General features: G+C 37.5%; 3 protein-coding genes and 2 long non-coding RNA genes across 24 annotated transcripts; 3 read left to right on the top strand and 2 right to left on the bottom strand.

The window, feature by feature from the left end:
• Positions 1-42,467: 42,467 nt before the first annotated feature.
• Positions 42,468-107,962, bottom strand: CSNK1G3 (casein kinase 1 gamma 3). 11 transcript variants are annotated; one of them, XM_064642255.1, is made up of 16 exons: positions 107,763-107,962; positions 90,226-90,297; positions 87,674-88,091; positions 83,661-83,701; positions 75,966-76,035; positions 64,197-64,345; positions 62,646-62,880; positions 56,321-56,406; positions 56,102-56,186; positions 54,389-54,537; positions 53,714-53,809; positions 52,964-53,059; positions 49,094-49,200; positions 48,701-48,724; positions 44,235-44,326; positions 42,468-42,996 (listed from the first exon to the last, which is right to left on the bottom strand). In XM_064642255.1, exons 3-15 carry the CDS (start codon positions 87,849-87,851, stop codon positions 44,269-44,271), a joined length of 1,374 nt encoding a protein of 457 aa, XP_064498325.1. In that variant the 5' UTR covers positions 87,852-88,091; positions 90,226-90,297; positions 107,763-107,962; the 3' UTR covers positions 42,468-42,996; positions 44,235-44,268. The 11 variants fall into 11 exon arrangements, with proteins under 11 accessions (XP_064498325.1, XP_064498328.1, XP_064498323.1 ...); XM_064642258.1 differs by lacking the exon at positions 107,763-107,962 and adding an exon at positions 107,373-107,508 and having other exon boundaries at positions 52,970-53,059; XM_064642253.1 differs by lacking the exon at positions 107,763-107,962 and adding an exon at positions 107,373-107,506.
• A 19,265-nt stretch (positions 107,963-127,227) lies between these two features.
• CEP120 (centrosomal protein 120) lies at positions 127,228-194,350 on the top strand. 9 transcript variants are annotated; one of them, XM_064642636.1, is made up of 22 exons: positions 127,228-127,419; positions 128,700-128,856; positions 129,718-129,832; positions 131,587-131,728; positions 133,650-133,798; positions 134,950-135,147; positions 137,223-137,450; positions 137,709-137,916; positions 138,998-139,108; positions 140,311-140,488; positions 142,311-142,460; positions 143,301-143,483; positions 145,303-145,399; positions 145,489-145,641; positions 146,302-146,391; positions 146,815-146,907; positions 148,518-148,679; positions 152,121-152,243; positions 153,700-153,798; positions 185,061-185,194; positions 190,539-190,642; positions 191,315-194,350. In XM_064642636.1, exons 1-21 carry the CDS (start codon positions 127,368-127,370, stop codon positions 190,618-190,620), a joined length of 2,904 nt encoding a protein of 967 aa, XP_064498706.1. In that variant the 5' UTR covers positions 127,228-127,367; the 3' UTR covers positions 190,621-190,642; positions 191,315-194,350. The 9 variants fall into 9 exon arrangements, with proteins under 9 accessions (XP_064498706.1, XP_064498707.1, XP_064498709.1 ...); XM_064642637.1 differs by lacking the exon at positions 191,315-194,350 and having other exon boundaries at positions 190,539-190,741; XM_064642635.1 differs by lacking the exons at positions 185,061-185,194; positions 190,539-190,642; positions 191,315-194,350 and adding exons at positions 163,734-163,879; positions 164,570-166,827 and having other exon boundaries at positions 127,231-127,419; positions 137,748-137,916.
• A 14,676-nt stretch (positions 194,351-209,026) lies between these two features.
• On the bottom strand, positions 209,027-282,670 carry PRDM6 (PR/SET domain 6). Its single transcript, XM_064640986.1, has 8 exons — positions 282,242-282,670; positions 281,105-281,638; positions 271,517-271,824; positions 232,764-232,891; positions 229,081-229,205; positions 225,646-225,988; positions 216,065-216,241; positions 209,027-209,179 (listed from the first exon to the last, which is right to left on the bottom strand). Exons 2-8 carry the CDS (start codon positions 281,628-281,630, stop codon positions 209,065-209,067), a joined length of 1,722 nt encoding a protein of 573 aa, XP_064497056.1. The 5' UTR covers positions 281,631-281,638; positions 282,242-282,670; the 3' UTR covers positions 209,027-209,064.
• LOC135407305 (uncharacterized) lies at positions 239,187-246,398 on the top strand. 2 transcript variants are annotated; one of them, XR_010426803.1, is made up of 5 exons: positions 239,187-239,481; positions 240,957-241,017; positions 241,564-241,678; positions 243,315-243,488; positions 245,571-246,398. It is a non-coding gene; the product is annotated as an uncharacterized LOC135407305 (long non-coding RNA). The 2 variants fall into 2 exon arrangements; XR_010426802.1 differs by having other exon boundaries at positions 239,187-241,017.
• Positions 265,189-272,376, top strand: LOC135406644 (uncharacterized). The gene is made up of 3 exons (XR_010426393.1): positions 265,189-265,304; positions 267,351-267,479; positions 270,487-272,376. It is a non-coding gene; the product is annotated as an uncharacterized LOC135406644 (long non-coding RNA).
• Positions 282,671-288,358: the final 5,688 nt, after the last annotated feature.

The raw sequence follows: 288,358 nt of genomic DNA, 5'->3' as shown, positions 1-288,358 counted from the left end.
GCGTGGTTAAAGTCAGTTGTGCCCTGGTGTGGTTTTACAATGTAGACAAGACATGACCTAAAGCTGTAACATGATGTCAGACATATTTCTATAATTGCACTTTCAAGTCTAGAAAACAAACACAAGAAATGAAAGAACATGCATGGTGCAAATTTGGCCAAACAAGTCAGCTGAAGCTGTACCATCTGATCCTGAATGTATCACAGGCAACAGAGTTACCTATCCCTCACTATATCATCAGATACCTGCCAGTCATCTTTCATGTTCAGAAAAAAAAAAAAAAAGAGGTTGGCTGCATTTCTAAAATTCTTATAATTATGTTTAAGATGGTGGAATAATTAAAAATTTCTTTTCAAATGTGCTAATGAATGAAAACAAATTAGTACCCAAAGGACCCTAAGCCATATTGTTCAATCTCTCTTAATCCTAAAATCACTAGTTGGTACACAACAGAAATTGAACAGAAAACTCTTTAAAATTAGTATGATAAAAAATAGTCTTCCATTTTTGGTATAGAGAGAAGCCAAAAAGAGTATTTAGAAGACTGCATCTCCTAGAGAGACCTGTTAGAATCAAGTCTACTCCAAGGCACATAATGCAGGAGAAGTATTGCACCTACAGAGCTCTTCAAGACACCATGAAACTACATCCAAGACTGGTTTATCTCACCATGTGCAACGGGTAGGTTTACCAGAACTGAAAAGTCCTATTCTGGTGCCCCTGCTTTCCATATCAAAAGTCCTCGAGTGTCCCAGAACAAATCTCAATCTCTCTCTTATAGGAAAATCCCCACTTGACAAAAGAAATAATCCCAACCTATCAGTGTCTCCTCTTCAATCAGAATTTTACACACACCACTTCCCAAAATGAGACCTAAACTACAGAGCTGAACATGCTGCATCCGCATGCACAAGAACATGTAAATATGTACACACAAACTCCTCCTCAAAACACTGAAACCCATGTTCTACCCATATGAGCCACTTAAAATCACAGAATCAGAGAATATGCTTGCATATACTTGTATAAGGAATGATAAATATTTGTAGTTGCTAGATATTTAAACTGAAGAAAAACAGTTACAACAACCAATAACTGATTAATTATAATTAGTTACTCTTTAATGATTACTGACTTCTTCAGGTGCAGTCTGATGAGTCTGTGGCTGAATGTTTGTTAAAACAAAATAAAATAAATAAAATAAAAAAACATACAAAACCTCCCACAACCAAACAACCTACATTCACTGCCTTCCTTTTTCCACTAGACAGGTAACTTTGTCATCAAAGAATAATAAGTTAGTAAGGCATAACTTCTTCTTCATGAACCTATTGCTGCCTTTGACCGGTGACTGCATTCTCTTTCAAGTGTTTTCCAGTAGCTCCCAGAACAATCTTTTCCATAATTTTGCCAGGTACTGGAGTTACAGTTACAGGCCTATAGTTACAAGGGTCACATTTCTAGCCATTGTTGAAAATTGCTATCTCCCAGTCATGGACCTCTCCAAATTCCCAAAACTATTGATAGCTGAGACACATCTTGCAATAACATTGGCCAGCTCTTTCAGTACCCTGGGATTAATCCAACTGGGCCCCACAGATTATTTGCAGATCAGTTGTACAATCAGTTGCAGCAGCAAATTCTGCATAAATTCAGACAACTCCCTGAGCTGTGGTGCTCAAACCCAGGGCTCCAGTGGTTCCAGGGCCCATCATTGATTTTAAAGGACAGAGGCAAAGGTGGCATGAAATGTCTGTTTTATTTTCGTCCCTATTTGTGTGGTAATGGACTGATGCTTTATTTAGTCATCCTTTTGATGTTAACATGCCTTAAAAAGCCTTTTTTGATATCCATCCCAACACTGACTTGCTTCCAATTGAGTTTTGGTAATGCAAATTTTCTCCCTAGGGGCAAATAGCACCTCCATAGAGTCCTCCTGTGTAGCCTGACCCTGATTTCAAAGTCCATAAACTTTCAGTTTTCAAAGTCCAGTGTTCAGTTGTCTGTTCAACCAACACAGCTTTCAGTCCCATGTCCTTGACTTCAAAAACATGGGAATTGCCTTTTCCTGTGTTCCTTCAAAAGGTGGCTCTTGAAAAGTCCCTAGTATCCGTGGACTCAAATACCCTTGAAAGGAGATCCCCAGGGGGCCTCACTAACTAGTTCCTTGAGCAGCCAAAAGACTGCTCTTCTATTAACCGGGGTAACATTTTTTTCATGGTGACAAATATCTTAACAATTTCATAATCACTGTAGCCAAGACAGCCACCATTCATCATTTCATCCATGAGACCATCTCTAGTTACAAAAAGCAGACCTAGGAGTACAACTTTCCTACTCAGTTTGCTTAGCACTTTTATCAAAAGTCACCTTCTATGCACTTCAGGACCTTGATAGGCTTCTGGAGTGGGCCCATACAGACTTTCTGGAGGACAGCGAGGACAAGTTCAATATCCTGCTCCTGGCTCACAGCAATCCCCAGTGTTACTATAGACTGGGGGATGAAGAATTTGAGAGCAGAGAAGGACTTGAGGATACCAGTGGATGAAAAATCAGACATGACCAGCAATGCACACTAAGAGCCCCGAGTCAGCTGTATCCTGGGCTGCATTGAAAACAGCATGGCCAGCAGGACGAGGAAGGGGATTCTGCCCCTCTACTCTTCTCTGGTGAGGCACCACCTGGAGTACTCTGTCTGGCTCTAGGATTCTCAGCACAGGAAAAACACTGACCTATTGGAGAGAGCCCACAGGAAGGACACCAAGATGATTAGAGGGATGAAGCACCTCTCCTTTTAACCAAGATCTATAGTGACAGAACAAGGACAACCAATTTAGAGGGAGGTTTAAGTCCTTATAGACTGATAAATTATTGTCATCAGCCTGGCTGGATGATCTATAATAAGCCTGCATAATAACATCTGTTTTATTCTCTTTTCCCCTAATCCTTACCCAGAGGCTTTCAACCATGTCAGCTCCAACTGCAATGGCCATGGCTTCTGCAGGAGAGAGCAGCCAGTGCCTTTGACAACAGAGGGCTGCTATGCTTCAGTGCAATACTTCAAGCAACAGACCACAGTATGTGTCAGGTGAGACCTCGGTCCTTGGAAAGAAAAGCCATCCTGAGGAGAAAGGATGACCACCTTTTGCTGATCACCACCTTGCACCAAGCTGCAATGATGGTGCCAGGCTCATTTTTGCTGGGGCTCCTGCTTGTCCCCATTACACAAACAGCATCTTGAGAGCTCCAGGACAGAGAAGTTGTGAGGAGGCCTCTTGCTTGTTTACCTCTCTACTCCTCGTCAAGGTGTGATGGCACAGTAGGGAAGAGTCTCAGAGTAGAGCACAAAGTGCAGAGTAGAAAGGGGGGGGACAAATTCTTAATGTAGAACAGGGCTTTGTCCACCTTCCTGATGCACCATCCAAGACAAAAAGGGATGAAAAGAAATTTGGCCATTTGGTACATCATGTCCCTGGGCTTTTTTTCACTTTCCCCTCCAGCACAGACAACACCCCTTTCCAGGGCTCATCTGGGTCATTTCAGGTTGGCAAGAGCAAAAAATAGGGATAAGTTTTCTGGATCTACAATTAGAAGTTGTATAAGAGAGTAAAGGACATAGATGACTGATATGACTTTACTCTATACTTCTTGCCTACATGTATCTGTACTGTCTCCCCAGCAAGTCATGTGTGATATCCATTTCACATAATCGTGTACATGCCATATTCTTAACAGGAAGTGCCTATGTTTATCTTTTTTTGTAAATAAATTACGTTTTCTTAAAAAAATATGTATTTCTGCAAAAGCAACTGGAAAACCCTTTAAAAGGGTCTATGTAAAATGGGAGTCTCCCACGGGCACAGTTGTTTTTGTAAAGTACTTCACACTCTGAAAGTCAGATGATGTAATGACTATTCCATGTTCTTGGTGTATTATGTAAGGAAACATAAGTCATTTCCTCCATTATTTATAAAACGATAGAATGACCTATGAATACATATGCATACAATGAAGTAAATTCAGAATTCAGCGTTCAGCAGCTACTACCATCTGGTACATTTTCATTTGCACCTTTCCGAGCTGCTGCTGAACACATCACCATTCCAAAGAGGGTTCTTGTTTAAAGTGCTGACTTGCAGCATTTATAATTTCATGCTGGGCAGGAAAAATATAAATACACTCCATTCCCTCATCTTTCTATAGCCTTCTCAGACTTTCATATGTGACTGTTCCTAATGTTCCTGAAAATGGGTATAACTTTTAGCTGACAAATAAATGTCTTGAACTCAAGTCAGATGATTCTTTATAAAAGAAGAGCAGGAACTTATCCATAGTAGTCAGATGCTTCACTAAAATGTATTTTACAGGCATTTTTTTACACTCCACTCTCAGGAAAAAGAATTATGAAAAAATGGTTCAATTCTGCATGCCAGTGATTGCTGTTCAGTGATTTGAGTTAGATAATAATTCACTTCTAAGCTCTCACCTTATACTTAAGGATCAGAAAAAAAAAAACAGCTGGCAGCAAAATTATAAGGTACTGGAAAACAGGAACTACAATCAGTCACTGTCACAGTGACTTTAGTTTCCATGTCAAAGGAGTTAGACATTTGCAGAGGGATTAAGTGGTGCTGAGGACTAAACACTGGCTCATATGTACAGCTTTCAAAAGAGAAATTGTAGCCAAGAGCTTCTGGACAGATTACACAGATCAGACAGGTCAAAGCTGTTTTTAAGACTTCACTGGAGCACCACAGCAAAGGGATATGCAACAGTGCTAGTGCTGTGCTTACTGACCAGCTGAAAGAACCAATCCCTTAAGGCTATTGTCTTGCTGCCCTAAGCAATGACCACAGCAAAGGAAATAAAAAATATGAATTAAGGCTGTCAAAGAAAGTAGAATAGGTAAGAATATGCTATTGACCATTGGAATTTTTTACCCGTTGTGTCAGCCTTATTGGCAATTAGTAATGTGTCTTTTCCCTTCCAGTGTTAGAGAGAATAAGTCAATTCGAAGACAATGACAGAGCATTTATCACTATTATTTCTGGTCATCTTGCATTCCACAGTACAAAGACAAAGAATTATAACTTCAGACACCTAAATCTGTATTTCACGTCTATACATTTGCTTATCAGAAACCATGTCAATCCTGGCTACCAATTCACAGAAATTGGTTAGCTTTCCACTCCCCTTTACCCTTTTCAGGGAAAAAAAAAAAATAGCCAGATTGTGTTGAACTGAGGAAGCCACAGTGGCAGCAGACAATGCAGTCTGGAGCCCATGGCAGATGAGCATGACTTCACTACCAGGTCCATGACAGAAAATGGACTACCTCCGCCAAAGGTAATTCAGTGCCTGGTGACTGAACAGAAAATCGGTAACTGAAGATGATTTAGAATGAAAAGTTTAGAAGGGATTTTAGAAAGGTAGGTACCAGATGTGTTATAAGTTGCCTTTTCTGAATACTCGGAAGGAAATCTCACTGGGTAAGAAAGAGAACAACTATAACATTATATAACCAACAACAGATTGCTGAATTAGCATTTTTTTTCTTCTTTTCCCTCCTCCTCTCAAAGGAGAAAGAGCTATGAAACAAGTGTATAAGGGTAATCACTGTCAGAACTGAAGACTTCTCTTTACATTTAGTTTAATGGGAAATTTACAACACTTTCTGTCTGGGACATTGCTGTAATGCTAGTGGCAATATCACAGTTATAAACACTGAGCAGTTGATATATGTTTAGCTATGCATTCATGCTTTTGCTAAGCCTGTAATCCCAGCTTTAAGTATGCTTGTGAGTAGCAACCAATTAAATCTTTGCTAAGATAAACCACTACCTATCTGTTACGTGTTTTCATTATTTTTGCACTGATATTTTCCTTATATACGTTACTCAGAAAATGGTAGCAAAGGTGACCAATGCAACAGAAGACCTGGACCAGAAAAGGTACTCCAAAACTACAACTTCATTGGTCATAAACCCATTAATTTTTAAGGTCCCTCTCCCAGAAATTTGTTGCTAGTCTTTTACCCAACAGTAGTACTAGTTCTGATCTAATCCTGAAATTAACCTAACATCACTTAGATGTTGATTGTATCATTTGTTTGAGATTGTGCACACATTTACTGTCATGATGTGGATTAAAATATGATTTACAGTATCAGATTCTTTTAAAAAATAAATAACACTTGTGTTTCACTCATTTGGCAACTGAGATACACAGCTCTGTTCCTGGGGTATGTGAAAAGCCTTGTAGTAGTCCAGGTCAATATGGAAATACCATTGTTTTCAGTGTCCTTTACTTTGGTTTGGTTCCCACTGACTCACTTTCAGTATACGCTTCACAGGCACATAATGTGTTCACAGCGCGAAAGGACTAGACAGATTTCAGGAGGTCATTTAGTGCACCTCCCTAACCAAGGAGCAATGACACATTTTGTGTTCAAGCTCAGTTGGACTGTAGAGTGAAAAAATGCCACAGGCCATGTGAAATACAAACAGTGAATGCTTGTCTATAAATTGACAGAACTCTGGGATACGGGAGGCAAGGAGAACTGAGCCCACTGTTTTATAGCTCTGCTAAACTCACTAATGAATATATAATACAACAGTATGACAGTTAGATACAACAAATAGAAGAGCAAACAAGAGTCGATTTCAGTTGGACTGCCAAAACTATAAGAACAATACAGAAAAACACAAGAAATCTCTAACCAGTAGAGAGTGACTTCTGTTTTCCACCTCTTCACTTGTGAAAAGTACTGACTTCAAAGTTACATCTGTTTGAATGGTCAGAGGCTTTTGTAAAAATAGCTTAGCAAGAAAGCAGCTAAATTACTTAAAAACTTTCATTAAACAAACATTATATATATGTCTACTATCTAGAAATGCATATAAACATGTACAGATTCATCCACTCACACGTCTATGTCATTTTGTGCTGGAACTTTATCTCCTGATGCTGCACAAAGAAGAAAATGAAACATCCTCCTTAATCCAGAATGGGCTTCCAGCTGTTCTGCACATTGCCTAAGTTCCTGTTAACCAGAAACTTTTGACAAATAGTCATATTAGACCTGACACATATCAAAGCCTCTCCCTAACCTGTGATTTTGTAAGATGTGAGTGTGTTCTAGGGAATCTAAAATAAGGCAAAAATTTACTGACTGAATTATAGTTCTGCAGCCAGCTAGCTGAATTCAAACACATATTCAGAGCATCTTAAGTCATCACTTTCCCAACATCTACTTTTAGTTGCAATTATCTAGATTTTAGGTTGAAAGAGCAAGTGGAAAGAGAGGAAACTGAACAACTTCTAGATTAACTTTCTCAAAGCAGACTAAAAGATAGCTTCCCATTCATGCATAATCAGGGTAATTTAATTTAAGCATATCTTATTAAAGAACATAAAGTTATAAGTAACAGTACAACTAAATACCTTATTACAAAAAAAATTAAATTTCTTTACACTTCAGCTGTGGTATGCTATACCATGACGTTTTTGTAGTGCTGCTGTTTAACAGAGCTCCAGACAATTTTGACACTGAAAATGGCATACAGTGACTAGACTAGACAGCGACTACATAGACTACTTATATAACAGTGTTTTCTGCTGGCAATATATTGTGTTTACATCTTGGACTAACAATCGCTCTCGGGGAGTTTACTGGTGAATTTCAAGTGCCGTTTTATCTGTGAACATTTATCAGCACCTCAGAACAAGGCTGTTTCTTTATTCCATTTTGCACACCTCGCACATAAGGTATCTATTCCAGAACTTTATAAATATATGAAATAGCAGGTAGGAAAGTTTTATTTCTTTTGTTTGTTGTCATAAAACTCTATTGATTAATTTCTTCACAGAGTTACTTTAGATCTGGTGTCCTAAAAAAAGTCAACTTGTCAGTATGTTTCAAATCCTACCCTTCAATCTCCTATCAATAATTAAATGAGTAATGCAACAAAGTATAGCACGATGTACTTGGTAACCACTAAAATATTGATTGATAGATTTTTTTAAAAAAAATATAGTGTTTATAAATAAAATTATTACAAATTCTTACTTAGAAGTTCAGTGGTGTCTTCCATTACACAAAGCACCTAAAATTATTTGTTAAAACTAAAAGCAATCAATAAGGTCTCCTAAAATTTTCTTTGAAAAAAACAGAAAAAATATATTTTTCAATACTTTTGAAAAAAAAAAGAAAGTTATCATACATATAGAGTATAGTAACTGCGAGCTATTAATTCATATGACATGATAAGATCTTTCAAAGCACATAATCACAAAGACATTTTGTGTGGAAATAAAATATTCAAGGGTTGTTGTCTGTAAGAAAAAAATTATTCTGTAAGAAAAAATATTTATACATAATTTTTCCTCACTTCTCCTCCCACAAATAAAAAGACGACCTGGAATAATTTGTCCAATACTAAAAAGAACACGAGTCACACACCAGATTTCAGTCGAATGCATTTTTAAATGGCAGAGTTATAAACCCCTTGAAATCAAGCTTTATAATGAAATGCTGATAGACCCTTAACTTTAATGGCTCTTCCAAGTGCTTCTAGAGTAGGCATCACTTACAATGTCATAAAATGATGTTTAAAATGCTACAGAATTTTCTCAAGGCAAATAAGCAGGTCTTTGAGAGCGGAGCGCTATTTAAACCTCACTGATTTATGGACAAGCTGCATGAAAGATCAATAAGCTTTATGGAAGCTCACAGCAGAAACTCCAGACTTCAGTAGACACAATACCACCATTGTCTGAAGATCACCAATACACATTAATTTCCACTTAGTAATATTTGAACTGCACTTTGTATGTGTTGCCAGTAGTGAAATATATACCTTAACTCACAGAGTAGGGCTCTCTTTTACTAGTATACTTTTCATAGAATATTGCATGAAATAAAATCCATTGCTCAGCTACTTCATTATACAGTGTAATGAGTCACCTGATACACAGGTCTTTTACTGTTATTTCAGTAAAATCATTTCTTATCTCTTCCAAAATTTAGAAACTGAGCCACTTACCTCAAAACTTTTAAGCAGATTTAAAAGCAGAAGATGCACCACAGTTAGCTGCTTTATTAACCACTGGTCAAAATCATCCTTCTGAAAGTCATTTTACCATCAGAAAAGCAACCAATAAGTCATCAAATCAATTTATGTAATTGATTAGCATTTTCTTCTTGTTAACACACACACAAATCAATAATCTCATGGTTGTGGGACTCAGCTTTAACGATTTAGTAAGATTGTGATTTACTCCAGCCAAAATTAAAGAACAGAAAAAAGCAAAGAAAAACCCCACTATTAGCTCTCAACAGCAAACTGCATTTAAAAAAACTCATAGGAAAAAAAAGAAACATTACTTTTGAAGCTGTAGTTAGCACTAAAATACCTGATTTCTGTGGATAATTATCTCTACTTTCTCTTAAGGAACCAAAGCATTTCCCAGTGCAAACTCCCCCTATATTTCTAGTTCAACAGGACAGAATACCATGAACTCCATACTGATACATGTGGTAAACAAATATCAACAGAAAAGTTCAAAGAGAATAAAAAGTTAAATTATTATCCCAGTTCAAAATAGATATGCAAAATAAACATGCTCACCTTTTAAAATTCTTTTTTTTTTAATCAACTTACCTGTATGTTGTTATAATTTTAAGAAACTTAGACAATGTCACATGAGAATTGCAAAGTATATGCACCAACAAAGACCAGATTCCTAGTACACAGGACTGACTTAGACTGAAAAATCACAACACATTTTTTACTTCTGTTTGTCCTATTACTGATTGACTTTGCACTCTACTAGATAACTCATAGTTCTACATAGCAGTAGCACAAGTAAAATGTAGACAGTAGTTACAGATGCAGCAGCTAAATTCCATTTAATAGTATAATCAAACCATGCTTTGCAGATAGAGCTTGCAAGTCAAAATTCAGATTTCTGTCATATATCTAACATTTCTCATTGAGCAATAGTTTTGTAGGTACACAAGTAAGAACCACAAGAAATAGAGGAACTTACTCAACTAAATGCTATTTAATTAACTGCTATACAAAGAACAGAATGCTTGAGACTATCACAAAACTCTAAATATGGCCTTTGATTGCTTGATACGGTCACCATTGAGTTGTGCTTCGACACAACCAAAGTTCAGCACTAGCAGAGGTGCCATTAGTCTAAGGTTCCCTGATCATTATTTTTTATTCATAAGTACATATAGTAAAACCAAAAGACAGTCTTCAGAATAATTATCATTTTACAGTATTAGTCTGAATCTTCTTCCCATGGTGTTGATCTCCTTCATTGTCTGACATATTGACTTGGTGCCCATAAAGAAACACTCGAAATTTGGTCTGTACCCTGTTCTGTACTATCTACTGCACCTGAAGATTATATAAAGAAATGTTTATACTTTCTGTGCAAGGCTGAGGCATAAGATTACAAAACATGTGAGACAAAAATGAACTGACAGGAGTTAAGTGAGGTAATGGTTCACTGTTGTTTTTCTTCATGACCCATTGTTCAGGTTACTCATGTGAATACAGTCAAATTAAAGGAATGAAAAAGCCATACTAGGGATCTAAATGTAGCTCCATTAATGAGTACCAAGTTTGATACATTTTACTGTAAAGAATAATTTCAGATTAAATTATTGTAACACTGTAAAAAAGTGTGGCTTTTATTTTGCCTAGGCTCATGTAGTTGGAAAGGCTGTAAAAGCCTACTCAGACCTTTTATCACAAGTGATACAATCTTTGTCTGTAACATAGTGGCAAGGAAGCAGCCTCTGAGCACTTCTAGGTTTCTGTGGACTGCTGTGGACTTTTTCTAATTTATTTTCTTGAAAACTTCTCACTATTTTTTCCCTGTTAGGTCTTTGCTTTCATTAGCTTCACTCCCGAAAAAAATACATTGCCTTTAGATAATAGTAAAGGATAAGAAGGGCAGGAGCAAGGACAGAAGTCCTCTTCCACTGACCTATAGAAAGGGTCACAATAATGTTAAAATTACAGATCCTTTAAAAGGTGATCAAACAAACCATCCAGAGCACAGAGGTTTGATACCATCACGATATATTGTACAGCTACTCTGCTCTTCTCTTCCTTCCTATTCTTCATGTCAGCAGGGAACAGAATTCACAAGACTGTAGCCCTCTGAACACATCAGTAAGTCATAGTCTTGTCCTTTTCAGCCTCCTGCTGGTTCAAATAACAGGAACAAATAGAAAGAATAGTTCAAAGATCTTATGAATGATTGCAACAAACCCAGAATCCTTAAGGTGATTGTTAGGTACTCTGCACCAACAAGCATAACACAATTGCAGTCTCCTTCAGGTTTTTCACATTCTCAACAGAATTTAAAAAGAAATGTTATTTTCCCTCTGAGTGAGCAAGCGAACACTGAGGGAGTTGGAGATGGAGTGTGGTTACCCACACTTAGGGAGTATGAATTCATCCTTATCTTTGTTGTCTACTCCTATTACCCCTTCCCTCCAATTTAGCACTTTGGAGTTTAGACAAATGGTAAACAGAAACTAGTCTCCAAATTCAGTGAAAAACATTTTAATCTACTTTTTTGTTCTGTGAGGTTTTAGCACAAATAAGCATTTCCATCAACAAAGTATAGATCCTCATGGTAATCCTATGTACCTTTTCTAATCCATAATTTTCCTTCAGTTATGTCTGACATATACTAAACATGCATAATGAATGAATCCTCTGCAGACAACTGTTTAGCTCCCTTTTCATCCCACTTCCTTCACTTTATCAATAACTCAGCTAAAGTATTTTTTTAATTTCCATTTAGCAAATAATAAAAGGGTAGAATGGTTGCATAGTACCTCAAAGAGATCGTCTTGAGAATTCATTAGAAAGATTTTCATTCCAGTTTTGTTCAGCAAATGTTGGAGTGTTGTGCCAATTTTCTCAGCAGATCAGTACACACCTCTTTAGCACAGGTGTTTCCGGAACAGGGATGTGTTAGGAAAAGTTACTATTTAACAGCTTATGACCAGTTTAAAGTCAAAACCGTCTCTAAAATATTTGAAGATCCAGCTGAAAATACTTGTACATTTCTTGTAGAGGCACATTGCCACAAATCTGATTACCTGAAAATCAAAGCAAATAATATTATAATGTTTCTACCTCTAAAGAGGACTTTATCTTGTGGATTTTCATTTGTTGCTTTCACATACACCTGAAAGTCACTTAGCATAATCTTTAATCTCATCTTTCATAAACAAATGATGTATAGGGGTAGAGCTGGGATACTGTGATGGGGAGTTATTCCATAAAAAAGTAAGTCTATTAGTCTTATTTTCATTCATTTTAACACACCATTTCCACTGACTTATTCAGTTATTGCCAGTTCTAAGAGTTACCGCAGCACAGCTTAACAACGTGTGGTTTCTGACCTTTATTTATAGTATACTAAACCCAAAATCAGACTGGGTGGTAAGAGTTTTAGACCACCTGAGATGCCTTTAAATCTTCAGCACGTGTTTAACTGCAGCAAGACCAGCAACAATCCCAAACATGCAGTCATCACACTGTTGGCTGATTCACACTTTAAAGTTATAGATTCAAGGAACTACTTTTCTCAAGTGTCCTTTTAAGAAATAAAAATGGTTTGTTGTATTTTCATCAGTTAAGAGATGGAAAAATACTTGGGAAGACAAAAGTGATTTTTAAATTTTTATTTTAAAGCAAGTCCATGTGTGGAGAGTAAATTGATGGATTTTCTGGAATTAATTTTCTTTTCTTTCACTCTCTTTGCCTTGCATGAAACAAGACCTATATGTTTAGTGTGAGACGGCATCAGTTGTTTAGTTTCATGAGTGTTTAGCTGTGAGCTTAAAATGTGTATCATGCAACAACTATTTCAGAAAAAATTACACTTTCTGTCAAAATATTAATATAATGAGTATTTCCTAAGTATCTGTATAGTATTTCACATAGGTAATAAGGTGATAGAGTAAGCAACATCATTTTTAGTAACCATGAAACAAATCAATCCTCTCCCTACATCTGTGCTGTTATTTGAAGTGAAGGACCCTTCGTACCCTGCCCAGCAAAATACTTAAACGTTTGTAGTCTCCTCGACTTCAATAGTGTTATTGGTCTCAAAGTGTACTCTGTGCACATTTCTGGTGGATCAGAGTGTTGCTGAGCAAGGGCAGCAAAGCAGAACCCAGTCAGAGCCTCTAGTGCTGGAAATGCTGCATAGTAATAGTATAGCTTTTCAGGTACAATGGTTTCTGAATTTTTTAACAATAAATTTGAATGCAAAATGAAATGTGAAATACATCATGTTGCTATTTTCAAATGTATAATTAAAATAAAAGGAAATTTGTAATAACTGGTGTTAGAAAGCAAAGAAACCAACAATGATTTGATACACAAAGTTAGCTGAGCCAGATACATCTTTGATGTGAATTGGAATAGATTTAGTATACTGGAAATTTCCTGATCAGTGCTGAGCATCCAATTTCCACCAGTCTTATATTAGTGTTAAATATTTTTAATTTAATTTATACTGACCCTCAACTACAAGGGCTTTTCTACTCAGCCAGTAAATAAAGTTATTATGTGAAAGTAGTGAAATCTTCATGAGCCAAATATGTCTGCAAATAGGTAGTTGATGGTTAGTGTAAGCAAACTTTCTTACCCATAGCCTTTAAACTCATGGACTAAATAGTTTAAACATTTGGAATTTCTTTGTCTGTGATAGATTATCAAACAAGCACTCATCCCAGAGACTCATTGTAGCTGAGATTTTCAAGTTAGAAGAATTTCTTCTCGTGCATAATACTCCAGCTCTTAAAAAACAAACAAACAAAAAGGTTAAAGAGTGCTTGCTTGTTTTTATTACAGGACAATAAAAGAAGGAAAAGCATATTCCTTAAGGACAGCAGTTCAGTAAATCTCTGCAATTTACTTTTGGTTATTTTTTAATTTGGTTTAATTTCAGAAATGTAATCACGGGAGACAGTAACAAAGGCCAAATCAGAATAAGCTCAGATGTAACGTACTGTTTAAATTCATACTTTTCATGCAGAGTAGTTATAGTCACTCTGATTATCAGGAAAACACAGATGACATAAATTCATTCTGTGAGAACTCCTCTTAAAAAAAGAAAACAGCACAACCACTTTTCCCACAAGAATCTTATTTTTAATCAAATACATTTTACTCTTCAAGCAGGAAGCCAATTTGATATTGCAAATGTTTTTGCTAAGTGATGGAACATGCAGTCATGCATCAGCAATTGAATCCTGAAATTCAGTTTGTTCATGTTAGACAAGAAAAAGCTTTAGGGTTCAAGCATGTACTATATTACAAGGGGAGGCACTTAAATACATGAAGGGGAGGCCATGCATTTTATTCCAGAAGACTGAAATACATCTTGCAATGTGGGGCTTTGATGTTATTCATATGCTAACAATATACCATTTCCTCCAAGTGCTCAATACATCGGAATAAAAAGACATAATTTGCTGACATTGTGCTGAACACTTCCTGTCCAGAATACTGATCAATTACCATTCAGCTTCCAAGGCAAATACACCCAAAATAGCCCTCAACGTAACCTTTAAATTATTCTTTTAACACTTAAAAATTCCAGTTAAAATAATTTTCCATTTTACAGAATAAAATGATGAAACAAAGACCATAACTGTATTTTTCCTATGCTTCTAAAATGCAGTTCTAGTGCCCCAGGGACTCCTTTCATCTAGTGTAAGTGCTGGCATATGATGTGATTGTTAACATAGCTGGCCACCAGATGAAGTGAATTATCTAAACTGCCAAGATTCCTACTTTCATTCCAATTTAAACATCAATTTAACACAGAAACTGAAGGGTATTATGAAAGCTTTAATATGAACCATTTCAGACATGAAAAAGAATAGAAGGATTTCTCTAAGAACCAAAACAAACAAACATGTAATTCATTGAACCTGAAGATGAGTTGGAAAATGATCAGTGCACAAAGGCATTTCTATCTAATTCCCCATGCTGGTAAATTAATACAGTATACCCTAGGCACCTTATAAAATATGAGTCACCTGCATGAAACCCCAAGGGTATCATCCAGAAGCAACTGTTATATCAAATGGTTAAAATGGGAGCCTATAGCCAACGAGTATTTGGTTACTTTTTCTAAGGGAAAACAGCATTTTTGGGCTTTTAAGATTGCTGTATTCAGGAAGATTTTTCTCCAGTTTAAACAATTTTGTTACAGATGTCTTTCTGTGAGTCATTTAATTTCCTTTTTTTTCTCAGCTCCTTCCTCCTTCATATAACACTAATTCTCTTATTCTGTTCAATGTCATATGCACAGTGCTGTGAACTCTTTAATACAGCAGCTTCCTCTGCACAGCACAATGCAATTACCTTTTATCTAAGGTACTGAGACATCAGTATGGTGAGGTATAGGCAACCCAGAAGACTCCTGAAACTCACGAAGTTTAACTTCTTAAGTAAGATAACAGACAGCCCTACCAGAAGGGCTGTGTTACTGGATCTGTCACCAGCATAAGTGAGCTAACTGGGGACATCAAGATTGGAGACCACCTGGGCTGCAGTGATCAGGTAAGGAGTAAAGTTAAGCCTCTGAACTTCAGAAAAGCAAACTTCCATCTCTGCAAGGAAACTGTCAATAGGGTACCCTGGGATACTTGTTTGGAAGGTCACATCCAGAGGGTGGTGGTCAATGACTCAGAGTCCTGTGGAAATCAGTGACAAGTGGTGCCCTCAGGGGTCCATATATATTGGGACCAGTGTTATTTAATCTTCATTAATGACACAGAAGAATGGATCAAGTGCACTCTCAGCAAATGTGCAGAAGACACCAAGCTGAATGGTGTGGTTGACACACCTGAAGGATAGGATGCCATCTAGAGGGACCTGGACAAGCTCAACAAGTGGGCACATGGTCTTATTAAATCGTGATTTAACAAGACCAATAGCAAGGTCCTGCATCTGGGTCAGGGCAACTTCTAGTATCAACACAGATTAGAGGGATTGAGCACCTCTGTTGTGAGGAAAGGGTGAGCAAATTGGGATTGTTAAGCCTGGAGAAGAGAATGTTTCGAGGTGACCTGATTCTGGCCTTCCAGTATATGAAGGGGAGCCTACAAGAAAGACGAGGAGAGACTTTTTGCAAGGGCATATAGTGATAGGCCAAAGAAGAATGGTTTGAAACCGTTTTTATTTTAAACCAGTTTTAAACCTACTCCCAGAGTAGATTTAGATTATATATTGCCAAGAAATTCTTTACTTTGAGGTTGATGAGGCACTGGAACACACTGCCCAGAGAAACTGTGACTGCCCCGTCCCCGGAGTGTTCAAGGTCAGGTTGGATGGGGCTTTGAGCAACCTGGTCTAGTGGTAGCTGTCCCTGTCCATGGCAAGGGGTTTATGATACAGAATCATGGAATCACAGAATATTCTGAGTTGGAAGGGAGCCACATGGCTCATCGAGTCCAAATCTTACGTGAATGGCCCATAGAGGGATCAAACCCACAACCGTGGTGTTATTAGCACCATGCTCTAATCAACAGAGCTAATCTCAGGGTCAAACAATCCCCAGTCATGCATTTCCATCCTGCTTTTTCTGAAGCTCAGGCTTTCATGTGTATGCGTATGCATTTATACATATTTGTGGCATTAGCATCACTTCTGTAGTTCTTTCTTAAGGGCAACAACTCACTGAAAGGGAAGGCACACAAAACAAGCACATGTCCTGGACATGCAAATACAACATAATCAATGCTTGTAAAATGTGGAAAGGTAGATGCAACAAAAACATGGAAGAATACAAAAAGGATGCTTCCTCTTTAGCACTCCTTTTCAACTTCCTGATCTTCCACATTCTGATCGAGACTCAAGACTATTTGCAGTAGTTCCAAAATGCTTACTTTATTAATGCACAAACCTCAGCAGGACAGACTGTTGAGGATGACTGATTGAAATTCATAACATGTTACAAAATGATTTCTTTGACATAGCCAGTAGGGAACTCTTGTTTGTTGAACTTATTATTCATTCATGTATTCATGAAAAAAAAATACAATAAAAGCATAATCCCTTCATAGTGCCTGAATGATCACATTGAAATGAACCCGGAGCTTTGCAGTGCTAAGCAAGGTCTTTACTTTGCAACAGAACAATTTTATATTGCAATATCATTAGCTGAGCCCAGAGTTTACATCATACTTATAAATCAGCAAGGGAAATTTAACCTGCATTGTAATCAAAGGTTATGCTGAAAATCAGATATTAAAAACACACATGCATAATAACAACTGCTTATGTGATTTTTTTATTTTCTCTTTCCTAAACGATTTAGCAATTACTGTGTTGAAATGTAACTAAGATCTCACAGTCTGTTCACATTTTGACAACTAAAATTAAAACATGGGTCAAAAGAAGCACAGAAATAACAAATAATGCTTTGGTGATTTGAAGGTTCATAGAGTAAACCAGTAACAGGAAAATTGGCTTGTCAAATCCATTATTTGAAAAGAATTACTGACAAGATTTAAATCCAACTTTCCTGTGTTCAAAATACTGATAAAATAAAGGACCATAATTTAAGGAGAAAATCATTCTCAAAAGCTCCAGAACTGAAAGTGTTTACATTCACAAATGTGAATGGAATATATAACCTCACTGTACAGTAACATACCAAACAATGTTTGATTTTTCCATTCCTTAATAAACTCTCATCTTTCTGTTGCTGTTCTTTCTAAACTAAATATTTGCACTTTTCCATTCAGCTTGAGCTAGTTTTATATTGTATATTCACATCCTACCTTATCTTGAAAAGAGATGTATTTACACACTTGGAACATCAGGTTTTGCATTACTACTTTCCATAATTTGTCATTTATTTTCAACCATAGTAGATGCAGAGCCACTTAGCAAGGCACTATTACTCCATCTAACCTTGCTGTTGTCAAACTCTTGGGCTAAATTAAAAGGAGTTCTGGAAATCATCTGGACAAATTGTTTCTGCTTGTTTCAAAGGGAATCCTCCCTCCTCTCTGCTAAATGCTTGTAACTTGTGACAGAAGGATAAGGAATCCTTGATTTTGAAAGGTCTGAGTCAGCTTTTCATTGAATTCTTTCTATTACTTTCAATCAACCAGACCAAAAATATGAAAAAGCCTTGAGTTAACAAAGTGCAGCTGACTGCATAATAAATTAATTACATTTTGGAAGAGATAGAGAAAATAATTAGGCCCAAACACAGACTTCTGAAGTTAAGACTAACCAGAAGGGTAGATATTCATCTCAGTTCTCAGTATGAAAGTTGAAGGATTCCTGTTCATGGGACACCTAAACTCATTGTCTTTCAAAAACCCCTACCTTCTCCTAAATTAATCTGTGTTCTTACCCCTTGAATTGGGAAAAGGACTTTACCCAGTAAAGGCTGTTTGAGCTCTGTTCACTGTTAGGAAAGAATGGTGATGGATACCAAACCACATGAGAAGTTTTAGGTGCAGAAGACTATCTTTCCCCTTTCCTGTGATCTAAGCACAGAGATTTGCCACGCCAGCAAAAAGAAAAATATTATTTCATCTCTGATTTGATGCACTTGGACAACACAAAACAGCCAAACCTATAATCAAGAAAGATTTCAGTCTTTCTGAATAAACAGTACCTTAATACTTGAAAAGGGAAAGTCACTAAAGTTTGGCTTCAGAATAACATGTCAATGAGATGCACAATATTGTTGTAAAGAGTGTGTTGTAAAGAGTGCAGGGACACTATCTCAGTGAAATAAAACTTGGAAGATGCTTGCATTAGAATGAAGTGGTTGGAAAACAGGAAACAACTCAATTTTCAAAAACATGTACAATCTCTTAGGAGTGTCTGTTAACAGAAAACAAAGTCTTTTGCATGATGGGATGGGAGAACATTTCTTCAGTTCAATAGTTTAAAAAAAATGGTTTCTCCTTCCTCATCTCTTCAGAGTTAGGGTATGTACAAAAAGGGGTCTACAAGTGTCCTGTCTTCTCTTTATTCTGAGCATCTTGAGGACTGCACAAAATGCTTTGGTGGTCTTACAGTAGTTTCAATTAGGAAAATACAGTTTAGGTTCTCAATCTTTAGTCTCCTGACAAGACCTTTTTCTTCTTATCAAGGACATGCAATTTTTCAGGCCAGTATATACCATGCAAAAGTATACACTCCTACCAGACTACTGTATCTACAAGGCAGAGAATACTGGTAGGCAGAGATCATAGTTCAGTTTGCAGTAATTGTATTCACCCTGTGAAGCAGGATTAACTGGTTCAACAGTACTGATGAAATACTATTGATGTAACTATACAGCTTTCAGGACTTTGATTAGCTCATTTATATTGGCATAACACTACACTGAATTGTCCACCCTAACATCACAGTCAGAAATACACAATACACACACACTTACCACAGTCTTTCTACCGCTCCTTCTCCTCCAACCAGAGCTCTTATAAACAGGAGCTTCCTAGATCCTTTATTTGAAGGAATCAATTTCCTTCATTCTCAGACTGCTCAAGTAGCTTTTTGAAGTGCCACTCTCTTAAAAGCTGGATCCCTCCCTCCTGTTTTAACAGATGTCCAATACCCATTTAAGGTAGTCAGACGCCAGCCTGTCATGTTCTAAATCAAATAAGACTCAAAAAAATAACATTATTGTTAATTTCACACTGAAGCTGTTTCATCTACTCCTTGCCTACGTAAAGCTCCAGCTTTTCTCTTGTACCTCAGACCTTGTGGTCATTTTGCTTGCACTTGGTCTAAGCAAAGGTAAATTGACCTAATTAACCTGCGATTGTTAGTCATATATATTAAATGATTGCTTAAATTCTTATCCTGTTCCATTTTCAATAGTCATCATTACAATTTCCTATATCAAATGCTGACAGCATCAAATATGAGATCTCCTATGGTGGTTAAGAAGTGAATATTCCACACATTAACTGTTCCTTTAGGAACCCTTCTAAGTGCCACTTTGAAGGACTTCCTTCCCTCCAACTCCTGATAGATTCTAATTATTTCATTTTGTCTTCATCATCTTTAACTGACCTCTCATCTTCCTGGTCACTTGCTGGGCTGAACCCTAGCAAGTGCTGGATCCCTGAGAAGAACTATCAGTCCTGCGATAGCAGCTCAGGAAAACAGAAGAGGTGTGTCTTTTGCTGAAATCAATGGATTTCAAAACACTTGATCATTCATAGTGGGGAAAAGGGTTTGCCCTGTTTAGCTTGCACTCATTCCTTGTTACAAACACAAACACCAGCCAAATGCCCACTCCTTATTCAACCATTAGGAAATTTGTTAACTTGTTAGGAGACTATTTAAAAAAAGTCTTACTCTGACCCTAGTGCAGAGAGATTAAGATTAAAGTGTTTCAGAGCAGCAATCTTTCCTGCTCATGACCAAGTGTTTTGCAAGATGATTTCAACAGGGTGTGAAAATGCCAATGATTAGACAAATGTAAGACCTTGTTTTCATGTGAAGTTCATTTTAGGATCAAGGCTTCAGTCAGTGTAGCCATGGCAATTTTATTACAGCACACTAATATCCAAACTGTTACCATGGAACCGAGTTACAAAGACTTGGACAATCAATTCCAATTACAATAGTTAAATGGTCATGACTTAAATCATACAAATGGCAATTTTCATACACATATTTGAATTAAATAATTCTATTTATTGAGGACAGAGCAAGTTGTGCTCAGCATTGTAATTCCAAGGCATGTTGTTCAGAATATAATGATATAATTTGCCCTGATATTCACACATGCTACTTTCTTTTTCCTTTTTTAACCTACATTCAAGTGCCATTCAAAAAGGTAGACTCCTGCTGTCTTTAGAGATCAAAGAAAACCACAGAAATTACATCCAATCTGATCCTGAGCAATCAAACATTCAGATGTTCGATATTTCAAAAAGCAAACACATCAGCACCAATTGAAATTGGCTTTTACAAGGTAATTTTTTATCTGGAAGTCAAATAATAGTACAATTAAATTTCCCTGTTAGTTGATTTTGGAATAAGCAGAAGAAAGAGAAAAAGAATTGAATAGGGTAATCCAAAGACACTTTAAAATATGGATTTGGTTATTATTTTAGGAAGAACAAGAATAAAAGGTAATTTTAACTTTTTTTTTCTTGGCTAGAAGCAAGAAGAAGAAAAGAGTGAAATAGCACACTTAGCAAAATAAGTCTCCTTGATGTAACCCTTCCTTCTATCCTTGACAGAAGACACTGAATATTTTATTAGCACACACCAAATATAATATCAAGTGGTCAGAGAACCAAATATCACAGCTATTCCAAGGGTATAGCTTTTTTGTGGGCTCTGGTGAGAAAACAAGAATAGAGAATACCTGCTTCAGCAGAACAAGTGAAGCATTCTCCACTCACAGTCAAAGATATTTTGGAGCCTAAACATTAGCTACACTTATTGCTCATTTGGACAAACAATCAAAGCGTGCAGAAATCAAAACAGCGGGTTGTTTATTACGTGCCATCTGCCACCAACATGACATAAACTTGGACAGCATGATCATTACTGTTTGTGCAACAATTGCATGGAAGTGTTTACTGGTAGCTAGCTTTTATTGAGAAAGTGAGTTTATTTTGCAATTGTTCAATGAAGATTCCAACTTACATAACCTCTTGGACAAATGTTGTGTTAATTCAGTGCCTGAAGTCCTATTCACCTGGAAAATCTAATATATGACAAGAACAAAAAACCCATACAACAGCATGACCATTACGCCTCTGCAAAGCAAAAAAAAATGCCTGCTGTAAAAAACACCACACTGATTTAAACACTGCTGTCAACATTTTCTTCTCTTACACCCCAAGGATAAATAGACTCTTACAGGGAAGCGAATCTGGGTCTTACAGACAGGCAAAGCTCCTACTACTGATTATTCACAGTTGGGTCCCCAGAAACTCTTACCACATTTCATATTTTTCAATTTGAAAGAATCTACTACTTTTCTTGAAACCTCTTTCGTCCCAGAAATATAACACATTAAAAAAAATAGAACATCAGCACAAAAAAAACCCAATCACAAAACCCCCCCCAAACAAACAAATAAAAAATAAAACCAAACCAACCAACCAAACAAACAAAAACCAAACAACCCTGTGGAACCAATGTTTACCTTTTACTTTCCCTTTAGTGTTCAAAAAAGAAAGGAGTAGTGAAGTAATAACACTGGATCAGGAGAGACCTGAAAATTCAGAGACCCCATTCAGAGACCTACTGATGTCAACACAATATCTAGACTATAATGGTGAATTATCTCCATTCCCTTTCCTTTAAAATTAATACCCATGTTTATGATACACGAGAGTGACAAACAATGAAAAGCTACCCAAAGAGCAATGAGGACAGCAAATCACATATTTACAATAATAACTGTTTCTCAAGGCTAAAGAATTTGAACAGAACTTGAAAAAACATCATTAATGTTTCTGATTTTCACCAAATAACCCCAACCAATTAAAGATTTATTACATTTCATTTCAGTATACAGCACTTCCATACCTAATATCTTCTATAACTTCTCTTCACTACCTGTGACCATACTTTAAAATATTCAAGAACGTTCCATTATTTAAACATTCAAAACCAAGTTGAAATCATGACTGTGCACAAAGACAGTTAGATTTATGGATATATTTTGATTTCTTTTCTGGAGAGGTGCTTTACCTGCCTGTGAATTCCTAAATGCTGACTCTACTCTTTAGTCTGTCCATCCAGGACACAGTCTTTATTCCAGCTTCTGTCTCTAAAAGAATGTGAAATTACTTGCAGAGACTTCTTGTTGGTATGCATCTGCATAAATCAGGTATGGTATCAAAACACTTTAAAACATAATAGAGCATAGACCCTTCAGATTAGACTGGATTCTCTTTCAACCAGATTGAAATGCAGACAAAACAAGAGATGGCTCCTTAGTGAAAATGTTGATGCAAATACCTCAGATACAGATGCAAATGATAAAGTACAAAGAAAGTATTTCCTGGGAACGCTACAAATTTAAAGTGCCAAATATTGGATTGATTTGAGGGGACACAGCAAAAAGTGTACAGATGGATACACTACTCACATGTGACAATTTTGTCAAGAGAGAATTTTCAAACATTGATTGTTTAGCCTTATCTGAAAACAACAAGAAGCCCTGTAGAAATTTTTGAGACTTTTTCCTACAGTTTTCTCTGATCTTTCTTTACCAACAATAAAGCTGATCTTCCTTCCAGTCCCTACCCCTTCACTAGTGAGGATCATGTGCTTGCTGAAGCTGGTACTCACAAAAGGGTAATGTTTGAACTCTTCCTGTTGTTCCTGCCACTGCTCTCTTTTCATTGATTTTCATGGATTTTGAAAGAATTTAGTTATCATTGAGAAGTCTAACTTTTGGGTTCAAATTTGCTTGAAACGGACCAATTTTTTGGTGGGAATGAAGGAAACTGACAAACAGATGTCTTCCTTTTACCTTCTAGGTCTTTTAACAGTCAGATATGTACATAATGAAGTGCTGAAAAAGTATGGCTATTAACTTTTTTGCTCATCTATTCTTGGCTTCCTAGTTTGTTAGAGTGCTCAAAGTACCTAGGCTGGCACCCACTCTAAGATACAACCTCTGCTACCATTACTTGAAGGGGTGAAATTATTTATTTAGTTAGCCAGCACTGACTTTTAATTCAGAATCAGGCATTATATTTCAAAATTTCATTTATGAGCAGCAGCATGACCATAACTGCATACCTAAGGAACATGATCCAACTGCATTACATGGACACTAAAAAAAAAAGGTGTTCAGTTCATGTTTTCAGGTTTCAAAATATGCACATAGTACTACATGTTCAGGTGTTTTTAAAATATTTGATATATTCATTCTGTTTTAAGTCCAGCTGCCAACTAAACCCCATACACAGAACCCTACACTATGCCCTGTGAAAAAAACTAATGCTACCCCAGTCAAAATTCCAATAATATATTTTGGAGAAGGAAGTCTCAAGAATAGCGCTATCTGAGGAACAGTTAAGCAACATAGATCACATATTTAAGCTGCAAAGGAGGAAAGGTAACACCAACAAAAATTATCAAAAGAAAGAAGATGACCAAAGTGTCTCAATATAATCTCTAAACTGGCAAAGATGAGAAAAAGAAGTATCCCATTTTCAAGCACATATGTATTGGATTTATACAGCAATATTTCAGTAACAGGTGAGATACAGGGGTGGCTTAGAAGCTGCCAGAAGCTTCCCCCAAGTCCAATATAGCTAATGCCAGGCGGGTCCAAGACAGACCCACCGCTGGACAAGGATAAGCCCATCAGTGACTGTGGTAGCACCTCTAGGAAAACAGATTTAAGAAGAGGAAGAATTTTCGTGCAGAAACAATTGCAGCCAAAGAAGAGAAGAGTAAGGAAGCAACAGCTCTGCAGACAACAAGTGAATCATAGAATTATAGAACCATTAAGGTTGGAAAATACCTCCATCATCAACCTCATACCCCCATGCCTACTCAAACATATCACGAAGTGCCACAGAGGGAGAGAAGGTACTCCAGATGCTGGAGCAGAGATTCCCCTGCAGCCTGTGGTACAGACCATGGTGAGGCAGCTGTGCCCCTGCAGTCCATGGAGGTCCGTGGGAGAGTGGAGATCCACCTGCAGTACAGGGATGACCCCACTTCAGAACAGGTGGATGCTTGAAAGCAGGCTGTGAACCTGTGGGAAGGTGTGCTGGAGCAGACTTCTGCAGGACTTGTGACCTGTGGAAAGACGAGCACAAGCTGGAGCAGGTTTGCTGGCAGGACTTGTCACCCCATGAGAAACCCACAATGGAGCAGCCTGTTCCTGAAGAACTGCACCTCCTGGAAGGCACTCGTGATGAAATAGGGGAAGAGTGTAAGGAGCACTTCCTCTGAGGAGAAAGGAGTAGAAGAGACAACATGCAATTAACTGTTAGAGCCCTTGTCCCCTGTTCCCCTGCACTGCTGCGGGGGAGGAGGTAGAGAAAACGTGAATGAAGCTGAGCCTGGGAAAAAAGGGGAGGGGGGGGGGAGGTATTTTAAGTTTTGGGTTTATTTCTCATTCTTCTGCTCTGAGTTGATTGGCAATAAATCAATTTCCTCAGGTCCAGTCTCCTTGCCCATGATGGCAATTGGTCAGTGACCTCTCCCTGTCCTTATCTCAACCCACAAACCCTTTGTTATATTTACTATCCCCTGTTAAGCTGAGGACAGAAGTGATAGAGCAGCTTTGGTGGGCACTTGTCATCCAGCCAAGATCAACCCACCATAAAATACAATTAGGCATATTTAATACTATCTAAGTAGTTGTCCTAATCTTGTACATTTCCATAGCAAGTAGACTGATTTGGTATCCATTCTGTAGATTCAAATGCATATTCACAACCAAAAAAACCTGGGAAGGCTAAGATATTCTATGGAGGGGATCCAAGCAAAATTATGATAAAACTGAATGATATTGACACATTAACTCCAGGCAATGCCAAATATCCTCAGCAGAATGATTTCTCTTCCAAGACCTAACTGTGTTATGTTTTCTTACTCTTCATAAGGCTTTCAGTTTTATGAACAATAAATGTTATCCATACAACAAAACAGATGCATTTAAGGGCAAGTTTGGGTTTTTTTGAAAGCTAAAGAAAACCTTTAAAAACTAGCCTAACCAAAGAAAAGTAAGCTAAAGAAAAACAAACATTTCTTGCCTACAACAGTTCAGATGCTGTGTTTGGGTCCAATCAAGTTTTTTGGTCAGAGATAATCTCTTACATTAAGAACATTAAAAATAACCAATACTCAATATATGTTCTCATATGTGAATATGAGTTCCTTAATTTTATGGATTGTAGACCCTTGTCAGCTCTCAAAAAATGCTCATCCTTTTTTCTAACATTAAAATATTAGAGATGTAAGATGTTTCCTTGAATAAACTGAAGCCAGCCTTGAAGAGCAGCTGTATATATATTCATACATGATCTTGATGACCACTGGTGGTTTTGTATTAACAATGTCTACAAAAGAAAATCAAGTCTAAGAAGATAGTAATCATACTCACATTGTGTACAAACCATGGTTTGAAGCTCAATCAAAAACATGTTCACATTTGTATTTGATAATCGCAAGACTGTAGGTCAAATCTGAAGCACTATTTTCAGATTTCAAAAGCTTCTGTTTGATTACTTTCACCTTGAGGGGAAACGGCATAAGAATATTTGGGGTTTTTTTGGTAATTTGGGCAACTGAATTAGTAATAAAGAAATAAACACCTCATATATAGAACTAATAACAACAAATACAAGGAATGTAATTAGGCCTCAGCTTCAGTATTTCCTCACAAAAATTTCAGCTTTCCTAAAATAAAGTGTTTTTTTTTCCTGAAATAGCAGGATGAAAATAACATTTCAGTCCACAAATACAACTATTGTATATTAAGCTCACTTAATTAAAAAATCAAAACTATCAAACAAGACCACCAAACCTAAGTCAGAGTCAAATTTTCTTTAGATTTATTTGTACTTCAGAATAACAAAGACATTCGCAAAATATTTCAGTCAGACCTTCCAGATCTCACTACTCTAAATTGTTCCAACTTAACCACATTTAAAACACAATAAAACTCAGCAAGTATAATCTAAATCATACACTTACCAGTCTTCTTCCCACAAGCCTTGAAGTCTGAAAGTTACTATGGAAACAAATTCTACATTTCCACAAATTGGAAGCACCTGTTAAAAACAAAACAAAACAAAATAAAACTAAAAAAATATTATCTCATTGCTAACTATGCCTTATTCAAGGTATAAAGAAGGCAATGACTAACCAGCTTTTAAACAGTCACAAATAATGAGAGTGACACTCTCATTAATTAATTAATAAATTAATGAGGGATCCAAAGTAGTATGGCTTTCACAAAACCACCTTAAAAAAATAAAGAAAGGAAGAAATAAACTACAGTGTTTCTTTCAAAGAAGCATACTTTACAGTGCATTTCCAACATGGCATTTTAACTGCTAATGTGTGATAAGAGTGCCACTAAAGCCCAAATTATCTGTGACCTAAGTGGAGGCAGAACTGTTGGCTGAAGCTTTAGATTCGAGCAGTGTATAATCAAAGTGTGGCCTATATCACAGAATTACAGAGAGTTTTAATCTCTCACAGCTTTGGTTTCCTATCTATAAAATGGGTATGGCATAGCATGCAGTAGAAGATAATAGTTGGGAAAGATACTGCTTAATGTTTATCTGCATGTCGTACAACATCATACTATTGCCATATTGTCCTCTGCTTATATTCCATGATGTTGATCTGTGACCTTGGGCAATACAAAGCAGCTGTAACTCCCAAGGTCATCTCTTATGTCCATACAGGTGAACAGATACATCTCCTGATATCTATTTTATAGCAAGACCTAATACATTGCAGATTATACATGACCTAAAAATATATGAAAAATCAAAACACAAGAGCTGGAAGACAAGAACATGAACAACTGGGGCTCAGCTATCCCTGCTTGACCTAAGTCCATGGAATTTCTACAACTGGATAAATTAATACTGGAATGCTTGTTATTGCAGAAGTCTTTTCTTATCCGAATTACAAAAAATAATCAGAAATGGTTCTGATATAGCAGTTTGCTTGCAAAGTTTCCTGCTTTTGGTGATATTATTCTCAAAATGCCTAACACTGTTCAGTTCGACATCTTATTTCATGGAACCATAGAAAGGCCAGGGTTAGAGGGGACCTAAAAGATCATCTGGTTCGAACCCTCCTGCCACAGGCAGGGACACCTCCCACTAGACCCGGTTGCTCAAAGACTGGTCTACTGGAATTTATCCTCTAAATTCCCATAATTCACTTTAACCTTGTTTAGTCACTATATTGATCTTAAACACTGTGTCTTCTGAGAATGCCAACAATGTGACAGTCTTGATAATGGCTTATATCATGTGAATCCGTGTCAATTACAAACCAGTTTCAAAGCACTAATGACACTAAAGTACATCAGATAGTAACTGCTCTTAACCTAAGTGAAATTTAAAAATGCAAAGTTTTTTTCAGCTTTATTTTAATGGTTCTTTCCAAGAGATCTTTAAAATACAGCAAGCTATTTATCAGGAGTTTTGAATGTGTGTCACAAAGAGTCATATAAACTGAAAAAGTTTAAAAGCAGGAGCTGACAAGGAGTCAACAGATCTTCAGGATGCATTACATTGCTACCCTGCCCACACTAGAAAAAAAAATGAAAAAAGAAAAAGCCATCTCATATCTGCTTCACAGTTTTTTCTGACTACTCTTTCCTTCTCATAGCTTAGGATCCTCCCATTAAAAAAGTATTTTGTCCAGCCTCAATTCTAAAATAATAAAGCTACAAAAGACAGTAAATATCCAAAGAATCTGTAAATTTCTTCACTGAAAATAAAACGCATAAATATTACAGGGACTGAATTTGTGTACATTAATTGTGTATTAGAGGCAGACAGTTTTCCAGTCCTCCTCAAAAATAAGTATGGCTACAGTGGGAGGTCTTAAATCCTCAGTGTTATTCTTCCACACTATTTCAGTGCAAACAGTGAAACAATTTTGAGAATTTAAAACCTTTTTATGTGGCAGGTAGTAAAATCAAACCTATTGTTAAATACAGTTTTATTTTTCCTTTTTTCCAAAAAACATTCCCCAGAGAAAAACCAAGAAAGTTTATGCTACTTTTACTATAAAAATGCAAGTTTACAAAAATGCTATATGCTATTTTTGGCTTTATAAATACCAAATATAATCACCAAATTTCCTAGGACTGTCAGCACAGTATAAAAATCCGCTTTTCTTATTTAGAGGTATAGTTCAATATTTTCCGATGAAAAAAATTAGGCCTTCATGTAGTTTTAAGACACTCTTAGTTTCAGATTAGCTACTGTCTCTGGTCATTCAAGAAAAGCCTGTGAGAGAGCTTTTAAGTAAAAGCCTTTATCATAATGAAAGAAAAAATAATAGATACTAAAGGAAAGAGGGGAGAGAGAGCAACAGAAATTGTGTGTTTCTCAAGAAATACAGCACAGAGGACACTGATTAAGTTATATCATCTAAACCAAAATATTCTCTGTCAGCCAAAATGTTAAAGAGAAAAATAACTTTATTTCTTTCTCTGCTGACGGAGTACACAGTAATCCTATTTTTAAAAAATTCAGGCTCTGATTCAATCTTCTTGGTTTTTTAAATCCTCAAAGCACCTCTGTATTGTTGTTTTCAAGTCCATTCTTCTTATATGGTTTGATCACCTGTTCTCCCACTCAGGCTGGCGACTCCACATGTATTGTTTCCTAAATTCTCTGTAAAGCAGAAAAAGAAATAAGACAATCTTCCAGGATATTTGCTTCTATAAAGTGACTACCATACAGTTTGCAACAGGGTGCACACATACTTGACCCAACGTTAAAAGAGATATACTTTAGCAATTCATTTCAAGACATTCATATTTGTGTCCCATTATCTGCATTGACAATTGATGTATTGTCTAGCAATCAATAGACACAGAAGTTTACAATGCTCTTTTTGCGATTTTAGAATAACCATCTGCTGTCAACATAGTTTTTGATTGTCTAGCAAACAAATCTTTTACATTTTTGGACTACATTTGTGATGTTACCTCAAACTGATCTTCATATGTAATATCATCATCAACCTGCAACTTTATGGTGTTTCTTGAGAGTTTGCTTCAACTTTGCTTCAAACTCATTTACTTTTCTGGTAGAAATAATGTCTTCACTACGATTAACACATGTCAATTTTACCACAAATTTTATCCAGAAACACTTCACAGTGATGTCAAATAACCCATTTTTTAAGCACACTTATAACCATTAGTTCACTGATGGCACTTCAACACTTTCTAAAAATAATCCTTCTTTCCTATATAGGAAATAGAAAAATACCTTATTGTCTAAGTAATGCACATTTTATCTTTAACCAGAAGTTGAAAAATAGTTCAGTTTCTCATTAATATAGTAACGTGTACTAAAAACATTATATTATTTGACCTGTGTTCTCCTCATGTCTTCACACAGACTCTTGCAGACTAATCATGTTCATAAAGTGTAGATTCTTCCTTACAGAATTCATTAATACTTTCCTTATGCATACCCCTGGAAATATGTAGTACACTAACTTAGACAATGTTGTATTGCCTTGTTTATTCAGCTCAAGGTTTGTTTGCTTATGTTCTGTAACATGGAAAATTTCTATGTGTTTTTAAGTTTTAACCAAAGTGCTCTGACAACATGCATATGTACAATATTGCATGTCTGTCATAACACTCTCACCTGTTAAGAAGGAAAAAACATTCTGAGGAATCAATGGTTTTCATGTTTTGTGACACTTTCCCTCTCTCAAAAGTTTGGACACGGGATATTTTTTTTTCAGTCTCATGTACAGTCTGAAAACTTTTCACTCAAGTGAATCCCTGTAGGTTTCGATCTTCTGAAAACTGCCTTTTTATTTAGGCTCATTTTAAGCTAACTAACTTCAAGCCATATCCCTGTTTTTCACTAGACTTAAGTAACTTTAACCAATGCATGGGAAATACTACAGACTGTAACATTTTTCAATCTCTCAGACACCAGACAACAACTAAATAGGATATTAGCATCAAGCAACAGTTTCACAGACCTTGAGAGGCTGAACCATCACATCTCTGAGAACAGCTGACAGCTTGCCCTCATTTAAATAAGGATTAGCAATGCCTTCCAACAATAGGCCCAAGTCTATTCTGTTTCATTTCCACAGTTATATAAAGGGCACAGATCCCATATTCAGCTGTCTGTGCAGATCCTCTTAGAACATCTGAGATTGCCAATCAGGGCACAAGACAAAGCTCAATCAGGGTAGGTTCCTCGGTGTTGTACTCCTGTCTTCATATCATTAATTGCTGAAACCATTTCATAAATATTCAAACTGTATCTACAGAGAAAATGGAAATAGTGTCTCTTTTTTGCATCTACTTTCTGCTATCAGAATACATGCTTTAAAATTATATCCTTGCAGAAAGGTTTCCACATTTTAATATTTTCTTCCTCAGAAAAGCACCCACCAAACTTTGAATTCACACACAGACACACTTTAATGACTAAAAATATAATACAATTTGAGAAGAAATTGAACTAAAAACTTCCGTACAGGAAAATAAGACCATAAAGTCCACAAATATAAATACAACCCTACAGCTATGACTGAACTGACTTTTTTTGTTGCTATCCACTGAAATGTTTAACCAGTGCCAGATTATTACATTTGCCTTTTTATTAATCTTATCTACACTGTTGTGTTCCCAGGCTACTACAAACATTGCATAAAGTCTTGTCTATATGGTAAATAAGTTCTATCTGGTTACCTAGGCACAACATAAACTATTTTCTATGAACCAAATACAAAATTAAACATCTAAAAAAAACCTTAGGGGAAAAGACAGCTGAGGTTTGCTGCCAGAATATATTCTTTGGATTTAACATTCATATTCTCCTGTCAAATTTTGAAGTAATTATAGTGAACAAAATTTAGTGTAATTTAATTTTAAATCTTATGCTAATTGTCAGTGACCTTTGAACCTTAGAATCAGGGCTACCATACGCATGGCAAATGTAATTATGGAATCTGATTTCCTATATGTTGTAAGCAATGAAACTGCTTTAATTGACACTGATATATATTTGTAATAACTTCTGCGTAAATTAAAAATCAATGCCAATATTAGCTCCCTAGATTCTATTTTTATCAGACTGCTTATTTCTTCAGAATTGGAGATATTCAGGAGCACATATTTTGCAGAATGTACAATACATATTTTAAATCCCAGTGTGTTTTGCATGCATGCCATTTATGTTTAAATCTCGCGTATCTCGCACTTATGTACACACACATAAAGACAAATCCCATCAGATCTAGGCTGCCTTCAGGAGGTTTTGCTTCCAGCTGATTTTTGATAGATTGTCAAGCATGCCTCACCATGACTAAGTGGGATATCACTGTATTATCTGGTATCAATGCTGCAGTGCATTGTAGATATCCAAAAGAGGGATACAAAAGAAGATGGAAGTAGAATTATTCACATTACTTTTTTTCCTTCCAATTTTTATAGCATATTCTACATTTTTAAACCTTTCAGCGCTTTTGTGCATTCAAAGACATACTTGGCAAACATTGCTAATTTGTCTCCTATTTTTTCATTTTTCTTTGTCCCCATACTATTTATTTAAATGTCAGAAAGCAAACTATAAATACAAATATCTAAAATACATTTAAAATTTCATACCAAGGAATGTGGTTTTGCTCAGCATCAATAAAAATATTTTGTCATCTAGATACAGGCATTTGTTATGAATTCAGGTAAATTTCAGACTAGACTTCAAAACAGTCAATAGATGCTGTGGGGAGTGGAAGGAAGGTGATCTTTGTGGTTCGAGCCCTCAAAGCCAGCATTCTGGATTGCATAAAATATTTTTCTATTGTCATAAAGAACAGAATAAGTTACAATTTTTCCCAGAATGTCAAAAGCTGGCAGTGTATTTTGAAATTACCTTTTATGTTTAATGGCGTTAACCATATAAGCTATGGATTAAATAAAGATGAATTGAGTGACAATACAGAGAATAAGAACACTCACAGCTCAAAGGTCTTGCTCTCACACACAGCACAGGGCCACATCTGATCTCACAGTGGTTGATCCTGCTGTGACTGCACAGACTTCATTAAGCTTCATCCTTTATATAAACACAAATGAATACATAAATAGAAAGCAAAGACTTGCACAGATTTTACAGTGGGAAGGGGGGAGGGTGAGAGGTGCAGAATCTGAATTGGGAAGCATCCAGCTACAGCTCCAGTTCTGTTTTCAAAGGCTGTTTGTTCACATTGTATTCCTTAGAAAGGAAGCTAATTTACATCAAAGCAGCAAAAACAGAGCAATATTATAAAATGTCAGGGAAATTTTGCCTTTCAAAGAAATAACATTTCTCACCTGTAACTGAAACTCAATGTGATATAAATTAGGTCTTTTAATTAGAAGCATTAAACCACACCAGCTCCTTACTATAATTTCAAGTAGAGAACTCTCTTCTTTCCTGGATTCTTTCCTAGCAATACTAGTCAGACATCATGGTGTACCTAAGATTCATATTCCAGAGAAAGAACCACCACCATTCCTCTCACTCCAGGCTCTTTGGGAAGAACAGAAAATAGAAAAAAAATCAGACAACTTCAAAACATAACTGATTTCTGTTAGCTTGCAGAAAGAAGCACATTTTTGTAACCAGTGAACTAATCCCTTTTAAAAAATAAAAGAATGAAAATAAAAATTTTATAAGCTAGATTTTGTAAATGCCACAAAGTCCCAGCGTACCCAACGTACCTGTAGTTATATTTTACTCAGCAAACAAACCTTCGACTTGTAATTTGCTTCTGATGTAGCCTAAAAGCACTTTATAGTATTAAAGCTCATTGATGCCTGTAAGACCCTCTTACCTACAGCTATTTCAAATGTAGTGAAATAATGCAACACTAATCTCTAAGACTTTTATTCCATAATAGATGTTTTTCTCACTAAATCAATTCAAAGGCTAATTGGGGTGGAAGGTGACTATCTCTAGTGGTTATAAATACATTTGCATTGCAATCAATCTTTTACCCGGCTGATGTTTAGCGAGGCTGAACCGGAGCCCAGCCCGGCCCCGGCAGTGCCGCCCGGTCCAACACATAGTCAATGCTGCCATCCAGTGGCACATCCAGTGGCACATCCAGCGCTGGCTCCGCTCGCCAGACCCCGACTCCCACACCCTCGCCCTCACTTCCCAGTGGACACGTAGGCAAGAGGAGGGAGGGATAGGGGAATGAGATGACAGGAATGCAGGACTCCTTTGCTCAACTCCACCTTTGTCCTGCGGATTCGACCGTCAGAGCAGCTCTTCCACCGTGCAGATACTGCCGCCCGAGCTGCCGCGGGTCTGCTGGGCACCAGAAGCTCGACCCACCTGCTGCAGCCAGAGGTGTAACAAAAAGCAGCAGATTTAAACTAGGCAAGCTTCACCTCATTGAAAAGAAAGACCAGAAAAAGTTATTGATTTCTTCAGTGTGTCTTGGACCACCACCCACGTCCATCATACATTATAAGTCACTCAAAACAACTATTGAGTATGTTTCATCCTCCTGCCCAGTGAGAAGTCTCCTGTCACTTCCTGAAATAAGCTTACTTGCACACACCACCGACGGGAAAAAAAATAATAAAAAAAAGGTAAGGACTTTGTAGTTTTATTGGGCACATAATTCAAGTTACTATATATACTGCACAAATCTCAGGTGTCAGAGAGATACAAACACACTCAATACTCATCATGTAACCACCTCAAAAAATTTGCAAGCAAGGCTGTTCACAATATTTCTGTGAGCTAGGTAGTACAGAATATCCAAAATACAGAAGTCTGGTTTACTTTCAAAAAAACTCCCTATGTCTGAAATGGGTGATAAAGTTTTCCTTAGACAAACTTAAATAAACATTTTTGGGATGAAGAAAGTTAAAAAACCATTTTTACAGCTTTTGCCTGATAAGAAATATGGAGATGTGACAGAAAGCATCTGCTTTTCTACCAGAGAAGTTATTGGAGGAAAGAGCTGTTTTATTTACTTAGTTTGCCTGAGAAACAGCAGATTATCTAAGTGATCTCAGTGATGCATATCTTTGTGCATCATTTCTGAGTGGACAGCTTGCACTGAAGTGTATCTTCCCCTTTAAGAAAGGGGATGGCCTAAATCAACTATTTTGCATACCTGCAAATTTAACTCATCATCAGCCAGACTGTTACCAGGCATTATTCATGGAAGGATCATACATAGTCAATGGTAAATACATAATAAGCAAGCAGCCAATACAACATTTATGAAGCTACATTATTACTAGGTGGTCTCTAGAGTTTTACAACCAGAAACTTAAAGTAGCAAATTGCTCTAATTTAGCAGACTGGGTTTACTGAAGCCAGCTATCATGATTGCAGAAGTTTGCTTTCACATGCCTAATGTTGTAGTAAACAGTTCACAGACTGTAAGTTATGATGTTAAGGCAGGGGGCAAAAAACTTGTATTCTCTCTGTTATTACTGAGATTTTGTACATATAGCCTCAGAAGATAGTATTTCCTCTGTAAATATTAGTGCTGTAGCACGGTACTTCACACTGCAGGAAAAGGCAGGACAAGGCCTTGTGTCAATGAATACACAGGCTAAAATGAATACTGAAATAGAAGTGGAAGCCTAAGGGAAAATAGCATCTTGAAGACAGACAAAAAGAAAAAAAAAATTAGGATTAGTTACAAACATATCTGCATAATGGTAGTTAACAGCATTTTCTCTAACTACAGTTTAAATTTACATTGTTGTTTAAAAGAAAATAGGGGATGTATTTTTTAGATGATCAAAAATTATATTTAAAAAGTTTTCTCAATACATCGACCAAGCAATCAGACAAGCTAATGGAAGAAAAACCAAAATTCACTGAGGTTATTAAACTGATAAATACCGCTTGTGACTGAGGAAGTTCCTGAACTCTGTAATGCTGAGAGAGATGAGTACTGGGAGAAGTATTAATATAATCTTTCATTTTCTCATATTCTTTCTTAGGTATCTGATGATAAACACTACTAGTGACAGACTACTCTGCTCAGTACACAGTCAGTCTGCTGCAGCATGGCTGTTCTTGTACAGTGACTTTAAAAACCTTATCTGTTTTCACTCTTAATTTGAATTAAGCATATTTGGAAAAACTACATTTGAAAAAAAATCATAAAAAGTCATTAAAAATGTCCTTACAATCACCTGTCTATGCTGAGACTGCTTGTGGATTCTGATAAGCCATCTTAGTTTAAATATACTTCATTAAAAGCTTCACAGCTCTTGAGTCAACTTTGTATCTTCACATGACACACTGACTAGAAGTGATCTGCTGAGTTTCCATTTGAACTGATTTTGTGCTTTTAGCTCTGAACCTTCTCTCATGGGTTATGATGTCTCACTGCTACACTGCTCTTACATTAGCGTGCTTACTGAAGGAAAGGTACAAACTAGCACAGTATCAGTGATGTCCATAAATTGCTAAATTGGAATGTTTGAATTTAAATCGCTTCAGCAACCATAAAGTTCAGTGCATGAGTATCCCAAAGTTAAAAATTATAACAGCTGATTATTTAACTATGCTTTTGTTTTATTTTGATCTAAGAGCAATACTCATGTTTAAAAAGAAAGACAGTTTTTCTTGCACAGTAAAATCATCCACACGGAAGTAGATGCCATTTTTCTACTAAATCAGGTCCTAATTCATAACACATTTATCCATCAGAAATGCCCTAGTTTTGCTGTAGCATGTTACTGTCTATTAAAACAAGATTGTAATCTTTTCAGTCGAACATCTATTCTTAAAAGACTCTCATAGGCAGGTTTGATCTTTACATTATGATTTTATTTCATGGTAAGCTCTTCCATTTTTATTACTGCCTAACATGAACTCTCACTGAAATGTGACCTGACAATTTATATCTGTATTTATTCATGCTAAGTTTTCTGCTACACAACTACTGGGTTGAAAGTGTAGTATATTTACTGTAGAAATAATACTTCCTGCTACTCCCAACAAAGAAGGTCATACCAACTTGACATGAAAGGAAATGTGATGCTTCATGTTTTTCAGTTGTGGCACACATTTTAAATTCTTCATTAAAATCATCTGTAGGAGAATGTTTATGCAAATTGCTTTTTTCCCCAACTCCCTTTTCTTTCTTTTAGGTCAGCAAACAGTTTATGCATATGGCACCACCCTGCCATATAGGGGAAAAAAATATCAAATACACAGACTCAAAACTTACTGAGTAATACAGTTAAAAAAAAAAAAAAACAAAACAACAAAAAAACAAATCAGACCAAAGCAGTGAGGCTCAGGCCTGTCTGTGCCTGAGTTTTATTAATGTATTCTTATCCCATTGGCAAAATCTTACATTTTTGGAGTATGGAAGGAAAGGATCCCAAAGAGATCTATAAGCTGTTAAGCTTCATGTTCTTATTAAACCAGATCAATAGCTGCACAGTTGTAGTTCCATGATGAAAGATGTGGTTGATTTTTAATTCAGTTTCATCTGCACACTAGTATTTCAGTTCCTAGCTGATCAGCAGTGCACAGTAACTATAGCTACTGTGCTAATTTCTGCATTACACATTTGTACATTAAACTTCCGAAGTTATTGGAAGGCTCAGAACATTAGATATTGCTGTCATGAAAAGACAGTTACTGAAAATTTGAATGCATTTTTCTACTCAGAAATATCAGTTGCTTTTCCTTTAATTAGATAAATGCATTTAGAAATATGCAGATATCATTTCTGCTCTGTATGTTTCCATGCCTTATTGTATAGAAAATGCTCTACTGTATTATTTAAAACAATATAATATCAACAATTTGTAAATCATAAAAATATTTATAGGATAGTTCTTAAAAAACAAAGGGAAAGTCTTTTTTGAAGACCAGTTAGATTAGCCACCTATTGAACTTTCCTAGTGCAGCAACATTTACAATAGTTTAATATATTTAACATAAGATGAGCCGTTGCATTGGGGTTGTGTGCATGTTGTTTGTTTAGGGTTTTTTAAGTAACAGATTTTAGCTACAAAATGAAGCATTTTCTGAAGCACTTATTCAATTCCTAGTGATATTTCTCAAGCATATTTTATTTAAAAAATAATGATTTCAGTTACAAAGCACATATAGTAAGAACTTTCAAATGTTCACTCTAAGTGGCAGCATTGCAGCACAAGAGCAATACAGTATTTTAGCACCCATAGCAGGAAATCTGTTTAAAATCAAAACCAACCAACCAAAAAAACCCCACAGGAAAAAAAAAAAAAAAGGAAGCACACCATGCAAAAACTAATTCGGCAGTAATGCGAGTTTTATGTCTGTACAAGTGGTACAAAATGTACTTAAACCACCTTGCCCCCATCTCTCCCTTCTTTCCTAGGCTCAGCTTCACTGCTGATTTCTCTACCTCCTCCACCCCAGGGGGACAGAAAATGGGGACTGTGGTCAGTTCATCACACATTGTCTCTTGCCTCTCCTTCCTCTGCCGGGGGGGAGCTCCTTACACTCTTTATCTGCTCCAGCGTAGGGTCCCTTCCATGGGAGAAAATCCTCTCTGAACTTCCCCAATGTGAGTGCTTCCATGGGCTGCAGTTCTTCATTAAGTGCTCCAGCATGGGCTCCCCATGGACTAACAAGTCCTGCCAGCAAACCTGCTCCAGCATGGGCTTCTCTCTTCACTGGGCCACAAGTCCTACCACAACCCTGGTTCAGCATCGACTTCACATGGGGTCAAAGCCTCCTTTGGGCATCTGCCAGCTCCAGTGTAGGGTCCTCCATCAGCTGCAGGTGAATCTCTGTTGCACCATGGATCTCCACGAGCTGCAGGGGAACAGCTGCCTCACAATGGGCAGCACCACAGGCTGCAGGAGAATCTCTTCTCTGGTGTCTGGGGCACCTCCCCACCTCCTTCTTCACTAACCTTGGTGTCTGTAGTGCTGTTTGTCCCACGTATTATCACTCCTTCCTTCTCTGGTAGCAATTGCTCCCACCCAGTAACTCCTTCCTCTTCTTAAGTTTGTTATTTCAGCGGCACTACTGCTGACTCTGAGGGGCTTGGCCTTGGCCAGTGGTGGGTCTGTCCTGGAGATGGCTGCATTGGTTCTGTTGGACATGTGGGAAGCTTCTGGCAGCTTCTCACAGAAACCACTCCTGTAGCCCCTCTACTACCAAAACCTTGCCACACAAAGCCAATACAGCCATAGTGTTTCTGCTTTGATTTCAGCCTCAGACTTTAACTTTCAGCAGGTGGAAATACTTTCCATCAGCAGGACACACTCTCCTCATAGTTCTCAGATAAAGAAATGTCCCACTTAGTCATAAAATAATAATTTTGAAAGATGTCAATCTTCTAAGTCTAATTCCCTGGACACCTAAAACTTCTGGGTAGGCTTGCACAGCCACCAGTTACTTTGAGTGACAGGTGGGGCTGCAGTCTAAGCTTGGTGGTGAGGAGAGCAGGATCATGATCTGCTTCTCCTCCAGATGAGTCAGCAGATTCATCTTCTCCTGACCTCAAGGACGGGACAAAAGAACACCTTGTCATGTTTAGCATTTATAAAGGATGAAAATTATTTCCAGGTTTGCAGGAAAGATGGTTCAGAGAAGAGATGTTCTCCCAAAACCTTGTTCCTCAATATCCCTTCTAGCTGGTTATGGTTGCATGAAGAACTTAATTAAAGCAAATATATCAATCAACCTCCTGTAGTAGTTCTCAGTGGTAGCCATTACTTTTGTACAGTTCTTAACAATTAAACTCAACAATTTCATGATCACTGTGGCCAAGACAGCCACCAGTCATCACTTCACCCATGAGATCACCTCTAGTTACAAACAACAGACCTAGGAGTACAACTTTCCTACTCAGTTTGCTTAGCACCTTTATCAAAAGTCAGTATGTGCTTTAGGACTTTGAAAGGCTTCTGGAGTAGGCCCATGCAAACTTTCTGAAGGACAATAAAGACAAGTTCAACATCCTGCTCCTGGCTCAGGGCAATCTCCGGTATCACTACAGACTGGGGGATGAAGGGTTTAAGAGCAGAGGAGAAGGACTTGGAGATACTGGTGGATGAAAAATGAGATCAGCAACATGCGCTTACAACGTGCACAGAAAGCCAACTGTATCCTGGGCTGTGTCAAAGGCAGTGTGGCCAGCAGGGCAAGGGAGAGGATTCTCTGCCCTTCCACTCTACTCTGCTAAGACCTCATCTAGAGTGTTGCATCCAGCCCTGGGGTCCTGCACACGAGAAACACTTGAACCTCTCAAAGAAAGTGCAGAGAAGACAACAAAAATGATGAGAGGATGAGAACACCTCTCCTATGAGGAAAGGCTGAGAGAGCTGGGGTTGTTCAGCCTGCAGAAAAGGAGATTCTAGTACTACCTTATTTTGGCCTTTCAATATTTACATAAGAAACATGGAGAGATGCTTTTTATCAAGGCCTGTAGTGACAGAACAAGAAATTACAGATTAAACTGAAAGAGGGTAAATTTAGATTGGATGTAAGGATGATATTTTTTACATGGGGCTGGTGAGACACTGGACCAGGTTGCTTAAAGAAGTTGTGGATGCCCCATCCTTGGAAACATCCAAAATCAGGTGGGATAGGGCTTTGAGCTACCTGATCTACTGAAAGATTTCCATACCCTCCATATACTGGAGGGCAGTGGTGGTATTTTGTGTTTGGACTAGATGTTATTTAAGGGTCTCTTCTAATCCAAAACTCCTTCTTTTAATGAATTTCCTAGACCTCTTCAGGTCTTATTCCAGGTGGCAGAGACCAGCATAGACTTTATCTTTGAGTAGATTTCAAATGAGTGCATTGAAGTCTCTTCATTCTATTGCTATTATCAGATCTATTAAAGCATGTAACAGTAACACCTCTTAACTAAACAAACATAACTATAACTGCAAGTCAAGGTAGCATTATGAGTATCATGTTTTCAAATTCCTTGCCATGCAAAAAGATAAAATCTGTTCAGCAATTCTTAAAATAAGAGCTATCATTATTTCATCTAGGACTGTAGGAAAGGGGGGGAAAAAAGGCAAATTTTACAAAACTATCTTTATTTTTTGTCTTACATTTAAATAGGGATGTATTTCATCTTTAGATATCCAACCAACATTTACTTCATTAGTTTAGACAGGAAAAATAACAGGATATAAATACAAGTCATATTGGCATACCTATACCAGTGCTGACTGCTCCACTAAAAGAAAACCTTCTTCAGCATTTAAGTCAAGCACTTAAAAAAATTGCTGAAAAGCAAGTGCCTAGATACTAGTCGTTTCAGCAAATAAACAGTTTTTATATATTTGACCATTTTAAGTCCATACTATTCACACTTTGTTATCTGTATGGCGTTCAGATCATACAAACACTGTACAGATCAAAAACCTCCAAGAATAAAACTCATCAGGTGTACATACCACATGTACAAAGCTAAAAATTTGGTCAAGTACTACAAAGAAGGATGTTTTCATATGAGAATGGTCAAGTAACCTACTTTTCAGCTCAAATAAAGACAAAGAACTAACTTCATGAGTTTGAAATAATCAATAACACAGACTATTGGAGTGGAAACCTTACGACCTTGCGTGTTTTTGTAGACCAAGTTCAGGTTTTCTAAAACAAACACTTGAGATCATGAACACAAATAACAATGAAGATCAAAGTATACATATAAGCACACAATCCAAACAATAAAATACACTTTTGGCTTTTAAGGATAAATAAATTACCAAATACAATTAAAATTCTTGTAAATGCAATGATTAATTCAAAAGTGTGCATTTATTTTAATATACATTTTAAATGTTACCACAAAACAGATTAAAAATAAATAAGTATGCCAAAAGACATGTGTGGATAGAAAAAAATGGCTAGAATTATAAAAAAAAAATGGAGATAATCTGAGTTTTGTTCAATAAGTCTGTCTAGTCACTTCCATCTTTCACACTTTTTCTTTAATAACTGGTAGCTAAACATGACAAAAGCATAACTCTGTCATTATGGCTTTAAAATAAGCATATATTTTCTGAAAAAGAAAATGCAAAATGGGCTGTCTTGTCTACAGAACTGTTGGTTTGCTCATATTGCAAGCACTTCATGGGACTGTAGAGAAATACCTGACACATCCTTGCCATCCTATCTTACGCTGCAAGACAAGCAACTTCCAAGAAAACAATCGTGGGAAATTTTGGGTGCTATGGGCTGGTATAGAGAGAAGTCTAACTCACTTCCATTGCATTTGTTTTCTAAATTAAAGAGCAAAATAATTTACAAATACATCTCTAACTTTTCATGGCACATCCATATTTTCAAATTAAAGATGATGTCAATCATCAGTTACCTTAGTGAGCATACAGGCTTTAATACTGATTACGCTTTAATCAGAATCACATTTCTTCTTTTATAATTGCTCTGTAGATCTCTTTTGAAGGTAATTCAACTTTGCTAACATTATTAGAAGCACAGCTTAAATTATACAAACTTCTGTATTCTTTGTACAAATGCTCTTGTAATTTCTACTGTATTGCAGTTTTCATTGTAAGCATAACAAAAGCAGACTTTCAAACCAAGAGGCTACTGGAAATACTTTCTGTTCATTAGTATCTCCAGCATTTAGATAACTGTCAACAATTGAATCAGCCTCCCCAGTATCTCTACACAGTGACCATTTGGCTACAATATCAGCAGTAATACTGGGACAAAAGAAGAAAAACAATGCAGGTGTCATAAAATAAATCTTAAGATTTTATTGTTTTTCAATATGGTTGTGCATTCATATTTTTCTTCTGCATTTTTGAAGAGAACTGCTTTTGATACACTGCTACAAACTCAAATAACAGATTCATGACATCTGTCTTCATCTAAGACACAGTTGCTACTTCCTAGAAAAGAAGAAATACTTCTCAAGTTCACTTTTGCTCAAGATACTGTTCATTTCTATCACATCATTGGTCCATATGTTGACGGTCAAAGAACCACTCCTATTCGACAATATTTTAAAGCTTTCAGAATAGATGAATTAAAGAAACAAAAGTTCGATGCAGAAGAACCAAATCAAAGCACACAGGCATGACACTGTTTCTCACGGAGTCCTTGGAAAACATGTTTACTCTGGAGGTTTTTGCTTTGGGTTTTGTTGCTGTTTTTTTTTTAAGATCACAAGACAACAGGTGAACAACTAAGCATTTTCCCATGTTCATTTGTTGCGCTGAATGGTTTTCCTTTTCCTCCGCTTGAATAAACAGCAGCACCTGCAAGTGTGACACAAATTACATATGATATAAAAAGAAACTGCAAAACTAAATTGATTACTGTATGTTTCACGTAGGTACATAGTTCAGGCATAGCCAGCACCAAAAAGAACACACTATTGCAGATGATTGATTTATTAGTGAAAGAAACTGAAGTAGAGATATTTTTTAAACATTTCATCTTTTTTTGGAAAAAAGTATCAAATGAAATAGCTAGAAATAGCTACTAAGTTTAGAGTATTGATGAGAGTATCAAAAGCACAGGCACTATAGGCTGACTTAAAAATGTGTTTGTAAGAGTAAAGGACACTCCATTACCTGAGTACTCTTTAACTGGTAATATTCCAAGCAGAAGCTTGCACTTAAGATTCTATCACCTAAACTGTGCACTTAAGATAGTACTGTTGCTAATACAAGAAAACTTGAGCTTCCTTTGTCAACCAGAACTTGGAAAAACCTTCCCCAAAGCTATTCCCCAAAATTTTTTAGAACAAAATATTCATGAACAACATAAAATTAATGTTCTCATCCAGTGCTGTGATAACACTACAACAGTGAAAAATCACAGCTTAAGTATTAAGTACACTGACATTCTTTATTCTAGTTTATTGATTAATACTGTGAATTTTACTTAGCAAACAGAGACCATCTGAAAGTACCTGAAAGAACACTACAAAATGAAAAAGAACTGGAGGGAGCTAGGGACAGATAACACAGAGGACTGCAGAAGTCCAGAAAGTACTTCTGAAAATAAACTGAAGAGGAAAGCAACAAAGAACACAAAGAAAATTAATTCATCTGAAAGCACTGTTAGCCTTATTTTAGGCAACTCCCAACTCCTGAACACCACCTTTAAAAGTAAAGCTTCCATTTACTAAAGCATTAACACTGCACAATCAAAAGTTTACATGCAAGCTGTCTACCTTAACAGAGCTTGCCTCATGGAGTTCTGTGGTTTGGTTATTGAATTATCACTTGCAGTGCTATACACCAAAGGGTCTTAAACTATGAAGTACAACAAAAGTGAAAGTATAAATGTACTCCATCAATAGCCTATCAGTAAATCCTTAAGTTCACCAAGCATTTTATATCACTAAAATTCAAAAGAAATACAGACAATTTAGTTTGGAATATGGGAAATGGGGAAAGCATTTGAAAATCAGGGAGAACAAAGGTCTAAAAATAAGGTTCTACAGGGGGTGAGAACAACATCTAAAGTAAGGGGAGACAGAAGTTACCTTCTCAAAATATCCAAGGCACCCTGTTGCTCAGTCACTGAAAAAGTAGCAGTGGGCAGAGGCAGACCAGAACTGCTCTGAGAGTTACATAACTTTCAGTAGAAAAAAACATTGGTTATTGATGAAGAGGAAGCCCAAAATTAAAATTCAGTAGGGGAAACTACATAGGTAAGTATTTTTACAGCTAGCAGAAGTATCATAATGTATTTACTAACTTTAAAGTACTTGTAAAAGAAGAGACAGAATTGGTTTTGAAGGCTACACTGACTGTAACTGTAATTCCCCCATTACTACTAAGCCTTTTTTTTCAATATCTGCCTATACCAGCTAACACCCATTATCTTACAGCTTTGAATTTACTCGTAGATGTATGGACGCCAATGCAGTTTAATCTTTCTTTGACCCCAATCTTTTCACAAGAATTTTATATATGTATATACCACAAAAAAAAAAGGCATTTTACAGTGCTCCCTCCCTTTCAACATGAATTATCCTATGAGTCTGTAAATGAGGGAATCCTACCCTGAACTGTGATGGTAAATCACTTTATACTTGTTTGAGATTATGAGGCCTCAAGGAATGCCTACAGAAAAATTTTGTCTTGATTCATAATTTTAGCATATCAGAACCCAGGTTACATAAGTAACTGCAGGAAGATGAAAGTGTGGCAGAGAATTTATATTCTAGAAAGACAATCTAGAATTTAACTCTTCACTCTTCAACTAAATTTTGTTTATACGCAGCACCTCTCAAGGAGATCACACTTCTTAAATGTTTCAGATTGCTTGTATCCTGTGTAGTTCAAGGACACAAGGTTTTCTTGGTTCCTTATCAAAAAATTTTAACCATTCCTTGCTGCAAATCTCATACTGTCCTTTATTCCTTCTGCATAGCCCACTTAGTTTGCTGCTTCTCTTTCAACCAGAGAAGAATGGCACTATGCAATGAGAATTCAAGAATTCTATCTTCACTGCTTTTTTAATCCTGGTCTTCTGGAGTTCGAATGATACTACTACAAAGAGCATCATTTCTATGAACAGTTGGGGTTTTTTAAATTACAAGATCTATTCAAGTATTTCAGTTCAGGACAAATCACTAAATGCTGAAGACTCTTGCATGGTGCAGGAAAATAAATCCCTTATTAATATGTAATATATCTAAAAAGGTTAAAGGAACGTAAATTCCATGGAGAACTGTAAAACACAGGACTCTCTTGGAAATGTAAACTGAAGTACACTGAAATGTGTCTTTTTAAGTCTAGAAGTGCTAGACCTTCCAAGGCATATATGCACCTTTACATGGGAATAAGGAAGATCAGACTGCATTGCCTGATAATAAATTTTATGAAAGAAACATAACTCTGAAACTAGAGCTCCATAGTGCATAGTCTCTCAACTAGTATAATTCATAGCAAAAATGTAGATATGTTCCTAAGGATACTGTCACTAGAGGGTGTTATTACCATTTATATATAATACAATATGCTTGTAGCCATATTTAAAGCTACAAAATGGAGTATTATTAAACAGTATTAGGCTACAAATATATCATTCAATATACATGCAAAATACATAAGAATAAATAAGTTTTAAAAAGTTTTAAAAATCTCTAATTCTAGGAAAGGATTTTTTCTTTTTACATAAATCATTTAATGACCGCTAACCTCTTTACCTGTAGTTTATAAAACATTTCTAAAGTAGGCAGTATAATAGCAATCTATAAAACTCAAAAACCACTAAACTTTTCCTGTACAATCTAAAGTGACCTTTGAGATATTATCTAAGGTAGTAATCTCAGCATGTAATGAACATTTCTTGTCCTTCTTAAAACATCCTTCTTAAAACTTTTTTCCTGTTAAATATCCTTCCTTCTACCACTTGAACAGTCCCTTCACTCAAGATGCTAAAGCAACTTAATTTGTGTTTAGATAGCTGTGTTTTTATATTTGCCATCTACCACGTGGCAGCACTTTACTGCAGGATTAGTAACAAGTGTTTACAGTGTCAAAGAGGATGGAAGACGCAAAAAGGACAGATGGTTTCCTGTCTGCCCTTCTCTGTCTTCCCATGGCAGAGCCTTTTGGTTATGCAAATCACACATCTCATAGAAGCAACTGTTCTAGCAAAGAGTAAAGGAAAGAGAGGTTGATTGGTCAGCAAATGTCAGGGCAGAACAGTGATCAGGTTAGTTTTCTCCTTGGTTTACAACTCCAGTAAGTAACAACTGAAGTAGGGCTGAAAGCTACTTTTTTAAAAACCCAAACAAAAAAATAAACCATCAACAACAACAAAAAATCACCAACACCCAAAAAACAAAACCAAGCCACCAAAATGCCAAAAACCTGACACCTACTGCTCATGCTTGCTGCACAGCAACACCACAAAAATGACATAAGATTTAGAATATATACTGAGAGTACAGAAATATTTATCAAACAATGAAAGTGTTGAAAAAATGTCCCAAAACAACAAAATAAATCAATGGAAAAAAAATCTTGAATATACTGAGTACTGAAAAGTATTCCACTGAAATGCTGACAGAAGAGCTAATATTCAGTTAAACTATATTTGTGTTATAAACAGAAGACATCAGCAAAAGAGGTTAGCTTTGTTCATATTTTCAGAAGGAGAAAAGATTACGAAAGAGGTACAAAGTGAGTCTTTTTGGAAAACAATGTCTCCTTAACACCAAAAATGTCCATATCACAGACACGAAAGATAGTGATTATTGCATTTCCTTACATTCTTCAGCAGTGTAAAAATCTATAAATGCATGTTTAAATGTCTCACAATACTTTTGATATTAAGATTGTAACTATTATGTTAAAATGTAAAATTACCTAAACCTTCTAAAGCATTGTTTCTGAAAAAATATGTATACTTATGCATTGATGCTTATTAGCAATGCTGGGGAGCAGGTGTGGGTGAGGGGCACACATGTATGTTTATTACTGCCAAAATATAAAACAACTTCTACCCCCTAAAAAAACCCCAGGGACTGAGGAAACTGCAGTTTAAATAGACAGTGCTGGAAAACTAATTTGACTTTCATACTTGAATAAAAGAAGATGTATCTAAAGAGTAGGATATTGAGACTAGTTATCTCATCTGTAACAAGTAAAGACTAGGCAAAAGAGGTCAAGGACAGCATATTTGTCCATCACATATTTACATCAGAGAAAATAAACTTCTACACTTCTACAGCAGCTGAGCATCCTAGCTACTACAAATGCTTTTAACTTTCTGCAGATAACTAAGTAAAGTTGATAACTAAACATGGGTTGAACTGTGCTAAGCACTATTCGAAACATGAGAAATTTAATCATTTCCTGTGTGCACATGAACTGAGCATAAAGAAGGTTGTCACTGTGCTTATTCAAAGGGAGAGGACAGGGAATTTATCCATGAACAGCCTACTAACATCCTTGCTCTTTGAGAACTTTTTTTGTTTTAAATATATATAAGAAAACTGTGTTCTTGACAGTAAAATAATAATACAGTACTCTACAAAGATGGCAGATTAAGAATAGTTCTTTTCAGTCATTACAGAAAGCTGGTGCGGACATGTGGCACAACAGACACCTCCATTCACGACAACATTAACTACACATGCACATAAACCTTACACACCAGAACCTCAAAATCTGGCTTTTCAAAAATTTCCCCTTTTCTAAAAGTTAGGAAAACGGTCCCTACAACACTAACTGCTATTAAGGAATGCCTGCTGGATTGCTCTGTTACTAATGTATCCTTCATATTTGAGTGCCCCTATTTGACAATAAACTAGGGCACATATCCTTATAAAATGCTATTCCAGGTACAATTATAAAATAAAACATGTTATAAGTTACATTGCCTTTAGCTGTTAAGAATATTTTTCTGTACTATTTTGCAAGTTTGAGTTTACTACTCAAATGCATAAACATTAGTTGTCCATCCCACGTTAACTGACATTAATATTTCTCCCTTTCATTACACTGTAATTTTAAGGAACCCTTGAGTTATGTTTTAGTGATTAGTTAGCAGGTTGTTAAAGACTAATACTCTGGTAAATATTTCATTTACAGAGACAACTGGCAAAGTTCAAACATTGGCTAGCATTTATTATTTATTAGGTATTTTCTAGATGTTAAAATACTGGCTGAAAGCTACAACATCTGAAAAAAATGTTTTCCCCTTTAAAACAAAATAGTAAGTAGGAAAAAATATTCTAGTGCCCATTAAAAAGGTTGAAATAAAGTACATCACAGACTACACAACTTAAAAGCAAGCAGTATTTGAAGCTGGCAGAATAGCTCCTGAAGGCAGCTGCTTGTAAAAACAATTAATTTTTTCATGGAATTAAAACATGTTTTGTGATTTTCAAATGGACATTTTATTTTAAAGTTCTCTGCTATTAGTTTTAAACCCAATAATAAGAACAAAGCTTCTGGGGCTATTTCTGCCTGCTTATGCTGTATAACTCACCACATGTTCAACACTTTCTGGCAGCTATACAGAAGGAGAGTAAGGAAAAAAAGAGAATCAGAATACCACACAGAGAAAGAATTTCACATCTTGCACACATAGCTGTTGGTAGTCAGAAGATTGTCCTAAATATTTCAAAATTAGTTGAAATATCAAAAATGCATGCACTTCTCTGGCATAGCAAGATGTGTTATTAAAGGCTTAGCCTAAAAGTACAAGCTATAGAAAGTCTTCTACTTAAAAATTTAAAGACAAAACTAGACAGAGCACTGGAGTTTTATCCCTCACCAGTGGCTATTAGTTTAGATAATATTTTTTTTTAATAACTGTATGAGAAAAATATTGAAGCAGCTGAGCCCACAAGATCCAAAGAATACAAAAACAAGGACATACTTTGTTTCATCCATTACTTCTACTTCTGCAGGAGCTGTGATGGGTGCATTTGAACGGCCTGCAGTTGGGTCATCTGTGTTGAGTTCTCCATTTGTTGAGCTTACTACCTGAAATCACCAGAAAGACCTGAAATTATGCCAGTGCCAGACTCACATTTGTTAACTCCTAAATCTTAAAAAAAACCAATAGATTTTTTAATTCCATAATTCTTTTTATTTCAATAATAGCTTCTTTGCCAGGTTTTATTCCGGCATCCCCATGCTCTTGTAGAAACTTCGTTTCCTATCTATTAGTGGAACTGACATTTACATGACAAACTCAGTGAGTGGACTAAGCAAAGCAACTCAGTGGATCAGGTTTGCTCATCTCCCTCACGTCTCTTCAGAGTCTTAAGGGAAGGCACTAAACACTTTCCTGATACCAATCAATCTAACCCTATCTCTGCTTCTTTAGTGTATTTATGCTCCTTAGTTTTCCATCTTTCCATCTTTGTATGGCCTGATTCATTTGTATCTCAAAAGAGTACTCACTAGAAGAAGGGAAAACTAAGACATTTGCTAGACTGAAGAGTATAAATGGTATCTGATTTTTAGAACACAAAAACACTTACTGCCAAAAAATTAATCAGCTGCAGAGACCAACAGTAGTCCACAGTTCAAGATTATTACCAGCTGCTGCCTGATGGTCAGAGATTAATGTAGACAAAAGGAGCAGGAAGAAAAGTCATCATCATATTATTCCCCTCACCCTTCCAAGCTTTCCTCTTAATGCAGCAGTTGTATCTTATCTATTTATAGCCAGAACTAAGAGCCTAGCCTATTGAGGTTTGTTTTGTGGTTCCTTTTTTAAGTACAGAGCTTCAGAAGTTTGCTACATTTAAGGCATTTTCCATGCCATATGCCTACATTAGGCTGAGTTCTCTTCTTTTTCATGTTTGACTAAAATAGCAACTACTGCCAAGAAAAACTGCTGCCCTGTAACAAAACAAAAGATGTCTGAGATTGCAGGATCTAATTAGCTACATTTTAGTCAACGTAACTGAAGGAAGGCTGGGCTTTATTTCTATGATGGTAGGTAAGTCAGTGTAGTTTCAAGAAGGTGGCTTAAGTTTAGTTTCATATCACTGCGCATGACAGAAGCACTTCACATTCAGTGACAGAAATAAATAGGAATTGTACTTTAACAATAAGATGGTGGGTCAGGCATTTTGAACCAAACACTCTAGGTTAGTAGTTTCGGTTTGTGGGTTGGTTTTTTTTGTTTGGTTTTGGTTTTGGTTTTTTCAGGTTTTTTTAACAAGTATCTTAATATTTATTGTCATCATTGTCCAAATTTACTTGGAAGGAGATACAGTATGATCCCAACCACTTCACCAGGTATCTTACTGTCCAGATAAATTTCATTGCTTCTTGTGAAATATCCAGCTGTAATAGTGATAAGCACAGTGGAAAATGCATCAGAAGTACTTGCTAAATAAGACAGGAGCATTGTTGACGATGTAAGGGTAAAAAAAATTTGCTCAACTTGTCCAAAGGGGTTTTTGGGTCCAAAGGAAGCACAGAATGGTTACAGTTGGAAGGGACCACTAGTGATGTCATCTGGTCCAACCCCCATGCTCAAGGAGGGTCTCCTGAGCACATTACTTGTTACTGTATCCAGACAGCTTTTGAATGTCTCCAGGGAAGGAGACTTCACAACCTGTCTGGGCAGCCTCTTCCAGTGCCTGGCCACCCTCATAGTAAAGAAAGTCTTCCTCTTGTTCATGTGGAACTTCCTGTGCATAACCACACAACTAACCACAACTACAGCCTGCACTAATCCATATAAAGTAATGCTATCCGATTAATATTGTAGTCAACTTTGTCTGCAGTCCTAATAATTCAGGATTTCTGCTCCATGATCTAAATTCAAAATGAATTTTTCTAAAGAGATCCTCAGGGATCGCACTCAAGGTTTCATAACAGTGGTTGATCAAAAACTGAAGCCTTTGTCTTTAGTTTACTCAAGTAAGGGTAGGGTACATCAAGAAATAAAAAGACAGGTATATGTCCCTTTCTGGATGGAAAGCATACACAATACAACTTAGCAATCCTGACTATTGCAAAGAACAGGTGACAGTATGCAAAGGCATTTGCAAGAACTCTTATTTTCTTCCTTTTTCTTACACAAAGCAAATGAAATAATGAATGATTTTTTCACAAGTTAAATAGGCTGCCCAACTCTAGCATTGGTAGAGCTTTCACATGGCATTCTCCCTCACACTTCTTTCCCAGGACCACCTGTTTAATTATTCCCATCTATCTCCTTGGACAGCAGACTTTAAAAAGAAGGATCCAACTCAAGCATGTACACACTCGTCACTTGGATTGGAAAACATGAAAGCAAGTATCTAAAAATCCTTTGAGAAACCCCCCCCCATTATATTAACAGTAAGGCATATTACTGTTATTTCCTAGAAAATGTCCTCCCCATCTCCAAAGGGTATTTAGCATATCTCTTGCAATTATTGCATTTTATCTGACAAAGAATAAAAGGTTTCTTAAGTGCTACAATTATCAAACAAGTGATATGATATACAATTTCAAAGTTCTACTGACTGTAACTTAACACATTAAATATGTTTTCTTTCTAATAATAAAAAAAAATTAAAAAAGTAATAATTTTAGAAGACAACTCCAAATCCAACTTTGATTCCACATGACTATACTGTTCTCAAAAGATTAATTATTTCCTTTAAAACTGATGTTATTGAGAGAACTACTGCAAATCAAGTTAAATATACCATAAAGTTTTTAAAACATTTGCTAATGAGAAGCAGAAAACTTTGAAACTTTTCTTGATACATAGTGATAATTATCATTACTAGATTTTCTTATATGATACATGACAGTTGTTTCTAAAGCAGCAAAATTTAGAACATGTTAAGTTTTAATTGAGTTCCAAAGCATTTAAAGAAGACATGGAATTATCACACTGGCAAGACTGCAGCACTGTTTTTTGTACCCTGGACTTTTCATTCTTTCTTCAGGCCTTGACAAATTTTTTCCAAAACAAGACTTCAGAAGAAACATATATAACTTAGATTGTTAGAATCAAAAATGCAACAGACAATTTATTTTCCACCCAGATAAGCTAAATTGTTTTCATTTTGGACTCAAAGTTCAAAACCTCATGGAGACTTTGCAGCTGGCATTTTGAATCCTATATTAAATTTAGATTTCCTTATGTATTATTCCATCTGTCTCATACCTAAGTACATTCAAAGAGCAAGACACCAAAAATAAAAAAAAAAAAAAAATTAAAAATATAACAGGAAAAAAGTGCTTTGAAAATGAAATTAATAATAAAGGAAAAACTGTTGGTTTCTACTATTTTTTTCGCTGATATGTGTGAAGTACTACTCCAGGAAACATTCTTCTTGTCAACTATTGTTTGAACAAAAATAGTAAAGTTTAAACAAGCATCACCAATTAATATTTTAACTGGAAGTTTTCTTAATGAAAAAAAATGGCTTTAATAATACTGAATTCAGTCAATAGTGGTTTTTAGTTGCTAATATAACTAACACATCAAAAGTGTAAACTTCAGTTGCTTGCACTATTTTAAGTGCATATTCCATTAAAAAGACAGTTCAATTGTTTTAGACTTTCACTAAGAAACGTGCAGGAAAAACTCCACAAACAAAAAGTTCCATAGTTTCTATGCCTGTTTTAATTTCAGTTTGACAACTGTGAACCAAGGAGTAACATTCTGAGCATTACTGGAAAGCAGTTTTAATATGAAAACATGAATCATGTCAAACACTACAGGATAACAGTATTATGTACCAGAAAACAACTAATTTAAGTCATGCAAAGAAGTAGAAAATACCTGTACCGAGCCACCATGTCTGTCAGCTGCCAGGTGAGCCCTCAAATGATGTGGATTGGCTTGTTGTGAGTCCCAAGCTGCCCTATGGTCTGTTGACTACCATTTTTGAATGCATTAGGAATTTATGCAAAAGAAAAAAAATTACGAAAATAAAAAATTTGTGCATTAATTATTATTGGGGTTTTTTTAAAGGCACAGAAGCACTATACACTTAATTCCTATATAGATTGCACTTCTGCATCATCAACATACTTACACATGACTACACATACATTTTTATAGAGAGGTGAAGCAGCTAAAACTCAAAATTCGTAGTAAGAAAAGGTACACCAATGCAACCCTCTAACTTTGCTAAGGTAAATGGACACAACTCCGAATTTCTAAAATTTTTACCACCTTGGTCATTAGCCTGGTTTAAAAAAAAAGCAAAAATGTTGTACATACACGTTACCAAAATGAACCCAAATAGATGACATGGCATATGGAAAGTGACAGTGATTAAAGAAGTATCAGAGAGAAAATGCACTAGCAATGTAAAGTACATTGTATCATAGCTTCAAACAAGCAAATTTTTAGGACATTTTAATGTATTTCTAGATCTGTAAACTTTAACAAGGATCTACTTAAATCCAAGTCAAAACAGAGAAAACCTGGTGTCAATTTTATTTTGGAGCTCTAATAAAATCAATAACAGCACAAATCATTAGACAAAAACATACTAATTTTGATAATCTTACAAGAGCAGTTTACCTGATTTTTGGATTGTTGTATTCTGTCTCTGTGTTGATATGCTTCTCTGTTTGAAGACATTGCAGGGTCTGAATGTACTGAACCCACTGGAGTAGGCTACAAATATAAATAATACGAAGCTACTGGTAAAAAACCCAAATTTCTAAGTCTCATCAAAAGTTACTGGTTCGTAAAAGAAAACAGTCTTTGAATCTGACAGTTTCCAATAACACAAAATCATCAAATTAAATCAAAAGTTTCACTAGATATTTACACTAACATCAAAAAGGAAAAAAACAAACTAAGAATTACATAATTGAAGTAGCAATTCTAAGTATTATTATAAATTAATATTCTGAAAGACCTTAAGCTGATACTTTCTTCAGTTAGCAGTTAGAACATTCTGATGAAACCTGACTAAAGGGTTAAAGTAATTCTTTATGCAACCCCATTTTGGATTGAGCAGAGATGTACTTAGACATTGAGAGTATGTCTGGAAAGAGAAAGAATATGAAACACTCAAGCCAAAAGATAATGTTAGAAAATGCATCTGAAAATGGGTTTGTAATAGCAGCTGTTAACAATTCTAATGACAGCCTTGAGGTGCACATCTCCTGAAACTCAGTTCTGAACCACTGACTCAAAACCGATCACATAAAATGGCCATTATATTACTAACAGCTTAACTGTACTCACCAGCTGTTTTCCAATCCAGTCATATTCATAATCAAACATATAGCCTTTCCGATCAAGTAAGTCTGTGAAGAGCTTTCTTAAGTAGTCATAGTCTGGCTTTTCAAAAAAATCTAACCTTCTTACATAACGTAGGTATGTAGCCATTTCCTCTACATAAATAAGAAATATACGTAATTCTCATTACCTCTTTTAATGGAACTAAAAAAAAATTATTTCATTTTAAAGCATTTCTCACCCTAAAACCTGAACAGTTGTTCACTATGAATCTGTGAATTACCAGAAAGAAAAGTTACTTAATAGTAATAATGCTCTTTGAGATAAACTGCCATATTCTAAACATATCCTACCAAGTGATCCCTCACTAATTTTCCCTTTGCATTACCTGTTTAGTTCTTCCATTCAACCTTCCAATTCTAATGCACAGTACGCCAAAAAAGTGGGGAAAGAAATGCCTCTACTTCTTTCCCCCCCTCAATTAATTTCACAGAGACAAGACTAAGGAAAAGTAAAGAAAGGGGTATATGACAAAGTATCTGCCTCCTGTCCACAAGGCCTGCTGTGGACAGGATTTCCTTTCATAAGAGGAAACAAAATCAGTTTGTCATGAGCTATTCTCAGCAAATCTATTTTTCCTATCAGTGATATTGTTATTACCTTTCAAGGTGTTTATTTATATTTTGGCAAAATCATGTCCATGTTACGTATATCCCCTGTTCTGAACACTTTAGTTCAACTTTTAAAAAATGTCATATTTGCTTCTCCCCAGTTTTCCAATACCTCATTGATTCTCCTTGCACTTACGGGAGCTAGAAGTGACACCCAAAACTTGCAAGTTAATTTAAATATTAGTTCAAGCTGCTTCCAATTCAGCTTGGTTTTAACAGGGGTATGACACCGTATTAAAAACATATTATTATTAAAAACATATTAAAAATGTTTGAGCTTAAAGGGCTTGCAAAATTTTATGTGTGAACATAAAAGTGTAGACTAGTTGATCACTGTAAGCATACATATAATATTTTTTTGTTTCCTTTAGAAGAATCTACATTTTAAGAAAAACAGCATTAGCTTGCTGCTGCTCCAAAAGGATAATTCTTCTTTCTGGGCCCAGTATTGTTTAACTTATCCATCAATGGCCTGGATGAAGCGGTAGATGCCTCCTCAGCAAGTTCACTGATGACAAAGCTGGGAGGAGTGGCCCTCTTAGAAGGAAAGGCTGGGCCTGTTCAGCCTTGACAAGAGAGGACTGAGAGGGGACCTAATTAATGTGTGTAAATATCTGAAGGGGGAGCGTGCCAAGAGGATGGAACCAGGCTCTTCTAGTGGTGCCAACCAATAGCAAAAGAGGCAAAGGGGTGAAATTGATGGAGAGGAAGTTCCTCCTAAAAATGAGGAAGAACTTCTTTACTGAGAGGTGACCAAGCACTGGAACAGATTGCGGAGTCTCCCTCACTGGAGATATTCAAGAACCATCTGGACACAATCCCATGCCACATGCTCTAGGATGACCCTGCTTGAACAGGGAGGTTGGACCAGGTGTCCCACTGTGGTCCCTTCCAACCTTACCAATTCTGTGATTTATCACCATAGTACATAATACATGTATTTGGAAGCATTATTTTATTTATTTTTAAAGCCAGATATTAAGCAATTACCTATCCCAGTTTTGTTTTATAAATCAATAAGAACATTTTTATAAATAGTAGACATTACCTGGGAAGTTTTCACACAATACTTCTATAGGGGTTGCTCGTTTTGTGTCTCCAATTTTCTGGTAACGTTCTTTTAATGTATCAGCCTATGATACAAGAACAAAACAAGCATCTGAAGTTATACAGCCTGCAGACAAACATTCAAAAAGAAAAAACTAAACATGTCAATAAAAGCTGATGATCTGAAAATAGGACAGAGGAAGATATCAAATCCCACTACCTTTAAACCTTGCCATGGAAGACTTCCTCTGAGAAAATACATAAACATATGACCCAAAGCTTCCAAATCATCTCTTCTGCTCTGCTCTGAAATGAAAGGCAAATATTATTAGAAAATTCAATCTGAGTAATTTTACATTATATTTGAAAGGTTAGCTTCAAAATTATGTAAAAATCATTGGTAGATGTAGAGTACTTGAAATCAAACTAAGCATACTGGGGGGTTCTGGTGTACTGTGCCCTGCATTACAAACACAGCTAAAATCAAAAAAAAAAAGCAGATGCAGACTGCAGGTATACTCATCTCAACAGTACTTAAAGCAAATTATCTTGCTGTAAAAAACTGTTTTTATTTTAAAATATTGTTTATTTAAAATTTAGTTTGACCCTTAAAATTGCATTTTAATTACAATATTTTTAATTCATTACTTGTGAACTTGAAACAGTTTAAGAAAACTTAAATTTAATTCATTTTTTCTCTATAAAGCCATGGAGAAGACAGTCTTTTCCTCTGGGACTCATTATGGAATTTCTGAGCAAGTCAATGGTGGACTGAAGAAAGCTCAGAAGTACTATTATTTGTATAGAAACCAACATAAAGAGGCATGAACATACAGCCTGCTCTCAAGTCTAGCTGATATTTAAGCTTTTACAGTACACAATGTCTGGCAAGGCTATAATTTTTCATCTACACTGAAGCAGTGGCAGTCCTTCAAAAAGTTCACAGAAGGTTAAAACAGAAAGTAACAAGTAAAACACAGTGCATTCAAAGTTTTCAAAGCACATTTCATATAGTTTTTAAATTAAATCCATTATTTGTAGGAAAAGTAAACATAATAGAGAATATCGAGTCTTTAAATTACTTGTAGAAAAGAGATTTTTACATTTCCACCAGAGTTCATTCCGTACTGCTGTTGAAACAAATGTTACACGTTGCATTACGTATTGAGGAAACAGGCAGTATTCAAATCTAAATTTGAGTTCCACCCTGACACAAGGCAGAAAACCAAAATTATAAAATTGTTTTCACCCAGTATTTTACAAGACAAAATCGCTATGCTTCGACAACAAGAAAAATGGAGCCGGAAATTAAACTAAAAAAAAGATTGCTTGATTTTTTTAAATACAGCAAAGTTAACAAAGTCAACCTGGCTCTGATTTGATCAACATTGCCATAAATATACTGCATCTGAAGAACAATTATTAATCTTCATATAGATAGAACAACGTACTTAATATTCTATTCCTATCCCTACCTTCTCATCTGAACACTGAGTAAACACATACTAGCATGATAATTCTATATTTAGCCCATTACTTCATCACACATCTGCCAGCCATATGAGGCTCTTTCATGATCATTTCTCCTTCACTCATTTCCATGTTTCCAATTTCCTTGCCAACACTCTTCTTGTGCTCACTCCTCCACTCTCACTGCCCACTGTTGCCACTTTTCTCAGTGCCCTCGAGACAATTTGATTCTATTTGAATTTCTCTGCCAACCCCACAACATCTCATTTACTGACCACATGCTATCCTGATACAATCACACAGGGTAAGAAGAAAGCAGGAATAAGCTACAGAGTTCTTTTTATGCTGTAGAGTTCTATGCCTGACAGGTTCCAGCACGTGAAAGAAATGCTGGCTCCAGTTGCTGGCAGAAATTCTTTATGAGATAGGGTGGGCATGCAGAAAATGAGTACTTCACAGAATGTTACAAGTGTGCAACAGACGGCCCACCTATGGGCAACACTAAGGCGCAGCCCACAAAAATGTACTGGAAAGTTCTGTTCGGTTTTTGCTAATCCCTCTCTTTCACATTGATTTCTACAAGTTATGCTGATGAAAAATTAACCTACTCCGCTCTAAAAAAAAAAAAAAAAAAGTATTTTATGGAGGCAATGGCTCCTTCACAGAGAATCCTATCTATGAAAGGTGAAACTTTCAATCTTTATCTTGAAATTATTTTAAATTAAGAGGATTTTGGCTTTTTGGTTTTCAGGGTCTTTTTTTTAAATGAGCTTTGGACTGCTGGTGATATTTCTTTAGGACAGTTCTTTGGGAACTACTTCTAGGATACACCACTTGAATTCACAATGCTCTCAAAACTCTACTACAAGAAAGGATTTTTTGTTTGTTTTAGTTCAAGGGACAGTGATTATTATTTAGAATCCATTTAAGTTCTTCACTGACCAATTTGAGCTAATTAAGAAATAGTAATCAAATACATTTTCCTATGGATGGAAATCTTCAAGATGAGCTGGAGAAACAGGAAACCCAAAGATTATACTGCTATTATTCAAAGAAGGACCTCTGAAAACTGGAAAAAAACTAGCAGTGGACTAACTAGAAGACAAAAGGATTTCAAGCATAAGCTAGAGGAAGAGCTGCTAATGTATACAGATGCTAGTGTATCACAATTTAATGAGATTAAGAGGATATGTTGCCTAAAAGGTAATAAGATCATAAGATGACAAACACACAACAAAGCTTTAGGGCAGATGGTTTCCTCTCTCAAAGTGGTCACCTGAAGCAAGCTAAATTAATAAGAAACTGGTACCTGTTATTTAGTTCATAAACTACAGACAATTATCTCAATTCAAATAGACTGATTTAAATAAACATTAGAGCCTCATTCAGCAGGTTATTCCCAGAAATCATCTTTTTTTTAGGATACACAATAACATAATCATAATACAGTTTACACAACAGACATTCAGTCTTTAGTAAGCATCCATTATAAACACTACATTCCTCCCCAAAGAAAGTTGCTTGGATCAGAAAAGACAGTATTAGCTACCAAGAAGATTACATGGTTAGATACAGAAATGGAAATTGACAACCTACTTAACTTGAACTATCAGTCCATAAAGTTTAGCAAAAAAAAATTTGAAACCTAGAGTTTGCAGTCTTACTAAAAATGATAGGATTTCATACAATAACATAAGGGACAGAACAGCATTACTTTCTGAAAAAAATAATGAATCCCAAAGTTGATGATTCTGTTACAGAAAAATGAAGTTGCATGACAAGTACACATTGTATGTCATACTGTTGTCTTAAGAATAATGAGGACTTTATGTAAAAAAAAAAACCCTATTTTCATTTATACCTTTAATTAAGGTGCCCACTGCAGAAGAGCCTGGAGCCCATCTCAGGAACTGAAGGTGCACAAGTCCCTGGGACCTGTTGAGATGCATCTATGAGTCCTGAGGGAATCTCAGGCTAAACCATTATCCATTACATCTCAGAAATTGTTCCAGTTCAGTGAAGTTCCCACAGATGGAAAAAGTAGAAACATTACCCCCATTACAACAAAGGCAAGAAAAGGAAGACATGGGAAACTACAGGCCAGTCAGTCTCACCTCAGTGCCCAGCAAGATCACAGAGCAGATCCTCTTGGAAACTGTGCTAAGCGACATGGAAGACAAGGAGGTGACTGATGACAGACAACACAGTTTCACTACAGGTAAATCATGCCTAACAAATTTGGTGATTTTCCACATAGACAGAGTGTTGGTGCAGGATGGAAGAGTTACTGACATCACCCACCTGGACTTGTACAAAGCCTTTGACACTAATGTAGGACATCCTTGTCTCTGAACTGGAGATACACTGATTTGACAGATGGAACAAGTGGACAAGGAATTGGCTAGGTGGTTGCACTCTTAAGCTGTTGGCAACAACTCAATATTCAAGTGAAGATCAGTGAGGAGCACTGTTCCTCAGGGGTTGGTATTGGGACAGGTGCTGGGTAACACCTTTGCTAGTGATGTGGACAGTGGGATTGAGGGCACCACCAGCAAGTCTGCCAATGAGACAAAGCTGTGTGGTGTAGTGACCACGCTGAAGGGAATGGATGTCATTCCAAGGGATCTGGACACAATTGAGAGGTGGACCTGTGCAAACTTCATGAAGTTCAACAAGGAGAAGTGCAAGACCTGCACCTAGATCCGGGCAATCCCAAGCACAAGTACAGGCTGGGCAGAGAACGGAGATCAGCCCTGAGAAGGACTTGGTGGTGCTGGTAGATGAGAGGCTGGACATGAGCTGGCAACGTGTGCTTGCAGCCCAGAAAGCCAATCATATCCTGGACTGCATCAAAAGCAGAGTGGCCAGCAGGGAGAGAGAGGGGATTCTGCCCCTCTGCTCTGCTCTAGTGAGAGCCCACCTGGAATGCCGCATCCAGCTCTGGGGTTCCCAACATAAGAAGTACATGAAGCGAGTCCAGAGAAGGGCTATGAAGACAATCAGGGAGTGTCTCTCCTACGAAGACAGGCGGAGAGTTGGGGTTGCTCAGCCTGGAGAATAGAAAGCCCCAGAGAGCACATTACAGCACCTTCCAGTAGCCAAAGGGGGCCTCCATGAAAGGTGGAGAGGGACTTTTTACAAGGACAAGAGGCAGTGGTTTCATACTGAAAGAGGGCAGGTTTAGATTTGATCTTAGGAATAAATTCTTTACTGTGTGGGTACCAAGACACTGGAACAGTTTGCCCAGAGAAGCTGTGGATGCCCCATCCCTGGAAGTGATCAAGGTTGGATGGGGCTTTGAGCAACCTGGTCTAGTGCAAGGTTTTTCTGCCCACAGAAGGGGAGTTGGAACTAGATGATCCTTTCCAACCCAGACCATTCTTTGATTAAACAACAATAAACACATCTAACCAGAGATCAAGACTCTACTTAAGGAGTGGAAAAGTCACCCTTGTAGTCATTTATTATGTTCCTGTGTTAATATCAGACATGTAAACAAAATTCAGTTGTGTTTTTCAAGTAATTACCAGTTTCATGTTCATGTTTATTTTCTTAAATGAGATAAGGGAATCTTCTTATTTAAGAAGGAATAAAAAGCTTATTTGATTTTAAAAGTCATTGTGCCACTGTTGAAAATTTTATATTATTCAAAAGTCTATTCTGTCTAATGGAGATGGGAGCCTAGTGTCAAAAATTTAAGTCACCCTAAGCTGACATCAGCTTTCATGCCTGAAAAATACAGTGAATGCTTCCTTTATCTGAGGAAATTGAGCTCCAAAAGCTAAGTCTAGAAAGCTCAAATCCTATATTTGAGGTTCTGGAGCATGTCCAAAACAGAGCAATGAAGCTGGTGAAGGGTCTGGAGCACAAGTCTTTTGAGGAGTGGCTGAGGAAGCTGAGGTTGTTTACATCCCAAAGGAAAAAAAAGGCTCAGGGGAGACCTCTACAACTATCTGAAAGTTTAGCCTCTTCTCCAAAGTAACAAGTGACAGGACAAGAGAAAACAGCCTCATGTTGTGCCACAGCAAAGTTTAGACTGGGAAAATTTTCTTCACCAACAGGGTTCTCAAGCACTGGAACACAGGGAAGTGACTGAATCACCATTCTGTGAAATATTTTAAAAGATCTGTAGATGCGGTGCTTAGGGATGTGGTTTAGTGATGGACTTGGCAGTCCTGGGTTAATAGTGGACTAAATGATCTTAAGGGTATTTTCCAAACTAAATGATTCTATGGTTATGCTTTATTGATAAAGCACCTTCTTGCTGTCTGAAAAGTGTGAATGGTTTCTCATTTGCCATAACAGTCGCACTTACAGTTGAGCTGTGTGTATTGTGCAACATTTTTATGACCAATTCAAAGAGCAACCTAATCAGTGATTACCATGCAGTGATAAACAACCAGTTTACACAAATTCAAAGGGATCAAACCTGTTTTCACTAGAAAACCTCTTTATAACTGGAATAAACAAAGATCTGAGTGCTCATACCTTTTTCCAGGTAAATTTATTCATTCAATAATAACCACTTTCATCTTTATATATATTCTGTCCTTTCATTAGCTCGTTATCATAACCTTTAAATCCTTATTAACAGTGTAAGCACTAAAAAAAATAATCAAGAAATCAGTATCATATATAAGCTACTTTATTATTTTATGATGCATTTCAAAGAGAACAGAAAACTAGCAAGATAGCATTGAAAACCTATGTTGTTGCAATCTATTCACTTTACTATCTTTAATTAGTGCATCTGCTTCCTGGACACTTCACTCTGCCATGGTATACTTCTAAATGTGGAGATGTTATAATACAAAAAGATATACCCCATCTTTCTTTTATATATATCTAACAAAGATAACAATTCCCAAAACAACACCATGATGATTAGAGATTCAGAAAATATTATTCCCATAAACAGTATTTCCATAAGGACAAACTGTATTTGCACAGTACACAAAACTTGTAGTTCTTAATGACTACAGACTGAGAAAAATTACAACTACAAAACAAGATGGTTTATGACAAATCACAGCTGTTGATCAATTCTTGTTTCTGCACTTAAAAAGCACACATACCTTTTCCTAAGTGTGTATTTATACTCATGTATCTAGCTGTTCCTGTAAGGCTCTTGTGTTCTCGATACGGTATGTGCTTCTTTGTTTCTGGATCTACATACTCCTTTGCTAAACCAAAATCTATAATGTGAATAATTTGCTGGGTTTTGTTTCCAGGACGTCCTATTAGGAAGTTCTCAGGTTTTACATCTCTGTATATCAAGTTCTTTGAATGGACATACTCCATACGAGAAATCTTTAATAAAAGAAAAAGGAAAACAAACAAACAAACAAACAAACAACAAAACCAGAAAGTTTAGTTTAAGCTTCAGGTTATCACATTAAAACGTGTTAGAAGCTACATATCTTACATGGAGTTTATATTTAGAAGAAATCACCCCCATCTTAAAATCAAAGGGATATTGTTCTTAACAAGATAGCTCCCAGCTAAGATCAATAAAAATTGTACACTTTCCCTGAGCAGATACATCAGTTTGTGTGTTGGAAACCTTCAGACTGGACATTAGTCATGAATCATGTATTTAACAGAAGTTTTCTTCTTTAAAAACAGGTAGTACAACTATGTTTTGTGCACATTAGAAGTAAAACCAGAAACCGTCATCAAGCAGTGAGCAGCAAAGTTTCATGTAGATCTGTTACACATTAGAGGTACAAACAAGAGAAGCACTGAAAGTTCATCACTATGCATATAATTACATTCCAGTTGGATCGCTTTCTATCAAAATTTCTGTATTCAGAAAGGAACAGGAAGTGTTAAATAAAACGGATCTTTGGATCTGTGATAACTTCGGCATTTTAAAAAAAGACCTTGGTCATTTTGGCTGTAAATAAGCTCAATATGTCTATATGTCTGTAGCTGGAGGTCTGTTATACAATTACAGTTGTGTTTTAAACAGCTATTTTTACCCTTCATAAGTAATATTCAGGGAAGTAGAAGTTCAGTATCATTAATATTTCATAAGGACTTATTTAAAACTCGTATCATCAAGGTAAACATGCATAGATTTAATTGTCTTTCTTTGCACTTCCACCCACCCTTAGGTCAAAACCAAATAAGGAAATCTTCAAAAAAGACAATAATTCTTCATTAAATAATTTTGTGCTATAATTTCTGGGAGGGTTTGAGGAATCTTTCATTTGTTTGTTTGCTTTCTTGCTTACAAGAATGCTCGGGAAAAATATTTATGCTATTTAGCAGTCTCATAATCCAACTGCTTTTGCATGCTAGAATTATTTATATTTAATTAAAGTTTTCTTTTTATAAGAGTATGTCAAACTAATATTCATTATTTCAGGTTGTGACCTGTGAGAATTCCAAGGATGTAATGTAATTATATTCGTGCAATGACTCTTGAAAAACTGGAACAAAGTAAATGGAAGTAACATAAGACAGTTTTCCTACTAAAACTGTATCACACGCTCTTTAAAGACCACTGACATCAATTTAAAACACGAGAACTGCAAATCTCTTAAGTTAAATAAGCATTTAATCCATTGCAGACTAATTTAGTTATTCTAGTGAACACTGAAATTAACATCTATTCTACTTACCAACTGTATGGCTATCATAAGAACGGTTTTAAGAGAAAATGTCCTACCACACAAGTCAAACAAATCTTCCAGACTAGGTCCAAGTAGTTCTAGCACCATAGCATTATATTTGCCACATGGGCCAAAATAATAAACCTGAGGTATTCCATCTGTAAAATGAAAATACAAAGTAATTACAAGGTGTTAAATACAATTAATGAACACACCAATAAAATTCCTACTCAATTTCAAGTTGTTGTGAAGTTATAAATACATTTTTCACATAAAAGCAAAAATAAAACCTCATACAAACCACAGGTAAAAGATACAACAAGAATATTAAAGATAGTATCATTTTCATTAAATATTTTGTGACTGTTAAGTATTTGACTTGAAAAGATATAAAGATTTTATAAAAAATAAAAATTAGAACCTCTCTGCCAGGTTTTGGAACAGTAAATTGAAACAGATTTTAAAAAGCTATGAAGAGAGGCTTAAATACGTTCTTTTACCAAAAAAATGGAAAAAAACCCCACCAAAAACCAAAACCCACCACACACTTAAATTAAACCTTTTAAAATAAGGCTATGACAAACCTACATTTAGTAATAAACCCACCTTATTGTCTGCAGAAATAATTTAAAAACCCAAAAGAGATTAATGAACCAGAGAGTTCATTAATCAGAGGCAGGCAATCCAGAAGTTTGAAAATATCAACAGTTAATGCCTTATGATCCAATTTTACTTACACCTTTTTGTACATATGCATTGTGTGACTATTTAATTAAAAATAACTTGGTATCATTGCTTCTATTCATCTTGCAATTTTCATATGCACAGGACACCTTACTCATTCAGCAAAATAAATTTTGTTTATATAAAGAACCTAGCTATTCCAGATTCTTTTTTTGCTCTTCAGTACATATCCTCTGTGTCTCACTTATTTGAAATATTCAGTACTCTGAAAATGCATTCCTCCTTTCATGTGAGCTTTTCTACAGTATCCATTGATACAATTACTGTACTATACAAAAGTACTAAACCTATTTTTAGAATACCTTAATGAGACACTGGATTTCACCTTCATTCTCTGTAGGGTAAATGTGAGTTTAAAAATTAAAACATCCCTAACTCTGGGTGTTTTTTGAGGTCTTGGGTTTTTCATGCCTTACTACAGTGCCACTTACACTGAGGGCACAGATTTATAATTGTTTCCACTACAGCTTTGGGGGGGAAAAAAATAAAAAAAAATACATTATTGTTTTAGCAAAACTAAAATCAAATGAATGACATGTTTTTAAGAGCATTTTCATTAATCTCTTTCCTAAAAGTAAGAATAATGAAAGGAGAACCCCTAAAAATCCAGTTTAACTGTTCAGTGTTTTGAAGACCAGACCTTCAATTTATTTTAAATATGTGTAATCATACCCATCTCTATACTAATATACTTAACATGCATAATTATACCCATTTCAGAAAGACTTCACAGGAGTAGCTTATCGCTACTAATGAAGGAGCACAGACCATATTGCATAACTCATACTGTATCAGAACATGGTACAAGATAATGTTCTTCAGTTTTTAAAAAAATCATCCCTAATTACTAGATAGATACCTAAAAGACTTGACCTTCGGACTAGGTAAAAACTCCAGAACACTCCAAAATTGTGTTTAACACGTTATAACTTCCGCAAGGCACGTATGGAGCATTCTGTCTAAAATTACCCATATTGATAAAATAATTTCATATTAATAGTTCAAAGTACTAGAAGTTGGGGGTTTTGGTTATTAATCAAAACACTCTTACTGCTTTTGCTTAAAAACAATAAGCTAATATCATCCTGCTACTTGTATTATCTCTACATGTCTCTAGATCTCCAGAAGATAAGTCAGAAAGTAACATGATACTAATAAATAGAATCTGAGGCTTTTTCCCCACTATAGAGAAATAAAAAATCTCTTCTATATAAATCTTTAAAAGATATTGGTTAAGTTAGAAAAACACAGAAATTCTGATTTTTAGAAAATTAAGAATTTCCTATTTTGTTGACAGGATATTCCAATACGTATTATCAATTAAGAAGATGTATATAATTTCCATTCTGAATTAGTCTGGTTTCAACCACTTTCCTTCCACAAGAAGGAACTACTCAAAACTTTTAAGACACATCCCAGTCGTCTTCTATGAAATAAAAGTCATTGTTCTTACGTTTCTTGCTCAATAATTGATTATCATTCAATCCTTTCTATTACCTTGACATATCTTCTGCCTCATTCTCAAATATCCTTTATAAAAAGAAGTACCGTTTCAATCATTATCACACAAACATCACTAAAAGTTACAAGTAACTTCCAACTCTTCCACCAAAGAAGAAACTTACTCGTGGCCAAAAAAACAGATTCACATACTCTCACTAAATTACCTTACCACTTAAACATCTACTTCCTTTCTAGATTTAAAAATCTGAATACAGCATTCTTATTTTCAGATATGTGTCACATTTGCTTATCCCTAGATATGTACACTTGATCACAAGTAAAACACTTTCATTTGAATGATCTCAATTTATTAAAGCCATTTACAATACTTTATGTGACTGCTTTGTGATAAAATTGTGAATCCATTTTAAATCAATATGACTTTGAATCCCATTTTAACCTCATGGCAAAAATCAAGAAAGTCGTGACTTTGAAATTAACTATTTGAATATCGCTTGGTTTCCAGTTTCTTTTTCTAGAAAAGTTAACTTTCATTAGCCACCTAAAACATTGCCGCTATACAACACTGGTCTCCAAAATAAGAGACCAAATGCCCTAAAAGTGCATTACTATCCACTGGGGTGCTGGGGGGGGGGGGGGGGAACGGAAATAGAGGGATAATTTTGCATTTCCTTTTTTCTAAAACTAAGAAACTAAACTTTTCTAATATTATATGCATGGATTCACACTGGAGCTCTCACTAAGTCAGATGGTTGTATCACAGTACACATAGGAGAAATCCTGGCATATAAGTGGGAATGCAGAGATGGTGACAGTAGTGTACCTGTTTGTTTATTCATTTTTGGCTTACTGCAATTATGTGTGCCCAGTTAGGTGGATTTATGGATTATATTGCCTAATGTTTGCTTAAATGCTTTAGTCCACCATGTTTATGTACATGACGTCTAGAAAGTTTTTAAAGCTGACAGATCTGACATTCCCTATAATGATGAAAGGATAAAAACACCAGAATAAAGAAAACATTACTAGAGTAATTAGAGTTTTCTCTAAGCCAGTCAAGAAACACACTGATGTGATCTGCATTATATCTTATTGCTTAGACTGTTTGCTAAATCAGATTCATAAATGCTAGTAAAATACACAAGAGTGCTCTTGCAGAACAAGGTGTTCTGTATTCAGTTTCCTATACACTACTGCCTTGTATCTGTATTTTTAATCTTCCCATGTGACAGTTCACTGGACAAAAACAGAAGACCTTAGGTAGATTTGCAGTAACAGTTATCTTTCATGGCACATCCATACTGGTACTCTGTCAAGGACACAATTCAACAAACTGCCACAAACACAAGTATTCTCTACTTAGTCTACAAAATCTGGTGTGAATCCTCTCAAAGGAAGAGATTATAAAATCCAGGGTAGTGCCATATGTGTGTTTTGACTTGAACCAAAGCAGCACACACAGAAGGGCCATACAATATCTCAAAACATAGCACTGTAATGCTCCTGAAACCATGATCATCTAGAACCATAAAACCCTAAACATGGAATGAGACACTGTATCAGCAACACGAATTCAGCACCAAAAAACTTAGACCACATTTCTTATTTGCAAAAATAAGAATATGTTTGCATAAATAAGAAATAGCAGTATAACAGTTAAATCTATTTTCAAGGAAAAAATCTTCTGTAACTAGGTATTTACATTACCAAAACAGAATTACAGATGTATTTTTATTGTCATCTTTATTAAATCAAATATCCATTTATCTAACATGAACTGTTCTGTGAACTGTATCATCAAACCTCCTTTCACAATTACAGCTATCTATTGTATGCTACAAAAACCCCACAATTAATCTCTGAAATCTCTGCGTGATGTCCCAATCACCAACATAAATTTTTGCATAGAACCAGGCTTCTTATGACCAGTAATCACTGTTTCTCAGAAATATTATCATGTGAATCTATTATGCAGTTGTCATTCTTACCAGATCTCTTGCATTTATTCTAGGGGAAAAAATTACTTTAAATATAAATTGAGAAAATTCTATACATTTCCTTAAGCCAAATGTTAGAAAAGGATTAGTATAAAACAAGAAAAACTGCCAGAAACATTTTTTATAGTTTTTGTGGGACTACACTTGAAAAATAAATTTGCTATTATCGTCATCTTTCATTCACATAAACATAAATATTAGCATATTCACATTGATAATTGAGCAGCTCAACCTTCCTATTACAGGAATTGTATCAGCAGCAACAAACTCAAAATGGAGTCAGCTTCATCCCAAACTCACAACAAAACCATAGCAGCCATTGGTACACAGATTAACAGCACTTATGAACAGATACCTCTTCAGTCAAGAAATTCAATATTTGATTCAGTTTAAGCACTCTTACAGATAAATTCTTAAATTAAGATAGAGTATTCTTTTTTAAGATCACCTGCATTAATTTTTATTAATCAGAGATTAAAAAAACTTCAACTAACTGCTTACTGTTTATTCCTCTACATAATGACCTCAGTCAAATTAGAACAGAAGTAATAAAGTAGGACAGTTTCACTAAAAAAAAAATAAATTAAAAACAGCTTTCAATTTAAGAGTAAAGTCTCAGTTACCTACCTAGGTGTATCTCAAAGCAAAGTTCTGAAGTTACTAATAAAATTCACTTTGCATTTATAATGCATGACAGTTAGCAAGATATATAAAAATGAGACATCTCAGATACACCTGTAAGAACTCATGAAATGTAATTCATATGTCAACTGAGACTATTCTGAACTGACTTACTTGCTAACTCTGTAGCTCCCAGGTAAGACATTTTATCTTCCACTTCCAAACATAACACATTTGTTTTAGAAATTAAATAATATTCTAAAATCTGAAGCTCCAGTCAATTACTGCTACTTTAACTAAGTACTGGGAACAGTCTATGTGCTGCAAACAGATATGTCTGCATACATATCGCATTAGAGTACTCACAAAAATCTTCTTTTCAAACTCACTTCAAACCCCCAATAATCTCCATAATTCTTATCCTATAATAACAGTGTGGGCAAGATACCAATCCCAAAATATTTTGCAAATATAGAATGAGCTAAGTTATTTTTAATTGTATAAATTGAGCTACAATTTGTTTCTAGCACTACACTACAGGAGACTTGTTATCGAGATACTTCCTCCTGATATGGCAGAATATCAACCTAGTAAAATAAGTTACAGTCTACCAACTGAGAAAGAAATCAAGAAAACATAAAGCTGAAAATTTTGTCCTAGGAAGAGTTATAGCAAAACACAGATGTTGACACACTCTGATGAAATCAAGCTGTGCTGCATTTTCATCCGGAGGCTGAAGTGAAAGGCAAGGTGGCTATGGCCCAGGAGATTAGATTAATTAGAAGTGATATCCCATTGCCTTCTCCCAGTGATAGATCAAAAAAAAAATCACGTGTAATTATCTTGAATACAAAAGATAGCCTGTCTTTTAGTGCCAATATCTGCTTCACACATTCTATATCCTGAATAGAGGTGTACAAAAAAAATGCATAGGTATCATGGCACACTTGGGTCTCATATACACCAGCTAACACTGGTCTGAACTGAAATTATATGACAAATCACAATTTTGTTACCATGAATGTTTTTGTCTTTACCTAGAAGAAAAAGCACTAAACACTGAAGCACTGAACCTCATTCTTGGCCTTCAAACCATCAAATATTTCCAACACAGAGAACAAGGAAAAAACCATAAATAGCAGCATTTAAAGCTGTGTATAAAGTACCTCATAACAAAGAAACGTTCAGTCTCTAGCCTTAAGGCACTCTGCCCCTCTCAAAATGAGAAATTCAGAGTATTTCAAAGTCACATTGCTACATTCCCAAACCAAAACACAATTGTCTGGCAAATCCTGACATGCTTTAAAAGCTAAAATAAATATTCTACTGAGCTTGACTACCGAAATGGAGCAGACTCCACAGCTCTGCATCAGCAGCTGACCACCATGCACAAATGCTTTGTACTTCCCTGCCTGCAGCTTCTCAGGATTACCTACAGACCTGTTCTTACTAGCCAATATGTACACAAGTGATCTGGTAACGTTTCTGTACCTTCCAAAATCACAGTATGCCTGCACTGCAATCTTTTTCAACCACTAACCCAACAGCAACTTTTTGACTACCACTGTACAAGTACTGTGATTCTGTTGTGCCAAAGACAGGCTCTCACAACCTCAAAACCGAAAAGTATACTTTTAGATAGCAATGCAGAGCACATTAACCACATGCCTGTTGGTAGTGAATCACAAAAAGACTCACAGACAGAATGCAATACTTAGCATTCACTTCACAGTGGCCATAGGCTTTTGAAGTATAACACCTTTTTCTCTAGTAGTATACAAATATGTATTTTATTCATTTACTGGTCAATAGTCACCCTGTAAGTTTTTACAGATTTTAGAGTGGAAGTGTTAACTAGATTTCAGCTAAAAGAACATAAGTACAAAAGTTAAGAAAAATAAAATATGATTTACAATACTGAGCATCTGCCTTCTCTGAAATATTAATACAGCAGTTTGACCAGTAGGATAATCAACAGCTGAACAGATCTTTGTCTCTTTTAAAAATGGCCTCAAATGAAAGAATAAAATCTAACAGTGGATACCCCTCGTTGCTCTAGACAGGTACTATAGTAAGTCTGTTTTAACAGCACCACAGGGACAGGAGCTCTACTAAGATACCTTAAGCAGCAGAAGCTCCTGCCATTCCTTTGTTCCACTTATCAGATGAGTAAGTACAAAAGAGTCTTCATTCACTTGGAAAGACTCAAAGCCATTATGATAACCACTCCTTCATTAAGACACATTAGAAAAATTAGACAACAAAAAGTCGAATAGTTTTTACACTCTTCAACACATAACACATGATTTCTTTAATTTACTGACTGCTTTCTGCGAAAGGGAACTGTACCATACTGTAAATGCCTAGCTGTTAAAGAATTAAAGCATTTTAAGTTTTCACCAACAAGGGCTTTTTTAACTGAAAAAAAAATCCCACATTAAAAACCTCAGTTTTACTCAGTACTTTTTTGCTGTAGTCAAATTGAGGCAGCAGTTACTGTTTACCCCTCTCCTCCTCAGCCCCTCCTAGGAAATTGAATTTAAGTACAGTTAAATTATGGGCATACCACATGAAATACACCTACAGCTCATCTTCTAATTGTACAAAGAAAGACTAATAGTATAAAAGATGAATTCAGAAATCAATAAAAAATACAAAATTGTTTTCTATTAATTCCAAAAGTCTCAGTGCAATTTTAGGTAAGAATTCAGCAATAGTTTTATTTGTAGTACTGTGCTTTTGGTACATATCAGTTTTTCTTACAATTCATACTCGAATATTCAAGAAAATACACATTTAACAAATTTTATTAGAAGATATTTTAAATTCCATCAGTATGCCGTTCATTCAGTTGGATAGAAATTTCTACATACTGACTGTATGATCTCAAACTTCAGGAGGAAAACATGCTCATAGCTACTGAATGACATTATGTCAGAAAAGAAAAAAGCTAAAGGAAAGCTAAATAATGACGAGACTAAGATGAGCCACATCTTCAGACTAATTTAAGAACTATTTTTAATAAGTTTTAGGTCTATTTGCATGAATAATTAATAATGTTTCAAAAAAAAACAAAAGTACATAAAATGTTTCCTGTTTAGGAAAGATTCTTCACTTTTCTTTTTCCTGACAAACACCTACATGATACTGCACATTCATAGGCATATCAAGAAAAAGTTCATCACTTATGGCTAGGCTTTGCGAACGAAGATTTGGGAAAGGCTCTATCCACATTTGTTACAAGTACACTGGTGGCTAATAAGGCCAATGCAAGATAGACATATCCGACTGCAAAAGGCACAACAGAAAGACTCCTTAGGAGGTATAACTCCTTAGGAGGTATAATCAATAAAAAGTATATTTAAGAGTAAAGGTAAACCATCTTTATGAGCAGATTTTCTCCAAAGGAATACACTGAAATGTTAATAATTATCCATGCAAGTCAAGAGCACTTTTTATTAAATACAAAGAATTAATACAGTTTAAAAGTCCTATATATAAAAACTGCATATCTACCATATTTCATGTCTATTTTTTCCCTTATTCTCTCAGGGAGAACTATAAAAGATCCCTCCAAATTTTTTTCCATTCAAGCATGTCTTCCATCTTCATAGCATTCAAAACAGAGAAGAGCAAGATTCTTTCCACAGAAATTAATAAAATATATTAAAAAAAAAAAATCTAAGCCACGAGGTCACTAGAAAAGAAAGAAAAAGGGATATTATAAGAATAAATAAAGAGATTTGCAGTAGACAAATAGTGGCTTGAGACAAGGGAATACCAAGAAAACATACAATTTCAAAATGCTACTTCTTCCTCCTCTTCAAGGAGGTCCACAAGATCAGAGGAAGCACAAAGGAGTTCTGTTGAAAAGGGTTGGAAGGTAAAATAACCTGTAATCCTAATAACAGTTTCATTATTTGCTTTCAGGGAGATACTGCAGGAAAATAACCTCATTTTCTTCCAGAACTATTCATTGCCATGTTAATGCCACTCCCTCCTCCCCATGCCATCTCCAAACACGGTGGGATTTCACAGGGGCTACAGGAATTTTATCCCTTAAGCATCAGGTTATTTCACACTAAGCACAAGTCAGTTTGCAGCATAAACTGAGACTTCGGAAAATAATGGCTCTGCTTACAAGAGTGGGAAAGAAAGGGAGTACTACTCCCTTTTCTCCAGTTGCTTCTGAAACTATAGTAGTCACTTGCTATTAATATACATGAATACATGTAAACATGAGAAAGGGAAGCACAGTTCTGTACAATTAAATGCAAAATACCCAGTCCACACAGTTATAAAGCTATCAACCAAACTACAAAAAGGTTGTCTGAATAAAAAAAAACTACTAAGGAAAAGATTACTTCATTGTAATTAAGAAAGCCTGCAAATGTAGATTTTTAGGGACTTAAAAGCCAGAAGGTTTCAGACAATTGTGACTGCTAGTGTGGGTGAGTAATTATGTACCAGAGAAACCTCCCATCTGCTCACAATTACTATACTTGAAATTTCTTCCAGCAGTAAAAACTACTTTTATACCTCCTATGATAGACTCTTCTGCAACTTGCACACTGAAGATCACTTCCTTTAATCTACTCTTGCTCTGACAAAAGTACAGCACTGCCCATAAGGCAACACTGTCCTCATGGATAGATCTAGCATAAGACTTTTTAATATCTCATGTTCTAGGAAGGATTAGCTGCTTCCTGAATTTATCACTTGGTCCACCAATTTTCCAACACTATGTTTTCCAGCTGTTCATGTGACAAAATTTCTTAAATCTATGCTTGATAGTAAACAAGCATCTTATGAAAAAATCAGTAAACCAACTGCCACAGATTACATGAGAACAGAAAATACATAATACTGCAACTTTTTTTCTAGAAGAATCTTAGACTGCGTAACTTCCTGGGCTTGAGGACCCAACTCCTGCAAAGACGGAAAAAGAGACTGCTGCAGAAAGGTAAGGAATCAGCAATTTTTTCAACTTCTAAGTAGAAGATAGGAGAAAGAATATTTCTTCTCAGTGAGCCTTTACCACAAGCCTCAAGTGTGTACCTGAGAAAGGTTGAGAAAGGAGCTTTCAGGGTTCTGTATGTGCTGGGGCAGGCTTTCACTTTTGAATAAAAGCAGGTTACTGCAAAAACAGAGGACGTCTAAGACAAGGTTCTTCATAAATATTGATGAAGCTCAGTAAGTCACCAGCTTTATCTTTATCTTACTTTATTCAGTAAACAAAAAGGTATACAAAGTTACATTCACTAAGACATTTTTTACCCAAGAAATATTCCCATTAGGGTTCCTACCTCTGAGAAGCACTGCCTAATTTCTGAAGTCTGAACTAGAAATTACGGCTTTATTCTTACCTCCAATACACAGCTCCTTTCCAATTTTAGATAGTTACACCTTGGTTTTCACAGCTCGGTACAGTCCCTAACCTGTGGGTTGCCATTATCCATTAGTTAAGTACTTAGGATCTCAGCTTTGCACTTATTAGCTATTTCAGTAGTCTATCTAGGGTATGCTGACAATTTATAACTAACAAAAGAACACCCAGACATCATATTCTGATGACATTCTCCAATTAGCAAGCATTTAAGACTCAACATTTTGACTAGACATCTGCATTTTTATCTTCCATCTATGAAGAGGAATAGACCATGTCATGTCTTGCAAAGAGCTGTCTCTAAAGATTCCTGGTTTTAAAGCATTCATCCTTAGAGCATCAAAAAAATTTTCTATATCAATTGAACATATTAGAAGGTAGGTTTCACCAGAGAAAGCTTTCAAAGAACATAAAAAAATTGTTGAAAGCTACTAAATTAGAGAAACACTATCCAGGCCACTGCAGCAATGAATATATGATCCTGAATTTTAAGTAAAAAAGTGAAAGTGGTATTTAAAAAGTATTAAAATTCATTATAATGCACACACATTCAAGGCAACAAAATGAAAGTGGTATTCCCTGACTTTCAGACATGACTTTTAATCTTAAATAGCATTTTATACCAGTTTAAGCATAACTAAAATCAGTCACAAAATCCAGGCTGCCTTTGCTAAAAAAACCATCTGAGCACGCATGTAAAAAGCCAGTTAGTAGCCCATTTATACTATAAACTTCTATATTAGTAAAAAATGGGAAAATAGCTAACTACATGACCTACTCTAGGAATTAAATGAACATTTTCAAGGAAAAGATATAAGGTTTTTTTCCTAGGTTATAACTGATTTAGGGAATATCTGCACTCACTTTCCTAGTTTAAGAAGCTTCACATCTTGCTAACTGATTATATGCAGTTTTGTGAAAGGCACAAAAATATGTGAGAAGTTTTAGGTATTGCTCACCTATAAAAGCAAAAGGTGACAATTGGATCATTCAGGCGACCATCATAAGAGTACTTCTGGGTATAAAAGCACCAAGGGGAGCGAAATGAGAAATTCAAATATTAAACTGCATTTAAAGTTAAACTTTTTACAGAAGTATTTAAGAGGTTTAAAACTAGCAAGCAGCAATATATACTGTATCAACGAAAGTGAAGTAAAGCTAACTTGAGTCTGAAGCTATTGAAGTATCACAGCAACTTTAAATAAAAATACGTGATTAGTAATCAGCAGTTTGGAGATCTGCAGTGTTTATTCAAAGAGAATGCACTGGGAATAGTCTCAGACTACTTAGTTTAAGGCATACCCATATGCAGACAAACACTGTGACAGCTAAGGTTCATTAAATAGTCAGGATTCCATAAACACATTTTAAATTAAAGAATAGAACAAAAATGTGTTGCAACACTTGAAAAAAATTATACATTAATCCACTCACTAATGGGGCTTCTTTCTGCTTTAAGTAACTAAGAACACTTTATAAAGTAGATTTATACCCTAAATCCAAAAACTTCTGTCAAAAATTGAGCCTGGATTACATCACAGTAAAATGCGTAACACTCCTTTTTACCTCCAGATCCTAGCTGCTTGTAGAATCTGTATTCCAAATGTAGTTGTGGTGCTCTCGACTTCATTGGCTCCTGATTTAAAAACAAAAACAACATTTAAAATAAAGCCTAAAAACTAATATACTAACTTACTACCAGCCAAACTAGCCCTACTGTTTCCAAGCCACATAGAAAGTTTGAATGTTTTTTCCAAAATTACTGGCAATTAAGAAACCAAGAAAATGAAGCCTCCCTCGGGTGACACGAGGGCATAAAGGGCCAATTATAACTTGCATGGCTCCACTGGACCAGCGTCCAACATGCAAACCAAAGCACAGACCCACAATGGAATACCTAAAAAATAGCATGGCACTCCAAAGCATGTACGTGTTATGACTTGCAGTTCTCAAAAAGTGACATTGATATGCAACTTAACAGTTTGAAAAGACTCTCCAAAAACCTATTCCACAATAAATGTATCCTTATTAAAAAACGTTTTATCCTAGGATCTTAACAAAAAACACTGAATCCTTTCACCAAATAGTAACAAGCTTAGCAGAAACTGAGTATCACCATCCTAAACTATAAATCCAAAATAAAGAAAAGTCCCAGAATAAGTTTGTAGTTTAAATCTTGCCTTTTTAAACATAATTTATGTACATTAATGAAATCTTAGTTCTGTGTTCGACATGCTAGCATGTCAAGTCTTATAGATCAGCACTCCTAGGATGAAGCACAGGAACACACAAACAACCTAAATGAAAGCCCTAACTTCTTGAGTATCTCCCTTTGCAAATTAAAGGTACTTTACCACAAAATTCTTGAAGTAATTTCCTAGGGCATCTTTTGTTTAGTTTCTTGTGACATGTAACACAGTCTTAAGGTTAAGCTGAGCTAGGGGAGATTTAGGTTGGACGTTAAGAAGAATTTCTTTACTGAAAGGGTGATTAGATATTGGAACAGGCTGCCCAGGGCGGTGAAGTCACCATCCTTGGAAGCATTCAAAGAAAGACTGGATGTGGCACTTATTGCCAGGGTCTAGTTGACATGGCGGTGTTCGGTCATAGGCTGGACTCAGCCTCAATGGTCTTTTCCAACCTAACTGATTCTGTGATCTTCCAATGCACCAGTGATAATTTGGACATTATCCGTGCATTATTATTACACAATCTGTTACTACTAGAACTGCAGCACATACTTGGTAAGTCTTTTAATACAGCTAGCAGCAATAACTGATAATGCTGGATGTCAATTTTATGGAAAAGTTTGGGCAAGGTGCTCATCATTTTCCTCACACAATCTTCTCCAGAAGCTATGAGTTTATCAACCTGTGTTGTTTCCTAATGTCATATCCAGGGCATAAGAACTATGAGCTCATGTGCAATCATGAGAAACTTAGTCCTCTTTCTCAACCCATCTCATTCAAACACTCTGGTGTTTCCAATTCCTGTCAAAGTCCCTGTCAGTAAATCGATGTTGCCAGAATGCCAAAGGTTGATGCCTAAAAGTAAAGAAAGACCAATGTAACAGGTTCTGCAAAAAAGAAATAGAATTTACTATATGCTTTTTATGCTTCAGAGCATTCATCATAGCTGAACACTGTCATCCTTTCCAAAAAAGTGAGAAAGAACTCTCTAAAAAAGACAGTGTTTATCCTTCAAAAAATTAATTACTAAGCAAAACTAGCTGGGCCTCCAGACAATTCTAGTTACAATTTATGAGAAGCACACATGAAATTTACGATCAAGTATTGAAGACAGATATTCTCAAACAAAACACTTTACTGTAAACATGAGCCTAAGCAAAGCAGGGCAACTATCAACCTTTAGTACTCAGCTTTCAGAAGTATGAGTAAATCCATTATAATGCATTTATTTAAACATTTTAACCGTTCACAAAACTACGCAAATTTAGCTACTAGTTTGCCTGCAGCAGTGTTATAAAAGTCTGTTAGTTACAAAATACATCACTCTCTACATAGTGTCTAATTAAAAGCTGTGATTCTGCCTGCTATAAGGAAAATATTTTATTCCACAAAACTCTGCATGTCTGCTGATTATAATAACACAAGACACTGGCTTAATTAAGTTTAACTTTGTTCAATTACACAGTTTTGCCTCAATCATTAACAACTTAATAGCCTCTCAATGCTGTAAGATGGTCCCATAAAAAGGATGAAAAATAGTTTGTATGTATTAAATTTACATGAATAAATGTACACAAAAAGTTGTTTTAGGGAAAAGAAACACCTTCCAGTTTTTGACATACACATCTACTTCTTCATGAGCACTGCGTGCTCTGGTCATCTGCAGGAAACAGTCCTGATAAGCCTCCAGAAGGCAATGTTCTCAAACAGTCAAGCAAGTCTACTTGACAACTACATAACAGCCAAAGACTAAAGTTAAACTTTGAGGGACAATTAAATAACTTTACTCCCTGTAGTAAAGGGGAACAAAATGTGGTAATATGTACTTGCATTCCATTTTACTAGATGGCAGCCTTTAGGAACTGCCTTATTTTTGTAAGGACTTTTAGATATCTTCCTGTAACTCCAGACATGCAAAAGAAATACATCAACTTGTTCAACAAAACATGTTAAAGGGCAAGCACAATAAGCTCTTCACCTACAATTTTCTTTTCTACAAGAATAAAAAAAGAAATGGCAAAACATGATTCTTTATTTTCATTAGTGTTTCGGTACATTTCGGCATGTAAAAATAAGCTTGGGAACACATAACTCTTCAAATATCATGTTAATCTCAGAGGACTTTGAAGTCAATTTCTCTGCTTACCAAAAGAAACTAGTGTATTTTGTTTTACTTACATAAACTCAGGTCTTCACTAAAGTATCCTGAAAGAACTGTTCTGAGATTTGCAATGTTTCTGTAAATGACCTTCCCTACACTGCTTTTATATTCAACTCTAATTATTTCAAAGCTTCAGTATTAAAACCTAGACACCTTGTTTTCTCCGCAAAAGATCATTTCTCTCTTAACAAGGGACACGGGATCTTGCTCCCATCAAAGAATCAATGGGCAGTTTACTAAGCCCCAGTTACCTGACAACAGAAACAACAGCTCCTTAGTTTATCAGACAGGGTCTTCTGAGGCAAGTTTTTTCCTTCCTATTTTTCTTTTGTGGGATGTTTATACGTTCAAATAAAAGGATAAAGACGCCTGAAATGTGAAATCTGTTTCAAGTCCGTAATGTATTTTTTCACAATTATTTTTGTCCCAAATACTTAGAATAAACTACTATACCATTTTGAAGACGTCACTGCCCTTCTAAAGGGCTCTGAAAAAGCAGTGTACCTGAACTGTAAGGTTTGAAGTTTTCGAGAACTATGATAACCCAAAGCACAATATCAATAATCAGCTTTTCATGTTTTTAAGTCAGTCAGTGGGAACTCCTGCTCAGTACATGGGCATATACATGGGCATATACATGGGCATATACATGGGCATATACATGGGCATATACATGGGCATATACATGGGCATATACATGGGCATATACATGGGCATATACATGGGCATACAGTGGGAACTACTGCTCAGAGTCTCTGCCTCACACTTCCATAAGCAATGGCAAACAAAAACTATTTTCAGGTAAAAAAATTCTTTTGTTACAGGAAAAGACCAGTCTCTTAAACAGACATGCACTAGGATTTAGATTTACTACAACCTCCTAAAGAGACGCTGAAAAGTATCATTCTAGACTGCGGTAATTCCTTGAAACCAAAAAAAGGAGGAAGAAAGCATTCTAATCTCGAAACCAGGTGCAATCTTCTTCCCAAACACACCACTTATTTTAGCAATTCAAATCTTAACAGTGGACTAATGAATCAGTGCCTTAAAGATTACAGTTTTAAGGCAGCAATGACTACAATGACTACTTTGTAACTTGCTATCTTTCACACAAAGAAAGAAAAATTGACTTATTTACAGAAGCAGCTCTGTGGAGGACCAGGTGTAACCATGTTTCATCTCAAACATTGTGACTGTTATAACAGAAAAAGTGTGATTGGAAGAGAGGGCCCCATGGAGGTGGGGCAGTGCTGTTCTGAGCCACCTTCCTGCTCTACCTGAGGCTTGTGCTCAGTCCCTCGCCTCAAGTCACTCCCCGAGAAGGGCTTAAAGGGCTGGCTGTGCATGCATGAACAAAACGGCATGTAGTTTGCATAAGAGCCTGCACAACATTAACTATAAAAGGAGTCAGACTGGCCCCTCTCACTCTCTCATTCTGTCTTGCTATCCCAGCTCCAGACCATCCACACAGCAGGACCAACATAGAATCTACAGACAAGTGAATTTCTTTTTTCTCTCTCTTTTCCACCTTTATTTCTCTCCTCCCTTGCTTTGCATGGGAAAAGCACAGCTATCATATTCTACTCCATATTGAAGTTTGTTGTGGGAGCGGTGAGTTGTGGAAGTGTGTTGTGGGTCAGTAGCCAGCACCTCTGAGAACTGAAATGGTGTGTTGTGGTTTGTGAGCCAGCACGTTTGAGAAGTTTGCTGTGGGAGTTGAGAGCTTATTGAAGTGTACTGTACAAAATTAGAGGCTTGTTAGCCACCACTTTTAAGAAAAGTATTGTAAGAATTTAAGGGCTTGTTAGCCAACACCTTTTGAGTCGAAGCAGTGGGCTGGTTGCCAGAATTAAGGCAACTGTACAAGGAAGCACAAGAGCTCCCTGACACATGACCTGGTGTCTTTGTTCAGCCCAACAAGGATTAACAGTAAACAGCACAGCCCCTACTGATGGATCATGACAAGCTCAAGCAGAAGTTGTTTCTTTTAGTTGGTATTTTTTTAGTGTTTAAGTGTCCTGCAGAGGAGGTAAGTTTGGGCAATGAAGAAACCTGTCGAAGGGAGAAAAGAATGAAGGAGAGGAAAAAGCTGAATAGGAGGTTTAAGTCAAATACAGGGTCATGTAATAAAAGTAGTGAATCTAACAATAAATGAAGAAGTGAGCAGGAAAGGTAGAGTCCATATATACCAAATAGTTACTGCTAAAGGGCTACCCAACCACAAGAAATCAATTTGTATACTAATAGATCAGCAGAAACATACAAACACCACTACACAGTGCACAACTGATAAATTCCAGCTCTTAAGAGTCTCATTCTAGTTCTTAAAAAAGTCTATTCTAACCTAACTTGAGTATCTCCCCAACCAGAACAGGCCATAATGAAAGAAGCCGGATTAAGAGTAAGATTCTGGAACTGTAGCTGTTTTACCACAATAAATAATGTATTTACATATTAACATTACACATTAAAATGCATACACTGTATGACCCTTGGGCCTCACATAGAAAAAATTATAAACTATTTTGTTACGCAAGTCCTGAAGTTGCCACAAGCATCATTAAAAGGAACATTCTTGTATAATTTCATCCATGAGGGAAATATTAATTCAACACAATGAAAAGGTTAAGTCAAAACAGTCAAATGCTTACTTTTAACATTAGAAGTACTCCTGAAAGTTGCTGTATAAACCCAGAGAAACCCACACAGTCCTCCTGTACCGGCATATAAGGTTACCACTGATACACAAAACATCAGGCATAGGAGATGTCTTGCTGCTCACAAGACAACAGTAGGTCAACAATGGAATGCTACCACAAGGAATTCAAACATGATTTTACGATACAGCTGGAGAGATTACCACAACCATACCTGCCAAGAGTAACTGCTCAAACTGTAATACATACATAATTGAAGTAACCCCACTCAAGAAGGCTAAAGTTGAACTACAACAGATGTAAAACAGAGAGGAAATTAAGTGTGCTTCATTTAGGATAACAAAACAAAGACTAGGCATAGCCTTAATGACTGCTTTCAAAGCACAGAACTAGTAAGTGCCAGAGAAAAACTCTAAGGCTTACATTTCAAAAGGGCAAGGATGGTGTGCCTCGAGCAAGTACAACCTACCTACTGTTAGAATAAAGTCCTGGCACTGCCTCAAATAGGAGAAACAGAAAAAGTGCAAAATCCAACTAAATGCTACAGTTTGATGCAGTGCTTTTAAAAGACTGAATCTTGTGACCAAATCCTTTCCAATTTGGAAACAAGTTTAAAAGATCTGAAAGTTATACTGAAAAAAAAGCAAACCAGGGAGAACCATATTAAAAGAACCCACTAGTTCTACTGTCTAATAAATGTATTTTTGTCTTACAATGATGATGCAAACTCCAGTGTTGATTTTCACTATGATTCCTTCCATCTGCTTTTTATTGCAAAGATACTACAGCCTTTCACACCACTAATGTAAGAGGACAACTCAAAAAGTTAACTTCATACTCAGAGTTCTTTAAGCAGTAGTAGTAAATTACAGACATGTTTTACTATACTGGTTCTTTTGTGACTTTAAGTTACACAAAAAAGTTACTTCAAGCTTTTTGATCAGCTGGAAATAAACAGCTATAAGATTGAGCTATTGGGAAACCAATACAGTAAGTGTTGCTACTGAACAGTATCTTTTGACAGTTGAAATGGGTTTAATGGTAGCCAAGTTTACTAAGTTACATATAATAAAAATGGTTTTACCAAAACTGATCAGAATAAAAAAGTTCTCTTGCTCTACATCAAGTAATTAGTGTTCTAAAAAAATCACTATCTTGCAACATATTTCTAAGTACGCTTTGTAGTAAACAGACTTTAGCTAGAAGAATTCTCAAACTATTTTCAAGTTTCACTGGACGTGCAGAATAAGTTCAAGAAACATTAAAACAAAATGAGTTTTAATCTGATATAATGCACAATAACCCTCAAAACTGTATCCAATGTTGCTATTTCAAACCATAACTTGTATGTTTTCAAAACTTTAACTACTCCCAAAGTAAATATTTTACTAAGCAAGGACAGTGACAGGAGTATTTTCAGAAGTTTATTATGTTTGTAATGATTTTTAGATTTCTCATCTAAAGCCATGCATTTCTGTTTCCACATACCTTTCACTTAATGAGACCATATTATACTATGAAAAAAGTTCTGTTCTACTGCAGCAACAAGAAATTAACTGGAGTCCTAAAATTCCTTCAGTGATAAAAAGTAAATAACTGAATTTCATCATGAAATGCTTTGGTTATGAAAACAGTAATTTACCAAGAAGTTTAAAGTATCCAAAAGCAAACTATGACATTACAAGAGTAGTTCTGATAAAAGATTGAGAAAAGCAGAATAAGAATACATTAACAAAACATCCAAATTTACCATGTTTGCAAGTGAAAGAAACATTACACAACATTGCAAATAAAACGTGTCCACCAAAAGTGATGTGCAAATACCAATGGATAAAGAGGAAAACTGTTTGGAGCAGGAGTAAGGGCATTAAATTACATGCAGTCTGCAGAATTGCTGGAGTTTCTCTGTAGTCACCTGATGTTAGATTCACATTTAATTTGTTGTTCCTCTACTTATTGGACAACAGAGAAATCTACTAAGATGACTGTCAAGTGTATCCTTGAAGCAGCTGTAAATCATCAGACTTTGCAAACACAGATTTAGCCTTGAGAACAGTGACAGCAATTAAACACTGGTTTTATTCAATATGGCCAACATATACAATTACATCTATCACTGACTGCTTTTATCTATTTCGATGAAATCATACAAGAGTATTCAAGATTTCCATTAAAGAAATCAAATTATTATATATATGAAAGGAAAAATTTGATTAGTTTTTATCCCAAATCCTTTAAAAAAATATTAACTTACCAGTTTAATTGCCACATAGTCATTTGTGTATAAATTTTTTCCTTGAAAAAAGAATAAAAACAAGAACGTGAGACATTGGCTTTTCTGTTCAAGTAAAGTGCCATTTAAACATCAAGAAAGTCTTTGAAACATTTTCATCTAAGGTGCTAGGTGTTCTGGTAGTGACTTAAGAAATGTAGCTTTATTAGTCTAATACCATAGAGAGAACTTTCTTCTTGAACAGTGTAAGAAGTGGCAATTTCACTGAGAGTTTCAGCTATGTCACTAAGTTTGTAAAATTTTTATGTACTAAAAAAACTTGAAAATTGATAAATTACTATAAATGGAATGTGATATTCCACGTTTTCATTTTTATTGCTATTTGAAACTTACTTTAATATTGTCATATGATTTTGAAACACCAAAGTTCAAATTAATTAGGACTTTTCCTTTCCTCAGTTCTGTAATTTACTAAGCTAGAAGTTAGGACAAGACAAGAACATTACTGATATGCTTACTCCATTTGGAAAATGCATTTGCTGCTTTAAAAATGATTCTGTAACTGGATAAGCATATTTCAACAAGCACTAACTCAAATGGTATGCAAAGATTAAAATGCTATAACAAGCTTTATAGGCGTAAAATTAAAAACAGCAAATAAAGGAAAAAGTAAGGTGTCACTTCCAGCACTTTTTGTTTCTTTACAGCCTTCAAATGCATTTAGCATACATTATTTTTAATGACAATTTTACTTTTTTTCTCTGTAATATTACTCAGGTCTGAATTTGCCATGTTAAGCTCAATTTTGTTAAATAAATCAGAGAAGAGACATGGACCAATATAAAAAAGTTCCTTGTAAAGACAGTTACACAGAATCACAGTCGCAGAATTTCTGAGCTGGAAGGGACCCACAAGGATCATCAAGTCCAACTCTTACATGAATGGTCCATGTAGGGATTGAACCTGCCTTGGTGTTATCAGCACCATCCTCTAATCGAGTTACACTGATAGTCAAAAACTACAATTTCAGGTCTGACTCTTATTTTAAAAAATAGAGTACTCTTGTAAAGTTGAAACAAGATACAATAACATCACGTCTGTTAAGAGATCAACTTTACCAAAAGCAAGTTACCTGAGGGCTGCACAGTAACAGACACATAATCAATATGAGCAGCATGCCTTAACTGGACCACCAATATGCTGTGTAATTCCAAGACCTTTCCAGGGACTAGAGTGGAAATACAGGCATCTTAAATGGTTCTCTCTTATCTCATGATTATTTCAGTTAAATTTTTGTTAAAAAGCGTACTTTGTTTGAAGTGGCCTCTGTGTCTCTGCACAGTATTACACTCCATAAGATACTCACAGAAACTCTTGCAGGAGCCCTGCTCACTCTACCTATTAGATATATAAATCAGCTACTTGGAGTAGGTAACAAATCCATTTACAGTAAAGTAACTGGATACAGGGTTACAGTAGCCAGATGCTGTAATGACACATGTATTCTGAAGTAACATCAGAATGATGAGTCAAGACAATTGTCGCTTTAAAATATGGCAAAGAGCAGATTTGACACCCCTGTTAATCTGTCTCTAAACACATAACAGGTACTGAGTAATACATCACAACAGCAACAAGCTTTCTGTTACTAATCCATCAGTTTATCTTAACTATAACTCAGAAGACCCTTAAAATTAACAGCCCAATATTCAAATCAACTTAGTCTTCTTCAAGGTAATGGCTGCAAATCACAGTCATTTGCTACATTTTTATTGCTACCATTTGGATCCACAAGTCACTACAGAAGTCTCACCATTGCTTTCTTCTCAAGTGGAAGAACTATAACAGCTACCAATTCATAACTGAATTTCTGTCTCCTGAGCACAACTTCACCGCTCTAACAACTTTATTCCTCCTTCAAGTATCTCAGATTTGACCTTAAACACATGCTCAAATATTCCCATTTGCAGAAGCATACGAAACAAAGTGCTTGTGTGCATCTTTGTAGAAAAGGTGCCCACTAAATACTTGCTACTGTACCAACACAAATGAAAAAAATAACAAACAAATCAGAATCTATAACACCAATCTTAACTCCTGTTTTCAGTAACTTACATTTAAAACATCTTACCTCACAAATAATAATAAATAAGAATTTGGCACCATTTATGAGTATAGAGGCCATGTTGCTGAGAACACAGCTGCGTTGGGCAGGGCACGTCTCCAGGATGAAGGACCACCACCTCCCTAAGATCTTGCTTTATGGTGAATTTGCCACCGGCTGCCACAAGAGAGGAGCCCCGAAGAGAAGATACAAGGACTCCCCGAAACTTCTAGTATATATGCAAAACCCACAGACACTAAAATGAGAAAGGCTGCCCTTGTCCAACTGCTGCAGGACAGTACACTGCCCTATTATCTTCCTCCTATTTCTTTTACTTCCTTGTTCTATTTTATTTCAGTACTGTCAGACTACGTGTTAGCTAAATTAATATTGTATTTAAAATGAAAGATTATTTCACTCTGTACCTGCTGCAAGCAAATGAGTTAATCTGATATTAATTTTTAATTAACTCTGTATGTTGTGACCAAGATGAGAGACAGGAAAAAATTAACTTTATTAGTTTGTAGTTGCCTTCATGTAACACTAATTCTTCTGGTTTGATTTAGTTCACGAAGAGGTTTGAAACAAAAATTATCATTCAAAGCCAGTATACAAAAGTTATGGAAGATTGAAAGACAGAGTTTCAGCTTGACTTGAGGACTGCAAAGGCACATATGTACCAATGTAAAGGTCAAAATGTGTCAATCTTGTTTAACTATTACTAGAAATAACAAGAGTACCTATTATTGAGATTGTTAAATTCAGTGTCCTCAGTCAGAGCTGCAGCAATATTGTCTTTAATCCCTCTACAGTATTAATTTGCTAAGCTTGTTTACATCCTGACAGCCCTCAGAATGCACTATATTAAAACAAGTTATATTTTATGCAAGCACTATATTAGAAATATTGCCTGAAGGACAATGAGTAGTAGTTGTCCCGCAGGCAAAGATGAACAGAAACAACACCTACATAGCCCACCATAGTCGCAAATATCTAACTTTGAAATCCACCCCTCTTTAAAGCTTGAAGCACTGCATTAACTCAAGCCTTTCAAGAATACTGGAATAAATTCTTGCCATTAGGTGTCAAGTTAATTTGTTAACACATACAGAATTCACACACCTTGAAAACCGTGGCTAATCATGCTGTGCATCATGGAAATCCAAGTCTCCAAAATTAAATATATAGTCTTCCAAACAGACACAGTTCGTGTCTATGTTAATAAATGGTAATATTTCCAGCTTTGCTGCCCAAATTCTTCAAAACCCTATAGTCCCTTCTCAGTCTGTGCTTTCTCCACCATTTGATATTCAGCCATCTGTTCAGTGGGGAACTGAAGTGATTTAATTATTCAACTCCCAAATTTTCTCTACAGATGGATTTTCACTGCCCATGTCTAACAGCAGCTCAGTGTTTGGCCTGACTACACCAGAAAGAAAAGGAAGGAATCCAAATGCTTGCTGCTACTAAAAATGCTGTAGCGTCTGCTACAGTATCTGGAAGAGATCTGCAAGACCACAGTACTATAAACTGGACTTACAGGAGAAGGACGTGTCTCACATACATTTAGTATCAAATACAAATGAATAAATTGCTTCAGGAAGTCAGAAAATAGAGGAAACTACAATAATCATGAAGTAACTTCCAGTGCCTTGGAAGAGACAACTGACTGAATTTAGGACAGCACTGCACGTATTTAGAAAACATTTTTAATCCCAGAAAGTTTCCTGCTACTGAGATTCTTCACAAACCACGGAGCTTGCACTGGCAGGGTAAAGCCACAAAAGATGGCTTAAATTTGCCTTGCGCATCTGAAGTTTCAAAGCAGTTTGAAAAGCTGCATGGTGTATTCATACAGAGATTTTCATGTTTATCCTGCATAAAATGGCCTTGAATAATGTAAACTGAAATACAGAAACAAGGATCTTACCTAGCCGTAGTTCTCCAAAATTACCGCATCCAATTTTTTTACCAACTCTGAAGTTAGGGCCAACCATTAACACGCCAGAATTTGAAGAACCAGTTCCACGTGTATTATGGCCTGATCTCCCACTAGGCCGTGCCATTCTTTCATCTGGCTTATCTTTGTCTTTATTTTTATTCTCCATGTCAAGTTTACGGTACTCCACTTTGATTTCTTCCTCTTTTTAAAAAATCAGTACAAGCAAACTCCAATTGGACAATGTAAGAATGAGAACATCATGAGGAAAGTGCCCAGCTGGTTACTGTCAGTAAGCAGTCAACAGCAACATGTTCATCCTGTTTGCAAAGCCTTGGTAGGATCTGTAGTAAAAACGTATCTCCAGAATGTACTACATCAGCAACATTTACTAGTATTTACAGGAATTCTGTTAAAAGAAAAATAAAGTTATTCTTGTACAAAATTATCTTTCCCTCCAACTAGTCACACAATTAAGCTATAACTAATTATATTTGCTTTACAGATCTATGAAAAGCACTTCTTTAAAATTAAAGCCTCTGATTCTAGGATGTAGGAGCAAGAGCTATTGGTGTGACTGAAGTGTGCTAAAAAATCTCAACACTTCATACATCAGATATTAAAAAAAAAATCAAACAAAAAAATCAAACAAACAAAAAAAAAAAACACCCTACAAAACTACTTCCTGAACAGATAAACACACTTAAAATTGACACTTAGACTCTCAATCCATCTTACGCCAGCTCTGCAAAAGAAAGCATTTTATTTAAATTTTTTTCCCCCTCAAGTGGTATCTGTTGTTTTAAGAACATGCTCACACTGCAGTTATGGAAGTTATATAAATATATTATCTTTTCCAAATTAAAATTTCTGAGATGCACATTTATAAACCCATGGCGAGGGCACTTCAGTTTTTTCAGTAACTCCTAGAATCTAAAAATAAAATATATTTACTTATTCTACCCTACCACACTTAAGTCATAAATTTGCTTCCCCAGTCCCCTTCTCCACTGTTTAGCATCATTGACTAGACACTAATTCCTACACAAACTTTAGCAAAAGCAATGTTATTTTACTACTGCAATAAAGAACCTCAAGAAAACTTGGGATATTTTTTCCTATTTAATGGTGTGAAAATGCATAATCCACAAGGCAGTTGGCTACTGCATAGGCAAAATTTCAGGACAAGTTAAATACCTGTCCAAAATTATTTTGCTATCTTTGCTTCAATGTTGGGAATACACTGCTGTAAAAGAAAACATCCTCTGAAAAAATGCATTTCATGTGCTACAGCCTATTTTAAAGGTAGTCACCAGGAGCTTATTTTAAATACTTTGAGCTGAAGACATTTTCATTTCTTAAACCCATTTCTCACAAAGTAGAATTATTACTTGCCTCATAGCTTACTACATTTCAAAAATCAAAGAGCAAGTAGAGAAAATATACCAAATAATATGAACAGCCACCTGAATAATTGCATCTGCTGAATCATATGTACTCATACCATGATTAAAACTAAATGATATTTAAAAATCATTAATCAACAGCCAATTAACCTGTCACCTGAACAGTGAAGTACATGGAAATTTGTTTGGTAAAGAATTTCCAATGACCACAATACTATGAAAGGGAAAATGAAAGACTTGTTCTGAGAGCAACCAAAAAAAACAAACGCAGATTCCAGTCCAAGACAACTTGCTTAATGCAAGGGAAAAGGATTTCAGAGGTGAGGAATGAATGCAGTGGTGTGTTATGGTATAGACAGAAGCATTTAAGGGAAAAAGACAAGCACGTTAGGCTACTACATAACCTTTCAGGTTTAAGCACCACCACCAGATACCCTAACATCACTTTCCAAACCACAGATCTCAGAGGAATAGACTCAATGGGAAACAACAGGTCATTCTTCCTCACAACTATTGTTACAAAAGCTAGGGAAGAAATAAAACTAGACATTAAGTGTGTTGAGATAGAACTTCACAGGCACCATTTAGTTCTTAGAAAGGTCAGCACACCTGATGCAATAAAATGCACATATATATTTTAAATACTGAAGAAAAAAATACTTATGTTCCATATTTTACTGGATATTCAATGAGAACTAACAATAAGCAATCCTAGATTTGCTTATTTCAAATACATTATGATCAACATAAATTTCAATTTCCAGAAATGCATCTATTATTTGGACAAATCTATTACATGCTAACTTATATCCTTCCCCTTTCACTTACATTATGGGTATGCTTTCTTATGTAAACAGAAATTAGTACCTTTTATAGGATACCTGCTAAACAAACATCATAAGTCCCATACATTTTTCCCACACTAGATATTAAAAGGAAAACATGCAAGCATTCCTGTCACAGTTTCTCCAGGACGCAAGTGTTCTCTTACAACATTTCCTAATAAAATAATCTGCAACTAATTTGAAATAAGTACAGCACTTATGACTTTCTTCATACTAAAGTTCCTGTACAACATTTTATGATGTATTTACCTTAGAAATACAAAAGGTTTTCATTTATTTATACTGCACTTACCTACGACAGTGTTATACTGTTGATGGGAATAACTTTTCTTCACCATAATGCTCACACTCTAGAGGAAAAGCACTAAAAGGCAAAGACATATGTATTTGTAGTATTTGTAATTACTTGGCATGTAAAAACTTCTGACGCAAAATGCAAGTAAAGTACAAATTATTGGAATTGCATTAGTTTTCTTAGACTGTTAAGGAAAGTCCAGCAGATTTTTTTCATACTCAACATAATTTATAAGGCTCAGAAGTCAGACATCATTCAAAAGTATGCATCATCTAAAGAGAAAAAATAACACATACAGTGTAAGCATTCTAAATTACACAAATCCCTTTTCTTGATATGTGCTAGTTACATGGTCTGTATGGGCAACCTGTGCAAAAAAAAGCCATCCATCTCACAGCTTGATTTTCTGTTTAATTTTCATTTTTCATCTCTGTCAACATAAATGAGCACACTTGAACAATAAGTTTCAGCCCAGCACTAGGGAATATTGCTATGATGTAAACATTCTTGGTTAAAAAAATATATGACTAAATATCAGTATAATGGCAAACACACCATCAAAGCCAAGTTAATAAAGCGATGTCATAGGAGTGAACTGACTATTATGTTCAAGTATAAAAAGAAAGAGAAGGCAAAGGAAGCTATGAAAAAAAAAGTCAAAATAGTATTACATAGCAAGAAAACTAATTAGATCTTCATTAGAAACATTGCATATAGACTGAGGATAAAAAGTGAAACAAGACTGGAAGACCTGTAAGAAAGTAAGTAATATCAGAGTAACTAAGAAGCCCAACTAACATCAGCTACTAGAAGTCTTATTTTTCTGATGTAATTTGATACTTGCCCAAGCACCATAGAGAGATTGTCTGAAAAGCAAGGAGAGGAGGTGTGAAGACAAGTAAGAAAAGTGATGACAATGTTCCAGGTGACTGACAACAGTCACACACCTAACACCTGTGCAGAAGTATAAAAGGAATCTCTAGCTCAGCTTTAGAAACACAAGATCAATGGCAAAAGACAGCCAGGCTACTGGTCCATATCAACACATAACTTAAACAGAATATAGACTCAAATTTACTGGAATAAATTTAGCCACAAGACTGTAGTAATACCATCCCAAAACAAATACCATCCCAAAACAAATACCATCCCAAAACAAATTACCCAATGAAGAAGCACCTAAGGTCAGCTGTATTTATTGGGTCCATAGAGAATTAAATATTTCTGACAGTACTGCTTCTACCACATTTGATGTAAGAAGCCAAAAGGCAAAATTTACTACTTGGATTCACCAAGCTAGTAAACCACTAGCTCTGGAATTACAGTAGTTATTGCTAGCTTAGGAGGGTTTGCTCAGTTCTCTGCTCCATTACACAAACATGTTGTAATTCACCCATATGCATTAGAACCGCAAAACTTTCTGGCACTTGAACTCACAACTTCAGTGATGTTTTTCCTGCATTATGATAGGTGACTAAATACTTCAACAAAGTCAATGCAAGTATCAAAGGAACCATTCCCTAAAGACATCTATGGCCTAAGGGTTAAATAAGCAATTTGTGATATTTGAAGAGGACAGATAGACAACTCTTCTCTCAAAGAGACATTTTTACTCTGATGAATGTTTTACACACTAATGATCTGCACACAAAACTTGCTTAATAGACAAAGACTCCAACTCAGAAAATCCAGTTTGCTTCAAAAGTTTGTTTTTCATTCTCTCTGATGAATAAAATTCTACAGAGAGCAACTGAATGAGTTTTAATGGAACTATACAGGTGTGTAAATAAAGTGATCCTTCAATTCACCAGTATTATCAATCTATTTTTTATATAAATTTATGTTGTGTAGTTGTATCATCCTGAAGAACTCTGAACACTGAAAACTCCCTAAGAATCCATACAGAAATAGACATATAGAAAACAGATAAAAGGCATTGAAAATAAACACTAATATTGCACACATGGTGAATAAACAGGTGATTTAGAAAAACATAGTCAGGATCTGTCTGTTTCATTATACACTTGGTATATTCAACAGCTTTGCTGCTATTGTTCCAAGTTCACACATCACCCAAAAGAACACATTAAGGAACCATATGCTGCTACAGAAAATCTGTGAAGTCAAGCAACTTTACCTATATATACACTGGAGAAATTTTCCTTTAAATCCTCTTAATATTTTCCTCCTTGATTCAGTATTCATAACCTAATCGTGCAGTGCAACACCAGCTACAAGAAAAATTCTTGCAGGGCTGCAAGAATTTGATCAAACCATCTAATCATATCCGTACTAAAGTTCTCCTTTTGCAAGTGCCCTGGCAACAACTGCCAACTCTTTAGATTACATCACTACCAAAGATCATACATGCCCACTCAACCACAATTTCTCTCACAACTACTGCTGAAAAATATTCTGAACATCCCTAGGTTAGAGAGATATAAGTCTACACAGCTCTCTGAATCTCAGTTGAAAATGTCCCGTTTAACACTATCAAAGACTGCCTCACAAGAACCCTGTTCTATAGCAATAAAGACTCTCTAGGACACTATATAAGACAGAGTAAAAGAATAACTCATTTAAGCACCTTCCTTATTCAGACGTTTCTCAAATGCCTAAGTCTGCAGCAGTAGCATCACTGTAATTATATGCAAGTTTACATATTCCAAGGTGTTGTCACAACAATTCAAGTGTGCAAGTCACCTTTAAAACACAAACTATCTACTTAATTCCTTTTTCATGTTCCAGATTTACTCCTAAATAAACTGATAAAGAGCATATCAAAGCTGCTAAATAAAACATTCCAGTGCCAGGAGTGACAAAGTTAAATGAAACATGCAACCATAACTGCTCCCTTAGGTATCACATGCAATGCCTTTCACAGTTTAATTACAAAATCCTATATCACTGCTATTACCAGCATACTAACATTTTTCTCTAATTTTAAGAAAAGCATTTACTAGCAGAAGAACCGTAGAGGAAAGTAAAAAAATTGATAGAGATTTAAACTAGATTGGAAGAAGGAAAAGGACAAACAGGCTTGCCAGTGATAAGCAATGGGATGGCACACCAAAACTTGAGGAACTGAGTGACAATGAGATCCCTAATCTGCTCCATGTCAGCTACAACGAACCACACTTGAAATGTTTCTACGCCAACACACACACTGCACTAAGAACAAGAGGAGTTCAAAACTTGGCCCAGTCCCAGAGATTTGACATCACTGGCACAAGTGAAACCTAGTGGGATGAGTCCTGTGATTGGTGTGCCATGTTTGATGGTTGCAGGCTCTTTAGGAGGGATGGGAAGGGCAGGTGAGGCAGTGGGGTGGCATTGTATGTAATGGAGGGGCTGGAATGTATGGAGCTCACAGTTGGCAGTGGCACAGTTATGAGCCCCTGGATAAGGATTAAGGGGCAAACAAATAATGCGGATGTCATCCTCAGAGTCTGCAACAGACCTCTCAGACAGGACAATGACACCAATGAATTACTCTTTGAGGAACTAAGATACTTCCCAAACAACTGCCCTCATCCTTATGGGGGATTTCAACTTGCTAGATGTTAATTGGGAGCATCATACAGCTGGCACAAACAGGTCCAGAAGATTCTTAAAACATCTGGATAATAACCTCATGGTACATTTACTAAGGGAAGTGAAAAGGAAAAGTGCCCTCCTTGATTTGTTCCTTGTCAGATTGGATCTTGTGAGAGAAGTGGAGATTGGTAGTCACCTTGTCCACAGAAACCATGAAGAGATTGAATTTAAGACCTCTGCTGTCAGGAGGAAAAGTGCCAGCAAAACCTCAACATGAGGAGAGTAGACTCCAGGCTGCTGAGGGAACCAGTAGGTAAGGTCCCCCAGGAAAATGTTTTTGAAGGTTCTGGGGTCTATCAGCGCTGGTCATTTTTAAACTACCACCTCCTAAGGGACAACTGCAAATTGCCAGAAGTCAAGTAGATGAGGCAGAAGGCTGGCTTGGCCAGCCTCCCGAAAGAAGCAGGGATCTTCTTTCGAACATAAGGCAAAAGAGGAAGGTGTATGCCCAGTGGAAGCAAGGTCAGGTGACACGGGAGGAATACAGGGATGATGCTTTCTATTGCAGGGGGAAAAATGCATGCGCCAAAGCTCAGTTGGAGTTGAAGCTGCCAGAAGTATGGGGGACAATAAAAAGAGTGTTTTAATATATGTTAACAGCCAAAGGCAGTTGGAAATAACATTGGCCCATTAGAGAATGAGGATGGTCACCTCACAAACAGGGACAGAAACAAGGCTTTCTTTGCTTCAGTCTTCAACTCCAGTGATGGTGGAAGGAGGTCCCAGCACCCTGATCTGGAGAACCATGGCTAATGAAAAACTCCCAGTTGATTCTGAACATGCACAAGATCTGCTGCTCCAAATGGATCCCAACAAATCTATGAGGATTGATGGGATTCATCTGAGAATACTCAAAGACATGGCTAATGTTATCACAAGGCCTTTCTTGATGATTTTTAAATGGTCTTTGGAATCTGGAGGGGTCCCAGTTGACTGGAAGCTGGCTAACATTGTCTCAGTTTTAAAGAATGGCAAGAAGGATGACCCTGGAAACTACAGGCCTGTCAGTCTCACTTCAGTGCCTGGTAAAACTGTGCAGAAGATTATTCTGAGAGATACTGAAAAACACCTGAAGGGTAATGTAGTGATCAGTCACAGTCAGCACAGCTTCATGAGAGAAAAGCCCTGCTTGAGAAACTTCATGTCCTTTTATTACAATGTAGCCCACCTAGTTGACCAAGGGAAGCTCACTGATATAATCTTTTGGGATTTCCATAAAGATTTTTGATACTGTCTCCCCAGGATCCTTCTCCCAGGACAAAATCATGTGATGGGTTAGCAACTGGCTCACGGGTTGGTCACGAAGAGTTATAGTGAATGGAGTAACATCAGACTGGTGTCCAGTCAGTAGCAGGGTTCCACAGGGCTCCATCCCCAGACCAATTCTCTTCTACATCTTCATAAGCAACTTGAACGAAAGGACTGGAAGGAATACTAAGTTTGCTGACAATACTAAACTGGAAGAAGCTCTTGACTCCCTCAAGGGCAGAGAGGCCCTGAAGAGAGACTTTGACAAATTAGAGGACTGGGCAATCACCAGCTGTATGAAGTTATAAAGTTTAACAGAACAAGTGCCAGATTCTACACCTGGGATGGGGCAACCCTGGATGTGTGTACAGACTGGGGAATGAGATGCTGGAAAGCAGTACCGGGGAAAGGGGTCCTGGTCAGTGGTCAGTTGAATACGAGTCAGCAGCGCCCTGGCAGCCAGGAAGGCAAATCATGTCCTGGGGGCATCAGGCAAAGCATCACCAGCCAGTCAAGGGAGGGGATTGTCTCACTCTGCTCTGCACTGGGGCAGCCTCACCTTGAATATTGTGGCAGTTTTGGGCACCACAACATAAGATATTAAACTATTAGAGAGCACCCAAAGGAGGGCAACGAAGACGGTGAAGGGCCTTTTGAGGGAAAGCCGTATGAGAGTGGCTGAGGTCACTTGGTGTGTTCAGCCTGGAGGAGCCTGAGGGGAGACCTCACTGCAGTTACAACTTCCTAGTGAGGGGAAGAGGAGGGGCAGGCACTGATCTCTTCTCTGCGGTAACCTGTGACAGGGCCCAAAGGAATGGCACAAAGCTGTGTCAGAGCAAGTTTAGGTTACATTTCAGAAAAGGTTCTTCACCCAGAGAGTGCTTCGCTACTGGAACAGGCTCCCCAGGGAAGTAGTCACAGAAGCAACCCTGTCTGAGTCCAAGAAGCATTTGCACAAGCCTCTCAGGCACATGGTGTGATTATTGGTGCTGTCCTTTGCCGGAGTTGGACTTTGATGATCCTTGTGGGTCCCTTCCAGCCCAGGGCATTTTATCATTCTATGAGAGACAGTAAAAAAAACATCTCTGGTTTAAGCACAAGGTATTTAAAATTCACTCAGCCTCCTGGCATTTTCATACCTCTGCAGTTCTCACCCCTCAAGTGTCTTTGTTCACATAGTTCTACTCCCAAAGTCTCATGATTTTTGGCACTGACATTAATCTAGCAGCACAGCTTCTCTTCACACCTTCTATAAGAGTTCAGAGAAAGTTTTCAATGCCTCTGCTACAGATTTACAAAAGCCTTTCTCCAGGATTACACATAGTTTTTACGGAATATTTAATCTACTAAGAAGCCCTTACCAGAGATGAAGCACAGTCACATTCATTTTCCAATATTCATTTAGATGTTACAAATACTTTTGGACTACAGAGAGAATAATATGGGATTTTATTCAACAAAACTCCTTTTGAAGTATTTAACAACAGAAAATCTGCAATTCATACTACAAATCTGAAACTAAGCTCAAGAACAAGAGATTTATTGAGAGATCATCAATACAAATTTAAATATCAAATCAACTATTTCTGGTATTTTTTTATGTCTTGTGGAAAGTTAAGGTTAGTAAGAACACCTAGCTTTAAATGACTGCATAATTTTCATTCATTTTTATATACGTCTCCACACAACAGAAAACACCTATGAAATTCCAAATCTACAGCAAAAATGCTCACAATTGAAGGACCCTTCAAAGTTTAGGACAGCAGTTTCTAACTTTGAAAAACTCTTGGGATAAAATTTGAATTGAGAAATATCTCTAAAATTATATATGATTTAGTCAGATCCATGTTTTTCATGAAAAATTAATCCACTCTTTAATCATTCAATATTTCATTATTTTAAATTTAGTCCATTGAGAGAAATTCAGGCCTTCACATGATCTCCATGTGACCCAAAAGACTTGAGTTGCTCTTCCAATGATTTATGTTACAAATAAATGTCTATAGATTTATTTTGTGTATATTACTTTCCTAGGAAAACTCTAAGATAAAAAGTTGTTAAGATTCATTGCATAATTCAATTAATGTAACAAAAATATTATTCCATCATTTTTCATATTTCCAAAGCAGGAAAAAAAAAAGCAAAATCTTTAGCATTTCAGTCAAAACTAACAACAAAATCAGTGTGCTGAAATATTCAGTACAAAAAACTTCCACAGATGGTACAAACTCATGATATTAGCCTTGAAAAAAAAACAAAAAACATTTCCAAACAAACTTCTCCTGACACAATTTCTCTCTTCAGCTATCAACTGCATTATCAAAATTGCTCATTACTGAATCATTTTACAAGTCTTAGAAGGTATTTTCTAAATGTAAACTCAACATAATGAAAACATTCATCAGTAACTCATTTTGCTCTCAAAAATGGAATCCACTTCATATAACTGGGGAAGTTCAATCTTACTCTTCCAAGTCCAGTGAAGCCTAGTTTTATAGGGTTTTTTTAATTTTTTAACATAAAAAATCAAAATACAAATTCGTATTATATGCTCTTTCCTTTCTACCACCTCTAGCACACCTCAAACTTCTTCATCCTTTCAGATGTTAATTAAGTCATCAAGGAATACTTTAGGTACTTATTCTGACTTCAGTTAGGTAAACAACTACCTTGGAAGCACTGTAAAAGGAACATGCAAATCCTCTGAAGGAACATCATTTTCCCTAAAAAAAAAAAAACAGTATTTTGCAGCAGATGTGAATTAATCTAAGAAAAAAAGATGGGCTTTTTCAGTTTCGCATAGGAAGACTGCTGTATCCACAATAATAAGATGAAAAATACATGGGACACACAAGAAGGAAGGATGTACCTGAATCAGCTTCGGCACCAACCACACTCAGGCCATCAAAAACCACTGCTCGCTTTCTTTCCCTGCCAGCTTGCCTTTCAAAATACTGAACAAGGGATCCCACACTCTCCACATTTATTCCACAGAGGAAAAAGTACATAATATATTACTAACTTCGAAATCCTTCCCAGAGTTTCAGCAGCAAAGAGGGAAAACACACAAAGCAACTGCTACTTTTTGATCACATGCACATCAAATTCTTCACACTTTAGAAGACACCTGTTTATTTAAGAAAGCAAATATAATATCCTAATTTCAAAGGCAAATGAAATCTCCTTAAAACAGATCATGCAGGTGCTCAGCTGTGCAATTTGTTTCTCAGTGTGCATGGCTTCAAAACACCTATTTTGATTTGTGCTCTTCAGCACTCCAAGGCAACTAGCAGGTCACAAGCGCATCTAAACTTTGTTTGCATTACGAGAACTTCCAACAGCACGATGTTTGCACCTCAAGTACCTTCTACATTACCACTTCTTTTTTACTTAGAGGTCTAAGTTTTTCACAGATTCTTCAGTTCACTTGCTATGAGTAACTAAGACAAATGTACTGTTCAGGCAGTGTCCAGTCTTTTTGCACTTCTACATTCTGTAATATCAACCATTCTACATTAGCACAGTAGTTTTGCAAAACAAAACAAGAACAGAATTTATTGATGTTGGTGTACAAATTAGACTGTCAGCATACCTGAAAATTAAGGTTTAAGAAAACAAATTGCTTACTGCTACAGATTTGTATGATTTCCCCCCATAAAACAGAATTTTATGTAACTGAAACTAAGTCTACATAGACACAGTCTCAGTCCACAAACACTTATCAATGAGATGCAGTCAAAGAAGCAGCCTAATTGAAAATGACAAGGTAAATCCAAGTGGCTTTCTCATGAATAAAAATTTACACAACCAAGCCTTCTAAAAAGCCATGTTTTCTTCTCTAGTTGTACATATACTAAAAAAAAAAGAAATTACATTTATCATTTACGGTATCAACTGCCACACACTACTTTCAATGAACACAATTACTTCGAGATTCTGGAAGGAGCTTTTCAATTTGCCTGCATATAGCTATTTCCCTAGGGAAAGTTCACCAGCAAACTTATTATGGCCACATATAATCCTCCTTTAATGCACACAATCTAACAGAAAAACAGCTTTATTAACACATTTAATCAAACCTTCCTCTGTACAAAAAGTAACCAAAAATATACTTCATCTTTATTGAAGCTTGTTTAGAAAGTCTATTCTAGTTAAGCTAGTGTAATTTTTCTTGTACCAAGGTTTAAAGTCACATAAACAAATCTGAGGGCTGTCAATACCCAAACTTCATTATCTGTTCTGTACATTTAATTTTGTCAATTGAAAGGCTACTACCTAACAAACTTCATGGTTCTCCACCACCCAGTTGCCAGTTCTGGTCAAAATACTGTCACATCAAAAGACCTGTAGAGTACTCAGTCTCACCCCAACTCAATACAGTTTTTCACAAATGACAGACTGGACTAACTATGTAGCAATTAAGATCTCTGTGCAATCACTTCATCTCTGTTAACTCAAAACAAAGATCAGCTGAAGATTGCTATCTCTGGTCACTGCATAAACATTTATATTTTCTCATTGACCTCGAAGACAAGTTTGGCCCTAATCCACAAATTGCACTTCATCATAGGCTTTCACAACAAAATCTCACCAACTTCACTTCAGGATTCCATGCCAGTGAATGCATTTACTTGATTAAAACTTTGCTGCGTCCATACTTCTTGCACTATTATATAATCATCATTTTAGAGTAAAAGCTGAAAGTCAGTTTTCAGAAGGGAGAAGGATAACACAAGGAATAATTTTTAAAAATCTAATGTGACAGTATGAAGGCTGATTTACCATAGAGCAGAGAAAGGATATCACTGATGGTTAAGCAACATTTCAGTCATTTGTTTTTTCCACTTTTTCCTTACCACACTCATACAAACTTAAATGGGCTATATTGTCCACAGCTGACAGAAAGCTAGTGCTGAGCTAGCTAATACTACATAATGGAGGCTTCAATTTTCTACATCAAACATTGTATCACAGCACTAAACTGTTACAGCAGAACAACTGAAAGGTACAGATTAGCTTCAAACTAGGCCAGAGAAACTGTGAAGTTAAAATATCTAAAAGTCAGAAAACAAAGCAAAAAGAGCATTGCTTTTTATCTAACGCCGTAACTACATCTGAATACAAAATCAAGCACTAAAATGAAGCATTCCAGTGCTATGTGAAGGAAAAAAAAACAAAAACAAAAACAAATATTTTCTCAAAGTCCAAAAGACATTAATTCTGTCTTCAGGTTAGAATTTTGATAGGATAAAGTACAAAGTGTGCTGTAGCATTCCACAGTGACTGAAGATCAGTTGTCAAAATTAAAAGCATTTCTAATTCACTGAGACAATTCCTCCTCTCACTTATCTTTAATTACATGGTCAGATTCTACTTCAAAAACTTAGATGGGAGCCAAAGTCAAGTTATATAACTTTGCATATAAGGAAAGGGATAACTCACAGTACAGGAAAAGGTTTCCAGAGTAAGTTTTGCAGCTATAAATCTGTCAAGGTTTTCTGACAATAAAAAACTACACAGTAATCAAGTGATTCTGCTCTCTTAATAGCCTCCATAAACTAAATAGGTACCTTCTACAGCAATCCAACTACTTTACTATGAAATATACTTGCAACTCTCCTCACTTGTATGGCTTTCACTGCAATGTATACCTAAAATGCCTTTATTAAATTGAAACTAGAGCATTACAGCCTCTAAACGGTAAAAACTTTTTTTTCTTGTTTTATAAGCTTAATGTGGAATAAAATGGTATGGTAAAGTCTCAGACACCACATCAATTAGAATCATGCTTGCCACCTTTGTATTGAATGCATAAGATGCATAGTGACACAAATTTAATGAAAAACACTAGGTAAGATCTTGGATTCATCAATAGTAATGTAATATAAAACATACTTAAACCACTGACTTCCCATGGAACTGAGGGGAAAAAACAAGTTTCTCAATGCTTTATACAAAACCAAACAACACTGAATATGAAATCATCTGGTGTAAACTCAAAGTTCTGCGAACAAAATAACCTGACGCTATTGACATCAGTTTTCCAAGGTCTGAAACAACTACTTCACTACAAGGATTTTAATTAAAAAGAATTCTCAAGCACTACAATGAGAAAATGTCGGTACTTTGATATAAGCACTGTGTAGTAAACTCTTAATGTACTACTTAGGAAGACTAAAACAGATTCAGACTAAGCAAATTGTTCCTCAAAAGCATCAATATTAGCTAAGCTTAGCTATCTACAGATTAGTGTTCAACACCCACACAGACTCGGTACAGTAATTTCAGCTTGTTGGATATCTTCCATGTTTCCACAGTATTCCCAGGCTTCCCTCTGATAAATCTTGAGCTCTCTTTTTTTGCAAAACCCCTTGTTTTTTCCCACAATAAAACCTTCCCTTCTCACTCAGCAAGGAGATATACTATTGCCAGCCTAGTACTACAAGCTACAAGCTGAATACAGAACAGGTAACATCCCTTCTTCACCATGGATAGCTAATATCTACTATATAAATTGATTTTATGAAGCTTATAGGAACTTATCTTCAAAGGCATAACAACCTAAGCCTGGTAAAAAGCACCCAAAAAGTTCCATATTTGTATAGGCAGCAGATGAGAGAACTGCAGATAAAAATTCCTTATTTCTTTTAAAAATAAACTTTTTTTTTTTTTAGAAGAAAATTCAAAGTGTAATAAATAGATTTCACTTAAAAGCTCAAAACTGGAAAATTCAGATCAGAGATTCAAAGAGCATTTCTGAAAGGCAAAGACATTTATCTCCCAGTCTGACAAAAGCTTAAGAGCAAATCTGGTCATTCTGTCATCCTGTTGTCTGTTAGAAAAATTCTTCTGTCCCTCTTTACTGCTACCCATAAATTCAAGTTTCATCATTTGTTATTTCTCCACATTTAGAGATGCCTTAGCCTACTGGCAGCAAATGTTAAACAGAAACTTTTATAACTTGATACACAGAGCAACCTACTCCTGGAACACTGCAAGAAATTAATGTGTACCAATTGAGGTGATCTTCCACAGAAAGAGAAAGAAAAAACATTTTCTACTGAACTTCTTTGTTTTTGGAAGAAAGTATTTGCAAGACACAACTAAGAAAATACTAGTGATTGAGGTTAGAGTGAAACATGACCTTAATGTAATCATGTCCAACTCCAACCTCTGTAGTATTACTTCATATTCCCACAATTACTGCACACCTAGGATTCAAGATAGCTGTATTTTTATGGACATCATACTGCCATCAAAAATGTCAATAGTATCTGAAATTCAATATGTACTTCATTTTAAGCTAGCAGATCTCCCCTAAAGCAACACTGAACTCCTTTCTAAGATTGCTTTATCATCATCATCATCATGGCCGGGCTTCACGAGCAAAGATTTGGGGAGGGCTCTACCCATATTTGCTACAAGCGCGTTGGTGGCTAAAAAGGCCAGTATGAGATAGGTATGTCCGGTTGCAAAAGGCACAGCAGAAAGACTCCTTAGGTGGTAAATTCTGCAAGGCACGATTCTTTCTGCGTTGTCTTTTCTCCTCAAGAGTGATCCTGCCTGTGTTCTCAAAGGAAGCAGCAGCGTTATAGATGGTGTGTCTCCAGGCCTCCCAGTTGGACGCCAGAGTAGACCAGTTATGTTAATCACTTTATACCATTACATTAAAAAGCTGTTGAAATATGAAGTCTTCCATGCCTTTACATACAGTCATGTTGGCTGCTTCATTTAAATTCAGAGACCTAAAACAGAAAATGCTTAGTGCCTTAAATACAGAGAGGTACTCATGGGATTTTTCTACATATAACAATACAATTTTTAAATAGTACTTTCCTCTGTGCTGCAGAGGTGTGCCCTACCTCGGATTAAATCACAGCTTCCAATATCACAAAGGTAACCTGCCAGAAGCCCATATCTTTAAAGCATTTTATTAAAAAATACAGCCCATGCAGCTTTCACAACATAACAGATGCAACATTTACTACATAATTAGCACTTCAAGCTCAAAGACATACTGAACCAAAAAGAACCATTTTAAGGCCACAATAGAACCTAAGTCTGAAATTTTGTTATGTAAAATGCAATTAGACAAAATAATGGGTTCGCACAATGGTGCTCTCCTCCTGCTACAGGTGGCCACACTACCTGCTGCTCCTGCTGCTCCAGCCTCAGTGCTCCAACACCTCAATGAAGCCATTAGACCTCCAACCCCACAGAAAGCTCACACACTCAACAGTAACTCATACTGAACAGAAGCTGAATCAACTCAGTGGAAGACACAAGAGACAAGACGCAGAGCAGGAGTGCACAGAGAACTGCACAGCTGGGAATGAAGCAGGGAAATACCTGGAAGTAGAGAGAGATAGCCTTTTCAACAGCCTGGAACACAGCTGCAATGGCTGGTGTTCCACAAATGGTTGAGTGCATCTCTTAAAGGACACCACACTTGTTCTCAGCAACCTCCACAGACAAACTGCCACCCAAACAGCACCTTTAATTATGCTGCTGCTGGAATCTGTTCCATCTACATTCTGTTATTGTACATGGTTTACTGAAAAAAGAGCATAGCATCTCACAAATTACCTAGTGAATAATTCCAGAGACTGTAAGAAAGTGTGACAAGCCACACACTTCAAACTGAAATGTAGGCTCTGCTTGTCATAAAATATCTCTGTATTTTTGGACTACTGAAAAGGATATCATCCACCACTGTTACAGTCCACATCCTGTCTCAATTAAAAAAAAAACAAAAAACAACAAACAAACAAATAAAAACAAATAAACAAACAAAACCAAAACATTAAAACGTGGTTGATGAAGAGTATAAATTACTATCCAGGTAAATCTAGGGGAAAAATTATTTCTAGGAAAATGACATTAAATTACTAATAGATTTCAGTTAAGCAAAACAGTTACTAAAAAAGTCTTGGTATATTAAAAGCATAACTGGCTAGTAAGCTTACAGAGAGGATCATAAAGCATGACAAAACACTGTTGTAATTATATTAGTGATGTTCTACACAAAGTCAGATTAAGTAATAAACCTACTTCAATACACAAATCTTACCCGTGTGTCTGTCATGGACTTCTGTGACCTGCAGTTATCTGAGTAAACATTTTTGCAAAGACAGTTCTTACTGATCAATGTCTCCCCCCATTCCTACCTCCACTGCACAAGGCAGGACACCAGACACACAAACAGCGAGAAAATTTTATAGCTTTCCATACCTACAGTATACTTATTTTGTATAAAATACCCCTTTTTGAACAGCCAAGAGTGGATTTTAGCTATTAAAAAGCTTTTCTAGACATTCTCAAAAACATCAGATATTAAAAATGCTGTGAAAAATGCTCTCTGTCACAAATGAAGGAACATGAAGTTCAATAAACATTCTAGAAGAAAACACTGGTAAATACATTTATAATACTCTCAAAGTGTTGCATATTTAATATTTATAAATATTCTCTACAAGTTTTTTTAGAAAGAATCCTCCTACTTATTAATTTAAGGCAATTACTATACCACCCATAAAACATTAGAACTAAATTTACCAGGTGAGCTAAATCTGACTAAAATAAATTAATCCACACTTTTTTAACCTAGCTCAGTACTTTACTACTTACTAAGAGCTTCAAAACTTCTTCTGAAAGTACTGCTTTCAGAAAGCTCCCTAAGTAACCACAAACCAAACCTATTCTGCAGCATGGACTGGTGTGCAATGTCTCCTCTTCTACACCTCCCCTTTGCCAAAGAGGAGACATTAAATTATAAGTGGCTTACCTAAGATCACAGGGAGGGTTAGACATCCCAGTCACTGCCTTTATCTGTGATCATCATCCTAGTGTTTAACTACTTTCTTACTAGTCTGCTTTTATTCATGCAACTGCTTAGCTTAAACACACACATTTTTCTTCACCCAGCTATTTCAGCATTGGCTCACAAACCACTAGAACATTAGTGACAGTGTCTAAGATGCTACTCAGAAATACACTTAGAAAAACAAGCTCAGCAGCAGCAGGCTTGATTTCACTGCATTGGTTTTGCCTCAGCATTGAGGAAGCATTAAAATGCCTACATAGCAAAAAAAAAAAAAATCAAATTAAGGATTGTCAGAAAGTATACAACAATTACATCAAAGTTACATTTTTACCTTTTAACAGACATAGGAAACCAATTACATAGAAGTCTCAAAACACCTTTGAAAGAGTGTTAAAGGCCCAAAAGCAAAGCAAAAGCATGTTTTAATTCTTTTGCCTACTCTTCCAGGGTACATTAGTTGGAAACATACAATTTTCATTGTTAAACAACTCCCAGGTATTATCTTCATTTTAAGATCATCTAAACACAGCCCACCGCTAAAAAGCACTGTCCCAGTCTTCCCCTAAGTACTGTCAGGCATTTTGCTCTTACAGCCTCAGGTGAGGTATGAAAGATCGACTGAGAACTCCTGCCATTAATTTGCAGCTGAATCGATGAGCTTAAACTTTGAAGAAACAGCATGTCAAACTCCCTTACAACTTTGTGATTCCTGTGGTTTATGTATGCCTCTAATTACATTATTACTTTTATGTATGCCACTCCAAAAAAATCAGTTAAAAGTAAAAAGAAAAACGTAAGGAACAAGAAGTAGCTATATGTTTTGTTTACAACAGACTGACAAAAAAACGTTCAGCTGGAATAACTTCAGAAAAGTTCGATAAAGTTACTACAGTTGATCAGTTCCTTAGAAAGTTCTCCTTATAATTAGAAGATACTGAAGAAAAGTAACCACTGGCACTTCCCTATTCTTCACATTTGATCTATTTTTGTCTCAAAGACATAACTAAATTAAATTTATCTTCAACAGCAGGAAACTTCCTAATATTTTTTAAACAAGTTTTTAAGACAAAAGTAAAGATGTTACAAATGCATGTAACTTTGATATTTCTAATCACAGAACAATTTAGTAACTAGTGAACCATGAACAGCCCTATTTTCATAGGACAAACCTTGCAGATGCAGTGGGGACACTAAGTTTTGATAAACTGCATCAGCTTTAAAAATGCACTTAATCTATTTATAAGACTATTAAAAACTGAAAAATTACCACAAGAAGTAAAATCAGCCATGTCAATTGTAAATAAGTAAACTGGATGAGGAAAAACTCTTATGTAGGTTCAGTTACTTTTTTTTTCTTAGGGAAGAACAACTTCAGAAGGGTTAAGATAGGGCCTGTAATTCTTCCAAACAAACAGGCTGAATCTCTTAACTAACCTTAAATATACTTATTTTGATCACACAGGAAAAAAAAAAAATCCCTACAGAAAATGTGATGTATCACTGTATCAGAACTGGTAATCTAGATTCTAAAATTAATTTACATTTTATGAGCCAATACAACTATTTGATTCAAAAGTAGAATGGCAAGAGAAAAAGATTAATTTCATTAGCTAATTTCATTAGCTGAAAGTCATCCTCAGTTGATGTAACTAGTCTGCTGTTTGCAAGGTAATTTCTCCTTTTCAAGCTAGCATAATAAAATACCATTTATTTCCACTGAAAATACTGTTTAACTGTTGAAACCTCTCAATTCAAGGTTGCTCTTATCAAAGGATGCTGAGGTCGAGAGAAGACATCCCCTAAAATATAGTTAACACAGAAACCTCTACCTTATCTTTTCCCTCTAAAAGTAAAATTGCATTACTCCCATTTTGGATTTTAACGTCCCAAATGTTAAAATGCATCTACATGATACTAATTTGTGTTCTGAAAAGGTGTGAGTCTACAGAGCAGGGAAGTTGTTTATCCCTACAAGTAGCCATAACCCAGGTAGCAAGGCTTAATATGCTTATCAGTGTGCCTCACTTATGAACATGCTTAAGGACATGCAAAATAGAGGATAGTTTTGCACAGTATGTATTTCTAACTATGTATGTACTTACAAAAGTTCTTACGTACAAAGGGCACTAAAAAGAAAAAAGAATCTTCGATTACATTCCAATTCCTTTCACACGCTGCATGTCACTTTAACGCTCATTAAGGGTGTACCAGCAAAGTCAACAGGAATGCCTGAAAATAAGCTCTGTACAAGTTCCACGGCGAATCACCTCAAACATCACTCTTCGAGACTTTAATTAACCAAACTTAAAACCAATATATTCAGAGTGTGTTTGTAAATAACTTTATAAAAAGCAAAATAAAAGGCAAAAATAAAACAGCAGAGCACTGGCAGCTCAATTTGACTCTAACCCGCTAACCCAGCACAACCGCACTCTAGCAACCTGCTTCTACAGAACAGGAAAGCGAACTTACTCACTTGTTCCTGCAAACCCGACTCGATGCCCGCCAGGGAAGCGCTCCTTCGGGAGAGGGCACCCGGAGGTCTCTCAGCGGCGGCTCCTGCCAGCCGGGAGCGCAGCCGCAGGGACGCGCGGGGCCCCTCCCGCGCCGGCCGAGCCCCGCAGGCCCCCGGCGGCAGCGCCCGCCGGCCCCGCCGCACCCCCGGGCACGGCCCCGCACAGGCACAGCCCCGCACAGGCACAGCCGTCCCGCTCCACGCAGCCCGGGCGGCCGCCCCGACAGCCGCCGCGGCCCCTGCCCGCCCCGCGGCCGCCGTGGGAACGGGGAGGGAGCCGCTCCAAGTCCTCGGCCCACGGGGGTGCTGCGGCTGCCGCCGCTCCGAGAGGCGGCCGGGACGGAGACCTACCGGCGACACGAAGGGAGCGGGGCGCAGGCTCGGTGTGCGGCCCTTCACCTCCGGCACCGCTTCCCGCCCCGCCCCGCCCCTGCCGCGGGGGCTCGGCAGCGGGGCTGGCCGGAGGGCGCTCCGGGGTGGAGGGAGAGAGGGAGGGAGGGAGAGAGACCGGTGGCGGCGGCGCTCGGAGAGGACGCCCCTCCCCAGCGCGGCTCAGGCGCTGCGGGCGGGACGCGCCGCTCGCCCTGTCGCGGGTGATTGACAGGGAGCACCGGCAAATCGAGGTGCGGGGAGAGCCGGGAGGAGGCGGGGCTTGCGGGTGGGCAGAGCGGGCAGCCACTGAGGGCCAGGTGGGGCGGGGCAGCGCGAGGGGGCGGGGCCGGCCCGGGGCGCTCGGAGAGGTGCGTTCGCGCTTCGGGCACGGGGCGGAGACCGCCCGCCCACCCCCGGCCCCGCTCTGCCCGCGAAACAGCCCTCCACGGCAAAGGAGCTGCGCGCCTCACTCGCCTCAAGCCTCTCCTTAGTAGCGGCAAAAGTACTTGTTTAAGATGAGAAGGGCTGGCTTGCAGGGATTGCCCCGTGCCCGGCGGCGGCTGAGCCAATGCCAGACCGCAGCGGCGGGGCGCTTGGAAGCGCATCTCTCTTTAGTCCTCTACTGGGTACCGGCCCCCGAAATGCCGGCATCCTTCGGCGCCTGGCAGTTCTCAAAAGTGCTGCTGTCCGTCTTGTGGTCCCCGGATTTGGCAGCACCGCTCGTTTGACGCTGTAGTTAAAGGTGGGTGAGGTTACGCCCTGCTAGTTGCGCTTGGCATCCTGCGTTCCCTGTGTATCCCTGCAGGAAACGGGGAAATCAGAACCCCGCTCTTACTGATGCCTACGAGAGCTGCCGTATTGAAAAAAATACACTTACAAATTCTAGAAAATAGACTGCGTGCACGTTCGTGCTAAAAAAAAAAAAATCTTTAGGCCCTTTTCCTGTTCTCCAGTCAGGACAGAGTAGCATTTAGGCCACTAAGGTCTAAGGCTTTAAGTAAAAGAATTATTTTTTTTCCATTTGAAGGCTTAGAAACAACTTTAAAAGTTTATTAAGAGCTTGTTGTGCAGTCATATGGAGGAAAGAGAATGCAAAGGATAAGTGTTGCAGCTTCTGACAGATCTTGGAGTATTGCTTGTTGAAATAATTTTTTAGGTAAAGTTTGCATCTTCCAGAACATTCCAGAATTCCTTGCAGAGCAAGGAATTAGAAGCTGCATTCCGTTGTCTCAGTAGACACTGAATTACTTTTGCCAAAAGTTCTCCACAGACAATCTATGCTGTTACTCCCATTAAGAGAGATTTTGCTGATATTTAACTGTGATCTTGGAACTTAGGCCCATTGATTATTGCCCTGTATTTGTGCCAAGTACTTCACAGTGTGCTTATATATAAGGCAGGCCTTATATATAAGTCTCGTCATTCATTCTCAGGAATGTGTAACTCCCCACTTACCCTGTGGAGCATAAATTCACCTTCAGAACTTCTAAGTTTCCTCCAGCAGTTCACCTGATGTTCTCTGGCATCATACAGCATGCAGTCTGAGGACAATACAGAGAGGTTTGTGCTGTTTTACTTAAAAAGTTTCCCTTCTGTAAAGGATGGCTTCATCAAAGAGGAAGGAGCATATACTTAGTTCCAATTAGTATTGCAGGATCCTGACAGACACAAGCATTGCCATCTCACAACCAACTAAAGCAGAGACAAAGACAAGTCTTGCATTACCGTGATTCCAGATTCATTTTGTGAAATCTGTCCTTGAATTTTCCATCAACTGGAAATGTGTCATCAATGGACACATTTTCACAGGTACTAATATTGTGTTTCCCAAGCTTTTCTAAATAGGTGGTCATAACCTAACAAGTGGAGCCTTATTTTTTATGCAAAAGCTGTAGGATATTTTTCCACTTAAGTATAAATTCTGACTTAAAAAAAAAAAAATCATTAGCCTTTAGTTCAACTCAACAAATTACCTAATAACCTGTAATTCTAAGATTTACCTGAAGAACATAAGGCAAAAGGGAAAGAAGGCTTATACATCTTAGAATTTTAAATGAAAATGCATCACTTTGGGATAGTTAGAATTACAGTCAGGCTGCAGTGGTAAAGAAAGTGGATGATTGCTACATTTAAAACATCTTTCCAGTCCTAATCATTAAGAGCAACAGAGACATACCAGTATGCAGTATGTCAAGTACATAAAATAGGAAAAAACACTGTGGCTTCAACTCTCTAACGTTGTGATGGTTTAACAGCAAGCAAGCCCCACACAGCGATTCGCTCACTCCCCCACCAGCAAGACCGGGGAAAGAATCAGAAGGATAAAAGCCAGAAAACTCCTGCTTTGCGATAAAGACAGATAATAGCAAAAGCAAAAGTCATGCACACAACCAAAGCAAAACAGAAATCATTTCACTGCTTCCCCTGGGCAGGCGGGTATTCAGCCTCTCCAGGATGGCAGGGCCCCATCATGTGTAATGGTGACTCCGGAAGACAAACACCATCACTCCAAACATCCCACTCTTTTTTTCTTCTTCCACCAGCTTAATATGCTGAGCATGACACCATGTGACAGGGAATATCCCTGTGGTCGGCTGGGGTCAGCTGTCCTGGCTGTATCCCCTCCCAACTCCTTGTGCACCCACAGCGTACTTGTTGGTGAGAGACAGGAAACCAAACAGCCATGAGCAACAGACAGAGAAGGCCTTGATTCCTTGTAAGCACTTCTCAGCATTAACTAAAATATACATGTGTCATCAACACTGTTTCCAGCACGAATGCAAAACACAGCCCCATACTAGATACTATGAAGAAAATTTAATCCGTCCCAGCTAAAACCACCATGTGACCACCACAAAATGTGATGCACTTTGCGATGAACATGCATGGATGCTGTTTCGAGTGAAGGAGAAAGTACTTCTGATGTTTAATCTTAGACTGAGTATTACTGCTTTCATGGAATCCTCTGAAAATTCCTGCACACACAACAAAGTAACGGAGTTTGCCAGATACCACACCACTTAACTTTCCAAAACTTTTTTTTTAAAGTACTTTGTTATAAAAGTGACGTGATATTTCATTCCCTGTAATATTTCAATTTTCATTTTAATATTCATCATTTTGCACTGTTTCAACAGCTGTTTCTGATAGCCTCCACAATTTCATTTGTGCTGTGTTTTTGTAATGAACTTAGTCCTGCTAGCCATGTTAAAATATTTAATTACTAGATATTAATAAATAAAGTACTTGCACTAGAAACCCAGAGGCATGACAGCTGGCTTTAAAGTATTATAGTTCAGCTTTCCCTTTTACAACTTAAAAGCTATTCCAGCTTGTTAAGATCTTCATTCATTTCACACATGTGGAAGAAATAATCTTCCTTCCTTCCATTCTATGTTTTAAACTCTTATTCATTTCTGAATAATGCTCTTTTCTCCACTGTCATATGATTTGAGCCAGTCAAGCTCATTTAGAATAATTACTCTCACTGTGGTATCTCAATCACAGTCCCCTCGAATTTCTTCCATTCAGGATCCTGTAACTTAATCTATGTGCCTAAGAAGATCTCAACACCTAAAAATAGAGCTAAACAGGCAGTAATATAAGCTGCTGCAGTAAATTAATTCTTTCTTATGGATCATCCAAATTCTGTTTGACTACTCTTTAGCTTAAGTTCTTTTTGTTCTGGACTAAAATTTCCCAGTGTGTGATACAAAAATTACTGCAACATAGTAAACTACAGCGTCATAAGCCAGCACTTAGCCAATTTAGCCCTATTTGGAGAGGCAGTGGAGGGAGTTTGTTCCTGGCTGCTGTAAATGTGTGCCTGCAAACAGAGAAAACAAACAACACTGAGTACCTTCCATTTGTTCTAAAGTTCATGCAGTTTGGCAGCATGCTGATGTAAGGGGAAAGCCTTACCTGGCTGGACTTAGCAGTATCCATTGCAGATTGGAGTTGAAGTCCACTTTTAGGTTCCAAAATTTTAGGACCACAAGGAGCATTTTATAGTCCCCCTCTGAAGGTAGAGAGCACAGCCAGGAACTCAAATTTGTTAATACCACATGAGAAAAATGTGGAGCTCGTGCTATTCCTGGTGTAGTGCTGTCACTGCTAAGGATGGTGGCAAAAAGCATTCCCAGTTTGAGAATCTTGTAATAGGTCAACCTCACACATCACACAACAATAAGAAATTGACAGAATGTCAATTACCTTAAATAAAAAAAAAAAACAAACCACCTTTGGCTGCTTGTGTCATCTGGCCGACATACAAAGATTGTACTACTTTCTCTTCACAATCCTGAAATTTTTGGTTGAGCTGACTTCTCAGGAGTTTGCTGGTCTCCATTTTTCTTCAGAAGGATTCCCTGTAACCTGGGAGGAATACTCTTATATGAAGGAAAGAATGTGAAAAAGTGCTGTGATCAGGTTGATCCCCTCCATGCGACTGCACAAAAATGAGCTTTTAAAAGCTGGTGGAAATCAGAATTGAAAGGAAAAACAAAACAAAACAACAAATCAAAAGAAAAATAAGTAGAAGCAAGAAAAGGATACGTTGAACTCTACTGGTGACATGCCTCAACTGCATGAATATCTGTTTCTGTACAACTGAGGAATTAGCCTGTTAAATTCTATAATATAAAAAAATGAGTTATATCAAGAGAAAGTACTGAAAAGGCCACATACGTGAGAACCACTTGATGACGTACAGATACACAGGCACTTTGGCAGAATGCTAGAATTCTTGATTTTGAGGTAGTGATCAGCAATTTGGTTGTCGATCTAAGGCTGCTTAATGTACAAAGAGGATTTTGTTTGTTTTAAGCATTTAATCATAGACCTGCTTCAACCAATGGTAATCACTTTGTCATTTATCCAAGAGGTTGTACAGAAGTTACATATCTTTTCATGTAAGTAAAAGGGATCATCAAAGCTCAAAGTTTAGGGAAAAGAAAAAATGGACATAGAAAGTTTTCTGCAAAATTTTTAAGAGGCACTTGAAGAGGTGTTCTGTCCCATAAGCACTTTCAAAGCTAAGCTTCCCAGTAACTGTTGAAAGTAAAACTAGATCCTTTTGTCAGAGTATTTAGAAATAAATGTATTGATTTCATTATAAAGCTACTTTGTTTTCATTCTTTGATTCCAAGTGTAACTGTTCTAATTTAAAGCTAATACAGACTTTTTTAAAACCAGAGCTTTCTTTCATTAATATATAGAAGGTATTTTTAAAAGTAATTTTTCTCTTTCAGAGAACAAACAAACAAATAAAAAATCATGAAAAAACTCTTCCACAAAACAGAAGAAATACTGCTAATTTTCTGATGTAATTTTTTTCAATCTTTTTCAGGCACTGCATCTTTGTGATTCTTTTCCTCTTTTAATGTAACACTAAGGGAGTACAAATGATCTATCTATGTGTTTCAAGCTATTCCACAATATTTCCACTTCCTTTCATAAGAATAATTAGTTTCACGGTTTTTAAAATACTATGTTTGCTAATGTATCGCAAACTACGCGAGAAATTGTATTTGATTTTTATGCCAGCTGCTAAATGGTTCATTTGTCTTTGCCAATATTTGCAGTTCTTCCTAATCCTTTCACTTGAAGAGGAGCAATGAATAGTCCTTTGTCTCAATCTGAATTTTTAACTTTGTTACACCCAGCACCCTGCCCTCAAATCGGTTCTCTAGTTTATGAATTGTTTGAATTCTATCTTAGAAAATCAATGGTGCATTAATCACTAAGCACTAATTCTTAGTGCACAGAGTACTAACAAGGGGACTCTTCTGCAATGCAAAATTTACATTTTTCAACCATTGTTCTAAGTGCTGTCCTCAGTCACTGACCCACCCACTCTGCCCCCCAATCATTTCCAGAATAGATTATTGAAGCAATAAATTAAAAAAAAAGTCTTGGAGGCAGCTAGCAAAAATGCAGAATAAACTATTTTTTTTCTATAGACACTTCCATCTCTGTCTCATTCTTTTGTAGAGCTGTTGTCTTTCCCACATGTCAAATGATGACCTTCAGTGTTCCAAAAGAAATCTCGCCACCATCTGTATTCTGCTCCCCATGACAATCTTAGTCTCAGAGATGAGACAAACTGTTTCATAATAGCACCAAGTTAATTTGTGTGCTATTGTATTGAGTATGGTCAAAGTCACCAAATATAGTAGGAGATCACTTAAATGGAGAGAATGTGAGGTAGCAGAACTGTACTCAGATAAAGGCAGTCTAATTAACTTGCCGAGTCACTGCCAATTCTTTCTCTTTCAGTGTCAAATAACATTACCAGGAATATCCTGTTACTTAGTAGAGATCACATATTCTGTAATCTCTGTAAACCAGATTTTTTGCACACATCATAATCTCCCTCCATTTCAACACAAAAGCCTTCTGTGTGCCAGTTTTCCTTAACAGTCTTTTGGAGTCTGTGTGTACCCTAGTTTTGACTACCCAAAATCACAAGGACTCCTTACTTCCCTTACCCTTACAAGCCAAAAGCTATACCTTTTGTTTTTCTTATTTACATTCCAGGAGTTGTTTTCCAACCTTGTTCTACAGAATGTGAGTACATTTCAATTTTGCCCTTTCTATAAAACTGGTTGTTTGATAAATGCAAAAGTATGAAGACGCTCAAGTCTATCTCCCTTTTAAACAAGCAGAAGAGATTCTGTTTTGGCTTTCTAACTGTCTACCCAATCAATAGCATTCTGCTCATTGACACTAAAAAATTTTCCTGAAACAGAGTAATTGATCAGATACAGAACTACATGGCAAAATTGTGGTTGTGCTACCCAGACCAAACAGCTTTTGTATAGTAGAAGCTATAGAGAATTCTCCGAAGATTTGTATCCTATTATACTGGCTCTTATGAAAAAGAGTGGGAATACATATTTCTCATTAAAAGGTTAAAGAGAAGCAACTCATATACAACATCACAAAAGACATGCTTTCCTGTTGGAAATAACTAGTTTTACAGTAGTAAAATACATGTTCAGGTTTGTATTGCTTTTGCTTGGTTTTTCAAATATAAATATTGTTCTGGATTGATCACTGTATTTTACATTTTCTCTAAAAATTGAGATCCATGGACTATAATTCACAGAAAGGAAATCAAGGATGAACTGGCCCTAAATAATAACTTTGCCGCTAAATAACATTCAAAAGGAGGTACTCTTGGCTTTATTTATGTTTCTATTTATGCTATTGATTTCTTAAGAGTTTCTTCCACTAATTTTGACCTTAAATAAGCCCTATATATTTTTTTAAGGTATGAGTATTAAATTTCTGGAAATTTGATTCACATGGATTTGGAGAGCAAAATAAGATTTCCTGCTCTATTCAGAAATAGAAACCATTTATAACATCAGGTGGAATATAAGAGATGAGATATCTTGGCTTCCTTAGCATCATTGTCTTTTCATTAATTCAATAAAATTCTGTTTTTAAGGGCTGCTTATGTGCTCTGTGTTGCTGCTATTATATAATTTCTTCTGGAAACTTGTTAATGATGTGCTGAAAACGTGGGCATTTCCACAGATTTCGTCTTTTGTATTCAGGAAAAGTAATAGTATATTCAGCACAATGCTAAGCTCAGGGGATGATGGTTACTATTACAAGATCAAGGACATTTCTATGGACTGCTTTTCTGTGAAAATCCTTGCATTCATAATCCACAAATTCTGGCTGCTGCTAGAGGATTGTGTGGGAAGGGTAGAGAGATAAAATACAATGTGAGCTTTTTGTTTTTACAAATAGGTTGCTATACATAAAGTATTAGACATGCTGTTTGGGTTTTTTTGTTTTATTTGGGTTTTTTGAGAGTGTTTTTGGTTGGTTGGTTCATTGATTGTTTTTTGGGGGAGTGAGGGTGGAGGTGTCCCGGCAATATGGTTATTACTTTAATCAATTAAATTGAAGAGAGAATTTTTTTTTGTAACCTGAAATCACACAAGCAAATGTCTGGTTCTAAGTATCAAATTTTATCCTCAATTATTCTCTGTCTCTAAAGGTTGTAAAGGTAAAATATATCCTGATTTATATCCTGTATGATCAATTGAGACACTGGAATTTAGCTGTGGATCCCTGAATTGAATATCTCATGTATTCATGAATATCTCATGAGATATTCTCCCATGAATATCTCATGTATTTCTTAACTTTACCTCCCTTGTTCTTCCCTCTGAAGACAAAGATATATTCCTGCCCAGAGATATCATTGCATGCTTCCATTTCCATTTGGAAAAAAGTTCACAAAACTTCCCAAGGAAGTTTTCCCCTAGATAAATTACTTTTATAAGATACATTGTAACTGCTTTGTATTCATAGCAATCCCATATGAAGACACACTAACAGTAAGATAACATCTATCTGATTTAAAGGCATACTACGGGTTTTCCATTTGAACCAGCAAGACTGGAAGTGTGCAGCATCTTTGGAAATCAGCCCTTGGCCTTTATATGAAAACAAATGCAATCAGCATTGGGCAGCACCCTTGTTATTTGGCCAAAGGACTTGAACCATCAATGCCCAGTGATTAGTAAGAACAGAGCAATTACATATGAGACTGCCCCCACATACTTTTCCTAGTCACTAATTGCTTTCAGGTCAGGGAATTCCTTTGCTTTTCCTGCTTAGTAACCCTCAACAGATCTCTTTTACAATGCTACTCCAGGCTCCCTTTGAATTCATGTCAAGTTTTTGCATTGCCAACATCCTGTAGTGAGCAGATTCACAGAAAATGTAGCTGCTGCCGGAAGAATTTTTCCTGTTTTGAATCTGGCTCCTTCTGGCCTTGATTCTTGTTAGAAGTCCCACTGAATTTATACCATCAGTGATTTTGCAACCTCTACCATAACCCTCACTGAATTGCTTTTGCTTCTTTTTTTCAGACTGAAAAATCACACCTTATTGTTTCATTCCTTGTAAAGAAGTGGAAAGAAGTTGTTATATCCATTGGTCATCCTTCTTACCCTCCTCTGAATCTTTTATAGTTCCAATACATCTTTTCTGAGATACACGGATCAGAATGATCCTCCTTGAGTTTTTTTCATATTACTTTTCAAATAATTCCTAACTTCCAATTTTCTTTTTTTTTTTTTTTTTTTTTGCCTCTATAGAGCATTAAGTTGAAGTTTTGCACAAATGTGTCATAAACTAAGGTCCATCTTCTGCATAGTAATGATCAGCTCACAATTTTATGCATGAAGCTGGCATTACTTTGCCCCAGGTCCATCACTTCATGTTTGTTTGTCTTGAAGTTCATCTGACATTTCAGCTGCTAGGTGATTTGGTCTTATAAGGTGCAGTATTGTCCAGGAAGTTTTATCATTAGATCATCTGAAAAATCAAACTGGTGCACATTTCTAAGATACATTTAAAATACAGATCAAGCTCGGGTTTGTTTAAAAAAAAACAATCTTTTGTTTTTAAAACTGAGATGGCATTATAAGATGAAAACGTAAAGGACAAGACATTTATCTTAAAAAAAAATGGAAATTCCTTCACACTAAATATGGTACAGGAAGCTAATATATCACTGAAGATTTATCTCTGTGCATCTGACATCTTTTCGAAGAGTAAGCAATTTACTCTTTTCAAAATATTGCAGTTATTTTTCTTCATTTAAATTGGCTATTAAGTCCATATCTTTTTTTTCCGTGCAGGAAAAAAAAATCTCTGCAGTGTAGTTTTAGGTAGAAGCCACACAGCATATAGGCATTTAAATCCAGTTTCACTACGTAACTAAAAGTGCAAGAAGAGTATGAATGTCCACTTCATGGACAGTAGAATATAGAAGCTATCTAGCAGGATGTGGCTCTCTAAGTTGTTTGAAGTTGTTGACTTTGAGCAATAATGAAGATAAGTATTAGGACAAAGAAAATATAGGAAGTATTTTCTGAATAGAGGATTGAGAAAGAGAAGGAAGGAAGGAAATCCTCTAAGGGGTCTGGACCAACATACATTTGTTGTGAGAGAAGCGTGGCTTAATTGTTCTTGGTGTAGTTAATAAAAGCTTGGGAAGTATGAAATATACGCAGTGTACTTCCGCTCAGAATCGGAAATGACAGAAAGAAAAAAAAAATTGTAAGGATCTGAGTTACCAAGACATCACTCCAGTTCACAGAATCTAAACAAGGAACTATATGAATAACCACAGAAGCTAGACTGAACACTGAACACTCCTGAATTAAACATAATGAACTATTCTTATGCCTGAGAAATCCTTAGAGACTCCACAAGAAAGGTAATGGAGAAAAAGGCTTGGATTCTATCAGGACATATCTCTAGCTGAAAATAGATGCCAAAGGTAAAAGAGTAGAATGAATTTACAGACCATGCCAACCCTTAAAAAAGGTGGCAGAGATAAAGTCTTTCTATTTTAATATTTTCTAATTTTTCCAGCATGCGTGGGTGTGGTTCTCTCCTGGGGTGTGACATTCTCAAAGTGTTATGATCTAGTCTACTTTATGGCTTTTGAGTCCTAATATAAATCCTGCAGAAATAATTTCACCATTTTCCATTCAGTTGTAGTTTTAGTAACATCTGTTAATAATGTTGTATTTTTCAGCAAGGTCAATTTAAATGTTCCGAGATAGCTTTCCACTGCTATTTCTCTACAGCTAGTTCTATTACAGTAATTTTATGTAACACAGTCTTATAGAGATATAATTTTGAATATATATAAAAAATTTATGATGTGTCCCTATCAAGTCATAGGCTGTAGCACTGCTTGTGGTATAAGCTGCATTGTATATTGATAAATATATGTTTCACATTTATCCTGGTAACTGTCTCAGCTATTATTATTCAAATTATCTAAACTGTCATATTTGCTGGTTATATTTGCATAGAGTGAATTTTCAACTATTTCACTAGTTAGTTATGTTTTATTTTTTTCTCTGTCAAGGCTAAAAAAAGTGGAACCTTGAGAATTCGTAGAAACTAAGAAGTCTTGTCTTATTCCTGCTATTCCATTCTCAGACAACCCCCTGTAAAAATTTTGATAGCAACTTGTAGTAGACTACTTTTTCAGTTATTTAGATCATTGTGACAAAACAAATATACAAGTGAAAAAGGAACACAAAACCCCAAACAAATGAAAACCCCAAAACAGCAAAGCAATTACATGAAGGGGAACTACTTTTTGTGTCCACACACAATGTTGCCAAAATTAATTAGTGTTGCTCACCCAGTGTATTTTTAACATTCAGCCAAAGGATGAAAGAACTAAACGTTCTTTTATTCTCCATCTGAACAGTACTGCTATTCAAAGGAATTGTTCCACCCGCCTCAACTTTGTTGAGAAAAATATACCAGCACTTTATCCAAGTTTGTCTTCACTTCTGATCAATTTGTTCATTATTTTTGTGACCAATACTCATGTAATTTTTGAAATCATAAATTAATTAATTCTTGATCAATTTTAAATTCTCAATACACGTACTGTAGGTATGTAACAGACACCGTTAAATTAAAAAATAATGTTATAAGAGGCCCTTAAAGATCATAATTTCCAACTCCCTGTCTCAAGACTACACCTACATTAATTCAAACCAATGCTTGTCTAATCTTTTCCCAAAGATTAGACAATAGCCATGTAATTGGGCATATAGGCCAAAACTCATCCTTGCTTTTAGTACTATGTTAATCTATAAATTCTATACTATTGAAAACCATGTAAGAAAAAAGCTTCATTTTCTTTATGGGGATTATATTTATATTATTATGTTGCTTGCCAACTCTATAGTAAAGGACAGACCTATTGGTTAAGTTTGGAAAGAATATATAGCCAATACTTGCAGATGAACTTCTATGGCAAAAAAAAAGGAAGATGGAACTGAGTGACTTATTACGGACTTAGCTTGATCTGCAATAAATAAATTAATTAATATCCTAATCTAAAACCCTTTTAAAGTCCATGGAAAAAATATTGGAAGTTGAAATGCTATCAAGCATTCAGATTGATAATTTAACCCACACTTCACTTGAAAAATAACTATTTTTAGTCATGTAAAACTATTTTTCTCCAGGAATATATGGGATTATTTTGTTTTGTTGTGGAATGAAAATGTGAAAGAGTCATCATGTGTAATTTTCTTTCCAATTATAACAGTTTTTGAGATCTGAAGGGCATACATCTCCCTATCATGTAGCATTACTGCAAGCCAGTTGTAAAGTTATATGCATTCTCACTATTGAAAAGAACTCATGCGAAACATTTAAGACCTGAACACTCTTGAGCTTTTCTTCCATGTGAAGTATTATGTTGACTTCACTAAGACTGCTTACATTTTTCAGGAGTGGCAGGGTGAGGAATATGATTTTTATGATGTTAAAAAAATCATTTTATAAGATAAAACCAAGGCTGAAATTTCTTAATGTTAAGAAATCCCAAAAGCACGTCAAATTAACCACAGAATATAATACTTTGAAAACCCAATGCAAATAAGCCAGATTTAAATAATGCAGGTATCCAGTAAAAAGAAACCTTTTTAAATTGCTGCTTTTTCAGTCTTAGTATAATCTCATAAGTCAGGCTTCTCCAGTGGATCTTTTGTCATCAAAATGTGCTTCTCACTAACACATTTCAGCCTTTGATTCTGAGGCATTCATGTGAACTTGCCTAATCCCTCAGGTGGAGTCCACCACTCATCAGTGCCAATGGGCATTGAGCCCTTGACTTTAGTTCCAAAAATTCCTTTTTGCAGCCCTGGTTACATGCAATTAAAGGGTAAATTATTCTATTCAAGAGATCCATCCTTAATGTGAGGGTGATTTATCTGTTTTAAAACAGATAAACCAAAAGTGCGTGGTGCTGATACTCTATAATGCTGCATGCTTTTCTTGGCAATACACAGTACAAATAAGAAAGTTTTCATCACATTAGTTGGAGGAATAAACTAGGAAAAAACCAAATAAATCTGCAAAATTCCTGCTTCTTTAAAAAAAAAAAAAAAGTTATTTCCAGTACTGTTTCAGTCTTTTCAGTGGGTTGTTATAAATATAAAACTGCAGATTAAAAAAAAAAAAGTGAGAAAACACCTGGAAAGGGATTTGTTGAATCTATGTTAAATCTATGATTTAACAATCTTTCATTTTAGCAATACAAGTAAAGTTTTCAATCACTTTAGAACTTCAGGTGTTTTTTCTAATTTACATTGCTATTTTGTTCACTTAACATTTTACTATTAAAATCTTACCCAAGAAAAGGACAAGCACCAGAACAAACTAGAAATGATGTCTGGATTAGCAACTAATGAAAGATTCTAGTTTTGAAATAACGATTTGCAAGTTTTAGATTTATTTTTTTTCCAGACACATAGGCCTTTTTGATTTCCTGCAGAGAGATTTTTGGGGCCTGAAATATTAACATAAATATGTTAATGTATTAACCAACAAATTCATGCAGTATATTTATTCACCCCAGAGGTGGAATGATATGGAACTCATCTTCTTACAACTGTTTATTACTAAAAATGTATGTCTTGGGAGCAATGTCCTTTGCAATCTAGTTATTCTGGTTGCATTCCAGTATAATCCAAATTATATCATTCTAATTTTTTCAAGGTTATTTAGAGGATGCAAAAGAAAAAATCCAGGCACTGCTAAATTTTGTTTAGCTGGAACTGAAAGTGAGTACTATTGATTTTTACACATCACTTTTATAACCTAATAGCATTTAGATTGAAGGCATTGGAAAAACTAAAATCCCTGATGTCAGTGGTGTACTGAAGTTGTAGAAAAAAAGAGTAAAATACAAAAAAATAAATTGTATATTTTTTAGTCTTTGACACTGCCCATTTTAAGCACAGGGACTAAGACTTTAAAATATTTCTGTGATTCTGCTATGAAAGCAAGAGCAGAAGGAAATGATCCAGTCTGGAACACTTTAAAAACATTAGAATATACCAGCAAGACAAAGTTCTTAGGTTTTCAAGTATCAGTTCTTTGGACTGTAAAAATATTAACATGCAGCATATTCAGTTATGTAATACTCTATAATAACATAAAAAATAAACACTGTCATTTGCATTAAATAGTCTCCAACTATTACAGTCAAGTGAGGATTCAAAGTGCTATGCCTGACAGGCAGTTGATAATTAATATACTTCACTTGATGGTGAAGAAGAGAGCAAGAAACATCTTTTTCCTTTAATATATGTTCATATTTTATACAAAGGAACCTTGATCCTTCTTTGAAGCATCTAGGAATTAGTACCAGTGGGAAAAAACCCACCAACTGTGGTTGGTAGTTTTACAATAGTTCTACAGTAGCTCTGAGTCTGTGCGTTTTCATGCCACATTAGATGCTGTTCAATGCTGTAAAAATTGAAACAGTTAATATTCATGTCCATCTTATAATGAATAATAATTACAATGGCCACATTTTACACTTCTATCTCATGTAGTTCCAATAATAATGGTTTTTGTTTTCTAATAATGTTGAAAGAAGGAGGCCTCAGATAAAGCGCAATTGAGTCATCATCTCTGTAATTTGTGTAAGTCTGTAGGCAGACATTGCAAGCTTTGGATAAATTGTATCATACCCGCAGAAAGGTTCCATGGTTTTAGACAAGGCATCTAAGAAGGCATCTAACTTCATCTAAGAAGTTTACCTGGATTTTATTTTTCTCATTAAAAATATATTTAGCAGTAGCCATTTGCAGTATGGTTCAGCATCACTTTATGCATTAGAGAATATTTAGAAAAAAATTTAGAATGGCTCACATGTAGTGTAAATTTATTTATTAGAGTTTTTTCCGTTAATAATACTGCCTTGAGTGGGCATGGTGTAATGAAGGAGGATTAAGACAGTTAATTTAAACATAATTATCCCTAAAATATGTCCTTTTTTCATCCTGCTGACTGCTGCTGCAGTCAGAGAACTGCTCCTGCATATCCAGAGAACAATTATTCAGGTTTGCTGAAATGAAAGATCAGGTGAAGATTGGCCACTGGATTCAGCAACAGTTGATGGTATTACAATTGCTATAATTGCTCAGTATTTAGAGAAGAAAATTATCATTCTGATAGTGGAGGAAAGCACTCACCACCGTAACAATTTTAACAATAGTGTTCAAACTAATTGCAGTCAACAATGTATGTTATGAAAGTTGCAATTACGATTTTGGTTGTTTTCTTCCTGGTACTTAGGAGGTACAATTCTTACTATTCCTATTTAAAAACTGTGCTGAAATATTTGTTTACATTCCTTCTCTCACTCTCCAATCTGAATGTAAAAACAGATCCCTTACAAAATCCTAAACTGTCAGTAAGATTGAAACAATTGGACATCCATGTACAACACCTCTTGTGTGTATACACACTACAGATGAGCACCAAGAGCCAAAATCTAGTGGCTTTCTACAACAGAGTGACTGCACTGGTGGATGAGGGAAGAGCAACTGCTGTCATCTGTCTTGACTTCTGTAAGGCCTTTGACACAGTCACAGAAAACATCCTTATCACTGATTCTGAGGTATGGTTTTGATGGATGGACTAATCAATGAATGAGGAACTGTCTGGATGGATGCATCCAGAAGCTTGCAGCCAACTGCATCTCCAAATGGAGATCAGCAGCAAGTGATGTACCTCAAGGGTTCATGTTGGGATGAATACTATTCAATATCTTTATTGATGACATAGACAGTAGGATTCAGTGCATCCTCATCAAATCTATGGATGACACCAAGCCGGTGATCCTCCATGGGCTGCAGGGGCACAGGTGCCTTACAATGATCTTCAAACTCTAGTATTCTTATTGATATCTGAGAGTCATTAGGTTGTCCCTGCTGTTTGGAGTTGTCCTTAGTTTGGAGTAAAGAAATGCCTTTAAAAAAAGGCATAACAAATTTCAAGAAAGCAGATTTTACCCTTTCATCACCATTGTCAAGCTCTAGACAGTCAAAACTCTCCCTAATATACAGAACTACCCCACCATCTTTCCTTCCTTGCTAATTCTGAATAGTTTGTAGCCACTTGTTGCAGCAGAAGCGTTAATTATCCCACCATGTTTTTATGAGTGCTTACCTTGTAATTCTCAGGCTGCACAATGTTTTCCGTCGCCTCCCGTTTTTGCCCATGCTGCACGCTTTGTTGTAGATTAATTTGTTGTAGAGGAATTTCAGTTTGGCTATCAATCCTGCCACCTTTAGAAGGGAAGAAGCCCTAATTCCTATGTGACTGTCCTCAAGTGCTTCCATATTGTCTAACACTTCAACACCCACCCCTGATGCACGCATTAATACAGGGGTAATTGAATGCTACAGTGTCCTCAGCATATTAAATTTCCTCAGCACATGGCGGAGCAGGCTGAAGGACCTCACTGGCACACTAACCCTTCAACATTAGCTTGCCACTCCCAGGCGTGCTAGTGAGCATGGTTTTATCCCTTTCCACTTTCCAATCTAGTTTAAAACTCAATTAATTAGCCCTGCTAACTCCTGAGTCAAGATCCTTTTCCCCCTTTAACACAAGTGCACCCCATCTGTCATCATCAGTCCTGATGATCAAAAACCACAAAATTCTGCCAGTGACAGAATTCTGCCAACCTCAGAGTTAGATATTGATCTGCTGGGTCTTTGTGTTTTTTCCTTCATCATTCCCTGCAACCAGAATGATAGAGGAGAATACTACATGTGCTCCCGGTCTCTTAGCCAGTTCATCCCAAGGTGTTGAGGTCTCTTCTAATTGCCCTTGGACTTCTTATTGCAATTTCATTGCTGCCTACATGAAAAAGTATTAATGGTTAATAAAATGAGGGCTATACCAGAGTAGAATGTTTGTTCATACTGTCTTTAACACAGGCTTTGGGTCCAGTCTGCATACTGGGCTTTTTGCTCCTCTCAGAAGAAAGTCTCCTACGACAATGACCCATCTTTCTTTTTTTTATATGGAAGCGGTTTTGACAGAGGAAGTAACCTCAGCAGTTCAACCTCAGCGACAAGTGCAACCTAAATGACGCACCATCCTCATTGCTGTTCAGCTCCAGTTGCAGAGCCTTGTACCTACTATTCCTGGGCACCTGAGAAAGGGGGGCTATAACAGAGGAAATACACCATCTGTGCAAGTCAGTAGCATTCCCCTCTATCCCTTAAGTCATGATGTTCTGCAAACTGAAGAGAGGATATGGAATCTCCTGTGTCATGTATCCTGTCTGCCTGACTGATCTGTCCTTGGGAAGGTGGGATATTCTTCAAGTAGTCCCTCTCTTGGTCAGACTTTCAGATACTGCTCAATTTGCTTACCTCCTCCCACACCTCTGTCACTAAGCAAAGGAGTTCCTCTACCTGGGCACTGCCTCCCACATGTGTTCTCACTGCTACTGTCCAGTTCTGGTATAAGATTAGGGGCACAACCTGCAGCTGACACCTGGGCAGGCAAAGGCATAAGAGGATATACAAGTAGGCAAGTCAATGAAAGCATAATAAGAAAATCTCTGGTGGTGCTAGGATTAATAGGTAAAGACTTGGTGTACTGCAAAACAAATGAAGATAAGACCAAGAAAGCCCCATTGTCTTCTTCATGTCTTTTTTCTCTCCTGCCTTTCTTCCTCCCTTTTTTTAAAAAAAAAAAAGTCTTTACTGGAAAAAGTTCGTAGTGATGAGGTTCTTGGCACAGAAGACAAAAGTCAGGCTAGGGCCAGGAGAGAATGTAAAAGGATAAAGTTCCATGAGGTAGTTGACCTGATTTAATGGCTTGCTGTTGCCAAAAGGGGAGATCCCACATGCTTTGCCATGTGCAGACATAAACACACATAAACCAGCATGGTTAATCACATGCTCAGTCTTTTGCCTTTGCTCTGGCATTTATCTGACCCTATGCTGAACCAGTTCATCTTGCTAAATAGGCAAAAAGCAAATCCATGAACAGTTATGAGAAGAAGTGATTGTTTATTCAACAATAGTTCACAAGAATATTATTTCCAGGAATCACGCCAAGAGAAATCAATTTTGTAATAAAAAAGCTGTACAGGTAAACTGTATCGTTTTGTCATATTCTGTGATCATGGTCCCTCACTAGCCAAAATCACTCACTTTTCAGGGGTCTGCCTCCAGGTCTTATGTAAAAGGTATGTATAAAATGTATCTATAACCCGCCTTGCAGAAGCTGAGTGACAGAAATTTAAGAACTCAGAATGTAGACAAAGAGGTGCTATGCCAAATGCAACGTTATACAACAGAAGATGACACAACAAAAAGCAGCACCCAGAACTGAACTTGGGCAAATTCAACTCAGATATGGGAAAATGTCTTTTTGGGAAGTGTTTCAGCACCGGAATAAATTCTTGCAAAAGGAAAAGGGTTCTCCCTCTCCTGATGTTTGCAAACCTTGACCCACAATCTTTACAGAATATGTGTGTTACTAAAACACGAGGGTTTTATGTCAGTGCAAAGATTTGCTAGGCTATCTAATAAACAAAACATTGCAAACTTAAAAATGGTTTCTTTTGCCTTACCGTCAAGACATACTTAGGTAACTTGGGATGCCAAGTGGGGGAACACACTAATTCCTGATATGGCTGCTTAACTGATGATTACTTCACGTGGAAGACAAGAATACCCTAAAACGTTACCTAAGCAGGACAAAGCTGCATTTCGCTAGGGACTGGATCCAGATCGTCCTGCCCTGACACCCATCCCAGGCTGGGGCGGAGGGGGGATGGAAGTAACGAAACTTCCCGGATTTAATAGAAGGGACGTCTTTGAAGTAGCTGGTGTTGGTCGACTGGCAGTGCAGGGCGCTCGAGAAAACTGTAATGTTGGGAGGCGACGTAATAGCGCTGTCCTCAGAGACCTTTAGCGCGACGCGATGCCAGGGCGGGTCGGGAGTGGTGCGGGCGCGGTGCGGGGGTAGAGGCAGTGCTGCTGCCGGAGCAGGGGCGATGTCGGAGCGGGGCGGGAGCGGCGCCGGGGCGGTGTCGGGACGGTGCCGGGTCTGTGTGGGAGCGGTTCGGGGGCGGTGGCGGGGCGGTGGCGGCTCAGGAGCGGTGCGGGAGCGCGGCCGGGACGGAGCGGGTGCGGTGTGGGGTTGGTGCTGGCTCAGGGGAGGTTCAGGGGCGGTGCGGGAGCGCGGCCGGGACGGAGCGGGTGCGGTGTGGGGATGGTGCTGGCTCAGGGGAGGTTCAGGGGCGGTGCGGGGGCGGTGCCGGCTCAGGGACGGAGCGGGTGCGGTGTGGGGTTGGTGCTGGCTGAGGGGAGGTTCAGGGGCAGTGCGGGGCGGTGCCGGCTCAGGGACGGAGCGGGTGCGGTGTGGGGTTGGTGCTGGCTGAGGGGAGGTTCAGGGGCGGTGCGGGGGCGGTGCCGGCTCAGGGATGGAGCGGGCGCGGTGTGGGGTTGGTGCTGGCTCAGGGGAGGTTCAGGGGCGGTGCGGGGGCGGTGCCGGCTCAGGGGTGGGGCGGTGGCGGTGGCGGCGGCGGAAGCGGGTCCCGGGGGGGCGGGGCCGGCGTTGCCAGGCGGAAGCGCGGCGGCGGTTGGCGTTTAAAGGCTACGGGGCGGCAAAAGGGCGGCGAGCGGCGGCAGCGCGGGCGGAGCGGCCTCAGGCGTCCCGGCCCCGGCGGCCCCCGGGCGGAGCGGGGAGATGGTCTCCAGAGCCGCCGATCGGCTGCTGATCGTCGTCTCTGTGCTAGAAGGTAACCGGGTGGGGGCGGGACGGCCGCGGCCTCCCGGGGGCTGCTCATCGTCTCCATGCCGAAGGGAATGTGAGGGAGGGGTGCTCGCTGCCTCCGGAGGTGTTTGCTCTGGTGGCGTGAGTGGCGAAAGCCAAGCAACACTGAATAATCAGGCTATGTTAGTAAAACTGTGGACGTACGTATCTTAAAGCCAGGGCTGGCTACCCCCAACACGAATTTGGAGGTATTTACCCAATGTATTATTTAAAATGACTGAGGAAAGCAACCGTCCTGCCTTGATTTTTATTATTATTATTATTATTATTATTATTATTATTATTATTACTTTATTTTTAAGCAGTATTCTGGTGTTTCTATCCCTTGTTAGAGATCTGCTGTAAGTTTTTATGTAGTGTTGACTTGAATGCTATTCGTTCTTCATCTTGTATTTCTACAGATTTTACTTGCTGTGGTCTAATTAGCCTGTGGGTCCGGGGGCTGTCTTTTTTTGTTTCGAGTTGTTTCCTGGTTGTTTGGGTTTTTTTGGTGGAGTGGTTTCTCTCGGGCAAGTAAATCCCGTTAACTCTCTGTCTATTTATGTAGTTTGCTAAAGGAGCTTAGAAATAAGTTCCTGTTCCCTAAAATGCCCACAGTCCTCTCCCCACACTGTCATATAAGTAAATTTTAAGTGTTCACTTCCTCCAGTCATTTAAATTGTTAATCAGAATACAAGATGATGTTGAACCCAGGACCAATCATACACAGTTTTAGGCTCTTTCCTAATCTGGTAGTGACTTTTTTTTTCCCAGAAAGTGGCTGGTAAAATACCTTTTACTACTTTTATAAGATCATATTCTGCTACTTAGGTGTGGGGCAGTCATAATATCTGCAGTTGAAGCAAAATAGTCAATTGCTTTTTTTCACCTGCTCACTTATTTATTACCAATCATAAATTTCTCAAATCATACCAATTGCCTAGCTTCTTTCTCTCTGTTCTTTGTTACTTAATGCCTTGTTTCTGGATGCTTCACAAACAGTGTGTTTCATGATGTTCTTTCATACTTCTGCACAGTGTGAAGGCTTTTTCCTTTTAATGTAAAGAACAGCTTTAGAGTAAGTGCAGGGAAAGTTATACAGAAAATTAATTGTATGTAATCGCTTTATGGCATAAATCTGAGCTCTTTGAGTAAGTGGAGGGAACGTGGTACAGGAAGTTAATTTTGTGTAATCGGTTTATGGTATAAATCTGGGCTCTTGCTTCTTTCTTAGTGATGGCACATGGCAAGTACACTGTTTTACAGGGCGCTGTTTTCCAAAACGACCCAAGCACAGTCTTATAGTTGAAGCAAAGTTTGATGGTGAACAGTTGGCTACTGATCCCATAGAGCATACTGATCAGCCAGAATTTGCTACAGAATTGGCTTGGGAACTGGATAGGAAAGCACTTCATCAGCACAGGTAATGTTAAAAAGTTAAATCTAATTTGGAAATAAAATTTGATTTTCTTGTCTTTATGGTTTCTGAAATACAATTTTTGTGTTACTGTCAACTAAATTGGTTTTTAGAAACTTTCTTTTACTTTAATCTAGCATAATGTTGCCATAACAAAAAGAGGTACTGTATGTAATATTACACCACTGAAAAAAAACCCACAGGAGCTTAGAGCAAATTATTAATGCTATAATTCAAGCATTAGATTCAAACTTTCTTATGTATACTGTGACACGAAATTAACTTACTTTTCTGGCTTTTGAAAATGTCAGGGAGAAGAGCTGAGAAATTGAATGTTTGAGTAACTGTCGTTTGGTTTTAACTTACAGTTTGTAATACTACAACCTTATTTCCAAAGAAATTAAAGAGGCCATATTTTCTTTGTTTGACAAGAGAAAGACACCTGCATGTACCATGTGCTAGACACCTTATCTGTTCCTGTATGTAGTTAGGGACTTTACACAAAACTTTCTCCATAAGTCCTATTTTTAAGATGCCTTTACAAGTGAAATTCAAATTTCTTGTGAGGTGCTATGCTTGTTTCTTTTATGTGGATGAGTTTGTATTTATTTGTTGCTATTGTCTTTTTAATAGCACTGGAGACTCAGACTCAAGGGCACTCCTTTTACAAAGTTAAACCACTTGATTCATTCTCTCACTTAATGATGAGGCTACAATACGTTCAATATAAATTCAGTTTCTGACCTAATGAAACTAGTTATATAAAAAATAATTTTTATGTCATTAGTGTGCTTGAAACTTATTAATTATTTTTGAGAACTAGTTGCAGAGATAACTTTTAGTATTTCAACTGAGTTGCTCTTCCAGGCTGCAGCGTACACCTATCAAACTCCAGTGTTTTGCATTGGATCCCGTGTCTTCAGCTAAAGAGAATATAGGCTATATTGTTCTTGATTTGAGAGCTGCACAGGAAAAGAAACAGGTATATCATGATGTATAAAGCTTTAAAAATTATGTTTTGACAACAGGACTGTTACTACAATTTGAATTAAGGCACAGGCTAAACTTTTGAGTCTTGTTTTGGAATCTGACTCTACCTGATCATGTATGGTGATCATGGGGGGGGGCTTAGTACTTTTTCTTTCTTTTTTTTTTCTTTATAGGAGTTTCTTTCTTGACTCTGAGAACATAAACAAATGAAAGTGTTGCTGTACTAATCTTGCTTACTTCTGAATTTGATAATTGGATCACTTGCAACCAATAATTCTACACAATTTCATTATTTAACCACCTGGAAAAAATTATCTAAGCAATAGATATTGAACAATTGAATTGAATCTCCATCATCAAATCAAGTCTTCTTTTTTTTTTTTTTTTGATGGGCCTCAGTGGAAGATGTGTTAGGCAATTATTTCTAGCCCCTTATTACAGCACAGAGTAAGCACAATACAGGACCGACCCTGTATTATTTTGACATTACTCTTCTTAAGGATTTGCAATGCATACATTTGCAGTGCAATACATACTGTGCCCTTTCAGTTGAGGACTTGAAGGTTTTCTCTTCTAATTAAAGATTTGTTGTATATTTCTCTTCCTAGCTTGTTCAGTGTACAATTTGGTGGAAAAGAGTATGTTCAGCTAGTCTTCTGGGAACCATTCTACAGAATGTTTTCATATAATGTAGAGAGTGGTGGTGAACGGTGCTGCATACAGTTGGTGGCCGATTGCTAATGGTGTCCCCCAGAGATCAGTGTTGGGCCCAATTCTGTTTAATGTCCAACAGGATGAGGTTCAACAAGGCCAAGTGCCGGATCCTCCGCTTTGGTCACAACAACCCCATGCAACACTACAGGCTGGGCACAGAGTGGCTGGAGAGCAGCCAGGCAGAAAGGGAGCTGGAAGTTTGGATTGACAGGAAGCTGAACATGAGCCAGCAGTGTGCCAGGTGGCCAAGAAGGCCAATGGCATCCTGGCCTGGATCAGGAACAGTGTGGCCAACAGGTCCAGGGAAGTGATTCTTCCCCTGTACTCAGCACTGGTGAGGCCACACCCTGAATACTGTGTCCAGTTCTGGGCCCCTCAGTTCAGGAGGGATACTGAGGTGCTGGAGCAGGTCCAGAGAAGAGCAACAGGCTGGTGAAGGGACTCAAGCACGAGTCCTATGAGGAGAGGCTGAGGGAGCTGGGGCTGTTCAGCCTGGAGAAGAGGAGGCTCAGGGGAGACCTCATCACTCTCTACAACTCCCTGACAGGAGGTTGTAGCCAGGTGGGGGTTGGTCTCTTCCCCCAGGCAACCAGCAGTAGGACAAGAGGGCACGGTCTTAAGCTCTGCCAGGGGAGCTTTAGGTTGGATATTAGGAAGAAATTTTTTACAGAGAGAGTAATCAGGCATTGGAATGGGCTGCCCAGGGAGGTGGTGGATTCACTGTCCCTGGAGGTTTTTAAGATGAGACTGGATGTGGCACTTAGTGCCGTGGTCTAGTAACCACTGCAGTGTTGGATCAAGGGTTAAACTTGATGATTTTGGAGGTCTTTTCCAATCTGGTTGATTCTGTGATTTCATGATAATAGCGTACTCAAAATAGATCAAATTTTTAGAAATAAAAACCAAGGTATATTTCTGTAGATGATGAAGTAGAAGTGCTAGATCAAGATCGAGTTTTCTATAATAATAGTATGTTATCTTTCTTGGGTTTTAAAGTACTTTTGGTTTTTATTTTTGATTTTAATTATGTAGGCACCCAAATGGTATCCTTTGCTTAGTAACAAGTACCCTAAATTTAAACCTGAAATACAAATAGGTGTTGTGTTGGAGACTGATTCAAAAGCACTGGTTGATGATTTTAAAGCCAAGGAGGCACCCCCTAGAGAAGGAAAGGGTAAGTAATATAATATCATTCACACTGAATTTAAAATGTTCCTGTGCCAGATGGACATATGACTTGTTGCAAATGTATTAAGTCTCGAATTGAATTTCACAGCAGTTCCAATGCAAATCCTTTGCAGCTGATTAATGTACCTTGTAGTAATAAATTTTTCAAGGATGCTTTACTGTGGTAGTTGTGCGACAAGCTGCAAACCAACTGACTTTTACAATGGAAATCATTTAACTCCCATGGGCATTTTGCTTGTATATCTGGGCTTTAGAAAGTTCTGTAATGTAAGAAATAAGAAAGGAACTTCTTTACAGAAGGTAAAGTTTCAATAGTTTGGGCTTGGAATTGTAAAATAGTAAAATGTTTCATTTGTTGGGTAGGCTTCTGTTTTTTTTGATGGGTTTTTCTTCTAATCTTTCAGTGCTTAGATCATGACCTATTGTTAAGGATTTTTTCCAGTAATGTCTACTTACTGTTGGGATTCATTCTGCTTCTGAATTCCTTTGCTCATTTCTCTCAAAAGAAATGTGAAATGTGTCAAAAACCTATTGGGTCAAAAATGTGTCAAAAATCTATTGGAACTCAAATGTTAACACTGGTATATACCTTTGTGCTGTGCCTTTCAGTCACTTTTTTATCTGTGATTTTTTTTTTTTTAATGCAAGTTAATGGTTTTTAAAAAACAAAGCCAAAGTCTTAGAAGCTATTTAAAAGACCTGCAAGAAAACCCCCAAACCCATAATTACATCCCCCCCGTCCCTGATCTCCTATCCAAAAGCCTATCTACTTAATTTCTGAAAAATGAGCCTCTGGTACCAATTAGTGGATTTTCTCCTACTGATTTTATGATACTTTGTGTTCTTACCATGAGGGTAACTTTTCCCTAATTCTAAATTCATCATCTGCTTATGATCTATGGCTGTGATTTTGTAAAAACAAAGTGGTCAGTAGCAGTAAGTCTTTTACAAGGTTTCTGGCCCAGACTTCACTGACTTGGCTGCATTTCAAGATGGGTTAAGACAGTATTTAAGTTTCAGTGTAATTACACAGCCTTCAGGTTCACAGTGCAATCCTGTAAAGTTTGTAAAAGAGGCAAGGAACTACTGTAAATGGTTCATTAGTCTGCACTTCCCTTGAGATATTTGCGCCTGCAAGTTCTTCTACCCCTCACGACAATGGCAGAAAGTACAAGAAAACCCTTCTGCCTTCACCCAGCACTGTTTTCTACTTCATGTTTTCTGTGAAATAATTGCTACAAACAGGTTTGCCAACTTTTTATTTCCTTCTGTCACCTCAAGATTGGTCAATACTATATAATGGAGTTAAAAAAATGTGTGGGTTTTCACAGGTGTAAAGTTAATGTTCCAGACATTGGATATGACAAAGCTGGATTACCCAGTTCTAGTCTAGTCAGGCAGTTTTCCTTTTAGGATTCATGTGTTTTATGCACTGAAGAGTTCAGATGAAAAATCTTTAAATGACACATTCCAAAAGTCTGTGGAATGGCACATCATACTTTTTTCAGCAGGTTGTCATATACAGTTAGTGTCTTGCATTTCCTTTAATGAGCAAAATGAAAAAACAGCATGACAGACTCTAGCCTGGTGAAGTAATCTTCCAGTCACTGTAATGTCACTCACTGTAACACTTAACAAAAATATGCACTAGAATTCTGTCTAGCATAGTGTTCAAAATCACATCTGTGCCCACTGAATAGAAATTTATTTGAGAATTTTTTTGTAGCTATACCTAAGTATACCTAAGGACTTTTTTTGTGTTTTGCAATGCTGTGCTACTAGGCATCAAGATCTTTATTTGCAGTTTTCTCTCCACATGTACAATACTTAAGTGTAAAATTAGAATCAGATTGCTGCAGCAATTAATAAGGTCAGTAGTTGCTTACGTTTTTTTTCTTCTCTCTTAGTAGTTACTCTTTTTCCTGGGTTAGACCCTAAAAGCGTTATACCAGTCTTGAATGAAGAAGAGGGCTATCATCAAATTGGACCAGCAGAGTATTGCAGAGACTACTTTGTCTTGTCTGTAACCATTGCATTTGCCACACAGTTGGAACAGGTCTGTTTCCTTGCTATGTACTATCCTACCTTTGTATTTTCACCTTCACATGTTTTATTTGTAGCAAGGGTTTTTAATTGTTTTCTAAGTTTCTTGCAATAAATAACCTTGTCCTATATTGACTTTATATACATTAGTTTTCATTTTAAAACTATGTATGTCAAATTACAGATGAAATATAATTTGTTTAGAGTGCTAAAGTTGCATTTACTTTAAATCATACATACTTCTGTGTTGCAATATAGTGTAAAATGTGTGTATATGGATCATACCAGTCTTCAGTGTGGTGCCCATTTGCTGAAGTTCAAACAAAGTGAAATATTTTTCAAATATGTAAGATAGATGAAACAGTAGAATTTATATGTTGCCTAGGGGAAGAACTTATTAGCTTGGATGAAGTGCTGTGCTAATAATTGTTTCAGCTTTAGACCTCAGGTACTATGTTTATGCTGTACTGTGCCACACTGATACATGTTATCTGATATACTCAAGTTACCATGAAAGTCGTGACTCCAAGCCAGCATGGTTTTAATTGATCTGGAACTCATAGTGTATGGTAAACTCTCCTCGGTCTTGTTATCTTTCTTTTTTTTAAGGGAAAATAATTTTCCACATAAAAAGTGTAGGACCTTAAGAAGTAAATTTATTGTGGTCTTTCTGAGGTGGCTTGTGCCTTTTTAGGCATTGAGCTGACATGATGAAGTAGCTGTTTGTCTGTTTCAGTCTCTTATTCAATCACATAAATTATATAATAAATCAGTATCTAATCTGCATTATTTGTTTACCTTATCAATATTTTATGAAGACACTGCTTATTTCTAAGTATTTGTGCAGTGCTTGATGTTACTAAATATATGATGTCAGTTACAGCCCTTAGTGCTGCCAAATCTTAAAGCTAATTCAAAACTGGTCATTTTGTGAGTTATTGTTATACTTGTAAATTGGGGGTTTTTGTTGGGGTTTTTTGTTTGTTTTTTTTTTTTTTTTTACTTCTGTTTAGGTATTTAAAAGTTATCTCATTTGTGTAGTGCAAGCTAGGACTTAGGTCAGCTGCCTGGTAGTTTGAGATCAATTTAAGCTGTCTACAGAAGAATTACTGTAACTCTACATCAGTGAAGGAGATGCATTATTCTCTTCTGAATCTCTTTCAGTTAGTTCCTAGTACTATGAAGCTTCCTGAACGACAACCTGAGTTTTTTTTCTACTACTCATTACTGGGAAATGATGTCACAAATGAACCTTTCACTGATTTAATTAATCCAAACTTTGAGCCAGAAAGAGCTTCCGTTCGAATACGTAGTACAGTTGATGCCCTTCAGGTTTATCTTTGTACACAGTCAAAATTGCAGGTAAGCTGTTTCATCTCAAATGTGAATGAAAATAAATAATGAAAAGAAAAGAAATAGAATATGTCTCAGGCTGAATCTGGAAGCATTTTTGTTTCCAAAACTAAGATTGTATTGCAGTAGTTTGGCCCAAATAGAAGTTCATTCTCTTGGTAATATGAGGGAAACCCTAGCAGCAAGTTTCCCATCTCAAGTGGAATGCAGACTTCATAATGTAGTTGCCATGGTAGGCTAATTTACATGTCATGATAAAAGGTGTTGCTGGAACATGATAAAGCAAAAGAGCTAATGTGGCATTCCCAAGAGCTCTGAGCTCTGGGACCTTCACTGCAATCAGACCATCTGCAACCCTGAGTCCCACTTTGTGCTGCCTATGCTAATCCTATGCCAGCTGCTCAGGTTATTCTTGCCTAAGTTCTAAAATCACTGTCCTCAGCACTCGCTGTGAGTAAGAAGGGAAGTCTGGCTTTTTTCCCCGCTCCTTAGCCAAATTTAAATGCACTGTTTTTAAACATTAGCTGTTTTTAAATGCACTACAGACATATTTGGGCTGTTATGGGATATTGCTTATCTTTAGCCTTGCCTTTAAATGGGGGACATGGTTTAGTGGTGGAATTGGCAGACTTAGGTTGACAGTTGGACTCAGTGACCTTAAGGGTCTTTTGCAACCTAAATGATTATATGATTCTAAATATTGGGTAGTATTTAGAGTCTTTATGACAATCTGTGCATAGCTCACACTTAACTAATTACAAGAGACTGGTTGAATAAGGGTAGTATAGAATTTCTATTGGTGTAGCTGGTAAATAAGACAGTATTAGTTGTATGAAGTCTTGGATCTGGACCCTTTTAAAATTATTTTCCTTGAAGTTTGTAGAGCCCATTCTAGTTTTGTTATCCAGCATAGATTAAGAATGTTTTTGTTGAAATCTTATATGTGTCAGATTTTTTTTCTCTCTACTTTAAATATTTTTCCATTTTTGGAGAAATCTGTGCACTGATATGTTTGCAATTTAATCTTAGTCTTGAAACAAAGTAATATAGCATGTATTATACATATATGTCATGTCATATATACTTATACAGAGAATTATACATGCCTGCATCATGTTTAAAGAGTGACTCTTTGAGCAAGAATTGTCATGAGGTCAGATCCACATTTTGGTTTACAGTTTTCTTTCTCCGACTTCTCATTCAGCTTCTTAAAATTTAGGATATAGGATTGGAGCACTGTCTTCAGATTCTTAATTTTAATATGTTTTTCAAAAAATGTAGAGTTTACTTGTAAAAGGTGCTAGTTGTCAGACTGGAGTGTGTGTATATATGTGATGTATGATTGTATTTGTATATATGTATGTATACACACACACAGGTGTGTATATTTGCAGCTGACACTCTTTAGCATGGAAGTTTTTCTTAAGTGTAATAAATATTAAAGATCAGAATACAGTGTTCTGATCTGCTAAATCAAAACTGAAGTGACCCTTATTTGGGAAAGAGCAAGTCGGTATGTAAGTTTCAAAGAGTAACTTTGAGCAAAATAGATTATCTTAGAGTGTGTGTGGTTTTGTTTGGTTTTTTTTCTTATGATACATCTTTTACTTAGATTTATAAATATTAAGCTGTGTAAGGAGGAAGCAGTTGAGTCAAGTTTTCAAAGAAGAATAATGGTGCTTACCAGGAATTAAGAACAGCTACTTAATTCCAAAAATCCTTGCTGCTTAAGTGGTGGCTAAATACATGCACAAAGGCTGAGCTTTCAAATAACTTTTTTCTTTACCTTGCAGTCATGCATTTTATATGCCTATATGTTAAGGGGAAGAATCTGTGCTGTGTTTAGAAGCCACAGACTATTGAATTTGTCCTACGGAAAGAATGATATGACAGGTCCTCAGAAGGAGAGTACAGTGATCTGCTATGAATTGACATTTCATAGCTGCTCATATTCTCAGCATACAGAGGCTAGTCTAGGGATGATAACTTGTTTCATATATGCTACCTTTAGTGGAGGGTGCGCAGACAGTTCAAGTGAAAATTGCACATACCAGGTACTTTCTAGCACCTCTGTGTGTGTACAGATCCATCTTTGCTGTGGGGACCACTCTCTTGGAAGCACTGAAATACCCTTATCTGGACTACTGAAGAAAGGAAATGTGGAGATTGATCAACACCCTGTGGCAATAGAAGGATCATTTGTCCTTGTTCCACCAAATAGAGCTAAACAGAAGCTACCACAATTGCCTTTGGATCTGGCTCCTACTCTTGGGGTATCTGTAGTTCTTCAAAGGGAGAACATGACTCCCCAGGTATAGCTTACCCATTTATTGCTGGTTTAAACACTGTAGCACAGTTTCATGTTAAAAAATAATTGGTATTTCTAAAGTGTATTTGACAGTTTATTATGTAAAAGAAAACCTGAAATAATTAATTGCTTTATACGAAATAATCCTTTCATAGAGTTATTTTTCTATATCTGAAAAATAGTCTCAAACTCTGAAAGTGTTGTAGACAAAATTTTTAAGTGCAATCCATGATCAATAAGAAAACTATATCACTTCATTCAGCTTTTGATTCCCTTAAATGCTCCAACTGAATCTAAACAGCCACAGGAGAAAGTTCTTTCACCTGTTAGTGGAAAAACAGAGAGCCTGCAACAGAGATCCCAGAAGGTCCTATCTCAAGCTGATCAATGTTCTTCAAAAGAAGATGTGGCAACAGAAAGTGAAGTGGAAAGTCTTAAGTTTGAAAAAGGCACAAAACCAAGGAAAACAGGTATGTGGTATATAGTTTTTTGCCCAATTGTTATGTGCTCTTGGATCATGCACTATTCATTTGCAGTATATTTGTGAAGTTATACTCACTTGCAGTGATAAATTTCAGGCAAGTAAGAATTATTTGCATAAAACAAATAACAGCAGGGGGATAAGGGGATAAATGTTGTGATTTGAACATAATGGTTGTTGAGAACACTTGAAAGAGCCAGATAGGGATTTGGTAGTGTGCAGATTACAAGTGATGTGGATGGTCATCAGCTTGGAAAATTGTAACAGAAGTGTTTGGAATTTCCTGAATTTGTGAATGAGAAGGCTCAGTGAAATGCCTATGAAGAAACAGACTTGCTCAATAAGTAGATGAAATGGTCTAATGTTCATGTTTACTAAATACAAAGGCAGGGGTAATGTGGGATTTTTAAAATTTCCAAGGAATGTACTATGTGGGTAATAATTTTTGAAGACAAATGTTCATATTATACAGATTCCTGGACAAAACCAAACAACTGGGTTTTTTGTTTGTTTGGTTTTGTTTTGTTTTTATATTATCCTTTTGTTTGGACTTGGTAGCCCAAATAGCCTTCTCAGTCTTGTTTCTGATTTGAGAACTGAGTCAGGGAGAAGTGGAAGAGGAAAAGAGATGAGAGAAGAAGAAATACTGTAGTAATAAAATAAAGCTCAAAAGAATGTTATTTTGCTAAACGTTACTGAACATTGGTCTTCTTAAGAGATGACTTATGAATAAAGCAGAATTACTATTTTTCTAGTGATACTTGTATTGCTGGTCTTTTGCGATTGGTGCTAAAGACACCCAGTTCTGTAGAGGAAAACCTGTGTCCTAGAATGTGCTCTCAGGATTTGTCTGCTAATTCAGCCAAGTTTCCTTTTAATCCTAACTGATCTTATCTAAGCAAGGATTAAGCCCTTTTTATATGGAATGTAACAAGAAAGTATTGTGAACCCAGCATCTGGTTTGAGTCTCTGTTTAAGAAATCCAGGATTGTGCTTTTTTATTAATAGTAATAGTAATTTTATAATTCTATGTTAAAATGTAAAACTTGTCATTCATATTTTTCTTTCAGAGTTGGTGTCTGGCTGCTGCCAAGAAGTTAACAAGCAGTTCACTGAAGAGCTTCCAGGTTTCAAATTGCAGAGCAGAGCAAAGTCACCTCTATTAGATCTGCAAAATCCCAGTAATGCAAAATTTATCCAATTTAGTACATTAAATAACATTTGAATATAGTAGCAACTTAAATGAATTTTAACAGTAAGCTGTATGACCTTCTTGTTTTCATATCTGTGATGACCTTAAAATTCCATTCAATGACTTCTTTGCACCAATCAATCTACTGACTTTTTACCTAATCAGTTAGAATTATTTTATTCTTATGTTGTGTTAACTAGCTGATCTTGAAGTATTATGGAATTTTTCTTTTTGGCATAGTTACTGTTAATGCACATGAAACACCTAGAAACAAGGAGGAAAAATAGGCAATTGTGTATTTCTTTGAAAAATGACAAAAATGGAAACATTTTAAACAATTATGAAGAAAAAGTATCAGAACAAGTAGCACTTACAAAAGGCAGTTAAGTTCCTATCTGACAGTTTCTTTCTCTCTTTGCTTTTTGTAGGGACTCAGCTCAAAAAACTTTCTAAGACAAAAAAATGTTACCTTTTGGTAACGCTGTCTGTAGGACTTTTAGTTTGTTTTACTCTTTGAAAGCAGTATCAGGTCCCAGTGTAAGGACATGAGAAGCCTGGGTGCAACTGGACAGATGTCACATAGTCGGGTTCTGCGACATAAGCAGATGTGCTTTGCAGACCTAACCCTAGAGCATTTTAGTTTGCTTCAACAGCTAAACCTCAGCTTGGGACCAATAGTTGATGCTGCCTTACGTGAGCACTGTAATTGACCTGGTGCTCTGTCTTTTTAAGTCCCAAAGTAAGGAGGTTAGTTAATTCAAGGCAACCTAAGTTCCTACAAATAATTTTTTTTCTTCTGCATGCCCTCAAGTTGGCTAGGAACAATTAATGTAAACTGTTAAGTCTTACAGCATCCTTTGGAAGAATTTGGTATCTTGGATCTTAGTCTAAAGTTTTTTTCAGTGTGTTAAACTAATGTAGCTTTGAAAATAATTAAAGTAGGGAAAAATACTACATTCTATTAAGATTTAAAGTATATTGGGGTTTTGGTGTTTTTTCTTTGGAAGCTGTAACTTACAAAAGAGTGGCTATTTTTCACAGCATCCATTTATACTACAAGGAATCGAAATCTCTTAGGGAAGCAATCTGTCTTCTTGCATTCAAAATGTGACACTAATCTTTGGTATATTTTGTTATTTTGGGCAGAACAAATTAGAAAAAATGCACATGAATTCTCTTTTGTGTTTTCAGCTGATAATGGTCCGGTAGCAGCATCTCAACCCAACCCTGTGGGTGTGTCCAGTTCTTCTGAACCTGTGTCTACACAGAAAATTGTTATTCCAGCATCCTCTCATCATTTTTGCTTTTCAATAGACCTGAGAAGTATACGTGGTCTGGAAGTTGGTTTTCCAATAAATTGCATTCTAAGGTACAATTTATTCTTGGTAATAAAAGTATCTTTCTTTTCAATACAAAGCCTTCATAATCTGAATGGTTTCTAGTGGTATGCTTCTTGATGCCTTTTATGTAGCTGATTTTCAGTAACAAAATACTTCAGAATGTTCCTCTGGCTCATCACTAAACTAAGCATTAAATATGGTGTGAAACTTTACCTTTCACTGTAATTTGTATTAAATCTCACTCGAATGTCTGAGCTCTGAAGATAAGGAACATCATTCAGTCTTTAAAGGAAAAGGAAAACTACTTGTCTCACTACTTTCTGGCTACATTGCCAGCTGATCAAAGAAGTGATTTGTAACGTTTTAGTAAGAGACAGATCACTGGTTTATGTGTGATGGTGAATCTAAAGGAAACACATTCTAGTTTTAGTGTGAACAATCAGTGTAGTAAATGCATTATCATTCTGAGAGGCTCATAGATAGAGGATGATTTTGATGGATGACTTTTAAAAAAATAAAATTTATACTCACGGGGTATTAGTTACTTATGGTATATTTGAATTCACTGGTTAATAAGTTTTCACCACTTGCCTTTAGTTTCCATTAGGGTCCTTGTGGCACGCATGATCTTTAAATGGTGATTCAGTGTGAGAGCATTGAATATTTCTGGCTAGGGAGATGCCTCTGCATTTGCTTTGCCTGTTTGCTGACAGTTTAACTGATCACTAGGAAGTGTAGTTGTAGTGTTGATTCTTGGAGTTAGTTTTGTTTTAAGTACAGTAAAAGGTGGCTTTGGGGTGTAGGGGTGGAATATTTCAAAATACAGCTAATATAGAATGCATCATCAATGCCTTTCTGGAGGCTACATTATTAAATTGTGTGTGGAAAGCAGCAGTCATACAATTGACGTAATTTTGTCACTTAAAGGCGTTTTCACATAACATTCCAAAAATTTAATTTTTTTCAGAACAGTGACAACAAATAGGTTTTGCTGTTTCATGCACTTGAATTTTTACAGTCAGTGATAAATATGGCAAGAAACTGAAGAGGAGAAACATCCAAAAACATAAATGTTAAGAAAAGTTGTAGGGTAAAAAATTGCATATTCACTATAGATTGGAAGCATTATTTTATTTCGGTCTAAACAAGCCCTTTAAACAGTTCTGCACAGAAGTCGAAATATGCAATTTTATATATAGTGGCATCATTTGATGCAGCATTTATTTTGTTAGTAACTTAACTGACAGCTGGCATCAATTTGAACAAAGTGAAGTTTAAGAAGTTCATGACCTCCCCTTTGTTATAGTTTATCATACACTGAATTATGCTAGTAGAGTAGTTTCAGGTCACATTTTAAGTCTCATTGGTAAAATGATTTGACTTTCCTATTAGTCAGCTAATGTATGGGAATTAAAAGTTCATGAAATTTTCAAATGGTTCTGGCATTGTGTATACGTATAATTAGTTACCAGTCTTCACTGTAAATATAGTTGTAAATGTTCTCAAGCAGCAATCTACATGTGAATATTATTTTTCTTTCTTCTAGTTCTCTGTTCACTTTTTTATAATAATTCCAGAATTTTAATAAAATATAAATTCATCTGGTTGGGAACATACAGATTATTAAAGCTTTTTTGTCAAAATGACAGCAAATACAAAGCAGCTGGATCAGTCCTGAAGTAAATGAAAACACAAATACCTGAGAACTGAATTCTGTTGTAATATGTACTAGTACAAATCTTCCAAACTTTAGTACAAAGTCATGCTTCAGTAGATGATGTCTAAACTGGTTTTCTTGTTGCAGAAGATATAATAAAATTATTTTATTTTTTTTGTTATTGTTTTTATTAGGTACTCGTATCCATTTTTTGGCAGTGCAGCACCTATTATGACAAGCCCACCTGTAGAAATCAGAAAGAACATGGAAGTCTTTCTTCCAAAGTCATATTGTGCCTTTGACTTTGCAACTATACCTCATCAGCTTCAAGATACATTCTTCAGGTGGTAACTTGCAATTTTGTATCTTAATTACACTTTTCTAATTCTTGTTTTAAATGCAGTTGCCAGTTCAAGTATTTTACTTAAGATCATCAGTTTAAGAATTTAGTAAAGAATTCAAGTGCTAATGCCAATGAATATTTAATACCCTGCACTTCCAGTTTCTCTGTTAATTACATTTAAAGTGAGGAACTCTAGAACTCTTGTTTTCATCTCTGCGTACCTATGCAGGGATTGTTCCTTACAGAAACAAGTGCCATTCTGGTAAATTGTTACAGTAAAGTAACAAAGTACTACTTCAAATAAAATACATCCTTTTTTATTTTTTAATACACAATGCCTTGTGTATTAAAATATGATGTCTTTGAAAATACAGCAGGTACCTGGAAAGCTGAGCACGGTGTTGAGGACTGTGAAACAGTTTTCCAAGGAGTTCTACCAGCTTTCAACAAATGATTAAAATGTAGAAAAAAAATCATCAAAATAGCAATATTTTGAAAGGAAAGTGGAGCGAGATGTATTTTGAGTGACGGTGGCTAAAATTAATTTATAAGTATTTATAAATGAAGATGATAAGAGTTCTACTAATGTTATTCAGTCAGTTGCTTTCAGTGTAACATTGTTATTCCCTCATAATTGGAGAAAGGACCAGTAATCTGACCAAACCAAGTGATGGTGAAGATACAAGGTCACTCAGTCTCATTCCTCTAAGTGAAAAGCAGTAAACTCATCTCATTGTTTGACAATTGTATCACTTGTTTGGGAAGTTACTTTTAGAGAATGAATAAGAATGCTTCCTCTCTTGTTTTGACGCCTGACACAGAGATCACTTGTTTGTTTCAGATTGCCTCTGCTGGTTGAATTGTGGCACAAGGATAAAACAGCCAAAGATTTGCTTCTAGGGGTGGCAAGACTTCAGCTTTCAAACGTGTTGACTTCGGAAAAAACACGCTTCTTGGGTGGGAATGGTGAACAATGCTGGCGTCAGACTTGTAATGAAACAGTCAGTGTCACAGCAGCACATGGGTAAAGCTATTTAAAAAGATATTTTAACTCTCTAGCAAATTTTGAAGAATTGTTTGTTTCGTATTTACCTGAAAAAGGACAAGCTCTTCCTGCTTAGCTTTTTGATTAGGCAAACAGTCTGCAGAGTACTGCAATATAGAGGGGGGGAAAAGGCATCCAAGAGATTAAAAGTTAAATTGCCACAGTCATATTGTGCAATGCCCACACCACTACCAAAGTCATTTTTATAAGTCTTTATTTAATCAAGATCCTGGGTAAAATTCACAAACCAATTAAAGAGATAAATAATTGGAAGAAATGTTATTGAGGTAATTCTGAGTAAGTTAATTACAGATATTCCAGAAAACAGTTAACATTCTTTGTTCATAGTATGCTTTAAATGCAACTGACTTCAGTGAAGTTAGGAGGAGAGGTACATCCATAGAATGGAGAGGTTTCCTGTTTCAGGATTATTCCTTGTGATAATAGCAGAGGTTTGGGCTTGTGTGCATCAGAAGGAGCAGTATTAGTTAATGTTCTGTCTGAAGAGAAATGTTCATTTACATAGAGCAGTGATGGGGTCTTTATGTGTAGGAAGAACCCGTGTTGTTGGTGAAGATGAGTTGTGCTCACAATCAGTATCTAGACCCTTATCTTTTTCTGTGTGATGGTGGAACTTGATTATGCCCTTAGGAATAAATGTAATTGCTATTAACACTGGAGTCAGGTTTAAACCTCTAATGCAACAGTTAAATAAAGCATGCTATATTTGACTCACAGGAAATCTCAGGTTGCTGATTGATATCACCCCTCCTCCCACACTGATAGAAAATTGACTGGCTTTGTTTAAACTTTTTTGTGTGAAAGCCAGCATGGCCTGACTCTGTGGAGAGTTTCTTTAAGATCTCACTGTACGTTAAGGTTCATACTTTCACTTACAGTTTGTTAAAATGAAAACTGGTTTTGCACAAAACATAACAACCACTAGATGGCATTCTCAAAATGTAATCGGGTCTTCATTTTGCTGTGCTGATCCCTTCCTATCCTTGCTAGTGTTGATGTAACCTTCTTTTTACACTGGTGTGTTAACACACTTACTCAGATTTCTGAGGTCCATTAACATGAATTTGTTTTCTTTTTTAGTCAGTCACTGATAGAAAGTTGTAAGAATTTAATGCAGTAATTAATTTTAATGCTGTGTGAAGTACAAATGTTTGTTGCTTTTTTTCCCAAATTAGTGTGTTGAAATATCTGCTGTCTAGGCAATTTTTCACTGTACAAGAGCAGGTAGGTATTTAACACATAAGTGGATTTAAAGTTGCCAGTTCTCTGTGCTGAAGCTTCCAGAAATATGTTTTTTGGCAATCCAAGGATGGTTTACCCCTATGATGTGCTGAGCAATTTATATGTGGATAACTAGAAAGTTACTGTTAACACCTAAAAAAGCAAGATTAATGATTTTGAACAAGTATCTTAAAATGAAGCCAGCAGCAATACCTGACACTTATATCATTAGAAAGATTTAAGATTGTAGGTACAGTTTTGGATCATTTCCTTGGTGCAGGGATATTTGGATTATAGTAATCTGTTAGTTAAATAGATTCCCAATGAATTATCCCAAATTATCTGTTTAAGTCAGAATGCTTATTGCATAAACTAATCCCTAACTTAACAGTATACATAGGAGAGCATGTTTGGCTCTCATGTAGACAACTATTCAGAGATTTTGAGCTTGCATGGAAATTTTAGGACTTCAGCTTGCTGGTTTGTGTGTTGGTTTACAATTACTTTCTGTATTTTTAGACAATTTTCATTAAAATAACATTCTAATTATTTGTAGATCAGGCAACAGAATAGCAGAGCTTTCGTATGCCACCACTTTGGAAGACTACGGGCTTGTGAAGGTGCAAGAAGTTATGGTGTCAGATTCTTCTCAAGTAAATTTTACATAAATTTTATCTTTTTGCCTTGAACATTTCTTTGAAAAGTTGAGTTTCCAGTGAAAAATCCACTCTTATTTTGTCAGGGTGTAGTTGCTGGGCAACAACAGCATATTCCTCACACTCAGCCTCACTGTACTCCAGAAGACCATCCAGAACCTCGAGAAACTCTTGAATACAAAGCAGCACTGGAGTTAGAAATGTGGAAGGAAATGCAAGAGGACCTTTTTGAAAATCAGGTTTTTACTCTTTCTGTTTATTGCCTAAATAACATGATTGCCAGAGAATTTTTAGCAGAATTGGTGAGGGGAACATTACTTCTATTTTTCTTTGCCACTGTTTCAAATAAGAACTAAATTTTACTCATACAGAATATTAAAACTTCAAAGGTACACTAATCTATCCAGTAATTCTATATTATTAAGGAAGAAGGTTAATTATTGTAAGTGCCTGAAGAAAGTGCTAGATATTGAACTGCAGAATACCCCCTTCAAAATTTTCAATTACTTTTTATGAAGTATAGTAGATACTCAAGATTCATATTACAGATGTTAAATATTGACGCTGTATTTCTTTAGTCTCAGTCAAAAATCCATTGCTATGTTTCTACTCCTGAACTCATTCTAAGTATTCTTAATCACATGCTTCTTTTTAAAAGATACTGAGGATCTGGTGTCTATTTGTTAGGATATTTTTCTCAAACTTGTGTTTACTTTGCATTTTGTACTTTAGTGTAAGAAGTAACTTTCACTATCAGAATATATACTGAGTCATAAGTTAGTGTACAAAATTGTTTTGCTCAAGACTTACATCTGGTAGTACTCTAAAGCTGCACTTCCAACAATTTTGATCTGGTTTTCTGGTTTGGGAGTTTTGTTTCTCTCTTTTGCCTTTAAAAGCTTAAAAAGAAGGAAATGGTCCATATGCAAGCACTTGCAGAAGAATGGAAGAAAAGAGATAGAGAGAGAGAGGCACTAGTGAAGAAAAAGGTAAGGAAACTTGTCCTTATATGAGGTGAAAGTCTTACTATAAATCTATCACTATAAGCTCAACAAGGTAAACATATAACAAAGGGTCTATGATTAGCCTTTGCACCTACTGATATGCATGCATCTAGTCTGCAACAGTGCAAAAATATTAAAAGTAGTCCTTAATCATAGAATACTTGTTAGAAATCCCTAGGTTAGCTTGCTTTATATGGGTGCTTTTTAACCTTAATTGCCTTTCACATGCATGGTCAAAAAGCACTTGTACAGCCTGGCTGCGCATGGTGACCTATTAGCCTTTACTGAGTTAGAAAGAAGGACTCTCTATTGTAAATTCTTAATTAAGAGCTGGAGATTGGTTTTATATGTAAGCTTCCTAATAAAATTTGTCATTATTTTATACCTGTTTTTTTTTTGTTTGACTAGGTAGCAGAGTATAATGTTTTTGAAGAAAAACTTCAGAAAACCCTGAGAGATCTAGATAAGCGAGAACGACAGCTTTTTAGTGCTGAATCAGAGGTAAAAACTGCTCGGTTACATTAAGCAATGCAATTGCATTAGCTATTTCTTTAAGATTTGAGTTTTTACTTCATGACAATTGTGAGCTGTGTATAGGATCTGAAATAGCCACATTTGCACAGATGAATAGAGAAACACTAGTAATTTAGTCCATATTTTGTTACAACTGCACTTTTTTACTGAAATAGAAATTCGGTGAACTCTTAAATGGTTACTAGAATTACAGAACTGTAAATTGTCTATTCTTGACAGAATTAATGTCATGCAGACATGTATGTAACATTAGCATATTTGATTTTAAGTTTAGTACTGTCAGGTGAATACTGTACATGTGCACAACAGTACCTCACTTCAAAAGGTAATTGCTAGATTAACTGTCGAAATAGAAGCAGTTGACTGGAAGATCTGGGAGAAACTGTCCAGGTTCTGTTATTCGACAATTTCGGAGTTCCTTTTTTTTTTTTTTTTTAAATGACAGGACCAAAGAGACTATAAGAGAAACCAGTAACTACCATTGTTTCTAGATCTTACTGATTACCCCCAATATGAGGAAGTGGGGTGTGACTTCAGGGACACTAGTCATATGAAAAGAGAAAGAAAATAAACTGCCTGTTTTTGTACTTCAGAACAAACTCAAAATTATGTAGATAAACTGCTGTGGTGGTTTAGCAGTCCAACAAACTTTCTCTTTCCTCCTTGTAAATCAGATTAATCTTTTTATCACACTAATCCCTTCTGTCCCTGTAACAAAGTTAAGAGAGCTTCCAACACAGGGACTGGCTGGTTCAGTACCCCTACTCTCTGTACACCTCAAGATGCAGTTTGTGCTGTAGTGTTCTGACTTTTGACATCTAAGCAGAAAAAATATGATGCTTTGGTTTGGCCAAGTACATGTCAGTCTGAGTAAAAGTAGTTACTTTGAATGTCATATATGTTTTTCTTTCAAAACTTTCTCAAAATTCAGTGAGATTCTGACCTGAGAGTTCAGAGATGATAAAAATCAGTGGATTCCAAAAATGTCTAGACAAAATGATGCAGGGTTCATTTAGCAATTATGTAGTTTGAGAAATGGCTATTGGAGAGGCTTCTATTCAGCTAACAGTTTTCTGGGCCAGTAGCATCTTTCTAGAAAGTTCAAACATATCAAGGATTGTTTTTCTGTTTAGCTCTATGAAAAATTCTCTCAATATGGACTGGACTGCAGTCTTACTGACCTAAAGACATCTTGGCTATAGCTTGGCTTTACTTGCTTTCTCTGCAGTAAATTAGTATATTTAGCTTTTCAGTTTGTAGTAGAAAGGTGAATGTAAAACTTGCCTTCAGGTGGAATCATGTAGAATGTACTGAAGAGACACAAATAGCTCTGTTTCAACAGTAGTCAAGCAAGAGTATATTTGTAGCTCAAATATAATAATTGGTAGATTGTTAGTTAAGCTGAAATACAATAAAAAAGTATATAGCAAACATATAGGCAAATGGAATTTTTATTGTTTAATTTCTAAAATGGATAACAATTTTTCTGTCACAAATATTAGTAACTGTTGTAAGAGACGTTTAAAGTAAAGCTCTTTATGGATTAATGGATTAATATAAATGTCTCTCTTTTTAAGCTTCAAAGAGTAAAGAAGGAGTTGCAAGCAGAGCATGAACAAAACCTGCAGGTGCTACAGGATTCTGTGCGGCGAGCCAGAGAGGAATGTGCACACCAGCTTGAGCTAGAAAGGTCAAAAATCAAACAACTGGAAGAAGACAAGCTTCGCTTACATCAGCAGGTAAGTACACTTACATTTTCTGCCTCAGCCATTTATCTATTAAAGTGAGCATTTTTAAGTATCCAGAGTGGTTTGGAGGCAAGTGCATTCTGGCAACTTTATAATAAACATTTTATTTCTGTTTTTTGGTGAGCTATGTGCTGGGATCCATCCCTGTCAGTCTTGCTCAGTTGTAGGGCCAGTTTGCAATGCAATGGTTATAGTTATTTTTTAACAGCTGAAAATGAATTGCAAATAAAAGCCTACATTACATGAAGAACTTGAACAACAGTAAGCATTTCAGTAATTTTAATAAATTGATATCAGGTAACATCTAGCAAAAATAGAGAAAGTTTTACTGCATAGGTTTATTTTTCCACTGCAAAAGAGTATTTCTACTCTCCTTACTGGGATGGAGGGGAGAATTATCTTATTATTGCAGTCTTCTATTCTAAGAGCAGTACTTTCTAAACTGAGAACATTTAGACTGCGTTCTCTTGTCCTATAAGCTGATTTCTGCTCTGACAACAAGGCTAGTCTGGCTATTTTTCTTGATTGTTAAAGTATATTGTAAAAGTTAGTACTTTTTTTTTCAGCTGCTACATTATTGTTGTTAAGTAGACTAAATCTAATGCCTAAGTGTTTTTTAGAGTGCTTAGTTTATGGGGATTAATTACGTGCTTTGGTGTTTTTCATGTCTGATTTGTGACAGTGATAATGCCATATTAGCTTTCACTGTTTGAAGAACTGTGTCAGAAGAAGGTATGTTTTTTTATTAAGAAGAATGCTGCTAACCTAGAAGATGCTAATCTAGCTATTCTACTTGAAGTCATTAAATTGAGATGAGCAGTTTCAAACTGCAGACTGCAGTCCTCTTCAAAGTGATAAGTGAATCACTTCTGCATTGTATATGTGGTGTTGGCAGCTACCAGTCTGGACAAGACAGCCAATAGTTCTTCATGCTCAAGCAACCAAATGCCATCAGCTAGTATTCTTCATTCACATTCATTGTTTTGGCTCCCACTGACTCTTTTTTAGCTTCTGCAGGCTCTTTTTTTAAAAAAAATCACAATCACTTTATTTTTCCTATTCAGAACAGACATACAGTCATTAGACAAAAGATCATTTAGCTCAACATTATGTTGCCACAATGGTTGGCTCTAGAGGGCAAGAAATTGGACAGTGAGAATGCAATTTTGGTATATCCAGCAGTGCCATCAAGGGTTATATGAACTCTCAGCCAGAGTCAGCATTTCATATTTACTAGCCATCAATGAAAATATTCTTCATGAACTCATCTTATTCCTTCTAAAAAGTATTTAGTATTGCAACATCCTGTTGCAGTGAGTTCTAAAATTTCACTATGTGTTCACATTTTTTGTTCATTTTTATGTTCATTTTAAGCTCATTACTTAATAATTGTGAAGAATTCTTTAGTGTCTGTGTGACATACTATTCCTGATAGTATAGGTGGCTGTCATATTGTCTCTCTTCCAAACATAAGCCCCACTATGTTTTGTCCTGTTCTGTATGAAGGCCATTCTTTCTGGATGATGCTGGCTGTCTTTCTCTGTGCTGTTCCTGCTATGCTTCAATATGTGGTGGTTGTTACCACATATTCTGCATATGACAGGCTTTTTCTTTTGCTCTGTTAAGGATGGGGTTTTGTTTACTTGCTTTGGAGTTTCAGTCTAGGATCCCTCTCTTTGTGATGTGCAGGAAGTCCCTGTTGTTACCAAACAGGTCTCTTTTTTAAACCTTTTTGGGTGTTTGTTTGTTTTTTAATGTGTGTGGCGGGGGTTGTGTTGTTTGTTTGCTTTTTAGCAAGAAATGTTCTGAAATGAATTTTATTTTATCATTCTAAACAATGTACTTTAACTTATTCCATACCTTTTAAAAGTATTTGTTGATATACTATTTTCACACTTAGACATTTAGAGAACTCTACAATTGAACTTGTTTGGAAGTAAGCCCCTGTATGTGCAAGAGAAGATCCTTGAAGTATCCACCTTGAAGTACATCACTCTTACTTCCTGAATAAGGAAGTCATGCTTCATTTGTATGATTTGTGTGGTTTCCTAACAATCCACAACCTGAGGTCTCATAGGAAATTCAATTTTTGAAAGTGTTTCCAGAACCAAACAAGAAATTAAACATTTTTGTAGAAATTCTAGGGAGACCTGGCATTTTTCATAGCAAAAGAAATTAGTTGCTGTCTTTGTCATCACCATCAAATCTATATGTCTGCTTTAAAAAGAAATAGGTAAAAATGGAGAGGTAATAAACAGCAGTACCTTTTGGTACAATTTGGTTCAGTTGGCTGTTGCGGTTACATGTGAAAAAAAACCTGCAGTGTTTTTGTGTGGCTCCCCATGGAGCATCTTTCCTTTCTTTTGTCCATTCGGTAACAATAATAAATGGAAAAAACAGAGTTTTGGAAGAAAAAAAGATAGGACCCAGTTAGGAGATCCAAAGAATTAAAATATTGATATACTACTAGAACAAGTTGTAGGCTTTGAAACAGAAATTAATTCTCTAAAGCATTTTCACCCAGTATTCTAAACTGCTGGATGCAATTCATGGAAACACTTATATTATCTAGTTGAACATAATACAAGAACAGCATGTGGGATGTTATTCTGTGATGGAATACATCAGTTCTGTGAGGTGCATAAGGTATTTATAGTTGAATAATAAAAGAAGAACAACGTAAGCTACACTTAAAAAACATATTACAAAAAATTCTTAATATTTTTAATATGGTATAGTAAAAAATGCTGTTAAATATTTCACTTGCTTACTTTCTATGTGGCAAGTAACTGTATTGGCATCATTTTTCAAATTACCTATTGTAAGTTGAAAAGCAACGCGCTCTCTTTATAAAAATCTTGAAAATGTGGAAGTACACTGTGAGGGCAGAGGTGCTCAGTATAAAGTCATTAGTCACTGAAGCCTTTCTACTTCAGCCTTTCTTCTAAATCATTTGGTTATACAAAGTATTAGTTGTTTCTTTTTGCAGACATTCCTAAAAAAGTTATGATGGTGAAATTGCGTAAGTAATAAAACTTCATATAGTAGATAACACTGACATTTTTTTTTTTAATGTGTGTAAATCTTAGTAGTTTTGCTTTCTGTATTTCTTCTGCAAGTTGTTTTAGAAATGTGAACAAAAATGTGTATAAATCTCAATCTTCTGTATATGAGGACAGACTTCTTTGGGTTTTTTTTCCAGTACTGAGTAAAGATCCTCTTTAAAATTCTTCCTATTAAAACATTGCTGTGTGCCATCATCAAGAAATCATTAATTATGAATGTGTAGCGTTCAGTGTCTGTTTTATATCAGATAATTGACAGTAGAGATGTTTGTTCCAGGGACTAAGAATTAACTTAAGTTCTGTCATCCAATTATTTGTCTGTGAATAGGGTTTTCTGCTAACTTGCATGTTGTTATCTTTAATGTAGCTTTATGAAGCAGAAAATAAGCATAAAATTTTGGAGAAGGAGTTTCAGCAATACAAAGAACAGCAAAGTAGCAAACCAGAAATCCAGCTACAATCGGAAATAAATCTTCTCACTTTAGAAAAGGTATACTGGAATTTTCTAGTACTTAAAAACTGTCAGAATGGTCCGTTCAGTGATAAGGGGGATGTAGAATAATACTGTGTGATAAACTGGTTAATTTGTCCGTTTCATTTTACTTTTTTCAGTTATTTCTTTGGATTTTAAATATTCAGGCACAAGTAAGGCCAACAGTGGGCATTTATTTCTACAGAGGAAGCAGTAATGTCAGAGGCTAAGGCAGGGGAAAAAAGCCTAACCTATACATTTAAATAATGATTTATGCTGGAGACTCTGAACATTCTGTTTATAAAAGAATAAGGAAAAATGAGCATTTTCTTCTAAAGATTAATTTAGACTGGTATTCCATCATGTGCATTTTTGTAATTAAGTGTTTCTGGAAAGAGATTGTGTTACTTATCAGTGAAATGGAATCACCATCATAAGTTGATTTCTTAAAAACCATACTTGCCTTCAGTAGAGGATAGTTTGATTAAAACCACAGATATGGGCATTTATGCTCAGAGTTTTTGTGCGGTTTGACTCAAATTGTTGACCAAATAAGATGAGAAAAAATTAGGCTAGGCTTCTTGTCGCAAATTACACTGAGTTATATGGCCAGTCTGCATGTTGCTGTATTCTTGAATAACTTCTAATAATGCAAGCAAATTATTCAAAATATATTTTGTCTCTACAGACAGTTTAAACTCTTACCTTTAAATATTTTTAAGTTTCCTATTTTTGTTAGCTTAGTTAAAAAAAAAATCTGTGCTTTAAGATCTTCACAAATTAAGTGGAAATAATTTTTGTCAAATTAAAGGATTGTCAGGCCTATATCACTTCCTCAGATGTTAATTAATAATCTTTCATTTTTTCACATTATGTTCTGTGTGCTTCATAACTTTTTTCATTTGCCTTTTAATACTAAATTTTTTTGCACACAGAATAGAATGCAATTAATTTTTTTGTGTGTGTAACACTTATTAAAGATTTAGGTAGCAAGATCAAAGGTTCACACTAGATACATAGATTTTAAAGAATGGTTTGAACAGATGTGTAATTCAGAGAAAAAATGTAGGACATATCTTCCATCAGCAGGAAAGAAAAAAATCCACACACCTTTTAAGGGTGAGATTTATTCTGTTAAATTAATGTTTATAATCTTACTTCGAATAAAAAAGGGATGAGGGGATGGCTAATTTGAGAATCTTAAATTTAAAGGTTACATCAGCAGATTTAGTGCTAAAAGTAATCTTTCTTTTCTTTGTATAGACGGCCATCCAATAAAAATAAGGTTATATTTTAAACAAGAAAATGTTCGTGTGCCATAATATTTATGTTATATTGTATAACAGCTTTAGATGATGTTGTATATTACACTACATAAACACTTTTCTTAAACCAGACCCTTTGTATATATACATCTTTCAGTGATTGTTACTGCTGTTATTGCTTCAGCTGATATGATTTTAATTGCTTTCAGGTTGAACTTGAAAGAAAGTTAGAGTCAGCTACCAAGTCAAAGCTCCACTACAAACAGCAATGGACAAGGGCTTTGAAAGAACTTGCAAGGTTAAAACAGGTACGCAGATTTTCTTTGGTCATATGAGACAACCAAGTTAATGTGATGTTGGAAGCTACTAGGATTACTGCTAACTGCTGGCAGTTTTCGTTTTATTAGTGTTTGTCTTCGCAAAGTAAAACTCTGAGCTATGCATGAACAGCAAAAGTGGTTTATGTTTGACACTGAACAACTCAGGAAAGACCAAGGCTCACACCTGCAAAGAAAGTTGACATAGTTAAAAGCAGGTGTGTAAAAAAAAAAAAAAAAAAGTTTAATTTAATTCCAAATAATACTGAATCAGCAGCTCCAGAGAAAATATTTTGCTACTATCCCAACCAACTTGGTCAATTACAGTCCTAACTGTTCTATATTTTAATTGTATAATGAATGAAGGGTAAAGACAAGAAAGAAATCTTCACTTTTAGAAACAAGGGTTTAAGGTTTGATGAATACTGTAAAATGAAGTAAATTTAGAGGAAATTTAAATTGGAAGTGAAATTTTCCTCTGTATTTGGAATTCCTAATCTCATAATAACATGGCATACTATTTTACTTGCTATGTTTTAACAGAGTTCTCGTGTGTCTATGTGTGTCTATATAATCACACACATATGACCTAAAGTCACTTCATTCAAACTTGCATTAGTAACAGCTTCATCCTTGCTGAATCCATATTGTATCTCCATGTTGTTTTTTGTCATCAGCTGTCTTTCTTGAATTAAACAATAATTAAACAATATACTAAAGAATGGCAAGAATTTCCATTGGCCTTGACAAACAAATTAGAATATAATTAATCTCAGTTGCTGAACAAACCTTGGCATGGACATAAAGCTTCAGAATTCAAGTTTTGTAAAAAGTTTTTATTACCTGTATTCACGCCTAATTCTGGGTGCTGAGGATCAGTGTTGAGTTTTTCAAGGATTATAGTGCCTACTTCATTCCTACTGGTAGAATATTCAGGTTTTGGAGAGTAAGAGGTCAATCCCACGCTCTCCTTATTTATTATTTCTTTTAATTTGTATTTTTCTTTGAAGAGAGCAAATATAGACTGTAATCACTGATATTAAGTAAAAACTCATCTTTATTTGCCATCTTCAAATTGCTCCTTTTTTGCCCAGTGATAAAAGGAGTTACAAATTTTTATCTCTGATTTCTGAAACATTTATGATTTGAGAAGATGATAGGAGGAAGAATATAAGTCTTATTTCTCTGATTAAGATTTCTTCAGCAGTCATGAAATGTCCAGGCTATTTTTTTCTTGTCATGTTTTAAAATTCCTGTAGAATAGAAGAGAAGATTGTTGCTTGCCACATTAAAAACAGTGTGTATCCCTATCAGGTTCTTATTACAAATTTCATCACCATAGGCCTGATGATCTGAATTTATTAGCATATGTTGATGGTTTCAACTGACCCTCTTGCTGAAAGTCTGAACCATAAAATAAGTTGGCAGGTACAGTGAATTATGCTACCTAAAACTTTTCTGCGACAGAACAAACCCTTTCAAAGTAGTTTCTTGTGGTTTTTATAATCCTGTGCTTCATCTTATGCTTGGTCTATTGATAAAGAATTTAAGTGACTTTAAAGAGCCAAATAAAAGTTGAAGCCCATCTGATCAAAAACCATTTACCATGTTTTAAATATAAATTTGGAAACTCTTGCTTAAGGAATTCTAGATTTGCTTTAGTTCCAATGAATTTTGCAATTGTGCATAATTTGACCAATTTCTTGTTTAAATTGGATTAGTACCATGTTAATTTTGCATTGCCTCTGGTGAATAGCCACAGGGTTGTAATCTGTGCCAGTAATTTGTCACACCAAAGCTCTCTAGAGAACTATACAAAACATTTGTGTAGTGAGGATTAGACGCTGAAAGCCATATCTTAGATTGTTAATAAATGTTAATGACAAAACCCAGCTGGTAAGTCTTGGAAATGAGATCTAATGCTTTGTGCCCATTGCCAAAAAAATGTTTAAACAGAGATTTCCATTACTCAAAGGTGACCTGGTGCAGTCAATTTGTGAATTAAAGAAGCATAATCTACAGGCTAAGCATTTAGTAAAATGCTCTTCTGATTTGCAACCATAAAAGTCAATGTTTCCTTAATTAAAAAGTTTTCTTTTACTTTGGAACTAGTTCTTAGCACACATCTGGGATAGTTTCATATTTTACAGAATGTGAGATACGCAGCACATAACTTAAAAAATATGGGACTGTTAATAGAATATGATCTAAACTTCTCCATTTGTAGGATTTTGAATGATAAACACAGTGCCAGTGTTATTGAAGTACGTGAAGGCAGATATATATATATTCTACTTACCTGTGCTAAAAAAAATACAGAAGTCAGTTGAATTTTAACACAATTTGTAAAGCTGAGTGACAATAGACTTCACCCAGTTTACTTTTCTTCCCTCTTTGTTACTTAGGGCAAGTCTTCATTTCTTATACCCTGCTCAGCTTTAGGGAGACAAAAATGTCAACAATCAGTTACACATCTGTACACCCAGGTAGATTTTATTGTTTCTGGAGGTTTCAAAAACTGTCCTTTGAGGCTTGCCTACTGGGCAATCTCAATACTACACAAATAAGACTTCCATATTTTTTTTTATGGATGTTAGCATTATTTCTGAGAGGAATCAAACTATATACAGAAAATTGCATACATGTTTATAGAGATCTTAGGTGCTAAAGTCAGTACTTGTCTGAGTGTAAGAAAAATTGTATCAAAACAAAAATAAAAACTGGCAGAAATATCACTTTTAGCGGTTGATAATCTCAGTCATATTTAATCGAAGTAGCCAAAATCTCGAAATGTACATGCATTCAGTGTTCCATGAGAAATATTTTTGTAAGTCTTCTAATGTGTTTGTGCCCTACAGAGCTGTTAGAATCAGCACTGATGCATTCGTTTAATACAGCATAGAACATATTGGCTGGCTGACAATTCACTCTGTCTTGTCTAGTATCTTACTTATCCATTCAGTAATTAATTTGATTAATTTGTAAGTAATTTAGCCAAGGACAGGATGTAAATCTTTGTTTAAAAAAAATAATTCACATTAAAAAAAAAAAGAGAAGAAAAGAAAAAAAAACCACAACACACCATTTGGAAATCCAAATCTTGGTTAAAAACTGTGTCTTGAAACCATCCAGGCCCTCCTACTGACTTGTCAGCTCTGGGTTATTTTCAGAAAACTTTACTTGAGTTCTTTAGCTTCAATCGTAAGTTTTTCCCACAGACTTGCATGGTATGTATGAGTGGGAGAGTGAATAGTGGCTGCTATTTAGCCATTGTTTAGTCTAGTGTATGTATGTTTACATCTCCCTTTTGGATTTATAGGCAGCTATGGCAAAATAAAGATTGTGCTTCCTTGATTGAAGAGCCTCTTAACGAAAGCACCTGGTGGCATACAGGGATTCTTTTATGATCTGATTATAATTGAAATTTTGAGGTTTTTTTTATTGTTGATTATTTTTTATTTAATGCTGATATGTCTGTAGTATCATGAGTTTCAAAACATGATGAAGGTTTCCACCATGCAAGCTTCTAAAACAGTATTCCATTTCTCAAGCACTACATTAGAGATGAAAACTAATGAAGAAAAGTAGTAAAACCTTCAAGTAAGTTATTTGATAACTCACATGCGGCTTTGTTTGGTTTGGATTTGTTTTGTTTGTGGAGATCTATAAGGAGGACAGCAAACATAAAATTAATAAGCGAAAGGAATATTGGTGATAATTCTTACTGAAGGAGGCAGGGGCAGTAAAGAAAAGAAAAAGAGCAAAAAGAATAGCAGGACTAGCAGTGCTGAGAAAGTGTTGGAGAGGAAAGTAGCTGGGCCAACTAATACGTTCTGCAAAGATAATTTTCAGAGTAATTTGCACATGATACTTTTGTTTCATCTGTGGCTGCCTTACTGTGGGATAGTGGCTGATGATTATTAGGTGGTGATGCAAGTGTAAAGTATTTCCAAGTGTTCTGAGTTCCTGCTGAGTTTATCTTCTATTCACAAAGTTGCCTTTAGTCCAGCAGCTGATGATTCCGGAGTGTTCCCTTAGGTGAAATGTAAAAACACGAAATTCTAAATGTTTAAAATCAAAAATTCTAATACCTCTTACTGAGTTTTAAAACAGCCTGACTGCCTAGAATAAGCAGTTGGGAATAAGTCTGAAGTGTTCCTTATGTTGGGATATATTATAGGATGAAAGTTTGTCAGAAAGTCTTGACTAAGAATTTTAAGCATGTATAAACTTGTGTGCACTGAGGTATACTTAAAAAATACTTCGTATTCAATTATAACTTAGTTTTCAGTATACACAGAATAAAATGATGTTTTAGAGGGGTTTAGAAATGCTGGACTTTAGCTTTATTTGTACTATAAATGTGCAGAAATGTTTTGTGAACATTGTTTATTCACTTTGGAAGATCTCACAATAAATTCTGCTACATTTCAAATGCTACTATGCAGTAGAGTTCTGCTTGTTCTAGGGTTTAAAAAAAGTGTTTGTTGCTCAGTGGATTGTTACATCGTCATGGAAAAAAGTGGATTTAATACCTGAATGTCTCTGAAGTGACACCAGTTTCATCACTGAGATGAATAAAAAATCCTTCCTTTTCTCTCATTGTAACTAAAAGCAGTCTTTTTATGGTCCCTCAAGATATCATAGCAAAGTTCTATATAAATGAATTCAAAATCAGCATGGTTCCCTTCTTATCAAACAACTGATTTAAATTCTTTGCTATCTTCTGGTATTGATGTATTATTAGGAAATGTGTTTCTTTTACTCTGTTGTGAATGGTAGACGTAGAGCAAGTTTTCTGTTATGCACTCTACAAATTGTTATGACAGACTTTTTAAAGGAGTCAAAGACTAATGTTGGGAAAGACATTTGAAAATCAGAAAGCATGAAGTGTGTAATGTAAATTACGCACAGGATCCGTCATAAATGAATCTGCAAAATCCTTTCTCACTTGTTTTAGTGTCTTTTTTTCCAAGTCAGGCTGTCTCAAACTGAAAGGTAGGGAAATCTTGCTTCAGAAAATGTTGATTTTTATTTTTTTAATTTAATATTACTGTGCTTAAATGTCACTGTTCAGGGTCACAGCATGGCATGCCTCTGAAATTCCTGACTTTCACTGACTAGAATTAATCTTGACTTTTCCCTCAATACCCCAAATATTTGTCATGTTTACATCACAATTGTATTAGTAATCAAATTAAATTTCAAATCGCATTTGTCTGAAAGGAATTCCTACCCAAAATTAGCTTGGAGACAAAATGTACTGATAAGTATTTTTCTCCTCTACGGAGAAAAGTAGGATTTAGCACATGCTACATTAAATCTTACTTTCTTTTACAAATTTAAGAATATTATCCTGAGCAAAGAGCATTCTCACTAGTCTCACTGGTTTTGGTTGGTTTTTTGTTTGTTGGATTTTCATAATAGACCTTTTTCCCAGAGAAAAATATCAAAAGGAACAGAACTGAACAAAGCGTTCTGCAGAAGAGACTTGCTTTTCCTTCATCTCTTTGGCTTCTGCATCATTCTCTTTTGTCCTTTTCTTGATTTAATTAAATATGATTTAAGGCATTAATAAAAAAAAATTATGGTTCTGAAATGAACTCAAACAGTGAGGGCATAAAGGTCCAAATTATTGAATGAGATCCCTTTCGGTCAATATGAAAGCATTATCTTGTCTTCTTTCTGTTCTGATTGAGCTTAAGACATTGTTCTATTAACCTTAAGTGTATGTACTTCTTCTGACATATATTTCTCCTCTGAGCTTGTTTAAAATGCCTTTTTTGCTCTCAGATTGTCATTGTGAGCATGTTGCTGAACAGCAGAAACTTATGGATTGTTGAACTTTCCTGCCTCAAATAGTAACATAGCAGCTTGTCATGGAACTTTTAATCCCGCATGCTTCTTATGGCCAGTGTGCAGTTATGCCTTTCCTCTCAAGTGCAGCTGTGAGGATACTTTCAAAATCTTTGCTTTTAGACCTGAATAATATACTCCACAGACTGAAGTGCTGGATTAGAAGGCTTCTACTCAATGTAGTCACAGCTATGTGAGGATTTGTGTATACGTGAAAGTACTGCTGTCCTAGTAGCAAGTGCTAGTCTGTTTTGCCTTAGTTTCACAGTATTTAGTTTTCAAGTGATTTTTGCCTAACATACCCTCAAAAAAATTCTCATATACAATTATTGAGATGCACAAATTTGACAGACTTAGATTAATACCCCAGCTTCCTGTGACAGTAGCCCTAGTTTGAGATGGGACAATGAGGGCATGAGTGAACTGAATTGCAGAATGAGGAGTTTTCTAAAGTTAATCGTTTTCTCACCATCTGCAAAAATATATTGGACTGAAGATAATCATATTACAAATCAGCATAGATTAAAAGGCTAGAAGAAGAGATAATGACAATTAGAAGTCCTCTGATGCATCAAAGTTAGGTTCTGGACATCACCTAAGAGGAAGATATCAGCCTCATCTTCCACAGTAACAAGATGGGTTTTGTACAGATGAGGCAGTTTGCTTGTAAATAGCATTCTTATATAACTTATTGAGTGGCCTCTAAGACTCTTCCCACTGTTAGATAATATCAACAGGAAAACTAGGATGTACTAGACAAATTAATTTCAAAACCAGCACTTGGACATGCAGGGTGTACTGCATCTACTACAGGGATATGTGTGTTAAGTTTCTTTAGACTTGGTGTGTAATCAGCAGAAGTAGCTCATCCTGTAAGGACAGATAAGTAGAAATTTCCAGATTTGTTTTATATGTACAGGGCAACCACTCCTCCCCTGAGATTAAATAGAATTTTACAAAGGAGATTTAACATGCTCAAGATTTTAGGTCTCATGTTTGCATTAAGGGTTTTTTTCTGAAACAGCAGTATTTTAATTTGCTTAATTTTGAAAAGGATTTAGCTTAGTAGATCAAACTGGGGACACCAAGTATTGTGATTGATGGTCTCAAAAATAAGTAAATATTAGCCTATCCTCATACTTCTAGATTCTGGATAATTGAGATAATCAGATTTGCTGTCAATCTATTTACTTATTCTGTAACTGAAGTCGTACTGGTTTTATACCAACCTGTTTGAGGCTAGATCATGCTCAGCATTTTGTCTTCCTACCTGCATTTAGCAAAATAAACAACTCAAAGTAAGTCCAACTATCAAAATAGTTAAAATAATTCCATTCCTCCTTGTAACCTGTTTATTTCATTCTTCCTCATAACCTGTTTTATACTTGAAGTCTGGGTTTACTGTCTGGATGCTGTTGCCTTATCTGTATTTGGAGACCAGAGAATACCATTGTGATATTTGCTGTGACTTCAGGGAAAAAAAAAATAAAAACAAACACTCTCTATCTCTTCTTTCTAAATCCTTGAACAGCATTTCTGTAGCATTTTTTTGAAACGTTAAATTCAGAACATTCTGTGATCAAGAAGCTCCTAACATGTTTAAGTATATTGCATAAGTGATTAATTTGCACTCAATAACTTAAATTATGTCTCTAATTGGACTATACCTAGTTTTGAGTTTCAGCCAGTGCTTTTTGTTGGGTGGAAAAAACCCAGCTAATGAACTGATGTGAAATATCGGTCAGCAGTAGATGGACAAGATCTAGAAGCCCACCTTGGATATCTTTGAATGCCCTCCAGCTGCCCTCAGTCAGTTACTGAAGTACATCATGAGCCACCAGTTGCATTCAGGCTATCATGTTTAACAGACATAAGTGAATGTGTTCTTGACTTATCTGCTTCCTTTTCAAACCAACTGATAATATCACACTCTTCCACATCCAGTTTTTCCCCACTGAATAACTTTGTATCAGCCGTAAACTGTTCCAGAGTGATTTTCTCATTTACAAGTATATTGAAGAGTAGTGTCTTGTGTAGTCCACTGTTACATTCTTGCTCTTGTGGAAATGATCAATTGCTATCCTTTCTCTGGTGTTCTAAACCCTGAGTAACCTGTGTTTTTGTGTTTTGATGAAGGTGGTTTATTTGATGTGGTGTTTGGTTCGGTTTTTTAAGATTAGTTGGAAGAGTGACTTTTCTACAGAAGCTGGATTTGTTCTTTCTGGTAAACCCATACATCTTGTTTGTTTTGGTTTCAGTTATGGTTTGAGTGGAAGTAAGGTCTGATGGTAGTTCTTGGGTATTCCTAAAGACTCTGTTTAAAGAAAGAATAAAATGAAAAATGGGGAAATAGTTATTGCTGTGATGTCAATACCAGTTTTGGTGATGGATTAAGACTAACCTCCAGTTAGCCTTGCAACTTTTTCTTTGAATTTCATTATATTCTTGAAAATTCTTGGATAAATATCAGCTGTCTATAGTGACTTTTTAATATTTGCTATATGTGTTTGTAGATTCCTGTTCTAAAACCTATTCTACTTCAGTCTGAGACTATTATTCAAACCTGTCTGACATTAAAAAGGGTGTCTCTCACATGGGAATGTTCTTCTGTAATGAATTCTTGATGTAGAAGGAAAGACTATGGCTTTATCTTCACCAAATATTTTTAAGCTTCAATCATCGGTCCGCTGTAGACTCTTTGGGAGCATTCCTGCTTCTGGTTTTATTAGTAGTATGTAACCCTTTAACAAATTGTTCTTCAAGCTTTATGATCTGTCTCACTGTAGTTCTAACATTTAATTTGGCTGGCTAATGTATTGAACTTAGTATAAAAATATTTTGTGTTTACATACATGCTATGACTTCTGGTCAAGTACTTCTCAATTGCATTGTCTGTTCACATTAACAATTAGAGTCTTTGTTTATACCAATTCCTTGTGAAATTCAGATTATCCTGCTAATTATTGATCATCAACAGGGAATGCTTAAACTGCTGGCAACTGAGATTCAGGAAACTACCCTACTAAAGTCTTCCAAATAGGTTGACTATATAAAGAATATGCTCATACCTATCAACCAAAAAATCATCTTTTTTTTATCCCCATAGGAAATATAAGACTGATTTTATTAACAATCAAATATTTCTTATGAAGGCAATGTCAGAATTACAGAAGTAGACTTGCACTTCACCATATGCTTAGATCCAGGATGTTTTTATAACCTGCTGTAATACTTCTTAACTACCTCAGGTCTTCTGTCTTATTCAGAATGTGAGACTGACTGTATTGACTTAGTGCACAAGGTCGTGTGGAAAGTAGCTGGGAGGAAAACAAGTAGAGAGAGCACCATATTTCTCATTAAGACACTATTGTCGTGAGATGGCAGTGGGCTCAAACCTTACTTTTGTTACAGTGTGTGTGAAGAGCTTGAAAAAATAGAGGCAAGTAAACTTTTAGAATGGATAGATTGGTTGGATTAAAACCACAAAATAAGTTATGTAAAATTTCACATAGTGCTATGCAAACATAAAAGGACATCTTGCCAGAATTTTGTTTCCAAAGCTTATTTTTTAAGCGCACATTGCAATTTCAAAAAGTAGTTCTTGAAGCTTTGATACTAGGTACTATGGGGCTGATGATGGAAGTTTCCTGCAGCTATTTAGCTTTTACTTTCTCAAAAATATTTATTATTTAAAATACCATGTAGCCAAGAGGTAAATCTCAGTAGCTTGAGCAGTTCCAGAAGTGCGAGTTTTATGTTTACCAACTTAAGCCAGAGTTAGTAAAAAGGTTTGTTAACATTTTTGCTATTTTGTTAATGGGAAGATGTCTGTGACTGTGCTTCAGCTGATCCAGCTAGGACAGGTTCACTGTGATTGTGATAGTCACTGGACTTATCTGGTGATATCTGTAATGCAATAAGACATTCTGTTAACTCCTACATTTCTAATACTCCAGGAGACTTAATTGTCATGATTTGATTCCTAAACTTTTGCTCTGTCACTATGATTAGCACTTTTACATTGAATCACATGTTCAACTGAGTTATGTCTTCACCCCTTCCCGTATAAGCGTGAACAAGAAAATGCAATGGCTCATCTTAAAAAGCAGCAGCAAGAGCTGGAGCACATGAGGCTGCGCTATTTGGCAGCGGAAGAAAAAGAGCTGGGGAAAACAGACCGACAGGAGCTGGAGGATATCAGAAATGAACTTAACAGGTATGAAAGTATTTGTAAGATTCTTCCACATCGGCCCATTCCCTGCTTTTTTCTTGCTGTCAGCCTAAAATTAGGGAAAGTTCAATTAAATCAGGATTATAACTGACTGTCAGTCCAGTGAAAGAACACAGTTTAGTGTCCCTTAGGTAAAGATTACACATTTATAAAATGCAACAGTACTGCAGTATAGCAAAATCTATGTTTAAGGCCACTGTACCTGGTTTTTATGTTGTGGTCATAGTTTTACAGCACCAGGCTTTTTTCTACTTTAATCTTTCAGTTCTAAGTATTAACTGCTGTGTTAAGAAAAGAACAAGACATGTACTGTTCTTATTTTGAATACATTCAAATTCTAGATCTATCTGATGTTGTCCTCCAAAAACTGTTTGCACTAGTTTTGTTTGTTGAACCCTTTTAATTTGAGTACAGTTTGCATAAAGTAGAAGCTTTGATAACAAGTATCAGTTACATATGCATATAGAAAAAGTTTTCTTAGATTTTAAGTATTATATTGAAATTTCTTTTTCTTTGAGTTTTTTTCCCTAGAGAGAGAGAATAATTTGTTACATTTACAGATTTCTTTATTTTACTAAGTACTTCAGTAGATAAACTAAAGACTTAATATGAAGATAAAGAGAGCGGATTTTAATATGTCTCATTGTCTGATTCTTTCTATTTTATCAACATCAGGCTAAAGCAACAAGAAGAAGAGAGAAAGCAATTGCAAGATGCTAAAGATAATTCTGCTGGTAGAGTGGATGGTCTTCATTGTAGAAAACTAAATGAGAACATGGATGATTACCTCTCTCGTCTGATAGAAGAGAGGGATACCCTGTTGAGAACAGGAGTCTATAACCATGAAGATCATATTGTAAGTGAACTTGATCGTCAAATCAGAGAAGCTATTGCAAAAAGGAACATCACTATTTAAAAGCATACAAGAAGCTGTTAAAAAGAGCCAAAATCTGAATAGAGTGATTTCTCTAAACCCATACGACTTTGCAAAATATGTGATGTCATGCTTTGTTTTGCACACTGTAGCCAGCTCTCTTTGAAGTCAGTGTAAATATTTGCAACATGTCAAGTTAAGCACAGTTGTAAGTTTTATGGTGGCAATGACTGGTTTATAATGTTTTTGTACTCATATGTATGTATATATATGTGTGTGTGTAAATATATTTATCTTGTGTACTTTCTTCTGAAGTGTTTACTACCTCTTTTTGCATAACCCTGACTAGGTTTATTTGTAATATTTTTAATATTCATTCTAAGAGGTTTTTGGTCAATGTTGTCGTTATTTCTTTCAATTTTTAAAAATATCTCTTCAGTTGTACTAGGCAAAAGTGACATCAGCTGCTTTTCCTGACAAAGCTCTTAATTCTGAACTGAATTGCAGCATTGACCAAATGTAACCTTTTTTTACTAAATGACAAGGTAATCAATTTTGGATTCTCTAACTGTAGTTAACACAACTAAGTTCTGTAGTAAAGAAGAGACAAGGTTTTGAGTGTGTATGTGTGAGGGGGAATCAAACCTTATGGAACTCAAGCTGAACCAGTTATTAACTAGCCTGATTGTACAGGTAAAATCCCTTGGTTGCCCTGGGAGTTTTGCACATGGAGCAGTAAGGGTGAATCCAGGGTGAACCCAGGAGAGTAAAGACTGTATTCAGGAGTGTATATGCATTCTTACATTGATCCTTAATGATGAAAATTAATTGAAGCAACAATTCAGTGAATTTATACGCTTTAAATCCTGAACACAAACATAAAAAGCTCTTGGTTTAAGTAAAGCTGTTTTTTTCAATCAAGATGTAACCACTTTGAAGTTACTTAACATGTATTTCAAAGCATGTTATCTCATTACCACTTAAATTGTAAATAAAACTTTGTTTGATTGTGGAAGTATGAACAGGGTGCAGAACAGAAATCCACAATTAATGTTAGTTTGCGCATAATCACAATTGAAAAAGTTTTGGTTTCCAGCCTTCATTCTGTTTCTGTCATATTTGTGGGGATCTACCTGACATTAACTTACAACACTGTCCTTTCAATAGGCGTTTTTGTCTGTCCTGTACTCACAAGTGTTTCCATTTGAATGTCAAGTACAAAAATTGTCTTAGGATTTGTAACTTTTAAAGTGAACAAAGATACCAATGAAAAAATTATTGGTTTGGGTTTTTTACATAAAATCAGTGAAGTTTCATAGACATGGTTGAATACATTTGACCTTCCTGTTTTGTATTAATTATAAATTGTATTAATTTGTATTAATTATAGAAGTTATAATTAATACAAAATATACAAATTAATTTTGTATTAATAATAAAATGGGGGGAGGGGTGTATCTTATCTGGCTTTACCTCTAAATGCATTGGTTTTCCTCCTCTTTACCATGGATGTATCTCCTGTTTAAATAAACTATTAATTTAGACTCTTTAGAAAAGTTAAAAACAAGCTGTAAAAAAACATGGAGATCATATTAACTGAGGAATACTTGAATACTTATCAATACCAGACTTTGTAAGAAATGCTTTTGTAATACTTTGCACACTTTACTGTATTTTTCAAAGTAGTGTACTTAAAGAGATCCCTCTCCACTAGCAAAGAAAATATCACCTCCTTAAATCCCATAGAGATCCACGAAATATAATTTTACAATATTTTTTTCATCATGGCTGTGTCATATCACTGATGCATGATTATATGTAATTACTGTAAATTACCCAGGAAGCTTCTATCTTGACAGAAAAACTTGTTTGTGCTGTTTTTCTTCAAATGCTTGCGCACTTGTGTAGTTACTTTTCCAAACACTGGAGGGTGCCTGAGACTTAAATATTACAAAGACAGTGTTGACTAAATTTCATAGCTGGTCAATTTTTTTGGACTGGTGTTCTATGACATTTCAGGTGTATTATTTTATTAAATAAAATTTGATTTTTAAGTATATATTAAGGACTTTGTATTTATTTTTTAACTATGTATTTGAATGAAAAATTTTATTTACTATTTCCAATAATATGACAGTCTTTAGTGCTTGAATCCATAAAATAATGAAGCTGGTAATCAAAGTTAATTTCACCTCTGTGTTGTGTAAAAAAAAAAAAAAAAGTCATGTTGCTGTTGGTTTTAAAAAGGAAGTTGGGTGAGTTTTCTCTCTAGTAAATCAAAGTTTTGTGTAAAAATAAATCATAGAATACTTATTTTTGAAAATCATTTATAAATCTTATAATTTGAGCTATTTGGGTCCACTTAGCCATATGAAAGATCAATGTGTAAAGCATGAGTTTTGTGATTATTAAAAAAACTTACTTAGCATAAAATTTATTTAACATTTTCATTTTGTTATAATGTCCTTACTCTTAGTGTTCATTGTTTGTGTTAGAATGTGGAAATGTATTAGAGTGAGGATATTCTAACCTTGAATTTCAATTTAATTTTTCCAGCACAATTTGTCTATGTGCTTTAGACTGAAGTACTCCACATATAAGATACATATTTGTAGTAGATATGGATCATATGAACTCAATATTACTCTTCTTTAAAGAAAATTTTTATGTTGGGTTCCATTTGCTTTTTTATATCTCAAAGCCATTTTAAAGGTTATAGTTATTCAGTGGAGAGACCAAATACCATTTTAAAATATCTTAAGATTTTTATCTTAATCTCTCTTCTTTGCAAAAGAAATGTCATTTGAAACAGATGCATGAGATAAGGAACTCAATTTACCCAGCATAAAAAAACTGCTGGAAATGAGACCTGTGTTTACAGGTTCAGTCCTGGTTCCATACACTGGAGAAAATGTGGCGGGAAGAGGAGCAGCAGATAGACCCTCCTGGAATTCTGGCAAACTCCTATTGATATTATTGTGCCCAGATTTCACTAGGGAAGTTGATAGAATTATTTCAATACAAGTACTCTTACCAGTATGTTTCTGTGAACCCAAATGGGAGAGTGGGGAAGTGGGGTGGCTGTTATGTGTCAATTCCACATCAAATCATTTCCAGCCTTCATCTGCCTTAGGATTTGGGCCCAGAACTCGCAGTTCACTTGGAATAAAGAAACTTTGGATTGGACAAATACAGGATATAATCAACCTTTCAGAGGAAAAGCATTAGTCCACCTGAAAGTGAGGACATTTAGAAATAATGTTGTTTTTTCCTGATAATCTTCAGACAGAGGATCCCCTCCTGAGTTGATATGTGCTAATTTTTCTGCCAGTGCTGGGGATTTGCTATTACTATCTTTGCTACCAAAGAATTGCCTCAAATTACTTTTTACAGGTTTAAATGTAAGGCAGGAAGCCCTGGATATAGTCTGATATGGAGTATTAGCTGAGATTTTGAGAACTCTTGAAACAGACCTTTTTCCCTTGATAATTGTTAGGCTGTTTAACAGAAAATAGTGTCTAAATTCTGATTTGTATATTAAAGCAGTGGAATGTGTTATGGAAAAAAAAGACAAATCATTTTGAAAATGAGATGGCATTGTTTTACTTTGAATCTGAATTATTTAAGTATATAGTTACGCTATGGATCTTTACAGTACATTGTTCTTTTGGAGTGAAGCTATAACCACTGTTTCTATATCTTAGCAGTGATCCGACACTTTTAACACTAATACACTTTCAACACTGCTGTTGCATACAAGAAGCATTGTTATATCTGGCACTGAGCTTTCAAGTGTTCAATCTGTAGTTCTCCTTCACTGCAGTTTAAATGCTTCTCCCTCCATCCACCAAGATAAACCTTAATGCACAACTAAAAACAGAAGTCCTTTATCATATCTTCTAAGAGCTACTGAAGTATTTATGCCAGTTAATACATATTTACACAATTATTTATTTTGCTACTACTGTGCCTAAATGATCATGACCTGTGTCAAGGCTTGGATGGAAAGCACTAGTCTCACTATTGTTAAAGACAGAGCTGTAGAAAAGCGGCTGCATACTTAGATCTCATTTCATTTGTTTCTCCAGGGGGTTGTATTAGTAGTGTTTTCATTAGAAATGTTTTTACAGATGTCGGCTATCCAGATATGAAGTCTCTGTGGCGGAGAAGCAGTCAGGAGTTTGGCATTCAGAACAGAAAGGAAAAAAAAATCATCTTTGAGGGACTAATTTATAGAAAAATAATTTACTGACTTTCTGATGTATAAATGTGCAGTAACCCCATGGCAGCTTTAATGCAGAGTAATTGAATTCTTGCAAGTACAGTTATTTTCTATTCTTAACTTGAAGAAATGCTACAGCCTGTCATTCCCTGTCACTGAAGACTAAAATAGTCCCCATTAATAATGCTTCTGGAAAAGTGACGTCTCTTACTCTGTAAACCAGTACTCTTTTTTCCAAGCGAAATACTTGTGGTAGTTCAACAGCATTTTAAGCAATGTATGTGTTGCTACAAAAAAGTTTCTTTCTAACAACATACATAGAGAGTAGATGGTTATGGAGGTGTTTAGTGTTACTGACTATTTGAGCAAAAGGTTCCAATGCAGTTGCTGAGACATAACTGCATTGACAAGATAATATGACATCAAAATTTAGAGTGTGTTTACTGGAAGAGATGGAGTGTAGTTGGATAGTCCACAAGCCAGTATTGTTTCAGCAGTTATCATACATTGCTCATAGCTGTAAATGTACTATGAAAAAACCTGTGAAAATTTGAAAATTATGATTTACTATGACTATCATATGTTTTGTTTTACAAATGCAAATGTAAATAGGGCAGCAAGATTAAATTACTTGGTTTTGAGTTGAGCAGGCAATCAAACTAATACTTTTTTTGTAAAATTTAGGCTTAAGAGGTAGTGGTAAGTCTACAACATTTTTGTATTTGCTTAATAGTTTAACATAAAGTGAGGGTATTTTTATGTTTTGCTTTTCACATCTGGAGGTACAGAAAATAATTTTATTGATCTCATGTTAAGAGATGTTCCTTGACACCAAACCATCAGTATGTTTGCCTGAAAAGGCTATTTTTGGCAACAAAATTAATATGGTAATACAATAGGTCATCCAGATCAGGGCTGAAAAGCACCATGAGCTACTATTTGCTTTATAATTAGCCATGCGAGCAGCGAAGGTTGAGTCCCATTTGTGTCAAACATGAAGTCGACATGATGCTTCTCATCCAAATAAATAAGACAATTTAGTTAGTAGTTTGTTCTTAGAGCCAACACTGTGGGTGTGCTTTCATGAGTACCAATGCATATTTGGTGTAAACCATAGAGCCTACCTGCTGCTCCAGGAATCATCCAGGTGATGCATAGGATCTGTTTGGCCTAGATAATGTTTTTGATGCTTCTATAACAATAGTGGTTTTTACTGCAGTTTTTACAAATATGGACACAGTGATGCTTTAGATACCCTAACTTACTGGTTTATCCTGTCTCTTCTGACAGTAATGCAATTGAACTGAATGAATGGGACTAATAATGCAAAATAAATTGTATAGAGTGTCAAAAGCAAGAAAGAACACACCAGAACCCTAAGGAATTGTTAGGTGTATGCCTGTAAGAGGGCAGTACTATTTGTGGAAAAACTTGCACACCTCAGCAACATGATTATGTGTCTCTAAAGTGAGTTTTACCTGTCCCAACACCTTGCAGAGCAGATGGGCTTTTTTTTTTTTTGATTCCCCAGCTGTATCGTCTTATTGCATATAGACAGGACATCATAAAAACGATCCTAAAGTTTTACCTGAGAATAGAAATTTTTATGTTACTGATCCCATTTCATTTACTTATATCATCATCAATGCAGATGGCTTGTAAAAGCCTGAGTAGAAATAGGTAGGCTGAGCAGGAGGACATTTTAAAAGGCTTTATCTCAAACATTGTGTAAGGGAAAAGCAATGCTTTGCCATTCTGGCCAATAGCTTGTGTTGCAGTACTTCCTGCAACATAGCAAAATCTCTCCTGTATCACTCATGAAGGTGATCCCACTGGTAGGCTGAGGGTTGGACACAAAGTCTATGGTTTCTCTGCCCATCTTGGTTGTAGGGGTGTTGAGTGATCTTGAGCAGGGCTCTAGGCCTTTCCTTCCTATCAGCAAAATGAGAATAATGTGGGAAAAGCTTTTCTGTGTAACTGGTTAGCAAACTGCTGTTCGCAATCTGTGCTGGTTGCAGTTGCCTAAATGCCCTAAAAGGGGTAGATAGATTCTTCAGCAAATGAGTACAAGCTATTTACTTTGCTCTTTTATAGTAGATAAATCAATATTTCATTCCTCTGGCTAATTACCAATTCATCTGAAAGCTTTACAAAAGAACAAAAAAATACTTCAATCCTTATGTATAACTCTAATTTCTAGGGAAGTTAAGGGAGTCTAAGCTGCAGCCTTCCAAGAAAGGCTAGGTTAATCTTGTTAAGAGATTAATTAAATAAAGTCCTTCAGTGAGGGCAGGAAAAAAGGCAAAGTATCTAAAATCTTGGGCCTGCCACGAACAAGACTTTTTGTAGTATGGGACAATACTACTTATTCTTGTTCCTCTCTTGGCAAGATGAAGGTGATTCCTCATTATACTGATGCTTTGATGAATATCTAGTTAATTCTTGGTTGTTACAGCTGTATGAAAAAGAAAAGGTCAACCATTTTTTGCCATATGCTGTCTATTGAGTAAATAAGTAATTATGAGGGGTTTAGTGAAAACTTTTATAGGAAAATCATTTCATGACTTATTAGTATTGAAATACTAATAAAAGCAAATCCCTATTATCCTAACAAACATTACAGATACTGTTGGAAATGAGTCTTGAAGGTGGGGGGAGGCCAACTCTTATCAAAGTAACTCTCAGATGATGTGAAACCCACTGGCCTCTGCTGAGCAGGGTGCCTGCACCCACATGCCAAACATGACTGTGCCCATGAGCTGGTCACAATTCTCCATCCAGGTCTGGAGGTCAGTACAAAAACTCAGGGACTGCTGAGACACAGAAGGCATTGAAAAGTGAAGGAGGCAACTTTGCATCCCTGCACTTGCCCTCACAAGCAAAAGGCTATTGCTGCTGCTCACAAAACCTAAGCCTTTCCCTGGATAACAAGAAATCTCCGGTTTTTTTCGCTATAGCAGAGTTTAACCCCTCTATTTTTTTTTCTCCTTTTCCTGTTATCACATATATACATGATGATGAGAATAGCAGATTTCCCCAGCAAACAAATAAATTGAAGTTCTTTGTTTACAATAAATAATAAAAGTTTGGTACTTAAACATGCAGAGAAATGTGCTACTTTATATACTTTGTATTGAAAGCAATCTTGATCTAACAATCTTTTTTTGAATAGTAACATCTACAGAAAGTGTTTGTTTGCTTTTTTTTTAAGATAATTTTTATTCTTACTCAAGCAATCTTTCAGAAAGACCTGAGGATTTTAGTGAATTTTCTTTTTTGCTCATTGAATTAAGTCATTCGCATCATCTGCACCATTATTCCTGGATGTATCCTACCACTATAAAGTGAAGTATCTTAGCTAAAATAAATGCTTGTAGAATAACAACACAGAAAAAAAAAATAGAAAGAAAGAAAGAAATAGAAAAGCCTGCCCATGTGTTTATTTTAATTGCTGCTTATTTTACCACTCAAGTTTCAGATAAAAATGCATTTTATGCTTTATGGAATGCAATCTGTTACAGAGCATGGACAACATGCTAACTTGTGTACCACAAAATAACAAACTTGTATGAGTACAGGCAGGGCTGCTGTTTATACTGCCAGATTCAAACTTTTAGTTAGATAATTTTTGGCAGTGAAAGTGCCTAGTCTGTTACTTACACACTAGTTAATCCTGACTTAGAAAAAAATGAAAGTCCATTTAGGGCCTTTAAAATCTTAGCGTAACTTTTATACCATTGTAAGAGATGATTTAGAGTATGTCACATTAAAGACTATAATTCTTAAAATCTTTCCCCTGTTGTAGGCATTAGGTATTTAAATGCTAACACTTTTGTAAAAAAATTAAGAATGAATACTGAGTCAAACTACAAAGCAAATTTTAGTGGTCTTAGCTTAAAATTTGTTCTATTTAAACTGACAAAAGAAGAGGAAGCAGGTATTTAATGTTGTCTACTTTTTTAACAGAGGAACAAGGGCTGCAATGAAGAATAGCAGTATGAAGTAAATAGACTTCCCTATGCAGTTTAAACATATATATATATATATATTTAAACATGCTGATGAAGGAAGAAACATAGTAAACATTTGACATGGGTTTTTGGTTGGGGTTTTTTAAGGCAGAGAAACTTGCCTTATCTCACAGTGCTGTCCTTATTTTCTCGCAGCGTAGAGCAGTACTTCAGTGGCTTGGAAGCCAGATTACATAGTGTACATTTTAGTAAGAAACAAAATTCTCTTTGGGGACACAAGAGGCAACATGTAACCTGGTTCACAGTATCTTCCATTTCTAATTCTCTTTTCCTTAGAAAAAACAGCAACAACAAACAAACAAAAAAACCCAACCAAACAAAATTCCACCATCATTTGGGGGTTTCCTCATAGAGATTTCTTAAATCCTGCATTTATTCATCTAAGTCGTATAAATACATATTTTTAAAATGTCACAACCTTGACTCCCTTTTCTAACTCCATTTTTATTATCGCAGTATCTATTTTAATGGCTATTAAGCTACAATGTCCGTACCTTATCTTTGTCAGTTAATGTATCTAATTCCACCATCCCAGAGGGAATAAACCTGAAGCTAAAGCCTGCAATATATTAAAGAATCAAGAACGCTTATGCAGAACAAACAGAGGATTTAGCTTGGATAAACAGCAGAGAGCTCAGTGTCTTTTATGTCCAGAGCTCAGGACTGGATGAAGAAAATGACTATAAATCATCCCCGTGAAACAACATAACATAGATGTTGTATGTTTATTTAAAACTTTATACAATCATTTATCTGGGCTATAGCTCAGTTTCAAAAAGTGGTCTGCTGTAATGAGGTACTGAGACTAGCAGTGATCAAGAGGAAAATGATATATAGTCTTCAACCAGAATTTGCTTATGGGAAGAATGGAAAGCACTTAAGCAGACACCAAGTATCTATAGCCAGTAGATCAAGCGGGAGGATAATGCAACAGTAACAAAAACTTTGATAAATTTTTTCCTGTTTCTCTTCAAAATATCACATTTCTTAAAATGTGACATTGTTTTGAGAGCTAAGCAGACAGCAATTTATGCCTTAATTTTCACACTTGAATAAAGACTGATTTGTTGTGATTGTTCGAGGTATAACATGTTGCTCTACCAGACTTAAATTAAAAAGAACAGGCTAAATCTTTGTCTGGGCTTGCATTCCAGGGAGAAACACTTTTTAAAATACGCTGCTGGGGTTTTTTTTCTCACTTACAGCAAACACTCCTGTGATTTCATGACTGGTAATTGCTAATTTTTTTACTGTGGAAAACTGAAGAGCTACTGATGATACATTTACTGCCTAAAGGAGACAGGCAAAAAATATGGTGCAGCTTTTACTGCAGAGGCAGCTTTTTTCTCCACAACCACTTTGCACCCTCGAGTGTTACAGAGGAGAGCCTAAAGTGTCCCAGATGTCACTGTTTGGCTACAGGGTTGCCCAAGCACCCATCAGGTGCCAGGACGGGGTTTAGCCAAAACGTCCCAACTGCAAATGTGCATAGCCTGGACTGATTCAATTGTTGTGTGGGCACACTCTTGCACACGCAATTCCCACGGCGGTACTTTTTACCTTTTATTTCAATGTTCCAGCAGCTCTTCCTCAGTGGAAATGCATTCTATGACATCCCACGCAATGCTTGGCAAACTGTCTTTCACAATGGCAGCTTCTGCTGTGGCTGCAGTCACCATCCCTCTCCCTAGGTGCTGCATGCAAAGGTTTTCAAATCTGCATGACAAATCTCCTTCATTCTGAAAGGGATTTTAGGCCCCAAACTCTATAATTTTTCATTGCTTCCAGAGCTGATCTGGTGCAATTTAAAGCCTGCTCTTGGTTACCAAATTAATGTTAATTTAAACTCTCTCTGTTATCAAACTAATGTTAATTTAAGATGCTGTTACTCTAGGAGTATTATTTGATTTTGCAGGACAAGAAACGTGTTAGTAGTTAAAGAATTAACCATCAAAGAAATAGTAAATTGAGTCATACCATTTGCACCTAATTTTTTTATTTATTTATTTATTTTGTGGCTCACGAAGATGAGGGCCTGTAGAGATGCACTTGACTGAAGCACTGTATCTCCTGACAAGAATATCAGAGGGGAAACCTTTCTGTCTCTGTTTCCCCTCCACAGTTGACAGCACCCTGTAAAACAGTGCCATAAAGAGCACAGGCTCATAAATACTTCTATGCCTATGCAGCTCCAGACGTTTTCAAGCAAATATATTTATTATGTCAATAATGATTAAAAAAAAGGATTACTTATTCAATAATTCATGATGGTTTCAGAGCTGCTGGAGGCTAATACAACTCGCTTTACTTTAGATAACTTATAAATGTAGATTATTTTTATGACAGACTGAAATTATTTTCGGGTGAATATTTATTTGAGCTTTAATTTTCTTATTAACCCAACATGTACTAGAAAAGAAGATAATGATCCTACTGTCTTTCTCCTGCTGCTCCCCCAGATGCAAGTAACAATATCTCTGAGAAGAGTTTTGTGGAAGCAAGGTCTTGAAAGTTCCTCCATACCATCAACACCAGAGCAAACTCCTGTCATTTTTTTTTTGGTAGCTGAAAACATTTTGTATTTCAAGTGTCTGAGTGTAAACAAACATCTCTAGAAGAAATAGAGAGGGCTGAGTCCATACGCTCCCCATGGGAGCTGCTGCCCAAACCCCACACTTGCTCTTGCACAATGCACCCCAGGTGCCCAGGACAGCCCTGGCACAGCTGGGTCATTCCTTGTGGCCAAGACACATGAGGGATGGCAAGAGGCAGCTGGGAGACAAGATGATGTGTCAGGTGCTGTGGAGTGCTGGACACTGCCACCATCAGACCCCTCCAAACTTCATCCTCATTGGATGATGGTCTGATCCTGGTCTGCCCTTTGCCTGCACAAACTGAAACAGAAATTACTTCAATAATCTTAAAAATAGTTTAAATTACCTCTGGAGTTTCCGCATTCAGAGTAAGGAAAAGCTGAAATATCTTCTGGAGAGCAGAAGGGGCAGAAGGCAGCAGGAGAAGGAGGGATCTCTTCATGCAAAAATTTAATCCATGTTCCTAAAGCAGGCTGATTTCCTTTTCTGCTTTTCTAGATGAAATATCAAATTCAAGATATTCTGTTAAGCATGTATCTACATCCCAACAATCACAACATCTTAAGTGAGTGCTGTTGTGATGGTGTTTGAACCGTCTGAAGAAAGCATTTATTGTACACACAGGAAAATACATCAGGAGCAAGTTTAGGATGGCTTTTCTAGCTAGCTGTTGTTCAAAGTTAAATTTTACAAGCTAATCAATTTTAAATTTACTAACGATGTCTTTATGTTGAACAGGATGCATATAGTCTATACTTCTTCAATATGAAATTGCTTTATTAGTTTAATTTTGCACATGTAAAAAATGTGCAACCCTGGGAATCCATAAATACAGGCACGGTTAAAAAAAAGCTTTGCTCTAACACCAATAAAAGCCAGGAAGAAATATTTTAAAACTACAACTCTGTGCAAGTATGCAAGAAATCCACGTGGAACCTGGTTGGAGCCAGTTTCTGGGCAGAGAAGAGTGACAGAGAAGTGTGCCCGAGGTGTGCACCCTTGGCCAGAGTCGGGGTTGTCCCCAGGTGGCAGAGCTGCCACGTCTAGTCCCGAGACCCTGCAGAGCATGTGCCTAAGGACTGCCAAGGGCACCCTCCCTTCCTGCATCCACAGGGCCACCCTGAGGGCTTTCCTCCCCAGCCTGTCACACTCCTCGCCCTGGAGCCCTGGCTCCCTGCGCCAGCACGGACAGAGAGCACCCTCTCTCTTTAAGCGCTTAAGAAGTTACTTATGATATGCAACTAAATATTTAGTTGTACAGAGGACAGCTTGTCACAGACAGCTTTGTTGCTAATGTATACAAATGCTGGTATGGCACTGGCTTCCTCCCTGCGTACACAGAGCTACACACACTGACCACAGCCTAAATAACCTGATTTATTTGTTTCAGCTGTTTGATAAGTGCATCATACCTCAAACGCTACGAAACCACTTTAAGAGGATTATAAGTTTTATAATGTGAAAAGATTACCCTGAGTGTGCTGAGCAAAGTTTATATTCAGAGACTGTGCAGGAGGTGAGGCATTCACAGAGGCTGGGGAAAAAGGGCTCGATAGATCAAAAAGGGATTTTCTTTGTTGCTGTACCTCGTGTTGGATTTTTTTTCTTTCTCTTTTCTTCCATTACAAGAATGGCCCCAGAGAGCCACCAAATTGCTAACCTTATGACTCTTACACTCAGCAATGGAAATTTCAGGATCTGCACTTTTTTAAAAATGAGGAACCATCATTTCATGAGCAAATCAAGGGAGAGAAGAGTCTGAGGGTTACCTGAAGGAGGGAGCTGTGAGGCTCATCCTGAAGTGGGGATGTGGGGAGAGCAGTTCAACCCAGTTTCCCCCAGGGCTCCATGAGCGCATCACCCCCAAGCACAGTCTGCAGAGATGGCAGGTGGTCATGCAGTCTTGAGAACCTGTCCCATCACCTTTCCCCATGGTGCAGACCAGCATCCATGAGCCCCAGTGCAGCTGAGAATCCAGAGGGGTCAGCAGATAATTGCAAAGCTGAGAACGAGGCTTTGCTCTGGTCTTGAACTGACGCTGTTGTCCTCATAGCATGCAGCTTTGCTGGGCTTGATATTTGTGTCATAAAGTGGCAGAGAGGGGAAAATAATTTAACCTTTTTAACCCTTATTGTTTAATTTTTGACATATGCTCAGGGAATACCTGTAAATAGGAGGGAGGTTAATTGAACAAAATTTCTGATGTATGTTTCCACCTATCCTTTTTAAACGAATGGACTTACACGGCAAGTGTTTAATACTGTGCTCTACTAATGTTCTTGTATGAACAAGGCAATGTGGAGGTAATATGGAAAAGAAAACAGTAGTAGCAAGTGGAGGCAGTGCACACAGCATGGCAGAGGTCTGCTCATCTCAGAGGACTTTGCTCTGAGGCAGCAGACGGGGAGGGTGCCTGGGGGTTTTGCTTTCCCACAAAGTCCTCTGGGTCCTGCCTGATCTCATCCCTTCTGCCATGGCTGCATCACAGTGGGGTTCCCAGTCCCAGGGCCCCTATTACCCTCTCCCCTGCCTCCCCCCACCACGCACTTGAGCGATGTTGCTCCATTAGATAGCGTGCTTCTGCCCAGTACTGTGTAGTTCACACTACTCTGCTGTTACTAAAACAGCATTTATATTTTATTCTGTGTCCTGCGTCTTTCATAAGGGAGTTTTTATGTGTCACCAGAAAATACTGGGTAACACATTTTATTAGCCTCATGATACTATGGCCCATCAATACTTGTCAAGGCCTGATGAGATCATGCTATGATTGTTAATCAGAGCAAAGGAAGGAGGTGGAGTAGTGGGAAATACCTTTAGGAAAGAATCAATTAGAGAGAACAGTACTGCAGGTAAGCATGCAGTGTGCTTTTCAGTGTAAACAGCAGGCAGCCGATCAGCCCATCACTGATAACTTTCATTTAATAACAAACATTCCTTTTTTCAAGGAGAGAAGAAATACTGCATTAGCAGAACATGCATCTGATCAGCAAGTGGTTCTTTCAACCATTATCAGTCTCCTTAAGACCCATTATTTAGGAAAGCACTTAAGTGCAGAGCTGGCTTTAAACAGATGGAGTGTTGCTGGGACAGTCTCATTTATTCTTCCTTAGGCTAAAAGGTTTCAGCTTAAGAGCTAAGCTGAGCTCAGTTCAGCATTGATTACTCATGTGGAAGGGTGCTCTTGACTTGGGTTTTTCCTCTTCAGCAAGGACCTGTTTCCTGGAGAGGGAAGTGATTAATTTTGACTTCTTTGCATCTTCTTAAAAACTCAGAGCAGGGGCTGACCCTACTGCTGAAGTGTCACATGGGTGAGGTGAGGGATATGGCAAGACCGGTGCCACCACATAGTGATCACCAGGATGTATTTAAGCACTGTCCAAGCCTACTACTGTTGCTTTGTGCTGATAGTGCACAGTTCCTCTCTGTTGTATTTTTTGTCCTGCCCAGGGTTAGAGGAGGGTAAGCTTTTTGTGACAGAGCAATGGAGATTGAGTGGTCATATGACTTCTCAGACTGCAGCAGAAGTCTACAGCTCCAGTGCTCATGTCTCATCCCTCCAAATACTTGAGTTCCTACAATGACCCTTTAGATTGTGGTCAGTGGGAAAAGCCAAAGATACTTTGGTGACACCTTGGGTGAAAACCAGATCATTTACACAACCTGTTTTGCATACCAAGCTGAGAATGAAACAAGGTGTTCAGTGGTTTACATCCCTCAAAGTAATGCAAGTCAAGCTGATGACAGATGCCAGACTGATTGCTCAGTGCTACTGATTGCTCAGCCTAGTTAGAACTTTGTCTGGTTTAAGAAGTAAAAATATCTACGTGTGCTTTAAGTAGTACAAATATCAGTACTTTAAACTCTCCTTGCTGATTTGGTGCCATAAGGAGAAAAACTCATGCTGGCAGCATGTACTTGCAGCACATCTCACTGTACTTTTCCGAGAGGACAAATAAGACTTTATTTTAAATGTCTGGGACCAGCAGTCTTTCAGTAGGAAAAACCTAGAAATCCTATTGCACGTTTGTTAGTGCAAGGTCCTACTCTATTAGTTTGGGCCCTAGGGACATTATGTTGAGAAGCAAATGGGTGCTTAACAGTCCTAACAGAACAAATACAGAGGACAGAAATAAACCATACACAATAACACCTCCTGAACCAGCTGAATTATTTCAGAGAGTCACCAGAATTATTTTAAGAAATTCTCATAGAAAATCCTTGATCTGTTCCTTGGGGACTTTTGGCAGAAGGTACCTCATCCATGGTTAATAAGGTCTCTATCTTCACAACAGAGTGAATGGGCTCTTTCAAATGTTATATACAGGACCAAACTTGGGCCTTTCATTAGAGGGGAGGAGTAGGTTATGAAAAGTGCATTTCCCCCAGTTTAAATTAAATATATGGGCTCAGGGAATATAAAGAGAATCAAGAACTCTCAAAAAATTCCAAGTGAAAAAGCCCCAAACAAACAAACAAAAAAAAAAACCGAAACAAAACAACCAAACAACCACAAAACAGAACAAAAACAGAAATCAACCAACCAAATGATACCCCAAAACAAACAAAACCACCAAAAAACATAAACCAGCAATCATGAATCAGTAGATGCTGTTACAAATCAAATACAATTAGTTTCACTAAAAAGCACTTGCCTGTATCACTGACCAAGGGAATAGAAATAAGTGCATCTCAATGAGATGCAAATATGTTTCCTGTGACCTCTACGCGCTGCTTATCTTGCTGAGTATTCGTATTTCTCTTCTACTCTGAAAAGAACTGGAACTATGCATTTAACAATAGCAACCTACTTCCAAGGCTCTCCTGGAACAGAGGTAGTGCCAAAATCACTCCTGTGCAAGTCCTGACGTAAGTGATGACTGCTCTGGGTACGGGGACAACAAAACTGTTTAAAAGCATAAATTTACTGCCCATTGATTAGCACAATTCCTGCAGGCCCCATGAAATTTTTTTAAATGGATATCAGATACTAGATCAAAGCTGAGAAATCAAATACAAATCTGCTTTGTTCAGGGCAAAATCCTGTGTTCATAGTTTACTCCTATTCCTTGTCGAACTATTCCACTTAACAGTGCATCTGATAAACAGAAAAAATAAAAAGCACTAAATATGCCAGTTTTGGTAGAATATTTCGGTTCAGAAGGGACCATTATATCATGCAACCTCATTTTTGTATATCAGGGGGCTTTATGTTTAATCCAGCTATGCTTGGATAGGGCCCAATAGCCCCTTTGGCTGGAGAACACTTTCCTTGGCTAAAGCATATCTTTCAGAAATACTCTCAAGCTAAATTTGAGGACTTGGGTTTAGGCACTAAGCATCCTGCCTGCCCACATGCAGATCCTATGTATCCCAGCCAGGCTGATGGGAGGAGGGTTCAGCAATTCTGACAGGGCCAGATCCTGAAGCAGCTAGCAAGAGGGAGAAAATTTTTCTAAACCCATTTGCAAACAATTTTCACTAAATACTTCCGTAAACCTTCTGGGCTCTGTAATTCAACACTGGCTTTGAGCTCCAGCCTTTTATTGGCAGTGTATCTTGGCTTGATCTCATGCCTACAACACTAAAAGCCAAGTTTTGAAAATTAAACTGTTGGGTTGACTATGGGTTAGATATACTCTCAATCCAAGTACGGCAGTTCTTGAATCTGTTTGTACTGATTTATAGTGAAAACAGTCTTTCAACTTATTTTTTGCAGTTTTTCCTCTTTTTCTATCAGAATAAAAAATAAAATCAGTTTGCTTAAACTGCTTTGCTTTCTGTTTAATTCTATAGTCCTTATGGACATACGTGGCTCTGACTGTCATAAGACTGATGTTTCCAGTGCTTTTAGGTCATTCCCCATCCCCAGTCCCTCTCATGGCAAACAAGTATTTCATAAGAATAGAGTAAAAGGTGATGTAAAAAACTGAGAGTTTGTGATGGTCATAAAGAAACCGGATTACATACATCAAAAGTGATAGAGACATACTTTAGCAATCAGACAAAGATGGAAAGAGTAAAGAGCAAAGATTTCCTCCATATCTCTCCCAATCAGCAGTAAAGAGGCATGACAGTTTTTTATTTAGAACTTGCAGGTTTTTTTGTCATGGACAAGAGAACATGGTGAGAAGAAGTTTTAGTTCAATTTAGTTTGGGATTTAGTACACAGAAATCTTCACACAAGTTTGTTTTATCATCTCCGGGCCTCATGTGACACCTCCCTCATGTGCCTCCATGTATTCTGCCATTGCCATACAGTGACATTCACTTTTCATTTTGCCCTTCTCATGGACAAGAGGCAGTCACTTTGTTCCCAGCCCTCGAGCCTACTGTGTGTACTGGCACCAAATTGGACTTTCTGTGCCCTTAAAATAAAATTCAGACAAGAGGCAAACAATGAAAAATTTGCTGCCTGTGTCATGGGGTAAGGGTAGTTTAAGTCAAATAGAAGATATATGTATGTATGAAATATGTATATACATTTCTGTGTTTTTTTACTGTCTTGTGTTACTACCTTCCTTTTTGCCTGTCTAATAATACAACACCGTGTTAGTTTAAAGCTAACTTAGGAAACTATGTAGCATAAGGGACTCATAACTTTTTATTCTTCTGGGAACTTGCTGAGGCACTGAAAGTGTTCCCAAAAATAAGGTGGACAAAATGTTTGCTGGTGAGACATCACATGGCAACTCTGACATGTCATCGTACCAGTTTTCTATTTTTTTCTTAACAATTCACCTTATCTCTTGGGAAAGTTTACCTTAGAAAACTGTTGTGGGAATAGAAAGATACGTTTTTGTCTGGTAAATGGAAACATGATGTTTTGACCACTTTCCCAATCCAAAATACCACGGCAGCTCAGCTCAACTCTCCACAGTCAACCATCCTCATCAACCAGACAGGTGCTGCTCTGCTTTTGTGCTCATTTAATCTAGGATGTGTTTGCATTTCTCATTAATTTGCCAGCTCCCATTTGGAAAGCATTCTTTTACGATCGATGGAAGTCAGTCGGTAAACCTAAATATTTGCAGAGGCTATGCCTAATAAGATCATTCAGGCAGCTGTTGACATTAGTGTCACAGGGACAGGAATGCATCCTTGGGAAAAAACTCATGTACGTATGTATGTGCATAAACATATGCACACTCCTCACACACCTCTTCTCTCTTCTGCTCCTCATAAACCCTGCACCTACCAGGGCACACGTGAGCACAATGCATGTGCAATGCCGGAATATCACTGAAGCTAAAGTTTAACTTCCACATATGAATAAAACTAATGGTGCTATTTAAATACAATAAAAACTTGCAGAGCTGCACTGCCAAGTTGTGCAAGGTCACATTGCAATGTGTCGGCTGTAAAGATTTCTAAGGAGCCTGTTTTCTTGAGTAATAGCAGTTGGAGAAATGCACTTATCTGAAGAATGAGACTGTTATAGGTTTCTGTAAATCAAACCCTAGCCAAAGCGCAGTTCCTTAAAATCCATTTTCCACTTCAACACTTTGACTACAGCACACACTGGGCTAAATCCTGCTCAGCTGACATAAGTAGTCCACTCAAATCAATGCTGGCATGACTGGCACCATGTAAATGCAGAAGATAGCTTGAGTGACTGCATGCAAGGAGGACCAGGAGAGTTGGCTGCTTTCTGCACATAAATATTGGAAGTGGTACCAATTTCTCTGCTAGATAGGCTCAAGCCATGTAGGGTTCCTGTTAAACCAAGCTCATGGAAAGTGATGTCAATCTGGTAGACTGAAGCATAGAAAGCAGTGCTCCCACCTTTCAGAGTTTTATTACCTCTCCTGCACCCTCAAGCAGTGCACACCGTTAATGGGTGCCCCTGTGGTTCACAAGGGGTGATCACTGAAAGCCCTTCAAAGTGCTTTTGAGATAGGTGTGTTTTTCCCTTAAAATTTCCACTTGCAGTTGTCAGTACCAGGGAAATGAGGCTCCCATCCACCACAACTTCTTGCCACAGGTGCTCACGAAACTGGCTCAGCTTCCATCAGTTCATGGAATACTTGGGCACGTTAAAACCAGCCACTCTGGGAAACCCCCTCTTGTACAGAGCTACCACAAGAAGTATGTGCCAGCTAGGAGATTGTGTAGCAGGGTCCAAACTGAGCCCCCAGCTGGGAGGTTGTGTGGGGAGTGGGAGCCAGCTCCTGGCACCACGTGCTCCTCGGCAGGGCACCCACCACCCGCACCACAGCACATGGAGCTGCTTGGAGTGACTGCCCTGCTGGCCTACCTATAGGCTAGCGAAAAACATAGGCATCTGTAAAGTGCTTTTTACAGATTCTATTAAACACTGTTATTCACAGGAAGCCTTAGAAAAATCTAACACTACATTCGCTTCTAAGGTATAATAGATGTAAAGTCTTTTTTTTAAATCATTTTAATGCGATCATTTGTTGGGCCTTAGGGTAAAATTACATTTCACAGCTCCCTTGTTCCCATGCTATGGTAAAAAAGAGATTGATGTCTGAAATTTCAACTGTATTTGTCTTACGAATTTGTCCGACTCCCTGGAGAATAATTGTCTCATATCATTTGAAGGCTGGTAATTCCTTTGGAATGACCTCTGTGTTATAATTACAGCAAGAGTACTAGCGTGTAGCTAGGCAAAGGGAAAGTTAATGTTCTTGATTTCTAGTTGTGTTATTTTTATTAAACTGTTCCCCTTTAAAAGAAATACCTGGAGATATGGACTCTCACTCAAGAGGGCTTTTTGCAGATAACACCAGATGTCGTTTTTCCTGCAAAACACTTACATGCATTAACAATTATCTGAAGGGTGCAATGTATTCTTAAAGCCATTGTGTATTTCTGGAATATATTAGCAGAATTGGAGACTTCAACATGTCATTTGCCTCAGGATTATTTATTTTATCCCACTTCAAATGTTTTGAAATTTTTTGAATATATATTCAGCCATGGCTCATGTCACTTTTCTATCTTGATATGAGATTGAACTGAGAATAACCTAAATATGCCTTCTCCTTAGGAAAGAAAATCCTGCAGAGCTGGGAAGAAATCTAGAGAAAACTAGTGAGCAGATCAAAAGGCATAGAAAATTAGATGTGCACTTGCAGAAGTAACAAAAATGAGGATGTAATTTGGTGTACTGCTTTGTCCTGTTTGTGCTGGTCTCTGTGGACCATCAGTCTGAGCAGTGCTGGGGCTGTGTGAGGGGGTGCAGAGAGAAAACCCTCCCTGCAGCTCTGGGGGCACTCACTGACACACACAGGCACAGGGATGTAGAATTACTGTTACCATTATAACGATTTACATGCTCAAATCCTGTCTGCCTCGGCAAAGTGATAAATACCTCAAAATATTATACATTATAAGGTCTATTCTATTCTTGATTTACAAGGTCAATTACCTATACTAACTTCTCTTAATGCTGGTGGGAATTTATTTTATAAATCTTCAGCACACCCAGAAAGGACGTGGGAGCCAGTCTGGCATGATTCTTCTCTCCAGGGACACAACCAGCATCTTACTTCCTCCAACCATAGTTCTGACGCACATTTTTTGGGTGATATTTGAAGGTGAAAATGTGGTTTGGTAAGTGGGATGGGGCTGCATGCTTCATTTAAAAAGAAAGCACAGGCTCTGCTTAATACATTTACTGCATTATAGTTCTAAAATGGGAACATTCATCAATTGTTATACTAAAAACTGAGATATTATTAGTACTTGTTGGCCTCTGCCTATGGTGAAACTGTGATATCTTATAGTGCACATCAATTATTTATTAGTGGATAGGTTTTTATATATGTTATGGCCTTAGACCAGCCCGGTTATAATTCTGTGTCTAAACATTGGAACTCTCAAACATTGGAGTAGCTCCCCTTCATTATTAAGGGATAGGTATCTGTAACTGTTTAACAATGACTAAAAAAAAAAGAAATACTCCGTCCTTTATACTTCCTTCAACAATGTCCCTGTTCAATATCCTTGATCAACATCTTCCTTTGTCCAGTGAGCAAGTAACCAAAATTGTGACTTGTGAAACTGGCTCATGAATCTTTAGGGATAGCCCATATAATAACCCTGTGCTTGTAGGCAACAAGAAACTTTTGATCAAGGTTTCAGCAACTGAGTTCATCTTTATTTTTTCTCCGTATTTTCTGATAATCCTAGAGGGTTATGCCTAGTTTCCACACTAGTAACAGCAATATATAATTTCATATTTTTTGGCTGATTTAAAGCATATATGGTTTTTGTTAACTTAGGACAGGAGGGGCTCAAATTTATGTCATAAATGGCCTAGAACCTTCATAAACATATAGGCATAAAGTCACTAAAAATAAAGCTTCCCTAAGTCCTTTTAGTTAAATGACTTGATATATTTGTAAAGCAGTCTTGCATGGAGGCAGTATGTTGACAGAATTAGAGGAAAATGAGAAACTTTGTTGAAGCTTAATGAGAATTAATGTTTTGGCCATTGAACTTGATGGATATGTTGGAAAAATAGTTAAAGTGCTTGCTGTGTTAATGTCAGCTGACATAACAATTGTTTCCAGAGAACCAGACTTCTGAATCCTCATATAAAGCACTGGGGAACTTGAACAACACAAAAGAATGTAAGGTTTGGAGAGAGTGGGGGCAGGGAAAGGAAAGAAAAACATTATATAAGTTTAGCTACTTCCAGCTCATTTTTCCCCATTGAAATAATGAACATAAGGGTGTCTGAGTAGCAATCCAAGCCAAGTTTGGGACAGTGTCAAGACCAACATCTTGACCATAAGAACCATCCCGTGCATTTACCAAGCTGCACCAGAGTCTTTAATCCATGTCTATGGCCCTTCAATGAAATGAAAACTGGTTTATAAGGTGAAAGGTAATAAAGGCCTTGGGGAAAAAGCTATCCCTTGGCTAGCTGCAGACCACTCTCTTCACTGAATTCAGAGGAGCCAAAAGCAGTGCAAAGAGGCTGCTTCTGTGCATGCACAGCAGAGAGGCAGAAAGGCAGACCTCACCTATTTTTGCAGCATAAGCCTGCCACTATCCTGCTTGGTTGAGATGGAGAAGGCAAGCACTATCCCTCAGTGGATGAATCCTCAGAGCCAAATGCTCTGTTGCCCTGAAGTTTTCAGTCTTCCTCTGTGCTGTGCTTCAGGCATCAGCTTGATGGCTCCCAGAAATCTCATACCCCTTCTGCAGGGAAATTTATCTTTTTTTTTTTTTTTAATAAGTACATCATATATTTCAAGATGCTACAGAACAACTTTATTTGGTCTGGATCAACTGGTGTTTGAGCTGGCAACAGCCCACAGAGGTCCTCTGCCATAGTTATCATATTGCACACACTCATTAACCTCCCTGTATAAAATAATGAACAGAATATGCATAACATTACCAGTTTTTCCTAAGTGCAAAACCCAGAAGAATCCACAAATCAGCAGAAGAAAAGTTTACACTACTGGGGTAAATTGGAGGACAATCTATTACTATGATAATACCAAAAAGCAATAACTTTTCATTGTGAGGAAAGATGTGTTCATTCTCATACCACATATATATAGAAAACATCCTAATGATTTCCCACAGACCAGAGACTTACTAGTGGAAAAATTCTGAAAAATATATCATTTCTATCTTCTCTCTCCCACTCATTTTCTGAAGGCATGTAGGAGCCTCCATGTCATTTGCTTGGAATTGTTCATTTACTGGGGTAGCGAGGGGATCTAAACCACACGTTGTGTGCAAAGAGGAGCTTTGTTGCTGCTGTGTCAGCTTCAGTGTTCAGCTCTTGTGATCCAGCACAGCTGAGAAAGGGGTTCTGATGGGATGACTGACCCTTGGTTCCCACCCACTACTTGTGCTATGATGTGCGGAATTGTCCTTCCAGTTTATTTCAGTGACCCCCAAAGGCAGCTGTGAATCACTGTGAAGTAGAAAATGTCCTTACTGCATGTTTTTTGAAAGACCTGACCTAGTGAGGGCAATCTTTCATTATAGATTTAAAGTTTAGGTTTTAAAGCTTTCCTGGTCCCCATATATGGGAACTCAGTAGGCTGCTACAATCCCAGCATACGTATTGCTTGCATATGATGTATTTCCATCAGTTTTAAAGTAGACATTCTGGAAATTGCTTAAATAGCCACAAACTGTATTTCACAAGACAATGGCTCTGATTAGCCCCAACTGCATATATGTTGCTTTGGTCATGGAGAGTGTTATCTGTTTCTAGAAGAGCAAGGGGGTTCACCCTGGTAACTGCAGTCTCATTTCAATGACTGCTAAAATTATAGAGAAGATTATTCTAGGAGGTATTGAAAAATACCTGACAGACAATCACAGTCCTTGGTCACAACTAGCTTCATGAGTGGAAAGTCCCGTTTGTCAAACCTGATTTCCTTTTATGACAAGGTAACCCACCTAGCTGATCAAGGGAAGCAGTTCATGCAATCTTCTGGATTTCTGTAAAGCTTTTGTTACTCTCTCTCACAGGATCCTTCTGGACAAAATGTCCATACACAGCTGGATAAACACATCATATGGTGGGTGAGCAATTGGCTCACGGGTCAAGCACAGAGGCTAATAGTGAGCGGGGTAACATCAGACTGGTGACCTGTCACTGGTGTGGTTCCACAGGGCTCCATCTTGGGCCCTGTTCTCTTCAACACCTTCATAAATTACTTGGACTCAGGACTGGAAGGGATACTAAGTAAGTTTGTAGATGATACTAAAGCGGGAGAAGACTCCCTTGAAGGCAGGGAGGCCCTGCAGGGAAACTTTGACAAATTAGAGGGGTGGACAATCACCAGTCTGATGAAGTTTATGACAAGCACTGGATTCTGCACCTGGTATGGGAAAGCCCTGGATATATGTACATACTGGGGAATGAGATGCTGGAAAGCAGTGCCACAGAAAGAGACCTGGGGATCCTGGTCAATGGCAAGTTAAATGTAAGTCAGCAGTGCCCTGGCAGCCAGGAGGGACAACTGTGTCCTGGGGGGCATCAGGCAAAGCATCGCCAGCCAGTCAAGGGAGGGGATTGTCCTGCTCTGCTCTGCACTGAGGCAGCCTCACCTCTGTGTGCAGTTTTGAGTAGGACTTATATGAAAGATATAAAGCAATTATAGAGTGTCCAAAGAAAGCCTATGAAGATGGTGAAGGGCCTTGAGGGGAAGTCGTATGAGGCAGCAAGCCTGGTTACAGCAGCAAGCCTGGTTAAGTTCAGGAAGTGTTTGGACAATGCTCTGAGGCACGTGGTGTGATTATTGGGCTGTCCTGTGTAGGACCAAGAGCTGGATTTTGCTAATCCATTGTGGGTCCCTTCCAATTCAGGATATTCTATGATTCTATGATTTTTAAGCCCCTTTGCAGACCTCGTCTTAGAAGGGTTCATCTGCCCTGTCTCCAGCTTGTCCATCTTTCCTCACATAGAAAATATGAGAAAAACACGAGTTTCTTTCCTTGCACAGTAAACAGACTGCTGTAGGACCAAGCCCTACGGCAGCCTTGCAGAAATCCCATTACCGAATGGAAGATCATTCCTGCTTGGCAAAGGTTCTGCTGAACATCACACTGCCCATATCTTTTCCCATGCTATGTATTTGGTACAGGTACACAGCCACACTTATGCCCATGATCCCTCTTTCAGATGTCTAGTGGCAGCTATGATGTTGTTAGCCTTTGAGGCTGTGAGTTCCCCAGGCTGCCATCTCTCTGAAGGGAGAAGTTTAGGAACAATTTAGATCATAGAGCTATCATAAAGCTTTCATCAGTCAATAAAACAGGCTTTCCTCTTCATAAAAAACGACTAAAATTTCTTTGTCTTATAAAAAGAAAATTGATGCTGGAACCCTAAAAACTTTGTCTGAACTTTTATTCTCTTTACTTCTCTTTTCATTTCCTGTTTTTCATTGTGGTGAATGCTTTCATTAGAGCTTTAATGCTTTTTGATCCATTTATGGGTGAGGTGTCTCAAATAACACCTCCATGTTGCCTATCTCCATTTTCTACCAGCAGGTCTCCGTGACCTCTTAGGAACTGTGAAAGGGATGTCTTCATCAGTCTTCTACTTCTTCCAAAGGTAAGGAAGAACATGAGATTAGGCGTGGAGAAAAATTGCGCTTCAAAGTCCTCTACCATTTTAAGGCCTCTTCAAAGAGTATCAGGAGTAGTGTACATGCTGAATGACTTTTTTGCCATCTTTGCAAGCAGAAAAACATTGTTTCTGTGAAGAGCTTGCACCAATATCATCACAAAGTACTGCAGCCAAAACACAGAGCAGGCGCAATATTTTTCTATTTTCAGTTAATTTTTCCTGATTTTCTCCTTCCCAAGTGGAAAGCAGAAGCAAATTGTCACTCCTGGCTGAGCCCCACCTTGCCTCATGCCTGCAGAAATGCTGGTGATTTCACTGCTGAGGCTGAAGCCCCAGCACCAGCCACAGAGTGCATAGATCGTGACTGTCCTATTGCATGAAGGCATTATTCAGGAAATATTTAGCTGTATTTTCCTGATATTTTTATGCTGGCTAAGTTTTTTTCAATTTAAATCTTTCTTGGTAGAAAGGCAGTGTTTATACTTGCTTGTGTTATACCTGGCAGTTGAGTGTCTGGTACTAATTGCCAGCATTCAAGTATTAATACAGGAAATAATGACAGGAAAGAGTTACAGAGATATTCCCCAAGGTGCTGCTTCATAGGCAAGTCAGAGAGCCTTTCGTATGATTTGATCACTGTAATATATTCATTCAGCATTTGTTGACACATGGGTATTTCCACACAAATCCTACTCTGAGGTTTACTGCCATAAATATTTTGAGACTATCTGTCAAGAAGATATCTGAAGAAATCAGAAACACAGGAAAAAAAAAAAGAAAGAGAAAAATTAATCACATAACTTATTCACCACGAATAATTTGGTCTACTCCATCTCTATCTCCGCACAGGCAATACTGCACAGCAGTTGACAGCTCTGGGTTGGTGACAGTCAGGAAATCAGTTCTCTACAGCATTGTCCTCTTCCCATGACTCAAACTTTTACAATTTAATGGTAAGAGATTTTAAATTATTGCTGGACAGTTGATTGAAAGTTGCTGTACCTGTTCAAAATGTTGTAAGTAAAAATTGATGTGATTTTGAAAATGGAGAACTATTGTATGAAACTCTTTAGCACCAAGAGAGCTTTCTGGACTATGGCCATAAGCTGCATTTGCTCAAGTCAATTTTGCATTAATCAGTGTGCCTTGAAGATTACGTCCTATGTTTTTTTATTTAGTGGGTCATATATTTTAAAAAGTGCCTTTAAGTGTTTTGATGAAACACATTAAAAATCCACTGTAATGCTTAGGTGCCTGGCAGTTTTAATATATAGCAGGTACATTTGCCTTTGCAGTTTAAATAATCTGGAAGAGATGCTTCATTATTTATTTTTAAATTTTATCACCAAAGATCCATAATATCTGAAAATCAAATTTATAGTACTTGTCTCCAGTATCTTCAAAAATATTAATGAATGTTTTCCAGTCACTCAACAGCAAAATCAGACTTTTAAATGAAGTTTTCCAGCTAGGAATTATATAAATGATCTTCCAGAAGAGCATGAAAAGTAGTACCATGCTATCTTTTTTCTACCTATAGAGCCCACAGACAAAAAGTAGTCTAACTTTCAGCAAAAATGCGAAAGTCAGACCATGGTGTATTCTGATTTTCTAAATATTCACAGGTCTGATGCTTTCTCTATGGCCTGTCTGAACATTTTTGGTCATAAAATACAGCTAGACTTTTCCCAGTAACCAAACTTCATCTGAACTTTGAAGTTTTTTGTGAAGAAATCTGGCTGTCATGCATGGGCTGCTGTCAGCAGAAGCACTTTGCCATCTCACCTCCACTTCTGCGTGAAAAGGTGAGTATATGAATAAAGGTTTTAGAGTTCGACCTTCCATTATAGCTTAAGTCCTTTAAATAGACAAATGACAAGCACAAAGCAGTCTGCATGTGCTGTTTTAGCCAGTAAAAAGCTCTTGACACCTCACATTGGCGCAAGCTGGTGATACTTTACCACAACTCTCCTGTGCCCTGGCTCTGCCTTACTCTGACCCAGAAGAAAGTAAATTTTCTGCCTCAGGCAGCAAGCTGCAGAGGCATGGATGGATCTCCTGAGAGGGCCTTGGAAGTGGCATCTCTTGGGGCATGGCAGAGCTGTGTGAGCACAGGAAAGGAGCAAAAGACCAGAAGCAGCAAAATGAGAGGTATACTTGGGTCACTGTTTAGCAGAAATCCAGACAGTTGGTTTTTTTAGGGCTCTCCAAAATAACATTTTTACAGGGAGAAGTCCAGCCCAAGATCCTGCAGTAAGAGCTGCCTTGTCCATGTCCTAGAACTGTCTGTCTGCTGAGCTGAACTCCTGTAGGGAGGAAGCCTTCTCCTGCTATGGGGCCACCATGTCAGGGAGAAAGGATGGCTGTAGCAGTACACACATTCTAGAGGCCAGGATGGAAGGACCCAAGCTGTGAATATGAATATTCACAACAGTTATACCCACAGCTAAATGTAAAGGACTGGCTTCAGCTCAGTCTAGGATTTGAGCACATATTTTGTTTCAGTGCTAGTCTATCCAAACTAATTTGTCCATCTCTAATAATTTTGCCCACTGGGCTCCATCTCACAGCTTTTAATCTTTATTCAGGCTATAAGCCCATTGACCTCAGTAACAGCTCTGCCAGGATAAAGATTGAATGAGGACCACAGGATTCAGGCTGAATATCTTGAATACCATTTAGATATCATTTTCTATATAAAGATCTCCAAATTTCTTTAAATAAAACCATGGAGAAGTGGGAGATGATAACATCTTCAGTGTTATGATTCAGAATAATCACTTCTCAAATGTACATGTGAGGTAGAAGACAGAAAATGAACCTTTTGAAAGAAATACAGTCTACATAACATACTGGGAGTGGTCAATGGGTAAACAAGTTCTGGCAGTGGTGAAGTTATGTGAATACACAGGAATTATTTACTACTTTCCTCTGAGTAGAAGCAGGACCACACAAATACAGGCCTGTCACAAATATATATGTAGGGAATGATGACTCCAATTCATTACATTTAGTGGGATTCCATGTGTTTTGCTGGGCTGCTGACCTACTGCAACAATATTAAAATGCACTGGGGTGCATTTTTTAAATTACAGAGGAAAAATGAGAGGAGCCTTTAAAAGACTTTGCCTGTACAGCCAAGTCCACACTTGGTGCAGCTCTCTGAGGTTATGCTACCAATAAGGTTGAATAAAGTCTGGGACTGGAACAGACATGTTCACTGACTGCTGTCCTATGGAAGTCATATAGCAAGTTTTATAACCTGTTCTCTAGCCATATTTGAGTTACTCTAATTTTGCATTATTGTGCAGTTTCACATTATTTCCCATGCCCAGCTGTTAGAGGTTTTCCTGAGCCTGGTTGCTGTTTGTTAAAAACAGAGGAAGTGTGCAGTGGTTCACACAGGATGGGACAGGAGAAAAGATGAGAGGGCTGCAGACAGGGGCTTTACAGAAATTGAATGTTAAAGCTGGAGCACTAATAAGCTTGAGCTTCCTTATCTTGGCCAGCTCTAAAGTTGAAATTTGTGGAGTTTTCTTGGCCTTCCATCTAGATCTGACCTATCCTCTGAGAATATGTAGATATTTTTGGCTTTTTTAGAATATACTGCACAGATCAGAGATCAGAAAAATTACAGCTGGCAGAAACCTTACCTCATTTATTCTGTCTGCCTTTCTGTGAAGGATCGTTCCCTGGAGTCTGCTTTTGTAGCATTCATAACACAATCTAGAACTAGTGAAAAGGGGAAAGTTTGTCCAGAGAAGTTTGCTATTTAAGGGAAGAGGTTGATTTTTAGTTGGTTGGTTGGTTGGTTGTTGCTGCTGTTTTCTTTTGTCTGGATGAAACACACTAGAATTTAGACAGTTGTCCCTCACCTCTCTGTATACCTTGGTACAGGAGATTTACATAGCTATTTATTTTTATGATAACCTGTGTTTCAAACAAGTCTGAAGGATCTGTTAACCACTATCTGAGCTGATTTTCACCTCAGGTAAGAATTAAGGGCTACTGCATGACATGTATATGGTGCATCATAATAGAGTCTGTAGTTTAGTATTTGCACTGCAGTAGCGCCTCCCCGTTCATCTGAATATAAAATCTCATGTGAACAGTCTCCAAAAAAAATTATAACCCTAACACAGCAACAGTTTTCAGATAACATAATGTGAAAAGAAAAAACTAAAAAATCCTCAACAACCAAAACACTTTAAAGAACCTCCAAAGTGCCTGCAGATGTTCTGTCTTCTGACTTCTAGGCCACTTGGACACCACAGGAATGCAGCAAGACTTCAGGTGAGCTCTCATAGTGCCTATCCAAAAAGGGATATTGTAGGTGGTAGAAATCCCTTAGGGAGCCTGGTTGCAGTAGGTGCCTTCTCCCTGCTTTTCACACCATGTGGAGTTTGCAGGCCCAGCCCTCTGGATCCTGCTTGGAAAACGTGGCTTACAAAACAGCAGACACTTGGTCTGACTGGGCTGAAAAGGGAAGTGACTATGTCATATACTCAGAGAATTGTATTAAACCTCCCTTTTGCTAGGATAAAACTGAGAAAAAAAAAAAAAAGAAAATAGCCTCTATATTTCTCATATTCAGAATTGCCATTCCATGCTTTACAAATTGCATGAACCCTGTGTTGTTTTTAACAGGTTTTTAACAGGTGTGACTCTGCTTCATTAGCTGGTTTCTTCACTTATCAAATTTACCTGTTCTTAGCTTAGTATTGAAAGCAATTCCAAACTGTGAGTACTAGTTAATCCTTCTCTCTGTACCACATCTGGTATTGCTTAAGGTTATACATAGGCTCTTAGCAGAGTTATTTTCCTTTCTGCAGTACAAAATGAAACATATTGATTGTAATTTGTTTCCACTCCCTTTTATTTTTTTTTTAATCAAAACTTGGAAGAAAAGTATTCAAAGAGTATTTTTCTCTATTTTTTTTCTTAGATTTTGCTGCAAGCTAATTTATATGAAAAGTACCCTTGAATGAAGGCAAAAGGATAATTTTCATTGTGATTTTGCCAAGCGCATGTTTTCCCTTATGAAAATCCTCTAATAATCTCAAAATATTGGATAGAGATCTTACAGTTAGGGCACAGAGTATAAATCCAAGCGTCCCTCAGAGTCCTGTAGCGTTATGAACCAATCTAATATTGGGGTTATCACAATGACTTTATGAAGCTTGTGGATGGCTTTCAATAAGGTGGACTAAAGGCCCTGAGTCAGGAAATGCTGTTGTCTTATGGACAAACAGGTACAGCTGCATAACTCTGAGAACATGTAAAAACTCAATTAAGTCAGTGGGATTTGCTTTGTTCATGAAAGATGACTGTAAGGGAAAACTGACTGGCAACAGAAATTTCTTCTGTCCTGTGACCCTTGATAACTGTCCGACTCTGGGCTTGCTTTTCAATTTTTCCCTATTTTCTCATTTTTTACTTTGAACTACAACAGATTTAAGTATCCAATTAGTTTCTGTAACTAAGCTGGCATCCAAATTATTCAAGTGAAAACAAAAAGAGTTTGTTTACTAAAATACTGGGCTTATGTTACTTTCCATTTATAATTTGTTGTTCTTAATATCCTCTGGTATTGTAGGGGGAGAAGCAACAAGACTCTTCCAGTGATAAGGCTTAGTCTAACCTGAGGGATGTGGTAAGACTACCCAGTTCCTATGACAGGTGTCTACAGCAGCAACCCATCTGACCCTGAAATACAATGTGGTCCAGGAACTTTTGGTCCCCTTCTTCCCTACTTCATCCCTCTGCTTTGGGTTTTCCACCTCTGCACACTCCAGCCACATCCCTGGTCTGGATGAAGAATGAAGCTAAAACTGTGGCACCTTCCATGCAGTGCACCTCTTCCTGACACAACCTGAAGGACTATTTTAAACTCTATTAAGTTAATTAAGGCTTTGAATGGGGTTTTAAGTTATTTTCTTCCATCACATTAGTTTTTAAACAATTTCCCTAACAGTACACCTGTCTCACTCTTTCCTCCTATGGAAGAGCTTTCTTCTAGCCTAGTGTCTAAGACTTCTCAGAAGTGTTCTCCAAGATTTTTCCATTTCTATTTCTTAATCTGTTTTCCATTTCTTCAATTCTGAAACAAGCATTTCTTTTGCACTAGATTCACCATCATCTCCTTCCCCTCCTTCCTGGCATGTTTTGTTCTGTGAGAATGTCCCCAGCTGGACCTTTGGATTAGGAGAAGAGAGTGACTGACAAAGCCTTTGAAACTGTTGTTTGAATGTGCTTTATGCAGTTCCAGCAGCAAAAGAAACAGGAAAATGCTACGAAAATGAGAACTGTTCTTCTCAATTAATTCCTTTGCTTCTGTCTTCCTTCGTAAATATGAGCCTTAATAACCCTAATAGGGAGAGGGGTTGTTTGAGAACAGCTTTCCTGGCAAGGACAAATAACACTGTTGGGATGCAGCTGTACTATTCCTTGACCTTGTGGCTAGTAAATTTCTATTTCTGATAACATATCCAGAACTTGCCTAATTTGATCACCTCTTTGCTCTAAAAGAGAGATTGGCAAATAGTTCTGAAGTGATTTTGAAGGAGAGCATCTTGTTTATATTGTTAAATTTATCTGAAAAAGAAATATAAACAGTGAATAATGCCCAAATGGCTTTTGAGAATAGCCTCCCAGAATGATGAGTAAAATCATCCAATAGAGATGGTGTGTGCCTTCCTTTCCACAGGGAAACTGCATTTCCTGATCACACTTTTCATGAACAGAAGACATTTAAGTACCACAAGTATTACTCTGTGGTTCGTTGTACTTGTGGTACCAGAGAATGATGTATTCAGACATATCTGCAGGGAACCAAGCTTTATCAGGAGGATTTCACAGAGGAAAACTAATTATTTAAAGGAACAGCTGAAATGTATTTCTGTTCTGAATGTCCCCTAGAGCCTGGCTAGTAGGGACATTCAGCCCATAAATATGGACTAAACTCTATTTTCATAATTGATTTGCAGTTCATCTTTAAGTGCTAAGGAGGCCAGGTGGTTCAGCAGAGACTGCAGCTTGAATCCTGTACAATAAAGAATCTGCATGCTGCACTCAGGCAAGTTATACCATGGACAGTTGAGGCCGATAGGAATCTGTGTAATAATTCTCACTCCATCATTTTCAAACATTAGTGACTTACAGGTCCTGATCTTAGTTCTGAATTTGCCTTCGTTTTCATTGATTTTGTGGTATATCTCATGCCCACTGCAGTAAATTACTGGGATCATAAATGATGACTCATGAAGCCGAGAGTGAAGTCAATGCCATTGGGGCGAACAAAATTAATGGATGCTGTTGGACGATCTTTGTGCCTTTCTGTATCTGTTGTTTGAACCTTTTCATTGCACATGGGCCTTGGGAAGTTTGGCGATGTGATCACAAAAAATATCTCTATGGCTCAGAGTTCTCTTGCACCTCAAGAAGTGAGCAGGGGGCTGAGGAAAAGATATATACAAGGGATTTTAGTAATTTTTTAAAACTTCTCTGTTTCTTAGGTTATAACATGATGCTGGTCCAGTAGTTGCAGGATTGTACTCCTTACAGGAGTAGGCCAGCAGAAATTGCAATAACATTATCTAAGGCAGTTATAAACTTCTAAAAATAATAAAATTGACCTGCATTTCCCCTTTTTCAGGGCAGGAAGGAGGAATCATTACTGTCATACTTATTGACAGTACTGCTGAAACACTCTTCATGGTGCCCAAAAGCCTAGCATTATCTTTCCTTAGGAGGCTAAGTCACTCACAGCAAACAATAGTGGACCCTTTGAGAAATACTTTCCATATTGCATAATACACAGCTTGGGAAAAACGCTTCACTAACTTCAACCACAGTATGTTTTTTAAGGGGGAAAATGTAATCCAACTGAGGGTAAATGAGCTTTCATGGGTGGACTTATGATAATAATGGGCTCTTTGATAGAGTTAAGCCAGGGTTACTGGCCACTCAAAGGCTACCTGTTACCACAGACACCACAGAAGAACATCACTGGTTATATGATGTGCAGCAATACAAATTGCATTGATTTGCAGTTTGGTGACTGGAAAGTAACTATCAGCGCTTAGACAGCTGCGTGATGCACTGACACAGATACAAGTCAGGGCTTGCCAGTGTGAATGTGACATTTATCTTTCATAATCCTCATCATATCAAGAGCCCCTACCGGAAATGATGCCCAATTGCCTCCTGCCAATGACAATTGTCCCTATTCCAATGAGATACTGGGCTTTTAAGTATTGCTAGATCAGTCATAATGTTCTTAGACATGTGTGTACCCAGCAGTGGCATCACATAAAAGTAGTTCCAAGGACAAATCAGAGACACTATTTTTACTAAGCATGAGCAATAACTGAAAGAAAGAGATTGGGAACTGAAATTACGCCATTCCTTGTTGCTTTCAGTATTTTGATGTTGCCACCACCGCAGGTGGTCAACTGTGGAACAGCACCTGAATGGGAATAGTGACCCCTCTGATCAAATACAATCCAAAGTGCAACTCCTGGCATTTCCAATATTATAAGCCATATAGAGAAACACTGTGATAGAAAACTTGCCAAATCTATAGGGCCTTTTAAATTTTCAAATAGAAGCCTAGGAAATTTATGACTGTGTTGCTAGATGTGGAGGCCAAGTAAACTCACAATGTTGATCTTAGTTGTGTTTAAATTTCTCCTGACTCCTGGCACTTTGAGCTGTAGTGGAAAGAAATCATTTACTCCTAGAAGCTTTAAGCATTTGGAAACACAGGGGTACCATGGAAGAGCATTACGAACATAAATTATGTCACTCAAGTGGTCCCAGAACTGGTGTGGCTACGTTTCCTCTCAGACACTGCAGATCTTTAGTGACATGTGTGGGCACAGAAAAAAACACCAGTCCCCGAGCAAAATGTGGAGCCAGCCCTCAGCTTACTAGCTTTCTACGTCAGGCTGCATTAATTTAAAACACCTTTGCAAGCAAACAAATAAACAGAAAGCTTGATCTTCCAAACCCTATAGTTTCTTTATGAAATTGTGATTGTCTTTGTTAGACAATTGGTATTTAAAGACATTCTTTGTTTATCTGTATGTATACATACTTTTTAAATGTGGTTAAATTTGGGACAGAATGTAGTATGTTGTCTTTCTCTTCCCATGCTTTTAATTGCTAAGTTTCACATTTAGGAAAGAATCTAGCCAGCTTGTCACCCTGTTAGGGATCAGAGCTTACTGAGTCCTCACAGAGCCCCCAGAGCAGGGCAGCAGAGCAGCAAGGGTACAGTCGCCCTCTCTGAGGCAGCATATGCTGGATGAAATTTCTTGGAGCAGAATAGGAGTAATTCATCTCCTTTGGAAAGGTTTTGGTTAAAATAAGCTTATTTTTCATTCCTTTATGAAGCATTTAATTTTAAATGTAGGGTAAAAGTCCCAAGTACTACTGTGTGTAAGAACAGCAGTCAGATGATCTATCATGTGGAAGATTACCTTGATTTAATGTAAGGGAAAATGCAGTTTGTTGAACTCAGAGACAAATGAAGCACTTATCTGAAAAGTAATTTTAATGAAAAAATTATGTGTGATACATACATATTCTTCTGATTAAGCTTATTAAAGTTAGATAGTAAGATTTCCTGGTAGAAAGCTCCCTTCTGTTTTTATGAAAACTCAACTGTATCTCTTTATGCTCTTACATTTGCATTTTCTTTTAATTTATAAAAAATTTGGATCTTCTGAAGAAGAAAGAATTAATAAAGATTAGGGAGAGAGAGAATGAGAATGAATGCCTGTTTGTGTACCTGTACTTGCACAAGAAAGAGAGCTTATACTTGTCATGTGTGAGTTACGTAGATCAGTAAGACTATATGCTACAGGAGAGACTTATTAAGAAAAATTTGATAGACAAAAAGAGTATAAAAATCATCATTTCTTAAATCTAGCCTAGATCTTTAGTTAAGTATGATTAATTTACTTGTGCTTCAAAGCCATCTCTTAAAATCACTACAGATCATACTACATTTTCAAGAATTAAAGTAGTGAAAACATTTATTTCTAAGCAATCAGAACTTTTTTTTCCTACTGCTTTTTTCTTTCATTTGTTTTCTCTTTTATGCCCCCCCCCAATGAGATATTTTAGCTTGAAAAGGAGTGCTTCTCTTTCCTCATTCCAAGAAAAAATGCTCTTTACTCTCAGACCAAAATTTCATGAGATTTTCTCCAGAAAAGACTCATTGCTGAAGTTTTATTTTTTAATGAAATGAGATCTAGTGTTTTCTTTGTTTTAGTACAGTATGCTGACATTCTTCAGTAGCATAAGTTGTTATTATTAGTTTTTCCTATTTTTGAGGATCAGTTTATTAAAATACATGATTATAGTTAGGCAAAATCTAAGATATCTTTTATTTGATATCGAAACTGAATAATTTTACTGTAGGATCTCTGCATGTGTCCTCTGAACAAGAATATGATGCCAGCAAAAATAGACCAGTAAGGAAAGAAAAGGGTTTGGTGAGGCTGTGTTTATTCTTCAATAAATCACAGTCACTATAAGTGACCTGCTGACTTCAAGTTCTTTAGGTCAAGGAACCCTTTGCTATTCTGCAACTTCACCTCTTTGCTGAGCCTCTTAATCAAAAGTGTAAAGCCAGAAAGAACATCAAACAATCAAGAGCTGGATGATTGGATTGGCTATTTTAAATGACTACAGCTATGGCTGTGACAGATTTGAGGATAGATTGCATTGTCTCAGCCTCACTAAGTAGGTTGAATGGGTTGAGCATTTTGTGAAAAACAGCTCCCCCTCTCAAAAAATTAACATGAAGCCATCACTCCAAGATACTTTGACTATTAATTTACTACATATGTAAAAGCTGCATGGATTAAAAAAAAATTCTAGTATACTGATAACTTTTCTTTGCCATAATAAATATTAATTATATTTTTTAATGTCTTTACTATATTAGCATATATTTGCTGTGCTATTTTATTAAGGCTTTTATCATAATTCAGCCTGATAATTTATGTTGGTTCTTGTGATTTTACCTGTGCTGTTAATGACACATTTAAAGGTGGGAGGGATACAAACCAAATTAAGGCACAAAGAAGTGAAGATTAACCATAAGTAAACACTGATGCAGATTCCCTTTCTTTTCTGCAATTTCTAAAATGCATGGTTTCCATGATGGTAGTAGATGGTAATAGAGGAGAAAATTTAGGCGGGTGAAATCAAAACCAACATCTGGATCATTACCTTGAGATTGTTTGCTTTGGTTTTAGTTAATGAGATAATAATAGAAAGGAAGCTATCCTGTCCTGTACTGGACTAGAAGCAGATCTGGGAATTTGTATGTCTGAAGGCACTCTAGAAGCATATTCAAGTATTCATGAGACTGCCATGGGGTTTTGTGGGCAAAGACCCCCTGTACTTAGGCTGTTGGTAGAAAGGGAGATAGCCAGCAACCTTATTTGACACAGGAAAATCCTAAACTAGAAAGGTACTGGCAAACAAAGGAGAGGGAAAAGAAAAGCTACACATGGCTTAAAATTCTTCCATAATCGACAGTATAACTTGTTAATACGTATCATATGAACAATGGGGTACCTTCATTAGGGTACTGGGGTGAATTAAGGCCATATGACCATGCAAGACTGAAAGAGATAAATTATTTTATCTGCCACAGTAAAAAGTAAAGCAATAATTTTAAAATCAACAATGTTACTTAGAAGTTTACACAGAAGAGCCAACCAATAGATTCTATGGAGAATCATGATTCACAGTATACAAATGTTCATGATTTTTCACTCTAGTAATTAGATCTAGACAGGAAGCAACTCTCAAAATACTTTTTAGATGAAAATGAGCTCTTGAAGCAGAGGAATCATGCACAAAGCAGTCCATTTTATGAAGACATTTTTAGCATTTTTTTTCCTTAAAATTTATGGAAGATATTTCTCTCTTCTTTTTTTTTATTTTTTTTATTTTTCCACTTCAAGCAAGCCCTTTACTTTTCTAGAAGCAAATTCTAGGACAGAAAAATGGAAAACAATCTGACCAATCTGTATTGCTAATGCATACATGAAAGATCTTTCTCTATGAGCTCTACTATTAAAATAAGAGCGAAGGAAAACTACTAAGGTGGAAGGCAGACACAATATGCTTCTAAATTTCCTTCGGAGCTTAAACTTCCCCTATCTGCTTACCTCTCAACAAAGAACAGTGCAGACTCCTTTCTATCATGAGCATTTTATATAAAAACAAGCTAAACAAACTGATATTAATAATCAGATACTGGTTTCCATTGTATCTGCCTCCCTATTCATGGAACATACATCTTCGTCATGTAAGCTATTTCAAAAACTGAGATGGGAGTTACATGGTGTTCTTATCACTGACTGATCAGACACTACTGCAGTACTTCATTGAGCAGAAATATGGTGCTGTATTACAGCAATATATTATCCCCATTCCTGAAGATTTTATGCATAAGCAGAAGAAATTGGCTTTCTATGCTTTAAAGAAAAAAAACAAAACAAAAATTAGAAAATGAAGGGAGACTCAGACAAATGTACAGACATTACAACTACGGCTCAGTGTATGTATTTATCATGCTCTTTTTTACTTGCTAGAAAATATTTTTTTATGAAAATTTTAGTTTACTCTGTATCTAACTACCTTTTATGCCATGGGAAATACAAAAAACAATTGTTCCAATATAAGACTAATAAAAAAAAAAGCCAAATAGCTTCCAGAAAAATATTTGATCACTGGTAGTGTGTGTGCTGAAATGTTCTTGGCTCCCTTAAAAAAGAAAAAAACAAATTCCAGGTTGAAAACTCTCCATGACTGTTATAGTTTGACTCATTCTATTGAGGCTAAGATTATTAAAAAAATGTATTTCTGTGACTTGTTGTGCCAATATAAACAAATACAAGTTCCTTCCTTGGTCATTTGCAAACTTATTTGGAGAAACTCTAGAGATGAGGAGAATGATTGAATGCAATAATGTCAGAGGGGAAGAGAAAAATAGAAGTATGATGTATGAAAATTGTGACAAGATGGGAGGGGGAAGAAGACTGAAGACTGGAAAATGTTTAAATCCATTGAGAAGTATTGGTAACATTCATCTGCTGTGGTTGGTGGAGAAGATGACACTGGAGAGAAAGACAGAGTGATCCAACTATGGCTACAATGGATAACCCAGACTTCACTAATGTGGCTTTTCAAGACTGAGGTGTCTCTAACACTATGTTATCTGTAATAAAAATAGTTTTTTAAAAATTAAGATTTGTCAATGCTTTCTTCAGATATGAGACATACTGAGTTGAGTGCAAAGATTTGGATCTATTTTGAGATAGACTATATGTTCCTCTTCCCTCCCCATGTCCTTGGACCAGTTCCCATCATATTTGGTTATCTAGGTCTCCTATACCATTAGTTTACTGATGTCCTCACTTACATGGATAGGAAACCTCCTGTGGCTGTGTTTGGATATCTGTGGTCTTCTTAGTTTGTTTTACACCTATGCAAGAGATTCAGATTTCACCAGGCAACTGGGTGTGTTAAGCACCCCACATTATATTGGTCTAATCCAAAGGGCTATCAGATCCCTGGCAACCATGGAACATGAGATTGTCCCAGTTTGCTGTCAAACTGTTTTACTGACTGTCCTTTAGCAAGTAGCTAAAGATGTCTGAGGCTGTGGGAATCAACACTCAGTATGTGGAGGTCAGAGTGCTGCTTCAACACATGTACCATCAATTCAAGTGTAGCTTGGGTTTGTCGGTTTTTTGGGTGTTAAGAAGTCACTGGACTTGTTTTAACTGGCAGATTCTGTGTGATGCCAAGGAGGCTACCTAAACAGGGTGTGCAGTGACTTGGACACTGCTGATCTCTTGTGTATTCGTTTGGGAGCAAGTGTCCACTTTGTTTGGATAAAAAACAACAGCCAAACAATAAGACTGATGCTATTTTGTTCTGCTGGTCTTTTGCACTTTAATACAGGATTGATTCCTCCCTGTATTTCAGTAATCATATTCAGAGACAAAATTAAAGAAGCAGCACTCTCCTAGTCCTTAACCCAGCTAAAAAAGTTCAGTAAATGGATTAGAAGAAAAATATTAGCAGACCTGAGCCTCACCTCTTCTAAACCATGTACCCAAAGAGTTTCAAAACGGTGGACCCCAGGACTCTTTTACGTCATAGTTTGGGCCATCAGCCAAAGGACTCCTCCACCCACCACCCCCTTTAGACATTTGTGTCTCATTAGCTCATGACAAATTATATGGGTTTGGTGATATAATCTCATACAGCATGACTCAATACAATTTCTTGTTGTAAAGAACTTTTCTTGGATGTATAGAAGCTTGCTTAAATGATTGACTATCCCTGCTACTTGCAAACCAGCAGGCAGTCTGCTGGCCCATTTACCTGAGTATTTTCTCAAGTACAAGTTTTGCACAATTATTCTACCATAGTGGTTCTTGTGCTATGGTAAAGGTCATATAGCATGAAAAATTATAGAAGCTGATATATTTTTCTCATACTTAAGTGATATTTTTTCAAGTGGAACAAGGGGTGACTTAGTGAACTAATCGCTGCTCTTTGACATACACAATGGCAGTGAAATAATGCCAAAAAAGGCATTGAAGGTCCCTTGCAGTGGAGCATAATTATTGCTTTTAGCTTGGGTTTTAGAGTGACTTTTAAAGAATGAGCTCGGAGATCACACCAGCTGGAACTTTGAAATTCTGTCTTAGTCCACTAGATGGTGATCCTTTTAAATTAGGATTCGGATAACTAAAAAAGACTCAGGCCACCAACCATAAAAAGGCCCCACACTTGAATACACAGAATAGAAAGACTTGGTTACAATATGACGTTATTTACATCATAACCTATACCAATGAATTCCAAATGATTGTTGAGCATATGACTGCACTGTGCCCTCAGCATTACATCAACAGAAGTAGTGACACCCAGTGAACAAGAAAACTAAACTTGATCTCAGTCTTTTCTTGCTGCAAAAGAGTTTGCAACTTCTAAGTGGCAAACACCTTTTGGAAACAAATAATGACAACTGCAGCAAGGCACAGTGATTATTTGAGGCTGCCTTAATCACATAGACTATTTGGTTTTCTGCACAGCATGCACAGAATTCCATATCTAATATTAACATAAGACAAAGGCTTAGGGTACAGTAATAGAAATGTTTTATTAAACAAATATATTTACATTTCTTCATCTTCTTTTTAAATGTGTGCCTGTTATTTTCATTTAAACACAATGCAGTCTTTACAATTGATATCACAAGAATACAGCTACATGCATGACTTAGTTGGTCCTTGGCAGTAAAAAAGATGAATTTTATGAAGTTTAACAAATGCAAGCATTTGTTTATCTTTCTAATTACAATGTTATTAGTATTTTTATTACAACACAGGACCCCTTCAACATACTCTACATCTATAGAGTGGATTTATGTAATTTTTCAGACTAGCTTGATGATGTTAAAACTTCCAAAATCTAGAGAAAAAAAAATAAATTTCATGCAATCCCAGAATATTTTGTTTTCTGGAATCCTATATACAGTAAGGACTTGGATGGAACAGAATAGTGTTTTAATTGTAATTTCTAAAAAAATCATAGCAACTGATGACTCTCAAAAGCAATGAGGACTTATTTTTAGACATTCACCTATTTATTTGTTTGAAATATCATCATTTTTTCAGCTATAAGACAGCATCACATAATGCAATGGCACCATACAAAAATAAATATTAATTTAAAGGAGAGATGATGTTACCCAAAGAAAAAGATATACACATCACTGCTTGTAAGTTTCTAGTATGTAATATGCTGAAATTATTACATTATTCACCACTCAATTTTCTTTCATGGGAAGAAAATAAAATTGTATTAAAAACTATCATATTTAGGGGCTATAACTGCAGGTTTATAAAGGACCTAAAGTATTTCTGAAAGGCATAACTCTATGAATGTATAAAATTTAATTCCACACTGAAAAAAAAAATCAGAACTAGGCACAATTTTTAAATATGACTTCCAACATGTTCAGAGTTGGATGAAAAAAAAATCCCAAAACGAAAAGCTTGGTTTTTTTAGCAGACTACAAAACAGAGATGCCAAGTGCTTCAGAAATTCTGAAATGGCAGGCACATAATCACTACATTTAAAGATAATTGTACTACACTTACTGCTTCAGTTTACTGTGTGCAAACACATACTGTATGCATAATAGATCTAAATGTACATTTGTTCCATCAGTACATGAACTGAAACTCACTCAGCATTTGGGAAGTTCAGGCAGGAACTGGATTCCCTTTAGTCCAAACCTGGGATGCATTAGTTTCTTCATGTTAGTTTTACATTTGCTATATTGTAACAGAATGCCAAACATTGTATTCAAGATAAACCCACTATGATATCATGGGGTTTCACTGTATTGCTTTTATATGCTGCCAAATCTGTTGTGAAAATGCCATGTATAAAATAATACAATAGTTGAAATTGTGCTTAGGCACATGGCACAACATAGTGATTTACAGAAGAAAGAATTATTTGGAAGAAAAAAATAAGTTCTGCAGACATACTACTCTAGTGCATTTTTAAAAAACATTCCAGTAAAATCTTGAAATAATTGATCTTTACTTCACACTCACTCAGGAGAGTATTTAGACACATGTTTAAATAAAAAACATACAAGTAAGCCTATCTATAGTCAGCAGGGAACTTGCAGTATCTGTAAGCACATACTTACATACTATTTGCTCTGCAGGATTTAACTACAAATCCCTTTCTGCACGAGGTGGATTGCTCTGCACTGCCACTAACCACTTCCTTGAATACAAGGGCACAGCTAGGTGATGCAACAGCACAAGTCACTGATCTAACATAGCTGCTTCTCAGAGCAGCTTTCTTACTCTATTTATTAATTCCTGCTCTCTTTTTATCTCTTTAAACAATTTGCTTGCAGAAATGATCTACAGCTACTGTTCAAATGTTAACTAAAAGTTGGTGCCCCACCAGAATGTGTACTTTAGATTAAGTTACTTAAATAAGGGAAGATGTGAACTACAAGCCATGAGGGTCTGAAAGGTTTAGGATCTGATTTTGGTTTCTTCTGTTTCATTAGCCTTGCTAGGAACAAAACAGTGTTCAGATGGACACCTTTAAGTTACAAATCTTCCTACCCAGCTTCCCATGCTTCTTTGAACCTACAACAAACAAACAAACAAATACATTTATATAGTAGCTAAGAGTCTCACATAGTTTTGAGGATAAAATCAGGCAAGTGATGACAGAATCGCTTGCGCCCCATATCTCTGCACTGAGAAACAGAGCTGGAAACTCACAGGAATGAAGCTTCTTTATGAGATAAGTTGGTACTCTCTAGAACAATGATAAAAAAATCTTTTTTTCCCCCCACAATGTTTTTTAAATTTTTCATAGCCAAACACAAATACTTCCAAAGTAATTCCCTGCAAAGCTTTGCAAACTCCAGATTCTGCAGTGTAGTTTTTGTAATATAATAAATGAACCTCACGCGGTAAGGATGTCTTAGCTTTTGAACTCCTTCTAAATGCATTTGAATTTTACTGCAGGCTCTTTTTCTGCTTGATCTCTCTGCAGAATTCATAAATGGCCTGAATCTGGTATTAAATTTGAAGCTGATTCTGTCTAGCCCTTTACAGAACTGGATACTTAATTCTCTACGTATTTAAAATCATCCCCATAAATGTGTTTAAAATACTTATTATAATCAACTGAGCCCTTATGAGCCAGTCAGCACTTCAGTTTTGGTGCAAAACTGAATTATTCTGTTTTAATCCCCATAATCTCCACAATTTTATTTTGCAGTTTTACCTTATGATATAGCATGACCTCAGAACTGTTTAGGTTTTGCTTCTTGGTGATGGTGGTTTTTTTTATTTTATTTTATTTTTTCTCTTTTTTTTTTTTTTTTTTTGTTGTTGTTGTTGTTGTTGTGTGTGGGGTGGGGTGTTTTGGGTTTTTTTCTTTCTTTTTTTTTTTTTTACATTTTTATCAATCTACAGCTCTAGCATTGAGACAATCAATACATAAACAAACTGCTCACTGCTGGTCTCTAGAAGTGAAAAACATACTTTCATTAGACAAAATCATGAAATCTGAAATACATCATGGATAGAAGCACAAATAAAAGTAGATCAAATCAATGTAATGACATCTGAGCTTTTTACATTGATGTTGGGAATATTTTGGCTTTCTTTCATTCACTGTACCAGGCCAATTTCCATTAAGTGAATACTATGAAGCCTCCAAGAAATTTACGTAGTATCTGAGTTCAGATTTACCTTTTGTTTTGAAACTCAGCCCAGCTATATTTAAAGCTTCATCTAATACAGGAGCATTTTCAATTTGATCCAAACCAACAGAATAAAAATATCAGTGGACTACAGTTTGGATTTCTGATCTGATTTCCTAGAAATCAGCATGACATTAAATCTGTCACCCAAACAAAAAATGTCTTCTTGGTGTTTTGCTCCTCGTAATATGATTTACATGTAGACTTGAATCTTAAATGTTTAAAATACTTTCTATCACCTCTTTGATAGCAATTAAACTGAATTTGAAAGCTCTGTTAGTTTAACATTGTTTTCCTACTTGTTTCTTTATATAATGTGTATTTGCAGATATACAACATTCCTTGTTTTTCTTCCTTTTTTTCCTTTTCTTGTCTTTTTATTTCCCCCCCAGAATATCTATGCCAATGCCAATGCAAACTACTTGCATGAAAAAGTGCACAGAGTGTGAGGCATGAGATATGGAAATGAAATGCCCTTTGGTCTGAGGCGGCTGACACTGACCCAGGTATAGCTCTTGATCACTTCCCATCCCACACAGCAATTTCTATTACAACCATGTCAAGATCAACTTAGCCCAGCCCAGCCAAATGTACAGATTATATCTGGGTCCTTTGAGTCATGCTACAAAAAAAGGTGCAACAATAAACAAGTCCATGTGCATTCTCAGTCATAACTATGAGCGGAGTAACCCTTGAGATTCCTCACTTTGGCATTAAATAACAATTATAAAGGCTTTTAGAATTAAAGCAATACATGGAGGGACTTGAAATGTTAACAGCCCCAAGTAACTTGTCAATTGAAATAAGACTCATCCCTAGTCATAAATAAATAATCTCTTTCCTGGTCTCACTTCCATGCCAGGATCAATATCTCTTAACATCTTACTTATTTTATTACTGCTTTTGGTTTTCTGGGACTGATTGAAAGTTGCTCAGAGGAAATCTTTGGTTTTGCTTAAGTGTCCGTGACATTTAATCATGACTTTCCTTGCAGTTTAATTCCAACCAGTCAATCAGTTAATCCACTTCAATTGATTCTGTGCTCTCTGTTATTGGCTTGCACTCATTGGGCATCCTCTGGTGTCGACTCAGCTGGGTAGCTTGTGTGAAGCTCCTCTCACACCTCTCGCACCTGGTGAAGGCAAGAGAGAAAATTGAGACCAGGGAACTGCTCTGGGAGGTGGGTGATGGGCTTTGTCACATCCTGCCTAATCAGAACAGACACTCAAAAGTGGCTTCAGATTTTACTGGCTCAAGAGGTTTAATTGGTGGCTACTTCCAAGGCCTTGATGCCTATGATGGGACAAGGCCTGTCTGATTCAGAACAGAGGAATCTGTCAATAGACAGGGGGAAGGTGATTTCTCCAGAGAGGCCTGTCCTGCTGTAGCTCTGATCACTGTCAGTTCAAATAGATAAAGAACAAAAAGAGATTTTTAGGAGTGAGCCATCAAAGAAGAAGCTTGTCTGCAGTTTTCTGCTCTGTAACCCCTAAAAGAAATTGATGACAAATAGAATTTCACCTTCTGCTAATTTAAAAACCACAATTGCCTATTGGAGGATGAGAAATCACAAAGCAATAATCATTCAGTTCTAGAACAAGAGAAAACTCTTTGTTTGTCTGATCCGACTCTGTTAGTAGGGTTCATTTTAAAGAGGCACACAGAGTTAGTGGTTATTTAATTACCCGGCAACAACCACACTATTTCATAAATCTGTGGATTGAGCAAGAACTCATAACAGTCACCAGTGTTTGCTTCACTGTCTTTTATGTTCACTTATCTTTCTACCCTGTCCTTTCTTAGAGAACCAAAATCTGCAAAAAAAATTAATGCGTGAATAAATTAATAAAGTAATTGAATTTTGGAAGGGATAGGAGAGGGGTTATTGTTGAGTCACAAATATGGATGCAGCATATTCTTCTTGTATTGTGTTTTCTCCAAAAGCCATCTTTGATTTAATAGTATTGTGTGATGCTTTATCTTCAAAGAAGATTATCATAAAAGTATCACAAAAATTACTTCTTCACCTTCAAAGGACAAATGAAGAAAAAAAAGGACTCTAATTCATATTAATCTTTCTCTCTCTCCTGATATGAATGATAGAAAGTGAACTGTGAAGTGTAACTGATCTGGCTGCTTATAATAAAAAGAAAGAAAGATATTTTCACATATGCATAATTGTAGGTGTTCTTCAGATTACTAATTTTTAGTAATAAAGTTCTGCTTCAGGAATATTTAGCACAGACATTACAGAGTCATTCATCCAGGTTACTGTCCCAATCTAAAACGTCAACACTTTTAAGTTGTGTTTCTTTGATTGTCTTTCATGGAATATTTTTAGCATCCTGTTCCACTGTTAAAAACTGCACTGTGATCTTGACAAATGTAAAATGTCAGCTTTAATGTATCAGACCTATCAGCTCAATGAAAATAACTCAGAAGTATTGATTACTTAATGATTTTTTGGGTATTCATTAACGTCTATGTGCAGATCATCCACTCTCCAGAGCTCCTGAAGTGCTGATGACACATTAGTGTACTGCTGATTGTTTATTAGAAAACTGATTAGTTACTGGATGAGTGTGTCAAAATATACTAAATTTCATTGCCTGACAAACTTGCAAATTATTGTATTATTTTTAGATACATATATATATATCTATCACAGAAGCATTAGAATCAATTTTAAGTCTGGGGGTTAACTTAGTCTGTATGAGATATTACCATCTACTCAAACTTGATAGTTTTGTTATTTTGATGTCTACAAAGACAAGTACTTTGCTTCCTGACTAATAGGAGGCTTGAATCCTCACCTAACCAATGATACAGTTGCAAAATAACCTGCAAAATCTTGTGTGGCAACACCTCACTATAAGAGCCTGGCCAAATAAATGAAATACAAGGCATCAGGTTGCCCAGGCACCATCAGTCATTGAGGTAAAGACTATAGGTTGATCAAAAGACAAAATTACTCACTAAAACCATTGGGCATGAAGCTGTGACAGGCCTCCTTATCCATTCTGGAGCTTGCCTGGCAGGCTAGAGCTGGGCACTGCATTCACTCACCACCTTGCAATGCTCTTGAAAGCTCAGAGCAAGAATTACAGTATTTCTTTAAAATGCAAGTTCCCATCCTTTACCCACAAGATTCTTCTACCATATGAGTGCTCTAACCTCCCAGGTACGGGCTGTTCGGATATACTACCATAAAGGCACAGGGAAGAAGGATGCTAAAGAGAGAACAGAAAAAGAATAAATCTCTTGCTACAAGCATCTACCCATTCAATAGGAGAGATGTGGGTGCCAAATGTTGATGAGGGTCAGACTTTGCTGTCTGTGCTTACACAGCCCTTGGACACCAGTCAGGATAAAGCCTTTGGAAAGGTGCCTAATTTCCCTGTCTTTTTCTTGTACCTGGGTAACCTTCAGATGTTCCTTCAGTACCCAAGGTGCCCAGGATTGTCTAGGCGCTTCCAAATGATGTGGATGGTGTTTCCAGGACAATAGTTTTGGATATATAGGTACCTGGCTTATTGACAGAGATTTGTATTAGGCTCCTGACTCCTCTTTTCAACGTAGTCCACAGAAGTTGTTGCTGGATACAAATTGACAGAAAAGGTGAAGATAATAGTGTCATAGCAGTCAGCATTACTATCTCACAGGAGGTAGGAATAGGAGGAAGAGCAGGAATATTTTTCTCTTGAATTATTATGTACTCTCTCCCTCTATCAACAGTTCTTTCCCAGACCATCATAGCAGAATAACAACTGCCATAAACCTGTGTGATCAATAAGCATGTGTCTGTAGGTTTGTGTGTGCATATTTCTGTACTGTAAGCCATACACATGTTGTTGAAAATTTTAATAGTAGTCAAAATTGTCAGAAAGGAAAAAGTGTCCATCTCTCATGTGACCATCCACAAAGTAACCATGAGGCTGAGCCCAAGCCTGACTACTAGACATATCAAATTTTTGTTAAGCCTCAAGTGCAGATACATGTATTGCCAATAATTATACCTATTAACTGAGATACAACTTAATTTCCACTTAGGGCCATTCAACGGCATGTGAGAGTAATTTAAACAGTCTCAGACACAATGTAGATCCAAAGAAGCAGTTCCAAAGTCCTCAAACAATTAGATACCATCAGTGAAAACTAGATCCCTGTTATCTTCTTTTACAATGTGTGTGTGCCTTCATTGTAATTGTACAGACCAGTATATTACAGCATTCAACCTCCTTAAACTCAGGACTTCAATCCACCACAAAGTTTCCCTATATGATTTGCTTTGGTGGAGGTGGTAAGCAGAACTGTTCTTAAATTCACAAAGAACATCGACAGATTTTAAATATTTCTACAGTACTGTGTTTTCTGATTTTGTTTAGATAGCCCTCATTATCACTGGTCTGCTTGTTTCTTTCACAGTGCTTTGATGATTATAGACAGGATTGGTTTAATTTGCACATTTATATTAACCTCTGTGAAAGACTTTGGAGGAGGAAAATGCTGAGGGTCTATTTTAGGGGGAAAAATCTGCATTCAATACTGTCAAAATAAACACTTTAGGATTTCATTCAAGAAAAACATTTAACACTACATTTTAAATTCATTTGAAGGGGTTAAAAAAAAAAAACCAACCCCCAAAAAAATATTGCAAAGCTGAGATGTCACTGCAGGTACAATGTTCAACCTGAAATGAATGCTCCCCAGTTTTATATGTCAGTAAGAATAAATGAAAAACACCTGAGCTATCACAAGCTGAAAGAATCTTTCCTCTAATTATTTTGGTTTGAATCTGGCATATTAGATCTTTGCATAACCCTGATTCTGCAGGCAAGTCCCTTAACTATTTTTCAGTTTTACTAAAATGGAAGTGGGAAGTGTTGAGACGAACTTAAGAAAAGGGAGGTGACAAATAATTTTCCTTTTTCTCCTACCTTTTAATTTACTTAAGAGCTTTGTTCCCAGACTAGCAGCCATAGTGGAGACTTCAGTAAGATAAGAATACACAAAAACTTTACAGTGCTGACGCTGGCTTGATAGCTTGTGATGACATGAAAAGAAATCCCTTCTAACTGGACCTGCAGTCCGGGCAATGCAGCTAAAGCTTTGACTACAGATAACCTCACTTAGCATTGTTATCTTAATGAAAAGCAAATAGAAAAGTCTTCCACTATACATCCAAATTTACCTAGGACCTACAAAGAAAAAGTCTTCTCAGAGAAAAAGCTTTTTAACCAATCAAAACTTCCTCTTACATCACAATTTCTTTGAAATATTTTTAAATGCTGTTACCCTATGTTCACAATTTTTTAAACCAAATTCTGAAAATAATATACGTACAAACATACTCAGTGTTTAAGACTGTCAGCTTAATCCACACTCACTGTAATTCGTCTTACAAAATAACTGCCATACTTACTTAGAAATCATGAGATTGCATTCATGGCAACAGCAAATTTAAAATTGAATTTAGTAACAACTTCAAAATTATGCCTAATATTTTTAAAATAACAGCTAGAATTTAAGTAATTTATCACAATCCATGCATGATCATTCTTTCTAGTAGTAAAATTATTAGTCAAGAGAATTGTGTGCATCATTACAAATACAGACTTTTTTGAGGTACAGAAACCATATCTCAATGAACTTTTCCATCTTGCACTTTTTTTGGTAAGTGTACACTCTAAATTCCACTGTAAATAAAGACTTAAAAACTAAATTGCATGATCAAGTGACGAAAGTCTTGTTTGTCCCATTTTCAGTTCTTGTTTACTAGAATTTGTTGAAGACTTTTTTTCTAAGCTTTCTTACTACCTGGTCTCATGACCCCCTTATTCAAAAGAGAATCTGAATGGTGATAAGACATCAAGATGAGCTGCAGCTCCCTCTTTTTTTCCAGCAGAGAGTGTAGATCAGTTTCTGGATAAGTTTTGTGCCCCTCCTCTCTCAAATGCAAGCAGTCCTGTGTGGGAGGCAAATCTGCCCTTTTGAACAGCTTGCGTATCAAGGCACATGTGCCCTCTTATCTGACTAGCAGTGATGGGAAGATCTGCAGCTCCAGTTTTAGCTTCATGTGAAATTACTAGTCAGCTTACTGTGAATACTTCAACAAGTCTTACAGAGAGAAACTGGTACTACTGTTTGTTGAGCTTAAGGAAGAAATTAAATAAACATCTTGCAAGATTGAAATTATGCCATATATCATAAAGAAGCAGTACAGAGCATACACATTTTTTGTCCCTCTGCTGTGTAACTTTAAGAATAGGTAGACCCATGCTGGAATACTTAAATACTTCCACATAAGCAGGGCAAAACAAACAAACAAAAAAACCAAAAACAAACAAACAAAGAAACAAAAAAATTCCAGACAACTGGTTAATTGTATTACACACATTAGGCCCTTTCGCAGATGAAATTGTGCTGTAATCAAGACCATTTTGGAAAAGGGGGAAAAAAATTGCTAAACCAAAAGGGAAAAATAATGACTCTAAATGGGGCAAAATAACAGGTCTATTGGAAACATGACAAAAACAGGATGTTAAGGAAAAAAATTAAGTGGAGTCAACAAGGTTACACATAAGTAACACATTAACATTAAATGAAATCTATTTTCCATTTTGACCTGGAAACCTCTTCCATTAATTACTAAAATCTATTTACACAGCAACTAGATAAAATCAATCTGATTGCTCACACCATTTTTGGTTCACTTTCTATGGGCTCTGAGCATTCAACATACTGGCTCAAGAGAAGTCAATATTTAGATGTTCTGAGTTTCCATGTTTTGCCTCCTACAACACTATCCTGGCCATGATTTCTGCTATGCAACTTCTTCTGTACTGGATATGCAGCATTTTGTTCCAGCTCTGCCCCCTTGCTCCCAGCAAAGACATGGATGGAGGCCATGCTTTCTTACAACCATATATAGAGGCAAAGCCTGTCCACCAGTATCTCTGCCGGGATTGTTATGAGGGGTTCTGACAGGCCCAACAACTGAGCTCTCTTACATTAACCAGACAGAAAGCACAGTATGGCAAAAGTAGAAAAGACAAAAGGAGAAAAGTAAACAGAGAACAGACAGCACTTGGAGAACTGGGAGAGATGCACACCTTCTTCTACACTTATTCTCATTCTTCCTAGGAACATTCAGGCAGGTTTTAAAAGAAGTGATATCAATACAATATATGATGACATCAATATATTACTTTTGTTCCCAAGTGGAATTGTTCCAGGTACAGCCTGGGTCTGTCAGTTCAGCAAAGAAAAAGACACAAATATGGGAACTATTTCTTCTGTCTTGGAGAACACTTCCTGTTAGGTAGTCAGAGTCTTGCACAACAAGGTAAAATAAGCCTGGATCAACTGTGCTGTAGATGGAGGTGAGCATAGAGGAAAAATTTCTGAGACTCAGGTGTGTGCTTAGCTTAAATTTCAGTAAGCATAAACTGCAGAAATAGGCAAAGTCTGTTTAATTAAAAACTGTCTTGACCATGTGACTTTTTTTTTAATATCTTGGAAAGCTGAGCACTATCAATTTATTATTATGATCTTACAAAACTTATGTCTCAAGTCGGAGTTGCATTTTGTATGCAGTGATTCTGAGACTAAAAGAAGATGCATATTTCTCTCCCATATTTAACCAGAGTCAAATTAGCTTTCACTTGAAGTTCCATCCACCTCAGCCTATAGACATCTAAGAAACGTATTAATGTTCTTATAGCATGACCTGTCCCAGTCTTGATTGTATTTTCAGCTGTGGTTCTCTGGCAGCAGCTTGCCACTTAATTAAAACAATCAAGATCTCATCAGAGAAGGAAAAATTGTTCAGGGATGTCAAGGAACCCAAAACCAAATCTGTTTTACTTCTGATTTTAGCTTCACCACTAACTGTTTTACCTGGTAGTCTTGGCTTTCAAGGAAAACTCTGCCAAGTGCTGGGGATGCTACTGAACAGCAGCAATGCATTTTCCTCTCTAATCTCAGCTGACAAAGGCTGCTGGCTTCAAGTACTTACTTGAAGGGCTTTTCCCCAGTGTGTGTCCGGATGTGATTGTTGAGTGTTGTGGCACCAGCAAAGGCACGACCGCAGTAGCCACACTTGAAAGGCCTGTCACTGGAGTGCGTAACTACGTGGTTCCTCAGCTCTGAAGGTTGGGAGAAAGACTGGGAGCAGTGACCACACTGGTAGGGCCTGCAGTGGGAAAAAGAAACAGCACGTCATCAGTGCCTTTTGTTGACATGAGCAGGAAACCATATGGAAGGGAGCACCTGATCTTCCCATAACTTTCGAAGAGAACTGCAGGTGCACTTCTCTGAGTCTTTCTTGGGAGAAACATACCCAAAACTTCATGAGCTCTCCAACAAATGTAAAATTCTTGTACAGGAATTAACTGAGAGTCTATGGGCATGATGCCCCACAAAACATAATTCAGCAAGCTACTGACCCAGCAGTGCACATCAATATGCCTGCCTTAATTCTCTCAAACTCAGCATGGTACTCCTCAGCCACAAAAAAAATCCTCACACTTTGGAACTAAGGGTCTCATGAAACCCTGTCTGTTGGTGCCAGCTATAGTCTTACCTACAAATATCTGATTGTTATCCCTGTATTCTACCTGTATTCTGTAGCTGTTTGCAATTAAATTCTTTGTATTGCTTTGGAGAAATCTAGGTCTTTTGAGATCATGTATTTCAGTAAGAAACATTGGAAAAAGTAAGCACCATGCTACAATTATCTGTCGATTTTCCTACATCTATTAAATATATTTGCATTTTATTAACATGTTTCTCCCACCCAGACTAAAAATGCCTTTTTTTAGGATCTTGGAAGGAAACATATAACTTAGGTTTTCAATGCCACAGTTTGTTAAAAGCAAACATAACAAACAAACAAACAAAACTAAGTGATAGGTTACAAATTGAGGATCATAACAAGCAGACTGCAGACACGGAAAGAAAAGGATACAAGACAGTAATGTGAGACAGGTTTGCTGAAATGCTAACTAAAATAAAATGTGAAGAAACAATGTTTATATATTTCTACTTGGTAATAGTGATTTAATATCAACATCCCAGAGGGGCTTTTTCCAATTTACATTTGTTTTGAGTTAGTGGCAGAATCCTAAATGCTTATCCAATTTTTTCTCTTAAAAAATTAAGATTTTTTTTTTCTAGAGGGATAATAATAATTTTTACCCTACACAACATTTTAACTCTTGATGTCTGCATTTCCAGAGCCAATGGCCAACTTAGCTCAATTACTCTCTCTTTAATAAATGCGTATGTTTAAATGGCTAGAAACCAAAACTAAAGGGAAGAAGACAATGGTGACCAAGCATGTACAATTCAATTAAGTGCAAAATAAAGCGAACTATCTCATTTGTCAAGTGAACTGCTTAATTGTGGCTACTTGCATCACTGAGCACAAATACTATTATTTTACAGTGCTTCAGAGCACTGAATCCTGATTGTAGAATTTTTTAGCTTGATTAATAGCTCAGTATTCATCAATAACTCAATAGCTTACTACTTTAATTACTTGCATTTGAAAATCTACTCTCCAACAAGTTTAAAAGTAATATATAATAACTGTGGAAAGGTAACTTATATAATGTGGCCCTTAAAAATACACAAATACATGTAGAACAATATTTTAAGAAAATAATAAAAACTTATTATCTGTTTCTCTTATTGGAAGGCAAGTAGTAGCATGCCTAGTTTTCTCCCTTCTTGAAGTGCAAAGTTATTTTGCACAGAAAATATTTTTCAAATTTAGCATGAAATGTTTAAAGCTGGTAAAACAAAGATGATTTGTGAATGCAGACTTACTTGTTTGGATATTTTCATATCAAACACTTATAAGCCAAATAATGCAATAATGTTTTCTGTATCCAAGAAACATTGATTTTTTTTTTAATAGTGAAGCGGACCATTAACATCTATTAGCCTCTGGTTATCTATTTTTAATAGCTACTGTAAGAAATTATACAACACTACGTAAAACCAATTAATCTTTTATTTTTTTAACAGTCAATGTGATTAATTTCACACAGTGAAAATTCACACTGTAACTTCTCTGTAAACAGTCAAAATTCCAAACCAGTTGTAACTGAATGTTGTGATGTCAGGCAATATGGGTTCACCCCCTACATTGGCTCAAAATAAATGAATTCTTTACGAAGTACTCAATACATTTCACTGGCTGATGCTCAAGAAAACAAGCCTTGTAAGAAATCACCTATTGTTAGATCACTCTGACTATATTTTTTCCATTCATCTACATCTTGGGAGAAAAAATATTAAAGAAGTCACTCTCCTCTTTGTAGGGGATGCATTTCTCCAGTTTATACACAGGCAATGCTGATTAACACTAAAATGTGTAATTTTTTTAAAGCTTAGATACAAGACACATTAGAGAAAGCTCATTTTAAAAAGAGAGCCTATAAATACATTCAAATACTGTAACATTTAAAAATGCTCTAATTTTTACAAATGCAGATTTAAGTATGTCAACTTTTGACAACTTTTGGATACTACTATTTTTCCAAGAGCAAAAAAAGTCATTCAGCAAGTATAAAACTTATCATTTTGTTCTCTGGTAACCATTGTACTGTGCTCAGAAATTTTTCTTGGAAGAAAATAAAATCAATATGTTGTTTTCAAAAAAAATGAAAGTGGTGCAGAAGGACTGAACATGAGCAGTGCTCGGTTCAGTGAGTACATTGACATGGGCAGATCACGCCTGCCTTTGATGTAGCAGTTATGTCTTCTGCCATCACTTTGGTCTGCACCAGGACAATGAATTAGGATGGTGACCTCTTTATAACAGAGGTTTGCAGGCAGAAGGAACAGGGACACAGTGACAGAAATATTGGTCTTCATAGGCTGTACTTTCAAAGATCCGCTGCTAGACTGAATGCACTCCCAGTTCAGAAAAACTAATTTCCACTGAAATAACCAAGAACTTATCATACCTTCTGAGCTTCAAGGTATCCTGTGAATCAAAATCTTCTCAGAGAGTAATTTTAAGTTATATTTAAGAACAGTTAAACTGATGTATAGCAATGTGCAGTTGAGAATGATGTTCTGACAGCCACCAAAAGCAGTTCTGATGTTTTTATTAATCACCTAGCTACATATTTTTTAGCTCTACATCTTTCTTTTGAGCTTGCAGATAGGAAATCTACTTACCTAGAAGCAAATTCTGCTGTTGAGGGAATTACACTGTTATCATTAATCCCCTGCATCATTGATCAGCTCTCTAGTTTTACTGAAAGGTAGATTTTTGTTAAGCAAAAGTAGCATAGCTTTTTTTATCTTGTACTATTCCTCTGCTAAAACAATATACTTTCCACCTTCTGACTCCCAAATATATGTACCCATTATAAATTTATCTTACATATCTTAAATTATTAATTCTCTGAATTATCTTGAAAAATCTTACCATTATTTTCCACTGAATTTTCAAATTACTTCTTCTTTTAAGAAGTGAATTTGGTCTTTTCAAGGGACATATGGAATCCTAGTGCAATTCTTAGAAGAGAAATTGCTTTAATAGTGAGCTCCTGAATATTTGTAACTCTATCATTGAAACACTCACAGACCAGGCAATTAATTACAGTTCTGTAATTCTTTTCCTTTACAAAGAGCTGGAAAAGCACCAACAGAAAGAAGAGAGACTGGCATGTGGTTGAAAGGGCTTTTCTCCTTATTGAGGACTAAGAACTAAAAACCCAATTTGATCATAGAATGATTTTTGTTGGAAGAGACCTTAAAGATCACCTAGTTCCAACCCCTGTGCCATGGGCAGGAACACCTTCCACTGAAAGTGCCATCCAACCTGGATTTGACAGCTTCTCAAGATGGGGCATCCACAGCTTCCCTGGGCAAACAGTTTCAGTGTCTCACCACCCTCAAAGTAAAGAATTTCTTTCTTACATCCAATCCAAATTTACCCCCTTTCAGCTTAAAGCCATTATCCCTTCTTCCATCATTACATGCCCTCATAAAAAGTCTCTCTCCAGTTTTCTTTCAGGCCCCTATAGGTATTGGAAGGCTGCTGCATGATGCCCCTGAACCCTTCTCTTCTCCGGGATGAAAAACCTGAACTCTGTCAGCCTGTCTTCCTCCCTCTGATCACCTTTAGGATTCTCCTCATAACTCTCTCCAGCAGATCCACATTCTTCCTATATTGGGAGTCCTAGAGTTGGACTATTACTGAAGTCCTACCTGTTGGCTGTCATCAGCCACCTCCTTATTTTCCATGTCCCTTAACATTGTTGCCTGAAGGATCTACTCCATGTTCTTGCCAGGTACCAAGGTGAGACTGGCTGGGCTATAGTTCTCCAGGTCTTCCTTTTTTACAGTGGAGCTTATGTTTCCCCTTTTACAGTCAGTGAGAACTTCACCAGACTGCCACAACCTCTCAAATATGATAGATACTGACTTAGCCATAGATAGTGACTTAGCCACTTAGTCTGCCAGTTCCCTGAGGACCCATACATGCATCTCATCAGGTCCCATGGAGTTGTGCACCTTCAAGTTCCTTAGATGGTCTCCAATCTGATCTCCTTCTACAGCTGGCAATTCTTCATTTTCCCAGTCACTTCCTTTGCCTTCTGTGACATGGGTGGTGTGACTGGAACAATTCCCAGTGAAGACTGAGGCAAAAAAAAATTATTGACAACCTCAACCTTATTCATGTCTCGGGTCATGAGGCCTCCTGCTTCTCCCAGAGAGGGCCCACATTTTTCCTTATTTCCTTTTATCACAAACATAACTACAGAAGCCTTTGTTGTTCTTCATTTCCCTGCCCATATTGAATCCTATCATGGCTTCAGCTTTCTTAAACTGATTGCTGACTGCTTGGACAATCTATATCTCACAGTATATCTCACAGACTACCTGTCTTTGGTTCCATCCTCTGTAGGCTTCTTTTTTGTCTTTGAATTAATCCAGTAGTTCCCTGTTCATCCATTCAGGACTTCTGGTGGTTTTGCCTGACTTCCTCTCTGATGGGAAGGATTGCTCCTGAGCTTAGAAGTGGTGATTGATCTCAGGGTCTCAAGGCGTGGGACAAAGGACTCCACTGAACTCAGGACAGGATTTCACATTGTTATAGGGGGAAGGCTGCCACACCACAGCCTCTGCAAAAAAACAAAATCAGGCCATGTTGAAGCAGTGCCAACACTGGCTTTCAGGACCAGGCCTTGGTACAGCACACAGCATTAAGAGCACACCTGCACTCAGAGGAGTTAGGTCACAGTTATTCTCACATAAAGCTATTTCTGAGGAATGCCTTCTTCTAGCAAGTTGAACTAAGGCTAGAGAACCAAGTGACACCTCGGGATACTGCTAACTTGCACACAGAAACATCCCTAGCATCAGCGGGGCCATGGGTGGGCTACTTTCCCTGACTCTGGACTCCACATTCCCTGCTGCCTTGGTGTTCCCCTTAGCACAGCTGCTGTCCTGAGCACCTCAAGCACCAAACAGCAGCAGGGATGGCAGAGCTGGACCCACTGGGAGCTCTGGATCCTCTGTTACAAATGTTTGTGAAGAAACCAGCAAAAGCAGAAAGCTGGCACACTTGAAGCATTTGTAAATGTGAAGCTGTCAGAGAGAGTTGCTGCTCTGTACACCCATTACTCTTATTAGCTTTGAGTACTGGGAGTTTGCAAACCTTTATGAAAAGATTATGCAAGAACAAGCATTAAATTCAGCACAAAGTTTACTTTAATTGAGCAATACTCAATAAACAGAAAGAGACAATGCTTGCTCACAGCATTTATTTTTTCTAAGTCTGTTTTGGAGATGTTCAAATTAATTAATGGATTTAGGGAGAACCTCAAGGTCAAAGACACGGAACCTATCAAGAAAAATATTAACACAAAATGGACTGATCCACAATCTTAGAGAAAAAGACCTATTAAATTGGTAACGTCAAGTTCTTGATTAAAAAAAAAAAACCACAAAACCAACCACAACAACAAAACAAAAACAAAAAAAAGAAGATCCCTAAAAAACCCTTACAATTTAACATTGAGTTGCTACAGCAAAACATAAGTGTAATAACACCTTTTTAGTAAACAAGAATTGTGAGTGCCAGATCACACCCATAATCTATCAGCCATAGACACACTAAGAGAGTGGACTTTCCCTCAGATTATCAGTTTGAATACATGGTAATCAATGAGAATATATATCACACAGATGTACATGTTGCATATAAAAATGTGCCACAGAGAGGTCTTGGGAACTGCAGCCATCTCCCTATTCTGAATCTGGTGATCATAGTGAGATGGAAGAGCTGTGTCATTTAAAAAGATTGCATCATTAACAGAAAAGTGGTTGCTGTTAAAAAACAAACAAACAAAAAAAAAAAAAAAACCTGTTCTAAATATTATTCAGTATGATAAAGAGTTTTGGTTACCCCTTTTTTGAGCCTCCCAAATAAAAGCCTCCTGCTGCAGCAGAAGGGAGGAAATTAAAAAAAAATTAAAAAATAAAATAAAACAAAAGAAAATGAAAAAACAAACAAACAAACCAAAATACAACACAACAAACAACAACAACAAAAACAATGAAAGTGGATTTCTCACTTTTTCTTCAAGAAATAGTTTCTCAAAGTGTCTCTGTCTAGTCAAGGCTTTAAAAAAGTCCCAAAGGCTCAGAAAGTCCCAGAATTCAAGACTAGATGGATTTAAATCTCCACTTCCCCTATCTACTCCAACCCCAGTTACCATTAAGTTCAAAGAGAAGCCCTAAAAATGTAACAAGATAAAAAATCTGGTGGAAAGTGAGAAGTTAAACAAAAGTAAAACAGTAAATATTTTAAAGTTAGTTTAAATAAAAATCTTAATCTTAAACTAAAACAGAGAGCATAGCAAATGATTTTAATATTTCCCCCTATTTTGGATTCATATTTTTAAATTATTTTTATTTATTATATTATCTGCCTGTTAAATAGGACCATTTATTTCTTATTGCCTAGTTGAATTAAGATTATGGCCTATTTCATGTCTATTCTCATTCAGATTCTTTCTGAAACTATGCTGTAATATCTTTATTTGGATTCTCAAGTCTCGAGTGGTCTGCTTTCCTCAAATTTCAGACCATGAATTGGATTCCTGTATAGATTCAAAGATGTTTTCCCTGCACCTCATGCTGTAGGTAATGAGCATTTTTGAAGAACAAATACCAAACCAGAACAGATAGCCTAAAGTTACTTCCTAGAGATGACAGACCCTGTTGCTTCAGTCACATCAAAGATGCAGTGACTGGTGTGTTCACAAATTGCTGACAATAAATGGGGAGTTGTTTATCAGCTGGAGTGGTGCTGCAGATATCCTTGAGAAAATACAAACCAGAGAGTTGCATCCAGTACTTCAGGCTGGCAAGGAGGTATTCTTTCACAAATCATACCTTACTTTCTTGTCTCCTGAAAATTTTGTACAACTCTTAAGGAAGTTTTCATCTGGAGGAATGCAATATGTTTAAGAAAACTAAGACAACTTTTTCTAGACACAGTATCCCTAAATAAGCAATTTACTGATCTCTGTTAAAAGACAAAAAGCTGCCTATGATATAAACTCAACCTGTAATGATTTAGCCAGGGATATGAGATCCCAGATCCTAGAGCAGTTATGATCTGCAGTAACTGTTATTTTGGTAATTTCAAACATAGCATGAATTGCAGTGATAATTTTCCTACTATGTTCTAGGGTATTCTGAACTAAAGTGTTTGAAAGCATGGGAGAGACTGAATGGTGAGACATCATGAATCTGTACCCTACTAATGCTGATGTTCACTTCTAAGAGGGAAGATCTGAAATCCAGCCTGTGTTTCAGACACTATTTGACACAAGATATTTAGGACAAAATAAATAAAAATAAATAAAATTCATTTAAAAAATTAAATCTCTCACCTCCAAGATCTTTCATCTCCAAGATGAAATATCTAAGAGTAAGACAAAATTATCCTAATTTTCTTTCTCTGGCAAATTGAATATTTAGCTGGCACTTAAAATGAAGAACAGTCCCTTTAAGTGAGACTCTTTTTGAATTAATTATTATCTGCAATTTCATTCCTCGTAAAGGAAGACATGGGCTCAAGTAAAGGAAAGGATGAAATCTAGGTGTCACACCTCATTGGATGAATCACTGAAAAAGTATGTGAGAAGCCTCACAACATGCCTTTTCTAGACTCTAGACTCTTCTGGACTATTGCACCATTTTATGCTTTACAGTATGCTTAGGATATAATACGGGAAACATGAGAGTCCATGTGGACCTTTTGAGACAGATATTCTACACTGTAACACTTAAATTAGTAGTTGTGTCCCACAGCTTTAGCAAGTCCTCACAAAGGCGTTTGTTTCTGCTAAGGTCAGCATAAAATTCGGAAAATGTTGACAGGGCTTGTAGATATTCACAGTATTATCAATTCTTTAATTTTTATGAAGATTTGTAATGGAATCTTTGCCCATGCTTCACATTTCTTCCAGAAAAATGGATTTATTCTCTAGTACCTCCACTCCCACAGAATCACACAAGCATATGTGTACACTTAGATAACCACAAAGAGACACAGACATGCATACAAACACATGCACAGACTCACTCTTTGCTATTTTTTGGTAGTATTTTTGTTAACTGTAATTCACAATTAAATGCTGCTTTTAGAACAACCTTCCAGGGATTCAGCTGTTCTGTTCAAATCTTCACAGCTGAAGAAGAGACAAAACACGGGCAGCCTTTTTTATTGAATTAATTTGATTTTTTTCTTTTGTCCTGCCAGCTATCAAAATTGTCAAATAAACCAGCTTTGATTCATAAATAATGGTTCCATTATATTTACTGTGCCACCGGTCAGAGTACCTGAAATTTTAATTCACTTGTTCAGCTAAATTTCATCCTCAGTTCACAGCCATAAAATTCTGTATTGACAAACTTTCAAACCAACTTTGACTCTGAGGTATCTAGTCAACATTTTTCTTCTGTGTGGATATTAGTTTATTGAATAAGTGGCATCTGTTTTCCTCCACATCACTAGTGGAGTAGGTATTTCCTTTTGACAGCTTTGTACGATTTATGGGTTTGCATGCTATGAAGAAAAATAGTACTAAGCAAAAAATTCCAATTCATTACCTCTTAGTACTTAATTAAGTTCATACACATTGCACACTATAGGTGAACCCTGAAATGACTGTGACAGCCACTGAGCAGCAAGTTAGATTATCTTTGGAAGACAGAGAGACTTTTAATTATCTTGACCTCATTTTTTCCATCTATGATATTCATAAATTTTCATTCTATTTTGTTGCCTCCATCAGATGTACCAAACCACTCTGGAAAGAAGATTATATCCTTAGCTATTTCCTTTTATCTGCACATTTAGGCACCAAATGTTTTTACAAATAGTGAAGTCAAGCAATACTTTTTATCAGCTTACTTCACATAGCTGCAGATGAATTATGTCATATGGGGTCCTCGTAATAATGGCTTGGTTTTGAAAATGATAACAGCTTGATAAAAGAAGAAAGCAGTGGATCTGGCTATCAGTAGATACAGAAATAAAGAGAGCCTGGGCTTTACCTGTCAGGGTTCTGTGTACACACATGCATCTGTAAGAGGATCCGCTGGGTGAAAGTCTTAAAGCATTGCCCACATTTCCAAAGATGCCAGTCACTGAACTCAGAATTTAGTTGGCTTGTTGAAGTTGGGCTTGCAAGAACTCGTTGGTTTTTGACACTGATCTGGTTAAATCCTGTCTCGATGGACCCAGACTTATCCAGGAGAGAAAAATTTCTGCTACACGGAGTCTGTGGAAATACTACGGATCGCTGTGGAGTGGCAGGGGATAGTTTGCTACTTTTATTAAATGGCTGTAGGGTGTCTTGTCTGGACATGGCCTCCATTACAGTCGAAGGGACATTCACTGGGAGAAAAGAAGAAAAGTATATAAGATCTTTTTCATGCCTTTTTAAAACTAATACGGTTTTGGGAGAGACCAAAAAAATATCAACATCCATTTTCTTGACACTACAATTAAACAATTTTATTTTAACAATGCACAGAAAGAAAAAAAAAAGTGGGCTTGAATCTGAAAGGGTGGTGCTGATTCTGTGACACTGAAATGAAAATTCATGCAAAGGGCTGTCTTAGACTGAAAGGACCCAGAGAAGCCTTACCGTGATATTCATCTATTACACAATGGGATTGTCATCTGAAAGAAAACATTGCCGCACTTGTATATTGCCCTGACTTTGTATAGTGCAGTCAGCATGTCTGACTGCTATATTGCAGACAAGCATGAATTTTGAGAGCATGGGGAAAAAAAATCCTTTCTCGGACACGCCTTGAAATACAATAGGGCTTAAATATCTACTGCAGCAATAGTTCTCTTATCGCCTTAAAGGGCAGCCTCTAAGGACATTATACTATTACATGTCACAAATAGCCACACTGCCAATACAGCAAGAAGCCAGCGACTTCAACGTGTCTCATACTATTAAGAGTAATAATCATGAGACAACACGAAGTATAGGCAGAGATGTCTTTGTGCATCAGTTTCCTACCCACAAAATTGTTATGAAAATAATTTCTAGTCCCATGAAGGTCTTATGATCATCAATTAACTATGGCTTATGAGGAATTCAGATATTTCAGCAACAAATGCACAAAGAAGTGATTTAGTGCTGAATTTGAATGTTGCATGATGAGGAAAGCAGGAGGTCAAACATGTAGAAGAAAGTTGAATAGCTGCCTCAATCCTTGAGTACCATGTAGGTCGTTCAGTGAATGAAGCAAGGATCCTGTGGAAAAGTAGTGAGCTAACAAATGCTTGTACCGCAATGTAAAAATAAACGTAATTTAGGCCACCGGGGCCAAGTAAGTTCTAATGCTTTCTAATTTTGGCACACTCAATCTCATGAGATAATATTTTGATGTAAATTTTTAAATTAAATATGTTTTATACATATATATCTATTCATATTCTCTTATGTAGTTACTGTCACAAAGTGTTTCTGTCTATAACTAGGTACATAGCATGTACTGAACTGTTGATTAGAAACTACAGCTTGGTTTAGGTTAGTCATAATGATAGATCTCTAAGAGCAAATATGAGAGTTAAATTTCAGTTGTGAGCTGGAATCATCCAACATTGTTTAAGATACAATAAAAATGTGATACAAATTAATGATTTTGTAATATCTATCTTAAACCATGCCAGTTACTTTAGAGTTATATACTGATTTCTTACATCAATCATAATGGCTCCAATTTTATAATATTAAAAGCTCTTTAGTTTATGTCACTTGAGGCCCTTCCTAATCTATTCTTTTTAGGAGTATCTGAGAACCTAATTTCTAAGTAGAGTTACATCTGTGGAGCTGTCTATTACCAGTTTCCAAATATATAATACATCTTCCACGTGCCTTCTGTACAGGGAACAATTTGTATACTTCCATTTTGCCCCAACACACTTGCATGAAGCAGATAACTTTTTTTTCTTTTCTTTTAATTGTATTCATGACAGTCCACAGAAGCAATAAGATCAGGATGTCTGATCAGACCTAAGGAATATAGGCAGAGTTTGTGCAGGTGAATATACCCTTGTGCAGAAGATAAGCAGGCGTACTCTGAGAGTTTAAATGGCACTTAAGTCGTATGCAGCTGGCTCCATAGTCAGAGATTAATTTCATCTACTCATGTTAGTGTCTCTGGGGTTGAAACTCTGATTTCTCTCTCAGCAAAATAGCAACTGGCAATATTTAGAGATTTTAGCCATAATGTTTCCTTTTCAAATAAAGTTTTTGTAGGCTTCAGCTCATGAAAGAAAAAATAATATTTCTGTATTGTACACCGCAGAGCATGAGTTTTATCAGCAAATATTACTGCCAGTAACTAAATTTCTTTTAAACTTTTCTCAAGCCCAACAGATTTGAAAACTCAAGATGAAAAAAGATGTTTATTTTTGACAGTTTAATTTCTGGTATCTTGCTGTTTTATTGCTGCTTGTTCAGTATTTAAGTTGCTACAAGACACCAGTTCATCCTAGCAGTTCATCCTGTTTAAGTATCCAAGTACTTGACCAAAAATATACATCTTATGTGTAATTGATTAAGAGTGGGCAGTCACAGGGTTACTTTATACCAAAGTCAATCAGGCATCCATTATTGGTTTCTTCTACCACATAGATACATACAGCTATCAAAATGGATGCAAGCTCTAATCAAGTTCCACACACAAGTAGTAAAACTGAAGGGTGTGCCTGGATCACCCATTCCTATTTACAGACAAATGTGTCTAGCACTAGATCAGGTCTGTATTAGTTGCATGCTTAGTTTTGTGAGGACTCCTAGCAAACTAAAAATAAAATATTGAGAAGGGGTAGAAGAATGGATGGAAATGGGGATTGGCAGGATGCAATGGAGGTTCATTGTTGTTTCTGTTTACTTGCATTCAGTTTGTATTTAGAGAAGCAGTTTTTTGCATCTAACTACAAGGATCTAGCCTCTACAGTTAGTCAGTCTAAGCTTTTCTCAATATATTCAGTGGTAATAGAACAAAGAATCACTAAGAGAGGCCCTCTGGGCCTTCAATGTATTACAGTTTTGGGAAGGGAGTGTCTTGTGATAAACCTAGTAGCAATGGAGAGGACCAAGCAAATTGATTAACAATACAATAGAGTTAATCACTTCTGTGTAAGAGTGATTCATACCATAATTTTGAACATCTTAAGTGTATCAGCTTGCTTTAAATGTACAACCACTTTCATTTAACATCACAGAATCAGAGAATCAAAGAATCATACAGTGCTCTGGGTTGGAAGGGATCTTAAAGTTCAATTCCTCTGCTGTGGGGAGGGACACCTCCCACTAGACCAGGTTGCTCAAAGACCCATCCAGACTGGCCTTGAACACTTCAAGGGATGGGCCACCTTCTAAAACACTCTAGGAATATACTTGATCAGGTATGAAACAGGAATTATGGCTTACACAGGTAAAAATACAAGGAAGAACTTACAATTTTCATCTTGTGCAATGCACTGGAGAGGGATTCCAAAGAAAGATGTGTAACTGTCGTTGTACCACACCAACAGCTCAGTGCCCCTGGGAATATCTATACAGGCCCGGTAGAATATATTGGATCTAGTCAAGAGAAAAAGAAAAAAAAAAGCCCAATTTAGGAATAGGGCATTCTTCTCTTATCATACACAATGTTATAGTAGAAATACATTGTTTTGGAAGCATTTCCGCAGATAACTAAATGGATAAGTTACTGATTATTTTAAAACCAAATCTGTCATAGAGAAGGATTTTATTCCTGTTGCACAGGCTAACAAAGACCTTACAAGCACTTTGCACCAAGCATGTGTTAAGCAGTGAGGTTTTAAAAGGACCAAGATTTTAAGAAAATACAGATATTTTCTTGCAATGTCAGTTTCAAAGTGATTTCTTTTCAAAGCGACTTTGAAAATGGTACATTTTGCTTATGCTTATAAGCATCAAAGTGCTGCACACAGTTCAGCAAATACAGCCGTTTAAACAGCTTAGCATTTGTCATCTAAGCTAAACTTAACATCATTTAGGGGAAAATAGACAACAGCTCTTTTATGTGAATAAGTTCTTTTAGCAAAAGGTTTGAAGTAGTGTGGAGTGACTTTTCATTACAGCAATGTACCACCAAAAGAGAGATCTCGGATTGTTGAGAAAAATAGGCTTTGGCTTAGGGGAAATAAAAAATTTGGGTTAATCAGAACATTCAGTCATAAAATTTTCCCATATATGGAACATGAGGGTAATGTCAATGATCCTTCAGTAAATATAAATTAGTGTTACCATAAGCGTGATATCACATTGTTCCTGTGATAAAAGACTGTGGATATTTCTAGACCACTGAAGCGGGAATTGAGGGGAAAAAAGTGAAAAATCCTAGTGTCTTTAGCATAAAAACAAGAGCCTTATTCTAATCTTGCACTGATGTAAATAGCTTCAGAGTCATACTTCTACAGTTAACAGATTTACATGGCAGCAAAAACTGTGTAAGATTAGAATCAGGCTCAAGATAAAAGAGAAATGTTATCAGTTTGCAGTGGCTTTTCCCCCTCATGCTTCACATGGAACAGTAAAACACACTTCTGTGAGATGGATAGAAATTCAATATACACAAGAAGAACAGTCCACTCCTGCTGAAGGATTACATACCAAAATGATACAGTCAAAGTACCAAGAAATGACCATTTTTTATAACAGCTTATGTAAGGCAGAAAAACATCTATAGACCAAAAAAAAAAAAAGAATTAGGCTTCAACCAGTTTTCTGAGTGAAGAATTGCTACAAACATTATTCTGAAGTTCAAGATAAAAGTGTTTAGGGTTGGTAGGCCTTAAATTTAGACTTTCTATAAAGAATTGGCTGTAGCAATGCAATTTGTTCCTTGTATAACACTGCAGACACAAGGAGAATCTTCTACCACATTTTTCATGGCAGTGAGATATGCACTTGTCAACATATTTTGTCACCGCAAAGTGGCTCTTGGCAACAGGATCATAAAGATCAATAAAAAAGTGCAGATTCTCAATATTTTACTAGCAGCTGCAAAAATTTCATTTATCTTGTTATTTTCCTCGCTTACTGCCACCCTGTCTCAGGAGGGCACTGCTAGCTAAGCAGAATGGTTTTCTTAGCCTTCTATGAATATCTGACAAAAACTCTCCCTTTTGTGTCTCCCCTTCTTCTTCCCTCCTCCTCCTTCTCCTCCTTGTCCTCCTCTTCTTCTCCCTCTCTTTCTTCCCAGACCTACACATTAAGTTAATTCTTTCCACCGTTACATAAAAATGGAAATTGAAGCCATGCTATAAATTACCAGCATCTCTTAACTTGAGAAAAATTGAGTCTACTTTGTACTTCACCCTTGTAACATTTCATCTCTCAGTTTGGCTTCCCTTAAGATAAACACAGCAGCCCAGCAAATGAATGTGCTAAAACCAAATGACACACTTTGCCGCTGAAAGACCAGAACTGTTTTTGAGCAATGGGTGGTCTGTGAGGCTTGGAGTAGGCAGGGAAAAAAATGTGTAAGTGTACACCGTTCCTTACAAGCGTGCAGAGCTTCCAAAACTCGCAGAAATCTCTGCATGCTGAAGTACATCAAAGGGATTTTTCCCTTTTTGGATAATATTTCCTTTGCTGACATGTATTTAGTATTGTGGTTGGATGACTCATAAAGATAGCTTCATGGCGTCCCAACGCAGTTGAAGCAGAACACATGCCAACAAACATTATTGTCAGCCTCAAAATAAAAACAAAACGTTCAGCTAAGGGTCAATCAATCAAGAGCACTTTGAAGAAAATTCCATTTAGATATTACAAATCATAACAGAATGAATTTAAACCAGCTGACTTTCTGTGAGGAGAACGTCCATGTACAATAAAAATTAGGCTGGTTTTTCAGTGTCCAACTTTTCTATTTTCTTACACTTGGATGCAGTCACCAGTGATGGATGCCAGTTTTTTAAATTGTGTTTTTGTAGTTCATTTTATAAAGATCTGAAGTAATCGAAAACAGATCAACAGGGGGAACTCTAAGTAAAAACTCCACCATGAAAGGAGAGTTGTAAAATCCACTTAATATTGACAGATGTGTAATGACTTTCTCATGCTCACTTTTCATTTAGGTTTGTCATCTATATATATGTACGCATATTTTTTTTTCTTATTTTTATGTATATATGTGCAGGCACACATCACCACATTGAGAAATAGTCCACAAGATACCCACAAAAATACTCTTTCATCACAGCAATCTTTATTCATTATCCAGTGTATTTATTTAAAATCCTATGGTATTTTAGCTATAGATAGCAGATACTTAAGTCTATAATGAAAGATTTGTAATGTATAAATAGAATTGTTATTTTTTTAACTGCGGCATTATTTAGTCAACTGGATAGAGAATAAAAAAGCTGAAAATGCAATTGAACAATTTTACCATTTTTAAATTGGAACCCTATGGCATAATCAAACTTTATATATTTCATTTTAGATTTCTTTTTGTATGTTTTATTTTTATATTTAAAGGTACTTTAAATAAATTTAAGATTCTTCCTAAATAAAAGAAACTCTGCTTTCTAAAATCAGGATTACTCACTGCAACTGGCAAGCCTGGTGCATTCTTTGATGTGTTTCCTACCATATTTAATAAGGCCAAGCGGTCACTTCTGATTCTGAGGCAAAAGGTTTGTTTATAGCTGAGATCATGTATTTATGTAACGTGTTGTCTGGGTTTTCTGGATATGTTTGCAAGTACAAAGTAAAATGCACCACAATTTCTTTACATTTTTTTTCACACTTTGACTTTCTCCAGCCAGCAACATAAGAGGTACAAGCACTAGCAATGTTGGCTAGCAGGTGCGTTCAACATAGAAGTTGAACAACTCTATTAAGGGTGGAAGACTACTGGTGTTGGCCTGCTTCTGATCAGACCATTCAGGAAAGAGGGCTCCAGGTAGCATGGTGGCCACACAGTGACACAGGGCTGCTCAGGCTCCCAGGAGCTTCACACTGAATTTTTTTATTATCATCCCATATGAACACATCCATAACTCTGCTCCTGTCTTTGCAACCAAAGGCAAAAGTACTGGTGACAGTTACAGCCTGACCTTCCAGTAAACTTTGTATCACTGAGTAAATCAGAAAACACTTTACCTGTACTGAACCACTGTTAAGTTCTGCTCTCCGCAGTGCCTCGCACATCGAATATACCGCATCCAGCTTGACTTACTGGGTTCTCCACCATCGATAAAGTGCTGCAGTGTCCCATCTTGGTCATATATCTGGGGGAGATGTCACAAGGTCAAGTAGTTAGAACAAATCATCAACAATCATTTTTCACTGCTTTGTCCCTCTGTGTCTTTACCAGGAACGTATTGCCATGAAGTTTGTCATTGCATACTGATACTTTTAGAAATCTACATGGAACAGCAGAAGAGTATTTTGGGGGATGCAAGTTTATCATATTTCTTTTATCAAGCCAATCTTTTTGTATTAAACATATTTGTGGTGTCTCAAAGATGTAACCATGTTTCCCAAAGAATATTTAACCTGTTTTGACAAGCTGGCCTTAAATAATGAACTGCCAGATAAACAAGAAAATCTGGATGTAAAGCGTGCATTGAAATGGCTGGGACATCCGAGCAAGGGGCAGTAGTAATCCCTAAACAAGTATCCTTTCCTTCACATCTCAGTTGCAGCAAGAGAGTGTACTACAGCAACCTCACATGATACATTAGGGAGTTGTAGGATTCATAATATCAAAACAAATGAGACTAGAAGGAAAAAGAGAGTTGATGATGCCTTTAGAAGCTCCCTTGAGAAGCTTTTTTGAAGTTGTAAATGAGAAATCAGTCCTGAGGGAATCACTGTTTTCCTAAACATGACATCCCTGCTAAGGACATGAGAGCCAGTTCTGGTAATTTTTTAAAAAAAGACAGTATTATGTCTCTACTTAGCAGTGGATGCCCCCTCTGAAGTCAAAGACTGAAGTTGCTCTGGAGGCTCTGAAATGAAAAGATAAGTGTTTCATGCATGCCTACCATTTTGACTGCTTAAAAAATGTTATCTAGGTAGGTCTAATCCTTGTAAAAGCAGATGACCTCAGCAGATTTTTACTTGTTACACAATTACTTTGTCAAAATTCACAAATGCATCTAAATTACTAGGTATCTGTCTGAAGTAAACCCCATCTTCATGTCTTTTGCCCCTCCATGAACACCATTTACTTTAACAGTCCTATCCCAAAAATGCTATCCCTTTTGAAATTTTATGAACCTGAATTGATGTTTTCTTGAAAGTAATAATTCTGCTATGTAAAGAGGAAGCACATTTATTACATTGAATTGAACATTTCTAGAACATACGAATTAACAACCTTGCATGTCTATTTCAATATCAAGAGAATAATCTGAGAAATTTTGAGACTATATTCAATACTCCAGATTTATTAAAAGTGTGTTTCCAACAATCTACACAAAAACATACAAAGGAATCAGAATCTAGTTCTTTACTCCGCCACAAGAGAGTCTCAAACTCAGGAGCCAGCCTAGCTTTTCCTTTTGGCCAATGGGACTGGGAGTAATCAGGAGCAACATATCCACTGCTACAGCATGAGAGACACAGAAATCAAGTGTCTATGGTGATTCTTATCATTTGTTCCTGAGTGTATGTGACAAGGACCAGGTGAAACCTGGCCAGATACTCCTGGGTTGGATAAGTAAGATGCTACCCCAACATGCACTGAGCGGAATAAAGTCAGAGAAACTGGGAGTCCTCAGAGACAAACAAATACTCCGATACCAGGGATTAAGTTTATTTTTTATATATGGTAACATGCCAATTATCAACAAGGACCTATTCTTTTGTAAATATATTAGAGTATGTTGAATACATGAACAAAATATGCTAAACAATAAAACTCTGTAAATGAACCAAAAAAGCTTTACAGGAAATCAGCCTACAAAAAGGAAGAGAAGGAAAAACTAATGACTAACTGTTGGCTAGGACCATTTTGGCAATATCTATGCAAACAGTCTCAGCACAGTGTTTATTATCTATCCATTTACATGGTGCTTATTCACATAACAATATATGGCTTAACATGAGGCAGAAAAAATTCCTATAAATAAAGAACTGATAACTTCCTAATACCCAGATGATATGAAACAGGAAAGACAAGGAAGACTGCCATAATCAGTACTGACAGTCATATCTTGACACACAGGGTCCTACTCAGAACTGCATGTAAATCGTCAGTCAGGAACTGACAAGAAAAATTACAATCTGTTATGGAAACATAGGAGTGGAGCTTTCTTGGGCCTTGGACTGCACTACAAGCAAGACTAAATATTTTCAAATGCTTTATTCTTGCAAGTAGTGATGCAACACTATAACATCTTCTACAGGTGTCTATCCTAAGCAGAAGTTGAAAACAATGCCAAAGAGGGTAATGGTTATAAGCCTGGGTACTGAGTTTACCGTTTGTAAAAGGTATGCAATTGTAGAATTATAGAATAATTTAGGTTGGAGGAGACTTTTAAGATCATTGAACCCAACCCTTAACCCAGCACTGGCAAGCCCACCTCTAAATCAAGTCCCTAAATGCCACATCTACACTTCTTTTAAATACCTCCAGGGATAGTGACTCTACCACTTTCCTGGGCAGACTGTTTCAGTGCTTGACAACCCTCTTGGTGAAGAAATTTTCCCTAATATCCAATCTAAACCTCCAATGGCCCAACAAGTGGCCATTTCTTCTCATTCTGTCACTTGTAACCTGAGAGAAGAGACTGACCCTCACCTTGCTACAACCTCTTTCAGGTAGTTGTAGAAAATTATAAGGTCTCCTCAGAGCCTTCTTTTCTCCAGACTAAATAACCCCAGATCCCTCAGCCTCTCCTCATCAGACTTGTACTCCAAAACCTTTGCCAGCTCTGTTGCCCTTCTCTGGACACACTCCATGACTTCAAAGTCTTTCTTGTAGTGAGGAGACCAGAACTGAACACAGGACTCCAGCTGTGTCCTCACCAGTGCTAAGTACAGAAGAATGATCATATCTCTGGTCCTGCTGCCTACACAATTTTTGATACAAGAGAGAATGCCGTTTGCCTTCTTGTCTACCTGGGCACACTGCTGACTCAGCACTCCCAGGTCTTTTTCCACTGGGCAGCTTTCCATCCGCTCTGCCCCCAGCCTGCAGCACTGCATGGGGGTGTTGCAGCCCAAGGGAAGGATCTGGCACTTGCCCTTGTTGAACCTCATAGAATTGAACTCAGCCTATTGATGCAGCCTGTCCAGGTCGCTCAGCAGATCCTTCCCACCCACCAGCCGATCAACACCCCTGCCCAACCTGTCATTTGCCAGCTGGCTGAGGGGGCACTCCATGCCCTCGTCAAGATCACAGATAAAGATATTGAATGGTAATGGCCCATGGCTGAGCCCTTGGGAACACCACTAGTAATTGGCCACCAAGTGGCTTTAGCGCCATTTGCCTCCACTCTCTGGGCCTGGCCATCCAGACAGGTTTTTTACCCAGTGAAGAGCGCAAGCCATGAGCAGCCACTTCATCCAAGAGAATTCTGTGGGAAATGGTGTCAAAGGCTTTACTAAAACTCGGGTAGACAAAACCACAGCCTTTCCCTCATCCATTAAGTGGGTCACCCTTTCACAGAAGGTTGGTCAAGCAGGACTTGCCTTTCATAAGCACATGTTGGCTGGGCTCAATCCCCTCATTGTCCTGTACATGCCTTGTGATGGTAATGAAGATAATTTTTTCTAAGACCTTCCCCATCACCAAGACGAGGCTGACAAGCCTGTTGTTCCCTGGATCCTCCTTCCTGCCCTTCTTGTAGATAGGTATCACTCCTGCTAACCTCAGGTCAACTGAGACCTCCCTGATGAGCCACGGCTGCTGATAAATGATTGAAAGTGGCTTGGTGAGCATTTGCAGCGGCTCCTCAGAACCCTTGTGTGGAGCCCATCCAGCCGTGTAGATTTGTGTGTGTCTAATTGGTGTAGCAGGTCCCTGAACATTTTTCGCTTGGCTTATGGGGGCTTCATTCTGCTCCCCATCCCAGTCTTCCAGCTCAGGGGGCTGGGTACTCAAGAAGAACTGGTCATACTATTAGAGACTGGATCAAATCAGGCATTAAGCACCTCAGCCTTTTTCTTGTCTTTTGTTACTATGTTTCCTCATACATCCAATAAAGGGTGGAGATTATCCTTAGCCCTCCTTCATCACTAATTTATTTATAGAAATAATTTTTTATATTCTGTTACAGCAAGTAATTCTATTTGTGCTTTGGCCCTTCTACTTTTCTCCATGCATAAACTCTTGACATCTTTGTAGTCCTACAGAGTTGCCCGCCCCTTTCTTCCAAAGCTCACAAAGCTTTTAACCTTAATTTTCAGCCAAAACTCTCAGTTCAGCCAGGTTGGTTTTCTTCCCCATTGACTCATCTTTCGGCACATGGGGACAGCCTGCTCCTGTGCCTTTAAGTTTTCCTTCTTAAGGTACATCAAGCCTTCCAGGACTCCTTGCCATTCAAGACTGCCTCATAAATGACTCTGTCAGCTAGTCTCCTAAACAGGTCAAAGTCCATCCTCCAGAAGTCCCAGGTGGCAGTTCTGCTGACCCTCCTGCTTACTTCTCTGAGATTTGAAAACTATCATTTTGTGATCGCTGTGCCCAAGACGGCCTCCAACCACCACATCACCCATGAGTCCTTCTCTGTTCACAAACAACAAGTCCAGCAGGGTACATTCCCTAGCTGACCCCTTCACAATCTGTGTCAGGAAGTTATCTTCCACACACTCCAGGATCCTTGTGGACAGTTTCCTCTCTGCTGTTCTATGTTTCTAGCAAACATCTAGTAAATTGAAGTCCCTCACGAGAGCAAGGGATTACGATTATGAGACTTCTCCCAACTGCTTACAGAACATTTGACCTGTTTGGATGGTCTACAACAGACTACCACCAGGTTATCTGCTTTGTTGGCCTTCCTCCTGGTTCTTACTCATAAACACTCACATAATCACCATCATCTTCTTTTGAAGGAAGCTTCCATGTCTTTATTTATATTCTTTTAATTCACTTTGCAGCGTTTTACTCATCCTCTGGAATAAACTAGTAGTCTAAGTAAAGTTGAATACATATATGCTCTGAGAGATGGGGAAAGAGTATTCAGTGGCATTACTGGTAGGAGAGAGCTCTATGACCAATTACAAGGAAAGGTAGTTCTCCCAAAGAAGAAGAAATAGCAGTCTCTTTCCTGAAAAGCTCTGAGACTCACACAGCTAATTGCACAGTAAAATTCAGTGACTTGACTTGCCTAAGGCAGTGTTTGTTAAGCAAAATGCCAATGAGCTCTAGTGTTTGCTATGGTAAGTATACATTATTTATTTGTTAGCACTTTTAATCATGTCAAACTGAAAGCAAACTGGATTGTATGCGTGACTTGATAACTTAGTCATTTAGACTGGATTCTGTGTAGTATATTGGTGCCTAGCTCTCTCTGAAATCAACACACTGCTGAAGGACCTCATTATCTAGAAAGTCTGAAATGTCAGAAAAAGCTGCATGAACTGAACGAACACAAGTACAGAATTCCCTGAAAAGATTGCTTTTAAGGAGAATAGTTTAGGCTGACAATCAAACTACAGCTGGGTTCATATTGATAAAAAAATGTTCAAAGAATTAATGCTTTTAGACTTTTAATATGTTAATATTAAGAGCTGGGCATCTGATTTAGGGCAGGAAGGCCCTTTAAATATGCATCTCCTCCTTGTTACACACTGAATGAGAAAGCTCTATAGAAACAATCATGCATTTAACTATCACTTCTTTCTCTTTTCTTTCACTGTCTTGATGACCAAGTAAGGATATTGAGCAAATGTTCTAAGAACAACTCTTAGTCTTTCTATATAAAAGAAAAATGAAATATAATAGAAGTCAGAAGCAAGCTAAAACACATAGAAAAGTCTCCAAATGCAGCTTAACTAAAAAGAAACACTGATGTAGATAGATAATAATGGCATTACATAATCACATCCTTTACAAAGACCACATCTCAAACATTGAAATACTTTTTTTTTTGTAAATGACATTCTATCTTTTAGATTACCTATAGAGTAAATAGGCAAATTATTCTCAGCCAGTATAAAGAAATGACTGTTCATCACATTGCGATAACTCCAACTCTGACTCCTAATAAATATTATTGAATCTGTAATAATCAACTTACGCACATAAAACTGGTATGTAACAATAGTAGTATACATGTCATCAACCTCATTCTACTATAAGCAGAAATGTTTGGACAGGTTTCCTATTCAACTACATGGACATTTCTTCAGAAAGACATTAGTTATAAATACTTCTCATCTTGCTTGATAAGACTAACAGATTTGTTTTTCCACATAAAATATGTCTTCAGACTTTTTATGGACTGATAGCAAAATTAACAATATAAATATCCTACAGATAATATTCAAGCTTGTTGGCTTAGGATGAATAAGTATGCTTTGGTCTACTGTTATGTAGAAAATAAATCTGGTTACTTTAGTGTATTTGTTACTTTAGTCTTTACATGTATTTGAAATAATCTATGTCAACAACCAGTTACTTATTTTGAAGTGCTTCTATTTTGTAACTAACTGGATGATATCTCCTTGCCATGTAGAAAATGCAGCAGTTCATTCAAAGAATGATTTTTCTGTTTTGCAACATTCATATTACAGGCAAAGCAGTGTCAATTTGTTTATACTTCAAATTACCATCAAGTTTTCCAAAGCATTCTGAACTGCTATAAAAAATTAACAGAATAAAATCTGAAATAAATGAGCAAGGAGGCAACATCAGGAGACCTCACTGGTTAGTATCAAAATGTTCTCCAACACTTGTTGGCAATAAACTCCCTGGGATGCAACCACTCTGAGAAAATGCACAGAAATATGTCCTGACAGCCAATGGTATTTAACTGCTCACTCTGTTCAATGCAATTTTCTACAATTAGCCATATCTGATTTGAAGCATACATCTTGTAATATCTGTGTAATATTTCTTCTCTTTAATCTAGCAGGCATCATCTAGCAAATTTTATAAAAGAAAATACTTGCCAAATAATATTAAAAGCTATTTAGTTTTAATGTTTCTCAAAGGATTATAGCATATGAAACTATAAACATTGGTTTGAACTGTCTGTGCTAGGTGAAAGGCTTCATCTCTCACTTAGACTCCAGTCCAGCAAACACTTATGCACATATTGTAGTCCCATTGATCTCAATGGGACTACTCGTGTGTGAAATCAAGCATCTGTGTAAGCGGTTTGAGGACTGGGGCCTTATTCCAGGAAGTGTCATGACAGCAATGCCCTGCTGATTATGTGGACTTCATAAAAATTTTTTTCAGTTTTATTTTAAGTCAAGTCTCAGTGGTTTGTTTCGACACTAGCCTGTGGAAGTCATGGAATAGGAAAGAATTTCACGTAACACAAACCAGTATTACTCAACACCAGGGCAATGAAGGGAAGACACAGAGCAGAAAAAAAATCACACATGAAGCTGAAAACCTGCACACATGCAGACTGGTCTGTAAAGAACCAATGCTCTTGCAGTATCCACTGACACCACAGGACCTCAACAGTGTGCACTTTGGCACTCTCCTGACATGTTCTGTGATAGGATAGAAAAAGCAATGGTGCTCTAGCCATGAGTCATGCTGCAATGGAGATATTTTTGCTCAACATTGGTATTTCCACCCTGCTCACTGCACTGTGTTCCCATGCAGCCCTGGTAACAGAAGACCACGAGGAGGCAGCAGATTGAAGTTGTTCTCTGCAGTCTTTTCTATGTGGGACATGGAGCATTAAGAGAAAAAGTGTTGCCAATCTACACTAAATGTACAGAGAGACCAGGAAAAAAAAAACAGACTAAAAAGGAAAAGGTGGTTTAAAAACAGAGAGGCAAATTATAAAACTGAAGTAATTCAAGCAGAAGACTCTCACACCAATTGACTGGTAGATGCATATCTCACTAAGTATATCAGGAAAGGAGCTACAAGAAGGCTGTAAGGGCCCAATGCTGAAAACCCTAATTCAACTGGAAAGTCTTTATGAACTCAGTAACAAAGCTCCTAAGGCAGTATTCTGAGAGAGGAAATTAAGGCAGTTATGATGATTCCTTGTTGCTCTTGGTACCTCTGAAAAAAGAACACTGTTTCCTTCGCAGGTAAGGACATAGCTTTGACCATTTTCTTGCAGCTTTTAAAAATTTTTAGACATTGCAAAGTGAAGTTAAAAAACGTTTTTTTCATGTCTTTTCATTCCTTTATGCAACCAAGTATCCCAGTAGGATTTTGACAGATTTCATCACTCAGCATCAAGCTTGGACAGCTGAAAAAAGTGAGCAGGTACATAGCTCCTAAGGTGACTTACTGGTAATGCAATGATCTTAGACAAACTACTCAGGACCAAAAGACACTCATAAATAGAAATAATTCTAAATTTCCCTGGTTCTAATATGTGAGAAGGAATAAGAGCAAGGAAGGTCTGATCTTCAAATATAATTCAGGGCTTACCTTGCTGGTAAGAGAAAGCTGATGGCACAAGAAGAGCACAGCTTTTGATCCCTCACTCCTGTAATTTCTGTTGAGTAAAAGTTCAAAATACTGTTCCAAACTCCATTTTCATAATTTTGTGCATGAATCAACATTTCCAGAGAGGTAACAGACCTTAGACTTACAAATCCTAGGCTCAGTGCTTAGGATACTTTCAGAAGTATGGTGCATAGAATATATGGCACAGTTATTCTGTAAATGAAACTTCTTAGATTACAGTTTTTGTTTGTTTTCACTTTGCAGCACTTGGGGCTTCTCATTCTTTCCGTTAACTTCAGGATTTTTAAAAGCTCCAATACCATGTTTCCTTAAGAATCAGATTAGATTTCTCATACACAGAGTTCCTAGAGACTCTGAAGAGAATAGAAGGGAGGCTCTGAAGAGGATGGAGTCAGACTCTTCTCAGTGGTGCCAAGGAATAGGAGAAGAGGCAAGAGGCAGAAACTGGAACACAGTATGTTCCACATAAGTGTGAGGAAGAACTTTACTGTGAGGGTAACTGAGCACTGGAACAGGCTGCACAGAGAGGTTGTAGAGTGTCCTTCCCTGGAGACATTCAAAAGCTGTCTGGACACAATTCTGAGTAACATGCTCTAGGGACCCTCCTTGAGCAAGGAGTTTGGACTAAGTGACCTCCAACCCTAAACATTCCAACCTTGGTCCCTTCCAACATTAAACATTCTCTGATTCTGTAGAGAGAGTCTCAATCCTGTAGAAGAAATAGCAAAAAATCCTTTAGTAAGTTAGACTTAAAACTCCATTGAAAACAATGGGACTCAAGTTTTAACTTATTTGGACACTTTGGAACCGTACATGCCTGTCTGCCTTTTAGGCAGGTAAAGGATCATAGAATTTGCTCTAACTTTCTAAGCAAGACTTCTTGCCTTGAAACAAGGAATTCTTTTATTTGCTTTGAATGTACCATGAATGGCTGTGGTCTGATTTGAAGTAGGGCACTTCAGAGAACTGTGGAACCACTGAAGTTGGAAGGAGTCTCTGGAGGCCAACTCATCGGCTCACAAGATATCGATGACTTCTACATCTTCACTTTGAAATTCTTGACTCACTGTTTATGGGTATTTAGTGGAAAAAAAAAAAGAAAAAAAAATGGAACTGGGAAAAAACCAAAACCCAAATTCAAAAATATGTTACATGTGAAAAAACTCTTAGAAAAGAAAGTCTGTCCACAAGTGACTTCACCTTCAAGCAATGTCAGAACATTGCTTTGTTCTGATAAAAGCATTGCTGCACAATGTAATGGTTGTGACCCACTGATAAAGTTTTATTGCTGAACTAAGGCACAAATAGTTTTATTCAAGTGTGCAAACTGTAATTTCCATTAGTGTTTCTGATGGGTTCGAGTATCCCACTGAGTCTCCAGTGGCTGCCCCATAAGACATGCAGTTATTCTTTAGTTCTGAGCATTGCTTGTCAGCCCTGTCTGTATGTCTTAGATGCTTTAAGATCCCACTAAGCATCTCCATTCTGACTTCTGAATTGTTCTGCAGATGCTTAGGTTTAGTGCCTGCTCTGAAAAAGATTTGTCGCATGATTTACAGCAGGTACTTAAACTCTGTGTCTTGATACTGTGGCTGTAGAAAACAGGGATTTTGATAAAATTTTTTTGTGCACCATTTCTTTATCTTCACTCTGAGTTTGTAAGTAAATATGGGCAGGGACTGTTTTTACAGTGTATGTGTAGAACATCTATCTCAGCGGAGCACCCATTTACTACTTCAATACAGACTCCACAGATAATTCTTTCAATCCTTTTTTAAACATCTCATTAAGGCTCACCATAAATGAGGAATTTCAGTAAAAATTACATACTTTAGAAAGTGTACTTAATTCCTTTGTGAGTTTTAAATAATAAGGCACATTGATATTTTTAGTTTGGAATATTTTGGAATGTCTGGAATGTCAAGTTCCCAAGATGATGATTAAAAGGTCAAGTAATAAAGTATATGATAAACTATGCCTGAGATTCCTCATAGAACAAATGAGTAATGGCTGTACAAACTGTATCACCATGTTTTTATATCAAAAAAATTCCTGCACTGTATTATTTATTCAAATTTGTTCAATTATAGGATTGTCAGGAAAACAGGCACAGATGGCTAGTTTGTAACTTCTTCAGGGCTGAAGTCAGAGTCAAGAAGCAAAGGAAAGAGTGCCTTAAGGAGTAGTGCTAGCATTGCCAGTGATTGCCTAGTAGAGAATGTGAAACAGGTTTTTTTTCTTGCTGGAGTGCAGGTCTGGTATTGGTAAGTATCATGTTAAGTTTCTTTGGAAGTGAGTTTGTTTCTGTGAGGATTATAACATTAGATTAGAACATTGCTTAAGACACAATCACAGGAGCCCTCCAGAGCTGTTAAGCATTTGGCATATCTCACTTATCTCTAAGGGTGGCAGGGGCCATCAATACAAAGTGGACCATCAATCAATATGGAGTCTTCTTCAGACATTGCCTGTCAGCTGATCAGAGGAAGACTTTACGGAATCAGCTTTTCATTATCAGGATTTGGTCTGTGATCAGAACAAGCCACTAAACCTTTTACTTTTCACTTGGCAAAAACATACACACTGGAAAAAAGTCCTGACAGTTCATTCATTTTGCTCCATCACTGGAGCCAGATGATATTTGACTGGGGAGACCCACCCTCTTTGATGTTGTGGTCTTTTGAGAGTGCCCTGCTGTGAAAAAAATTTTCTCCTTCCAAATTAAAGAGAAATATTTCTATGTCCAGCTGTTAAATGTGACATTTGCCATTTTTCAGTGCATTGGCTTTGTGCCATCTCGCAGGCTGTGTTTCAAGCCTATCTTTTTCTCTTCCCCTTCTCAGCAGCAATATCCACAATGTGCTAGTGTCTCCAACTTCTACATATATCAAGACCAATAGGGAAAATACAAGTAATACTGCATAGCTCTGAACTACAGCAGCAATATTTACATATTTCTTCTGATTTTTTAATTAAAGCCAGCAATCCTTCATCAGTGAAGGATAAAACCCTTAAATACCATCTATCTATGAAAAGTCATTCTGATTGCAGTAGGCAAATCATGCTGAAGCAAAGCCTCTGTAGAATACATTTACTGGTTAAATGAGTGTGGATGTTATTTAAACTTGTTTCTTGTCCACATCAAAAAAAAAATGGCATCCATTCAGCAGCCCTAGCTCTGTTTAAATTAAGACAAACTTCTCATGAAAGCTTGAATAAACATTTACGTTTATGTAATCAAGAAAACCTGTATCTTCTCATATTTATTAAGTGTAATTTTTAGAGTTATAAAAACCACTGTCACGAGTTGTGTATACTGTAAATAAAGGGAAGACTCATCATTACAACATTTTGCATATCTTTTGAGGTGGATGAAATGCAACAGGTTCCAATTACTCTTCAGCTCAAGCTTTCCATTATCCTTTTCATTTCCATATTTGCTGACACAGAAAAGGATCAATGGTTGATAGATTTTGGCAAGGTCATTATTACAAACCTGTGTTTTGTAATTAATCTCAAACTATAACCAGCAAATCTGAATAACTGCTCATGTATTCACCACATCTTCATGCTGTGAAAATGAAAACTTGACTGAGAGCCTCAATGGATGAGAATGGAAGCACTTAGTTCGGAAAATTACGAAAATTATGAAAAATAAAAAAAATTAAGCACTTCCCCTTTAGGTATCCACATTCTAGATTCACACCAAGAAAGAGCATAGTTCAGAAAGATCTGATCTAGAAATAAGCAGTAAAGCCTACTCTTCATTTGGACTACACAGTTCATGAATACAGTTTTAAAAATTGTGGAATGATTCAGGTTTACAAATAAATATAAATTAGCCTCTCTCCAAAAGGCTAGCATGGAGCTAATCTACATTCTGCAGGGCTTCAGGCAGTTCTCAAAAGCTATCTGGTATCTAACAAAGCCAGTGCTGGGACAGGAGATGTCCAAGCAATGCAGAGACACTGGCTGTTCATGGTGTTAAAAATTCAACCACAAGCATGTTTCCTTGTTCCTGAATCAAATGCTGCCACTCCTAAAATTAAAAGCAGCACATATATATGCTCTATAAATTTGGATCTCCGTTTTATTCCATTCCATGAATGTGGTTCCATGATTCTTGTTCCAGGGTGGTAACCTTGTTACAAGAATATAATTGATGCTGTTATGGTCCTTGTCTGTCCTCATTTCTAAATATATGAAGAAATATTTTTCTTACTGTTAATTCCAGCTTTCTCTAATTTAGCTACCCAGTGTTACTCAAAATTCTCTTTACTTGCTTCTAATCTCCAATCAGCCATTGCCTCATTATGTTCCTTTTTTCTGTCCCTCAGTTTTTCAAGGCAAGAGAAAAACACCCAGGAATAGCTCACTAGAGTGAAAGCCAAGAACTGGTTGCAAAGGTTTGTGTTGGTCTTTTTCTCTGTTACATTCTGCATTTTTCTCTTTCACATTTAACAGTACACACCTCACCTTTATCCTTCCAGCATTTCTCAACTCTCCTCTCTGTGTCAAAATAATTTGCAATAAAAAGGCAATTTTTTTTTGTCCAAAACAGCTGTAAGTGAAAATGTATAGATGGCTTACGTAGGCCAGCACAGACGAGGCATGTACATTTCAGAAATAGTAGAGTAGTTTGAGCAGCAACTGTACTGACCTCAAATGATCACTTTTTTACTATGGAAATCAAGGCAAATGAAATAATTGGAGTGATTATAATCCATGTTAAAAACTTTAGCAGTAAAACAATTCATGAAAAGAAATTTTTATTTTTCCCAAAGTCTAAATTCTAAAAAAAAATAAAATTAAAATAAACCAATTATTTTGATGATTTTCCCACCATCCTCAAAAATTACACAAAGGACAAATTAATCACTGTTTAGTAGCCCTGTATGCAAAATTATTTTGCTGGATATAACCAGAACCTCACAATGGTTGTAAAGCAATAACAATACCAAAATGGTTTGGAGCAAGTTTTTTTTTTTTTAATTTAATTGTTTCAACATTTTATAAACCATAATACAATGTTTCCTTATAAGCTTACTGAACTTTAAAATTCAAAGGAGTTCTGAGCTGAGAAATAATCTTTCTGTTTAGAAAATACAAGAACTTCATGTTCAGATAATTTAGAAACCTTTTCCCCTGTTTTGTCCATGGGACCTTCAAACGAAACTGACATTTTTATGCAAACAGTTTTAGTTTCTCAGCATTCTCTGGGAAAAAAATAGTTGTTTCCTTGGAAAACCCCAAAAATTTGTAAGTAGTTATCTGTTGTACCTCAGTGACAGGCTATCAAAGGCATACATAGAAACAGTTATGGCACCTAAGAGCTTGCAATCTAAAAGACACAGATAAAGCTAAATGAACTGAGAGACCCAGAAAATGTGATGAAAGTGTAACCTTTCCCCACGCCTTTTCTGTCTCCTTCTCCCTCAAGCATAATCACAAAAGTTCTCCGCTTAAATACAAGAAGATTAATAAGGAGTGTGACTTCACAGTTTTACCGAGTTACATGGCAGGAATTGCCATGCTTTCCCTCTCCAGAAAGAAAATCTTTGGTTTTCCCATGGGTTACAGATCTCTACCAGCTCCCTGCCATGCATGAAGAAAATAAACCCTGAATGTATGTGCAGGCAAATTAAAACCTAAGCCCTTTCTTGACTTGACTGACAATACATTGGGAAGGCAGGCAGTGGTAAGTCACACATATGTTAGCCCATACATTTGAGGGCAAAGGAAGAGGGAAGACACACTAAAGAAAGGGCTAAAGGAGAAACTAAACAATGTGGAAAATAAATGAGTGTATTTATATATTTTATGTAAAAAATTCCTCAAGAGGAATTGTTAATAGCAAGCGAGTCCTTGTTCCGCATCTTTTTCATGCCTCACAGACTGCATACCTACTGTATGTGGTTGCCTTTCCTATCTGGTTTGACCACTCTACTTGTATCTACTTGTAAGAAGAGAGAATATTAAAAATAACTATGTGTGCCTACTCTTAGCCATACATTCAGATTAACTGTTTACAAAGAATTTGATGAAGCTGTAATAAAAATCAATTTATCTACAGAAAGAAGCACTTCTTGTTCTCGAATGGCAGATTTATGATTTCATGTAAGCATGAATATCCTAGAGCTCACCCTTTTTAATAAGGAGTCTTTTAAAAGACATAAAATATTTGTCCTAATGAAGTAATGGTTTCCTAAGGTTTTGCTTCTTTTCTGTGCTGCCTACGGTTTTATGTCTTTGTTGAAATGTGTCACTTCTTAAATTATGATGTTTTCCTAAGTCTACTATATTCTTTTTCTAACCCACACTAAGAAAGCACAATTGTCAGACATTATGTTTTGAGGGCATACTGACCTTCAACATATTGTGGATAATGTAAATTTAATATTTTATAGTAATTTTGAAAACATTCCTAAACTCAAAATCCTTCATTGCTTAGTACCTTTAACTCATTCCACCTAACAACATTAAACTAGAGACTAATATTTTCTGAAAAAAATCAAAGTAAAAGGTGAGAGGAGAAGACAAAAAGTACTTTAACATTAGGGAGTCACTGCTATTAGAGTCACAGCCAAATTTAGATAAGACACTGTACTGAGACAACCCAAACAGCTGCTGCAATCCCGGAACTGTCATCTTAGCCTGTTCAAATTTGTCTAAAAACTCTCCAAGAAACTGGGAGTATGAGATGAGCGAGACAGGAGAGGTTAATGCACTGTGATTCCAGCCTCTGCTGACTCTTCTGTCAAAAAATACCGAGATTCATCCAACAGAATATGATAGTGGTAGATTTTGCTTCTTTTTCTCAAAGACATTTCATTCTCCAATAGAAAGCAGAGAAGGATCTGAGTTACTCCAGGCTTCAAAGGAAAGACATTTATTTTGTCCAGATAAGTAAATTGTCTAGTAATCCCATGTGGCATCTGGATAGGAAATATATTATACTTACTAGAAAATTGAGCAAATCCTTGGAATCAAGGATGAATAAACAAACTGACTGAGAGGAAAAGACACTTACCAGAGGCTTAATAATGAGGTACCTTCAGGAGCATTCCATACTTTAAAGAGTTGAGCAGTGAGCAGGACTAATGAAGCCTGGTTTTAGTATGGTTGTGTGTCCTTTGTCCCCCAAACCTTCACTACTACAATGATCTCCACTTCTACGCTCATTCCAGTGTATAATACTGATATCTAAGCACTTTCCAGTTATTATGTACTTAGCACTGCTGCTAATATCACTGAAAGTTCAGCACACAGAAGATAGAAATGTACAGTGCAGTCTGTAACTGCAGATGCAGGAGGAATGATGTCCTGGGATACCTCGCCTTGCAAAGTGTAAGTAGAGAAGAGGTATAGCAGTGACAAAAAATGCTCACAAAAAATCCTGGTGACCTTTTCTCGAAAGTGTGATATAGATTGGGTCAATAAGCTTTCCTGACCCCCAATAATACCCATCTGCATCTTCAATAATCTTCTTGAAAGCATCATAGGAGAGTAACTACTTCTAGAAGTCACTTTGTGAAATGTGAAGTAGCAGGAACGTGAAATCTGGAACCATGCAGGACAGAAATGCACAGTTTGCATATGCTAAACAAACCTCCTGTGTCAGACTGATTACATAGGCAATAGATCCAGATGCAGCTCTTGTTTTCCTGAATCTTTGGAAATTTTAGCTGCTGCATGTTTGGAAAAGCACAGTTGCCATGACAATACCAAAAGGAGTGTGCCCTGTATGTTTTTCAGATTTGACTTTATTATATATACAGGATATCCTGTATTACATAGAATGTCTAGCAGTCCTGAAAGAAGAAAATGACATTTCCTGTTTTCTTTTTTTTTTTGGTCTACTTTTTCCACGTTTCAAAAGATTTAGCTTCTATACCTCTTACATCAAATTTAGAGAAAATGCAGGAGGGATTACTGTATTCCTACCACTATAGTTCTGACTATTAATTAAATGTGTTATAATCACTACAGGTAAACCGTTAACAATAATGCAGTTCATTGTAGATACGTTTCATAGTCACCCAATTTAAATGTCATTTTTTCTGATATTTTCTCAATCTAAATGTGTTTTAACTAAAAATGTTCAAAATCATCAGGGCCTAAAACAAACCCTCAGATTCTAATACAGTTTTTAACAGTGTAAATAGGATGTGAATCAGACACTATTATGAGCAACTCTTAACACAAAATTGCATGCAGAACTACAAACAGTGCCAAAATCATCATGCTCCACAATGCAGAGCATCTATGTTTCAGTCTCTTAATTACAGTATAAGTCCTCTAGAAGTCAGTACAATAATAACCTGCAGAAGTAGAAAGCTGGCAGATTTTTAAACTATTGTGGTGATGGGAGAGAAAGAGCAGTAAGATCTTACTTATAACAAATGATTGCATTAATTTTTACCTGCAATATTACAAAAGATATGTATTGCAATTCCCAATTTAGAGCTAGGGTAAACCATACCATTAGCTTTGCAACTCTATTTAAATGGTCTGTCAACTTTAAAGTTACATCTACATACACTGTGCACATAAATGAGAAAAAAATCCAAACCTCATCACATACGTCATTCACATATCGTATATAGTGAGTTCTGAGATTTGTATTGATTTAATATCTTTGAGAGCAAAAATGAACAAGACTCAAAAGATCCATCATGATGCAATTATCCAAAGTTTTGCTTCTAAAATGCATCTGTGCTTGGTCCTGACAAAATAATTTTAACTGTAAATTTGCAAATGTTTCAATTAAAAAACTGCAGAGATCTGAACTATAATAGTCAAAGATCAACTGTTTTATAAATACATTTTAAATATGTCATTAATATAAAATTCCTATATCATACAACCAAAACAATTTAATATAACTTGCTATGGCAATAACCAGGTCATTTTTCAAAAAAAAATAGATACATTCCATCATGTAATTTTGAACTTCTTCTGACCTTCTGATGGCCACGATTGGGAACAAATGTTATGCAATAAAGACATTGGCTGCTTTTTATTTGCAAAACAGAGTACACTTAATTTAAGCAGCCTTTGTTTTAGTAGACATATCAGATGCATTGCATAGGAAAAGATACCAGTCTTTCATATATATTAATTATAATCACAGATTAAAAAATACTACTGGTTTAGAACATGTCTACACTACAATCCAAGTAACTGAGACTGATGCAGATAAATCTGTTCTCTGGGTGTAAATTAGCCACCTAGGTCATGACAGCAGAGCAATCAGAGCAGCATGGGATGTACTTATAGCTATTTACCATGCTTTACTGCAAGTTTTGTATCCCGTGGTAAACTCAGTTTTACTGGAGTTACATTATTTATAAGACTGAAATAATTACCTTGATTAAAACTGGTTGTCTTGTATCTGCCCAGAGGTGCGGAAACATCTTTGGTTGCAGGCACAAAAGAGAAATCTGATAATAAATACTGGGGCACTATTGGTTATTTCCTTTGCTCACAAGCAGTGTAAAATGAAGCTTGTTAGTCACTTGAAGATAGCATTTGTTTCACATAACAATAACCAATCAAGGTTAAGTATATAACCTAACCCTATTATGGAATGTCCTTGTAGAGACAGTGGGGAGAAACAGGCACCATCAGGGGGCAACACATCATAAGCAAGGTTAACTCACTTAGATCAGATACTTAACTGACTGATATCAAATGTTAGTGACTGACACTGCAAGCATGACCTGCTATAAATTGCCACAACCTAAATGGTGTTTACTCAAAAAATTCAGCCATTTTTGTATTGCATTCATACTTGTTGCTTTCTCATGCTCTTGAGGAAAATGGTATTAAGAATCTTAACATTCAAGGGTGACTGTTGTGGTACATTTCTTAATACAAAAACAAGAATACCATCTTTATATAAATACATTTAAAATTAAATCTATAGAATCATATCAGTCTTAAAATACTTTGCCTCTCTTATGATGATGCAAGCACACAGTTAATCAATCAGGATTTTTTCTTCCAGCTTTCTTTCCAATGTATAATTCTCTCCCTCTTTTTTTTTTTTTTTTTGATAGAGCACAGAGCAGCAACAACAGTTTTCAGGAGAGCTGTGCTTTGTAATGCTGCTGAAAGCTGCTTCCCCAAAATGACCTTTACTACCAAGTAAATGATTACAGCAGGGTACCTCAAAAACGAAAGGCAAAAAAAATTCTTTTCATATTGCTCACAAAACTACTGTGTTGGGGAAGTTTTTCAGACACATGCTTAAAAGCCAACAAACAAACAAACAAATAAATATATAAATAAATAAACAAACAAATAAATAAATAGTGTGCCATTTCTACTCAATGTTAATTTCAAGACTTGACTGACTGGGATGCCTCAAATCATTTTCTGGAAGCCTTGAGATAATATGTGAGTGGCAAGAATGTCAGCATGTCTGTATTCTGACTATAATGGCATACTACTACTTGCATTGCAGCAAAATCTTGATGTGGCAAACAGCATAAAATAGTAGAATGGGCCTGGTGAGCCCACTTCAACCTTATCAGATGGAGGAGAAAAAAGTCTTTGCTTAAGAACAGAATCTCTTATCTCTTCACTGAGAGAAGGGCCAAGGGAAGGCATAGTTTCTGCGCGTAAAATGCAGTGGTTCCAAACAGTCCATCACTTTATGTTAAAACCAGGTTGAAGTTGGAGGGCAAATGGGATTCCAGCAAAGGAGCTGAGGTTCCCCTTGCCAACCTTTCCTCTCCATTGGCACCATCCCAGATCACCCAGCAGTCCCTGTGTAAACACAGCCTTGTCCCATGGTGGACATGACTATCTTCTGAGTTCTACAAAGGTACAGGTCTTTACAGATCTTTTTGTTAACAGGGCAGAAATCATTGCTGACAAAATTGGGTCTTCAGGACACAAATCATCCTCAATAAAGTACCAGCTTTGTCTGGTACTTATTGAGTCCAAAATAAAGTACCAACTCTGCCTTCCAGCAAAATCTAATTACAAAGACTTTCTTGGGTAGAAAATCATCCTTGTGCTCGCATTCATATAAACTAACAGGAACTGAGACACAGGAGGCAGTACAGCACATCTACAAAGTCTAAACACAGGCGCTAAGAAAAATCACTGTGAATCTATGTAACAGTGTCATCTAGTGACTCTTGCCATAATCTTATTATCCAGATACTGCAACCAGCTACACAGAAGGCCAGTTTTTACCCTGTTAAGTGAGCTGTGCCCATACTCTACTTTGACACTTGGGGTTCAGCTGGGGCAAGATTTGACAGGCAAACTGAGTGCATGCATACAAAAATATGACATTTCAAACAATTGTCTGATGAACGCACAGATGTCTTAACTGCGTGTATGGAAATCCTAGTGGAATGACAATGCTAGGCATAGTACAGGTCCTGTCTTGCGTCAGGGAAAGCATCTGTCATGATGGTGCTGAAATACAGCTAGGGAATATACCACCTAGTGAGACTCCTTTGAACTCATTCCTTGGTGTAATCTGCAGCATGTTTTGCAAGGTCCTGCAGATCACCAGTAAGCCATGGGCAGCAGCTTAGTAGCCTCTGCTGAAAGCAGCCACAGTTACAAGTAAGCAATTTGGCTGTTTTCTTGTTCCTTTTTAATATCTGACCTTAACACCAAGGATTGCCATGGGAGTGTTCAAAGCCAGGCTGGATGGGGCTTTGAGAAACCTTGTCTAGTCGAAGGTGGCCCTGTCCACATCAGGTGTGTTGGAACTGGATAATCTTTAAGGTCCCTGCCAACCCAAACCATTCTATGATTCTCCAATTCTGTATCAATAACCAGTGACTAAATCCCACACCCCTTATTTCTAAGCACATTCATCGAATGTGAACTAATCTGTCCATAAGGTTCATGGAAGCCTGTTAACATGCCAGTCACTTATGGTGTCCCCCAAGGCTCAGTGTTGGGCCCAGTTCTATTTAATATCTTTATTGATGATTTAGATGAGGGGATTGAGTCCATCATCAGCAAATGTGCAGATGACACTAAGTTGGGGGGGATCAGCTGAAACACAGGAGGGCTCTGCAGAGGGACCTGGACAAGCTGCAGAGTTGGGCTGATTCCCACGGAATGAGGTTCAACAAGGCCAAGTGCCGGGTCCTCCACTTTGGCCACAACGACCCCCTGCAGCACTACAGGCTGGGCACAGAGTGGCTGGAGAGCAGCCAGGCAGAAAGGGATCTGGGAGTTTGGATTGACAGGAAGCTGAACATGAGCCAGCAGTGTGCCCAGGTGGCCAAGAAGGCCAATGGCATCCTGGCCTGCATCAGGAACAGTGTGGCCAGCAGGTCCAAGGAAGTGATTATTCCCCTGTACTCAGGGCTGGTGAGGCCACCCCTGGAGTGCTGTGTCCAGTTCTGGGCCCCTCAGTTCAGGAAGGATATTGAGGTGCTGGAGAAGGTCCAGAGAAGAGCAACAAGGCTGGTGAAGGGACTCAAGCACAAGTCCTATGAGGAGAGGCTGAGGGAGCTGGGGTTGTTCAGCCTGGAGAAGAGGAGGCTCAGGGGAGACCTCATCACTCTCTACAACTCCCTGACAGGAGGTTGTAGCCAGGTGGGGGTTGGTCTCTTCTCCCAGGCAGCTATCAGTAAGACAAGAGGGTACGATCTTAAACTGTGCCAGGGGAGGTTTAGGTTGGATATTAGGAAAAAATTCTTTACAGAGAGGGTAATTAGGTATTGGAATGGGCTACCCAGGGAAGTGGTGGATTCACTGTCCCTGGAGGTTTTTAAGATGAGAAAAGTTGTGGCACTTAGTGCCATGGTCTAGTAACTGTGGTGGTAGTGGACCAAGGGTTGGACTTGATGATCTCAGAGGTCCCTTCCAACCTCGATGATTCTATGATTCTGTGATTCTATGACACTGAAAGAGATGTTTCTTTGGTTCTTTCTTTTTTTTTTTTTCTTGCTTGAAAGTCTGCTTCCCTCCCAAGCAAGAACATAACAAAGACCATTAATAAAAATGAAAAAGCTTAACTAATATATTGGATTCTTTCCTTTTTAGAGTTATAAAGTTCTTTGTAAAGTGTAATACTTGCCAAAGAATACAGTTAAAGGAATGAGCATTTTGTTATATTTCCATTGTAATTAATTAAACTGTCTGAAACACTGTCCAAAAAGCATTCAGTCTGACAAACTTGGAAAATCTGGAAAATGTAATGCAAGTGTGGCACTTGTCTATAATTCATGCTCCAGTTTACAGGGTTGTAAACAACAGTGCAACCTTTATGACCTGTATATAAATAAAAATAAAATAGAATAAAATAAGGTTAAAGAGAATTGGATTTTTTTGCAGAGACCTTAATTTCCTGATCACATTAACCTCCTTCCTTTGCTTTACAGTGTACTGTTTAAGTGCTTTAAATTATATACAACAAAACTTAATATAAGATTCCAGAAAATTAAGCACAAGTTTTGTCATCGGTTTAATAACTAATTTATATGATTCTGCTGTGAGCTTAATATCTGAAATTCAGTTTAACAAAAAAAAAACTCATTTGAGATATGCATCTGAAAGATCTTTAACATCTCATTAGGGACCATTATAATAATAGCTCAGAACAACAGAAAAATTGGGACACCTTTTTTATTTTTTTTCTTTGTAGGCCACTAACATCTTGTATTTAGTTTATTCACTGAGCTCTGCTCAGAGCCCTGATCACTGAGTTGGGTGCCTTCAGAACTGGAATCTCAAACCTTGTTAAGGAAGCCTACTGCATATCACAGAGGCACACCGAAATGATGCATCCATGTTAACAGTATTGAAAACTCAGCTATATTGTGTCGTGCAGGTGCAATAGCTCATTCAGAAATAACCTCACTGTAGAAGGTAGATATGCCCTTAGTGACCAAAGGGCACTAGTATCTGATGACCATGCCTCTGGTTTCGGTGGTATCAGTTCAGCTGTCTCTGGGCAAATGCCTGTAGACGGCAATCTCATAACTAGTTCTAACTGGTTCATTTTTGGCAGTCCCAACAGAAAATACAAAAAAAAAAAAAAAAAAAAAGGTTGGTGTTGGGGGAAAGTAAAATGTTTAAAGCAATGGGTTTAGAAGCAATTTTAAGGCAAGTTGAAGGAATAAAGAGGAAGAGAGAAGTTTCCAGATACATGAAGGAGTTTCTTGGATTTCCTTTTGAAACAAAGTTATAAGCACTTTTCTTTGTCAGAACAGCCTTAGAAATCTAATAAGAGAAGAAGAAGGAAAGGAAAAAAAGCTAGCAGCATTTCAGCTCAGAAAAGTTCTGAACATCCTTTCTGTACTATGAATAAAAGAACAGGTTGCTCTGCTTCCTTTCTAGACCTGGTCTAAGAGGCAGCTTTCTGAGTGACCCCAGGGTCCAGGAACAAGCTTCCACCAGAGCTGAACCAGCACAGCCTGTTGCCTTTAGGAAGAGGAAATCTGAAGATATTACAAGTTGTTCTCATGTCCCTCTCCTCAGGGGGAGCATGAGAGGCAACACAACCACTTTTTCAGCACAACATCTCAGGACAGCTCATGTCCTGCTGTCACCTTGTGTTTCTCATCCATAACAGTGCTAACCCCCTCTTTCTCACACTACCTAGATCCATTTCTTTATTTGCCCCATCCATTCCCTTTATCCACCCATTCTTGCTTTTTCACCATCACACAGCCTTCTTCTTTCTCAGGCTTTTCATCCCAACTCCACTCTGCATCCAAACACACCTATTCCATTCTAAAAGAGTGAAGCATTTGGATATTCAAAAATTTGACAACATGCACACAACAAACACAAGAAAACATTTTTCTTGCCTTGGAACTCATCTTTACCTACCCTCTTCCGTGATTTATTTTATGGCACCAAACTGATCCGGAGCTAACTTTATGTTGGGACATGCCCTATTTATTTATTTATGAGGCACATGACTCCGAGGCGCTAAAAAAAGTAAGCAATAAAAATGTGTAGTTAAAAGAGATTCTTCCATAGTAAGTTGCCTTACCTCCTAGCCTACTTCATGAGAATATAATCTAATAACAATGCAATGAAGCTGGAAGAACGCTCTGGAATCCTTCAGCCTATGAGTTGGGGTCTAATTTTACACAGGTAACACCCTCAGTACAGATGCATCTGGAATTGCAAGGTATATCTGTGAGGACAACTAGATTGACATGATTTAATTTCAGAAAGTATTTTTGCTTCATAACTGCAAGAGAAAAATCAAACATATATGAATTATTTTCAAAGAAATACATCTGATACCCTCATAAAGCTAATTCTGACTCACAATATTTATAGCAAAATAATGCAAAGATTTGTATGTGTTCTATAGCCTCATTAGTTAAAAAAAGTATTTAATGAGTGACAAGCCCAAATGAAAATTTTATATGGTACTGGATATCCACCCAAGCAGTTAAATCAATTCCTTTCTGTTTAATTTTGCTATTTTTTTTCTATCTGAGCTGCCAATTTTCTAACATATTAGGGAAGAATTAAGAAAGTCTTTTTGATTGATAACAAGTTCAGATTTTTGTGTCAGATCAGTAGAGGTTTTTTTTCAAAGTAAGAATTTTGTATGTTGCTCTTACATTCTTAGACAATTATTCTACAAAAATTATATAAATACTCTTTTTTTAGCTGCTTTGACAGGAACACCAAAACAGTTCACATCACCCTTGACCTGCAGGGTGTACATCATCTTGTCAACATATAAACAAACACATGATGGGCTGTATTTTAATAGATTCTGTAAATATCAAGATCCAATTCATCAAAAGGTTTGCCAAAGTGACAGCTGTGGGGGTTGCAGTATATGGTTGCACATCCATTCAGTGTTCTTTCTACAGGATCATTGCAAGAAAACTCAGAGCTACTGTTGCTATTTCTTCCACATTATTATTTCTCTGGAGCTCTGGGTTAAGCTGCAGTCTGTATATGCCACTTCATGTATAAGAGAAATATGCAGACTTCCGGGCAGAGCCACATGGCCAGCTTTTATAATAATCCCTCTCCTCTCTCCCCATCTTTATCAGACAACTCCTCTGATGCACTGCACTCTGTCATAGAAGGAGGCTGAGAGGAATTTATAAGTACAGAAACTCTTACTTGGGAGAATGAGCAGAGCTCAGTTTTGATAAGGTTTACACAGACACAGTGACTTTTCTTGGTTGGCTTCATAGCTTTATGGATTTCAAAGCTAGAAGGGACTGATCAATCATCAGTACGTGCATAAGGACTGAGTGATATGAGTGCCTGATACCCCCATAATGGCAGAGAATTGCTAAGGTAAGAAATGCCCAGAGACCCAGAGAAAACCAGGACAACCATACCTGAAGCTGCAGAGACTGTGACAAGTCTGCAAGGACAGTGGCATTTAGCTTAGGGCACTAAGTGCTAGCTGTGAAATGAAAGATTAACACCTCATACCACTGTCCCTGACCCAAGTCCCTGCGGTAATTGTCTGGCACCCAAAAAAGCAAAGAGAAAACATAATCTACCTGGGCAGCTGAGGGAAGAAATTCCCAGAAAGCACCCCACTGAAGATGAAATCCTTGTGCAAAGTGCTACAAGGAAGATGTAGACAGTCTTGGTCTCTTCATGCATGGCCTAGGAGGTAAAGCAAAGGTTTTGGAGTTTCCTAGGCTGTGAAGGGAAAGGTTGAGATCATCAAACCTAAAGATGTGAAACTTGGCACATCTAAGGGCCTTTTAAAAGTCAAAGGTAGCAGTCTCTTTTGGTTAAATATTCATATGTTTATCTACTGCAAAACATATTTACTTTCCTCTTTTGAAAGGCATTATGTCTAACTTCAGCTTCTAGTCGTGGTATTTTTTTTATCCCACGAACAGAAAATCCCATTTGCCATGTTGGATTTTCTTTTACATATGTAAGTATCCACACCAAGAAGTCAAATCAAGTTTAACATCTTCAGTAATGAAGACAATACACCAAGCTCCATGAAGAACTGTATTCAAAGGCTTTTTTCCAGAAAGCCTGATCCCCACCACAGCTACCTTATACTCTTTTATCACAGTACTCTAGTTGTGGTTTTTAGACACAAGGTAACTTTTCAAAGATATTTCAGTCACATGATACTAGTGATGTTATACAATTTATAGCTACCCTGACCCTTCTGCTGCAGAGTTAAATGTCATAATGCTCATGGGCAACTCAAACATAAATTCCTATGCTCATACAAAAAGCCAAGTTCTCTCTTCTTGTCCTCTGGTGCCTTTCCAACAGACTCCTCCAGGATAAAAAGTTTAAAAGACTGATGTATGAATTTAAAATATTTGCCCCTCTTTAGAACTCCTACCGTTTTTGGTTTTGCTTGGATGGGAAGTAACACTTGAGTCTTTTTATTCACTAGCAAGTACAGAGTACCATGAAATATAGAATGAAAATACCTAAAAAAATCCTGCAATCTGATATGAGGACAAAGCTTGAGAGTCCTGATCTTGGAAGTCACTCCATGTTTTCTGTAAGTTCCTCAACATCACTAGCTCCCAACAAAGTTGAAAGGAGAAAATGAAAGCTCAGAATTTTGCAGTGACATTGTAGTATGAGCTTAAGCACCCAGGCGTCCATTTGTACTATTTATAGCTGTCATGCACTCAAGAGAAGAATCTTCTAATGAAGTTGATTGTAATTAGGCATAGCAATTGATTGTTTTGTTTTGTTTCATTTTGCTTTGCTTAAGTAATGAAGTCTACTAGGAGTTTTCAAGTCATTAATATGAAACCATTCAAGCATAAGATTTGGAAGTAGTTTTAGCAAATGTTAGAACTGACTTGGCCTGGGTATATATGCAAAACTGCCCTGTTATAAAGCGCACAATATAAGACCTCCTCTAGCATTTGCAACTCCATCATTTGCTCCTGATTGACTTCACCCCACTAAGTAGTACAGTCAGCATTATTGCTAGGAAAAATCACCTGCAGCTAAAGTGGAAGACTAACTTATCTTTCAGTTTTCAGAAAATCTAGTTAGATGTTGGTCAAATAATCACAAAAAGTTTTCTCAGAAGGCACAGAACAGAGTCATGTCAGAAGGCACAGAGAGACAGCTCACTCTAATTATGATAAACACTGCCTGGGCACAATCCGGTTTCAGCCCATAAGACAATTAACCGTGCTAGGACTTGTTCCCTTGGACGTTGCACTGTGCCAGCAGACACACTCCCACATGGCTTACAGAGCACAGCAAGCTTCTGTCTGGTCAGCTTAGACCACAGACACACCAAGCTTGTGCCCAGATGTGCCTGCCCATAGTCCACCCTTGGTGTGATACCATATTTCCCAGTGCAATGCTAAGGACACTAAATGCTGCCTGAGAAAAGCTTTGCATGCTCAAGAATATTCACAAGGCTATCTTCTGTAGTACTTGCAGGTTTTGAAATCTTGAAGCAGATAAAATATTTAACTTTATCCACAAGAGAGTGGGGAAAATCCAGAGCAGAAAATCATGAGAACATGCAGGTGAAAATTATTAATTCTGGATGCTACCATTTTTTAATATTTTGCCTATGACTTTCTGTGGGACGTCCACAGCTCATCATTAGACAGCATCAGCAAAAAAACCTGATAGATAGAGTAATAGATAGAGTAATAGATAGATAGCTAATACAGTGCTAATAGATAGCACTGTAATGTTCATGAGATGAGTCTAGCCTGGTTTTTGAGAGAGTGGTAAAATTACCTGTAATCTTTGGGAACAAAGAGAAAGAATGGCAGTAATCTTCTCCAAGAGTCATAGTCTGAGAAAGCCCTAGCTCTTTCTCCGAACTCACTGGCATTACATTGCCTTGCTGTCCTGCCCTCCATCTTCTTCAAACACACCGTTTTAGCAGCCTGCATCTGTTTGTTGCCCCAATTTTCCCTATAATCTAAAGGTCCATTTTTTCAGCCTATATAGATGAATTTGCTGAGAAAAACATATCCAGCTTTATGATTTTCGTGTTGATACTTCCAAAGAGCATGAAGGAGGGAGAAATTCAGTCAGACTTTTAGTCTGTGGCAATCTGATCCTTGGATGCTGAACTACAAAGTCTTTCTTATATAGAAATTTCTCAACATTAGTTCTGTTAGAGATTTACCAGATAAGTCAATACCAAGTTGAAAGGAATGGCTGCAGCATTATTTTAATAAAGCAGTGGAATTAAACGTCAAAATCTTAATGTACATCCAGTCCAGCTTTGCCTTTCAAAGAGAAAACTTTTTTCCACAGTTAATGTCTGATGACAGTTAGAATGGATGCTCTCTACAGCAAGCTTACTGTTAATTCTCCAAATAAATAAAATCACCTTCCCCACAGAATGAAAATGCCAGAATATTTTCCCCTTTGCAGGAAGCACTGAGAAAAATGTACATATTTTTGAGAAAAAAACACAAAAAGCATTTTTAATTTCAGATTTTTACAGTAATAAATAATAAAATTAATAAGAAATTAATAAGAAATTAATAAAAATAAAAATATTAAAAAGTAGACATTAATAAAACAAAAGTAAGAAAAGTTTAAAAATAGTGAAACAGACACAATGGCAGGTATGGTGGTCCATACCTTCACCAAGTTGACTCTAATAATAAATTATTGCCAAGAAATGGAATCGCTTTAACTTATCTATCACTGTATCCAGCTGCTTTCTCTGTGGATGCAAAAGAAAGTTTAAATTCTTGATGCATTTCATCCCTTAAAACAGATGATTGAAAGTCAAATGGGACAGAGAAAGGGGCGTTTTTCCTAACCTGCCCACCAGCCAGTGTCTGGGTGCAGTACAGGAGCCATGTGCTGCTCAGCTTCAGAGAGGGCAGAATGCACTGCACAAACTTCTTCAGTGGCTATCATTGTTATTCCAAATTGTGATTGATAGCATCCTGAGAGGCACTGCTAGCTATTTCTGATCATAAATACAGCCACCATGACATGCAGGCCATAGAGTGTGAAAGATTAGTGTAAAGTATAATATGAAGACCTGTGAGATTTCAGAAGAGATAAGTAATAATGTGGAAGAAATATAAACTAAGAATGAAGGATTAAGCAGATTAAGACTCTACCAAGGCCTTTAAAGTGATCCAAAATGACAGTTACTATATCTTTGAATGAGAAATCATCTGATTTGGCTTGGCAGCAAACTATAAAATTGTACATAAATTAGCCTTTCAAATGTAAAAGAAAAATTGATTTCAGACAATGAGGTAAAACTTCTGCCACACTATTGCCTCTGGGTCATGTCACTTTTGGGTAATTAGGGCATGAAAATTAGCATCTTATTAAGTAAACAAAAACTTACAAAGGTTAAGAAAAGAGACAGACAAATGTAGTGTTTGGAGGATAGGGAGCCTACAGACCTCAACCTGACCTTCAGCCATCTTTTGTTGGGAATGGCAGACCCCAAGGTCAAATAGCTACTCAGCTGGAGTTACACTCTGAGCCCACCCAGGCTCAGATACATAGACTACTCTAACATGTGCCTCTGCCATAGGGTGGGCTACAGACACCCCTGAGCTCAGGCCACAAGTTTTCTTCTGAAGAGTCCTCGCTGTTGGAAATTCACCAAATCCCTAGACTGGGGAAATGTCAGTACCATTCTGGAGAAACCAGCTAACAGGTTAATATTCTTAAAATACTACGTGTTATTCCAAGTAACTTGAATGTGATCTTGGTTTGATCAGAAAAGAGAATGAAATTCAGATGAGACAACACTGATGCAAAGATTTGATCATCAATATGGTACCCATTTTTTTCCTAAACATCTTCATGCTTAGTGTGTGGTCTGAGAAAATACTAATGTTCATCTTAATTTTGCTTATCTTTGTGAAAAAATTTCATTAGAAATCAATCTTTCTAAACTCCTCACCTGACTTTTAAACATGTTGAAAGACACACAGCAAATTAAACTCTACAGAGTTTGTCCATGAAAAAAAAAGAGGTCCAGTGGGGTGAAAAGTTTTGGTCCCTACACAGAAACAAGACCTCAAATTTATCAAGGAACCAAAATGCCAGAGCCAGGACATGGTACTTAACAATACACAGGTTTGGGTTCATGGAAAAGAGGACACTGCTGAAAACACAGCTAAGGTCTTAGCATACACTTTGATAACTGCCCCAAAGGGTTACAGCAGCCTTCAGTGAAATTTCCAGGTCTCTGTCACTATTTGTGCATTTCTGTTAGAACTGGTCACAAACTAATCTCTAACTTACACCTTTGGATGAAAAGCAAATATTTTTAAATATCAAACTTTTTTTTCCCAGGAATTTATTAGTTTTGTTTAAGTATTGTGATGTTATTTTTGCATTAGTTAAAAAGAAACATATTTATATTCACTAGATGTTAGTGTTTCATACTGAATTTTCCAAACACATGGCATCTAGAACACCTAACCAACCAGTACACCAGTCTTTCTGCTCTAAAATGGTGAATGGCCCTTTGTTGTGGGTGAGAATCAAATTTTTTAAAATAGTTTTTGGTTTTTTACCATCAAAAGTCAAATATTCTCAGAATGTTTATTCTGAAAGACAAATAATTTTTTAGTCGTGGACAAATGTTACTTTGCTGTCACTGAAACCTTGATGGTCACAATAAAATTAATTAACACAAACCTAGTACAAAAGTACTTCTCATTTTTGTCTAAGTAATTGTCCATTTTATTCATCTTCTTTTACTGGAGCAATGGAAATGGAGACAGCATTCAAGACAACTTAAAAAGGAAATAGAAACAGAAACAGAAAAAGAAATAATAGAAATACAATATAGAAAATAAAACACTTTTTTTTCCAAAATTATTTTTTGCTTCAATGGTGAGCCCGTTTCGTAAAATTATCATCTAAAAATAGTATCAGTCACTAATCCGTACTGCTGTAAAAGTTCTTTTGAAAGACTGCTTTCCGCAGTGAATGCTGACATGGCATCAGGCAAAAACACATAAAATATTTAAAAATATCAAAACACTGACTTTTATACAACTGAAAGATTAGCCTAGGTAAAAATAGTGAACCCTAGATTTGCTTGCTTCCTATGCTTAACAGATGACACTTCACTTAATATCAGATTTCTAGTTTAGGATTGTGATAAATACTGACCATTACTCTATTTCCAAATTCAGATCTCCATTACAAGTGAACAACACGAATAACAGAGCCTTCATGGCCTCTATTTCATTAGAAACTTGTAGTCATGATAAAACCACTTTTTCCTACTTTTTGGTTCCACATATGAAATATCTTTACAAATGCCCTCAGGTCACTAAATTTCCCTTCTTATACACCAGTAGGTCTCTGCACAGAAAGTATGGGGTTGAATTACTGATAAAATACAGAATTTTTAATGTACATCTTGCTAAATCCAGGCAACAAATATGCAATGTAGTACAAACAATAAATTTATGAGTTGCAAACTTTTTTCCATTGTACCAAAAAACTCACATTTTTTCTTTGATACTAATCTAACTAAACACAATGCACTACCACATAGTCACTGGCAACACAACCCTTTCTTCAGGGTAAAATAATATCTTTAGGTCAAGTGAATGCATTTATACAAGGTTACCTTTACGTTAACTGCATTCTACTGTTGTTGTATGGACAGTGGCAGACAATATGCAAGTGGTTCTGCAGATCTGAAAGAATGGTTGGCCTATCTTTGGAAAAAATAATTTAAGAACTGTGATTACAGTGATACTGTGTTATTTGGTCATACCTGAAGACCTCATTAAACCAAAGTTCCTAGTGACATCAATGGCTATCTTGTCTGAGCAAGGACTGATTAACAACTGCAGGATATTAGTCCCGGAATTTCGTAATATGCATGAAGCCCAATACAAATTAGCTTTTTGTCAGCTATGACTGGATGTCATGTACAGTTTGCAAAAGAATCTCCTGAAATCACTTGCATTTTAAGCTTTAGAATTTATAGGGGTTTACCATGCAAATTGCTTTTTTCCACGCAAGTAGAAAACACTGTGGTTTTGTGGTTGGTGGCTAGCACTTTGTGGCTTTATTGTATTTGTTTTAATATAGGAAAACTTCTAGAGCATATTTGCATTGTGACATATTGTTTTGATTGTGTCTTGCAGAAATAATTGACCCAAACCAAGTTACTGGACACTATATCTATTGGTTAATTAGAACTTTAAGATGCAACAAATAAAACATATTATTGATTTTAAATCTTCAATCAAATAAATATTTACAGCTGCAATTTGCCAAAATTATTTACCTTTCAATAGCAGATCACAAAAAGTTTATGCACTACAGATTCCAGTGAATGCCTTGGCCATCAATGAAATTACAAAGAGAATTAAAAATAAGTCTTTGGGCTATCATTACAGTCTATAAATGGCTGATGTGGTTCTCTTTTAAAGATGTGTGATCTTCTACATTAGTAGATTTTTCAATGCATAATTGACCTTGAGATGGAGAATAACCTTACAGTAGAGTGGCTTTTCTTTCAGGGAACAATGAGTATAGATATTAGAGGATGTGCTTGTTGTCAATGACCATTGCTGAAATCTGCCTGTACCACACTGGGACAATCAATTTTGTAAATGATTGCAATAATCAAGGAAATTGCCTAATTTATAAATCCTGGCATACAGCATTTTAATGGATTTCTACATTTTAATGCTGATGCTTTCAAAGCCAAATGAATTGTTGTCCAAGCTGTCACTACACAAAATGATAAAAACATTCAGTCTTGTGGGTAACTACATCTCATGGATATTCAGACCATCAGGTACATAATCACTCATTAGTGAAATCTGTGATAGTTTCCAGTTACATGCCAACAGCAAAAACAACACAGTTTCCTTATGAAAAAGCCCTCTGGGAACTGAGGACTAAAAATAGTAGAGTATTACTGAAATAATACCCTAAAAAATTTCCTAGCTTTCTTTGTCCATTTAAGACAGCACACTGTTTTACCTTTTTTGTTCTTTTTTTCCATTTTTCCTTTTTTTTTTTTTATTTTCCCCATAGGTTAAAAAAAAAAAAAAAGATCTTATTTCTATAACCAAGAGGCAGGTCCAACAACTTTTTGACCATGGATGCCATCAGTTTATATGGAAACAAAAAAGCAGGACATGATGCCACGTCTGTGGCTGGTAAGTATTTCTACCTAAACCACCCTCCAAGTCATTTTCCACCCTCAAGGCGGTCCTGCAGACTTAGTTGTACATGGATTGCTATTCTCAGTTAAACCTTGAGCAATTGATTTCAGCCAATAGTGGGCTGCCAGTGCTTTACTTACTGCTCAATCTCACTAACCTGACATTTATGGTGTACTGATTGGCCTATGTCAGTGGTGGTGGTTGTAAATTCACTTTGAAAAGCTTTGTGTTAACAGCCTTCAACCAGGCTCTGCAACGAGTATGAGCAGGCAAGCTGACAATTGCTCGACCTCCTGCCCTTATTACAGTGAGTAAATCAGGCTTTGAGCCATTAGGCTGGAGCCCGAGGCCTACACAAAAAGGATTGACATGACTAAAGGTCAACCTCTGTCACACATGTGTAACAATTTGGATAATGGAATTCTGTAACTTATCTGGAAAACGTGCCGAATGTGTGAAGGGAAAGTATACCCTGGGCTGAATTTTCCAGCTTTTACATTAAGCAATTGCTCAAAGGTCTGCACTTTAAAGTTCTTGCACATTTGATGCCGTGGAATCTGGGGGACAAAAGCCCACAGAGCAGTGATTGAGACAGTTCTGCAAAATATTGAGCATCACCACCACCTGGAAAAGCGCATAGTGCGGTTTCACCTTGTCAAATCTGTAAAAAATACATTATTGGCATGAGGTACATAACGCTGTTGGGACATGCATGTAGGACATTAAAGTACTGCTTTTATGCACCAATTTTGAATCAAAAGTCAGTAAAAATAATTAACTGTTAATGGTGTCATTAATTAATTTTAATTTGGGGCCTTACAAACTAGATTTCATCCAACAATGGAAATTGCTTTTATTAACTAATAAAAAAAAAAGGTCAAATATTTCCATAATATTGGTGATTTGATCACTTTTCAGCTATGCAGAAAGGTAGTGGTCAAACAAGGACAGAATTGAGCTTTTATATTTATTTGTGTTCTGCTTCGGTATTTTTGCATATTACATAATGAAATCTCCAAGGTGAGATTATGTGCCATGGAAAAACAGACAGTCCCTGCATGATCTGGCAATTTAAAAAATATTTTTTTTCTGGGGATAGTGTGTGTCCAGACGCGTGCATGTTCCATGCAGTCCACAGAACTATAATTTTCAGTAAGACTGCTAAAATTCTGGGGCTGTATCCAACTCCAAACACCAAACTTTAGTCCAGACTTCACTTTGTGAAATAGAAAATCTGCCCCCATATTAAATTAGATTTGTTTCATGTGTGCTTAGACTTATTTATCTGCCAGGCATACATTAGATCTGTACATCTACTGTAGATATATGAAGATTTGTTGTAGATCATTCTGTAGATCAAATGAAGATATCAAAAACATGGAGATACATGAAGATAATGTGTGAGAAAGTCTTAAAAAAATCACAAGGCTTCTAAAAGAAACATCAAAGTTTAGTTTAGCTTTTCTAAGAACAAAAATTACGCAATATAAAGTACCTTCCCATATACCTTTGTGATCAAACCAACTTTGCATTGACCCTAAGAAAGGAATCTGTAACATACAGAAGTTATCTGGAAAAATGTGATACTAAGTCATCCAGAAGTACTAATGATAGCAAGCTGCTTTGTAATGGCTTAGCACAATTTTCTCCCAGGATACACGCATTAAGGAAGCTGTGGCACTTCATACTGAATTTACAGTTTAGCAAGCTACTGAATACAACATTCTGGATATTTCCAGTAGGCAGTATGAGAACTTAAAATCCATGTAAAACTAAAATTTATTGTGCTTTTTCAATGGAAAATAAGTGCAAGGTTGATAAACAATGCAAAATCCACAGAAATGGCAAAACAAGAAAGTAACAGAATAGCACCAGCTGTTACTCTGCATAATTTAAGATATAATAGTAGCATTACTAAGGGTTTTTTTCAAGACAAAATTATTTGAATTTCATGAACATGACAACGTTGAAGCAAGGCTGACAAGCAGTCTAGAATACTAGATGATGGATTGCTGAGAAACATAATTTTCACTTTAACAGAACGACGGCATGCACATAATTCTATCCCCCAGTGCTTTGCTGTAACAGCGAATTTAGTCCAAAACTACAGGCTTGAGAATCTGAATACAAATCTTTCACCACAGCTGGAGTGAGTGCTTCATTTGAAAGGTAAGGATTCTCTGTGCATATTAATATGTTTAGAAATGTATAGTATTGCTGCATGGGCTCTGGCCAACATGCATCCCAGCAAATTGCCTATTCTTGGTCCAGATGAAGTTAAAGACAATGTTTTCTTTTACTTCAGCTGAGACACAAAAAGACCAATAAGTACCCAAATAGTACTTTATTAAGATGACATGTACCCTTTCTAGTAGGATCAGTTAATTTGGGAGGGGAGGGGAGAAATTATTAAGGGAAAAATCATTTACACAGGTGTACCACTTTGTATTCACTAATGAACTCGCTGATGTATGTATATTTTGCTCATACCTGTAAGAAAAGTGGCATATGAAAAAGCATTTCTCCCAGAAATGCTAACCTTGAATTAAGTCAACCTAAAATAAAGTGAAATTATATATTTGACATTCTTGGACTATTCTAAGAAAAAAATAACTATTTGACCTCGGACCAAATAAATAAATAAGTAAGTAAATAAGACAGCAAACTCTTTATCGGGCACATGAAGAAAAGGAAACTGTAAGACTGTATCCTTTGATATGTCTGTCAATAAAAGTTTTTTCGTCTAAACTGCATTTGCATGGGAAAATTGGCTGTTTCCAGAATTGGTTGTTTCCAGAATTCACAGTTTAAAGTTTGGAGCCTGAAAAACTGCAACTACCAACATGTACTTCCCTTTAAACTTCTTTATTTTCTTCTAATAGAATTTAAGTGGATATCTTATACTTTCCTTAAGTCTGCTCTTATTAAATTTTGATGTTAAACAGAAAGGGGAAACCATGTGCAACTAGATTAATTTATCTCCAGGGAGTAAGGACACATTAATAATTGAGATAATGTTTTCATATATGTTGGAATCAAGTGTGCCTTTTCACTCCTTTATTAGAAAACACATTAGGGAAAAATTATCTCATTCTCATCAGTAAGACCTAATTGCTGAGAAAGTCTTTGTTTGCTTTGCAATAACAAAAGAATTATTCTCACTACTTCAGAAAAAAAAAAATGGGGGGGATCAGAAATATTATCAAGCACTGCTGGAAAAAATGCCTGTATTACCAAAGAGAGTGTTTACTTAATACACCCAGTCCTGTTTTTGTTTTAAACAAGTCAGGGTTTATTGTATTTTTATAAAACACAAGCAAACTCTGGATTGACTAGAAGTGGGCCAAAGGGGAAAAAAAAGCACTACAACTGAAAGTGACTAATATTTTTGGCTTTCCAAAAGGCTTATCTTTCTGTAAGTTATAAAAAAATATCTTAGATGATTGGGAGAGAACTCTATAATTTCTCATGAACACCCATAGGTGTCAAGGCCTGTTGCAAGGTAATGGAATGGTATGTAATTTACTCTGAATTGTTGTAGATTGTGCTGTATGGATTACATACAAAGCTAACATCGAATGCATGGTGGGAACACTTGTGCAGACAGACTGAAGCATATTTCCATAAGATTGAGCTATACATTAAATGCGGTGCCTCTGATGTTTCCCACAACAAAGAGTTTTTAAAAAAGCCACCAAAACAGTAACTACTCTTGAAAGTCTTTGGAATAGCATTTCTATTTGTCTGGTGTACACTGAAAACAAAGAACTGTAAACTAAAATAAATATCTATCAACTTGACTTTAAAGTGCTGAGAGAAAAATGTTAAAAAGTTATTGCAATACTAAGAAAGAGAAGTTCTCTCTATAAGGTCCATCAAGACCTAATGCTGAATAACTAATCTGTAGACAGACTTGTATTTGCAGATATCTTGAAAATATTAGTGGAAGAGAATTGACTAAAGCCACAAAATTATAAAGGGACAGTGATGAGTCATTCCTTTTTCATTTTCAGTGATTTAATCCACACTCCCATACCATATAGACTAAAAGAATACAGTCTATTCACATACATACTTTCATTTGCTTTTATTTATTTTCATAGGTCAGGTTTTGTAAAATCACACACACTTTCTGATTACTTTCTTTCACTAAATTTTTCTTTATTAAACATTTGTTCTGTGATATATAAAACACACCAAATTGAAAGTCAAAACAAATGAGAAACAGCCAAAACTTTTAGCTAAAGCTTTGAGTATGTGCTTTTTTGCTAACAGCTTTTGTCATTAATTCAAGACAGAAATAATTCAAGACCATGAGCCACCCAACAATACATTAATAATAAATTAAATTTTATTATTATTTTTAAGATAATTCACTTAAAAGACACACTCTTTTTGCTGGCCAACAGGAAATCTGTGTTGTGCGTTAAGAACAGAAAAGGAATCCCACAAAAAAACTCAGCTGAGACCTGCTGATGGCCTGAATCTGACACCCACAATAGTACTGTTTCTTATTTTTGCTTAACTTCTTTTTGTTCTTTGCTTTTAGTTTTTCTTTCATTCTTTTAAAACAGTTCTTAAGTTACCCTGAAATCTGACTAAAAATTCTTACCTTTAAAAAAAAGATATTGTCGAGATTTGCAATTTATCTTGTATAAAACTGACTCATAATAATAAAAAAAAAAAGATAATGTAAATATTTATGGACAATGTAAAATTCTCTGAGTCCATTTATTTTATTTAAATTGCAATATTTTATGTAGTCTGTGGATCTGGCAAGCTCATTCTACTGTTATATGTTCTGTTAATTAGAATAGTCTAAATGACAATACCCCTCTCAATAATTAAAATAAAGCCTCCAAAATCGAGTGTCCCATAAAAAATATTTGATTAATAACGTATCCCAAAATTCTCTCATTATAATCACTGGGCTTTAGTAGGAACAGATTTAAGACCTAATCATCGATATATACTATACAAGAGAAATTCCATCTCCACTGGAGGCAACAACAAAACTTCCAATGATTGCAAGTCACCCAGCTTTCTTGAGCACCTTTTGAGTGTGTTCTGAGGTTAATCTTTTACTCTTTAATGTGAAAATCTCCTTGCCACAATGGTCTTTTGGGTAAACACTTTGAGACAAAGACCTCGACATGTTCTTTATGTTTGCATATAGGAAAAGCACAGGGACTCCTACTCCGCACCACCAAATATCTTTCAAAAATCCATTCAGTTTTACTCTATGCTCCCTGAAAACAGCAAAAACACTCTTTGCATCTTCATGGACTCCTTATATTCTGAAGATTCGGATTCGGTCTTGATGAGCAAATACCACCTGCAGACTTATGGACATGTTCCTATGTAGCATTCCACTGTAGCAGTTAGTCTCGAGGAGAGCAGAAGCTGCAGCTACAGATGACTAAGCAGAACTAAAAAATTACACTTTTCAGCATAAATGAAAAATGAATGGAAGATACTAGGAAGAAAGTAAGCTGTTTCTGACACACCAGAATCATGTATTTTCCCTAGCAGGTATCACTGTTACCCTCTTTAAGATAGTGACAAATATTAAAGAAAAAAATAAAAATTGGAGGGGATGTGAAAGTGGCTTTCACATGAAAGCACTGGAAGCATCATTAGTGGAATGCACAGTCAGTACAGCACCAGAGTTGAACTACACTGTGAACAAGCGCTAATACCTTCATTGTGCGAAAAGCAAGGCTGTAGAATAGACCCCTGCCTTTGTTTCAGCAGCTTTCTCAGACTGCCTGTGGGTCACAGCCATGGTGCAGTATGCCATCTCAATCCACAAGTGCTACTCTAAGATGATACAGCTGGTGCTGTGATCTGAGAGCTCCATCAGCTCTTGTTATTCAGGTCAAAATGTAGAAAGCACTGGGTTTTGTAAGCTTCAAACTTCTCTGGCCATGTCTCTCCACTCCTCATCACAGCATCTGCAGCAATCTGCTCTTCTGTAAACCACTGTGATATCTGTGATATCCACTGTTTTTCTGGCTACCTTTAGTACAGCAAGGCTTTTGCTTGCATTGTTTACATTTTCAAATCTGCTTGCTCAGCTTACTTAAATTGTGGGTTTGTTTGCTTTTTTCCATGGCTAGTGGACAGTGCTACTACTACACACAATCGCACTCCAGGTCTACTTCAAAATGATTAAATTTGACAAGGAAGGAAAGATGATAACTTACTTCCCAGAGATGCTGAGTGTTCCTGATGGCACCTGCTTGAACCTTCTCTGGCAAGAGCAGGATTCCCTGGAAGGGCCCAATCCAGGTGCCCTGCTGAATCCTCTGTGCCGCACAAATGCCATAGGCCAGGCCAGGCACAGTGCTGGTGCACAGACACACTTCTCGGGGCAGGTCCCGGAGCCACTCTGGGATCTCAGGTGGAGGGGCTGCTGCGGCTGCACTGCTGGTGCCCACCAGCCGGCGCAGGGAGTGGAGGGGCCCGTGCATAGGGCACTCACCGTTGCGGTTGTCAGCACACATGTCACATCCTGAGGGGCAAAGAGGGAAAAACACCATCAGTGTGGTGCTGCTGGCCACCACCATCACCAGTGCCATGGGCGAGAACATGCAGATCCCTGTACTTTTCCTGTCATTTCATGGCAGCCCAGCACTCACACATCGTGCCCCTTTGTGCATTGTTTTGGATGGTTTTCCTAATTTCACCAAAGCTCTAAATAAGAAATTCCAAAGGCTGAGCAGAAACCCTGCAGACAATTTGCAAGTCTGGCGTGTTCACAGATCTGCCAAGACTCATTTATTTTAACATAGTTTTTTAAGATTCATTTTTTGACTAATATAAATAGCCCATTTAAACCACCCCAGTGTGTTTCAGCAAGGCATTTTAAAGCACGGAGTGCCTTACCAGTCCCTCTCATTTGCCTCACCACAGCTCAGCCCAAGGGTTTAATTGGAACAGGATTTCATTTAATCCTTATTTTAAATGAACATTCACTCTGCTTTTTACATTAACATGTGTGTACATGCCTGCTTGTTTAGAAAATAAAATAAATAAACCAGAACCTCATGAATGACAAATTGAATCATGCATGGACGTTAACTTTCTTAAACCCAAATCTAATCTTAAAACTGAAATTATGTAGCAAATATTACTGATTTCTAGCACACACATGAATATTTTTTTATTGAATAGAAATGCATGTTCTTTGCCTTTTACATTTAGCTGAGGCTGTGGGGAGGGGAGGGAAATAAACAACAGCAAAAAACCCACCAAAAACAGCATATCTGGGTTTGTGAACAACTCCTATGACAAAGGATCAGTTTGTAAAAATGTTTATTTTCCTAACTGTTTTAATAAAGCACAATGTGATTCTGTTTTGGGAAGATCCTACAATCATTTTTCTTTCCTGAGAAAAGAAGACTTTGGTTAAATGTTTCCACTGCACGCTATTGCACATGCCATGGATGTACATCTTCCAGGAAAATGTTTCATGTTCAAGAAATCTGGGGATACGTTGAGTTAACACAACAATAAATCAATTGAAATAAGTTACCATCTTCTGCACGTTTCACTTGTGTAGCACAATAAAGGTTTTCATATAAATTTATTCCAGAAACACAAAGAAAATCCAATAACTATGTCATAGTACTCATATAGCAAGTCCTACATCTTTAGAACTTACACCCCTTCTTATAAAAACAGCACACAGTATTCACTACAAAAGCTGGAGTTTCTTCATCTATGTCACAGATTTAGACTTGCTAGATTGCCTGTAACCACAGTTTCAATTCTCAGGGGGCCTGACTCAGATGTTCTTGTTTCTGAGGTGGATGTACTGTGTATTAAGTAGACCTCTTTCCTACAGATCCTCCAAAGGAAAAATCTTCCTCTCAGTTCAGTCAAACCCAGTAAAGGATAATAAAAGATGCATTTTCAAAGTATGGGTTCTGTGTGCATTCTCCAATTTCAGACATGCTACCTAAGCACTCTTTCCTGTCATCCTCTTTTAAATTCTATCATACAAAAATGATGCATTCAGCAACATGAAAATATTTGTCACTTACATGTGGAAGCTAATTTCCCTCAAAATCGTTACACCTTCTAGTCTTGCAGGAAATGCATGTGTCTCTACCCGGTGCTTGTCTGTCCAAGTTCTCCACCAGCATCATCGATTACAGATCTTAGCAGAAAGCCAGCCAGCAAGGCCTGAGTTGTGCACTACTCTGACGGGTGCCCCTGCAGAAAAAGGTCTCCTTATGAAACTCTCCCCATGCCATCTCTCCCTAACAGGTCAGGGCAGGAGGCAGGAAGAAGAGGAGCTGGCCAGCACGGCAGAATAAAGCCCCCTAGTGGGGACCGCCCTTATGTTGGCAAAAACTCCACTTCTGGCTGGAGGGTGAAATTTTGCCTTGCCTTAAAGACATACTCCCTGCCGCAAAACGACTCTTCTGTTGGGTTAAGCCGCAACTGTAGAAGGGTTTTGCTCACTCAGACACGTCAATTAGAGGTGGTTGGAGGATGAGATTTGCAGGACCCCAGGGAAAACGTTTCTGGCTGGTCCTGAGAGAAGATTATTATGCAGCAGATATTCCAACAGCCTGTTCCAGGCATGATGAATAAAAGGCAGCAAGTACATGCCGGGATTTTTTTTTTTTTTTGGTTGTTATTATTTCCACAGCTGGTTTGGAAAGTGAGGTATCACCACAGCATCTTTTCTTCCCTTTCCTCTTCAAAACCAGCCATCAAAAACCCCTGTGTTTTTGGCATATCCAAAGATGCTAGGGGCAGCACTGGAGTTTGGCATTGGAGGTCACATAGGAAAGGATCTTAAATAGGAAAAGAGTAGAAAGAAAAACAAAAACCAAACCCGAAATCCCAAATAGTTTGGCATGTGATACACTTTAAGCAGATTATGGCTGAACACTATAATCTACAGTTGGATTTGATGACTTTACAGATCTTTTCCAACCTAAATGGTTCTATGATTCTATGAATCTGGCATCTAACCATGCAAGTTAGGAAGAAAACATCTGATAGGAAAACTGAGGACCTAAAGAGATGATGTCTAACCATGACATCAATTAGCACCCAGGACAGGCCCCTGATTTTGACCTGTTTGCACTCTTTGACCATCTTCTAGATGTGTAACTCTCCTCATAGGTACTTGATTACTAATGGCTTTCTCAGAGACACTGTGTCTCCGGAGAAATTTACATTAAACATTCTAAGGCATCTTCAGATAATTTCAGTGACAATTTCCTGCATCCTGCCATAACGTATATATAACTTTTAATGCACACACATGTATCTGCCCAGAACAAGAATTTCTTCATTTTGTCCTGACAATATGTGGGCATGAGTGTGGGTTAAACATTTTATTTCTACATTTCCAAGAAAAGGAAACTAAGAAATTGTCAAGGAGTATAAACAAACCCTGTGTCACTGTCATTTATTACAGAAAGTCACACATGGTGATATTTATTTTCCACTGTCCAAAAACACTGGTAATGTCTTAATGCTTGGCAGCCACAGTATCTGATCCCCTGCTGTGTTCCTTTCCCTTTGTCCTGCCAAAGCTGAAAATTTGGAAAATGGAACATCTTTTGAAACTGCTTTGGCTAATGGCTTGTTGATGAGGGGAGGATAATCTGTCTTTAATACTAAGCAGTACTGAATTTCTTCTTAGTTCCATGTTTTATACGTTTATCTTTAGTGGTTATGCAATTATACAAATAAAATTTTTAAAAATTCTCATAAATGTTATAAGGAGTGGACCCCCATTTTACCACGTCTTGAGTAAAAAGGCTACTGTGCATCTTTTCCTCTTCTGTCACTAACTCTTGCACAATATGTAGAAGCATCCATTTAAAGACCAGCACTGTAGGCAGTGGATTCTTTTGACTCAGAGGACAAGGTAAGGATGTCCTTAATATCAGATAGGAGGAAAAAGCAAGAACTCCAAGACTTGCACACTGCCCTGCCCCACAGGTAGAATCAACAGCATCATCATCATATTCATGCATCCTGCAGAGAACAATGGAATGCAATGCACCAACTCAATACTACATGGAAAAGAAGGGAGGAGGGGAATTGAGAGGGGGATAGTCGTGGTCCACTGACATTACAGGAGTCTCCAAACTAGATGGCAACCCATGCAGATGTGGGAAGTTCACATAAAACAGGCACACTTGTACAAGTGTGAACCTTCCAGAGAACTTCCACACAGGGCAACAAGGAGAGATGTACTGTGCCCTTCCTCCTCGAAGAACCTTCAGCCTTGAAGAGCAGCTGTGTGAGTACAGGCCTTCTCCAAGAACAGCTGAAATTAACATTTCCACTCTCTGTAATAGCATCAGTCAAGCCCTAAATCCAGCCAAGAAGCGAGAAATGTGAGAAAATTCAGGGATTTGCTGAAAATGGAAAAAGAAAGTAGGACTGCAGCCAGAGCAGAGTGTCTTCTGATAAAATCTGGAAATGTAGAAGGTAAGGTCAGTGGGAGCGCTCCACTGCAGGGCCAGATATGGCCCAACATTTTGGAAGGAGATCAGTCCCTCACTTTATACCTTCATACTCTGTAGAGAGCAGGATTAAGGAAAGAAGGAAGCAAGGAAAAAAATTAAAGGATTTCCTAGTGGAGTTGTTTGATATGGCTCTTTTGGGAGAATTGAAATATGTTACTGTTTATGTGCCTCCATAAAAATGAACACGGTGTAATGCCAGCACTATAACTCCATGTGAGTACACTTAAAAGTACTAAAACCAAGCAAAAGGACGTATCATTGACCCAAACCAAAATTCTAAACACTCTTCTCTTAGATTGGTTTAATCCAATCTAAAAATCACTACTACTACATGCTTTAAAGGAAATCTGAAAGGAGAAAGCTTTTGTCAGTGAAAGGTAGGGTTGTAACCAGCAAACCAGCTGTAACAATAAATGAAAGAAATACATTTTTGTCTCAGCAATAATATGCTTCAAAGGTGCAGTTATACTGGATACCTGCAGTTTGCCGGTATTAAAGAAGAGTGGCCTCTGCCCTTCTGCTTCATAATTCACCGCAAGCATTCAGGTATCCAGTGTAAGTGGCCATCATTTCACATGGTATTACTCACTTGCAAGTATAAATCACCACAGCTGGCCCTGCATCCCTGTCTGGGTCCGTGTACCCAGCTAAGTGGGAGGGTGGGCTGGATGAAACAGTACCCTTTGCTTTCCTGAGGGTTGGAGTTTTCCAGGGAATCACGGCCTCCCTTGTACCTCAGTTGCCTCATCAACAAGCTGGTATCAACCTCCTTTAACAAAATTAGTAGCAGTTTCTCGCAGACAGCCTGACTCGAGGGAGTCTTTCGGGAGAACAAAACACAGATGCATTTTCTCCTCCGGTGCCCTGTATTTATATGCTTATTTATTCCGAATACTCGTTTCAGGAAGAGGGACCAAGCTCAGCCTGCTGCCCCAGGGGCCGGATGGCGTCCCGAGGGTGCCGAGTCACCGCCGATGGGTGGAGACCCACGGCCGGCACGGGGTCCCCGGGCGCCCGACCCGCTCCCTTCCCGGGTTTTTCCCCCTCGCTGCCCTCGTTCCTCTCGCCACTTCCCCCGGTCGGGCTCCGAGCGTCGCCGCCGCGGGGGAGACAAAGCGGAGCCCTCGCTCCGCTTCCGCATCGGCGCAAGATCCGCCGCGGGGTCCGAGACCCCGCTCGGGGGTCAGACACACCCCGCGCCAGCTCCTCGGGGGAAGATGATGTACGAGGGCCGCCTGGGCGCCCTGGGGTGGGTCAGGGCGGCCGTCCTGCTTGTGGAGCGGCTTTCGGGTTATTTTTAAGAGGCGGGTGGGGGGCGTGTTGAGGGAGGTGGGCTTTAATTTTTCCTGCCTTCTGCTACAGGTATGAATGAATTGAATTTCTGTGTCAGGTATGAGAAGGGTAGGAGAATATTGTGTGTAGATAAACCTTGCCACCCTCTGCCCCTGAGAGACCCCCATATACAATGTAGAGATGATGAATAGGCTCTGGGAGAGGAGATCGAAGTTCAGTCCGCACCGGCTCCACTCTCTCCTACAAAACTATAGGGCAATTAATTGTGGCTTGTCCCCTCATCCTTCATCTCCTGGTGGCACATATCGATGGAGATTACTGCTGATGGACCATTTTATCACCCTAAATAAACAGTCACCACCTTCTCTAACCTCAATCTAATGTATGGCTATCTGCTATATTTAAGGGTTCTGGGTAACTAATGATGTAAAATAGCTAAATCATACAGGTTACCAGCAGCCTAGAGGAAAAAAAAATTCAGATATTTTCCACACCGATCCACTTCACAGCATGTTATATATACAGTGTCTCCCTGTAAATTGAATGGGAAGAGGCGTGCAAAGTGCTTGGTCGCGTGACACTTCAGTTTTACACAGCGTATTTATTATAGTGGCAGGTTGGTTCTTTCTGGTGAAGGTAGAGGAGTCTCAGACTTCTCATTGAAAAAGCCTCTCTCTGAAAAAGCAGCTAGGGGCAAGCCTCCACGGGAGCAAGCCGGCCCCGCAGCCCCCAGACTCACCCTAGGAGCTCTCCTCCTAGCCTTCCGAGCGCCCCTCCCCCAGGGCCCAGAAATACCCTCATCCTTCCAGATTCAAGGCTGGGAAGCAAACCGTCCCCAGCCGCCTGCTACATTATCAGGGCTTTAACATAATCCCCTTTACTTCCCTGGGAGTAAAGACTGCAGGGCCCTAATTAGGGGTTTGTCTCTTAATTGCCTTTATTATTATTATTATTATTTTCCCCCAGCTAACCTCCTTTCAATTTAAAACAATTACACACAGATGCTTAACCTGCAGCTCCGTGACGGCCCTCAGCCCTCTCCCTCGCCCAAGACCGTGCCATATGCATTGATATTTGACGATCAAGGCGTGTGTCTATGGGGAAACCACCGCCCATTCATCTTCCCGCGGCAGTCGCCCGGGGCCGGGCCGGGCCGGGCGCTGTGGAGCGGGGCCAGGCGGGGTGGCGGGGGCCGGGAGGGCCGCCGCCACCGCTCCGGCTTCCTCGACGGGCCCGGCCGCCTCCCGCTGCCCCGCCGGGCTGGGCCGGCCGCACGGAGAGCGCCTGGCGGCACACAGGGAGCTCGCCGACGCTTCTCCCGAACGGGTGGGTCCACCCGGGAGACCGGGGAGATGCGGGGTGCCCCGGAGAAGAAGGAGATGCTCGTGGGGGGGAAAGGGGAATGCTTGGGAAAGTAGGGGAAACGAGGCGCTCGCTCGGATGGCGAGGGAGATACATCTAAGATTAGAAGCCGGGAAGAAGCCTGGGAGCTGCCGACACCCGCAGCGCGCGGGCTGGGCCCGGCGGAGCCGGCGGCCGGCGACCCCGCTCTGGGAAGGGTGTCGGTCCCGGCGGGTCCCGGCGGGCGGGTGGGAGCCAGCCCGTCTCGGGGGCTCGGTGGGGCTGTCCGAAGATGAAAGTGCAGCAAACAAGTACAAAAACTAAAGTCGACGGCTCCTCACGTCACTCACAGCCCGCCACCTCCTTTCCCTCGAACAGACACCTCTGGTGCAGAGAGGAGACTGAGGGTGGGAGTCAAGGCGGCTGGAAACCCTGCCTGCCCATGGACTCGGGAAGCCGCGCAGGGGCAGCCAGGCCTGTGCCCTGCAGCTTGTTCCCCTGATAGTCCGAGTGCGTGGAGTGCCGCGGCACGGTACGGGATGCAGTTCCCGCAATCCTTCTTCATTTGCAGTTTACTTTTTCTTTTTCTTTTTCTTTTTTTTTGGTTTTTTTTGTTGTTGTTGTTGTTGTTGTTATTGGGGTTTTTTTGCGGCATGAGTTGCCCAAAGCAAATGCACCTGGCCCCAGAAGGTTGAAACATTCGCGTTAAAGTTTCCCTCAGAGGTAACTAATGACCGCTGGAGCGACAGTCGCCCTGTAAACAAGTTCAATGATAAGAATTTTTTAGACCTAGCTGCAGGAAAAAAAAAAAAAAAAAAAAAAAAGAGAGAGCTCGACACGGCGCTGGCTGCACCCTGCCCGTGCTTCCGACGGCGAGGGCTGCCCCGTCCCAGCCGAACGCGACACACACACGTCGCCGAACGTGACAAATCAAGCCGTTTGCTTTCCGAAATTCCCCTTTAGTATCGCGGTTGGGAAAAAAATATTCAAGCTTCGCCTGCGACTCTGCGGGGTGCTATTATTCCACTCAATCCTTAAAAATGCTCCCCCCAATCCTTTTTTTAATCTTCCTTTCTATTTTTAAAACTTTTATCTTTTAGATTTACGGAGCTGCTCCGAGAAGTAAAACATGTATTGTCTGAACGGTTCGGTTGGCGATTAGAAGTGCATTTCGGATTACATTTACTGTATGTAATTTATGAAATCACATTTTCTACACCCGAGAATAGAAATATATATGAACATGTTTCACTAGAGGGTAAAACTAAGCATGAGGAAGTCGCTTAAAACAAAGCCGACATCCAATACAGAAAGATTTGCAATGTTAAGAAAGCGGGAAAAATCTCCAGCAAACTCCGACTCAACTTTTCTCTTCAAAGTATGCCCAACTCCCAAGACTATGCTAACATCCAGGCAATTTAATTAACACACAACACAGTTTCATGGAAACTTTCAATACAAGCTCTACATCTGAAATATAATTAAACGAATCCGCGTTTCTCTTGGGCGTGTGTTTATGGATCGCTGGCTTGGGGTATCGTTTGTCTGTTCAACAGCCTTCCTTAAATAGACATTTAGGGAGTGGGGGTTGAGAAGGACAACAAAAAAATAAAGAGTTTTAAGAAAACTTAGTATAAAGGAGAGTGTTTGAAGCAATGCAAAAAAAAAAGGTACACGCACCGAAGCCATGGTGCACTGATATAACAAGGGAAGATCCGTGTGCTCTGGAAGTTAGTAATAGAACTGTTGGGCTATTAGGAGTTCATATAGTTCTTTTCATATAGTTCTTTTCACTTCCTTGGTTGCATAGGATTGACAGATATAGGAACAAAGGAGAGACAGAACCAGAGTCTAAAATTACAGACCTCTCATCGATACAGACGTTTAATAACAGCGGCAACCCCTTCCCCTCCCCCTTCCCCCCCAAAAAAAACACCAAACAAAAAACGACTGTATAATTGGCAACAGCAGCAGTATTAAACGCTTTCTATCCACTAAGTCCTAAATGAATTCTGACACTCATGTAGACTTTTTCGTCTAGAAATCAGTTTTTCTTATTAAATGACCATGTCATGCATTTCTATAAAGGTGAAAACTAAAACCAGCGACGTGTTAACGAGGTCTGAAAGGAAAACGATACTCTTAGATAAGAGGGAGGAAAACTTTGTCCTAGACCATGGCATGAAAACTGCAACTTTTCCCTGCCCAGATCGGAGGAGTAATTGATTTCTGGGTATGCAGCGAAGCCTGGGATTTCCAGGTAGGAACAGAGTGAGATGTGCAAGGTAAGAAATGACCACCTTTCTGGTAAGTTGGTCTGAAGCATTTCTGAATCCATTTTCTTAAGCAGGCCTCCGAAAGAAATCTACCCCCACCACAGCCTTCCCGGTGAAGCGTGCCTTCCAGGGAAGGATCTGGATCTCAGGCAAGAAAAACTGCTACCGAGGGGCTGCCGCCCATCTCCTGAAACCACTTGGAACAACTCAAAGACAGCTCAAGGGATAGAAGGGCAGGGCGAAGCATGCTCCTCGTAGAGGGAGAGCGGTGCAGGCACCAACTGCGGTCCCCCAGCCTGGAGCGTCCCCAGGACGGCCCAGTGAGGGGAGAGGCGGAGGATGAAGGGTCGAGAACTGCGAGAAGGGGCACGATACGTACGGTTGTTGGGGTCACTGGTGTGCTGATTCAAGGGGATGATCTCCATGCGCTGCTGACCGTACAGGTAGTAGTCCAGCTCCTCGGCCGTGCAGCGGTAGCGAGCGACCGCACGGTCGCCGCATTTGCTGCCGCCGCTGCCGGCCCCGCACAAGTCCTTGCCCTGCAGGGGAGTGGGCGCTCCTGCGGCTGGGAGATCCGAGCTCTGTAGCGGGCCGAAGACTGGGAGCTGGGTCACAGGCAGAGAGGTCAGGCCGGCCAGGGAAGCGGCCGCTGCGGCGACGCACGAGGAGGTGGAGGAGGAAGACGGAGTGGACGAGGAGGAGGAGGAGGACACGGAAGAGAGGGAGGTCGGGCGCTGGCGGAGGCTATCAGCCGGGGGCTCGGCTCTCTCGGGCGGCTGAAGCTGGGCGAGGGCCCCGCTGCTTTTTAGCTGGCTGCTCTGAGGGAAGAGCTGCTGCCAGTGCTGTAGATAGGCGGGATCCACCTTCAGGAACGCGGATCCGCCGGGGTCGCCGGGCTTCAGCATCGCTCTGCCTGTAAGGCGGGAAGGAAGGGGATAGAAGACGTGAAACCCCCGCCCCGCCCCGGCAGGGCTGCCCCGACCCCGCGTCCCCCCCGGACACGCCGGGCCACGCGTGGGCTCTGCCGCGGCTGTGCGGGACCGGCGGCGGGACCGTACGCGCGCCACTTCCCCTGCCCGTGCCAGGCTCCTCAGGAGAAAATCTCGTCCCGAAGAGCCTCAGGGAGGACACGCGAGAACCGTGGTGGCCGGGGCGACAAGACTGTCCCCCGGAGCGCGGGTAGGACGCGGGCAGTCCCGGGCATCCCGTCACGCCAACCCGTGGCCGGAAAGCCCCCGGCCGCCCCGCAAGGAGCTCAGCTCACCCCGTCCCAGGCGCACGCACTGTCCTCCCCTTTCATTCCCTTCCCTCTCCTCGCGGGAGCAAACGACTCTCCGCTGACAACAGGGAGGAGGAGAAGGAGGAGAAAAGTTCAGCTACACGCATACGCGCGCGGGTCTCTTCTCTCCGGCTGTTCCTGCTTTCCACGCTGGCGTTTGGAGGCGAAGGACGAGGCCCGGCAGAGTCCTGTCCCGAGCAAAGGTGCCCCGCTGTACCCGGTCCGGCTCTGCCTTACCTGAGCGGGATGAGCGCTGCTGCGCGGGCGGACGTTTCGGCAGCCCCGGGAGCCTGAGCAGGAGGAGGACGGAGAGCAGAGGCTTCTCTGGTCTTTGTCCACGAGGGAGCGGGGTGATCCTCTTCCAGGCGCCGGGTACCGGCGGGCCGGCTAGCTGCGAGCCGCCGGGCTCCCTCTGCCGTGGCTGCGCATCGCAGTCGCGGCCGGGCGCTCGGCTCGGCTCTGGCAGGCTCCGGGCGAGACACGTGGGTTTTACGACAGCGCAAAATACAAGTGTGTGTGGCGTGTACGAGAGGGAGGGGAGGGATCGGGAGGTTACCAGCGAGCCTGGATACAGAGCCCTTTTTTTGGCAACTTCCCCCACTTTGTTCCTTGCTCAACTTTTAAAGGTGTCCCTTTCTTCCCTTCCCTCCTCCTTCCCTCCCTCCCCCTCCCCTTTCTACCTTTCCCTCCCTCTCTCCTTCTCTCCAGCCTCCCTCCCACCCTTCGTCTCTCTCTCTCTCTCTCCCTCTCTCTCTCTCTCTCTCTCTCTCTCTCTCTCTCTCTCTCTCTCTCTCTCTCTCTCTCTCTCTCTCTCTCCCTCCTCTTAGCTCCGGGACCACAGCGCCCCGAGAAGAGCTGGGCTTTTACCATGACGGGAGGGGAGCAATAGCTCGGCGCCGTCCAGAGCGAGATCCCCGCCTCTGCACTGTCCCCAGCGCCGGGCTACGGGAGTTTCCGGCCCCGGCGGCCGAAGCGCCTCGCAGGCGGCCAGCCTCCCGTTAGCTGCGATCTTGCCTCGCTTGCCTTTTGCCCCTCGGGGGCTAGGACGGATTTTAAAGACCTACTCACCCTGACCTGATACTGTCCCAGCCACTTTACTTAACGTGTCTGCTGGGATGACCTGCCTCCCTTTCCCCTCTTCTACCTGAGACCAGTGCCAGGAGGTCCCAACACAGCTGAGGGAACCCACCGCCCCAGAGTTTCTCCCTCCTCAGACCTCGCACCCCCCAGCACCATTAGTACGCCTCTCTCCTGCTCTTTGTACTCGGTTACAGCACAGAGCAAGAAGTATGCCAGAGTGAAATGCAACCTGTGGCAAGAAACTTCTCATCTCTAGCGACTTTTTCTCTCCACTTTGCTTAGAAATTTACTGAGAAGTTTTCCGCTCTACTGCTCAGTTGTTGAGTTCACGCATCAGTGAGTATTTAACAGGTTTGGAGGTTTTTTCAGTTTCTTCCTACACCGTATGAAAAACCAGATGAGAACTATAATCTATTAGGTATATCACGTGTACTTAGTATGCCTTGTATTTAGGACAAAATCCTTACACAAAGTGTTTATCTCACCAAAACATCTCTCTAGTCAGAAAAGCCTCCATAGACAGGTGTCACGCTGACATGAAATGCTGAGCTCCCTCTAAACATAATGTCTGCGCATGTAAACTGTTTTCGCCATCCCCCCCACCCTGCTTCTAGTTTATTTCTTTCCCACCCTTCATTCTCGCAGAGCCTGGGAAAACTGCTGCTGTTTAGACTTTGTCTGTCTGTCTAAGGCAGGACATTTTAACACAAATTTGAACAGGGCTGGGGCAAAAAATGTTTTGACTGGCGTCATTTTGACAAGGTCATCCGTCATCTGCTGTATAGATTGATAACACCTAAGTTAAAGGCAAACACGAATAGGAACACCCCCCAACCAACATTTTTATGGGTTATGAAGTTGCCTATGAAAACCTTTTTCATGTCTTTGATCAATTCTATCGTGCATCATGTAATAATTTTCATCCCTCTCTATTAACACACTTTCTGAAGTTTTGCAGTGCTACTGCTCAGCTGAGGGACAGAGGTACGGGCTGGGAGTCTGTTCGCACAGTGGCTGGAGTGTGTGCAGCGCGGTGCTGAGTACACTGACAGTGGGTGCTCTCAGTTTCCTCTGTTTTCACTGCACTAATACAGTGTCTCGTCCATAGCCAGCTCAAATTTTATTCCGCCCCATCCGACTCTTTCCATTTTATTTTTTTTTTAAACGTGCACATCTGCATTATGGTTATATTCCTTATTGGACGCCTTTTAAAAATACTGAATTGCTTTTAGTGGCAGCAATCTCTAAAAATTCGTTTGGTGCTAGGAAAACGTGATGAAGTGGGGAAAAGCTCCTAACTAATGGGCTTAAGTACATTGTCAATATCTGCACTTGCTTCGAGTTGTTAGCAGAAGTATTCCATGCGGGTTCATATTAGGAGGACTTTAATCTGTTGCTGTGAACTTTTTTTTTTTTTTTGCCTTTTTTTTTTTTTACAGACAGAAAAGTAGCGCCTTGAGCGATCAAGGTGGCAGAATAAAATTTATAGACTCCCTTGACACCTTGGGACCCTGCCGAACCGGAGGAAAGGAAAAAAGAAGTACAGGGCTCACTGTCTTCGCCGGTGCTCAGGGCCGTGCGGGCAGCGGGCGGCAGAGAGGGATCCCGGTCCGCGCCCCGGCTCTGCCGCGAGTCCGATCGGTCACTCGCTCAGGAGGGGTGGGCGGACCCCAGAAGCCAAGCCTTGTCCTTTGGCCTTTTTCCTTAACGACGAGCACCCCCGCTGCGCCGGGTCCACTCGACCCAGGGTGGGAAAGCAGGAGCGCGGCCGGGGGGAAGGTCGGTGGGCAGCGGGTCAGCGCCGGTGCCGAGCGGCGGGCGGGGAGAGCAGGGCTCCCCGCACTGGGCCAGCGGGAGGGGAGTGGCGTGCCTCACCGGGGCAGAGGACGGCTTCTCTCCCAGCCTCTCCCACACACCGCCGCTCCCGGCTCCTTCACCCCCTCGGGAAGAGCAGAACAGGCAGATCCACCAGCAGGGCTCCCAGCCCTGAACCTGCGTCTCCCCGGGGTGTCTTTAGCAAACCCTGACCTCTGGTCTCGCTTCCCAAGGCAGAGCGGTTTGTGCGCGTCCCTTCTGTCTCCGCCGAGTTTGTCTACGGTCTATTTGTTACCGTTCCTCCTTTGGTTTTTTTTTTATTATTCTTTTTTAAAATTATTTTATTTCTTCCTCTAGGATGTAGAGATGTGGAGAAAAAAGAAAGGAGGTTTCAACTACTGCCTCCTTCTTCCCCTTCTCTCAGGCTTTTTCATTATTTAGAGGACGAGTGCTGAAACAAATCACATTGACCATTTAGAAAGCGATCAAACCTTTATAAAAATCCATCGCCTACGAATCGATTGGTGAATATTTGCTAGGAATTTGTTCAAAAGAAATAAATAAGGAGGGTAAGTGTATTAAATGCAAAAGGGGAACACGGTGGTGTTTTTCTTCATTGATTAATGACCTCTAAAATAAAACAAGCGAGAAGAGGAGCCAAGATCGATAAATTAACTACCCAAATTCATCATTTTCCCTGCGATTGTTTCTTTTTCCCTTTTAGGGTGTTTGGTTGGGTTTTGGGGTTTGGGGTTTTTTTGGATTTTTTTTTTGTTGCATGACTTTTGTTTTGTAAATAACACAAGAAAAATGCCCGTCTCTTTGGAAACTTGAAGGTTTTCTTTTACGCTGGGGGTAGAAAAGGGAGCTAAACCCCCTTTAGAAAGGGATTGAATCGGGGACACCCTATCTGATTTCGTTTGACACACAATTAAAAAGTTTGTCTTTCATATTAATTAATTCTCCTGATCTGGGGAAGACAAATGGTCGGTTACCTCTGACAGGAGTCCGATAAAGGATTCAACAGCTTTCCTTCTTGCCCTAGGCGTCTCCTCATTCCAGTTTTAAGGTCACGAGCGGCCGAGTTAATAATTCATTAATATAGACATTTATTCAGATGGGATTCAAGGGGTTTCGCGCTCTCCTACATCTCACCGTTCGAATTTCAGTTCGCCTCGAAGAGAAGAAGAGGGGGAGGAGAAGGGATGGAGGAAGGCTCTACACAATGGTCCTACACGGACCTATTTCTACACACGTGGTTAAAACGTGGTGCCCCCACCGAGAGCCCTCCCGGGGCAGCCGCACCGGGCGCTGCTCCCCCGGCCCAAGCAGCGGCCAAGGGCCAGGCGGCCTGGTGGCACCGCCGCCTCCCGAGCGCTTCCCGAACTGAAGCCACGCACTTCCCTCCGCTTTCTCCTTCCCCGGAATTAGAAAGCGACCGAAGCGCGGCAAGAGTCAGTGAAACTGCCCGAAAAAGGCGCTGGCAGCGCTCCCCGGGGCCGGGCACGGGGTACGGGGCAGACGGGGCTGCGCGGGGCCGGGCAGGGGGTCGGTGCCGGAGGTGGCTGCCGGGGGTCGGTGTCGGGGGTCGTGCCGAGGGTCGCAGCCGGTCCCCGCCGCCTCCGGGTAGTGCAGAGCTGGGAGGGGCCCCCGGGGGGCGCTCTCGGCCCCGCCGGCGGGCCCCGGGATGAGATCCCCGGCCCATGGAATGTCCGTCCGGGGACTCGGGACAGGCACCTTGCTGCCTTCTCCCGGGCCGTGCTGAGGGGCAGTAGGTACCGGGATGCGCTGATGCCTGAGACGCCCGGGGGACAAAGGTATCCTGCAGGAAAGGGGACTGTGTCCATTCCCTGGGAGCAGGTAGTGAGAGGCTGGCCGAGGAGGTCTGCTGCAGGTCACTGGTTCAGGGAGAAGGGAAAACACCTGGCCACGTGGAATTGGACAGGGATTTTTAAATGATTTGGCAATGGCTACAAGACAGATGCTAGCCAGATCCATAATGACTTTCTGCTGCTATTGACCTGATACGGATGTGAACTAGTGACCCTTGGGGCAAAATGCGCTATAGTCTATTACGAATTCCCCCAGCCACCAAATCGTCCTCATAGATTCAAATATTTATGTCCATCAACAAAACAAACTCTGCTCCAAGCAAGACATGCTGCAGATGGGATGAGAAAAAGAATTCTTTGCTGTAAAGACCAAGTAAAAATAAAGCAAGTCAGTGTACGAAGAAAGTTGCACTAAACCATAACAAATTTGGATTAATTTAATTCCTAATTTCATGCACAGTCCATCTGAAAGTATTCTCAATTATTCGAGAATTAAATTAGCTTTTCAAACATAGATGTTGTCTTTAGTCTCTTTTTTCTTTTCTTTCTTTTTTTTTTTTAGCCCAAAACCACTATTAAATCTATAATTCAGTACATTAATATGTTTTTCCGGATAGGATTACAGAATTTAAAATCTATTCTCTGGGTGATAACAGGTTTAATAGGCAGAATACTTTAATTACCTCTGACATCTAAGCACAGCTTTCGAGATTTTTTTTTATTATTTCTGCTGAGTGCACACTCTTACATGTATTTCATTCACCACAATTTCAGAAAAAGTGTAAAGGAGCAGTCTGAAAGGCAGACCTTCTTTACAATCCCTGATGTCAAGCCTTCCAAAATCAAGCAACTCAACATTTTGAATGCAACACTGGCTGACTACTTCAAGCAGGGAAACATAGAGAGTTTACTTTATCTAAAAATAGTTCTCAAAAATACAGAATCTATTATATATGATTGTTTGCATGTGACATGAGAATGATAAGGTCTGGACAAAACTCAAGAATAGTAGTATTTCAATGTTTCACATTGTCATAAGAATAATGTGGGTTTGCCACAATATTTGCAGAAATAAATGGAAATTAGGGGGTTCTTTTCCAATTTTGGCACAGCATCATAATCATGACTCAATGTTTTTTAACAGAAAAACCCCACACTTTCTGTTTTCCACTTAAATGCTACTTCACAACTTACAATTTTCTAACAGATTTCTCTACACCTGAACTCTGGTAGCTTGATTTTTTCTGTTTGTGTTTTGGGGTTTTGTTTGTTTGTTTGTTTTATTTTTTTTCCATTTTGTTTTGTTTTTTTTCCTTTGTAAATCACTGCTGAATCTATTGATGGGGAAAGGAAAGAAAAGAGTGACAGGCTCAGGGAATAAAAGTTCAAAACAGGGACTGTGTCTTCTCTTGCTTTTTGTACCACCTGGCAAAAGGCTGCAGGAACAATTCTGAAATACCTGTCCTGCTAATGTTCTTTTTTTCTTACTGGACTATGGGAGATGATTTTTTGCTTAAAATAAGCTCATCTGTGTGACTAACTTCCATTAGTCAAATTCTGGAATATAATTGTTAATTCTTTTATCATTGTTCAGGGATAGCCATTTTGGTTGTCATGGTTTAATCTC

Source organism: Pseudopipra pipra, chromosome Z (genome assembly GCF_036250125.1).
Source record: "Pseudopipra pipra isolate bDixPip1 chromosome Z, bDixPip1.hap1, whole genome shotgun sequence".
NCBI classification, from domain to species: Eukaryota; Metazoa; Chordata; class Aves; order Passeriformes; family Pipridae; genus Pseudopipra; species Pseudopipra pipra.
The sequence above is the reverse complement of the archived record's forward strand: the minus strand, read 5'-3'. Positions and strand labels throughout refer to the sequence as shown.

What these genes read in the sequence shown, in the direction of transcription:
- PRDM6 (XM_064640986.1), bottom strand. Translation starts at nt 281,630, where the DNA reads ATGCTGAAGCCCGGCGACCCCGGCGGATCCGCGTTCCTGAAGGTGGAT. An exon ending in ACACTCAGCATCTCTGGGAA is followed by an intron (nt 232,892 to 271,516) that starts GTAAGTTATCAT and finishes CATCTCCCCCAG; the next exon opens with ATATATGACCAAGATGGGAC. An exon ending in TTAACAGTGGTTCAGTACAG is followed by an intron (nt 229,206 to 232,763) that starts GTAAAGTGTTTT and finishes TCTCTTGACTAG; the next exon opens with ATCCAATATATTCTACCGGG.
- CEP120 (XM_064642633.1), top strand. Translation starts at nt 127,368, where the DNA reads ATGGTCTCCAGAGCCGCCGATCGGCTGCTGATCGTCGTCTCTGTGCTA. An exon ending in TTGCCACACAGTTGGAACAG is followed by an intron (nt 133,799 to 134,949) that starts GTCTGTTTCCTT and finishes AATCTCTTTCAG; the next exon opens with TTAGTTCCTAGTACTATGAA. An exon ending in TGGTGTCAGATTCTTCTCAA is followed by an intron (nt 145,400 to 145,488) that starts GTAAATTTTACA and finishes TTATTTTGTCAG; the next exon opens with GGTGTAGTTGCTGGGCAACA.
- CSNK1G3 (XM_064642255.1), bottom strand. Translation starts at nt 87,851, where the DNA reads ATGGAGAATAAAAATAAAGACAAAGATAAGCCAGATGAAAGAATGGCA. An exon ending in TTCCATGGCAAGGTTTAAAG is followed by an intron (nt 56,187 to 56,320) that starts GTAGTGGGATTT and finishes CTTGTATCATAG; the next exon opens with GCTGATACATTAAAAGAACG. An exon ending in TACAACAATCCAAAAATCAG is followed by an intron (nt 53,060 to 53,713) that starts GTAAACTGCTCT and finishes CAAAAATGGTAG; the next exon opens with TCAACAGACCATAGGGCAGC.